This window comes from Diceros bicornis, chromosome 1 (genome assembly GCF_020826845.1).
Source record: "Diceros bicornis minor isolate mBicDic1 chromosome 1, mDicBic1.mat.cur, whole genome shotgun sequence".
NCBI classification, from domain to species: domain Eukaryota; kingdom Metazoa; phylum Chordata; class Mammalia; order Perissodactyla; family Rhinocerotidae; genus Diceros; species Diceros bicornis.
This window is the reverse complement of record NC_080740.1, coordinates 59,017,983-59,278,162: the sequence shown is the minus strand read 5'-3', so window position 1 is coordinate 59,278,162 and position 260,180 is coordinate 59,017,983. Positions and strand designations below refer to the sequence as shown.

General features: G+C 39.5%; 9 protein-coding genes across 17 annotated transcripts; all 9 read right to left on the bottom strand.

The window, feature by feature from the left end:
• Nucleotides 1-53,681: 53,681 nt before the first annotated feature.
• Nucleotides 53,682-215,837, bottom strand: LOC131406372 (protocadherin alpha-C2). 9 transcript variants are annotated; one of them, XM_058542299.1, is made up of 5 exons: nt 91,124-94,073; nt 82,748-82,806; nt 79,833-79,921; nt 55,550-55,651; nt 53,682-55,110 (listed from the first exon to the last, which is right to left on the bottom strand). In XM_058542299.1, exons 1-5 carry the CDS (start codon nt 93,680-93,682, stop codon nt 55,040-55,042), a joined length of 2,880 nt encoding a protein of 959 aa, XP_058398282.1. In that variant the 5' UTR covers nt 93,683-94,073; the 3' UTR covers nt 53,682-55,039. The 9 variants fall into 9 exon arrangements, with proteins under 9 accessions (XP_058398282.1, XP_058398328.1, XP_058398261.1 ...); XM_058542278.1 differs by lacking the exon at nt 91,124-94,073 and adding an exon at nt 212,816-215,837 and having other exon boundaries at nt 55,025-55,651; XM_058542307.1 differs by lacking the exon at nt 91,124-94,073 and adding an exon at nt 196,765-199,484 and having other exon boundaries at nt 55,025-55,651.
• LOC131406427 (protocadherin alpha-12-like) lies at nt 156,989-160,308 on the bottom strand. Its single transcript, XM_058542409.1, has one exon. The coding sequence runs from the start codon at nt 159,721-159,723 to the stop codon at nt 157,351-157,353; it is 2,373 nt and encodes a 790-aa protein (XP_058398392.1). The 5' UTR covers nt 159,724-160,308; the 3' UTR covers nt 156,989-157,350.
• On the bottom strand, nt 161,717-166,123 carry LOC131406407 (protocadherin alpha-11-like). Its single transcript, XM_058542372.1, has one exon. The coding sequence runs from the start codon at nt 165,668-165,670 to the stop codon at nt 163,190-163,192; it is 2,481 nt and encodes an 826-aa protein (XP_058398355.1). The 5' UTR covers nt 165,671-166,123; the 3' UTR covers nt 161,717-163,189.
• LOC131406402 (protocadherin alpha-10-like) lies at nt 177,256-182,426 on the bottom strand. The gene is given in 2 exon segments (XM_058542360.1): nt 177,256-177,563; nt 177,565-182,426. Coding segments are annotated over 2 exon segments (2,766 nt in total). The 5' UTR covers nt 180,088-182,426; the 3' UTR covers nt 177,256-177,320.
• LOC131406423 (protocadherin alpha-7-like) lies at nt 189,244-194,347 on the bottom strand. Its single transcript, XM_058542395.1, has one exon. It carries the CDS (start codon nt 191,786-191,788, stop codon nt 189,374-189,376), a length of 2,415 nt encoding a protein of 804 aa, XP_058398378.1. The 5' UTR covers nt 191,789-194,347; the 3' UTR covers nt 189,244-189,373.
• Nucleotides 202,678-205,447, bottom strand: LOC131406417 (protocadherin alpha-5-like). Its single transcript, XM_058542382.1, has one exon. The coding sequence runs from the start codon at nt 205,389-205,391 to the stop codon at nt 202,938-202,940; it is 2,454 nt and encodes an 817-aa protein (XP_058398365.1). The 5' UTR covers nt 205,392-205,447; the 3' UTR covers nt 202,678-202,937.
• A 2,515-nt stretch (nt 215,838-218,352) lies between the features above and the next one.
• LOC131406357 (protocadherin alpha-3-like) lies at nt 218,353-221,606 on the bottom strand. The gene is given in 2 exon segments (XM_058542262.1): nt 218,353-219,103; nt 219,105-221,606. Coding segments are annotated over 2 exon segments (2,505 nt in total). The 5' UTR covers nt 221,538-221,606; the 3' UTR covers nt 218,353-219,031.
• A 3,641-nt stretch (nt 221,607-225,247) lies between these two features.
• On the bottom strand, nt 225,248-228,166 carry LOC131406361 (protocadherin alpha-2-like). The gene is given in 2 exon segments (XM_058542263.1): nt 225,248-226,150; nt 226,152-228,166. Coding segments are annotated over 2 exon segments (2,454 nt in total). The 5' UTR covers nt 227,753-228,166; the 3' UTR covers nt 225,248-225,297.
• Nucleotides 228,167-233,787: 5,621 nt separating this feature from the next.
• Nucleotides 233,788-237,781, bottom strand: LOC131406350 (protocadherin alpha-1-like). The gene has a single exon (XM_058542254.1). It carries the CDS (start codon nt 237,525-237,527, stop codon nt 235,110-235,112), a length of 2,418 nt encoding a protein of 805 aa, XP_058398237.1. The 5' UTR covers nt 237,528-237,781; the 3' UTR covers nt 233,788-235,109.
• Between the last annotated feature and the right edge of the window lie 22,399 nt (nt 237,782-260,180).

Here is a 260,180-nt window from a genome sequence, read left to right as displayed (position 1 = left end):
AGGATAGAGAGATATTCAGTCATTTTTGTGGATTGGACAATGTTCTTTTTTGTCTGTGTTCAGACATAATTATAGCGTGCTCTTGTTTTTCTCTTGATCCATCACAGCTGCAGAGTGGCCTTGTCTAATGTTGTTGTTCTATGAAATTGTTTTTATTCAATAGGAGAACACCATAGCGTAGCTCTCGGTATCTGGCCAGCTCCTAGCTGTCAGGGACAGCTTTTGTCTTTTTCCATATGAATACAGCAAAACTCATTTACTCATTCTGTTATTCTACTGTTCGTAGCAGTATGTCACGGTATATGCCACTTTGTGCACATGTGTACACATTTTGGGGGAAGGGGCATATACCTAGAAGTGGCATTGTTGTCATAGAGTATGTTCTTTTTAGCTTTATCTGATATCACCAAACTGCTTTCTAAGAGGTTGTACCAATTTACACTCTCATCAGCAGTGTAACTTCCAGTTGTTCAAATTCTTACCAACACCTAGCATTACTAGTCTTTTTAAATTTTAACCATTCTTGCTATCTTGTTGTGGGTTTAATTTGCATTTCTCTGTTTATTAATTATTGATGAGTCAGGGCATTATTTAATATATTTTTAGTCATCTTGATATCCTTTGAGTGGGGGCAGGGTTGTTCAGTTCTCTTACCCATTTTTCACATTGGATTGTCTTTGTCCTATTGATTTGTAGTAATTCTTCATATATTCTGGATATGACTCCTGAGTATCTCTTTATAAGAAAAAGAGATATGTTTATCCTTAGTCAAATATGTCTACAGAGTTTTTATTTAAAAAAATGAGATATTTCTCCCAGCAATTCACATGTTATGCAGAAGCTTATGGCATCGTAGGACATCTTTTTTTAAATTGAAATATAATTGACATATAACATCATATTAGTTTCAGGTGTACAACATAATGACTTGATATTTGTATATATTGCGAAATTATCACCACAATAAATCTAGTTCACATATCTCACCACACATAGTTATAAAATTTTCTTCTTAAGATGAGAAGGTTTTTTTTTTTTTTTGGTGAGGAAGACTTGCCCTGAGCTAACATCTATTGCCAATCTTACTCTTTTTGCTTGAGGAAGATTGTCACTGAGCTAACATCTGTGCCCATTCTCCTCTCTTTTGTATGTGGGACTCTGCCACAGCATGGCTTGATGAGCAGTGCATCGGTCTGTGCCCGGGATCCAAACCTGCAAACCCTGGCCCACCAAAGCGGAGTGTGTGAACTTAACCACTATGCCACTGGGCCAGCCCCAATGAGAACTTTTAAGATCTACTGTCTTAGCAATTTTCAAATATACAATTCAGTATTATTAACTATAGTCACCACCTAGGAAGTCTTAATACAATTTCCAAGTAATTCATCCAAAACCCATAAATTTTTTTTAAAAATACATTCTTATGAGTTGAAATACAAGAAATGCTGCTCTTCAATTGGATTCCTTGGAATCTTAATCTGTTTGGTTAGTCCCCAGGGTATGTATTAATATCTGCTTGATGGGATTAAATTCCAAAATATTTTCTTTTTCCTTTAAAAACTTTGGGACCTTTAAATGAGGCAGTAATTTAAAAAAAGTCTTCATTCTTTTCAGTGAAGGTAAAACTAGGGGCCCACAAAATAAATCTACCTTTTAGGTTGTAATGTCAAGGTCTTTACTAAAAATCTAGATGTTGGGAAAAGGGGCAAACCACAACTAGAATATCATGAAGTTTTGGGAGAATGAGAAATCTATTTTAAAACTATATTTAAGTACTAAATTTTAAGCTCTTAAAAATCTTATTTTGAGGAGCTGGCCCTGTGGTGTAGTGGTTAAGTTTGGTGCCTTCCACTTCGGCGGCCCAAGTTTCTGGGATTGGATCCCAGGCACGGGTCTACACCACTTGTGAGCCACGCTGTGGCGATGACCCACATATAAAAAGTAGAGGAAGATTGGCACAGAAGTTAGCTCAGAGCTAATCTTCCTCAGCAAAAAAAAAATCTTATTTTGAAATGATTTAAACCTTCAGAGGAGTTACAAGAGTGCTTACAATTGCCCATTACTTACCCATTGAATTGGCTTGACCAAACTTTAGTCAGGCTTCTCTTCTGCCCATAGGCTCCTGAACTTTAATTTGCCCCAAAACTTAAACAAGCCCTAAACTGCAGGCCATCCCCACTTAATGACTTGTTCTGAAACTTGGCCAACCACAGAGAAAAAACTTTTCCTGATAACGCCATCTGCTCACCCTATCTCCTTCCTTGCTCCCACACGAAGTCCTGCTAGCCCTGCTCACCCCTCCCTATTAAAAAAAAAAGGTTTTTTTTCTGTTTGATTTTGAGACATTTGCAGAGTTTGTGGTCAGAGAGTTATGCTATTGCAACAGTCTTTTTTTTTTTTTTTGAGGTCACATTGCTTTATAAGACTGTGTAAATTTCAGTGTACAACATTATATTTTGGCCTCTGTATAGAATGCATCATGTTCCCCACCAAAAGTCTAGTTTCTGTCAGTCACTATACATATGTGCCCCTCTACCCCTTTTACCCTCCGCACTCCACTCCCCTCTGGTAGCCACCAGTCTGTTCTCCGTATCTATGTGTGTGTTTGTTTATCTTCCACATATGACTGAAATCATGCAGTATTTCTCTTTCTCTGTCTGACTTATTTTGCTTAGCATAATACCCTCAAGGTCCATCCATGTTGTCACAAATGGCGTGATTTCTTCTTCTTCTTCTCCTCCTCCTCCTCCTCCTCCCCCCCCTCGCCCTCCCTTTCCCCTCCCCCTCCCTCTCCCTCTTCTCCTTCTTCTTTTTCTTTTTTTTACCAGGAAAGATTCACCCTGAGCTAACATCTGTTGCCAATCTTCTGCTTTTTTTTCCCCTCCCCAAAGCCCCAGTACATTGTTGTATATCCTAGTTGTGAGTCATTCTGTTTCTTCTATGTGAGCCACCACCACAGCATGGCAACTGACAGATGGGTGGTGTGGTTCCGAGACAGGGAAGTGACCCCTAGCTGCTGAAGTGGTGAGCACCAAAATTTTAACCACTATGCCATCAGGACTGGTTCAACAATGTCGTCTTTTTTATGGCTGAGTAGTATTCCGTTGTATGTATGTGTGTATATATATATATATCTATATATATATATCTATATATATATAGATATATATATATATATATATCTCACATCTTCTTTATCCATTTGTCCATTGGTGGGCACTTGGATTACTTCCAAATCTTGGCTATTGTGAATAATGCTGCAATGAACATAGTGGTGCATACATCTTTTCAAATTAGTGTTTTTATGTTCTTTGGATAAATACCTGGAAGCGGAATAGCTAGATCATATGGTAGTTCTATTCTCAATTTTTTGAGGAATCTCCATTCTGTTTTCCAGAGTGGCTGCATCAATTTGCATTCCCACCAGCAGTGTATGAGGGTTCCCTTTTCTCCCATCTCCAACGCTTGTTATTTCTTGTCTTTTTAATAATAGCCATTCTGACGAGTGTGAAGTGATATCTCATTGTAGTTTTGATTTGCATTTCCCTAATAATTAGTGATGTTGAACATCTTTTCATGTGCCTGTTGGCCATCTGTATATCTTCTTTGGAAATATATCTGCTCAGATCCTCTCCCTCTACCTTTTTTTTTTTTTTTTTTTTTTGGTGAGGAACATTGGCCCTGAGCTAACATGCATTGCCAGTCTTCCTCTTTTTGCTTGAGGAAGATTTGTCCGGAGCTAACATCTGTGCCAATCTTCCTCTATTTTATATGTGGGTTCCCGCCACAGCATGGCTTGATGAGTGGTGTAGGTCTGTGCCCAGGATCTGAACCCACAAACCCGGGCCACCAAAGTGGAGCACTCTGAACTTAACCACTCCACCACCAGGCTGGGCTCCTCTGCCCATTTTTTGATCAGGTGGTTTGTTTTTTGTTGTTGTTGAGTTGTATGAGTTCTTTATATATTTTGGAAATTAACCCCTTGGTGGATGTATGATTTGCAAGTGTTTTCTCCCAGTTGGTGGACTGTCTTTTTGTTTTGTTGATGGTTTTCTTGCTGTGCAGAAGCTTTTAAGTTTGATGTAGTCCCATTTGTTTATTTTTTCTTTTGTTTTTGTCTTTCTCCTCCTCCTTGCCTGAGGAGCTGTGGTATTAAAAAACATACTGCTAAGACCAACGTCAAAAAGCATACTGTTGATGTTTTCTTCTAGGAGTTTTATGGTTTCAGGTCTTATATTCAAGTCTTTAATCCATTTTGAGTTAGTTTTTGTGTATGGTGTAAGATAATGGTCTACTTTCATTCTTTTGCATGTGGCTGTCCAGTTTTCCCAACACTATTTATTAAAGAGACTTTCCTTTCTCCATTGTATGTTCTTGGCTCCTTTGTTGAAGACTAGCTGTCCATAGATGTGTGGTTTTATTTCTGGACTTTCAATTCTGTTCCATTGATCTGTGTGTCTGTTTTTCTGCCAGTACCATGCTGTCTTGATTACTACAGCTTTGCAGTATATTTTGAAATCAGAGATTGTGATACCTCCAACTTTGTCCTTTTTTCTCAGGATTGCTTTGGCTATTCGGGGTCTTTTGTTGTTCCATGTAAATTTTAGGATTCTTTGTTCTATTTCCATGAAAAATGTCCTTGGGATTCTGATTGGAAATGCATTGAATCTGTAGATTACTTTAGGTAATATGGACATTTTAACTATGTTTATTCTTCTAATCCATGAGCACTGAATATCTTTCCATTTCATTATGTCGTCTTCAGTTTCTTCAATAATGTCTCATAGTTTTCAGTGTATAGGTCTTTCACGCCCTTGGTTAAATTTATTCCTAAGTATTTTATTCTTTTTGTTGCAATTGTAAATGGAATTGTATTCTTGATTTACCTTTCTGCTAGTTCATTGTTAGTGTGTAGAAATGCAACTGATTTTTGTATGCCGATTTTGTACCCTGCAACTTTACTGTATTCATTAATTATTGCTAATAGATTTCTGGTGGATTCTTTAGGGTTTTTTATACATAAAATCATGTCATCCACAAATAGTGACAGTTTTACTTCTTCCTTTCCAATTTGGATCCCTTTTATTTCTTTTCCTTGCCTAATTGTTCTGGCTAAGACTTCCAATACTATATTGAATAAGAGTGGTGAGAGTGGACATCCTTGTCTTGTTCCTGTTCTTAGAGGAATAGCTTTCAGTTTTTCACCATTAAGTATGATATTGGCTGTGAGCTTGTCATATATAGCCTTTATTATGTTGAGGTACTTTCCTTCTATACCCATTTTACTGAGAGTTTTTATCATAAATGGATATTGAATCTTGTCAGATGCCTTCTCTGCATCTATTGAGATGATCATGTGATTTTTATTCTACATTTTGTTAATATGGTGTATCACATTGATTGATTTGCAGATGTTGAACCATCCCTACATCCCTGGAATAAATCCCACTTGATCATGGCGTATGACCCTTTTAATGTATTGTTGTATTCAATTTGTGAATATTTTGTTGAGGATTTTTTGCATCTATGTTCATCAGTGATATTGGCCTGTAATTCTTTGCGTGTGTGTTGTCCTTCTCTGGTTTTGGTATCAGGGTAATGTTGGCCTCATAAAATGAGTAAGGAAGTATCCCATCCTCTTCAATGTTTTGGAAGAGTTTGAGAAGGATAGGTATTAAACCTTCTTTGAATGTTTGGTAGAATTTATCAGAGAAGCTGTCTGGTCCTGGACTTTTGTTTTTTGGGAGGTTTTTGATTACTGTTTCAATCTCTTTACTTGTAATTGGTCTATTCAGATTCTCTATTTCTTCTTGATTCAGTGTTGGGAGGTTTTATGATTCTAAGAATTCATCCATTTCTTCTATATAGTCTTTTGAATAGAGCTTCTCCTTATCTAAATCTAGATTTGTTTATATTTGACATAATGAACAATAATAAATGACCATATACTCGTCACCTAGATTCACCAATTTTGCTACATTGTGTACTTTCTCTTTGTCTTATATATATATAATTATTATATTACTATATAATATATAACATATTATATTATACATTATATACATATACATACACATTTACTATTCAAAAATAGTCACTCTTCCCCTCAACTTCTATGAGAGGAGTATACCTCTCTGTCCTCTTGATGTTGAGTTTGGCCATGTGATATATTTTGAGTTCACATTGGATTTAGCATACTTCCTCACTCCTTGACTTTCACCTTGGCCATGTGAGTTGCTTTGGCCAATGTGGCCAATAGCAGATTGCTTTTAATTGTGTCCCCCAGAAAGATATTTAGGAGTCCCAACCTCTAGTACCTGTGAATGTGACATTATTTGAAAAGAAGATCTCTGTAGATGTAATCAAGTTAAAATGAAGTCATACTGAATTAGGGTGAACACTAAACCCAATGACTGGTGTCCTTAGAAGGAGAGAGGGATTTGGAGACACACACAGGGAAGAAGGCCATATTACAACAGAGGTAGAGACTGAACTGATGCTGCTACAAGACAAGGAATGCCAAGGACTGCTGGCAGCCACCAGAAGCTAGAAAGAGACAAGGAAGAATCCCCTCTAGAGCCTCCAGAGGGAGAAGGGCCCTGCTGACACCTTGATTTCAGACTTCTAGCCTCTAGAACTGTGAGAGAATAAATTTCTGTTTTTTGAAGCCACCCAGTTTGTGATAATTTGTTACGGCAGCCCTAGGAAACTAATACACAGAGTAAAGCAAGTTGTGGCTTGAAATGTGCTGCAATAATTGGGCTTGCCCTGTTGCACTTCTGCTACCTTCATAAGAACATTCTCTGGATATCCCACTGATTCAGGGATGAGGATAGAGCAATACTGGACACAACCTGAATATTAAAGCCAGGAACAACTGGTCTCAGCCTAAATCTGCTGACTCCTAGATACTTGAGTGGGAATTAATGTTGTTTTGAGCTACTAAGTTTTGAGGTGTTTTGTTGCACTGCATTATGTGACAATAGCTGACAGATACAATACGGAAACATTTTATTTTGTTATGAGTTAGTTGCAGGCATTATGACATATCATCCCTAAATATTTCAATATGTACCTCTTATGAACAGGGGCATTCTCCCACATAACTTCCAATACAATCACCACACTCAGAAAATTTAACATGCATAGAATACTATTACCTAATATGCATTCCATATTTTAATTTCCCCAGTTGTTCCAATAATGTCCTTTGTGGCTGTTTTTTAAAATCCAGGATACAGGGGCCGGCCCCGTGGCTTAGCAGTTAAGTGTGTACGTTCGGCTGCTGGCAGCCGGGGTTCGGATCCCGGACATGCACCGGTGCACCGCTGTCAGGCTGTGCTGTGGCGGCGTCCCATACAAAGTGGAGGAAGATGGGCACGGATGTTAGTTCAGGGCCAGTCTTCCTCAGCAAAACAAGGAGGATTAGCGTGGATGTCAGCTCAGGGCTGATCTTCCTCCAAAAAAAAAAAAAATCCAGGATACAATCAAAGATTGTGCATTGCATTTAATTGTCGTGTTTTTCTAGTTTCCTTTAAATTAGAACAGTGTAAAGAAAACATTTTTAACGACATTTTTATCATGACACTGCCATTTTTAAAGAGTCATTTTACAGCATATCCTTCAATTTGAAATTTATATTGTATCCTCATGATTAGATTCAGATGAAATATTTTGACATCAATACCACAGAGGAGATGTTGTATCATTTTCAATGCATTACATCAGGAGGCGTACAATGTCATTTTATGCCATTATTGGTGATATTAAGTTTGATAATTTGGTTATAAAATAGTGTCCATCAGGGCCGGCCCTGTGGCTTAGCGGTTAAGTGCACGCGCTCCGCTGCTGGCGGCCCGGGTTGGGATCCTGGGCCTCACCGATGCACCACTTCTCCGGCCATGCTGAGGCCACGTCCCACATACAGCGACTAGAAGGATGTGCAGCTATGACATACAACTATCTACTGGGGCTTTGGGGGTAAAAATAAATAAACAAATAAAATCTTTAAAAAAAAATAAAATAGTCTCCATCAAATTTCTCAGTTGGAAGGGTACTTTTAATTCTTTTCATAATTAATTAGTTATCTGTGGAGAGATGCCTCAAAACTTTGTGAATATGCTGTTTCCAAAACAATTTTATTACTCGGTGTTTTCCAACATCCATGGATCGCACTTGCCTGAATTATTACATACTTGTATTTATATCTTATAAATTCATTTACACAGGTTTCTTCCTTTCCCTCCCCCAATTCCCATTATACTAGCCTTGTACCAAAGTGAGAATCTTTAGTTCCCGACACCATCAATATATTTACTCATTATATAAATCTTAAAATATATGATACTTTTACTATAAGATCTGGTAATCATGCTCCTTAGTATTTGCCCAAAGAAGCTGAGAACTTATGTCCACACAGAACCCTGCACACAGATGTTTATAGCAGCTTTATTCATAATTGCCAAAACTTGGAAGCAACCAAGAGGTCCTTCAGTAGGTGAATGGGTAAATAAATTGTGGTACATCCAGACAATGGATTATTCATTATTATTCATTATTTTATTTATTATTCAGCACTAAAAAGAAATGGGCTATCAAGCCATAAAAAGACATGGAGAAAACTTAAATGCATACTGCTAAGTGAAAGAAGCCAGTCTGAAAAGGCTATATATACTATATGATTCCAACCATACGACATTTTAGAAAAGGCAAAACTGTGGAGACAGTAAAAAGATCAGTGGTTGCCAAGGGTTGGGGGGAGTGAGGATGAATAAGTAGAGCACAGAGGATTTTTTAAAATAGATTTTATTTTTTAGAGCTGTTTTAGGTTCACAGCAAGATTGAGCAGAAATTACAAAGATTTCCCATATATCCTCTGCCCCCACACATGCATAGCCTCTCCCATTATCAATACTCCCCACTAGAGAGGTACATTTGTTACAATTGATGAACCTACATTGATGCATCATTATCACCCAAAGTCCATGGTTTACATTAGGGTTCACTCTTGGTGTACATTCAATGGGTCTGGACAAATTTGTAATAACAGATATCCACCATATAGTATCATACTGAATAGTTTCACTGCCCTAAAAATCCTCTGTGCTCCACCTAGTCATCCCTCCACCCCACTCCCGACCCCTGGCAACCACTGATCTTTCTACTGTCTCCATAGTTTTGCCTTTTCTAGAATGTCATATAGTTGGAATCATACACTATGTAGCTTTTTCAGATTGGCTTCTTTCACATAGTAATATGCATTTAAGTTTCCTCCATGTCTTTCTTTGGCTGGATAGCTCATTTTTTTTAGTACTGAATAACATTCCATTGTCTGGACATATCACAGTTTATTTTATCCATTTACCTACTAAAGGACATCTTGGTTGTTTCCAAGTTTCAGCAATAATGAATAAAGCTGCTATAAACATCCATATGCAGGTTTTTGTGTGGACATATTTTCAGCTCCTTTGGGTAAATACCAAGGAACATGATTGCTGGATCATATGGTAAGAGTATGTTTAGTTTTATAAGAAACTGCCAAACCATCTTCCGAAGTGGCTGTACCATTTTACATTCCCACCAGCAATGAATGAGAGTTCCTTTTGTTCTACATCCTCACCAGCATTTGGTGTTGTCAGTGTTCTAGATTTTGGCCATTCTAATAGGTGTGTATCTCATTGTCCTTTTAATTTGTATTTCCCTGATGACATATGATGTGGAGCATCTTTTTATATGCTTACTTGCCATCTGCATATATTCTTTGGTGAAGTGTCTATTAAGGTCTTTGGCTCATTTTTTCTATTGTTGAGTTTTAAGAGTTCTTTGTACATTTTGGATAATGATCCTTTATCGGATATGTCTTTTGCAAATATTTTCTCCCAATCTGTGGCTTGTGATTTTAGTCTCTTGACAGTGTCTTTTGCAGAGGAGAAATTTTTAATTTTAATGAAGTCCAGCTTATCAATTATTTCTTTCATAAAGTGTGCCTTTGGTGTTGTATCTAAAAAGTCATCTCCACACCCACAGTCATCTAGATTTTCCTCTATGTTATCTTCTAGGAGTTCTATAGTTTTTCATTTACATTTAGGTCTGTGATCCATTTTGAGTGAATTTTTGTGAAGGGTGTAAGGTCTATATCTAGATCAATTTTTTTTGCATGTGAATGTCCATTTGTTCCATTTGTTGAAAAGACTATGTTTTTTCCATCGTATTGCCTTTGCTCCTTTGTTAAAGGTGAGTTGACTATATTTATATGGGTCTATTTCTAGGCTCTCTATTCTATTCCGTTGATCTATCTGTCTAGTCTTTTGTCAATACCACACTGTCTTGATTACTGTAGCTTTATAGTAAGTACTGAAGTCAGGCAGTGTCAGTCCTCTGACTTTGTTCTTCTCCTTCAATACTGTGTTGATTATTCTGGGTCGTATGCCTCTCCATATAAACTTAGAAACATATCCACAAAACAATTTGCTGAATTTTGATTTGGATTGCATTGAATCCATAGATCAAGTTAGGAAGAACTGATATCTTGACAATATTGAGTCTTCCTGTCTCTGAACTTGAATATCTTTCCATTTATTTAGTTCTTTAATTTCTTTCATCAGAGTTTTGTAGTTTTCCTCATATAGATTTTGTACATATTTTTGTTTGATTTATACCTAAGTATTTCATTTTTGGGGGGTGCTAATGTAAGTGGCATCGTGTTTTAAATTTTAAATTCCACATGGGGCTGTCTCGGTGGTATAGTGGTTAAATCCACACTCTCTGCTTTGGTGGCCTGGGTCTCACAGGTTCGGATCCCAGGTGCAGACATGTACACAACACTTATCAAGCCATGCTGTGGCAGGCGTCCAACATATAGAATAGAGGATGATAGGCACAGATGTTAGCTCCAGGCTAATCTTCCCCACAAAAAAAAATTTTTAATTCCACTTATTTATTGCAGGTATATAGGAAAGTGATTGGTTTTTGTATTTCAATCTTGTGTCCTGCAACCTTGCTATAATCACTTATTCAGGAGTTTTTTGTCTATTCTTTTGGATTTTCTACATAGATGATCATGTCATCTGCAAAGACAGTTTTATTTCTTCCTTCTCAATCAGTATACCTTTTATTTCCTTTTCTCATCTTATTGCAGAGCTAGGACTTCCAGTACAATGTGTAGAAGCAGTGGTGAGGAGGAACATCTTTGCCATGTTCTCCATCTGATTGGGAAAGCCACAGAGGATTTTTAGGGTAGTGAAACTATTCTGTGTGATACTATAAAGGTGGATACATGTCATCATACATCTGTCAAAATCCATAGAATGTACAACACTAAGAGTGAATACTAATATAAGCCATGGACTTTGGGAGATAATGATGTGTCACTGTTGGTTCATATATTGTAAGAAATGCACTACTCTGGTGCAAGATGGTCATAGTAAGCAAGGCTGTGCTCGTGCAGGGGAAGGAAATATATGGGAACTCTCTGTACTTTAGGCTCAATTTTGCTGTGAACCTAAAACTGCTCTAAAAAATAAAGTCTATTTAAAAATATACACACAAAATAATTTTGGGATTATTACACTATTACTTGAGTGCCAGTTTTTTCATTTGTTTGAAAATCTACTCAGGCAAGCCAAAGAAATATAATTAGCCTCATATTGGATAATAAATTTTTTTACTCCATATTCTGCCCTATAAGACTCTGTAATTCCTGTTTAAAAATTAGTTTAGATTAAAATCTATTCTAACATTTATGTAAAATGTGTCATTTATGTTTATTTACCTTTACATCATAGTTTTAAATGCTTCTGAAATTGTTCTGCTGAGAAGTTTATCACTATTTTCAACTTCTTTCAGAAAAAATATCCTAACTAGAATATTGGAGAATCTCCCCATTTGTTATTTCTATTATTATATCCAAATTTCAAGTAGTCTTACAGTTTAATAGTGATGATATTTATTGTTATAGTAATATTTATAAGCATATTGATATCTGGGATCCTCTCTAACTTTCTTTCACACATACTCCTTAAGTCTGAAAAAAGCTGTCTATTTTTAGGAGCAGATGTATTTTAAAACATTAAGGTCACATCTGCAGTTTTAGACTTTGCTATCATCTTAGAATTCTGTTCTTCCATTGTGTCTTTTCATGCATTTGAGGTTTCTTATTTGTTTTGGCAGGAACAGGAGGCTTTGGGGTCTAGAAGTCTTTCTTAGACAGCTAAATTTATTGCAGCTGCTCTTGATCTACCATCTGTTGCTTTAAATGACAATGCCTCTTATTGTTCACCATGTGCATGTGCGTATAATGTTTCTGTCTTCCACAGTAACATAAGGAGCCGTAATATAAACCAATACCATTAATAGGCCAGATTTGTATTACACTCTTATTTTAAACAGATGGCTTTCGTGCTCTTATTCATGCTTATTTGTTTTCTACGTTGACCTTGGTAGTATAGGTTATAGGTGTCTTTCCATAAAATCTGACAAGTGTTTGGGAAACTTCCTAATTTAATCAAATTTAATCAAATTTAACCTAGGTTAGAATGGTTATTCTTCTCCTCACTAAACTCTGACCTATTTCTCCCTTTTATAATTGAAGACAATTAAACTCATAACCCCAAATTCAGTACCTAAATTTTTATTGACATTAACATTTTGAAAATAATGTTTTATACCTTAAAACAGAAATGATAACCATATTTTCTGTCTTAAGATCCATAGAAGAGTAAATGAGAAAATATCTATAAGAGTACCAAATATTAACTGGGTGGGCTGACAAAGCAAAGTGTGCTTCCTGGATAGGTCTATTTTTGTGTGTGTGTGATTGATTAGCTTGCTTGTTTGAGAAAGAAATTTATTTTACTCTCAACTTGTTAGAATTGATTTTACACTGTAACCCATACATCTGTATAGTAAGTAAGACTGGCTATATAGCAGTCACTGCTTCAAAAGATGGGAAGAGTGATATTAAACTAATTAGGAAGAAGAGGTTACATGGTCAGTTAGACATAGAAATTTGATGGTCAGTTGGAATTTTGACTTCACAGCTTCTAAAGAAAATGTGTCCACCTTTTCATAGTTTTTTTATAAAAATAACATTTGAATGAGGCATTTCATTCTCTCTTTCTCCTGTTTTTTTCCCTCATTATCTGTTAAAGAATCTCTACTTGCTCAGCAACCTAAGGGGCTCCCCATCTGAAGTTGAATGTAACTATTTCATAGTGACTGAGTCATCACTGTGTAAAAGTACACAGTGTAAAAATACACAGGTAAAAATAATAAGCATACCATAAACTTCCTATATTTTCAGCTCTCTTATATACTAGTCTTGGAAGAAAATGAAAAGAAACAAGAGTTTTCCTCCTAGAATTCCTATTACCTCTTACCACATCTAAATATAATTACACTTCTTTTTTTCCTTCCAGAAGCTGAAATTACAGCAGTACTCTCAGCTAAGCTTCCTTAATGTATTTGGCTAACAAGATATAGCTTCAACAGAGCATTTCTTTTAGTAAAATGTACTCTGTGAATATTTTAGTAAATATTTCTAAATGCCTATGTATACGAATACTTTTCAAATACCTGTCTGATAACAAGATGTGTTGGAAGATATGCTTGGGAAAATTTAAACATATTCATAAATTATTTTCTTGGGTAGAAGTGAAAGATCACTCTGGAAATTCTCCACTTTCCTATACCTCTCTACGGCTTTTAAAAATAGGCAGATCTCCCCAAAACCACCTCCTGAGGTCCAAGATCCCAAGCCCCTCCAATTTGTTTCTTTCGAGTTTAGGGTCTCAACCCAAAGTCCTTTTTGAACTTTATCAAGAGTATTTTCCTCATCTACCACCAGGTGGCAGATGGATCCATTTTTTGGAGCGCGACCCCGACCCCGCCCTACCGGAAGTTGTCATGTACTGGAAACCTCTCTGGCCACGCCTAGAGTTCAGCACTCTGGACGCGGACAGCGACACCGCCCAGTTTAGTCCCATGACTCGCTGCAGAGATTTTCACCTGACAAAGGAACTGGCCAATCTCAACCTGTTCCAAGGGCCGCGTGACGGACTAATTTACAATGCCAGATATGGAGGGGTGTAAGAACATCTTGATTTGGGACATTTAGGCTGGCAGGGGAACCAGCTGATGTTAAACAATATCCCATATTTCAAAATCCCGATTTTGTCTCTCTCACTACCAGCTGGATTCTCAGTGCATTCTTGTAAATGCTGTCTTGATGTGCGACAGACATTAGGTTATCCAATTTGGGTGTGTTGGTTTATTCCGAGGAAGTGCGTAAGACAGCAAAGGCGGTACAAAAGTCTGTGTGAGTTATGGCGGCCAATATCTCGTCTTGCATAAAGCTGCCTGTCGGCTTTCCTAAGAAACCAGCGTGGAGACGGACTGCTTTTTCTGTTTTCCAATTAATTAGTCTCAAAAAACACAAACAGCAGCTGTCTTTTTTCGCATGAAATTACTATTTTAGGCAAAGAGACATTGGACTGAAGCACAAGTGTGTTCTGGAAGTGACGGTTTAGGTGTTAGTTTTCCAGTTGCCTAGCAACAAATTAGACAAAAAGAACACATTTGCGGGTTTTAATTCGCGTCTTAGAAAGGCAAAAACCCAAGGGCAAATGAAAATGGGCTCCGGACAGCTAGGCTTTAGAATCAGAGTCTAATTAAATAATGCTGGGGCAGCAGGTAGGGCTAAAGGGGAACAAGAGGCTATTTAAGATGGACAAATAGGGTAAATTAAGCCGAATTTTAGCTGTAATTTACCCGTATTATACGGATTGCTTTCTCTTTCCCACTTTGTTGTGGCGGCGATCGTTCAGATCTTTAACCAGCAGAGGGCGAGTCAACTGTATTTTTCGCCCCTAAGACACTCCCTTCTGCCCAACCTCTCCTCCCCCCAACCCCGCCCCGCGCCCGCCGCGTGTTCCTTCCCCGGGGGAAATTAATTTACTAGGTTCTTCAAATATAGACCAGCCGAGGAAGGTGTGGCGGAAGGAAAGCAGCGCGCAGAACTTGGCAGAATGCCTGCTCTGTCAGCTTTGCATCTGTGGCTGCTCTGGTGTCGCCTTGCTTGGGGCCGCAGGGGGATTGCAGTAGTTATTCCAGGAGGGAGCAGGGATGAAAAGCAGCCCCACCCTCAGAAGCCGTGGATATTTGGGATCACTAGCTTTAGAGAATTGAGAGGGCCAGAGGTAGCCTAGTTAGACGACGAATGTAATCTCTGAAGGTTTGAAAGAGAAAAGAAACAGTTTACTTCCCAGGGCCAATAGCTCAGTATGCTGGAACAGCAACAAAAAAGGCTCTGCTCTGGTTCTGCTACTCTAGGAACAAAAATAGGGGCGAGGGGTGTAGGCAAAGGAGATGAGAGGAAAGACTCAGAGTCTAGCTGAGTCATCTTTAAAACGGAGCAAGCAACGCAGGAGACTCGGAAGGAGAGACAATGAGAGAAAGCCTGCCAGAATGCAGGGCAGGGCAATAAAGCCTGCTATACAAAGTTAATTTATTGTTGGTCGGAGCCCTCTGCATTCTCCACAGTCATACTACTTGCTCCAGAGGGGGTTTTTACCTTGTATTGTAAGATTTTGCAGAATCTCCTTGGGCAGGCAGCCAGAAATCCCATTAATGGACATGCCCTTTCTCCTCCACATTTTTACGTTTCAGAATTCATCTAACTCGGTTTCAAACTAGTGGATTTAATTTTTTCTGGAGGCCATTAAATTAAATTTTATGCAGCATTGCATTTTCTCTCCAATCATTAAATTTCTGTAAAGCTTGTGTTTAAAGGACACCATTTCATTAATAAGTTCAATTCATGAGAGAGTATGATACACAAAGATGGTTGTAGGGGGGACAAGAGCAAGGTGTCAAGATAGATCAACACTGTCAGAAAGCATGATCTGACTCACAGTTCCATAATACAGCTAAATTGCACTTTGATGGTGTTGCACGCCTGTTTCTGTAGCATTCCCTCTGTACATAAGCACTTGTAAAATATATTTTCTATGCATATACAAAACTTCATTCATGATCCAAACATGTGCTTAAAATTGGCTCATATAATCTCCCCCATGGAAGTCAAAATTATCTTTAAAATCCTGAAGTAGTTAAGTCAGTGAACAAGCAATTAATAAAACAGGATGTCCAAATAGCCAATAAGCATATGAAAAGATCTTCAACATCATTAATCATCAAAGAAATGGAATTTTAAACCAGAATGAAATGTCTTTACCCACCCAACACAATGGCTACGTTAATTAATTAATTAATAATAAAAGCTGACATTTTCAAGTGTTAGAAAGAATGGGGCAACTTCAACTACCACACACTGCTGGTGGAGTGTAAATTGGTACAATCACTCTGGAAAACTCTCTGGCAGCATCTACTTAAGTTCAATATATGCATGCCCTACGACTCAGTAATTGCACTCTTAGATATATATCCAATAGAAATGCTTATATGTGCGGACAAAAAGACACGTACAAGAATGCTCATCATAGCTCAAAATTAGAAGCAATCCAAATGTACCTCAACAGTAGAATGGATAAACATATTCTTATTGCCATGTACAGAAATATACACAGCAATGCGATTTTTTAAAAAACTACTACTATATGCCATAATATGTATACATCTCACAAACATAGTGTTCAGCAGAAAAAAGTCAGAAGCGAAAGAAAACATATGTTTTCTTGTATTCTATTTATATAAAGCTCAGTAACTGGAAAAACTACTCTAAGATGATGAGAGCATGGTGGTTACCTTTAGTGGAGATAAAGACTAGAAGGGGGCATGAGGAAGGCTTTGGGGGTATTGGTAATATTTTATCTCTTGATCTGAGTGGTGGTTACACAGGTGTGTTCACTCTGTAAAAATCTATTGAGCTATACACTATGATTTGTACATGTTAATTATGTTATACTGCAATAAAAAGTATGCGTTAAAAGACACAAGAAAGGTCATTTCATACCCATATTTAAAACCATTAAATGTCTTCCCCACTGAGAGCACACTCTAACCTCCTTAATATAGCCTGTAAAGCCCTGTATAAACTAATCCTACCTAAATTTCCAATCTCTTATTAACCACTTTCTCCCTCCATCGTCACACTTGCATTACTCTGACCTTTCATCAGTTTCTAGAACATATCAATTTCTTTTCAGTCTTGTGGCCCTTGGGCTTGCTATTTCTCTGCCTCGAATGCATTATCACCAGCTCTTCATGACATGCTCCTTCTAATCTTTCAACTCTTAGATTAATGACACCTTTCTAGAGAAGCTTTCTTGGATGCGCCTATCTAAAGTCTCTGTTATTTGTCTATTTGCTGCTGTAAATTACCACAAACTTAGTGGCTTTAAATGCCACAAATTTATTCTCTTAGACTTCTGAGGGTCAGAAGTCTGAAATGGGTCTCACTGGGCTAAAATCAAGGTATCAGCAGGAGTGCTTTCCTTCTGGAGTCTCTAGGGGCAAATTCGTTCTCTTGCGTTTTCCAGCTTTCAGAGGCCACATGCACTTCTGGGCTTGCGGCCCCTTCTTCCATCTTCAAAGTCAGCAGTGTAGCATCTTCAAATCTCTCTCTGACTCGGACATCCTCTCCCCTGCCTCTTTTCTCCACCCTTGGGATAATGTTGGTCCCACTCAGATAATCCAGGATAATCTCCTGATCTCAGGGTCAGCTGATGAGCAAAATTAATTCCCCTTGTTATGTAATATCACATATTCACAAGTTCTGAGGACTAGAATGTGGATTCTTTGAGAGGGACATCTGTCTACCACAGTCCCCCTCTTTTTTCTAGCGAAGCATCATGTTTATTTCCTTAAGAGCACTAATCACAACTTTCAATCATTTTATATATTTGTTTACTTGTTCACTGTCTAACTACCCCCACTCAAATGTAAATTCTTTGAGAGCACGGACCCTATCTGTCTTGTTCTCTGCTGTTTCCCCAGTGCTTAGCGTAATGCCTGACATACTGTAGGAGTTCAATAACTATTAGGGGAAAGAATAAATAAGTTATTACAAGTTTAGGTGTATCTTTTGACACTTAATAGCTCTGTTTGGTTTTTATCTTTCCCTCTCATATAAAAATATATATTGCGTCTTGGCAGGAGGGGAATTTCTAGAGGAATCACAGCATAGATTTTTCAAGCTCTCCATCATACTAATTCACTGTAAAAAATCATGCCTACAGATAGAGGCCCATACCTGTCACATACATATCTTCATCTTTTTATCTTATTTAAAAGGACAGTTTATAAGTTACCTCCTCCTGGAAAATAGCATAGAGCAGGGCTCATGCTGCTGAAGAAAAGGTAATCTAGGATGAGGAGTTGGAATTCTCTGTTGCAGTTACGAGAAAAAATATGGTGCATGGGGCTCTAACTATGATCCTAGGATGTAGCTACAAAGACAGGTATCACCAGATAATCATTGTGTATCTCTGTTTTACCAGATTTTAATATCAGATGTCAAAGATTTTTTTAAATACTTGGTGGTTCATTCATTTATTCAGCAAATATTTATTGATCATCTATTAAGCGTCAGGGACTCCTCTAGGCTCTGGGTACACAGTAGGAATACTACAAAGTCCCTGTCTTTAGGGAGCCTACAAATTGATACATAATATTATGTGAGGTGTGGCAATTGTTGTAAAGAAGAAAGGTGATGATGAGAAACCAATAGAGGGTTTTGAATGGAGATTTAATTTATGTTATAAAAAGATAAGTCTAGTTGTTGTATAGGTAGAAGAAGGGAGATCAGTTAGAAGGCCACTGCAGTAACATGGGCAAAAGATAATGGTCGTTTGAACTAGGATGATAGTGCTGGAGTTAATAAAAATTGGTTGGATTTGGCACATATTTTAAAGATAAAATTGACATGATTTGATGATGGATTTGATATGGAATGTTAAATAATAAAAGAAAAAAATGACCCTCAGTTTGTTTGGGGAATCTTGGTGATTGGTGGTGCCATTTGCTGATGTAGGGAAAGTTGGGGTTAGTTTTGGGATGGAAAATCAAGAATTTTGGACATGTTAAATTTGAAATGCTTGTTAAACATCTAAGTTATGTCGATTGGACAACTGGATATTTGGGTCTGAGGACTTATAGGAGACATCACATCTAGAAATTTGAATTTTACAGTAAAGATTAGTAAAACTATAATTAAAGCAATGAAACTGGAATGAGGTCATCTAGGGAATTCATGTAGATAGGGAAGACAGCCAATCCTAGGGCACATAGCATTTAGAGGTCTAGAACAATGGAGAGAAGCCAGCAAAAAGGGACTTAAAAAGGAAGTGGCCAGTGTGGTAGGAGGAAATCCAGGACAGAATGTGCCCTGAAAGTCATACGGAGAAACTCTGTCAACGGGGAGGAAGGAAATACTGCTGAGAGTTTAGTTGAGATGAAACTTAAGATGGAAAGATGGAGGTCCCTTGTGATCTTGGCAGAGCAGATTCAATGAAGTGATAAAATAAAAACCTGATCTAATGTGACAATCCATTATGAAAATATTCTACACCTTGAATTCCTTTTAAATAGCGCTGCTTGACGTAGAGATTATATGAATTGCCGAGATTGATGGTCTTATATACATGTAATAAATTAGTTAACCTTTAAATTCACAATTTGTTGATATTAGATCAAAGTACATAGATTGCTTCACTGTAATGGTGGCTGCCTGAAGGAAATACTGAGGCAGTTTCTTCGTAGCTCTGGAGATACTAGTTTATTCTCTGCCTATGATTCCCAATAATAGAAATCATAATTTTTAATTCTTCCCCTCTTCTAAAGTTGTTCCGGATACCTACTCTGTGCCTTGAAACAGAAAAATAAACTTCCTTGGTGGAGAGCTCTTTGTTGAAATTCCTGTTTTATCTAAACCAATGGCTTTCAAAGCATTTTCCAAGACTGTTATATGTTTGCAAACTAGTTCTGTGTATTACTTGTGTTTATCCTATGATGAGGCTGTTTCCAGTAATTGCCATCAGGATTACTAGGCGGCCTAATCTTGCAAATTTTCCACTCCAGAGAGCTCCTAAGTCATTCACATGGGCCCAGTAAAGGAGTTTTAGAATGTGATCACTAAATAACCTATGCCAGCTTTCCTTCACAGAAGTATTGAATCGAGGGATTTGTCTTCTAAAGATTGTTTAATTTCACCTAACGCTCAATCAGCACTATAGTCATTCAGTTACTAAATATTAGTAAGCACCTTCTGTGGTTTGGCCTATCCTAGGGTCAGAAAATATGACGTTGAGAGCCAGCCCTGGTGGCCTAGTGGTTAAAGTTGGACACTCCCACTGCTTTGGCAGCCCAGGTTCCTTCCTGGTCCCAGAACCACACCACCCCTCTGTCAGTTGTCATGCTGTGGTGGTGGCTCACATAGAAGAACTAGAAGGACTTACAAGCAGGATATACAACCATGCACTGGGGCTTTGGGGAGGAAAAAAAATAGAGGAAGATTGGCAACAGATGTTAGCTCAGAGCGAATTTCTCCTTGCAAAAAAAAAGAAAATATGATGTTGAATGAGACGGACTGCATCCCAGCCTCACAAAACTTGGATCCTAACAAGTAAGATAGGCAATTAAATGGTTACAACAAATATGTTACAGACTGCTATAAGAAGAGCATAAGATAATAGAAGAACTTAAAATTGCAGGTGAGGGATGGAACGTTAGGAAAGGCTGGCCTCTGAAAGGTAAGGAGTTATTCAGGCAAAGAGGAAGGGAAACAGTGACCTAGTAATAGGGAAAAGCACATACACATGTTTAGAGGCAATGGAAGAATGGAAAGATAGTGCATTTGAAGAATACTGTGAGAAAGGGAATAAACTTTATCATTATTTTTCTCTCTTTAGGGTGACCTGTCTTAATATTTCTTAGTGACTTTCAGACTACCTTAAAATTGATTATTCATTATTATGGATAAACATCAAATTTTATTTTTTAACTTTAAAAAGTATTTATTTTTCTATAGTAATCAACGTTCATTAGTTCATATATAATAGTTAATATGGAGAAGCAGTACAAATTCCATTAATATTTTTGAAATTCTTTTCAGATAATTTTAGGACATTTTAAAAGTATTATTTTCTAACTCTTCCAAGATTGCCTAACCAACTCAATTGTTCATTAATTCATTCTCATGAGGCTCTGGGGAATAATTGTACATATTAAGTATTTCCCCTTATCCCAATTTCACAATAAGAGTCATTATAAATACAATGGTTTATTAATAAATATATATTAAATGATGCCTCATTTCTGATATGCTCTGAGTATGACACTGAAAGAAATGTGATTTATTTCTAAAATTTAATAAACTCAAGATAATGCACAACTGTTGATTCATCCTCTTATTATTTCTGGACTTCTGGGTGTGGAAGAGGTAAATGAAAATGGGTGATTAGATGCTATGTGGAGAGTTAAAATTGTAATTTTTCTATCTGAGAAACAGAAGTGATACCTAGTATAGTTTTCATTTTATGTATAAAGAAACTGAGGCCCAGAGAAATGGGATGTCTTAACTGCAAGTCAGCAACACAATTGTCCTGGAAATCAGATTTGACTCCAAGTCTAGGGCTTTTCTCATTATGACAGACTATCTTTGCCCCTCATAAAAGTGCTTTTGATCTTCAAAAGTTTGAGGACCACTGCTTAGAAATCCATTTATATAGTCAATTAACCAGTATTTATAAAGGGCCTATGATATTTTAGGATTGTTCTACATGCTGGGGATACAGCAGTGAATAAATAGACAAAAATCTCTGCCCTCTGGGAACTGAGAGAGATAATCACTGATATCCGCTTCACCCTGGGGACGTTTTCAGAACTGGATACATTTGAACTTCGAGTGTGTATGTGTGTGTCTGTGTATGATCTGTTTAAAGTGGACTTTATTGAGATATAACCTCCATGCAGTAAAATTCACTCTTTTAAGGTGTACAGTTTTCTGAGTTTTGACAAACACACATAGTCTTTTAACTACCACCACAATCAAGATATAGAATATTTCCATTGCCCCCCAAAATTCTCTCATGCCCCTTTGTATTCAATCCTTCACCCCACCCACAGCCCCTGGTAACCACTGATGTGATTTCCGTCCCTATATAAATGGAATAACATATATGTAGCCTTCTGCATCTAGCAACTTTCATTTAGCATAATGCTTTGAAATTCACCCTTGTTATTGCATGTATCAGTAGGTAGTTCCTATCCATTTGTCTCCAGTCTTTGGTAATTGAGCTTCGGTTTTCATATCCTCAATTAGCACAAGGATTGGGGGAACAGATTTTGAATCAACCAATGTGGAAGATCTAATGGGAGATTCTCCCCCATCAAAAGCGAGACTCTGAAAAGGATACACCTCCCTATTAAGTGAACTAGATATAAATTCCACCCCAGGGGCCACAATAAAAACTGTCTGAAAACTATTCTTGAGCCTGGCAATAGGGGCGGGAGGGTGGCAGGTAGAAATCACCACTAAGACTCTGGAACCACTTCTAGCCCTCATGTAGTTTTGTAGCTTGCATGCACTGGACCTGGATAGTTGGGAAAAAAATGGAAACCTCAAGTGAAGAATATAACTTTATACTAATGTCAAACTGGTAGTGCCCCTGGAACTGGAAAGAAGTAAACACAAATTACTCCTAGAATAACCTCTCTTTATTCCAGGCTTCAAATTATTTCCAAAGATAGAATTCCAGGGGAAATGAGCAACTTACCATAAAAAATAATTAAACATACAAGAAAACAAGATACCAGAGTGAGAACCAACAGAAATAAAAACAGCTGAAGCAGACATGCAATGACTTCAGATAATGAAATTATCAGATACAAAATATAAAATGGCTAGATTTAATGTATTTAAAGAAATAAAAGATGAGTTTGAAAATAAATGGAGGGAACAGAAGACCATGAAGAATAAGCAAGTATATTTGAGTAAACAACAAATAGAACTTCTAGAAATGTAAATTTGTAATAAATGAAAGTTTAAAACTTAGTGAGGCATTTTAAGAACATATCAGACATGGAAGAAAAAGAATAATATACTAGAAGACAGAATGTAGCAAAGAGAGAAAAGACATGGAGATTATGAAAGAGTTTAAGAGACATAGAGAACAGAGTGAAAGGGTATAGATAGATCTAATTGGAGTCCCAGCAGGATAAAAGAGAAGGGGTGAAAGCAATATTTAAAGAGATAATTAATTAGAATTATCCATAACACCAAGCTACAAATTCAAAAAGCCAAGTGAATCTCATACAGGATAAATACAAATAAATAAACACATACATACATCATGGGGAAACTGTAGATTACTGAAGATGAAAAGATTATCTTAAAATAGATATAAATGATGGATTTCTCTTAAAGTAATGACAGAGAACTAACTTTCCAGCAGCAACAATGGAAGCCAGAAGAAAATGGAATGATATTGTCAATGTGTGATATAAAATTACAGTTAACTTAGAATTCTTAGCCTAGCATAAATATCTCTCAAAAGCAAATATGAAATAAAGACATTTTCAGACTCTAAAAATCTGAGTTTGCCACCAACAGACCACACACTAAAGCAATTCTAATGATTATATCTTAGGCAAAAGTAACCTCACCTTAAATGGAAGATATGAGATGAAAGAAGGAATAAAGAAACTAGAAAAGAGAAAATAATGAATAAATATAATGTAATAAGAATAACATCAATAATAATGTTTGCATGTTTTTAAAGAAGAAAAAAGATAAAATTAAGACGTTAAAACTGTAGTATATACATGGCTATGGAGGTGAATGAATTTAAAGTGTCTAAGATCTTGTTTAGTTCAGGAGGAGAAAATATTGACTGATTCTAAACATTGATAAGTTAGATATACATGTTGTAATTAAAGTAATAGAAATAGAGATTACATATCCCAAACTAGGAAAATTTAAATGAGAAAAAATAATCAGCCAATCACCAAAAAAAAAAGCAAGTAAAAAGAGAAAAACAGATGGAAAAAATAGCACTAATTATGATAGAGATTTAAATCCAAATAAGTCATTAAATCCAAATATGTTATTCTAAGAAATATAGATGAACTAAATTCTTCAGGTAAATCCAAAGATTGTAAGACAAAACAAAGACTGAGTTATTTAAAGAGAGTGTTTATATTATTGGACCACACTGATATGCTAGAGGAGACAGTTTTCTCCCCATCTGCTCAGCAGAATGGGGGCATCATGGAGGAGATCACATCAGTGAGACGAAATAAAGACTTTTCTTAACACATATAAATATAGTATGTAAATCAGAAACCCTGTTACACCATTACATAATTTTTTTATATTATATCACCATAATTTTCAAATAAATAATCAATGAAGCTATGTCTGACATTCATTCTTATAGCTCTCCATTAGCCGTATTTCATGCACAACTACATAAAACAATCATTGTTCACATACAGATGAACCTGAATTATTGGAAATGTTTTACATCACCCTCTGAATCACTTCAGAGAGATTCAGTCATGGTTGGTATAGTTTTAGTGGTATATTATTCTAATTCTTTGAATACTGGTAACTAGTAAGTGTTGCTACTAATTATTGCTACTAATAATCTTTGATAAACCAACTTTTCCTGTCTAGGCATGCTGGATTTGATTTTACAAAAGATGAAAAATCATTCACTTACTTTATTAACCACAGAACTCTTCAGTAGAAATTTATTAACAATTATTTTATCAACATAGAAGTCTTCAACTGAAGATTCGAGAGTATCTTCCCAAAGGCTTGAAAATAGAAAATTCTGTATTAGGATGCACTTAGGTGGAGTGGACTTAGCTACTATATCCCATGGCAATAGCAGAGAGCTATTGCTAATAACAGAGATAACATCTCTACCTTTCAGAAAATAGCTCTCTGGCCCCAAATATAAAAGATGAGTGGCAACAAAAATCCTGCCTTCATAGAGTTTATTTTCTTGAGAGTGGATGGGGAGGAGGGGAAAATAAACAAAGTAAGTAATATATTGGTTAGATGGTGAACAGCTCTATGAAAATAAAATAAAATAGGGAAGGAGGATAGGGAGTGCAGTAGGCAGGGAGGCCACACAGAAAAGGTAACATTTGAGTAAAAACCAGAACAAGGTGAAGGAGCAAGGCCTGTAGATATCTGAGAAGAACATACCAGATAAAGTGAACAGTAAATGCAAAGACCCTCTGACAGAAGCCTGTCACGCGTGTTTAAGGGACATCAAAAAGACCAGAGTAGTTGAACCAAAAATGGATCAACTTCTGAGAAGTTAGAAAGGAGTAGCTTGTGTAGCGCCTTGCAGGTGATTATTATATCTTTGGCTTTTCTTTGGGAGAGATGGAACGACTTTAGAGGAATGATCAAAATTGACTGATGTTTTAACCTGATCACTAGGGCAACTGTGCTGAGAACAGACAGAACAGGGCAAGAGGAAACAAGTGGAGACCACTTAGGAGACTATTGTAATAACCTGTGGGGGCCGGGGCGGTGGTGCAAGCGGTTAAGTGTGCGCGCTCTGCTGCGGCAGCCCGGGGTTCGCCGGTTCGGATCCCGGGCGCGCACCAGCGCACCACTTGGCAAGCCATGCTGTGGCGGCGTCCCATATAAAGTAGAGGAAGACCGGCATAGATGTTAGCCCAGGGCCAGTCTTCCTTAGCAAAAAGAGGAGGATTGGCAGATGTTAACTCAGGGCAGATCTTCCTCACAAAAAACAAAATAAAAACACCCGTGAAAGATTATGGAATCTTGGACGGGGTGGTAAAGTGGTAGTGATTAGAACTGGTTGGATTCTGAGTAAATTTTGAAGATAAAGACAATAGGATTTGCTGATGAATTAGATGTAATAAAAAAGAGAGAAGTCAAAGATAACTCTGGACTTTGGCCTGAGCAAAGGATGAGTTGCCATTAACTGGCATAGGGAAGAGGACATCTGGGGGAGAGGGATCAAGAATTTGCGCTTGGAAATGTTAAATTCGAGATGCCTATTAGACAGTCATATAAAGATGTTGAGTAGGCAATTGAACATACAAGCCTGGAGTTCAAGAAAGAAGTTGAAACTTAAGATAAAATTGGGAAGTAGTCAGTGAATAGACGGTTTATAAATCTATGGGACTGGATGAAAAAGCAAGGAAATGAGAGGAGATAAAGGAGATAAGAGGTATAAGAATCATTCCTGTCGCACTCCAACATTAAGAGGTTGTTGTGCTGATGAGGAACTAACCAAGAAGACTGAGGAGAACTATTGATATAGGAGAAAAAACAGTAACTTGCAAAACCCATGTAAAGAAAGTATTTCAAGGAAAGAGAGGAGATTAACTATGGTCAACGCTGCGGAAAGGTCAAGTAAAACGAGAACTGAAAATTTAAAAGAGCATTTTAGTGGAATGGTCGGGGTGAAAGCGTGATTCAAGTGGGCTCAAGAGAGAATGGAACATTTACTTAGTAGGTTTGTTGTTGCCAGTGGTATTGATGGTATAATTCTGAAACTATTTAGTGTATATTGCAAGATAGAAAAAAACGAGTAAATATGTAAGTGCTGTTTGGAACCAGGGTTTGCACTGAAGGGAGAAGAGCAATGTAAGGAAGAACCCGATGCCATTAGATTTTAATTAGAAGTGCTAGAATAAACTCATGAATACAAGTCCACTAATAAAGCCCAGAAACACAGACACCTCACAGCAGTGAACACACGTATCACCTAGATTTTGGGTTCTAAATACTATCTCCCACTAAAAGAACCAGAGATCCTTAGAGAAAGACCTGCTTTCAGGTCTGGAGTAAGAAAAGCATAAATTAAGTCTGAAGCATCATATATTTCTATCAAGCAAGGAATACTCAGAGATTGGGGAGGCCATGTCAAAAGGACACAGAGGGGCCGGCTGGGTGGTGCAGTGGTTAAGTGTGCGCGCTCCGCTTCTGCGGCTGGATGTTCCTGGGTTTGGATCCTGGGCGCGCACCATTGCATTGCTTGTCAAGCCATACCATGGTGGCATCCCATATAAAGTAGATGCTGTGGCGGCATCCCATATAAAGTAGAGGAAGATGGGCACAGATGTTAGCCCAGGGCCAATCTTCCTCGGCAAAAAGAGGAGGATTGGCATCGATGTTAGCTCAGGGTTGATCTCCCTCACAAAAAAAAATAAATAAAAAATAAAATAAAAAAAGGACACAGAGCTTACTTGAAAGGGCTTTCACTGGCCAAGCTAAAGAGATGTGGAATACCAAAAATAATAATAATGTATTATAACACCTTGAATAAAAATAAATCTGTTTTTCCACATTGATACTCAAAAGAGAGAGAGAAAGAGGAATAGGAGAAACTCTTCTATCCCTCCTCCAAGAAAAAACAGCTAATAAATGAAGAAGGAATGATAGAATTAGAAAATTAACATTTGGTAACCCTCGACATAATACATATTATCAATGAACAACATAAAAAGATGTTAAAACCATTGGGTGAAATCATTTAGGGAGAAGGGTAATCCAAGTTCTCAGAGAATCACCCCACAAATTACCTACTAATTTCAAAGGAAAATTTATCTCTACAAAAGAGAGATGTGGCATCACTCCCTCAACCAAGTAATCCAACTTAACATTACCAATTGTGGGACAACCTGATACTGCATGCCTCCTGATAAGATGCAAAATATATGTTGGGGTACTGTATACACACATATATAGTATTCTTGCCAAAAAATGTTTAACCTCAGTCTAATAATGAGAGGAAAGAATTAGACAAGTCCAGAGTGTGGGAGAGTCTGCAGGATAACTAGCCAGGGCTTCTTTTAAAAAGTCAATTATAGGGGCCGGCCTGTGGCTTAGCGGTTAAGTGCGCGCGCTCCGCTGCTGGCGGCCCGGGTTCAGATCCCGGGCGCTCACCGACGCACCGCTTCTCCGGCCATGCTGAGGCCACATCCCACATACAGCAACTAGAGGGATGTGCAACTGTGACATACAACTATCTACTGGGGCTTTGGGGGAAAAAAATAAATAAATAAAATTATAAAAAAATAAAAAAATAAAAAGTCAATTATATGAAAAAAAATAATGTAGGGGAACCATTCTAACATGAAAGAGACTGAAGGTCAATAATAACCAAATGCAATGAGTGAAATACAACTGGATCATAAATTGAAAGAAAACTATACATTTTGGGGACAATTGATGAAATTTGAATGTGGACTATGTATAAGGAAGAGTCATTGAAATAATAATAATTTCCTTATTTGTGAAAGTATCATCATGATTACGTAGGATAATATTCTTATTCTTAGGAGATGCATGCTGCATTATTTAGCAGTGATGCGTCATGATTTTTAAAACTTACTTTCAAATGGTTCACCAAAAAAGCATGCAGAGAAGGAGGGAGAGAGTGAGAAGGGAGGATGGAGAGAGAGAGAGAAGCAAATGTGGCCAAATGTTAATAAATGGTGAGTGTTGATATAAAGAATATGGATGTTCATTTTAATAATCTGTCAACTTTTCTGTAGGGTTGATTTTTAAAAAAATAAATCTGAGCCATTGCAACTATCTCTTCAGGCCAGGTACGAATTTCTAAAATGAATAACAGTGGCTTCAAATGAAGGCATTTGAATTTATGGCCAAGTAGCTATGAGTACTAATTCTTTAAATGTAATTATTTTAAAACCAAAAAAAAAGAGAGATTAGGAGAGGAACTAGAGATAGTATATATAAGGAACTCTTTCAAGAAATTTTTTTTTGCAAAGAGGAGAAAAATGAGCAATGGCTGCAAGGAAAAATTAGGTCAATAAATGGTTATTTTAAGATGTAAGAAATAATAATATGCTTGTATGCTGTTGGGAAAGATCCTGTAGAAAGGAGAAAATTGATAATACAGTGGTGGTAGAAAGCAGTGTCTTTGAATACATCACATGGGAGCGAATTTGAGCACAAGTGGAAGGGTGGCCTCAGCTAGAAGGATAGACATTTCATCTAATAGTCACAGAAAATAAGCAGGATATAAGGGAACAAAGACAGATCAGAGGTCAATGTGGTAAGAGCTTGTGGACACACTCCTCAGATTGATTCATTTATCAATGAGTAAAGAAGTAGACAGAGAAGATGGGGGTAGGTTGAGTCAAGGTTGGAGAAAGATGAAGTAGTCATGGCAAAACGACTGAGGATGGGAGGGCAAATGGGCTAGGATAATACAGTATGATTGCAGGCAGCATTAAGGGCCATTTGAAATTTGTAATCACAGATATAAAGTGAACATCTAGAAATGTTGTGATATTTTCTCCTGCCACTTTAATCTATGTGAATACAGGCCTGACGTAAGCAAAGTTTTGGATTTATAAAGGGTAAGGACATTTATAATCAAGTACGTTAAAGTGAGAGAAGATCAGGGAGTTAAGAGTGTATCAAGTGGGGTGATTATAATGATTGGCCACAGACTTTTAGCTGGATAAGGATAAGTAAGGACATGAGAGTGGTGGGCATGATGAAAAGATGGTAAAACTGATGGACTTTGTGTATTGGGGTGGTTGAAATTATTTTTGAAGTTAGGGTCCTAGAGTGAGTGAGCTGGAAAAATTGGGGAGGATAGTGAAACAGTCTGATGTGTGAAATTGATCTTAGGGAAATGTTCCAGGTGTTGATAATGTGAAGTCTGTATCTGACTTTGGATGGGAGTGAGTGGCTGAGGTGGGTAGAGTATTGGCTAATTGGAGGAGAGAAGTTCAAGGAATCTAGAGACTAGGCTATTAGAAGAAACATCTATGTAGATATTGAAATCACCAAGAATTATGACAGGAATTGCACTGGAGTAGACAATGAAGAACCAGCAGTTGAAATCTTTAAGAAATGAGGATGAGTGACATGGGGTCAGTAGATGACTGCCACAAGGAAAGGTAGTGGGCAGTAAAATTTAATGGCATAAGACTCTATGCTGAACGTTGTTAGGCAGAATAAAGGTAGAGTGATCTGGAAGTGGCAATGAGGGGCAAGGAAGAGAATGTCTTATTTCTAGGCCCAGTAGTACTGTGGCCAAGGAGAAACCACAGCTACATTTTGAGACAAATACATGGAAGTAATGTCCTCAGGGAGAGCCAGATTTTAGTTAGTAAGAAGGTGAATTTTCAGAAAAGATGCTGAGGATATAGAGGATTTTTTGACTGACCAAAGGGCACAGTGGAAGGGTTTCAAGGAGTTAAGGAGGGTGGAAATAGTGTAAGAAAAAAAAAGTCCACAGAACAACATGGGTGTTACTCTCTGGGGGAAAAGAGAATGATGGAGGAGTTCTCAACTTTTGGAAACTGATATAAACACTGAAGTTAATTCTGACAGTCCCAGTAGCAGACAGTGTTGGTAAGGCTATGACTTGGAGGTGAGGGGTGGGAGGTCTTGTCAAAAACATTCAGAATTCTGGGCTCTCGCGTACCTAAAACTGATGTCTTTCTTTAAGCACAGGGCCACATAGAGACCCGTTTTGACCCCTGCCAAGGCAAGTTTGGAGGCCAGAGACAAGGGGCAGGGCTATCTGCCATGAGAGTTTCCTTCTGCTGCCCTGCATATTATCCATAGGAGGAGGAATCAAGGTTCTGGCTTTCTACCCTTTTGAAGACAAATCCACTCCTGAAGCCCACATTTCTCAGGAGATCAGAACATTGGGATGACAGTTGTGCTGCCAATGCTGCCAATTCTTCTCACAGGACAGTGGCCTGTGAGAACCAAACGGCAACCAGAATATCTAAAAAGTAGCACTGAGCTGAAGAGTATTCATGCTTTCCCTATGGCTAGGATGGGCACTCTTGAAGTGTGGAAAGTTCATTTACAGCCTCCAGATGAATTTTTATTTTAAGTTTAAAAGTTGGCTGCTTTCTATCACCAAGATCAGAAACACAAAGGCCTAATCAGTAACTGCAGACTTTCTGAAACATCCTAATATTTAAGAGGAAATTAAAAGTAAGTCCTGCTTGCTATCGATGTTAAAAATCACAAATAGACACACATACTGAGTCACTGTAATAATTCTCTAGACTTAGTTCACTGGATCTCAGCAGATTCAATTTGGCATCAAATAACAGCCCATTCTTCTCTGCCACAGTGGTCGTTGGAGCTGATGAGGAGACAGATAGCACCTTAGCTACCGAGAAGAAGAAAGAAGTGATTTCAGGTGATATTTTGTTTTGCAAAAAGTCTGGAAATGTAAAAGTCTGATCTGTTTTTCTGAGCAACACTAAGCAGAATCGGAGACTTTCAGCAAGACATCTTTTCTTAAACCAACTTAATCAAGCAGGAGTTGGGATACTGGAGTTTGCCTCTGGTTATATCCGTGACACTTACAAGTCACCAACTTACTCTTACTTACAGTTTCTCCATGTATGCAAGTGAAAAACAAAACTGCCCCCAAATCAAAGGGGATTTCTGAGCCATTGTTGACTTGAGAGCAGGGTGCTTCAACCTCCACTTTGGAGAGAATGTTCACATCTTCAGTCCCAGGCCTTAGCTAAAAGGCAAGAAATACAAACTGCTCTACTCAGTAGGGACATCACCTATGCAAAGAGGACAGCGAGAGGCACGTGCCAAATTCAGAGTGGGACCCTGTAAGTGATGGCTACAAAATGAGTTAGGTTCTTAGAAGGGCACAATGCATCAAGAGGGATGGACGTGCTAAGGTGGTGATGGGGATTTAGTTCACCTGATACCGTTTCACCTAAAGTCAATTCTCTTGATGCCAACTTACCTAATTAATTCATCTAAAATTATCATTTCCTATAGCAGGGGTTCTTAATCCCAGCTGTGAATTAGGTGATTCTGACTTGGGGAATATTTTTAAATACTAATGCCCAGGCCACAACCTCAGAGAGTCTGATTTATTTTGCCTGCGATAGAACCCAGGCATTATCAGATAAACAAATAATACAGATAAAAGAAATAAGAATATTTTATTATAAATAAAAATATTGCATAGGACATATGCATGAGACATACTTATACTAAAAATTATTTGCCATTTATCTGAAATTCAAATTTAACTGGCTGTCCTATATTTTTATTTGCTAAATCTGGCAACTCTACTCGTAACTCTAGGTTTAGCCAAGATTAACAACCACTGCTCTAGTGTACGTATATCATACAGGACCAGGTTTATTTAACATTTTCTGAATAATTTTGCATCTTTTTAAAAGAATATTTTTCCCGTTTCTAGGGCAGTTCAAATATTTGTTTTTAGCCTGTTAGTTTCTAAGGGACTATTAAATACCTATTATTTTCATATTTCTAATAAATATTTTTAATCTATTAGGCTTCATGTAATTCATCCAATTTAACCCTTTAAGTATTTACTTTCTTTTTGCTATTTGCTGTTATTGTTTTGTATTCCAATGTGCATTGAATAAAATTTTAAAACATATTATGTCATGTCCAATTAGTGAAGCATTGAAGCTTTGAAAGTAACAGTAGGTTTTTATGGGTGAAATGATAAATATCTAGGATTTGCTTTAATACTCCAGGGGGAAAAGTAGGAAGAATTGGCAAAATGATGATAATCGTTGAAAGCTGGATGATTGGTACATGAGGGTTCATTTTCTTATTCATTCTAATTTATGCATTTGAAACTTTTGACACAAATTTTTTTAATTAAAAAAATCATAAATAGATGTGATACACATTTCAGACAGGCATTCAGACAGGGTCCAGTATTCTAAATAGCAAAGTAATACTAAGTCATGATATATTAATACCAAAGCAAAAAAATTGTTTTGCTTGACATGAAAATTGAATAAGTAATATATTCCCATGGCACAAATTTTAAAAATACAAAGTTATGTAAACTAAAAACAAGTCTCTCTCTTTCACATTTACTCGAAGCCACCAAGTTCTCTTGAGAGACAACCCACTGATGTCAAATCTCTTTCCAGGGATCATCTATAGCATATATATACATGTACACACATATATATTACAAATGGTAGCTTATTATATTTACTGCTCTACACCAACTTCTAAAGATCTTTCCATATAAATCTCTCTCATTATTTACCACCTGCATCCTATTCCATTGTAAAGATATATTGGCATTTATTTAAGCAATCCCATATTTTTAGGAATTTAGTGTTTTTAAAAAAATTCCTGGCTATTATACAATGCTGCAATGCATATTCTTTTACAACCATACTTTCACACATGCTAAAATATTAGTATATATCTTTAAAATAAATTCCTAAAGTGGAATTTCTAGGTCAATATTTTAAAAATTGCAGTAAATACTATCAAATTACTCTTACTAATTTATATCCCATTAGCAATATGTCTGAGCTCAAACTACTTTCAAAAGCAAAGGCTGAGACAAGGGTTGCATATAGGCAATTAGTTTGGGAGGTGATCTAAAGGAGCAGAAGTGAAGGACCAGGCAAAGCAAAGCAGAGAACAGTCTATGCGAGGATGCATATCAAGACCACCACTGTGCGCAACTGGGGCTCCAGCCATCAGCAACTTCAGAGGAGGGTGTAGGAGGCCTCTTGTAATTGTTCACCCAAGGATCAACGAGGAGAAACATTTGTCCATCAGTCTTCATCCCTCATTGGTTGAAGGTTGACCCAGAGGTGTCAAGTCCCCATGCTTCTAGAGCAAACCTGTATCTTCAACCACCAGTCCCATGATAAGACAGCAGAAAAATCCTAGGAAAGAAAGCAAAAGACTTAGATGAATGCTTGAGGCAAGACATTGTCAGCCAGAAATAAATCCAAGCCCTGAGAGGTGAAGTTTAGAGGATATGAGGTGAGGCACAAGAAGTATCTGATACATGGCATATGACAGTACCTGTTGACTTGCACACTGACCAACGCAGTGTGTCATTAAATTTCTTGATCATTTCTAATCAGTGGAAAAAAACAGTATCCCACTGGAGTTGTATTTTGAATTTGTTTGAACCATATGTTCAAAACATCTGTATATTCCTTTCCTGTGAAATGTCTTTGTACATTTTTTCCATTGGCTTTGAAGGCTTTTCTTATTAATCTGTAGGAGTTATTTATATGTATAGAAATTAGCAACTTTCTATGACATTAATGAAAAGACATTTTGTCTTTTGATTTTGTTTATGGTGGTTTTGCAATGCAATTTTTTAAAATTTGTCTATACAAAATATTTTCTGTTTTATGTCTTCTTGGTGTTCTGTCATACTTATAAAATCTTTCCCCACTCTGAAATTATTTTTAAAAACTCATCTATTTTGTGGCAGAGGCTATAGCCCCAACATTATTTTCTTTTTAGATAGAGAACCCTGCCTTTTAGCTGGTCAGATCCTGGCATCTAGTTTTGACTGTGTGATTTTTTTTTTTGGCAGCGAGATGTAAACAGAAATGTTGGGTGAGACTTCTGGGAAACCTTAAAAGACTTCCCTTCCTCCTTCCTATTCCTGAAATGGCTGCAGATCTATCAGCCGTATTGAATTATGGGAGACCTTGACAATGAGGAAGTCTCATGCTGAGGATACAGAGCAGAAGATATGAGCCTAGGTCCCTAATGATATAGTAAAGCTATCAGCTTTCTTACCTACTCGACTTCTTTTTAGGAGCGGGATATAACTTCCATCACTTTTATTTTGAGTCTTTTAAAAATATGTTAACCTAAACTAATCCTAACTGATGCATCACATTTGCTTTTAATAGTATTATTCCCTCTCTCTTCTAGTGTATGTGTTTTAATTCACCTTGAGTTATTTTAGTGTACATACTTTTAAAAAGTCATGAAAGTAGCACATGCTAATTTAAAAAGACTCTGAGAAACATATAATCAGAAAGAGGATATCAGCCTTTGTCTTACTACTTAAAAAAATGTTAAGATTTTTGGTATATTTCCTTCTAGCCTTTTTTCTTTGTAATTTACATGGGAAAGTTCTTGGCTTATAGTACAAGCTAAAAAATATTGGTTGAATGAATGAGTATGTGTATTCTTTTGCATCTTGATTTTTGCCTTTTGGTGACAATCTCAGTGGATATAGCATAGGTTCGTTAACCACTATTGTATCATTAATAATAAAAATGTAATGAAGGTCGTAGTGCATAAAGCTTTGTCTGAATGTAATTTCCAGAAATAGATAAAAGGCTTTGAACATCTTTAAAGCTTTGGGTACACAATGATGAAGTGTTGGATTTTGACAGGCCCCAATAAGTGGTACCCTTCATTATGGCCAATATCTAAAGCAATAGAGATATAAAACAAAAAAGAGGACAAATTCACTGATAAATCTGATATTAGAGAATATGCTTATATCTTCAGGAAAATGTGCTTCTCATACTGATCTCTAGAATTAAACTCAGGGTAGGTCTCTCCTTCACACCAGCAGGACTGGAGTAGAACATAGGCTCCAGGTGAGGAGTTTGATCCACAAGGAAGAAAAAGGAACAGGGATGGTCTGTGCATGCCCAATTTATCCTTTCAAACTTTCCTATCAGGTAAGTCTTTTCCACTAAGAAAGAGTGAGGAATCGGGTAGAGAGTGGAAAGACCAAGTCGTTAGAGCTCCCCCAGAATGAAAAAAGGAGTGGCGAAGAAGTATCATCTCACATCTTTATAAGGATTAGAAATTATGATTTTTAAAAAATATTTAATAATTTAATAGATGACAAATGGTATCTAATTGTTTCATTTTTTTCCTTTGATTATTAAAGGATTTGAACAGTTGAACATTTTTGAAAATATTTCAAAACTCTCTGGTCTGTTCCTATCTCTTGGAACCTGAGCATTTTTCTTATCAATTTGTACAATTTCTTTATTATATAAAAATCATCCTTTATCATATTTTCTGTTAATATTTGTGGCAGTCTATTTGCCTTTTAACTTATGGATATAATATAAATTTATATAATCAAATCTATTCTATTTTTTGTGCTTCAATTTACTGCCTTTAAGCTTGGAAAGTCCTTCTTCCCGACAGGTATTTAATAGACATGCACTTTTGTTTTACCTAGTTCTTTGGTGGTTTAATTTATATTTAACCCTTTAGTTCAAATGGCATTTGTGTTTTGTTGCTGGTGAGTGAAAACCCTTTTTCCTACCTCCAGCTTGCCTACATCTCTAAGTTTCCCCCTCTTAGCCCTCTGCTTTCTCACTTCACAGGCAAGCAAAGAGAGAGAGAAAGAAGTGAAAAAGAAATACAAAACTATGTGATTTTTGTTATCTTAATTAGAAGAGAATTAACTTTCTTAATTAGAGAGTTGTCTCTGCAAGTGACCAACTGTTTCTGGACAGTTTCCCCTTCTGACTAGTAGCCTAAAACGTGCATGTTTTCTTGAAATTAAAATAAAGGTAACTGAAAGTATCCAGTGAAACCCTTGAGATATAAGAGGGAAAATGTCAACTTAACTTACTTTTAAAGCATGCAAATATGAGAAAAGAGTAAACTCAGTATGTTCCATAAGAAATGCATTGAATTGAAAAAATTAAATTTTAACCCAATTAAACATTAGGTAAATTCACTTTATGTAAATTGATTTTTTGCAGCTTGTTGACTTTCTGAGTTGTTATTGAGAGTTTCAACCATAACCTGACTCTCACTGGAGGTGAGAAGATGCGAAAAGCGTTTAATGAAGTTAGCATGAGAAGAAGCAGGGAGAAGAGGAGAGGAAAGATAAGGAGGAGAGAAAAAAATAGTGAAGAGTAGAAAAGAATCCAGCAGGAAGAGATAGAACATGGAGATAGAGGATGAACTGGAGAGTTGGGAGGAGGGGGAAAAAGAAGGAAGAGAAAGAAACAGAAACTGACTCCCAGTCATTCAAATTGGGCTCAGGTGCCATATTGTCAACTTTTTAAAAATAGCTCACATTTATTAAGTACTTCCTCTGTGCTTGACCTTGTTCTACGATCTGTATAGATATTAACTCTTTTAACTCAGTTGTATGTATGTATCATTAGACATATGTGTCTAAATATACTTTGTTGGTATTGTTAACACACATTACCAACTCTCATAATAAATTTAAGACCCCCAAGGAACAGGCTCCAGGTCTGCTACTTGGGGAGTTAGTCAAACTTCCATCAATGGGCTGAGAGAACCAGGAACAACGACATGTGGGATCTTTTTCAGGAAAATGAATCTTGCATGTTCTAGATGAGGACTGAAGGATAGAGCTACAGAAGCAAGGCCATTAGCTCACTATACTCAATGGTTTCTTAGCTCCTGATCCAGCAAGCCCTCTGGGACACAGGCCTAATGCACTATGTTCCTTCTACTAAAATGTCAAGTCTGCATTTATTATAGTAATTATCCATTGCGTGAATATATGGATTGAACATTGATTCCGAGATCACACACCGTAATCTATCTAATGTATCTACTGAGCTAAATAACACCATCAATTTTTCACACTGTTTTAAAGCCAAATTTGCTGCTCAGATACTTACAGGCATCTTGCATTCTGGTAAATAGTTGACACCCGTTTTGTGCCACAGCCTATCAATAACGAACTTTGTGGCTGGACTGGCCCTTGTGGTTCTTATCATGATTGCAAGATGCCCTTAGCAATAACCACCAGAAAACTTTGAAAAAAACATAAGGTTTATTAATACACATCCTGGAAATTACATGACACACCTAGGGCCACACAGGAGGTCTGCAGCTCTCGGGTTCTACTTTTATTGGGGTCGAGGGTGGGGGTCTATAGTTTTATGGACTCACTCTTTATTGGTGAATTTAAAACATAAGAGCGGGAATTTAAAGCGCAGGAAAAGACAAAACAAGCCGTCCAAATGGTCAGTTACCGAAATCAACCAAGATCTCTAAAATAAAGGAGCCTGGGCTGGGGTGGGGGGCGGCTGGCTCTTTAGTCATGTGGCTGTCGATGTGTTTATTCAAGCTAATAATATCTTGAAGTGGATGCCTTTTTAAAGTGGATGCCTCAGCAATCAAAGCTTAAGTCAGGCACTTGCATTACAAAAGAAAAGCCAGCTGTCATGGCTTACACTATAACACCGTAAATCAGACCAGTCAAATCATAATCTTCTGACAGAAGAGATGGAAAAAAATGTACAACTTTACGGTAATCAAAGAAATACAAATTAAACCACAATGTTTTGCTTATCATATTTTCAAAGATGAGAATGACTGATAATATCCAATGTCAGGCAAGGTGTAGAAAACCTCATAAACTGTTGGTAGGAGTATATTGCGTTTCCAGGGGCCAATTTTGTAATATGTATAAAAAAGCTTAATGTGCATATTTTTTTACTTAGTAATTCCGCTTTTTGGAACTTATCCTGAAGGAATTTTGGATTAATATGCCATATGTGGTAAAAGAGTGTTCATTGTAGCACCGGTTACAGTAGTAAAAATTTGGTAGTAAAAATTAATATCTATTACCAGGGAATGGTTAAACAAATTATGGTATAACCATATCATGGAATATATGCAAATAATTTAAAAGATTTATATTTACATGGGAAAAAGCAAGTTACAGAAAGTAACAAAACATATATATACATATTTACAGAAAAATGCATCTTCTCCTTCTTGAGGCTCCCTTCTGTGCAAAGGGAACTCAGAGCCACACTCAGCTTTTTATACCCCTTTATTCACTCTGCTTTACAGGATTGGAGTGGCCTATTTAATTGCAATATGGGGAAGAATAAACAGTTAATACTTGGCTCAACTCTGCCCCTTTTCCTTTTGGAATTGAGCTGCCTGCTGAGAATACTGGTTCTTTTTTCTTTTCCATGCTGTCTTTCCTGCCTGATACTGGGATGGAAACCCTGATACTGGGATGGAAACCCTAATTCTGGGGTTCATTTAGCAGAATTTGGCTCTCACACTAATCTATGTCCTCTAACTCATCTTTATGATTAATAAAGTAACATTTTTGCCTTCTATGCCATTCATTTGTCTTGTTTATCAATTTATTCATCACTCTAGACAAGGAAGAAGGCTGTTATTTATTGGGTCCTTCCAAGTACCCAGTGATAAATGCATCAAAAAAGGCATGGAAGAATCGATTCCAAACTCTCAATGGTGCCTCTCTGTAGATATTTCACTTGCTACTTTCTAAATTCTGGGCCTCTGTATATTTTATTTTTAAATATATATATAATTTTGTATTACTTTTGGAACCAATAAAAATAAATCAATATTGATATTTCCATTTTGAATAAAAAGAGGAATAAAATGTATATAATAATGATACACTACTCTCCATATAAAATAAACAAGGCCTCCCTAAATTATACTGCTTATGGCTGTCAAGGATATAAAATGAAATGGGTATTGTCATTCACTCCTGGAGGCCTCTGGTCTTGCAGTCCATGGTATTAGGATAAGGACTTTGCTTTGTCATCAACTAGCTGAGTGACCTTGAATGAGTCTGTCCCTTCCCCAATTTTCTCATTTGTTAAATGTTTCCTTTAGGCCCTTACTTTCTAAGATTCTATACACTGATGTTTAGTGTACATTTGGGGAGTATCAGCTGTCAGCAAGCTATCAAAGTTGTCTCTAAGTGTCTGATCTCTTCTTTTCTCTTTCCTATCCACAGCCCACTGGCCCATAGCTAACGGGACCACAGGTGGCCAACTGACTCAAGGTGATCCAATCGGTTTTTCTCTCCATGAAGAATTTAGAATGGGGATTTAGAAAGAGAAGGTAGGTTTTTGTGGACCACTAGAACCAAGGGTAAATAAATTTAGAAGCTGTGGAAAAGAGGAGAGAAAAACGAGTCTGTAGAGATAAGGAAGAACGAAGCAAATTAAGAGAGATAATTATAGAAGATAAAGTAAAAAAAAAAAAAAAAAGAGGTCTTCTGGCTTTCTAGTCTCTGGTTCCTTCTGGAATGCCCAGCTGCCTATTCTTAAGAATAAGAATTCCTGTTCTTAGTTTCAATGAGACAAACTTGTGTCCTTATAATAAATTGTAGTTTTTGGCTTAAACTAGACGGAGTTGGTTTCTTTAACTTGCAATCAAAGAATCTATTCTACAACGCACCTCTCTGCCAGCAAAAGTGGACCTGTCCCTTAGCTCCTTGGCCCTATCATTCCAAATCTGTGTAAAGAAAGTAACTGAATGACTCTAAATATCTATCTGATTTAAGCTTAGCCTGTAGAAACCTACCTCACTGCCCTATAAGCATCCGCAGGCTAGATCTAGCACTGCCTATCCCACCTACTGCTCCCAAATGTGTGCATCACCCAATTAGGTTCCAGAACTGGCTTACCAGACATCTGAGTTGGGCCCTAAGCTAGCTGTGCCATTGCGAAAGGTGTGAAAGGAGAGAGGAAGCTTCCAGACTCCAACATCCCTGGAAAATCAGTCGTAGGATTGAGAAGGACAAAGAGGAAGGTGATCTGGAAAACTACTGCAGTTGAGAAGAAATGTGTGCTTCATCTGGATAATGAATGCTGTTAGCCATAGAGAATGGAATAAACCTAAGGACTTGGGAATGTGATTCTTCTTGAAAGGCTGGTTTGTCTCAATAATTTAGTGAGGAAGATCTTCCAAAGCTATGAGCCAGAGGGTTTTGTAACTGAGATTTTTTCACACATGAATGGCTGCCTTGATCCTTGGCTGTCTCAGAGTCAATATTGATAAACGATTTATTTTTCTTAAAATGAAATCAGCTCCACAGGTACTCAGTTCGTATGTCTACTTCTCAGCTAAGATGTAACAACCTAGAAGAAAATTAGACTGCTTTCTACACAATATTCAACCAGAGGATATTAATTATCACAGGTCAAAGCAAGTACTTGAATTGTCATTGAGGCTCCCTCTTTTATACACGCATCTCAATCTGTGATTGGATGAAGAAAAGTCTTTGGGTGAAACAGAGCTCCCAGGAAATTATTTTGGATAAGTAAATGAAAACAAATCTTTCTAACGTCTCTCTTTCTTTCTTATGAATGTTTTATTCTGTTTTTCATCATTCATCTATATAAATAGAGCCATAAATGACTGTTTAGGACTAAAAATGAGTATGTGTTCAGACAGAAGACTGTGGTTATTGTAGAGGGAGTCACATAAAATTCATAAAGCCCTTCCAAATTTCCTCTTTGGGATACATCTAGACCAGGTTTTATAAATTTCAGGTACTGAATATATCATTGCACACAAGTGCTATTTTTTGTTTCTAGTAACAGAAATCTGGCTATAATCCAATTGTCCATTAATAGAGGAAAAGGTGATTGCATTATGACGTTATAATCTGGCCTTTATATGGAATTTGTACAGGAATTACAAAGAATGATTTAGAGTTGACCCGGAAAAATCTCCGTGTTATTATAAGTTTGAAAAAATGCTGTAGGGTAAGGGGCATGGTATTATCTTGTTTTTATTTAAAAAAGAAAACAAAATGTCCATCAATAGATGAATGGATAAAGAAAATGTGGTATACATATATAAGTGGAATATTATTAAGCCACTAAAAAGAAGGAAATCTTGCCATTTGCGACAATATGGATGGATCTAGAGGGTACTATGTTAAGTGAAGTAAGTCAGACACAGAAAGGGAATTATCGTATGACTTCATTTACATGTGGAATCTAAAAAAACAAAACAAATGAACAAACAAAGCAAAACAGAAACAGAATCACAGACACAGGAAACAAACTAGTGGTTACCAGAGGCTGGAGGGATGGGGGAAATAGGTGGAGGGGACTAAGAGGTACAAACTTCTAGTTATAAAATAAATAAGTCATGGGAATGTCATGTAAAGCATAAGGAATGTAGTCAAACATATGGTAATGTCTTTGGTGACAGATGATAACTAGACTTATTGTGGTGATCATTTAGTAATGTGTATAAATATCAAATCACTATGTACACCTGAAACTAATGTGATATTGTATACCAATTATACTTCAAAAAAGTAAATAAATAGATAAGAAAACAAATTATGTGTATATGATATCACATAAATTTAATTCTCTATATTTTCTCTATATTTTACCTAATTGGTTATGACAATAAGGTTGCTATGTACTACTCTTAGGCACAACTTCAAAGGGAGAATAGCACCATGTTCACTGACTGAAGTCTCCTTCCTATTTAGAATCCAAGTGTCTGTGTGTGGGTGTGTGCACACATGTGCATAAAGAAAATGTGGAAAAACACCCCTGAACATGTTCACATTGGATACCTGTGTGACAGAGAATTGAAAGAAGCTGGTGAAGAGATTAACAACTTTTCTTTATATATCTTTGGATTCTTTGATTTTTAAAAAAAAGAACATGTATTACTTTTATAATAAAAATTTAATGTCATAAAATTAAATAAAGTTAGGCTAGTAAAAGCAAGCTTTAAAAATTTTTAATGTAAAAAATTAAAGCAAAGCTTAATCAACCCTCCTGTATGTTTATGCTTTGGTTGTCAATTTTTTTTTAGCTCTGCTCTAAGACCAGCTACTGGCTGAGAGGTTGTCTGAATTGTTCATGTTCTTTGTGGATTGAAGATCCCAAAGTCACGTGGTAATTGCATAACCTGACAGACTGCTAGGCTTTCTGTTTTTCACTGTCCAGTCTCCCTCATTTCTTTACGCAGACTAGCTCCATATTATGGAAGTAAATCGACCAGTGTCTAGCTCACAGGAGCATAAGCTCAGAGACAAACACCTAGACTTTTTTTGAGGCAAAAGACTTTTAAGATTTAATGCTTAGGCAGGAATTTCCCCAGGGATCAACCAAAAGAGAAACTAGGAACCAACAAACATTTTGCCTAACTGGTTCTGACAATAAGGTTGCTATATACCACTGTTACGCACAACTTGAAAGGGAGGAGAGCAGCATGCTCATTTACTAAAGCCCCCTGCCTAATTATAATAGGAGAGTGTCTATGTGTGTGTACATAAAATCAGAAGGGATTTTGCAGGTTACAACTTATGTGTCCTGCCAACTAACATATTCTGGGAGAAATTATGTGATCAGCTTCTTCTACAAGGAGAGGAAGCGTCACTAGCCGTGAACTCTAACCTGCTTCTCTTGTCTTGCCTAAACTCTAACCAGTTTTCTGCTTGACCTAATTCTCTTGTCTCGTCACAAGGTGCGGATGTTCTTTTCTCTAACAACTTTGGGGTCTTGAGCTTATATGGTTTCAGCTATGTTCCAGGAAGAAGCTCTAAGCAACAACTGCACTGGACCCATCTGCTCTGAACGGGGCCAGACTGGTCCAGACCACAACCACAAGAATGACACCTGTGCAGACAGGCAGAGAGTTGTACCAAAGTAACCTGCCCTCATTAACATCCTAAATTCTTCTCCTCTGGGAGAGGCGAAGCAACCATTTTTAGATCATGTGATGCATGTAAAAGTATGATTTCAAACCACGCATGTGCAAGCTTATGTGCTGCATGCCGCAAATAAAATTTCTGCTTTGTGTGACAGCTACATCTGATGTAGTTTGATTAATTCACCAGAAAGGGGACTCACGTTTGGTCTGCTAACAAATTGACATCCCAGAGGGACAATTCTTCCAACTATCTGGTTTCCAGTGGATGGAGCAGTGGACAGTGGCAGCTTGTCCCAGGCTAACCCGTTCATACTACTGGAGGTTGAGGGGTGAGCCTCATGGGGAGGGACTTTCTTCTTGGTGTCCGTGCTGCCAGCTTGACGTCACTTCCCCATAGGGAGACCCAGTGGCCACACTAAGCATTTTGCTCGAGGATCTCTGGATGGAGGTAAGTGGCGTCAACCCCAAGTCACAACTATAAGAGTTATTTCTTTAAGTTGTCTCACAAAGTCAGGCTGCCTGAACCTCGGGTTTAAGGCTGCCTTAGCCTTGGGTTTGAGTCCCAAGGTTTGCCTGTTGAAGCCTGGCTTTGAGGTTTGAGTCCCCATCCAGAGGTAGCCTGGCCCAGGGGAGTGAGAGCTCCCTCTCTGGTTAAAAGGATTGCACAACTCAGCCACTCGGCAAACGGGAGTGATCTCTGTTGATCTCTGTTGACTAGTCACTGGGCAGTGAGGCCTTAAGGCCCACTTGAGATTGTCACTGCTGGGGCTTGATGACCTTCTGAGGGCCCCTTTGTGTTTGTGCTGTGAAAGCCCCAAGGGTGGGTTTGAGTCCCTCCAGGGAGCCACTGAGTCTGTATGTTTGGGTAGTGTCTGTAACAGAAGGAGCTGATCCCCCATGGTTGGGGTTAATTCTCTGTGAAGTTACAGAGTGTGTCTCTGAGTCTTGTCTTGCAATTGTGGTAAAATGTGGGGTTAGGTCCCTGCAGGCTGAGTTTTGAATGTCTGCCATCTGTGCAGGTGCTGGTCAGGGACCCCCGACAGAAATTTTGCCTTAAAGTGACAGAAACTTTATCTCGGTATCTCTCCGTTTCCTTAACAAACTGGCTTCTAGGCCTGTCAAATCTCTCTCTGTTCTTCAGCTTCTTTACCAGAGGTCTTTGGGGAAATCTCAACATCCCCCGTTCTTCTTTCCCTCACACTTTCTGCTAGAGAATTTCCATCAACCTCTCTTCTCCCATGTTTCCTCCTAAGATCTTCCTGAGGTCTCTTAGTCTCCTTAATCATCCACCCTGGAGAAGTCGCTTTTGCTTTTGGTGGTGAAAGAAACTAGGCTCGGAACTTGAAAAGGCGTCTTTGGTAAGTAACAGAACTTGTGTACAGCAGTGCCAAGGTACTTGCCCTCCGAGCACTTGGTCTGATTTTTCTTTTACTGGATATTGGATCTTTCAGTTTTTTGTTTTTGTCCTTGAGCTAACCTTTTTCAACAGGAGTGGCCAGGAATGATGGACTTTATGTAAAACGATTGCGTCTCTTTTGCCTAATTATGTTTTAAATTATATTATGGCGATTATGAAAGCATATAAATCCACCCTTCAGACAATGTTAATTAAACATACTAAAAGAGATTTCACTTTAAAATGGTCAAAATGGGACAATTTCAGTTTACCCAAACTGGTTTATTTACATACGTAGTTGGAGAAAAGGCCAGCAATAAAAAAAAATTAAACCAATGGGAAGCCTATTTTAATTTTTGAGGCTTCTAAACAAGATCAGAATCTTATACTGTCTCTTTAATAAACAGCAATTGAATAAACAAACATGCTAGAGAAACGAAACCAAATCTGATGCTCCTCCCTCCTCTCTTGCTGAGCTCCCCTACTTCAACTTCCCCAAAATTCCAGATCTAAAATTAAACCAGTGAAAATAAGTAAACCTTTAAAATATTTTAAAATTATAATGGCCATTTTGCGGAACCTTTGTTTCAGATACGTCCACCTTTAAAAAAAAGAGGATTCAAAACCTCTCACAATGGAATGCATTCTTTGACTAATATACAGAAGCTTCTAAAAGATAAAATGAGCTTAAAAACAGCTATAAAAAGGATCCTTACAGCAAAAAGAAGAGAAAAAAATCTTTAATAAAAATCTTCAGCCATCTAAACAAGTCCCAATTTGGATCCAGCATTCTTTTGAGTTTTGTGCCTAAAACATGGCTAAAATTTTAAAGATGTCTGTTTGTATTTGTCTACATGTCTATGTATGTGTGTTGGATGATATAATTTTTAAAGAGAGCTTTATTTAATTGACTTAAAATAAGCACTTCTATAAATTATTTCTAAATGTAATAAAAACTAGCTCAGATGTCTTTCAAGTTAGCATGATATAAAATGATCTTTGGTAAATAAAAACTTTTTAAGTTTGTTGGTTTAATTAAAATAGACACATCCTCAGAGTTATCAACATTGGATACGATGTAAACATACAGCCTTTATAAGTCAAATAAGCTCATATTATCTGTGTTACAAAATTTGTCAACAAGAATAATTTAAAATAATAGCTGATTTTGTCGGATGTCTCATAAAGTTTTTATAGGCAATCTAAATAATTGTTGGAAATGGGTAAACTAAATAGATATAAAAAAGATTTTAAAAAGGTAAAAGTTTTTGGGAGAGCTTTTTAACAATAATTATGTGTTCTGATGTATGTACTTAAAACAACTTAAAATGATGGCTAATGGCTTTTGTGTCACATAAAGTTTTTGTAAGTTATCTAAACATGATTGTTAAAAACAAGTGGTTTAGGGGGCCAACACTGTGGCATAGTGGTTAAGTATGGCGCACTCCACTTAAGTGGCCTGAGTTCATGGGTTTGGATCCTGGGCATGGACCAACACTACTAATGAAGCCATGCTGTGGTGGCGACTCACATACAAAATAGAGGAAGATTGGCATAGATGTTAGGTCAGGGCTTATCTTCCTCATCAAAAAAAGAGGGAAATTGGCAATAGATGTTAGCTCATAGCAAATCTTCCTCACCAAAAAAAACCCAAAACACAAAAAAGATACAAATGGTTTAGATAGAAGTGAAATAAGAGTTTATGGATAAACTTTTAACAATAATTATATTTTATGACATATGTATTTAAAATAACTTTCAAAATCTCTTTGGTAACTTGAAGCTTTAAAGTTTCACTAGGTAAAATTGAATTTAAAAAATTCATTAAATATCTGGTCATTTTCAAACAAGAAAAAAATACTGAAACATTATTACTAAACATGTCTATGTTTATCTACTTTTGGCTTCTTAGTACAGAGAAGCTAAAAGATGTTTAGGTCTATTGGTAAACATACCTTACATTTTATTAAAAGATTGTACTGTGAAGTAACATGTTTCTAGAAATTATAAAAGGTATTTATAAATTTGCCAAGCCACAGAATGCTAGTGTAAAAGATAGTTTATAATTGCTTACTTCTTTGTTTTCACTAAACATTAAGGTCTGTAAAGGTTAAAAATTCTGATTAATATATGTAATTAAAACTACTAAGAGTTAATAAGAAAAAATCTTTGTATGTAAGAAAAATAAAATGTATGTTTTTAGTAAAGGAGACACAAATACTAGAGAAATTTTTATTTGTTTTATTAAAGATAAATTTGTCCTAATGTATTAGGAAAGAAAAAAATAAAGGAAGGCATGGGACAAATTCTAAATGTAAAAAAAACAAGTGACAGAAGGTTTGTGGAAGTAAAACTCTAAGGGTGAAAAAGAAAGGGGGTTGTATATCATCAAGTTGATTAAGATTAAAATAAATTCAATTAAATAAATGAGTCTCAATATCAAAAGTAAGTTAAAAAAATTAAAAATTTGACTTTCCTCTCTTAAAAGAATAATCATCTTAAAGTTATGGTCTACTCTTGACAAAGAGATTGCAAAAGGTTTTTTCTTTTCCTTTGAGTGAGTCTACCTAAAAGACAAAAAAATCTATGTTTTGTTAAAATAGTTTCCTATGCCCAAAGAGGCTGAGATCTCTCTATGAGGGTTTTTTTTTTTTTAACTGTTTCAGGGGCTGGCCTGATGGCACAAGTTTTTAAGTGTGAGTGTTTGGCTGTGGCAGCCCAGCGTTTGCCCATTTGGATCCCGAGTGTGCACTGACACACTGCTTGTCAAGCCATTCTGTGGCGGCGTCCCATATATAAAGTGGAGGAAGATGGGCATGGATGTTAGCCCAGGGCCAGTCTTCCGCAGCAAAAAGCGAGGATTGGCAGGTGTTAGCTCAGGGCCAATCTTCCTCACACAAAAAAATAAAAATAAAAAAATAAACTGTTTCACTCTCTCTGTTTGCCTTTGACATTTTCTGTTGTCACCTTGATTAAATGGATAACTAACAGTGTTTTAAAACCTTTTGGTATTTTTTGACAAATTTCCCCAAGGTTCAAATCCTAAGTAAAGTTTTTCTTTTTGGGGATTTCCAATGGGGCCCTAAGACTTCTCGATATAATTTGTTCTCTCTTTGTATAAAGAGGGAGATATTAAACTAGTTAGGCTTATTTGGTGTGTTAAATTATGCGGAAAACATTAACAAATAAACAATGATAAACCCTCTTAGGTTATATTGTGTGGTTTAATGTTATGAATACAAGTGGTTCTTGCTACCTATTTTGCATCTTATAGTGCTTCAGATATCTGTAGGAAACTCCAAAAGTTGGCAACAGGGCCTGATACCAGTTCTGTACAGTTAGTGGAGGCAGCCTTCAGGGTATTCAACAACCAGGACGAGGAAGAAGAGAAAAAGGATGATAAAAAGATACAAAGACAAGCAGCTTTGCCTGCAGTGGCCCTCTAATCTGCTCAAGGTAACCTGGGGGAGGGGAAGAAGACACCACAGGTGAGTGAACCAAGCTCCCACTGTGGGACCAGAAGGCCACTAACCGAGTTGGGGCCTACTCGATTTGCATACTGCAAACTGGAAGGGGATTGGCGGTGGGATTGTCCATCCTCTCTGGGGATGCCCAGAGAGGGAAGGGAGCAAACAAGACGAAGCCATGGCAACTTCCCTTGACTACAGATGAGATATGACAGGGCCATGGGGCTCCCCAGTTGGCTCCAGGCAATCAAATCCTTATCTCTCTTGAGGAGCCCCGGGTAACATTAGCAGTGGAAGGAGAACATGTTAAATTTTTGCTCCATGCCACATTCTCAGTGTTAAATACCCAAAAGGGAAATCTTTCTAAAAGAAAATATAATATAAAAGGGATATCAGGAAGAGGAAAGACCAAAAAGTTTTCTGGAGCCCTTAACCTATGAAATAGGATAAAAAATATTAAGACATTCTTTTCCGTATGTGCCAGAGGGCCCTGTTCCCCTCCTTGGGAGGGACATACTATCAAAATTGGGGCCTCAATAAACTGGGAACAAGACACAATAGAAATCCAAGTTCCTAGAGATCAGGGAGTTGAACTCATGGCCTTATTACAAGACATATCAGCACCTGAAAAGGAAGATATTCCCCAAAACATTTTAAACCGAGTTAATTCAGAGATATAGACACAAGGACAAGGGGACGAGCGGCCAGTGCCATACTTGTAAGAGTGGAATTAAAACAGAGAGACCACTGGCCTCAGGTAAAACAATATCTTCTAAAGCCAAAAGCAGTAAAAGGAGTCCTTCCTGTAATTGACAAATTTTTAAAACAAGGATTAATCAGGCCATGTAGATCCCCCTACAACACTCCCATTTTATCTGTTAAAAAACGGGGAACAGGAGGGGCTCGCCTAGTGGCATAGTGGTTAAGTTTGTGTGTTCCACTTCAGCGGCCCAGGGTTCTATTGTTCGGATCCGGGGCCTGGACCTACTCACCACTCATCAAGCCACGCTGAGGCAGCGTCCCACATAGAAGAACTAGAAAGACCTACAACTGGGATATACAACCATGTACCGGGGCTTTGGGGAGAAAAAAGAAGAGGAAGATTGGCAACAGATGTTAGCTCAGGGCCAATCTTCCTCAAAAAAAAACAGAGAACCGGGGAGTACAGATTTGTTCAAGGCTGTCAATGAAACAGTCCAAGACATACATCCTGTAGTACCTAATCCTTACTCCCTGCTGGCTAATCTCCCTGGGGACAGCATGTTTTATACTGTGCAGATTTAAAAGACACTTTCTTTTGCATCCCGTTGGACCCTGAGTCCCAGGAGATTTTTGCCTTTAAATGGGAGGACCCAGACTCCCACCAGAAACAACAGTACTGTTGGACTGTCTTACCCCAAGGGTTTGAAAACTCCCCTACAATTTTTGGGGAAATTCTGGGCTGAGATTCAAGGGAATTAAAAGTAAAACAAAACACTGTTACAGTATATGAATGACATCCTAACAGCCAGTCCGTCTAAAGAAATCTCTGATGAGAACACTGTAACCATGTTAAACTTCTTAACCAGTAGGAGATATACAGTATTTAAGGGAAAAGCATAGATATCTAAAATACTGTAAACTATTTAGGGTTTATTATTTCCAAAGGGCAGCACAGCCTTCCTCAAGAGAGGAAAATAGTAATATATCAACTTGCTCCACCAAGAACGTGTAAGTAGCTACGAGGATTCTTGGGGATGGCCAGATTCTGCCAAATGTGGATCCCTAATTTGGGGTTGATTGCTAAGCCTCTCTATGACAAATTACAGGGGACAGAAATGGACCCCTGTGAATGCGATAAGCTGTGCAATCAAGCTTTGAATAAGCTTAAAAACTTACTAATGGAAACACCTGCACTGGCCTTACCAGACCTGAACAAACCATTTGACCTATACGTTCATAAAAGACAAAGAATAACTCTAGGAGTATTAACCCAAATGTTGGGACCCTTAAAAAAAAAGTGGTAGCCTATTTCTCAAAGCAGCTAGACACTGTGGCAAAAAGATGGCCCCCATACTTGAGAATTGTAGCTGCCACCTGCCTATTAATCAAAAATATGGACTAGTTGGAGTCATGCCTGGTGACCCACAGACTTACCTGCTAGGCTTAGACTAGTCGGGGGAAAATTCTGCTCCTCTCCTGGCCCCTATGACAACGCCCATTTTCAGCAGGAAATAGTTACAGAAGATAGACCTTTGCCCCATGCCCCTCAAGGATGAGGAGCAGGATAAAACTAGAGGAGAGATTTTGTCACCAGCCATGGACTCTAACCCGCTTCCCTTGTCTTGCCTAAACTCTAACATTTTTTGTGCTTGACCTAATTCTCTTGTCGAAAGATGCAGATGTTCCTTTCTCTAACAACTTTGGGGTCTTGTGCTTATGTGATTTCAGTTATGCTCCAGGAAGAAGCTCTAAGCAACAGCTGCCCTGGACCCATCCGCTGTGAATTGGGCCAGACTGGCCCAGACCACAACCACAAGAATGACACCTGTGCAGACAGGCAGAGAGTTGTACCAAAGTAACCTGCCCTCATTAACATCCTAAATTCTCCTTCTCTGGGAGAGGCGAAGCAGCCATTTTTAGACCATGTGATGTATGTAAAAGCATGATTTTAAATCACGCATGTGCCAGCTTACGCCCACCTCTACATGCAATGACGAAACTTCCCCTTTGAATATTCATTCCCTACCCCAAAGTATGGTACCCACCTCCGCATGCTTGAGAAGCCATAGCTTTGTGAAATTGTTCCCTATGATCTCCATTTTCTTTGCTGCATGCTGCAAATAAAACTGCTTTGTATGACAACTACTTCTGGTGTGGTTTGATTAACTCACCAAGAAGGGGACTCTTGTTTGGTCCAGTAATAGAAGCACATGAAAAAATGATGAAATAGGGTCAAGGAGTGGCCAATTTGCCATTTCTTAGAGAAGCTCTTGGGGCTTTCAAGTCTTAAGGAAGTATATCTGTAGTTTTTTGTGTGTTTGTTTTACTGTACCTCTTGATGTTTTGGTGGTTTTAAAATCTAGCTTTAACACTAGAATTGCATTAATATTCAGTTAATTACATTTGTGCTTTAGGATTGAGTTTCAAATTTATAAAACATAAAATACACTAATATAAGATCCTGGGATCCATAATCTTACCTAGGGGCCTAAAAGCCGATAGCCAAGGCTCTGAACATTCGTTGGGGAACCTCATCCTTTAAAATGAGATGAATTGCAATTCTTGTAAAGAGTGAATCCTGCACTCTGTATATGTGAGACCCATATCAAGTAGCCTGGCCCTTAAGAGAGATGCAGCTTGGTTTGTTCCAGATTAGCTGCAGGGCAGTAGGCAAGTTTGTGGATCTTTTGTTTTTTTGCCCATCTGCCAAAAGAAGTTGGAGGTGACTCTTTCTTTCTCTCAAGCTGTTTTACTTAGGCTCACATGGAATATATTCATTTGAATATGCAGAATGACGTTAAGCCCTTTGGTCCCTGAATTTCAGATCACCGATCATTGATGTGCAACAACCGTAGACAGACTGGTCACTTGATCACTTACTTAGAGATCTAATTATTATTCATGATAGAAATAGGTAAAGAGTTACAAAACTGACTTTACTTCTTTTCCTTCAGGGATGAGAAAAAAGTGGAAGAGAAAATAAAATATTTTTATTGCAAAGTCGATGTTGATTTATTTTACCATCCCTTATTCACATTTTAATCAGTAGGAAAACTGTCCTGAGTGTAATAGCTATATCTCTGAAAAAAGGGCAAGGAAATGGAAGAAAAGGACTATTAATAGTTACTGTTTGTTGAGCATTATAGTGTGCCAGACATCATTGTGCTAAAAACTTTTTGAGATTCTCTTGCTAAATCCTCCCCATAAATCTATAAGGTCTGTACTATAATTATTCCCATTTTATAGAAGATCAAATTGAGGCTGAAAAACTGAGAGAAGTAGTGGTTTGCCCAAGGTTCCTCAGATAGTAAGTGACAGAGCTATACCAGTTTAATTCTTTCTATAAGTAGAGTTATCATACATCCCAGTTTGCCTAGGATAGTCCCAGTTTACATCTTGTATCCTGAAGTAATTATTAATGGTGTCCCCTTTCCATCTCAAAAATGGACTCGACAACAATTTGTATGGTCACTGCATCTCAAGGTTTCTCAGTCATGGTACTATTGACTTTGTAGGATGGAAAATTCTTTGTTGTGGGGGGCTGTCCTGTGCATTACAGGGTGTTTAGCAGCATCCCTGGCCTCTACCAGGGATGCCAGTAGCATCCCCACCCCAAGTAACAAAAACCAAAAATATCCCTGGATGTTGCCAAATGTCCCCTGAGGGGTAAAACTGCTCCCAGTTGAGAATCACTGCATTCAAAGCCTATGCTCATAAAAATTTAACCACAGAAGGAAAATATAGTTTATTTGTTACAGAACATGTACTACGAACTGCACCTACTTATTACAGTGGCTGGCATTCCCTGTACTCAATAAAAATTAATTTCTTAGGGGCATTACTTGACTTCCCAATTGTAGAGAGGTGCAAGGGCTAAACAAATAATGAACAAGGTGCCTGGAGAGCTCTAGTGATAAAAATTAGTTTGTTGCAATTCTTATTAGAGAAGACTGAAATAGTGTACTGGGAAGTGACCCAGAAACCTCCTGGCTACCCATTCTAGTAATACTGTTGAGTTTGATTCTCGATTCCATTGGGTGTTATGCCTTCATAATGAACATGAAAGCCAGGGAGATGGCTAGTAAGTTTCATATTGCAGCTTTCTTCAATAATAATAGCTAATGATAATCAGTGTTCTATTTTCTCCTCCTCTTATACTTAGAAATGACCACCATTTCTTTAATACCATCATTTTCCATTTATTAGCAATAACAGAAGAAATACCAATAGCACCGATTAAAAATGAATCCACATGACGTGTTTTATCCTTACAGCTGTAATAACTAGTAACTAACATGGATTGGAAAGCACTTTGCAAATGTAAAAAGTGCTGTACAGATACATTATAATTATCATCATTAATAAATTAGCCCGATTCTCCTAGTATTCAAAAGGCACGTAAGGTCAGATACATGGGTTTCAGTGGGGCAAATGATCACAACCTACAATGTAGCAATGGTTCACATGTGTTGGCAACAAGTTTTACCCCATGCAATCCTGCAGAGCTGAAGTTACACACCCTTCAAAATATGGGAGAATGAAGCTATAAGTAGACAAAACAGTTTTTTTTTTTGAGATTTAATGCTTTTGTTTTAATAACAGACTCCTACCTCTTTTATGTTAACTTTTAAAAGATAATATAATTAATCAAACTTCTAAATTGTACATTCTAACAAAATTAAAATTTCATATATAAGGTGACGGTAAATCTTATTATTCTCTATGAGCTGATATTATTAGAATTTCAAAGCATTCTGTGACTTCAAAGAGGCCAGATTGGTAAATGTTGTGCTTGCACACCCTCAGGGAATATCTTCAGTATTCATTCCAGAATTGTTACTAGAAAAAAACAGCTTTATCCATTCCCTTGCCAGCAGGAGTCTTGGCAAGAGAAAGCTCTTGGCTGACCATAAATAAAATTCTTTGAATCACCAGCATCTTGATTTAAGAAAGAAATTTTACTGTGTCTTTCATACACAAAAGCTGATTAACAATGGTTAAAAAAACACTACTCCACTTTTTCACAGGTGTACAAAAGGAAATATAATGGAATTACATTCAACAATAAAGCTTAAAGTTCACTCTAGGTAATAGTTGCATTAACATTCACATACACAAGCACAGAGTAAGTATATTTCAGGAGTCTTATAATAGCATACAGCATACATATGGGAGATTGATTTCAGGGAACATCATAGGTGTTAGCAAGGTTAGCAATTCAGAGTATTCTAGAAAAGGAAAACTAAACCAAAGAGAAGGTGTAGGCTAGCACACCAAGACAAATCACAGAATTAGAGGATTGAAAAGTCTGCTCACTGTATGTATGAGAAAACAAGATTTTTCTTCAATTTCTGGGTCTTGATATAGTTGGATAGAGAAGGCTGTGTATTCAAAGTGCACATAATTGTTTCTTAGAAAAGAGAGAGAGAAAGATCCTTTTATTTAGTAATTAATACATGCAAGAGGCAGCCCCAGAGTGACCTGAAAAGAGTAAAGCTGTGATTGGCAGGTGGCCGGTATAATACAGATGTTTCAGGCAATTCTCTTAAAGCACTTCTGTAGCAGCAGTGATCATTTAAATGGCTGTAGACTGAATAATTCTCTTTTGAGGAGAGTGTAGGGGAATTGTATTCATCATATTTCTCTTTAAAGATTTATAGTTATACATTTTCTCTTTTTTAAATAAATCTATCAAACAACAAACAGCATAAAGTGAGGTGTTGGGGTTTTCTTTTTTCTTTTGCTTTTGCATATGTGTTGTCGGAAAAGGATCTGGCCTTTTCATAAACATCGTGTGCAAAAGAATTTTTAATAAAGTGAGCACAAGGACATATACAGGAAACACGTCAGATCTGCTTCTGTTGCCCTGGTTGGCCCCCTGTTAAACACTGAACTATTCGCTTGTAGGTATAATGCCAGTTTTAGGTATAATGACACCACAGCCAATAGACTTTAGGGGTTCCAAAAGCCTTGTCAGTGGGAGTAGTTTTGTCTGCTAGAGGGTGGCCACCGCCTCTTGAGCATAGGATTTAGAAAGTCTGGTCCCTTTTAGTTTCACATTTCCCCTCCAGATTGGTAACGCCCACTGTTTATTTGCCCTTCTTTCCCAGCCCTCCTTGTGCCAACTAGTCTAATCTGACCCATCCCAGCCAATATCTGGCACTCACATACCCCCGGTGGCCACACATACCCAGTGGCCACAGACACCCAAGCTGCTCAATCTCAAAACCTTTCAGCCTGCCCTGCAAGTGTCATCAAGACAGGATCCCCGGAGCACAGGGCAGAGAGTCCAACCTCTCACTGGCGGGGCTGAGAAGCCTCTCCTTTGCGGCGGAGGAGAAAGGAAACTTGGGTCTGCTTTTTAGGTTCTGAAAACAAGCCAGAGCGGAGAGAAAGAGTTAACACCAGACTTAGTGAAGCTTTTCAGACAAAACCTGTTAAATGCAATCTAGACAGACACAGGGAACTTTCTGCAGATTTCTGAGGTCTCTAAGAGAGGGCTCAGGTGGATAGAAGAAGGGAGAAGGGAGTTGCTACATGGGAGAGATTTGCCATTATTACAAAAACTGGCTAAGTGGCTTGTTTCCATTAGATGACCTCACTGGTCACTGTTGTCAGTCGTGCTGTTCCCTTTCTCCTTTTTCTCCTGAGTCTTGTTACCCTTCTTCTTCTTCTTCTTTTTCTTGGTCTCTTCCTTTTTGCCGAAGGTTATGAAGTCACTTTTGTCAATTTGGCTGTTAGTAGGCTCCTGCCGGATGGAGATGATTGCAGGAGATCCTGGGATAATGAATTTGTCTGGCAACTCACCGGGACCAGGTTGTTTGGGGTTGCCTGGTCCATATTTAAAGGTCCAGCTGTTGCTGTTGACACCAGCACCGACTGGAGGGGACACCTCTCCTGCCTCTGGTTCTGAAAGACAAAACATCACAAGTCAGCAACATACGCCTTCTGAGCCACACTACTGCGTCGAATACAGAAGATGCTGCACGCAGGCCTGGCCCCCAAAAAATCATGGGTTATTTCTTCAAGCCTCAGGGCAAGGCCAGTGCTTGGAAACTAGCGAGAGGGCAGATTTTCTCACCAGAGGGTCCTGAAATCTAATTTTCTAGGAACATATTTTTGGCTCTTCGTGAAGAACTTCCTAAAGAATGTGGTGGTGATGATCTTGCTTGGGAATGGGGCAGGAAATGAACTAGATTAAAGCAGAATATGCAATAAAATACCTAGGAATAAATTTAACCAAGGAGGTGAAAGACGTGTACGCTGAAAACTGTAAGACATTAATGAAAGAAATTGAAGAAGACACAAATACATGGAAAGAAATTTCATGCTCAAAGATTGGAAGAATTAATATTGTTAAAAGGTCCATACTACACAAAGCAATCTATAGATTCAGCGCAATCCCTATCAAAATTCCAAGGTCATTTTTCATAGAAATAGAACAAATAATCCTGAAATTTTTATGGAACCACAAAAGACTCTGAATAACCAAAGCAATCTTGAGAAAGAAGAACAAAGTTGGAGGCATCATGCTCCCTGATTTCAAACTATATTACAAAGCTATAGTAGTCAAAACAGTATGGAGTTGGCACAAAAACAGACACATAGATCAGTGCAACAGAATAGAGATCCCAGAAATAAACCCATGTATACACGGTCAATTAATTTATGACAAAGGAGCCAAGAATATACAATGGGGAAAGGACAGTCTCTTCAATAAATAGTGTTAGGAGGGGCCGGCCCTGTGGCTTAGCAGTTAAGTGTGCGCGCTCTGCTGCTGGCGGCCGGGGTTCGGATCCCGGGCGCGCACCCACGCACCGCTTTTCTGGCCATGCTGAGGCCGCGTCCCACATACAGCAACTAGAAGGATGTGCAGCTATGACATACAACTATCTACTGGGGCTTTGGGGGAAAAAATAAATGAATAAATAAAATTAAAATAAATAAATAAATAAATAGTGTTAGGAAAACTGGAGAGCCACATGCAAAAGAATGAAAGCAGACCACTATCTTACACCACACACAAAAATTAACCCAAAACGGATTAAAGATTTGAATGTAAGACCTGAAACCATAAAACTCCTAGAAGAAAACATAGGTGGTAAGCCCCTTGACATCAATCTTAGCAATGATTTTTTGAATCTGACACCAAAAGCAAAAGCAACAAAAGCAAATATAAACAATGGCACTACATCAAACTAAAAAAGCTACTCAACAACAAAGAAAACCATCCACAAAATGAAAAGGCAACCTACTGATTGGGAGAAAATATTCGCATAAAAGGCAGGTGACCTAAGTATATTCTGCATCATCTGGATGATGTCCCCCAAATTAAGAGCTGCCAAGTGATTTCAGAACACTTGTCTGCAATTGTACTCAAAATGCTTTAATTGTCTTTGGCTAAATGGGAAAAAAAAAAAAAAAAAAACAAAATCCTAAACTAGAGGTAAGTAACACAGTTTAAGATGTAAAAAAAAAAAGCAGATTATACTACTTTTAGTGTATGAATTAGAGAAAACTTTGTCTACTAATGTATTTTGACACCTACTCTGTCCAAAAGATAAATTAGTTGAATCAATTACTTGATCCTAATTCTATTATAATAACCTTGTGGGGTAGTGGAATGAAGCAGAGAAGAGAGGGGAGGAAGTGTGGGTACAGAGGGATAATTTACAGCATAAGGGGATGGAATCCTATTGTAAATTGGGTCTATTTGTTTGGATAAAGCATTGGGAGCTAACCTTACTTTCGAAACCCAGTCTCCTCTCTCGATGTGCTCACAGTCTAGTTGGGACACACACTCAAGCAATTACAAACCAGTGTGATAAATGCAATAACCAAGGTATATATAAGGTATTATGGGACTCCAGAGGAGAAAATTATTAATCATACTTGAGAAAGTCAAAGGAGATTCCACAGGAGAGGTGAAATTTGCACTGAGACTTGGGGAAATGATTATGCAGGCACAGAGGTTTTCAATGCAAGACTTCGCCAAGATTCTAGTTGGAAGACACACCATAAAGTAAACCAATGACTTCTAGAAGAGAAGAGGTCAGAGCTAGAGAGAAAGAGTAATGGTCTGTTTGAGCAAAGTAATCCCAGTGACCATGACATTGGAGCCCTTTGACATCACAGCAGTGTTCATATACCTGACACTGCTCCTTTAGCGGAGTCGTGAAAAGTTCCACCAGATAAACCATTTATGTTTGATTGCAGATTGGGGTTCTCTACATCTGCTATTTCCATCTCCTCACCTCCTATCACTTCTCAGTCTCCTCCAATTTGGCATCCTTGAGCACTACTTTTCTAGCATTGCTCATGTCAAGCTCACTAATTATATTATTTCCAAAGCCAGTGGTCACATTTTAGTCTTCATTTTGTTGAACCTCTAAGCAGCATGTGTCATCTCCCTCTTGAAACACTTATTTTTATGAGTTCCTCGTCAAACCATGCTCTTGATCTTTCTCTCGGCTGTTCTTGGTCAGTTTCCTTGCAGGATCCTCCTCACCTGTGTGTTGGAGCTTCCTTGGGTTTGGCCCTACACCTTCCTCTCTTCTTTCTCTTCACTCTCTCCTTTTGGAATCTCAGCCACGTCCACGGGTGTACATACTATCTAAATATGCTGATGAGATACAAATTTATATTTAAATCTATTGGGGCCCAGGGCAGGCCACCCCAAAATATCCCACAATAGCATATTGACTATTTTGAATTAAGGTTACTTGAGACGCAAAAAGGGCATTCTGACCCTCCCGTCTCTGATCCCCTGAAAGCAGAAAATAAATCTCCCCTGTGAAACGTGCTCTCCCTGCATCCTTATCACCAGAGCTAGCGGATTCGGGACCGAGAATCCCGCGTAAACAAATCTTGCTAATTTACTACCTGAAGCCTAAACTCTGCTTAAATTCCTCACTGACTACATACCTCAAATCTAAGTTTCTTTGTCCTGTCATTCCCCACAAATTTACGTTTCTTTGCGTAAAAGATATATATACTGCCTACTTTGTTCACTCCGAGCCTCATTTCTCACGTATGTATTTCTCCAATACATACGTGTTAAACTGGGTTTTTCTCCTGTTAATCTGGTCTTGGGTCGATTTTATTATTAGTCCAGCCACAAGAACACAAGGAAGGAAGAAAGGGGATTTTCTCCACCCCAACAAAGCCCATATCTCTCTGTGCTCCAATCTCACGTATCCCACTGCCTATCTTGTCTCTGTTCGTGGAGGTCCCATGGGCATCTCAAACTGAAGGAATTTGAAATCAAACTCATGATTCCTTTCATCTATTCCTTTCTAAATCTCTCTAGTCTGTGACACTCCATTCACCCCAATACTCAAGCCGGAAATTTCAGAGCCATTCATTTTTCTCTACTCTTCATTCTTCATTTATAATATATCAAGACCTGTCATTTCTACCTCCTAAATATATCTTGACTTTGTCCTCTTCTCCCCATTTTCACTCCTGCTGCCTTTTTTCCAGGACACCATTATCTCGCATGTGAATTACAACAATAGCCTCATCCTTCTTCAACCTGCTTCTACTTTTGCCTCTCCCTACCTCTCCACACAGGAGCCACAGTCATCTTTATTCCTTAGTCTTTCTCCCCTTTTTAAAAACTGAAGTATAACATACATACAGTAAAATCCTTTAAAACATATAAATTAGATTATATCACTCCCTTGCTTAAAATTATTCAAAGGCTTTCTACTGCCTTGGGGAAAAAAAGAAATCAATCAAACTCATGAACATCAAACTCCCTTCAATTATCTGATATTTTTTATTCTCCAATCTCATCTACAAGTCTCCCTCTTACTACCCTCCTCCAGCCACACAGGGCTTCTTTCAGTTCCTCAAACACCCCTTGGGATTGTTTTTGCCTCAGGATCTGTATACATACGGTTTCCTTTTGCCTAGAATGATCCCCTCCATTCTTAGCATGACTCTTCAATTCTTCAAGTCTGGGCTTAAATGTAACCTCCTCAGAGAGGCATTCTGTGACCATCCTAGCCAGGCAGCACCCCCTTCACTCCTATCTCTATCACTGTAACATCCACAGAGGCAGAAAATATATCTGTTTTATTCCCCAGTGTATAACCAGTGTCTAGCACAATTCCTGGCCCATAGCAAGTGTTTAATAAATACTTGCTGGATGGATGAATGAAAGGACTGATGTGAGAAGTGGAAGTGGTGCCCACTCTTTAGCAGATCAAACAACTCTCCATGGGCGGCACTCTCGGAGTCCCTGAAGACAATGAGGTAATGCATGTAAAGTGCTAAGCCCCCAGCACAAGATAAGAGCTCGATAAATAGAATCACATATGGGCAACTATAAATGGCTCAGCTCTTGGGCTAAGAAGGCAGGGTAAGGCTGTTACAAATTTAGTCCAAGTACCAGCAGGCAGCAGGGAAAGGGAGCAAGAAACTTGCTTCACTCCCCTAAACCCCTTCTCTACACCGTGCTTCCCTTGGCAGAGCTGACACTGCAGCTCTTTGGACACAGGGCAATAATAGATACTTTTTCACTGAGACTGAGACTAATTTCTTTGATCCATCTACGATAATCAAATCTGCAATTGAGCTCAGCCAGAATCTGCCTGTTTACCTTTCAAATACAGGCCCTGTCCCTGAGAGACTGAGACAAAATCGAGAAATGTATTTAAAAGCCTCTGATTTGGCATCTAGGAGAACTAGGTTTCAACACCACTCCCCACTCCTCTAGTTGCTCTCATAGAGCCCAGGATGGAAATTTTTTCCAACCACAGCCAGGACTCTGCATGAGGCCTTTAAGACTGTCATCTGGAGCCAGAGAGCTCAGCGATATCTTTATCTTGCAGAGTTAAAGGACATTAATGGCTGTGCCTATTGGCCGAGGGAGCCCCTCACAGCAGGACCACTAAGAGTTAATGAGCTTCTGTTAACATGTCTTTGAGCTTCTCTCGCCTTTGCTGGGAGTCGGAGTTAGGTCTGACTCAGCCTAACCTCCAAGAAGCAATCAGAGATCCATTCAGGTGCAACCTCCTCATATTCAGCTTCTGCAGTGCAGAACAAGATCTGGTTTCTCCAGTCCCTCACAGACCACTGTGCCCAACCTGTTCTGGTTGCGTAAGCAAACATCTCTAAGGGCTCATTCAGGTGAAGCAATAGCTTAAGGGTCTGACAAACAACATTCACTGACCACCTAATCTGTGTCCCTTTTGGCTAACAGCACTGAAGACCCTTGGCCAGCACTGCTTACAAAATGCTGTGACTCTGGGGCAGAATCAAGGAGACAGAACCCTTTGGAGAAGATGAAAAAGGAAGATATACCATTTCTACCCCTAACTCCAGCCCAGGGCCAGTCCCAGCAAATGGTGAATCAAAGGAATGTTGCTTCTTTCAGTGCTGCCTCCCTTCCCCATTCCTGGGACCTCCCACAAGTCCCTCCCCTCTGCTCCCAGGGACCTAGCTTACTGGCAGACAAACGCATGACTGAGATGCAGTCAAGACGCAAATGAATGGACATATTAGAGCCTAGAAAGAGGATTTCAGACACACATCAAGCAGCTGGAGGTCTGGATCCTTTAGGCAGAGCCCTGACATTCAGATTACAACCCAATGGGATTTAAAAGTTTTAATAGAATATGATTATAATTATAGTAAATGGTTTTGCTTTTTTTTTGTATTGGCCAATTTCTCCATAATAGGTAGGAATTCATTTAAAAATCACAACAACATACTTTTTCTTTTAAGGTATATGGATCTGCAACTTTAAAAACTGCCCTCCAGAGGTTGCTGACCACTTCACTTAATCCTATAAGCCACTTTAGGCACTTCCCTTAGGCACTGCCCAAGTTCTTCTTGGCAACATTCCCAACTTCCTTCATTCATGCTAAACTAACGCTGGCTGCCTGAGTTCATGGAGTTTAGCCCCAGTGACCAGGAATGATTGGGCTGGAGGCTTTGCCAGTGCAGAGGCCAAGGAAGGGCCTGAACATTGTGAAACAAATGCCAGACTTGCAAACTTACCCCCAACCCCTATCCCAAACTGCTCTGGACAATCAACTACGGCCAGGAGAACTTTTTTCTGATTTACACTGATTTTTCCTAACAGAACAACACAAAGTCATTTTGAGCAAGGATATTGTTTTCAGAAAAGCTCCCAGAGTGGCACAGGCTAGAGAATGCTGGAGGCTGTTTAATTCTCTTTTCCTCTCTTCATCTTGCTTTGCTCTTCTGAACTCGAGGGCCTGCCCTGGCTCTATCACTTAACAGTACATAGTCATGGGCAATTTACATAAATATCTCTGAGTCTCAATTTCCTCATCCATAAAATGGAGATGATCACCTTCCTGTCTACAAAGTTACGGATGTAGTTAATATTTACTGTGTCCTTCTATGTGCGTGGCACTGGGCTAAGCAGATCTGCATGTAATATAATTTTTGCTCCGTGTGAAATAGATATTGCCATGTGAAGCAGATATTGCCAATATCCATGTCTGTTTTATAGATATGTCTGTTTTAAAAACGAAAAATAAAGGACCAATGGTCACGTGGTTACTAACTGATGGAGTCTGGGACTCAAATCCAGGCAGTCTCACTCCAGTTATGAGACCCACACCCTGAGCTGTCTATGAAGGCCCTTTGAAAACTCTGAAGCATTATACAAATGCAGCAATTACTATGATTATACTTGTTTTGTCACTATTTGGAAGACAAAGACGCAGGCAGGAGGCCTCTAAGCTAGAATCAGTTGTAAGAAGGGATGGAGGTGGGGGGAGGGGTGTGGAGGCAGGAGTGACAAGCTCAGGAAAATCACAGCCCAGTCTGCAGGTTTCAGCCCCTCCCCTTCACTCCCCATTCATCCCTTTGTCACCATCTCTGGGATTTTGGCGCTGAGGTTAATAAAGAGCTTCCAGAAAACCCATCATTTTGATTAAAGCCAGGGACTATCTTGCCAGACAGCACTCTGGAGCCTGCCTACCGCCCATTCTGCTAGGTCAGTGCAGCCCCAAGGGCTATTAAATGATTACAGCCATTTCCGGCCCAGCCAGACAGCTCCCCTGGACTGCTAGTTCTCTGGCGCAGCTGCCGCTGCTGCCTCTGGCTGCCGAGGGAAGAGTCAGGGCACGGAAGGCTATGCAGATTCTGGGTTTGCAAGTGAACATCCAGGCTTTCTGCACAGGGACATCCCACCTCCCCCCGTTTCCTTGACTCCTCTCCCCACCCGAGCCAGCCACTGTAGCCTTTCAAGCAGCTCCGATTTCATTTGAGCCTTCTTTGGCTTTGAGCAACCATTTCATCTTCCTCTGTCTCTGTCTCTCTCTTTCTCTTTGTGCACACGTGCGTGTGTGTGTGCGTGTGTGTGTGTGTGTGTGTCTCTCTCTCTATGTCTCTCTCTCTACCAGAACTTGGCAGATTGTAGAATTATACATGCTCAGCCTGATCAAAAGGCAAAAAGCATCCACCATGAAACCCGCTGAAAGACCAGGTTGTAAAGCATCTCTAGCTCCCAACCCACCCCCCACCCCACCATCTGTGAGGGGTGTGGACTGCTTGGACAAGCTCCACCTTCTCTCCCTCACTCAATCCTTTATGAATTGGGCAACGTTAATCTGACTAATTACAGCCCACAAACACAGGAGAACCGTGGTCTGAAACCCAAATCCTGTCTAGGATCAGAGAAACCGGGAGAAGGCTAAAATCACCTGGGTGAGCACTTCTAGCATTTCCCCACTACTTCTTAAGTCCTTCAGTTGACAGTGGAAAGAATTTTCCATGGAAACAAGAGAAGGTAAAATTATACTCCCTATTCTCTGTAAGACCTTAGGCTCTATAATCAGAATACTAGGTTTAAATCTCGCTACATCATGTAAATTATATGATGTTTAGTAAATTATTTAATATCTCTGGGCCTCAGTTTTCATCTGTAAAGGGGACAATAACATCCACCTCATAGAGTTGTTACAGGATTAAATGTAATTATCATTATAGAGCACATAACACAGTGCCTGGCACAAAGTAAAAACTCATTAATTTTACTTGTTAGATCAGAGCAGCAGAAGATTCATTCATTTGTTCAAGGAATATTGATCGATCGCTTATTATGGGTCAGGCACTTGATTAAACATTTTGCCTATATGTTTTTATTTATATATTATATATATAAATATGTATTTATATATTTAAATATATTATATACATACATATTTTTTAAAGATTTCCATTTTATAGAGAAGGAAACTGAAGGTTTAAATTACAGCACGATGATTTGCCCTGAATCACACATGGATTTGGTAATAAAGCTGAAAAATTATTCTCGCACTGACTCCCTGGCTCAATAAAAGAATTGTTAGTATTTTTTTACTTCTTGTGAAGCCTTGGGGATGGGGGAGGAGAGAGAGTTGAGCTTGATTCCAAGGCCTAGCATTCTGATCCCTAGAGTAGTGGGGAAAGGATGGTGTGTGTATGATCAGAAAGTAGGCTTGGTGATGGGGAAACTGATCTGACATCACCCTCCAGAGGGAGCCCCTCCTGGGTGTTTCACCTGCCTTGGGTGGGGTGAGTGATCTGGAAGACTTTGTGGCTATTTGGTGCCTCAGGCCACAGCTGGGCTGATTTGCAGTAATCTTGGAGCGGAAGAGATAAATATAGTGGCATATTTTTAAAGACACAGCTCTTGCTTTGTGCCCAAAATAACTCTGCCATTTCTAGGTTAGGAGTATAAAGACATCACGTGCTGTAAACCCAGATTCAAAAATTGGAATGGCTGGTCTCAAATCTTCCCAGTTCTCCATAGTCAGCTAAAAAAAAAAAAAAAAAACTCATTTCTTCTTTCCATGACCCCTAGCACGGAGCCCTAGCAGGGCTCAGGCTGCATGGTTCTCTCCACCTTATTTCCTGGTTGCTGAAGTCCCCCAGGGTCTAGGGAGGGCAATTTCCCCTTACAGCCTTCTTCTTACAATGCCCCCTGCCTCAGCTGGCTGTTATAATCTGAGGTAGCAGAATGCTTAAAATCAAAGTTTGGGGGTCACACAGATTTGAGTTGGAATCTCAGCTTTACCAGTTATTTGTTGTATAACCTTGAGCAAGTCACTTGGCCTCTTAGCCCCACTCTTTCATACGTAAAACAAAGGTAACACTATCCATCTAATGGGATTGTGAGCATCAAAAAGAGACAATGCTCATAAATCACACAGAACGATGTCTGATGTGCAGAAATTGAAATAAAGGATAGGTATTATTACTAAGTAACAGTCCTCTGAGGAACCTGACTCCCCCTCTAACAGCCTATTCCTGGGTGCAGCACTTCCAGGAACTCTCTTTTCCAGGGGCCTCCTCCCATCGGGCTCTCCCTCTCCTAGGGATCATTAAAGACGTCTAGCTGTGAAGTTTACCAGCTTAGAAACGGTTGCTAGATAGGGAGCCATCCCCCAGAGCCCTCCAAAGCAGGCAGGAAGGAGGCACCCTAGACACGGTGGACAGCACGCTGTACTAGGTATCAAAAGCCTTGGGTTCAAATTGCAGCTCCACCATTCTGCTTTCTACTATTTTCTATTACACTTGGAGTGACACTGATTTGTAGTTTCTTCATCTATGAAACGGATATTGTAGCTGCCTCCCAGAGGCATTGTTATTCATTCAACTAAACTTATTTATTCTGTACAATAAATTAGACATTGTGCTAGGAATTAGGGATACAGATATAAATAATATTAGGACAGGTACCCTGCCCTCAAAGAGTTACAGTGTAGAAAAAGACAAGTAAATGAATAAATACAATACTGTTTTAAAGAATAAACAAGGTAGAGAAACTCTGACATAAAAATGGCACTGAACTTTCTAGAAATGGTGTGTGTAGAGGTTAAGAGCACAGGCTCAGAAGTCAAAGAGCCCTGCTGCAGATCCTGGCCCCACCACTTACGAGATAGATGTGCGACCTTACTTAACCCTAGGTGTCTCAGTTTTCTAAGCATTAAAATGGGTATAATAATAGACTTATGTCTGGGGGTAGTTACACATATTAAAGGAGTTAATACATGTACACCGCTTAGAACAACACCTGGCTTAAGTGCACACAACATGGTTTAAGCACTCAATACAGGTTAGCTATTACTGTTATTATTCACAAGTAAATTCTCTCATCTCTCTGCTCCACTATTTTTAACCCTGAGGGCTAAGTCCCTTGATCATGATGTCACTGAGTTAAGGGACATACAGTCCTAGCTAGAGGTGGAGGTCAGAGGGAAGTGCATATAAATTCAGTCCAACTCCAGATTAGAGAGTGCCAATTTGATGTGTTCATACCCTATAACTCAGAAATTCCACTCCTAGAAATCTATTATCTATAAATGCTAGTAGGCGTGCATAAGATATTCATAGAAGAATGTGCATTGCATTATTTAAAAAACATAGATACCAATAGGAAACTGGATAAACAAATTATCTTATAGATATGCAACATAGTATGCCCTTATTGAAGAATGAGGCAGATCTATATGTAATGACTTCGAAAGGAGTTTGTTAAAAAAAAAGCTGTTTTTAATATGCATAACATTATTCCATTTTGCTTTGTTGAAAGCCTACATATTTTTTAATAAATATAGAAAAAACATTCATATATCAATTATGTGATTAAAAATTAATTTGAAAAATATTTGGAAGAGTGAACCCTAGTGTAAACCATGGACTTTGGGTGATAATGATGTGTCATGTAGGTTCATCAGTTGTAACAAATGTACCACTCTGGTGCTGAGTGTCAATCGTGGGGCAGGCTGTGTGGGTGTAGGGATAGGGGTATACAGGAACTTTTTGTATTTTCGGCTCAATTTTGCTATGAAGCTAAAACTGCTCTAAAAAGATAAAGTTGATTAATTAAAAAAAATACCTGGAGGATACACACAAAACTGCTAACAGTGGTTGTTTCACTAAAGGAGAGTGAGGCTGAGGGAAACTTGAATATTTTCAGGCAAATGAAGCTATATTGTTTAATATTTACATCAACAATGTAATTACATCTTATTTTATAATACAGTACTTTAAACTTTATGCTTATAAAAATCTGGAGGATACACCCTAAACTATTGGTAGTGGTTACTTCTGGGGAGTGTGCCTACAGGTAGGGAGTGAGGTACTACTTATTTATTTCAGTTCTATACAGATTTAATTTGCTGTGATTTTTGTTGTTTTATAATTAAATCAGAGAGAGAGATTAAAAAGAATACTAGCCCAGCCACTACTTGCTTCATCAGCTGCAAATTCAAAAACCAGCTCACAAACTAGCTGAGATAAAATGTCCCTGTCCCGGATAGCCTGGACCGAGGACCAGCTACATAATTGGCAGGGCCCAGTGCAAAATGAAAGTGGGGGCCCCTTGTTAAAAAATTATTAAGAATTTCGAGATGGTGACAGCATAATATTAAACCAAATAGGGCCTTTCTAAGAGCTTGAAGCAGCCTTGCGTGGACCCCAGAGCACACTGCTGGGTTCCTCCTTCAGCACCACAACGTGACAGTCACTCTTCCCAGTGGTGTCACACTGCTTGTCACACCTGAGACTGTGTGAAGCATAATCATTTCACTCAACAATAAAACCGCTTCCGGCTTTGGTTGGGTTTTCAAACTTTTCTCCTCTACCCTCCCCCTTTACTTTGTTACAATCTGCGCTTGTTAAAATTTGGCAGCAATCCCAGGCTCTGTGTTGCTGTGTCACTTCTCAGCCTTGAGCGACCATTTCTAGACAAGCAGTGATATCCCTGCATTGAGCACATAAAATGGAGGTGCCGTCAGAACACTGCAGTAGAAGGAAGGCAAGAGAATGAGTTCATGGGGAGAACCGTCTCCCCCACCACTATCCTCCCACTCTGCACTTCAATACGCTCCATTTACTCCAGCAAAAACATTTTGAAGCCTATTTACTGTGTGCCAGGTATTGTGCTAAGTGCCAGGAGCATAAAATTAAGTAAATGATAACATTTTTGAGAGCTGACCATGAGCTAAGCCCTGTGCTAAGCATTTTGCATGCACTGTCTCATTTAATCCTTACAGCAGCCTAGTCTTTCCTCTTTTACACATTAATATCTGAGGCACATGATTAAGTGCTACAACAGGGACCTGAGTGTGCAGTGTCATGCTGCCTCCCTTAAGAAGCTAACGCAAGGCAAAATTTAAACAAACCTGCCCTTTGCTCTCCACATTTTCTCAGACATGATCAGACCAAGTGCACCAGAATTACCTAAGAACATTTCCAAGGCCAGCCCTTTTTACAAAAGTGCTGCATTCACCTCCCTTTTAGTCCCACATTTCTAGACACTCGAAGTTTCCACTCCTTGGTTTAAGTAGAGAAATACACTAAGTTGATAGCTCAAGCACTTCTCTTGACATAGCATAGGTTTATTTTTGAAGATTCAGTAGAGCAAAGGGGGTTCATAGAGCCTCCTTTCTTAAAAACAAACAAATAAACAAACAAAACTTCCAGTGGCCCTCCATTGCCAACAAATGAAACTACAAGTGCTTCAGCAGGATTTTTAAGGCCCTACAAAATCTGACTCCAGTCTGTCTTTCCGATCTCATTTCCCAACAGCCCTCCATCCTTCCCCACCCATCAAATGCACTCACTCTATTCACTTAGATTACATACTTCTGAATTTTTTTTTTTTTTTTTTTTTGCCTATATTGTTCCCTTTGCCTAGAACTCACTTCCCTCCCATATCCTACTTACCATCCCTCAATACCCAGTATTAAATATCACATAATCTCTGACCTGGTCCCCTAAATTCCCAATTCCATCTTCTGGGCTCCCACAACATCCAGTATTCATGGTTGCTGAGGGAGGGTTTGGGCCCTGTGAAAACAATTTGGAGGGCCCTCTCAGGAATGGTGAACCAGCTTACCATATTTACATGGGGATTGTACTGATTACAACATAGATAGACTCTGGGTCCCATTCTGGACTGCTGTGCCCTGGTGGTTTGTCCCAGCTTTCTTCCCCCTCATTGGTCCTGCCTATGCACGGCACTGTTATGGTCCTTATCACAAGCCATTGTAATATTTCTGTCTCATTTATTTACACTTCTGTCTCCTCCACTAGATTATGAGGACAGGACTGTGTTAGGATTATATTTGCATCACCTAGAACATAGACTGTCCTTAAGTAGGTCCTCAATAAATGTTTGCTTAATAACTATATAGAAGGTTCCAATCAAATTCTATATTGAAGCCAAGCCAAGGAAAGCACTCTTGGACAGGATACTCTAATACTTCATTTCTTTATCTGTGTGTGTGTGTGTGTGTGTGTGTGTGACAGAGAGAAAGAGAGAGAGAGAGAGAGAGAGAGAGAGAATATGAATGACTGAGGATTTTTTTTAAAAATCCTGGTGGTAGTGATTAATGGTGGAGTTCTAGAGACCTGCCTGTGAAGCGATTTTGTGAGGATCTTCCTGGTGCCCTTCAAATCACAACCATTTAGCAGGATAGTATCCTGGAGGCAAGGTTGTGACCCTTAGTGAGAAAAGACCAAAGAAGCTAATTTATATCTCTAAATCCCGAGATTTAGAGAGAGCATGCTGAAGAGCTCATAATCCCTAAAGAAATTTCCTCAAGACAGATATTTAGAATCAATTTAGACTTGGTCTGATACAGGGAAGCTGACATGACACCGATCATTGACTAAACACAACTCCACTGACTGCAGACTGCAGGGACAGCAGCTGGATGGCACCTCAGTGACACAAGAGCCTACAAGGATGCTGGCCTCTAAGAGGGCTCCTTCTTGGGTCTCATGCCTCATCACCATCAGAGGCATGAGGAGTGACTGAATCTCCAGTCAGAGCTGTGGGGGTGCTGAGACACTCTGGGCTTTGGAGGTACCTAGCCTGTTAGGACCTCAAGGAGGTAGCTAGTATGAGAATCGGTTTGTTATACAAAATGCTCCTAAAAAACAAACAAACAAATCCTGAGTGTATGTGTATCCATAACCACCCTGGCCCCTGACCCTGACACAGGACACACCATTGAGGAAAAGAAAGTGAGATTTAGAAATACTGACTGAAGTACCCCCAACACCCAACACACGCATACACACCGATCATGTTCCGAACCTTCTTCTTCAGGGAAGCCCTGGATATACACTTTAATGTGCTTTCACCTGGACACAGATGCTAGATGCATACAGGACAGATGCGCTGCCCCTGTCTCCTGGCATCACCCTGGGGACAGTGACTTTCTGCTAGCCACCATGCCCTTTAATTGACTTCTTCCAGATTAGCCTGTGGATAAACCAAAGAGTACTGTCCTCTCCTGACTGCTCCCCAACTCTTAGAAAAATACTCTTAATCCTGGGACAGAACAGTATCTCTTAGCCCTTTACATGATAATGTAGTGGGAACCATTTTCCTCCTCTCTCCACATTTCCAACTCTGCCCATAAAGAAGGGAACACCCATAGCCAATACTTCCATCACTGGGGGATGTGTTAGGAAGGGAGCTCTCACCTTTAACTCCACTTCCTTACTTATTCTTCCCAGGAAGGAAAAGTTGTTTGTCTGATTGGGGAGATTATCGTAAGCCAGACTTTAAATGGAACATGCTTCTTGTTTGGGGAAAGTTAGCATCAACAGTCACTGTACTTTCATAATAAACCTCCCCTCTCATTCTCTTTCTCTGCTCTAGCTCAGCCTCTGTTTGTTAATCAAACCAGGACAGTTCCCTCTCCTCACCAAGGGAAAGGTCTGTCATTCTTGATTTTCTTCCCTTGTATTTGGGAGGCTGGAGGCCCTGGCATATTCTCCAGACCATCTTTACCAATAATAAACCTTATTCTGAACTTTGATCCTTCAGTTGTCTTCCTGCGTCTCTTCTTAATTAGCTAAGATTTGGAGGGAAAGGGGGTGATTAATTAGTCTCCAGCAAACTTCTCACAATTAATATCTTTCAAAAGGCCTTTAAAGTATGGCAAGTAAAGAAGCCACACTGACTTCATACTCTTCATGGTCCTAATATGCACTTTATTTTACCTTTACCTCTACCAAAACTTACACACACACAGCCACCTCTGCCTGAACACGAGAGACCCTGTGGTAGGCAAAATAATGGTCCCCCAAAGATGCCCACATCTTAATTCCTGGAACCTGTGAATACATTAGGTTACATGATAAAAGGGATTTTGCAAATATGATTAAATTAAGGATCTTGAGATAGAGATTACCCTGGATTATCCAGGTGGGCCCAATGTAATCACAAGGGTCCTTAAAAGGGAAAGAGGGAGGCAGGAGAGTCAGAGCCAGAGAGAGATCTGCAGATGCTATGCTTCTGGCTTTGAAGATGGATGAAGGAGCCACTGAGCCCAGAAATATAGGCAGCCTCTGAAAGCTGGAAAAGACAAGGAAACAGATTCTTTCCTAGAGCCTCCAGAAGGAATGCCAATGCCTTGATTTTAGCCCAATTAAACCCACTTTGGACTTCTGATTTCCAGAACCATAAGATAATAAATTTGTATTGTTTTACACCACCTAGTTTGTGGTTATTTGTTACAGCAGCCCTAGGAAACTAATACAGATTTTGGTAGCTGGAAGTGGGGTGCTGCTGTTACAAATAACCCAAAATGTAGAAGTGGCTTTGGAATTGCACAATCAGCAGAGACTGGAAAAATTTTGAGGAGCTTGGGAGAAAGTACCTAGATTACCTTGAACAGACTGTTAGTAGAAATATGGATATTAATAACTCTGCTAGAGAAGACTCAGATAGAAGTGAAGAGCATGGGGGAGAAAACATATATTGTCTAGGGAATACTAAATTGCCGTGAATGGATTGTTGGTGGAAATATGGACATTAAAGGTGCTGCCAGTGAGGGCTCAGATGGAAATGAGGAACATGTTATTGGAAACTGAAGGCAAGTGGATCCTTGTTATATAGTGGCAGGAACCCACCTTGATTTTAGCCCAGTAAAACCCATTTTGGATTTCTGAACTCCAGAACTCTAAGATAATAATTTTTTGGTATCTTAAGCCACAAAGTTTGTGGTAACTTATTACAGTAGTAATGGGAAAGTAATACAGACCCCTACAGTCAGCCTGCAACTCAGACAGTGAACAGTCCTCTGCAAGTTACCAAACTATTCCCTTCGCCCGGCATGTGGGACAAAGTAAGAGTAGTGTGTTAGTTAAGTCATAGGGTTCAGCAGCAGGCTGGGTTTGAATGTGGGTATTCATTAATGAATTCAACAAATATTTATTAAGCATCATGTGTGCTAGACACCTTACTCGACATTGGGAATATAGTGGTGAGCAGGTAAGATGTGTGAACGTAAGGAAGTCACTTAATTCCTCTGAGCTTCAATTTCCCTATCTAAATCATGGGAATCATAATGTATTTCTCTCTTGTTTAATTAGGCAATGCATGTAAAGTAGGTATCACAGTTCCCAATAAATAGCAGCTATTATTAAGTCTTCTTTTCTCTTGTTCTAAAAGACTATTTCTACAACCCAGCGGGGCAACAGCACAGGATTTAAAGACTTTGAAATTTCAACAACAAAGACCTCCTACTGACACACACTTCCTTGCTAAAAGCGCTAGCTGAGAGAAGGGAATTTCTGTATTCCATGGCTCATCATCAAACAAAGGCAAGCTCACAGGCTCAAAGGTGTCCACCTCAGGGCCATTACACACCTGGTGATGCTCTTCTCCCCCCACAGCTCCTTGACATGTAGTTTGGTGCACATCTAATGTAAATCATTCATACTGGCTCAGGCTTCTAGCCTAGCCACAGACCTTTAGGTGACTGCAGGTGATTATGGGAGCAGAGATGTGACACATGCGTTCTTAGGTAAGACAGTATCTATGAGGCAGAATCAAAAAAGATAAGAGAGAAGACTTGGGGAAGTCACCTCACTACTCAGCTTGGCCCATGAAGCCGCCTAGAGCAATAGCTCTGGACACAGGATTGGTCCAACGCTGGAAGTAAGCCGAAGCTGGCAGACTTTCCTGGACTATTAACAACACACTTGTTTGTTCAGACTTTCTGTACAGCACAGGCTTTACTTACTTTTTAAGGTTGTTCGGTTGTTTTTTTACATCCAATGGCAGTTGTAATTGGGAGGCCCAGGGTGCATGTTTGGGATTCAGCAGTCAAGGGGCATAACTCTAGTAACAATAAGCTCCTCATCATCCCTGTTCTCTTGTGGATCCAAATTTGGTTCCTAAAAGTTACCTTTCTATATCCTAACCTTCTAGATCTATACCTCTTGAGTCTGACTTCTACAAAGCTCTCAATTTCCTACGTTAATACTAGCACAAACATTCATTTCCCCCTTATTTCCTTTGGTACTGCCATCCTCAGGACTGCCTTCTCCCATCCTCACCTAGCCTACTCCCTTGGAGACAGAACATTCCAGGCAGGGCTGCTGCTGAGGAAGCTCTTGGTCTCACTGAGACAAGAGTGGAATGGCATCGATCTCTGCTCGCTCTCCTTTTTCTGACTGTGAGTAACGAGCTCCAAGTGCTGAGGGAGACTCCTCTCCAATCCACAGGCTCATTTCCAGGCTTCCTGGCAATGAGCTCTCTTATGACCCTTCCCTAGAGGCCCCCAGTCTCTAGCCAGTGCTTGACCTGAATATGTTTCTCCAGATTAGGCAATGACCTTCTCAACTGCAAAGTTGACTGCCTCTGTAAAAATTAACTTTTCAAATTCTTTTGGAATCTGGGCTGTTTCTCTGAAAATATTTGCCATTAAAGACACTTGCTGTTGCTGGGGACAGGCTTTCATTTCTAGTTTACTAGAATCAGTGAGACTGAGGGCAATGCTTTCTGGAGCTGCAAAGCTTAAAGGAATTACACGTTACCACTACTCCTCTGCCCTCACCCAGGTCATAAGTAGGTCCTTCTTGTCCAAGCACTTCCCAGGGAGGAGCTCCAAGCCCACCAATTCCAAACAATCTAAGCAGTCTTTCTTCTAGAATGAAGTGCAGACTCTTACCTTCTACTCCCTCTTCCCCACAAAGCTCTCAGACACACAGGTGGCCTTTGAACTGAGTCAGGTGGCAGAATGGGTCCACCCCCCTTCCTTGGTCCTTTGTGACCCTAGGATCTCCCCAGTAGAAACTTGAATTTCTGTTTTGATAAGGGGCTTAAAAATTCAACTACAAAGGATGGTGTGTAGAGAAAACTAGAAAGGAGAGTAGTTTGGAAACTCTTCTGTCCCATGCAATACTCTTAAACAAAAAGAGGATAAAGTAGGGGGCCAACCCCATGGCGTAGCGGTTAAGTGAGCGCGCTCCACTGCTGGCGGCCCCGGTTCTATCCCAGGTGCACACCGACGCACTGCCTGTCAGGCCATGCTGTGGTGGCATCCCATATAAAGTGGAGGAAGATGGGCAGAGATATTAGCCCAGGGCCAGTCTTCCTCAGCAAAAAAAAGAGCAGGATTGGCATGGATGTTAGCTCAGGGCTGATCTTCCTCACAAAAAAAAAAAAAAGAGGATAAAGTGAATTATTTTTCTAAGATATATTCAAAAGTTGTTTCTCATGACGAAGTTTTCAAGTGCCAGACTGTATTGCTCCAGTGGCACATTAAAGGGATCAATGATAACCGAAGGAACCATAATGAGTCTCCATTTCCCGACCCTGCATTAGCTGCTTCTCTGCACCTGTGAGATCTGAAGGAAACTGCAGCCTAAGGGAACAGTTCTTGCTGCTCTTCTCTCCTCACTACACCCTCTAAAAGGTATGCCCAGGAGCACATGTCTAAGGGCACACGGGATTGGATTTTCAGGAGGCACATGATCTCTGTTTGGGGTCACTGTCAGGAAGAAATTCTTTTATTATGTATCATGGCCCCAACTCTGCCTGTATTCTGCCCAGCGCTACCAACCCTGGAAGAATTGGTGTAGGAAAAATGAGAGAGGTGCAGGAAATACAAGATGTGGGGAAAGAACTGTCCCAGAATCTATCAAACAGAAATGTTTAACTTCGGAAAAACCAGGAAGTTATCATTCTAGTTTTTTTATTTACATGACAATTAAAAATAGAAGGTGCAGGGTATTCTTGCAAGAAAGAAATGGGGAAAGTCATGGTTGGACAGAGCCAGCAAAAACTCAAGCTTCATGGCTTCTCCTAGGTAGAGGATTCCCATTCCCCCTCCCACACCACCTTGCTCCCTCCCACCAGGCCAGTTCAGAACACACAACATAAGCTACATAGAGAACTCCAACAGACATGATGAGCTCCACACCCCGAGAAAGCAAAAGTGCATCTTACAAGGACTCATGTTTCTCAGCTAGAGACCACGAAGCCAAGCTGGTACTCCTGGGCAGTGAGATGCAAGATGAGAGGGGAGGACACCGACAGGAGGGAGCTGCCCCACCCACAGAGATCACCTATCATTTTTGTTCCTAGTAAGGATATGCACACACCTCCCAGGACTATCATTGCCATGACAACAGCAGAAGTTGAGGGTGAGCAGGTTAGTGGAACAGCACGCTTTCTAAATTCTTGAACAGGGCCTGAGGCTGCACTCACTCATGAAGTGGAAAAATTCATGTTGGCAGTGTTCCTAAATAGATTCCAAAAAACTTAAGGATCATGGCTTTCTTCCAGGGAAGAATCAGAGAGGGAGTCTCCATGGAGCACCTCCATGAGGAGTTGATTTTGTCAGAGAGGTGGGAATCCCAAAGACAAACAAGAGCATGAATCCTCCTACAGAACTAGAGCACATAAATGTGTCCGTTTTCCACAGAGTAAAGAGATGTGGCAAACCAGGGCAAAACAATCCCTCGAGGACACAAAAAGACAGGCACTTTAAAAAATCTTACCTATAATAGAGCCCTCCCACAGAGACTACTCAGAACAACTCAGACCTAAATTCTAAAGTTGAAAGATAGACTCATACCTTGAAAAACCATAAAAATAGCTACCATTTACTGAACATTGTTCTCCAGGCTCTGTAATCCATGTGTATTATCTCATTTAATTCTTGCAACAACCCTATAAGGCAGACACTACTATTAACTCCATTTTACAGAGAAGGGAACTGGGAATCAGAAAAGTTAAGTAAAGGCGCCAGGGACGTACACCTGCTGAGTGGCAGAGCTAGAATTCAAAGGAGGGTTACTCTGACCCAGAGCCTGAGCTCTTAGTGATTATTTCTCTGGTACAGGGAAAGGCTTCCTGCTTCCTGCAAGAATCATAAGCAGATGCCTTCCTTACATGGTTTCTGAGCCTCCAAAGATATTAGACAACCTCAGGAATACTTACTCTCAACTCAAGACCAGTTCTTAAACTGTAGGGTGCATCGGGATCCCATAGAGGGCTTGTTAAAACCCAGATTGCTGGGCCCCGCCTTGAGAATTTCTGATTTAGTGATATTGTCAGTGCTGCTGCTCCAGGAACTATACTTGAAGAACCACTGTCTAGTCTCTCTAAACCAAAGCTCTCTAAGTAAGCCTTATCGCCTTAGTCACCTCACCTACCTATTAAACTTTCACTGTTCAGTCCCAGATCCCCTGGGGTGTTGCTTGACAAGCTATAATGTTATCTTTGGCAGTGCTGTGTGTTTTGGAATTCCCTAAGCACTTTTGAAAACAGTGAATATTTCCCACTCCAAAAATAATTTACTGTTGCTTTAGGTAAGTCCTGAGATCCTATGAAATGTAGACAGAGGAGCCTGGAAGAACCCATGGGAGACAGTAAAGCAACCTGGCACCCTGAAGACAGACCAGCTCTCTGAAAGGGAGGGCAGTCTTTCTATAACCTCTCGGGATTCCCTCTAGGAACTGGTCACAGAGGGCACTTATTAAAACCTCTTCAGAGCATTCACACTGAGAAAGTTAAAGAGTTGTAAACGAGAGTAACTGGCCCTTTAATGCCCCACCCCCCAAACACATTCCTCCATCTGAAGAAGTGGCTGTAACTGTCTGCTGGGAACTCCCTAGTTTGCTCATTTTCCTCCTCTGCTCAGTCTCACGGGAAGCTGGTGAGGAAGTACGAAGCCCACGGTCCAGGTCTGCTTACACAGAGGCGAGGCTGGAAGAAGAGGCCAGTAATCAGGATTAACCAATTTAATGCCTGACTTGTTTATCCTGCAGGAAACATCACCTGGTGATGTCCCCATTGATCCCTTTAGAGCGTGGCATCTTATTCTAGGCTTTTGTGGACTGTGAAAATAAATGAACAGTTTAGTGACAAAGCAAAAGAATCCAGCAACGGAGGAAAAACAACTGCAAGGAACACATGTGAATGAGGATCAGTGCACAGGCAGCCTCTCTCCCTTTGTGCCCGTGGCTGCAGCGGTCGTGAGTGCTGGTATAAGAAGGCGCTGCTGGTTCATGAGAAGGTCTCAGCCACAAGTGTAAGGAGACTCAAGCACCAGGAGGAAGCCTTTTGGAAGCAACTGTGCCTTCATCATGAAGCACTAAGGGCACCAGAATCAATGAAAGGCAGGCTCTACTTGGAACTGGAAAATGGTTTAACCAAATTTTTTGAAGCATTTTCTATTTCTTTGGGCAGAACTAATAAATCTTCCTCATAAATCTCCAGGAGGGTGCTGGCGGGTGACTGGACTGTACAGATGTCAGGATGATCCAGACAGCCTTAGAGGGTCTGTATCTGGGTCTAGAAATGAAAACTACTGAATTCTGGCCAGCAGGTTATCAGCCAAGTCAATCACAGATTGCACAAAACAAAAGTATCCCAGGAAAAAAGGAGTAAGAAGATTAGACGTTTATTAGCATCATACGTCAAGCTCTATATTCAGCCCTTTCTTTCTTCTTTAGTTATTATGGCAACTCGATAAGATAGGTGTTATTATTATATTCAATTTACAAATGGGGTAATTAAGAAAACATGAATATAAGCAATTTGCTTATGCTCATCCAGCAAAAAAGGTTGGAAGTGGAATTCAATTCAGATCTGACTCAAAATCATAATCTTAATCTTTATGCTATATTCCCTCCAAACAGTGCAGAACATATTTTGAGTCCTAATAACCTAAAAGTATCAAAAGGACAGAGCAGACGGCAGAGGAGCATCTCTTTAACTTCATATCATGGTGCAGAGGTATGTTGAAAAGTATGGTTAGGTCAGCCATGGAATAATTGGAAGATATAGGCTCTGTCCAGCTCAGTCCACGAGGACTATGATGCATGAGTCAGCAGCCAGGCACAGTCCTGGATGGAAGGGATTATTCAAGTGGGGTTGGGATGGGAGGGAAGGGGAGCAATGGAGACTCCTTCCCTATCTTCCGTCAAGAAGATGGGTTCCTAACATTCTTTTGAATCTGAAGGAGAGACCTTCAGAGGCCCAGAAGCAGATGAAATAATCAGTAGACAGTTCCTACTTCACATTTGCCTAGGAATAAACACCACCTAGCATCATCAATGAAAGGGAGAATGTATTCAAAGTTAGTTCTTGGCTCACCAGACTGACCTACAAAACAAGAAAAACCCTGAAATGAGGGCAGGATAGCAGGGCATGATTTCTCATGGCTGCTTTGATTGAGTAGTTCTCACCTTTCCAGATGCCTCCCCATCCTGCAATACTCGGTAGTCTAAAACCGCTTCCTCGTCCATCACTTCTTCACTCCATTATTGGCATTGGGGTTGCAGATTTGTCAATGGACTATTTTATGTTCTTCCACTTGCCATCTGGTGGCAATATTAGCTCTCTAATGAATTACTTTAACTTGTGCATTTGTTTTTTGACAAATGTGACTTTCAGTTGAATTATGCAACATTCATAAATAGCAAATGCTGGCTGATTAGAATCAAAGAAAACCCTTAGAGTTGCCAGCAAAAATGGGCTCTTAGCTGCACATGTTACTTGGATAGCTTAATCATTTGAAAGGCACCTGATTATTTTTGGAAAGAACTTTTTACACACACACTTATGTCATCTGTTATATATGTATGTATGTATTTGAATTTGGATGGATTCCTCCAAGCTAGCCATGCTATGAATATAACTGCTAGATACACGTGGATTTAGAGCTAGACACACTTGGGTTTGAACTCTACTTCTGCCACTTATATACTGTGAACTTGCGTATGTTTCTTAACCTCTCTGTGTCTCCTGGTTTCTCATATGTAAAATAGATATAATAAATCCCTTGCAAGAGAGTCATGAGGAATAAACGAGATCATGCATGTAATGTGCTTGGCACAGTGTTTGGATATATTATGGCTCAATAGTTAGTAACTATTATCATCATCATGATGTTCTATTAATAGAGGATTATGGGAGACACCATTTTTAGTCTCCATTATCCTTCCTTTCTGAAAACTGCCACAGGCATGGGCCTCCAAAGCCATATTTTTATTATATGACACTGCTTTGGTGATCGGACAAGAATAAGGAAATAAAAAAATATGAGTTTAAGCAATTTTTCTATGCTTACCCAGCCACTGGGTTCTTGACCCAAACTGGCAGATACTATTTCCTGAAAGTTTATATTAGGAATTGGTCCCCATTGGTCCTCTGAACTAAGAAACTGTGAGGCGATCATACTTGGCAATGTGCATATCAAGGCAGTAAAAGTCAGTCTGCAGAATGATGTAGATGTGCAGAAAGAAGCAGATCTGACTGTAACTTGATGTCAAAAAGAGTGGTGCTTTGGTTCTGATAACTTTCCACTTCCAAGAGAAACCCCATTCCATCTATCTATCTATCTATCTATCTATCTATCTATCTATCTATCTATCTATCTATTATATATCTATCTACCTACCTACCTACCTAGTTATCTATCTCTGTTTTGCTTACAACTTTGAAGGGGTTTCCGTTGTCTTCAACTAAAAGATCTTTGCTAACAGTGTCATCTCTATGCATGAGGCCACCAGATCTTCTCCGTGTGGCTTGTCTAGCCTAAGCATTTGAAAGGTACCTGGTTATTTTAGAAAAGAACTTCACACACACACACACATACACACCCCCTTATGTTATCTGTTTTCAACTCCTGAAGGACATTAAGTAGAAAATCAAAATAATCATGTATGTAAGGAAGTTATGCATGTAAGGAAAAGAAGAAAGAATAAAAAGAGAGCCATTAACATTCCTGGTCTTAAAAAAACAGGTTATCTGATTGCTTTCCAGAACCCAAGCAAGAAGGGAGAGACCCTGGGTCTTTACCTGGTGTTGCACTGGATACTGTCGGCCACTGCTGATCAGGCCCTGCTGGACCAGCCCGCAGAATGCCAGCCTCCTCCAGGTGCACAGAGCTGAGTAAACACACAGACCCAAATAATGGTTAGACCATAAATGCCTTTCCAGATCTCCTTCTACCCTCAGAAAGTGCTTATATCTCTGGAAACTGGGCTGCAGCTAACACAATCTACTCATGCTTGAGCTGAAGCAATTACTGCTGAGCAGTCACCTTGCATAAACTGCAAAAGCACTGCTGACTTCCTGCCTCCTATACCATTCAGACAATAAACATGTTTTATCTTTACGGCAATTTTGGTTTTCATTAATGCCATGTGGCGTTCACTAAATCTAACAAGAAGCCCCTCAGAGGGCTAATGCCATTTTAGCATCTTAATGGTGAAGCAGATGAGAAGAGCTTGTTCTCAAAATCCCCAAGCCTATCTTGCTGGTTCTCTTGTTTCTGGGTTCTCTAGAGCAAAGAGGAAAACACATGAAAAGTATTTGCTGATAACTGCAGTATTATTCCAGTTTGGCTACCCAATTAATTCTTAATCTTATTTTGTTTTACTCTTTCTGTATCTTTTACTCATAGATGACCCACCCTACATTTCCTGGGACTAGAAGAAGCCTATCACCACCACTCACGGATCCCAGTTGAGAATAGATTAATTTGGCATGAAATATTGCAGGGAGTGAGACATGAACAGGGAGACCCTCAGAGGAAGGAGAGATAGAACATAAAATGTTCAAGGGTGGGGAGAACATCATATTCATTTATGTATGTCTAATGCTAGCACATTTTAGACCCTCAAATATTTGTTGGATGAAGGAAGAAACAAATGGGACCCTAAGAGTAAATATCATCCAAGAAAACCCTCACCCAAGTTAGAAGACACTTTTAAACTAGACATTGGTTCATCTCGCAAATTTAGTTACTAAAATGAAATTTATACTACCATATGAAGAGGTTAGGTGATGCAACAGAACAAGAAAACATGAACTATTGTGGGGGAAGGCCATCTATAAGTTCAATATTCTCTTACTTTTTTACTTCAAATGACATATCTAGTGGAAATTCACTCATTAAGCTCCGCCCTATTGCTATTCTTCCCTTCATCTACACCCTAGAATCTTCTCTTTTTTCCAAATATCAATATCCTTCAGGTGCTCCTGGATCCTACCAGCAAATTATACGGGTTCAATCAGATTCATTCGGAAGATGTAGCTACCCTGGAACCAGCTCAGCTCAAGGCAGAATTTTCAAAGGAACAGTTACATGACGTCTGAGGCTGAAAAGGCCAAGAAGCCAAGCACGTGTGTGAAAAAGATGAGGGTTATTTAAGTTCACAACTCTAATATACGTTCAATGTACTACATTGTGAGGAATAAATTAGATTTAGCTTCAATTTTTATTTCACTTCTTATCCTACTTAAATCTTATGATATCTTAATTGAAACCTGAATAAGAACAGATTTGGCCTTTTTTTTTCATTTGAAAATCAGATAAGGAAGTGATATGTTTTAGTATTTTATTTTAAATGTAGTTTTTAAGGCGCATCTCATAGCTTTGGTACTTTCCAAGTAAAGCACTAATTTATTGGGAAAGAAAGAGTTGGTGTTGTAAACACACTTTTTCTCTTGTGTGGCTCCACCACAATAGCTCAGATGCAGGCAAACGCATAAGGCGGTCTCTAACAAATATAAAGAAGCCTCTGATACCTAGTATTCTGGCATCTACATGAGCATTTCTGGCCTAAAATTATAACCCAGCTTCCAATGTGACATCTCATCAAGCCAGCTACCAATCTTCAGCCCTTCACTGACTGCTTCTTGTTCAGAAATAGCACCCATTTTAATGATTTCTGCTCAATTTGCAATGCAATGCTTGAGACTATGTTAATTTATTTTAACTTAATGCATTTTTTAATGGGCTAAAACTAATTTATCATTAACTCAACACATACTTTGCAAGCTTTCTCTTTAGAAATTGACCTAGGTTTGGTGAAGATCTATTTAAGAGTTGCCCAGATATTTTGAGGGGCTTAAGTTTGGAGTTTATTTCTTCTTTAAAACTAAATCCTTTTGGTGGTAGTGATCATTAGTTTCTTGGCCCTCCCCATTTGGTTTCCAAAGACACTCACAAATAATGAATCTTTTATTTGGCCCCACGGCATGGATACTAGATCAGCTCTGGGAATCATGGTAGTTAATCAATTACTGTCAAATAGACAAAGTAGAGAAAGCAAAATTATATTTAATCTGAGTCTTAGAGTAATACTATTACTCTAGGTTAATTTAAAGTAAGCTAGATTTGGTCTCCAGATATTTAATAAAGGCCCTTCACATGGCTCATCCTCTGAAGACCCCATGCCATTGATGGCAATAAGATAGCAATGAGATGGAAAAGATAAGAAGACTCTAACAGGGGGGAACATGAACAAGAATAACAACCAATTATTGTGGTTGATAGGATATAACAGTTAACGTGTGATAGAAAAGCAAGGTAGACAACATGTACATGTACATTACACAATGTACTCGTCTAAAAGCATCAGTATTAATTACATTTTTTAAGGGAGGGACAGAAAGTTTAGGTGGAGAAGGAATAAAGGAAGTTGGAATTATTTCCTTATAGAAATTCTGATGAGAGAAAGTACAGAGTAGCCCATCTCTATGATTTTACAGGGACTCTTATTTGCTAGCACTTGATAAGCATTTGGCATGGACCACTTCCAACATTTCAAGAAATAGATGCAAAGAAAAAAATAACTGCATTCCCCTGGCAAAGTACCTAAAGCTTCTTAGTTTTGACAGCTGCTTCTGGCCTATGGAGACATAGTTTATTTGAGCCATACAAAGTTCAAGTTACTTCTGTGTGAAAGAAGGAGGGAAATACATACCTGTGCATTCCTGCTCTCAGGGAGGCAGAGTAACGCCAGTCAGGATTGGGCTGTCGTGGCTGCAAAACCACAAAGGGAGTTTTTGTTAATATGGCAAAACAATGATCTCCCAGGGATGATGTTAATTCATTAGTTGTTTCCTAAATATTTCCATGCCTCTAAAAAAAGTATTGAAGGAGCCATTTCATGTGCAACTCTAAGATGATATCCATCTATATATAGCACTTCAGGAGAAAATTAAATTCGCACATGAGGGTCCTTGCACAGACTAAATATCACGGAAAACCAGATTTAATGGTGCTGTGAGGACCAGCGTTGGCTTCGCCTTGCACCATACAGGTCTGTGTTCTTAAAGCAGCACTAGGGAAAGGGCAGTCTGTTTCGAGACAGCAAAAGCTTTTGTTGTTTTTGCCCTCAAACGCCCCATTAAGGGAATATTCCCAATTTGGTATTCTAGCTATAACAGGGCACACAACCACACAAGTTCTGCTGGTCTGGCTGGACTGCAGAGGACTGCAATCTGCTGCTGGCTCTGCAGACTGCAGCATGTTTGACCCAGGACAGATATGCCCAGTCACAATGCCAGCAACTGATAACTGCCTCTTCTGCTGATTGAAGAGGAATACTAGATAGAGGAAAACAAACCACTGCAGAGTTTGACCTTGTTTTGCTACATAATCCTCTTCAAAGAATTGTACTAGTTCCCTGCTCCTCTGAGTGCTTTGCCTCCTCACTCAATTACCATTCACTAAGCTCTGATTGCTGAACAGGGAGTAGCTGAAAGCCAAGAAGAACCTGACTCACTCTGCACCACCTATGCATTGGAAAGATCTGTTGCCCTCTGTCTACAAACTGTCAATTCAAAGTGCAGGGGACAAAGATGAAAATACAGGCACCTAAAGACGGTCAGGGAATTTACGTGCTGAATAGAAGCTCCTCAAGGGACAAAATCAATCACTACTACTATCTGGTATCTATTAGCAAAAATCTTATTATAAAAAACCTGTGATAGACATTCCTCTCAATGTGTTTTCATGGGCAGAGATTAAAGTGGCCCTGTCACTGAATACCGAGGTCTATCTGAGTGGAAAGATGAGGATATGGAGGTTGTATTCTATATTTTCCTCTGGATTATAATTATCATATTTGGTAGACACAATGCTACAGTAATACCAATAAACTATTTCAAAATGTCAATAATTCTTGTTCCTCTCATTCTTATAGTTTATTCAAGGCATGCAGAGTATTTCATAAACACACTTCTTCACAACACCTAGGGAAGAAGTGATCAGCATACAGACTTTAGGATGGCTAGATGGTATTCAGAGAGTCAGCGAAAGTCAAGGCCCAGAAAGAGCCACAACTCTAGGATATTACACCTCAACCATCCCCATATACTAACTGCCATCTCTGGTCCCTTCCACTCTGCTGGCAAGATATGAATATGCAAGCTGCTTCATTCTTGGTTTTCAAGTTCACAAAATGCTATGGATGTTCCATATAAAGTAGCATAAAACTATCTACAGATGAAATAAAAGGGTTCCCATTTTCTACCATGGGTATTAGAGGGAACAAAAGAGAAAATATTTGCAAATCATTTTGTGAACCTGAAAATATGACTGAAATACTTTTTATTAATCATATCTTCACCATCTCTCCCCTTTACCATCAGCAGCACTAGTGTCAGCTTGTCAGCTGTGAGAACTTTCCTTCAAGAAAGGCTTTGACATCTGTTGAGTAAATGTTGCCAATTTCTCTATGACTGGGTAACATTCATGATGAAACTTTTTTAACCTATTTTTATGAAGAGGCAACTTCATCTTTGGAATGAAATCACCAACCTAATTTTACCGAAAGGCACAGTTCTAGCAGAACTGACCAGGAAACTCAGTTCATTATACAATCTCACTTCCTCAATGACATTTAATTTGTCGTGCTGCTATTTTCTATAACAGTCCATCAGCAACAAGATGCTTCTCGGATTCATTTGCCAGAATCATAGTTATGAGATGTCTTATGGCATTAAGATCAGGTAGCGAAAAGGTAAGGAAGAAAGTAATTAATGTTTTAAGTAACCCCACAATACTAGGCAATGGGATGAGTATTTTATATATATTATTGCATTTATCCTAGCACTTTGTCAGACCGTAAATTCTATAAAAGGGGTTATATCTGTTTTGTTCATAAAACATACAAATAGCCTCAGATATTCATTTATTTAGCTATGTCTTCAGAGCCTAGCAGGGTTCAGGTATTTGGTAGGTTTTTAAAATGTTTTTGAATAAATGAACTATCATGCAAGGGGAACATTACTGTACTTAAATTACAAAAATGAGAAATCTGAGCTTTAGAGAGATCAAATTACTTGCCTGATTGGTGGGTTTGGCTGATAGTCATGTTTAGGTCTTCCTAACGTGGGAAAATCTGTGTTTTAAATAAATTTACATGGAATGACACATATTTTTTTTTTCCTCTTTTTAAACTTCTGAGTTTCCCAGATATGGATTTATTTTAAAATGATCCAAAATTGAAAGTAATAAAATGTACATGGGTTTCACTTAAACTTGATTAAACTTGGAAAAATTCAAATTGAAAGGCTGACTACTGATATACTGACACAATGGAGACATATAGTAAGGCCCTGAACTAACTGTGATTGTTTAGTTCTCTAATACTTGGATGATACGTTCTAGGACTATGCTTAACTTCTATTGGTGAAAAGCCTCAGTGTTTTCTGCTGTTTCAAAGCTTAGTGCTTTAGTAGAATAACAGTCACAAAGCTCCAGATATGGAAAAACTGGATTGGATAGTTTATACGGGTGATGTAGTATTATTGAAGAACAAGAACCCATTTAATTTTCTATCAAAATTATAACAAAGATTTAATTTGCCCTGTAATGGTATTATTTATTACTTATATGATAAAATATTTGAGCTACAGAAAGGTGAATCACCTCTTTCAAGACAGATTTAAAATAAAATAGGTTAAAAATACCTTATGTCATAACTTATAGGACTACTCAGGAAATATATGCTATCTTCTTATCATGGAAATCCATGTTGAAGCTATCAATAAATGGCCCTCTGAGACATGAGACTATATGTAGCATCTCCTTTTCCTTCCTAACAGAACTCTATTAAGGATGTATATACTGCATATTTCTCACAGTGATATTTTGTGAACATTGATATAAACTGTGATAGGCAGAATCCTAACATGGCCCCCAAGATCCCTATACCCCGGTGTATATGCCTTGCATAATTCCAAGACTGTGAATATGATGGATCTACTCCATGATTAGGTTATGTTATATGGCACAGCTGGTTTTCAGAAGAAGGGATCATTCATGTGGGAATGACCTAATCACATGAGCCCTTTAAATCTGGGTCTAGCCATCAGAGACAGAAATTAGACAGATTTGAAACACGAAAGGGATTCCATGTGAGAGAAGATTCTCCACTGTTAGCTCTGAAGATGGAGGGGGCCACGGAGCAAGGACCTGAGAGCAACCACTAGGAGCTGAGAGTGACCTCCAGCCAACAGTAAGAAAACGGGAAGCTCAGTCCTCAAGGAACTGGATTCTGCCAACAACTTGAATGAACTTGAAAGCAGACTCTTCCCCAGAGCCTCCAGCAGAGAACCCAGCCTGGCTGACATCTTGATTTCAGCCTTGTGAAAACCTGAGCAGAGAACATAGTCACACCAGACAGGACTGTGAGATAATAAATGAGTGTTGCTTTTAACCACTAATTTGTGGTAATTTGTTACAAAGCACTAGAAAATGAATGCATAAACTGTTGGTCATCAAGACAAAAAGGAACATAACATTTAAAATAATCATTGTTACATTACATGTAATGTAATGTAAATCAAAATAAAAAGATGATAAATATGAGAATTCTAGGTGAATACTTGCCTTTGAAAACAATCATTTACAACCCTAACCCACAGAGCAGAAAAATAAAATAAAAATAACTTTAAAAACACACCTAATGGGTTCCAGTACAACAGAAAATGCTCGGTTTGCTTAATTCTGAATGCACAGCCTGGTAGCACAGCCGTTACTCTCCCTCACAGTTTCACTTCCCTAGAGCCCAGAGTTCCGACCCTGCAAGGCCAGAAAGGAACTGATGTTGCTTATGAGCCAAGGAACTAACATTTCTCTTCATCTTTGCAATGTCAGATATTTCTTTGCATGTGTCAAGTTCAAATACTTGCAAGAAAAAAAACTGTACAATTTTTAGGCTAGCAGGTTTAAAACACTGCTAAGGAATCCTCTTGACCTTTGATTTTTGAAATCATGATTGCAGATTATAATGCTCAGAATATTATTATATGAATAAGTTAAATTTATATTCATACTATAAAATGCACAGGAACACTGAGCCAGGTGAAGTCCTACAAAAGTCACATTCAAAGACACCTGTAAATTCCCATTAAATTCAGCTCAACCTTTGGACTTGGTGATGGTAATTTTTCCTCAAACATTTGCAAACTGACATCATCCTGACCTCTCATGGAGAGCAAAAATTGGTGGCCAACCAAGGCAAGTATCCAGAACCGATTCTGCTATTCTGTCAGGCAGACAGCATGCCAACAGACAATTTATAATATGCCAGGCTGTGTCCCTGCAGAGTGTTCTGAGTTAGACCAGATGCCCATGTGACGCTCACTCCCGGGTCAGCGGAAAGGGTAGACCAATGACATTCAAGCTATAATAAATAGATTTCTTGATCAGTCAGAATATGTGCAAGACAAAGAGACAGAGAAGAGCTTAGCCGTAATTGCATCTGGCTCAGCAGATCAGCAGAAGAAGGGAGGAAGGAGGTAATTTGAAAAAATTATTATATTATCAGACCAAAGAAAAAAAATCTTTGCTCAGAAGAACAGTCCCATAACCAATATGGAAATGCACAGCCCCATCCACTGAAAAGTGACCATCAAAGGATGAAATACTGGAATGGAAATTCACGGATACAATTTCCTTGCCTATTCTGATCATTGTGCAGTTTTTATAAATTCACCACCATGCCACTTTACACTAAGTGTAAATTCTCGTTCAGGACAAAGTCACCAGATAGAAAAGTCAGCCCTGGGAGAAATAAATCAGGTGCCACTGAAAGAAGGGTTTTCAGGTCACTACATCTGGATTCCGGTGAATATGTACACTCAGTGGCAGAAATAACTGAAGATTTGGTAACTACAAATTGCTTTAAAATAAGTGAAAGTGAATGTAAACTTAAGTCATTTCTGCTACTCTTTTGTGATTTCCACATCATGTGCCAACTGGTCCCTCTGAGGCACAACTGGACAGATCCACCGAGAGCACTCAAAGTGACTCACCAGCAGCCACAGGACGATAAATGCACAAAATCCACCTGAAGATTTGGTTCCTTTTCTTGTAGACTCTGAAGAAGGTACCAGCCATATCCACTATCAGGTTTTCAGAAATCCCCAAAGAAAAATTTTGCCCCATTGCCAAATAGTTACTTCAAAAACCTCACTGCACAAGTGACTTGTGAAGTAAAGCTCACTGGGGGTAAAATCCACCAAAAGATTAGAGTCTGGTGTTAAATGCTGATGTTTAATAAGCAACAAGAGAGAAATCAGAGAAAGAACAGAGATAAAAGATCTTAACAGGTTTTGCCAATGGTAAAACAAACAAAAATATATTTACTCACTGATCCTCCCATTTGTGACCTACTTCTAGGCAAGGAATGACTCTTTTTCCAAAGAGTCACTACTAGGTGAGCCAGTGGTAGCCTAAATGCCTGAGTATCCCATGTCAAAAGGAGCATAAACACTGGGATTTCTGTCTACTCGTACTATTTCAAAAAGCACAGTCTTTGGTGTCAGACAGACATGACTTCAAATACCATTAACAGAGTGACTGTGTATGTTACTTAACCTCTCTGAGCTTGTTTCCTCATATGCTAGAGGTTGATAAATGTTTGTTTAATGCATGACTTACGGGTAATGAAACCACACATATATTGCAAAGCAAAACATTTTTACATAGCAGGGTGGTCTGTGAGTGCAAATTCCCTTACTCATCCTTTTCAATCCCCATCTAACTTTAATGTGGGCACATGGCATTAATTGTACCCCAGGACCCTCCTGCATCTGCAGTAACTAGGCAGGGAAAAGAGAAAGTCTAAGATGGAATTTAACAGGTTGATCTAGCAGCGACTTTCAGAGTTGAGTGATTTTGTTCCCACTTTGCCATGCTATGACAATGTGACTCACTCTCTCCCTAAAACTGCAATAATTTCAGGAGTGGTAGATTTTAGGGCTCTTCAGAGGACTTCCGAAAGTGTCTGCAGAAATTTGCCTTTATAAAATCATGCACTCTCCTGACAAAATCCCACAAGAGTAAGCATTTTTCTGACATAATTTTCTCCCTAGATTAAAGGTTTGTGTACCAAAGTACCTATTAACACACAGGTCAGTGTAAGACAGAAATAGTTCATGTATCAAATTGCCCCAGGCTTTGAGCCAGGAGAGGAAGGGTAAGAATGTCATTCCTGGAAGATTCCGGCTCACAGCTGGGGGCAAAACTGAGTCTTGCCTGCCCGCCAGCTCTCCGTGCCTCTTCACCACCTGCAGCCCACTGAAGGCCCAAAAGGGCTTCACAGGAATTTGCTAAGCAAATGTCTATAGCATCCTTATTTAAAGCTAAGCCCTTTTATATGCTTCCCAAACCTATGATCTAAAGAATTCTGGAAACTCCTTGATTTTTCCCTGTTTTTCTTAATCTGCAATCTGCCCCCTGTGGCTGCTCAGCACTGACAAACATCAGGCTGTTCTGATAAATCTACCTACAACAGGGATGGGAAATTCTCCTCTCAGGCCATCTCTGTTTTCTCTGTACTTATGCATTACTTTAAGATCAGCATGAATTTAGAATGTGAAAATATAGACATTAATAAAAAGACGGCAATATGTCAATGAAAATATATCACAAAAAATATAGGAAGGACAAATATTATTAACACATTTTGTAGTAGCTACAAAAGTCCTAGCTACAAAGTAGTTGTTTGGGAAGATAACAATTCATCTCTATTTATGGGACAAAATTTTTGCTTCTGAAATCCAAGTTTAAAGTATCACAAAGCAAATCTCTGTTATTTAAAGCATGCATATGGAGATAAACACACTACACAAACACATCCGTACATTCATGCACTGTCAATAATTTGTATGCCTTCTTCACAATAATGAGCAAGCTGGCCTTACGGCTATTTAAAACTTAAAACCAGTGTATTTACTAACAGCTGTCTTTCATGTATAGTAAGCCACCCATTTCCCAAGGCTTTTGCAACCAAATTTTAGATCCAGAAAATGAATGCGTGCTTTGGAACATGTCAAAGTATTGTTTGGAGTATTGTCATTTAACCTAAAGACACAAAGGGCTTGAAGAGGCTACTTCACATCTCATCAAAACCTTAGGAACTGTCAACAGGAAATCAGATTACAGATTTCATTTAAGTTAAATGTAGGGAAATCCTCTTACAATGAATTCTATGCCAAGAAAGGTGACTAGTGGGAGAGTTCTTTCCCTCTTTTCTTTCTTCCCACTCCCAGCTTGTCCTGGTCTTCACCAACCCCCCACATCCCTAATCCACTCATTCTAATACCTTCCTGGCCGAACCAGACAAATTGGTTTTTGGTCTCTCTGCCTCACCATCATTCATTTCCTCTGACAGCCTCTAGAGAAGAGTTACCACATCAAATAACCAAAGCAGACTTTGGCTTCAGGGTTAGGTCCACATTCTATGGCTCTACCACTTCTGACATGAATTTCCAAAAGATCCTACTGCATTAGTTCAGTGCAATTACTGGAAATATTAACTGGATAATTTTCACTGCAGGCAGTCCAAGGTATAAAGAGGAACAGCATACAGAGGTGATCACCACGGCCCCTAGTGGTCTCAGAGCTTTTTAAAAAACAACACTCCTATAGGATTTCAAAAGAGAACTTTCCCTGCAGATAATAGAGCAGAGGCCATTTCTCCTTGAATCTCATAATGTTATTCCCTATAGCACCATCTTATTCTCCAGCCTGTTCTATTTCTCCACAGAGCTGTGCTTTAACATCAAATATTTAAGACTAATCCTCATTTCTCAAAGAATTTTATAGTCAAGCCTTTATATATCTGAAAAGAAAATGAAAAGTAAAGCAATTCTCTAACGCTATTTTTCCAGAAAGGAAACATAGCAGATTATAATCAAATTACGTACTATATATGCATACTCAGTTTATCAGATAACCCGTCACTGTTAATAACTCAATAAAGCCAACCACATGATATTGGGGGGGTGGGGTATGTGAAAAATGCATGACTTTGTCGAAGACCCCTTGACTGCTATCTCACCTCATGTTGAGAAACAGCCTCATTTTTGAGGATAATCAGGTTCCCAGCACTCTGCCCACTTTGGCCTGTGAGGTGCCTGCTGTCACCGGCTGCTGCTTGGACTCCCCCAGGCCCCGGTCCTGTCTGGGCCCCTGTGTTGTAAAACATGAAAGTGTCACTCCCTGAGCCTGCCGTCAGACAGGCCTTGTAGCAGTAGGTCTTAGTGAGGGAGCCATTCCCTCGCACTTCAATGAAGTGAGGCTGCACTTTGAGGCCGTGCGGTATCCTGGCATCAATATTGTTATTGGCCTGTTTGTACAGTTCTGCAGGGCACCGCTCCCTCACTCCACAGAAGCCTCCACAGCACGCCGTGCCATATGCAGTGTAGCGGTAACACTTGATGATGCTCAAAACAATGATTGTCAAAAGAAATATAAAAGACACTGTGCTTAACGCTATTATTAGATAAAGTGTAATTTCAGAGTATGTCCGAGGACTCTTAACATGTCTCTGAGTATCAGGGAGGATTTTGGAGACCCTATCCACCACAGCTATTGTAATGGCCACAGAGGCTGATAGTGATGGCTCTCCATTGTCTCGGACCACCACAGTCAGGTTGAAAGTGGTTCCACTCTCGTCTCCCATCTTCCTGGTAGTCCTAATTTCTCCTGTGTGTAGCTCTACTTTAAAGAGATCCAGGTCAGAAGTCTGAGCCAGATGGTAAAAGAGCCAAGCATTTTGCCCAGAGTCTGAGTCCATGGCTATGACTTTGGTGACCAGGTAGCCAGCAGGGGCAGTCCGAGGCACCATCTCAATGGCTGCTGATGAATTGGTTGAGGTAGGGTAGAGGATGTGAGGGGCATGGTCATTCATGTCCACCACATACACGTTGGCGGTCACAGTGCTGCTCAGGGGTGGGCTCCCCTTGTCCTGGGCCTCCACAGTCACCAAGAACTCTCGAAACTTCTCATAGTCAAAGGAGTTGACAGCATAAAGGCTGCCACTGGCACTGTTAATGGAGACATAAGAGGTGACTGGTAGCCCTTGAATCTCCCTTTCCAGGAGGGAGTAGGTCACCTCTGCATTCTCCTTTTCATCTGGGTCTGTGGCTTGCACAGTGCAGAGCAACACCCCTGGCAAATTGTTCTCCTGGATGTAGACAGAGTAGGAGTCCTTCAGGAAGCTTGGAGGATTGTCATTGATGTCAGAGATCTCAACCTGCAGTGTCCGCTGGGATGTGAGCTGTGGTACTCCCCCATCAGTGGCTGTCACCGTGATGTTGTAGGCAGCCACCCGCTCCCTGTCCAGTGGGCCATTCACCACCAGTGTGTAGGAGTTTCCAAAGCCATTCAGTCGGAAAGGCAGTGTGGCCTCCAGGCCCAGGCTCACTTTCTGGTTGTGTCCTGAGTCTTGGTCATTGACACTGAGAAGGGCCACGACAGTGTTGGGTGCAGCATCCTCAGGCACTGGGCTATACAGGTCCGTGAGCATCACCTCTGGTGCATTATCATTCACGTCCACGATGTCCACCAGCACCTTGCAGTGACCCACCATGGGCACTGGACCCCGGTCAGTCGCCTGCACATAGATCTGGTAGGAAGAGGCCTCCTCATAATCCAGCGCTCCACTTACCCGCACTTCCCCCGTGCTGGCGTCGATGCTGAAGAGCTGCCTCTCCCGGTCCGACGTGTAGCTGCTCAAGGAGTACCTGAGCTCGCCATTGGAGCCCTCATCCGGGTCTGACGCATTCAGCTTCACCACCAATGTGCCTGGGGGCGCATCCTCCCGAAGCTGGACGCGGTAAGTGGACTGGTCGAAGGTGGGAGAATTGTCATTAGTGTCCAGGACACGCACAGAGATCTGTGCCGTGCCCGAGCGGGCTGGGCTGCCCCCGTCCACAGCTGTGAGAACCAGGTGGTGCAAGCCTGCCTGCTCGCGGTCTAGGCCCTTACGCAGCACCAGCTCCAGCACCTTACTGTTCTCCTGCAAGGGTTTAAGGTCCAGCTCGAAGTGCTCGCTGGGGCTGAGCTCGTAGGTCTGCACCGAGTTGGCGCCCACGTCGGGGTCCTGTGCGCTCTCTATATGAAAGCGCGCTCCAGGCGCCACCGATTCGCTTACCTGAAGCTGGTAGTCCGGCCGCGGGAAGCGTGGCGAGTTGTCGTTGATGTCCAACACCTCCACCTCAACGGCGCTCACCGCCACGGGGCTGTGCGCCAGTACTTCCAAGCTGAGCAGGCAGCGAGGCCGCTGCTCACACAGCGCCTCCCGGTCAATGCGCTCGTTGACGAAGAGCGCTCCACTCGTCAGGTCCAGCTCCAGGTAGCGCGGGCTGGGCGCACCCAGATGGTTGATGCGCAGGCAGCCCGGCCCCAAGCGCCGCAGCTCCAGCCCCAGCGCGTTAGCCACGTTGCCCACAAACGCGCCGGGTGCCTGCTCCTCCGGCACTGAGTACCGCAGCTGGGAGGCCGCTGGGCCCGGCAGCAGCAGTAGCAGCAGGAGAGGCAGCAGCAGCAGCCAGGACATGGGCGGGCGGAGTCGCGGATGCTCTGTCGCCCCAGGTCTGGTGTCCGCCAGCTCCATAGCCACCGGCCGCGGCGGAGGCAGCCGGGCAGGGCCGGAGGCAGCAGCTTCCCCAGCCGCGCTCCACGCCCGGGCCCCGCCTCTGCCTCCGCTCGTGCCTCCCTGCGCCCGCTCCCCCACCGCTCGCGCGCTAGCAAACGCCGGGGGCCGCTCCCCTCGCGGGCCCTCCGTAGGGCTCCTGGCCCCGCCGTCCCCGCCGACTCCCCATATCCCAGCTCTTCCGCTCGCTTCGGAGTCGCTCAGCCTTGCTTCGCTTCCTGCCGCCGCCGCCGCCGCTGCTCCAGGGGGAGGGAAAAGGAAGCAGAGGGGGAGGGGGAGGAGTGCTCAGCAAGTCTGGCCCCGATTCCGCACCCAGGTGGCGAACGGCGACCTGGACTGATCAGTTGCTCCAGCCGCTCCAGCCCCAGCTCCTTCACCCTGCCTGTACCTGCCGGATCTCAGCAGACCGCGGAAACACGGCCACTCCCTTTCTCCCTGCCCCCACGGTCATGTTCATCCAGTCTCCGCGGTCTCTGGGCTGCTTAACGGGTCTTGGAAGATTATTCTAGGAAAAGCAGTTAAATCTGTAGGACTCGGGCTATCAGCTCCCCAGGAAAAGATTTACAAGCGCAATTCAGGAAAATAAACTGAGGGCCTTAGCTAAGTATGGGTACGTGGGCGGCGGCTCCACGTTTAAAGGAGACAAACGCAAGGGAGGCGCTCCGGGGTTATTGATGGGGATTACTTACCTGACCCTCACATTTTCCCTGGAATACTCCTAAGTACTGCAGAAAGTGTTCAACTCCTAGGGCAAAGGGAGGGGGATGGCAAGTGCTGTCCTCTTTCAGGCGGCAAGCCTAAAACAAGTATCCTGAGACCCAACACTCAATTCTGCCCCAAACCAAGTGGCCCTTACCATCATTGTGTGCCTTTACAAATAACCAATATTTTAGGTTTTAAAATTCTCTCTTTAAAAAATTGGCTCCATCAAGCTGCAGGCTAAGCTCTTACTTGACCCCTTGTGATCATAGTGGGGGAAATCTGGTAAAATTTAAGAGAGATTCTTTCCCCAAGATTTTCCTTATTTTACTTCAAATCTTTTTCATTTATCACCCAAGACATTTTCTTTGTTCTCTCAAGACTGATTTTAAAATTTTTCTTTAATGGATGACAATGTCTTCCAGAGCCTGCAAAACCGTTACATCAAGAGAGTTACTCTTGATCTCCCAAGCCTGACTGGAATTCCGACTCCATTAATGCTTTGCAGTGAAAAGTCTGCTGTTATTAAGCAAAATGTGGGAGGCTGGGATTTATCTTACAATACACAGCAATTTCAATAGCTGCAGCTCTTCTTCCCTATATATAAGGCTTCTTTACACCTATGGGCCTCAGTTCCCCTAAGATTCCCCCTTGTATTGCTGCAGAGGCAACAAAAAGACAACCAGTTCTCTTCAGTGAAGGAAGGAGAATGATCAGAGCAAGCCCTCCTGTGCTGTGTCATTGCCTCTGCTTCTCTGTTCTGAACATCCACTCTTCCCTGGCCCTCTCATCTCTTCCGTAGGAGTTTAAAATCCATTGCCCGGTCAGGCCCCGTGGCTTAGCGGTTAAGTGCGCGCACTCCGTTACTGGCGACCCGGGGTTCGGATCCCGGGCTCGCACCGACGCACCGCTGCTCCAGCCATGCTGAGGCCACGTCCCACATACAGCAACTAGAAGGATGCATAACTATGACATACAACTATCTACTGGGGCTTTGGGGGGAAAAAAGGAGGAGGACTGGCAATAGATGTTAGCTCAGAGCCAGTCTTCCTCAGCAAAAAGAGGAGGATTAGCATGGATGTTAGCTCGGAGCTGATCTTCCTCACAAAAAGAAAAAAAAAATCCATTGCCCCATGTGCAAAAACCATTCTCTAAAAGTCCTTTCTTTTCCTTGTCTCCCAGCGACCTCTCACTCCTAGATCTTCCTTTGTGGGTCATTTTCTAGCTATGGACTGGAACACAGCCAGAATGAGACCTGACATTTGGCATGCTTCCCTCCTTGAGGGGATAGTTGAAGGGGCCAAGGCAATGATCTCGACACCTGGATTTCAATGGCCTGCACTAGCACATCCCTTCCTTCCAGCCACCAAGTACACTTGCTGATAACACTCCATAACCTGACCAATATTATTCCAGAGAAGCTCCCAGCTTCCTCCTCTCACTGCTGCTTCTTATTTGTCCTCTTTGTTCCCTCAAGGGTGCAGAGTGGGAAGCAATTTCCATCCCATTCTATTCCTGTCTCCTTTCTTAGGTCTCCAGCTTCTCCCTCTCTATCTGCTTCCTCCCAAAATGTTCCTACAGTAACTCTGTCTCTGTTTGCTGTGGTAATTTGATCTCAGAAAGCCTTAAACTCTCAAGTGCACAAATTGTAGGCCTGGCCTATGTCTTTACCCATTACTTATTTCTGAAAATAAATGGCTTAAAAGTGGAGTCAAGTTATAAGTTGTCAGGAAGAGTGACCTTTTCTTCCCTTATGTCCTCCCAGGCCCTCACAGTCACTGCCACCTCTGCCCACAGCTCAGAAACCTGGCCACTGGGTATTGACCATGCATGGACTTGTGCCCCTGAAAAGATCACAGGCACTTAAGGAAGAGATTAAAGTGACAGAGGCTTGGTGATGTTTTTAATGGAAGCCCCCAAGTGTCACATCTCAGGAGGAAAACCAGGGCTCATCTTTTACCAATCTCGTCATCTTTCAGCAAGGACACCTGCCAGGTTGTCCATTTTGATGTGTCAGGATCATAAGCTTCAACTAATATTTACTCCCTCAATGACTGAGAAGGCAAACAGACAGCCAACACAAATTAGCCACCTTTTTCAAAGACATTGTACTAAAAATGGTATACTCTATATTTGGCACTACAATGTTTTTGTTTCTTACACTGTTTTACTTAGCCTCTTGCCAACCTTACTAGTGGGTGGAATGGGATTGCTTAGACTGCTGGCATGTGCTCTGTCTACAAATATTAATGCTGATACCTCAACCACGCCATTATGCATTCCTTCCTTTGGACCTTCACAAACGCCCTATTAAAAAGCAGACTAGCACAGTGATTAGGAACACAGATTTGGAGTCAGTCACACCCCTGCCAGTGACTAACTATGTGGCCTTGGACATGTTACTTAATCTAAGCTTCAGTTTACTCATTTTAATTGGGGAAGACAATATTAAGTAAAACTCATAGAGTTGTTATGATTACATGAGATGATGTATATAAAGTAATCTGCATAGTGACTGACAAGTACATTATTACTATTATTATTATTAAAATGCAACAATTTATTATCATCAGATAACACCTTAGTTGATAGTCTATATATAGCACATCCCGTTAGGTATCAAACACAGATAAGCACCTGTAACTATGCCAGACAGGAAGTCAGTGATGATGGAGAAGATGAGTGTGCACCAAAGTTAAACTTTCCCAATTATTCCTAGAGCTTATCCTATATTTTGAAAACAAAAACCAGTCCCTTTCTATATCACCAAGGAAAAGAGACTTCTGTCATGAGAATTCCTTCAAGGGATTTGTTTCCTCACAAGAGATTCACTTTTTTAGGATACATGAAAATGCTTTAGCAGCAGAGTACAGAACAGTTCCCAAAAATGCTGTAATCTCCAGCACTCAATATAGAGCTTGGCACAGACGTATTCAATATTTTTTGAACAGAACTAAATTTCCAACCGGTGCAATTCTCTCAAGGAGAAATAGCTTCTTCTTTTCTTTCCCCCTTTCCAAATCTTATATACATTTCAAGGTCCAGCTTAAAATCCACCTAATCCATGCAACATTGTCTATTCTAAACATAATGGCCTTTTTTTCCTCTTTCACAGTCTACCACGTATCTCTGAATGCAGACATGTGTGATTCTTTAATTCATCCAAATGCTTTAATATTATTTCTTTACCTTATTTATAAGCAACCTGCAAGCAGAAGCCATGTCTTACATTTCCGTATATTCTTCACAGTGTAGGAAACCTTACAGACTCTCAATAAATAAGTGATGATTGTTTCATTTTCTTCAGATCCTTTTTTAGCAAATTCAAGAAGAGCTGCTACAATTCAGGCATGTCGCTTTTGTTGTATATGGACAGGCCATGTCTAATGGAGAGAGGGAATTGAATCCCACTTAAAAAGTTGCTGGACTCTAAGAAAGGCTCTGCCCCAAAGTATTATGTTATCACTCTTTCTACTTTATATTATAATTATAAATTATAAAATAAGGTATTTCTTGCTTATAACTAACAAGAAAAGTGACATGATAAGAGAAGTGCCAAGATAAGACATGGTTTTGTTTTCCTCCATGCTAGACAAGAACTTTGAAATAGCATCCCTCAATTGTACCCCCGTAATTGTATTTGTAAAATGCATCTATCACAAGGTCATTGGGCACAAGAGCAAAACCAATCACAACACAACCAAATTAAGCCTATAAAAAAAATACTGGCACTCAGTGAACTCTCCTAATTCACAAAAATTTTCCTTTCTCTATTATTAGCGTCATTACAAATCATTTTGCCTTGGGGAACCAAACAATCTGGTGTCTTTGGGCCACAGGGCAAGGGGCATGCTCATTAGTTTTATCAGGCTTTGGGCTGACCATTATGAGAGTACCTGCCAAATAAGGAAGGATCTAATTTTAATTTTTAAGTTGTATATTTATGTTGTTCCACAAAGTGAGCACATGATATATAATTTAAAAACAAAGACAAATGAACATTTCAGTATTTAGTATGGTCCAAGGTAGTTGAAAAGTTCCATCTTAGGGAGCGTACGACAGATTAAAGATGGCCACATCTTTAATCCTCTTATTGAGAGATGGAAACTAATCCCCTCTCCTTGAATCTGGACTGGAGTTAGTCATTAAGTCTAGTTGTTCTGTTTTCTACATATGTTTTAAATTGGTTATTCTATTTTCCTCTCTTGGTGCTGACTTAGTTCAGGCTTCATCATCTCTCACCTACACTAATGAGAAAGACTCCTAACTGGTCTCCCCCCTTTCAGTCTTGTTGCTGTCAGACTGCTCATTCTAAACAGAGAATGGCTCAATACATACATAATGAATGAACGAATGGAAATTTACAAATTGAGTATGCTGCTTTGTGAGCTAGTGACTTTCCTGTCATTGGAAATGTTGAAGCATTGTACATCTTATCGCATTTTAAAAAAGCAACCATTTTTCAAGTCTCATTTGACTTGATTCTATTGTTACATCATTAGGATCCTCTTATTCCAAAATGAATTAAGAGATCACACTGGAATTGTGTTTAAATTCTCAAAGAGTCTACCTGAAATTATATGTATTGAGCAAAACATATCTCTTCTTTTCTTCACATCCTAGGTAGGAACAACCAAGAATATGTACAGAATGGGCAGGAGAAAACCTTATTAGAAGTGAAAATATTTATAGGCTTTCTTATTTTTGTTGCTTAACTTTGTTCTTATTTTTATTCAAATAAAATATTACAAATGGAGGGGAAAAATCCATCTTGTTATAAAGGAAAAAGACTTCTGATCTTTATGCATCTCCAAAAGGAAAATACTTTCCTATATGATTACAGCATTCTTTACAGGTATATAGCATCCAGTGGATGGGGAGAGAAAAAAGATTTCTCATATAACATAACAGCTGAATTTTTTTTTCACATTCCCTTCCCTCCAGAGGGAATGCATTAGCTTTTAGGGAGAGATCCTCTAAATTTTTAGTAAAACTAATATATTGTTGATTCTTGACTGAGGCATTTGAAAATTGCCTAGAATAAACAAAGGGACTCAAACTATCTTTGGACAAGTAACAATCAAAAGGGAGAATAGGTTAAAGGATTGGGGCAGACTGTGTATGTAATATTAACAGATAAAATCAAACTGTTCGATTTTGGAGCTTTGCTTCTCTACCAGTATTCTTAATTGAGATGGCCTAACAAGAATCATAGAATGTTAAAGATTGAGAGATATTTAGAAAGTATCTTACCCAAATTCTTTATCTTTCATTAAAGAAAATGTTTAAACAGAACTTGAACCTCAAGATAAGTGAGGAGGTAAGAAGCATGAGAGTACTATAAGCAAGTCAAGTGTCTGTAATGAGATGAATGATCTTCCAGGGTACTGGAGGAACTTACAGATGTGACTAGAGAACCAAATTTCCTATTTTTAAAAAAATGCCATTGAACTTGATACAAATTCTTTCAAAATTCTATTATTACTAAAGCGATTGTTTATGAGCACTTGATAATAAAAGGCATTCATACTAGGGACTACTTTGGCTTAACTAAAAACTGGTAATATCAAACCAACCACATAGACTTAAAAAAAATTTCACATGGGCATTTTAGATTTTCATTTGCTAGAATCATTGATAAGGAAAATGCTACGGGTACAATCTATCCTGAATTCATGGAGACGTTAAACAAAGACCCCCAATATACCCTTGCAGACAAAATGAAGAAAGGCTGCAAGACAGTAAAGTTAGGTGATTTCATAATTGTTTGAATAACAGTGCCAAAGAGTGTTTGTTAATGGAATGCTTCAATCTGGAAGGAGAAGTCTCGTCGGTGACTGCAGAGATCTACTGTTGGTCTTAACCCACTCAACAGTTTATCAATGACTCAAGACAAGGAAGCATCAAGGGTCCAGGCCAATCCAGCAGCAAGTTGAGCTCTCTGGAATGAGAACAACAACTGCTTAAGTTAAGCCATGTCTCTAATTCACTAATATTAGTATCCATATTCTATTTGAGATTCCATACACGCCAGAAATTCATAAGTTTGTATTTAAGCTAATTTCTGGCTTCTAGTATTGCCATTAAAACCTGTTCCCAGTTTCCATTCATCACTTGGGGCCTCTTATGGTAATAGAAAACCTTGTTTGGCCCTGTTTCTCCTCTGTAATTCTTGGGATTTTAGCCATTGAATTAAAAAGATGGGAAATTGGCACTCAAGAATATCCTTGTTCCCAAGAGGGTTTTAGCCAAAACGGTCACTGATTTGGATACTGTTTTTTTCTCTTTCAAAAAATGTAGATATTGTTGAATTTGATATTGTTGAATTGTACCTTGAATTTGAGCTGTTTTCTAAGATATGACCTGAGCTCAGTCTAAGTGAAGGCCACAGTTTGCTTGCTGCTTGGAAAAAACAAACAAATCTAAGAAGAGTCAATTCTCAAAAGTATCCATTCATATATTCAGAGTATGAAGTAATTGTTGGCTTTTGAGGTCCCTCTTGCATCCTGATGCCTTAGCACTTAACAGTTTACTTATATTTCTATACACATTATCACATTTAATCCTCACAAGAGTCCAATGAGGTTGGTATTGATGAAGAAACTGGATCAGAATCTCCAGGGAGCTTTTTTCCATGCCCCTGTTTCTTGAGATTCTAATACGTCTGACTACTATCCATGCATTCCTAATTAAGAATCATACTATTTGGTCTTAAGCTATTAATTTCCAAGTATTTTATATGGGATCCTATTCAAATGTTTTCACAACTACAAATTTCTTTTCCTTTTAGAGAATTCAATTGGATGTTCTGTATATGTTCTTTAAAGGGCTGGCCTCAGCAAAATTGTGATGTAAAATAGATTTGTATTTCATATCCTAACCTCTTCTTTCAGTACCATCTTCCACCTACAATATTCTGCCTAAGTAATGGGGTCTTACAAATGACTTGGACTTTTCTGACAAATTCCACTCACGTATTCCTTGTGATAGATTTTGTTACATAATTCCTTCACCAGGTATGTGTATAACACATTATAAGGTAGGTAAGATATAAATCCTCTAAATTAGCTAATTAAGATGTACGGTATTTTCTGTGAATATTAAAAGATCCTTTAAGGCATTTTGATGAGATAATGTTATCTAAAACATTACTTTATCAAAACTCCTTTTAAAAGTTATTTAGAAAAGACTTATAGATTCTTTAATTTTGTAGTAACCTCAGAATTGTCTACAAAGCATCTTTTAGGAAGTAAGATGTAGGATTAAATTCCACTAGCAATTACAGACCCCAAACCCATGTGAAGGTGTTTAATTACATTGTATGCTTAGATCATGCACCTAGGTAGGGCCCTCTTCTAGTAATCCTGATTGATGTCAAACCAGACTCTGTGACTCAAGATCTAGCTCTACTGTTTATTAATTATGTGTCCTTTGGAAAGTTGTTTAATTTCTCTAAGCATCAGCTTAGGAAAACATAGTCCTTACTATAAACAGTTGCTACTAGACATTTATTGAGATGAAGCTTGTAAAAAATTCATTATATAAATTCTTAATGATTATTAGCCAGAAAAAAGAGTGAGGGGGCAGAATGGGAATAGAAGTCTGATGAAATTATCCAAACAATCCTAGGAGAAAGGAAGGATGAATCAAAAGAAATGGAGAATCCAAGCTTCTGCATTCTCTCTCTCTTTTTTTTTTATCACAAGCAAAGAAAGCATATTCTACTTGACTGACAGAATGGAGAAGGAAAATTTTGTACTGGTTCTATTTATACAGCATCTCTGAACTAATGGTCTCAAAAGATCTTAAAATCATTCAGCTTGATGCATCTACAACTTGAAGTTGGTTGATGCCAACTTCAGCTTTTCATCACTGAATAGGAAAAAAATATACACAAAACTCCCCAATCAATCAACACTTTAACTTGTGACTTTTCTTTATCTAAATCTATTGGGCAATTCTCTAATAAATCCACTGAACCAAAGACAATGGAGTGGTAACTTCAATGAAAATATAAAACTGAAGCATAGAAGAGTTCAATAATTTACTGGAAACACAGTTGATCTCAAGCAGAACTGGGTAAAAATCTTACTTTCTCTCTTTCCAATTCACTGTTACATCTATTATAACAGAGTTGTCACCCTAGGATATTCAATATCCTTTATAATTAAAATTTCATCATAGCCTCCCATGATTGGTTTTCTACATTACTCTCAAGCTAGTCTAATATTCCTTTGATCCAATTATCATAAGCTCACTTAAAATCTCAACTGTATATGAAACATTTATTGGCTCATAAATTAATGTATACATAGGATATATTGGACAGCTATGCCTCCTAGGATATGTGGATTTAGTGCTCCTTAAGCTAGCAGGAATTGAGGAATAAAGGGAATTTTTAAATTATAAAAAGTCATTCTTTCCCAGGGTTGATGATGTGTTAAGAAAGTAGCAACAAAACTGATAAAGTCAGGCTGTGAATTTCCTGGGTACCAGGATGAATATTGTATCCCTGGATGAAAAAGCCAGCTATAATTCTGAGAACGTGGCAGTTATAGGCTGGGGGTAGGCACAGAAAATTACCCTTGATTATTTCCTATCCTTTTACCCACCACAATATATTTTGAAAAAAATCATGGAGGGATTCATTGGTGTTACAACAGGAAATGCCAGCTTGGAAATACAGGAAGCAGGAAATCACATTCTTCTCCATACATGTTTTAAAAACTCTTGTATCTTGGTCTAATGAAGCAAGATTTAAATTCAAATTCATCAAGCATTCATATCTAGTATGTGCCAGTCCCAGAGCTAAGAGCTTTCACATATATCACCAAATTTAATTCTCATTAAAGAAATCTTTTAATATGTATCAATAGAGTCAACATTAAAAGTGTATGGAGTAAACTCTGTAGGAAAGCAGGAGCACTTTATAATTCTCCAACAACCCTTCATTCATCATTTATTTTAAAGGCAGAAAAGTTTGAATGTCCAGATACCTAAATCAGGGAACCAAAGAAATGTCTGTAAGTTTAGTGCTTCTCAAGCTTTAGCGTACATGAGAATTTCTCTGTAAGGTGGTACCAATACAACGAGGAAAACTGTACTTGGAAAGATTTATGTGATTTTTAAGCTTAATATTACTTAAACATAGTATTCACCATACACTTATTTTGGAACCTAACCTTTGAGTAATATGTGATTGCATTGTATTTCCATTTATTTTTACCTATCTCTATTCTTTTTTTTATTTTTAAACCTCAGAATTTGTTTTTGTTTTTGTTTTTGTTTGTAAGGAAGATCAGCCCTGTGCTAACATCTGCCAATCCCCCTATTTTTTTTTTTTTTTTTTTTGCTGAGGAGGACTGGCCCTGGGCTAACATCTGTGCCCATCTTCCTCCACTTTATATGGGACGCCGCCACAGCATGGCTTGCCAAGCAGTGCGTTGGTGCATGCCGGGAATCCGAACCGGTGAACCCCGGGCCACCGCAGCAGAGCACATGCACTTAACCGCTTGCGCCACCAGGCTGGCCCCTAAACTTCAGAATTTGTAAAGAAAAATATATTGTCTTAAGTCAGGGTGTCAGAATCACCAGACAATCTCACTGCATTCCTATTAAAAGAAAGCATGTCCATTTTTCCTGGGAAACTTTTCATTTATTCAACATTTATTGAACATTAACTTCATGACAAGGATTGAACTAAACACTTAACCTCTGTAGCACTTTCCTGGTATCTCTCACATACAGTTTTAATTTACGTATTAAATTAGAGATAGGTATGTACATATCTTATCTCCCCTGTTCAACATGCTTAAGGACAGAGTTTACTCATTCATGCTACAAATATTCATTGAATGACTATTATAGATATTCTGCTGGCTACTGGAGACACCGTGGCAAAAGAAATAGACATGGTATTCATTATGGAGTAGTGCGATGAGGGAGATGGATGATAAACAAGTGAACGAATAAATAGTAGGCAAAAAGTGGTAATGTCGTAAAGGAAACAATCCAGAAATATTGATAAAGGATACCTGAAGGAAATATACTTAGATATGGATATCAGGGAAGGCCTTTCTGAGAAGGTGACATTTAAATTGTGACCTAAAGGATGAGAAGAGGCCAACCATAAAAAGAATAGTGAGGAGAGCATTTCTTGCTGGTGGAACAGCAAGTGTGAGGGCACTGAAGTAGGAAAAGCCAGGGTACACTTGAAGATCGAGAGATAGCCAATGTGGCTGAAGAATAGGAAGCAATGGGAGAGCGGTGTAACATGGGTGAGAAACAACCAGGGGCCAGATCTTATAGTCTTGTATATTACTACAAAGAGTTTGGATTTTATTCCACTTAGCCCCAAGTAAGCCATTGTCAGTTTTAAATGGGTGCGTGAGATGATCCAATGTATTTATTTAAAAATATTATCATAATTGCTGTGTAGAGAATGGTATCTGGAGAGCAGGGTTGTGGGTGGAGGTGCAGGAAAACCAGTTACAAAGCTATTGCATTCATCCAGGGGAGATAAGATGGTGATGTGCACCAAAGTAATGGTTGTCAGTTGAAGATGGACACCTGTACACTAAATTTCAGAGGAACTAATGAAGGAAAAAACATCTTGGGACCAGTAGCCAATGAAAGTATATTTGCTTAAACTGCTGTAAAAAAGCCTCTTTTGTACACATATGTGCTTTTTGAATAAGTGAGTACAATATGTTCATATATTTTAGGTTTTTAAAAGATAAATTTTGGTTTTACTTCCTGTGTCATTTATATTATCTGGTTTCATTAAAGTAGGGTTAAATTTTGGTCTTTTAAGAATATTCATTCCTCCGAGAGCTCTTGAGAGTAAATGAAAGCAGGCAGATTTGGGGGGAGGAGCCAAAATTTGGAGACAGCAATTAGCATGGAGTGAGTTTCCTGTTTTTGTTTCTTCGACCTGAGGACAGGCCATGGTTGTGGCACAGAAGGAGGAAGTTAAAGTTCTGATAGATAGCCCCTTAGTTTCTCTGGCATGAGGAACAAGGGGAAGGAGCCAGCAGCAACCACAACCATTTTAAAGTGGAGGGATCCTTGAGCAGAGAAAGCCAGAGAAAGGTATCTCTAAATTCTGTACTTGAATTCTTCCTGCATCTCTGCAGACCCCTGAACCACATATACAGAGCTAAGGCTAAAGCTAAAAGAACGAAACTGAAATTTGAACTATTGCCCATCACAAGCAAGAGAAAGTTTGTATTTTTAGTCTAACCAAGTTTATTCTCTACTAAAACAAAAACATCCACACCCTTCAGAGGAATATAACAGAATGAAGAGTCTCCAGAACATAACATTTATAACATCCAGGATACAATTCAAAATTACTTAACATATAAGGAACCAGGAAAATGTGATGCACTCTCAAGGGTAAAAACTATCAAGAAGCCAAACCTGAGATGATGCAGACATTGGAATTAGCAGACAATGGACTTTAAAATAGCTACCAAAACTATATTTAATAAAGTAAAGGAAAACATGCTGGTAATCAATGAAAAAAAAGAAAATCTTAGCAAAGAAATAGAATATATAGAAAAGAGCCAAACTGAAATTTTAGTACTAAAAAATATAGTATCTGAAATAAAATTTTGCTGGGTGGGCTTAATAAGGAGATAGAAACAAAAGTCAGTGAACCTGAGCATAGAGCAATAGAAATTATCAAATCTGAAGAAGAGAGAAAAAGAATTAAAATAAAATAGACAGAGTCTCAGAGATCTATGGGACAATATAGGAACACAAGGAATGAATATTCTTAAAAAATCAAAATTTAACCCTACTATGATGAAATCAGACAATAGCAAAAAGTCTTATATGTAGGTAATTGGAGTCCAGTAAGAAAGGAGAGAGAATAGAACCAAAAAATATTTGAGGAAATAAGGACCAAAAATTTTCCAAATTTGGTGAAAGACATAAATTTACAGATTCAGTAAACTCGGCCAACCCCAAACAAGATAAATTTGAAGAAAACCACAAATAAGCACATCATAGTCAAACTTCTGAACTAAAGATAAATAGAAAACCTTGAAATCAGTGCCCCTTGCCCCAAAAAAGAGCAACAAAAACAACCATGTTACAGAAAGGGAACAATGACTCAAATGTCTGTAGACTTCTTATCAGAAACCATGGAGGTTAGAAGACAGTGGAATAAAATTTTTAAAACACTGAAAGAAAAAAAATCTATCAATCCAGAATTCTACATCATTAAAAAATGCAAGAGGGGCCGGCCCAGTGGTGCAAGTGGTTAAGTGCGCGCACTCCGCCGCGGTGGCCCAGGATTCACCGTTTCGGATCCTGGGCATGACGCACCGCTTGGCAAGCCATGCTGTGGCAGCGTCCCATATAAAGTGGAGGAAGATGGGCACGAATGTTAGCCCAGGGCCAGTCTTCCTCAGCAAAAAAGAGGAGGATTGGCAGATGTTAGCACAGGGCTGATGTTCCTCACACAAAACAAAAAAAAATGCAAGAGAAATGAATACATTTTCATATAAAGGAAAACTAAGAGAAATCACTGCAGCAGACATGCATTACAAGAAGTGTTAAATGAAGCTTTTCAGGTTGAAGTAAAAAGATATTACAGGGAAACTCAACTCTACTCTTTAGGAACAAATTAATAGCACTGAAAATGGTAAATGTCTGAATAAATAGAAATGACTATTTTTTCTTTTAATTTCTCTAAAATACATAACAACTTTAATCGAAAATTATAACTTTGTCTTGTAGGGTTAATATTTTGTGAGATTTAATACAAATGAAAACTGTAGCATAAGCAATGGCATAGGAGGAGCTAAATAGTCTTATATGGTTGCCAGTTTTCTACATTTTATGGAAGTGGTACATTAGTAACACTAAGTAGACTGAGAAAAGTTAAGATGTATGCTATAATCCATAGAGCAACCATTAAAAAATACAAATAGATATATCTAAAAATAGGTATATCTAAGAATTAAAAGGGATTCTAAAGAATATTCAAATAATTCAAAAGACAACAGATAAGGGGGAATAGAGGAATGAAATCAGAGGGGACAAACAGCACACAAATAATATACTGGAGGACACAAATTCAAACGTATCAATAATTACACTAATGTTACTGGACTAAATACTTCAATTAAAAGACAGGGATTATCAAAATGGATAAAAGAACAAGATCCAAAAATATTCTTTCTACAAGGGCACACTTTAAATTTAAAGAAACAGAAAGTAAATGGACAAAAAGGGATATGCCATGCAAACAGTAAACATGAGACTGGAATGGCCACTTTAATATTACATAGAATATACTTCAAGAAAAAAAAAGAGTATTACCAGCAACAAAGAGATATTTCATAATGATAAAAGGATCAATAAATCAAGAAGTTTGCAATAATCATACACGTTTATGCCTAATAATAGAGCCTCAAATGTATGAGGCAAAAATGGACACAATTACAGGGAGAAATATAATAATAATAAAGATTTTAACACTGCTCTCTGAGCAACTTATAGAACTAGACAAAAAAAATCAGTAAAGACATAGACAATCTAATAATAATTATTTATATTTATAAATTACTACACCTGTCAACTGCAGAATACACATTCTTTTCAAGTGCACTTGGTACCTTCAGCAAGATAGACTGTATGCTGGGCCATAAAACAAGTCTCAGTAAACGTAAAGAGATTAAAACCATGTCGAGTATCTTCTCTGATCAAAACAGAATTATTTAGAAATCAAAAGCAACAAGATATTCAGGAAAACCACAAACATTTGTAAATTTGAACACACTCCTAAGTAATCAATGGGAGAAAGAATAAGTTATAAAGGAAATTAGAACATATTTAAAATGAATAAAAATACAACATATCAAAATTTGTTGACTGCAGATAAACAGTTCTTAGAGGGAAATTTACAGCTTTAATTTTTATGTTAGAAAAAAATGTCTCAAGTCTGTAGAAATCTACCTAAAGAATTTAAAAAAGAGCAAAGTAAACCCAAAGTCATTGAAGAAAGCAAATAATAAAGATTAAAGTAGAAATCAATGAAATAGAAAACAGAAAAACTAGCAAATATATCAACAAAGCAAAAAGCTGGCTCTTTGAGAAGATCAACAAAATGATAAATTCCTAGCTAGACTGATCAAGAAAAAAAGAGACAGAACACAAATCACCAATAATAGGAATGGAAGAGATGTGATCACTATAGAATATACACACATTAAAGATGAGAGAATATTATTAACAATTTTGTGCCAACAAATAAAACAAATTGGATAAAATGGACAAATCCTTTGAAAAATGCAACTTAAGATTAACACAAGATGAAACAAAAAATATAAATAATGTTTTCATTTTTAATTACAAATCTATTAAAGAAACTGAACTCATTATCAAAAACCTTCCCAAAGAGAAAACTCCAGCTACAGAAAGTTTCATTCAAAGAAGAAATAACATTAATATTACACAATCTTTCAGAAAACAGAGGAGGAAGGAACACCTCCTAAGTCATTTTATTGGGTCAGATAACACCAAAATCTGATAAAGACATTACAAAAAAAAAAAAAGAAAGAAAGAAAGAAAAAAGATTAGAAAACTACATACAGATATCTTGTATGAACACAGATGTAAAAATATTTGACAAATTATTAACAAATCGAATCCAACAATATACAAAAAGATAATAATCATATCTAAGTGGGGTTTATCCCAGGAATGGGAGGTTGTTACAACATTCAAAAATCAATCAGTGTAATTCACTATATTAGTTAGGAGAAAACCTTATTTTCATTTTAATGGATGGAAAAAAATTTTTTGACAAAATTCAACAACTACTCATGATAAAATTCTGAGCAAACCAGAAAGAGAAAGGAACTTCCTCAATTCGATAAAGAATTTATGAAAAATCTATGGCTACCATAATAGTTAATGGTGGAATATTGAACACTTGCCCACTAAAATTGGAAATAAGGCAAGGATACCTGCTCTCACAATTTCTATTCAATATTATACTGTAGGTCTTAGCCATTGCAATGAAGGAATAAAAAGAAATATTAAGCATAAAAATTGGAAGAAAGAAGTAAAGAGTCTCTATTTCCAGAAGAAATGATTATTTACATATAAAATCCTAAGAAATTTTACACAGCTGATTTCCAAACTTATAAAGCTACGGTATCAAGACAATCTACTATTGGTGAAAGGATAGACATATAGATAAAAGGAACAAAACAGAGTCCAGAATGAGGGTCACGTATATATGGTCCATTGATTTTTGACAAAGATGCCAAGAAAATTCAATGACAAGAGTAGGTCTTTTCAACAAATGTTATATTGGATATTCGAATGGATAAAAATAAACCTGGATACTTACCTCATACTATTCACAAAAATTAACTTGAATGAATCATAGAACTAAATCTGAAAGCTAAAACTTAAAAACTTCTAGGAGAAAACTCTTTGCCCACTTGGGGTAAGCAAAAATTTCTTAAGTAAAACACAAGAGACATAAATCTTAAAACAAAAAATGACTTACCCACATCAAAATTTAAAACACTGGTCTTCAAAGGACACTATTTAGAAAATGAATGGGCAGGTCACAGAAGAGGAGAAATTATCTGCAATACATATATCTGATTTAGGACTTGTATATAGATGTTTACAACTCAATAATGGGACATGCAAACTAATAAAAAAGGGCAAACAATTTGACTATACTTCATAAAAGATGACATATAAATAGAAGCACATTAAAAAGATGCTCAACATGATTAGTCATCAGGGAAATGCAAATTAAAACCACAATGAGATAACAGTTCACACCTATTAGAATGGATAATATTAAAAAGGCTGACAATACCAAATGTTTGTGAGGATATGAAGCAAGTGAAACTCCCATACATTGCTAGGTGAACATGTAAAATGGTGCAAATACTTTGAGAAACAATTTGCGAGTTTCTTAAAACATATATCCACCATAGAATGCAACCAGTCTACTCACAGATATTAGAAAAATAAGAGAAAAATAACATATATCTACACAAAAACTTGCACACCAATGCACATAGAAGTCTTATTCACAATAGTCAAAAATTGGAAACAACTTAAAGGTCCATCAACAGGCAACTAGATAATAAAAATGTGATGTATCAATACAATGGAATACTACTCAACAATGAAAAGGAATGAACTACTGAATATACACATGAATGAATCTCAAAATCATTATGCTGAGTGACAGAAGGCAGACACAAAAAGTTCATATTGAACAATTCTATTTACCTGTTATTCTAGAAAATGTAATTAATCTATAGTGACAGAAAGCACATCAGTGGCTCTCTGGGGCCTGGGACAAGGGGACAACAGGAAACTTTTGGGGGTGATGGCAATATTCTGCATTCACACCATTGAAGTAGAGACTTCAAGAGTGTATACAATCATAAAAACTCACAGAATCATATATTTTCAAAGGATGCAGTCTACATTAGGTTAACTATAATAAAGTTGATAAAAATAAGTAAAGCCAGATACATTAAGAATGTCACTATAAAAGTTGAAGGTTCTTAAACCAATGTGGATACTGGCCTTTTGTTTTTTATCCTGACCAAATTATCTGGACGTTTTTGATAGCAATCTTAAAAGACAAAGGAAAAAAAAAAGGAAATTATTCCCTTTCCTTAACTGCGTATAAAGTTGCTTATCTAAATTTAGATTATTTAATATCTTGGGAGATTCTGAGGATTTATAGTTTCTATGTAATATTTTTGTATTATTTTAGATGTAAAACAAACTCTATTGATGTTATAAACAGAAAATAAAATCTTGAAATATAAAAATTGATTTAAGTTTCTTCTGGTCTTGGATTTCTAAAAACCCCAAAATAAGCTGTTGAATAGAAGAATATTCAGCCATTGTATAGACAAAAAAAAAAAAAAAAACTCTTAAATAAATTCAATCAAACTGCTCTAAGGCACAACCTTCAATGGGGCATTTCAAGAGAACTATAGATAAAATATTGATTAATTCATAAATGAATTACACAATGAAAATGGACAGCATACTTTAGAGGAGAGGCAAATTTGAGTGAGGCAGACAGCAGCTGAAATGTGCCTCAACTACAAATTAAATTTTCACAATGTATCCCTCTGCTCATCTAAATAGGTTAAATAATGAATGTCGTAGCTACAAATATGAACATGAACTACTTTCAACTTCTCACTTATACAGATGGTAAATCTTCTTGTTTGCTGGTAAAATCAGTATAAACAAAATATTATGAAAGACACCATATAAGAAGCAAAGGCTGATGCTTGGGCTCTCAAAATTATAAGGCTCTTTTCTCTCCACAGAGATTCAAGGAGCACCATCACAATTCAGACCTATTTGATTTTTAGTTGAATGGAAGTTGAGAGGCATCACTGGCCACCAATTGTGATTCACAATGCACTAGAATACATACAGCATGGCTATAATCTTCCCAATACATACTTAAATTAATCCTTGGTGATAGAGGACATGAGCTTGGGAGATGCATTTAATTTTAAACACATTAATAATGAACTCTCTTGCTCAGGCTTCATTAATCTTAGGAAGATGTCCTTTAAAGGCTTTGATGGAGATGTAGAATGTGCCCTCCTTTTTAAGAAAGAAGTCAAACATAAAATCTTTTTTCTGTTATATGATGTTCTCCAAATCAAAAGAGCAGCAATGGGAAACTAGACCTGTTATTAACTTCCTGGGTGTCGATGTTACTTGTAGGCACTGAGTTGGGGACTAGAGACAATCTGGCTCAGTTGGTAACTTGCAATTAATTATTGGACCTGATTGCATAGTATTTTTAGTATTTTACAAAATAGTCCTAAATGTGGCTAGAAATAAGGACCAAAGAGAATTATGTCTGAAAGAATAATTCATGACCCGCAACTATTACAGAAGTAGATCCAGCAGAGAGATTAAGACAATACTCTTAATCACAATCATCTACAGAAGGAATAAGCCACTATTAGAAGCAGAGAGCACAAAGCGATGTTTCTGGAGTGATAGGAACTATACAGTGGAGTAGATGGTTAAGAGCAATAGAGAGAGTTCTAATGTGTCATTTCACAAGTATGAGGAAATAGGCAAACATCACTACAGAACTTCGACGGATCTGCAAAATACAAAAATATTTAGGAGGAAAAACTGGCATTTTTCCTTGTGAACGCTCAACTTGCTCAGGTGTTCTAAGGCAAGATATTCTGATAATTACTGTCAGAATGTATAAGTAAGGAGGATGGACCCAAAATCAACACTCGGTTAGAACATTGTACTTCTGCAGCATCCTGCTGTACCCAGAAAAATTCTGAAGTGATCTCTACGGAAGTCAGGAAAATTGTGATCCCCAAATATTCAAACAACTGACTAAACCATTTAAAGTTGGAAATATGTTCCTTCCCTCCACCTAAGAGACATCAGTCCTTTAATTAGCAACTCTTCTAATCTTTGACTTTTTCTTCTCTATTAGCCTTCTGTCCACTATATACAAACTCACTCAGGTCTCCTTTATCTTTAACAAGAAGCCCCCTAATATCCCAATCTGATATCCCCCCTTTTGAAGGTAATTGTTTTTAAGGATACTCAATGGTTCCATCTCTGTTGTCTTAACTGCCTTCATTCTTCAATTCACTGCTTCTCCTCTAACCATACTTCTGAAATTGCTTTTGCTAAAGTGTTCAGTGACATCATATTGACCAGCCCAATAAACACTTGAGCAATCCCTTACTTTACTTTTCTGTGACATCCTACAACTGCATCCAACCTCTTTTTTCTTGAAACTTTCCTCTTTCGATTTGAATAAAGTATCCCTTCTGGGATTGTTTCCTATATCTCCTACTGCTTCTTCTCCATTAGATTGTGGACTTTCATTCTCTTAGACCTTTAAACGTGGTCCGCAAGATTTTGACCTTGTCCCTCTTTTTTTTTTTCCCTTCATTTTGTACATTGTCTATAGATAGTTTCATCCATACTCCAGGCTTCATTGATCACCTTTATGCAGATGACTCAAAATGTATATTTAGAATTCAGACCTCTCTCAGATCAACAAATTCAACTGACTACTGTCTACCTCTACCTAGAGGACATTTCCAAACTGAACACATCATTTCCATGAACCTTGATATCATCTACTTATTATTCTACTATATCTCTCACCTTTAGTAATGAAGCCCTATGAAGTCTAACTTTTATATCTTATCAAACTCCTTCCCTCTAGCCTCAATTTAAACATTTACAATTTCCTACCTGGATATTTTAATAGTAGTTTAATTTCCTTTCCTCCACTATAGCCCTGTCCAATGGATACTATATAATATCGCTAGTAATGTCTCACCAAAATTTAACTCTGATAACGGAACTTTTACATCTTAAACTCTTTCAATTTCTTTCAATATTTTTTCTGATTCTTAGAAGTAAATTTTAGAAAAATAGTTGGCATGTTAGGGTAAAACAGTAATCCCATTGGAATTTTTATTGACACAGGGCCAAAGCTGACTAATTCGGGGAAAATACACTTTTGTAATATTCCGTCTAAGAATACATTATGCCACTCCATTTATATAAGATTTTAAAATATTTTTCAACAAAATTTCACACTTTTCCTTTGCATTTCTCATTAACATCATTCTTAGGTATTTTATGTTTATTGCTCTTCTTTACGAGATTTCTTTTTGCCATTTTATTTTTTGCTATTGGCAAATATAAAACCTATAATTATGTGGCTGTATGTCATCTACCTAGGCACATTTATATGATTTGATGCAAGATAACTTAAATAATTTTTTCAATGAACTTAGTCTGATTTCCTAAGTACACAATTCTCCATTCTTAATGCACATAGATATTAATGTAAACATAATTTATGTAGTCATATTTTCAAAATCTGGAAATAATCCAAATTAGAATACATACTGTTACTGGAATGTATATAGTCACTAAGATTATTCTGATACGGCCGGTCCCATGGTGCAGCGGTTAAGTGCACATGCTTCGCTGCTGGTGGCCCGGGTTCGGATCCCGGGCTGCACTTAAGCGCTGCTTGTCAGGCCATGCTGTGGCGGCATCCCACATAAAGTGGAGGAAGATGGGCACGGATGTTAGCTCAGGGCCAGTCTTCTTCAGCCAAAAAGAGGAGGATTGGCATGGATGTTAGCTCAGCGCTGATCTTCCTCACAAAAAAAAAAATAAAAAGAAGATTATTCTTATAAATAGTTTATAATATCTTAAGATCTATGTAAAAATATTAAGTGATAAAAGAGCATGAATTTTTTTTTAATTTTATTTATTTATTTTTCCCCCTAAGCCCCAGTAGATAGTCGTATGTCATAGCTGCACATCCTTCTAGTTGCTGTATGTGGGACACGGCCTCAGCATGGCCAGAGAAGCGGTGCGTCAGTGCGCGCCCGGGATCCGAACCTGGGCCGCCAGTAGCAGAGCACGCGCACTTAACCGCTAAGCCACGGGCCGGCACTAAAAGAGCATGAATTTAAAATGTATATACGTTCCTAAATTTCACTATATTCTATAATAAAGATAAATTAATTTTATAATAAAGCACCATATATTTATACATGATTTCAACTACTTTTAAAAATATGAATAGAACATGTTTTTTAAAAAGAGTTGTAAAAACATATAATTGTGACTATACTTAAGTGTTGGGATTATAGATGATTTCTTCTTTTTCCAAAACGCCTGTGATGATCATGTGGTACTGGCTCCCTATCTCCTCATGATATAATATAAAATCCTAAGCACTGCATTGAAGGATCTTCTTAATCTGATTCTTATTTACCTTTCTAGCCTCAACTTATACCTTGCTTACACATGTACAGTATGCTCTGGCCAAATCAAACTATTTTCATCTCCTCTTATGCTTTCTAATTCCTCTGGGCCTTTATTCATGGTTTTCACTCTGCTTTAAATACGCATTCTCCACTCTACCTCCTTGCTTCCCAAATCATCCATTAATATTCTACTAAAGAGACATTTTATATGGGAAGATTTCCCTGCCTACCCCCACCCTCCATCAAACACCATACTGAGTTAGTTGCTTCCCCTCTGTGCTTCCTAGGTAATATTTGTTTCAATTGCAGCTTGAATCTGTTCATATTATAATTGATGGTTTAACTGTTTATTGTTGAGATATTTTTTACTGTTATGGACTATATCTTATTTGTCTCCACATTTTGAGTGTCTCATGCTCAAAAAAGCACGTTAAATAAAGTGACTAGAATAGAGAAATGTAGAAATTGTTTTATGTCAAGTAAAGCCACAAATACCTTTAATAAAGTCCGATTATCTGAATGTTATAAGGGAAAGCATATGCTCTCTTGGTTCAGTGACTAAGTATTTCATGGTAGATCTGATCTCTGAATTATTCTTTTTCCAAAACTAAAAATAAGAGATAAGAGACTTAACTCTCCCATCAAGGTCTGGGGAAAAATTAAGATGCTGTTGTTTTCAAAAGAAAAGTAATCCAGGGGTAGGCCTGGTGGCGCAGCGGTTAAGTGCGCGCACTCCGCTTCGGCAGCGTGGGGTTTGCAGGTTTGGAACTCCAGGCGCACACCGACACACCGCTTGTCAAGCCATGCTATGGCGGTGTCCCATATAAAGTAGAGGAAGATGGGCATGAATGTTAGCACAGGGCCAATCTTCCTCAGCAAAAAAAAAAATAGGAGGAAGATCGGCATCGGATGTTAGCTCAGGGCTGATCTTCCTCACCAAAAAAAAAAAAAAGAAAGAAAAGTAATCCAAATATTTTAAGACATACATAAAAGCATTTCAGTATTACTTAGATGCTAGTCTGCTGGTAATAAAACTGTATGATAGGGAATTTCAAGTAATGGCAGCCTAAGTTATTCAGAGCAGCCATCCTACCGAAAGCAACTAAATATTCTGGATAAAATATTAAAACAATTATCTTAAAAGCACTGAAAATCTCACAAGATAATGGGGAACTCCTAGGACAAATTCTGGAGGAAACTTAAACCCAGAGAGATAAGCAGAATATTAAACTTGCTTTTTGTTCTGAAAGCATTCGCCAACACAAACTTGGACATAAATTCAGATAATTTGTGGGGAAGGAAGACAGAAATTAAGGACCAGGATGTACATAAGACAAGGAATCTTATAGAATCTCCAACCTACATTAATCTGGAACCCTAAGGACTATACACTCCAGGTGATGGTGTACCAAAACTAAACCTACGTATCCTCCTGCCCAGAGAACTGCTGGGGAGTTGGACTTGCCACCAAGACAGAAGGAAAATAGGAAAGGAAAAAAATCCTATAAACTTGTGGTCGGATACTGGACATCCTACAGATTTTCAGCTGTGTATACATAATAGTCTAAATAGCCAAGGATCCTCAAGTCTTGAACTTGGTTTAAAGTAGTTTATGACTAGCAGTATTCGAACAATGGCGGATATAAATAAAAATCTATCCTGAAGGCACATTCATCCAAGATTTCAAGATATCCTGACAAAGATTATTTTCAAGGTAATGACCATCACAAGTCAAAGAAAAAAACCAGCTGAAGCAGGGGTGGGCCTGGTAGCGTAGTGGTTAAGTTTGCAAGCTCCACTTCAGTGGTCCAGGGTTCATGGGCCCAGATCAAGTGCATGGACCTACACACTGCTCATCAAGCCATGCTGTGGCAGCGTCCCACATACAAAATAGAGGAAAATTGGCACAGATGTTAGCTCAGGGCCAAACTTCCTCACCAAAAAAAAAAAAAAAAAAAAAAAACCAGGTGAAGCAGCACACAGCAGAAACATACTTGCAGATTTCAGGCTCTAGAATTAACAGACAGAAATTTAGTATATTTAAAGAAATAAAAAGCAAGCTTGAAAATATTTGCAGGGAACAACAAAAAAAACAATTAAAATGTCATAGCAGATTTGAACAATAATAATTAGAATTTTTAAAAATGAAAAACATAATAACTTAAATCAAAAACTCAAGGGATACTTTTAACAGCATATTGGATACGTAAGGAGACAAAAATTAGTAACATTGAAAGAAAGGTAATAAGAAATTACTCATAAAAGAGCACAATGAGACAACAGTGGGACAAAGAAGATAGTGAGGAGATAACTTTAAATGTGCAAAAAGGAAATAAATGCCAAGCTAGAATTCTACACCTAGGGAAAAATATTTATCAAGAATGACATTTCAGGCAAACAGAAACTAAACTAGTTTACCAGCGGAACTATTACAGGCAATTTCAGAATACTGCCTTTTAATAAATATGCAGAATATTTACAAAAATTGACCATTCACACCCTGAAATACTATACCAGAATGAATCACACAACAATATAGATGAATCTCACAAATAATCATGTTTAGCAAAGACAGTAAAACAAAACAGTATATACTATATAATTCCATACATGTCAAGTATAAAAACAGCAAACTAATCAGAAGTCAGAATAATGGTTACTTTGGGGGCATTGGGACTGGAGCTTCTGGAGTGCTGACAGTGTTCTAAGTCTAGATCTGTGTGCCAGTTACATAGGTAGGTTCAATTTGCGAACATTTATCCAGCTGTACATTTATGATGTGTGCACTTTTCTATATGTATATTATACTTTTAAAAACAAAAAGTTTTTCAAAAAAATGACTATATGATGGGCTGCAAAGCAAATTTCAACAAATATCCAAGAATTAAAATCACACTGGATATGATTTGATGACAGTAAGATGTAACTAGAAATCTATAACCAAAAGATTATAGATTATCTCTATGTGCAGAATATCTCTGTGTTTGGATATTGAAAAAAATACTTCTGAATAACCTATGGGTCAAAGAAGAAATCAAAAAGGAAATTAGAAAATATATTGGATGTTTTATAATGAAAATATTACATATGAAAACTTGTGATGGATTTATTGAGACTTCCTTTATAGCCCAGATGATGTTTAATTTTGGTAAATGTACCATGAGCTTTTTAAAAGAGTTTGTATTCTGCAGTTGTTGGGTGATTTTATATACCCACACACATACATGTACAAGTTTGTTATTCCTGTTATTCAAAATTTCTATATCCCTATTGATTTTCTTTTGTTGCCTTGTTCTGTTTCTGAACAAAGTATGTTAAAATTTCCCATTCTGGTTATAGATTTCTCTATTTCTCCTTGGAGTTCAGCCATTTTTGCTAAATGTAATTTAGGATGATGTTGTTATTGCATTGAAATTTATGATTGTTTTCTTTTCCTGGTGGATTGACTGTTTTATCATTATGTAATGTCTGTATTTATATCTATAAGGTTTCTTGCCTTAAGGTCTACTATAAGTGATATTTGTAAATCTAGCTGTACAGCTTCCTTTTGATAACTGTTTGCGTGGTATCTTTTCCTGTTACTTTCCATCCTTTTACTTTCAATCTTTCTTTATCCTTTCAATAAAGGTGTGTCTCTAATAAATGACATATGGTTGTTTAATTTCTAACCAGTCTGACTATCTTTGTTAACTGGAGTGTTTAGTCTGTTCACAATTAATGTAACTGCTGATATACTTGGATTTAAATTTGTCATCTTACTATTTGTTTTTTTCTCTCATCACCTTTCTTTCCTTTCTTGCACTCTTTTAAATTAATTAAGTATATTTTTATGGGGGCCAGCCCGGTGATGTAGCAGGTAAGTTCACATGTTCGGCTTTGGCAGCCTGGGGTTCACCAGTTCAGATCCTGGGCGTGGACCTACTCATTGCTCATCAAGCCATGCTGAGGTGGCATCCCATATAGAAGAGCTACAACTCTACAATTATGCTACATCAATATGTACTGGGGTTTTGGAGAGAAAAAAGAAAAAAGAGGAAGACTGGCAACAGATGTTACCACAGAAAAAGGTTCCTTTAAAAAAAACCTCTTCAATATTTTTTTTTTTAAAAGTATATTTTTATCCTATTGTCACCCCATTATTAACTTATTGGTTACACATTCTTTTAATATTTTTAATGGATTGCCCTAGAAGATAAAACGTGCATCCTTGACTTATTCAAGTCTAATATAAATTTTTACTTTTACCACCTCCAGGACAATGCAATGGCCTTAGAATCTTTTAATTCTATTTACCTCTCTCCAAATTTTTTGTTATTGTTCTCATATATTTCAGTTCTTTTTATATTTTAAATGCTATTATGATTACTGTTGTTGTTTTATTCAGTGAATATTTACCTTTTCTGCTTTCTTCTTTTTCCTCTTCCTTCCTTCTTACCTTCCTCCCTACCTTCCTTCCTTCCTATATTTCTATGCTTCTATCTGAGAATATTTTCCATATACCTAAAGAAATCACTTACTATTTCCCTCAGTGCAGATCTTCTTTAAATGCATTTCCTCAGCTTTGGTTCATTTGAAATATTTTTATTTACCTTCCTTTTTTGAAGGATATTTGTGCTGGGTATAAAATTCTAGGTTTTCAGATGTTTTCTTTAAGCCCTTTGAAGATACCATTTCGATGTTTTCTGGTTTACATTTTTTCTTGAGAGCTTAGTTGCCAGTCTTACTATTGCTCATTTAAAGGTAATATGTTTTTTATTTTCTGGCTGTTAAAAGATAGCTCATTGAAAAAACTAATAAAATCAATAAATGTATGGTGAAAGTTATCAAAAAAGAGAAGAAAGCAAAAATATCAATTTGAGGAAAGTAAAAAGAAACATCACTATGGTTCCTACAACATTAAAATAAGAAGAAATATTATGAAAAACTTTAAGCCTACACATTACAAAATTAGGATTAAATACACAAATTTATTAGAAAACATAATTAACCAAACCGATAAAACTAGAAATAGAAGATCTATATAGTTCTATACCTATTACAGATATTAAATTTATAATTAAAAACATTTTCATGAAGACAACTCTAGTCCAATAAGGCTTCATTCTGAATTCTTCCAAATGTTTATGGGAGAAAAAACATAATTTACACAAACTTTCCAAAGAATTAAAAAAGAGGTAATACTTCTCAATTTACTATATGCTGCCAGCATAGCCTTGATACCAAACCCCAACAAAAACATTACAAGAATGGAAAATTATAAGCCAATTTCCATCATAAACACAGACTTTTAAAGTTCTAAGAAAAATGTTAAGAAACTAAGTACAGCAATATAAAGAAGGATAATACATCACAATTAACCTGGCTTTATACCAAGAATGCAAAATTGGTTTATTATTAATAAATCAACCAATATAATTCATGATTTGAATAAAAAAATAAAAATCATATGATCAACTCAATAAACATAAAAATACATGACAAATTTCACACCCATTCATGATTTAAAAAAAAAAAGCTCTTAGTAAATTAGAAAGAGAAGGAAGCTTCCTTAACCTTATAAAGGGTCTCTGAAAAAAAATCAAACAATATATTTTATATTAAATATTAAAAACTTTCTCTTTGAGATCAGGAATAACACGCGACTACCCTTATCATCACTTCTATTTAACAAAGCCATAAAATCATAAAACAAGAAAACTATATAATTAGGAAGTAAAAAAATAAATAAAACTAACTTTATTTGGCGGTGTCATGACAATATATGCAGAAAATATAAAATAATATAAAATTGTGAGATTTTAAAATAAATTTAGCAAGGAGACTGAGTACAAATTTAATATAAAAATCAGTTTTATATCCATATACCTGCAACAAAAACCAATTATAATAATAAAAATCCAAATAAAATTTTGTCAAAATGTCAATATGCCCCATATTTTCTACAGATTTAATGTAATACTAATTAAAATCAGAGTAGATTTTTTTGGTAGAAATTGACAAGCCAATTCTACAACTTATATAGAAATGCCAAGGGCCAAAAATAGCTAAATTAATCTTGAGGCAGAAGAACAAAGTGAGAGAACTTACACAATTGTATATCGATGTGTATTAAAAGTTACCGTATTTAACACAGAATGGTATTGGCATAAGACTAGATAAATAGACCAATGAAACAGAATAGAGTCAAGAAATAGACACGAACATATAGTGACTTGATTTATGACAAAGGTAGCACTGTAGAGTAATGAGAAAAAGAAGATCTCTTTATTAAATGGTGCTGTGTATTTAGAAAATCCAACTGGATTTACACATGGAAAAAATTAATCTTAGCTCCTACATTGCACCAAACTCAAAAAAATAATTTCAGGTGGATTTAAGAATCTAAATGTGCAAGCTAAAACAAGAAAGCTGCTGGAACTATGGCAACCACTAATCAGATATGGCTATTTAAACTTAAGCTTAAGTTAATTAAAATTAGTAACATTAAAAATTTAGTCCCACAGTTTCACTAGCCACATTTCAAAGTGCTCAGTAGCCATATGTCCTATATATATGCAGATATAGAAAATTTCCAACATATCAGAAAGTTCTATTGGACAGCAATGTTCTAGAAGATAATATAGAAGCATATCTTTGTGACCTGGAAGTAGGCTACATTGTCTTTAAAAGGATAGAAAGAGTACTAAGTAAAAAAGAAAATATTGATAAACTGGATATCATTAAAATTAGGAGTTTCTGTTAATCAAAAGATAGCATTAAGAAACAAGGAATATTTCTATATACTACTATGGAGTGATCACAAGTTTATATTTTTAAGTGAAAAAATTAAAGTGAAGGAGAATGTGTATTGTATGTTATAACTTATCTAAAAAAGCAGAAGATAGACACATACATATTTGCTTACATTTTATATATATATATATATATACTTACGTTTAAAAAGAAATAGTAAAAGGATAAACCGTAAAATATGATTACCTGTAAGAGGAAAGAGAGACTAGTGTGGAGGAACAGGGATAGTAGATGCTAGAATTCTGTAAGTACACTTTGTTTTATAAATTTATTTTGGAACTATGTAAATATTTCACATAACTATAAAAGAAAATTAAATTTTAAAAAGCAAGCCCTAAATTTGAAAGAAACTTAAAACAAATGAACTTAATTCTGTATGTAGTTGGTGGCTTAACTACACAGAGATAAACTATTCCAAGGTACTTTAAAATACAGTAATTTGTACATGCCTAGTGGGATATACCCTACAAATGAAAAGAATGGCCAAAATATTAAGCCGTTACTGTAATCATATTGTTGGTGTAGTGCTGGTATTGTTTTCTAAGTCTGTTGTTTGAGTAGTGTGGGGCAACAAATGAGTAATTATGTTGATGTACATGAAAACTGGGATTTTTGTTGTGGGAGAAAGGAGACACATATGTAAGGTTGATAAAATTAAGTAAAAACCTTTTAATGCTGAACTTGAATTGGAAAGATTAGTATGAACTTGGGATGTATTTTATCTTTTTAAAAATGCACATCCTTTAGCTCAGTAACTGAAAATACCTAGAAATACTGACTCAACCCTGTAGCAATAAGCACACCTATTGTCCAGATTATATCTCTACATATCATTTCCCACAAAAGAGAATTAAAAGATCCTTGAAGAACAGTTGATTCTCGGTCTGAGACAAGAAATTTACAAGATGAACCTGGATATTTATAATACCAGAAAGCAGACATTCTCTTAAAAATGAATGAAATGAGCCTGTCACTGCAAGGAAAACGACTGATAGTATTTGCTGCAAATTTAAGATTTTGAGTGAGAATTATAATTTTGGAAAACTTGTGTCTACCACTGTGAGCTTGTAGCTTCCCAATACTAAAAGACTATCTGATGAGATCAGTGATGGTATTGACAAATGCGAGTTTTTCTCATTGTATAATAAAATGTGTCCACATTTGGAAGATCTACACAGCTCAGTGAATCAATATTTCCCAAATGACCAATAAACCTGACTTTTTCAAAGTATATAATGGAAGGGAGGGATGAATGGTGTTAGCATTTTCATAGCCACTTATATAGACTATTCAGTATTCAATTATTACATTGCATTTAAAAAATAACACAAATCTAGAACTGGAAAAAAAACAATGAGATACTAGTACACACCATTATAATGATGAAAATTAAGAAGGCTGGAAGTACTACATATTCAAGAATGTGGAGTAACTGGAACTTTCAAGCGCTGCTGGTGGGAGAGTAAATTGGAACGACTAATTTGGGAAACTTTGGTAATATCTATTAAAGCTGAACATACACCTTATAACCAAGAAAGTTCCACTACTAACTACATATCCAATAGAGACACAAACATATGTGGACCAAAAGAAAAATGTTCATGGCAGAATTGTTCATAATAGCAAAAACAAACTTGAAAAAATGTCCTTCAACAGAAAAATGGATAAATAAATTGTGGCATAGTTATACAATGCAATACACAGCAATTTAATAAATGGATTATTGCTATACACAGCATGCTAGATAATCTCACATGTATAATATTGAGCGAAATTAGCCAGACACAATAGTATAATCATACCATATGATTCTTATTTTTATGATGTTGGAACTCATGATAATGGTTATAGTTCAGAAGGTAGTAATGATGCGGGGGCTGAGGGGGTTTTAGGGTGCTGGTAATGCTCTACTTTCTTACCTCTGTGGTGATTACATGATTTTGTTGGCTTTGGATTATTCAACAAGCTGTACACTTATGATATATGAACTTTCATGTATGTTATACATCAATTAAAATTTTTCAAAATAAGAGTTGTGTGAAGCAGCTGATACCATGCTTAGTGGAAATTTTTCAGCTTTAAATTCATACATTATAAACAACAAAATCTGAAAATCAATAAGCTAAGCAAGAAGCTAGAAAACAAATAGAAAATTAAATACAAAGAAAATATGAGCAAGGAAATGAAGCTAAGAGCAGAAATTAATAAAATAGAAAGCAAATATGCAAGAAAGAGAATCCCAAAAGCCAAAAGTTAACCCCTGAAAAGGCTAATATAATAAACTACTTCCAAGTCTAATCAGGAAAAGTGAGAGGTGGCAATAAGTAACATCAGGATTGAAGAGAGAGACATCACTACAGATCCTGCAGACATTAAAAAGATCACAACAGGGCATTATAAACAACTTTATGCCAAAATATTTGAAAGTTTAGATGAAATTAACATTTCTGGAAAAATAGAATTTACAGAAATGAAACAAGAAGAAAAATATAAATATTTCTATTACTAATAAAGAAATTTGATTTCATGATTTAAAACTTTCCCACAAAGAAAACTTAAGGCACAGAGAGCATCACTAGTGAATTCTACTAAATATTTAAGAAAGAAATATCACCAATTGTAACAAACATGTCCAGAGAACAGAAAAAAAGAAGAGAGAGAAAAAACTTCTAATTTGTTTAATAGGGCCAGCATAACCTTGATACCAAACACTTACAAGAAAGGAAAATGACAAGCCAATCTCAAGTGACAAGTATAGATGAATAGAACCCACTATTAAGATGTCTTAATTGGTTGTTTTTATTTTGTATGAACATCATTTTGAGTTTAAACAAAACAGCTGTAATTTTTGCTTAAAGATTCTAAAGAATAACCATAATGTGCCTGAATTCAGAGAGTACATTTTTGAGGATATGTCACTAGATCTCTGCTATGAAAATAGTATAGATGTACATGGCAACTAGCTGGCGCTAGGAACAGCCAAGAATTTGGGATGGGACAGAAAGGTTTTTTCTCTTTCTCTGCAGCAGAGGACAATATGTGATTATATATTCATTTCTAGATTCCAAGACAAGTTTCGGATAAATATATAATGACCAAGTGTTTATAGCTTGAGGAGGAAATTATTATCCTAATTCTTTCTTTTTCATAAATGCAGTATAAAAGAGACATGTAATTCATTTATATCTTGAACCATTCTCATTCCGTCAATTAAAACTGAGAACAAGGTGAGTAACCACCTTAATCATTTAGTTTTGTTTTTTAAGAATAATCCTTACTTTTTTTAATTAGTGTTTTTGTTTTCTTCAGGTAAATACCCGGAAGTGGAATTGCTGGATCATATCGTAGTTCTACTTTTGATTTTTTGGGAACCTCCATACTATTTTCCATAGTGGCTGCACCAATTTACATTCCCACCAACAGTGCACCAGGGTTTCCTTTTTTCCACATCCTCGGCAACACTTATCTGTTGTCTTTTTGGTTCATTAAGCATTATTTACAATAGCCAAGATATGGAAGCAATCTAAGAAGTGTCCATCGATAGATGAATGGATAAAGAAGACGTGATAAATATATATATATATATATATATATATATATATATATATATATATATATATATATATACACATACACACAGACACACATACACAATGGAATATTACTCAGCCATAAAAAAACAATGAAATCTTGCCATTTGTGACAACATGGATGAACCTAGAAGGTATTATGCTAAGTGAAATAAATCCGACAAAGACAAATACTGTATGATTTCACTTATATGTGGAATCTGAAAAACAAAACAATGAACAAACAAAATAAAACAGAAACAGACTCCTAGATACAGAAAACAAACTGGTGGTTACCAGAGGGGAGGGGATTGGTTGGTGGTGAGAGAATAGGTGAAGGGGATCCACCTAACTATAACTATAAACTCCTAGTTATAAAATAAATAAGTCATGCGGATGTAATATACAGCATAGGAAATATAGTCAATAATATTGTAATAACTGTGTGTGGAGACAGATGGTTACTAAACTTATTGTGGTGATCATTTCATAACGTATATAAATGTCAAATCACTATATTGTACATCTGAAACTACCATAATATTGCATGTCAACTATACTTCAATAAAAAAATAAAACTATAAAAAAAGACTAATTCTTACCAACAAATTTCTTACTTTCCATAGTACTCTAGTCAGAATCCTAGACTGTAATCCATATTCATCTGACATTCTGCCAAATGTTAATTATTTCCGATACTCATATTACATGCATCTGAGCAATTTAAAAATCTTTTAGCAATTTAGTCCACCTATATTCCAATCCAGCCAACTGTATTCAGTCTCTGGAATAATATTGTTTCCCTTTAACTGCAAATATTGAAGGCAACAAAAATCAATAAATCATTAACATTGTCAGATATGTTGTTAAAACTGTCCCACTCATACATTTGCCAGACATTGCTTTTCCCTTCTGTCCACTCAAATTATGATGCTCTTTTTCTTTCCTTTTTACTAATTTGAGGTTTCCCAATTAAACAACAAATACTATTGTACCGTCTGCATGTTTTTTTAATCTGAATACGTTTCATATGCCATGCAAGCTTCCTTAGTTACAGCACTCTAATGTTTTTCAAAGTGTGGTTATCAGCTTCAAAGCCAAAATAAATATAAGGAAACATGTAATTAACCTCCAAGAAAGTCTACTTATGGAATATATATTAACAAATAAAAACACCTAGAATGCCAAAAAACATTCTACCACTCTATCAACAAATGACACTGCAAAGGAAAAATAACCTATACACTATATATCCTGGCAAAAAAGAAACTGCTTTAATTCCAGAAGAACAATATAATAATGTAACATTGGTATGTTCAAACTATAATTTTCATGTGGAATATTTAATAAAGTCAGTTGTATGCTGTCGTGCATTTTTGCTACATGCAATCAATTTTAAATGGTAAGTAGAAATTTACATCTCAGAGGTATCATCTTAGATACTAATCTAAAAAAATTAAATTGCCCATCAGGAATCTTAACAGAAAAAACTGACATGAGACACAGGTTGTCTACTTGTTGCGCAGTGGATCAATTTTGTTTATATTTGTTAAATGTTATCAATAAGAGAGATATAGAAAAAAATGTCCCCCTGAATTTCTTGAACTAATAGATTTCAGTATTGTAAACTATGTTAATATACACTGTAAACTAAAATAAGACAGAAGAGCTTAGAATCTGAACAAAATATAAACACATATGCATCAACATGATTTGCTATGACAGGCACACAGTTAAAATCATTATGAAATTGCAGGCTTTTCAAAGGATATTTGTTTTATAAAACCAAGCAAAAAATATTTTATTTCTAGAATTCTGTAGTGGTTATTAATGCATTCAATGAACACTATGACAAGCATTCTTTTCTAAAGAATCAAGATTGGATCAATATACAATTGCATAGGAAAAAGTAAATAATAAATGCCTGTGTGAATTACAAATACTCCAGCTTTATAGAAGGTATTTTATCCATGTTTTTAGACATCATACTTTCTTTATATATAAGGAAATATCTACCCCCCCCCAAAATTATTAGCAGACAATGGACTACCTAAAAAGTGAAATATCAACAATGATGGAAACATTGCTCAACTGGATGAACGGGATGGTACAATATTTGTGCATGTATGAACAGTATATCTGTCACTTTATCACTCATATAAGTTAAAAAATTTGGTGGCAGAGGACATTTTTCTCTGTTATTAGCTGTATTTTTCCTTTTAAATAGCTACTGTTCCTTCTAACTTCCAGATCCACTGATCTTCCTATCACTTACTTATATTTCCTCTCTAGTCTAGTCAAAATGTGTTTCTCAAACAAGTCCTGATTCCCATACTTCATAGATATTACTGTTATTCTCATCTCTCTCTGTTACAGAAAGCAATGAAACAAAAGAAATAAATGGTGAATTTTCTTGATAGGAAGAGAGTTTATAATTAAGTGTTTTGATACCTGAAATCTTAAAATTTTGTGCACCGATTTTCTCCCCTAAAATTAACTGCATTTTAATTTGCATTTACTGAAAATTTTACAATGCAGTAATGTACATCTCTACTAATCACTTTGTCATCTACAGGAACTGCACTCATATTTAGCCCCAGAATACAGCATTGAGGTTTTTCATGCTAGATCTAATGCCAAAAAATCCTTCTATGTTGTTTCATTACTATACATCATGAGGAAGAAAATAGCCATTGAAATAATTAAAATGTTAACAATATATACACAATGTAATGTAGAAAAGTAAGTTAAAGTTTTTCCCTCTATGTTGACCAGTGTTACCATCCAATTCATAAGTTCATAAATTTATTTATTCATTCATTCAGCAAGCATTTACTAATCATATCTTATATATTGGATTCTATTATACCATGTGAGAATATTAAGCATGCAAAATTATAATGGATGTAAATCCATTTTATATGCAAGGAGAATAACTTATAATCTCCTTCTCCCCTTACTACTTGGAATAATAAAACAAGAAATCTTCCATTCCCTTCCCTAATTTCTGTATAACTCCTTCCCTTATATCCATGATCTCTATGAGAAGTCAAAAAGTAATATTGTAAAATTGCTGGAAAATGTTGTCCTCACTCCGTTCAAAAAGTTTTGAAATGCCAAGGGCCACTATGGATAATTGAAGTATTTGAATAATTTAACTTTTATAAGATACATTACTCTAAATATGGTATTTACTTATTTCTAAGTATATTGGCTTCTAAAATCATAAGAAAATTAAATCCAAGATGAATGGACTTGGAATGGTAAGTGTACCTTCGAACACACAAATGTTTCTGACATAATAATTGCTCATCTTTCTTTGTGAAATATATCAACAAAAACACAAAATAAAATGTTGTCAAGTCCTATACCCAATAGCATTATCTTGTTTCTATCAGTTCAAATAGGTGTTCTGAGACATGCTTATAATTCTATGTACTTATAAATACCACGTGGAGCTATTAGCTATGTTTTGGAGTGTCATTCTCAAAAAAGACTACTTTACCAAAACGGTATTCATGTAAAGTATAGCCTACAGAACATGCTGCATTTTATTAAACAGTATATCATTCAAGACGCAATTCAAATGCCATCTCTACCACAAAGCCTTCTCTGATTCCCTCCTCCTCCCTGCCCAGATGTTCTCTCATATTCTCTCTCTCCCTTCTTTGAACATCCATGGCAATTTATTTTTTAGGTTATCATCATTTTTAATCATGTATTGCAATGATTTGAGTAAATGTCTCATCTTCCATCACCTTAAACTTGTATTATACAAAGATTCTTACATATTTTTCATTCCCACTTTAGATATCAGAATGCCTTAAACACATCTGTAGCTCAAAATATTTTTTTGAATGAAGGGATATTTGCTTTAAGTAATTCCTTAAAGAAAATCCTAAAAGGAATTATTTAAAGACATCCCAGGTCATTTATTACCTGTACCAGAAACTTCAGCACTTTATTATTTTTAATTTTAGACCTTTATGCTATATTACTTTTATCGTTCTTTAATAGGTTTGAATTTCTTACTCTTATTTCTCAAAAATAAACAAGCTCTCTGAGGCCAAGGACACTCTTCTAATACTCCCAGAATTCTTAGCACGGGGTGCTAAGCAAGTGTGTTCAATTCAATGGATTAAATGTTGCCAAAGGCTCTCTAAGAAACATTTCAGAGCATAGCTAGCAGCCATTTCCTGATCAAGATAATCAAATCCCATAAAATTTGCTTACCATGGCATTGACATTTGGGTGATCTCCTTTCCTATTTCGAATCTGAATACAGGATATTGGCAAATTCAGTCCTACCCCAGCCGCCACATTTCTCAGGTCAGCAGTACTGTATTCACCACGCAACAGTAAACTGTTATTATCAGAACCAAGTCCCAGAGAGGCCCGACAGAGATAGGTCTGAGAAAGTCTCTCAACTGTAGTGACATCTATTGTGGCTGATGTCATGCAAGGATTTGAAGCCATCTTCCTTCCACACCTCAGCTCCTCTGGAGAGCTACAGCAGCTCTGAGAGCAACAACCTGGGCTCTGGCTCAACTTAATAAACACAAAGAAAAGTAAGCACCCCAGAAACAAAAAGGAAATACAGGCCAGGGCAATTACTAAATATAAGTTCTGGGCTGAAAGATGCCCTCCTGTTTCCCAGGCATCTTCAAAGTCTGGGAAGACCTGAGGGACAGAGTTGCTCAACAGCACACCCAGTGTGACAGAGGAGGAAAGTGGTGGGTCTCCATGGTCCCGAACCACCACCACCACCCTCTGTTTAATTCCATCAGTGGGAAGAACTAAGCGAGCAGTACGGAGCTCTCCCATATTGGCTGAAATTCTGAAAAGGCTCGAGTCAGAAGCCTGAGAGATGTGGTAGGAAAGCCAGGCACTGGAGCCACTGTCTGCATCCTCTGCTACCACTTTTGTGACCCAGTGTCCAGTTCTGGCAGAGCGGGGCACAATTTCCACTGGAACAGAGCCATTTCTGGGCAAAGGAAACAAGATGACTGGAGCATTGTCATTCCTATCTACCACAAACAAGCTCACGGTCACTGCTGCACTTCTGGGAGGAATGCCACCATCCCTGGCTTCCACTTGGAAGCGAAACCCCCTGAGCCGCTCAAAGTCAAAGGAAATTTTGGCGGTGATAGTCCCACTGGATGATTCTACCGCCACCAAGCTAGAGGCTGTCTGCTCTTCAGAGATAATATCCAACAGCTCATAGACGACAAGGCCATTCTTCCCCAGGTCCGGGTCCTGGGCAAACACATGGCCTAGAGAGGCTCCAGGGCCATTGTTTTCAGCCACAAAAAATTCCTGTTGTGTCTGAGGAAAGCTTGGTGTATTGTCGTTCACATCAGCAACTGACACAGTCAGTGTCTTGCGGGTGCTAAGTGGTGGTGAGCCACCATCTGAGGCAGTGATCAGGACCTGGTATTCGCTGACCTGCTCGCGGTCCAGTGGTCCATCCGTCAGCAGGCTGTAGTAATTGTCAAAGGAAGCCTTCAGCTTAAAAGGGCCTCCACTGGACACGCTACAAACGACCGTCCCATTGGGACCGAGGTCCTCATCCCTTACACTAAGGAGGGCAATCACTGTGCCAGGGGCAGCATCCTCGGACAATGGACTGGAAAGAGTCATGAGGTTCACCTCGGGGGCATGATCGTTCACATCAGTCACTTCCACCAGCAATTTGGCGATGCTAGCTAGACCAAAGGCGCCTTCATCCCTCGCCTCGATGTATGCCTCCAACACCGTTTCAGGCGGACCTAGTGAAGCAGCTATTCGCACCTCCCCACTTCTCGGGTGCACGTGAAAGTAGTGTTGGAGCTTTGCTCCTGTGCTATTGCTTAAGGAGTACCGGATTTCCCCATTGGAGCCTTCATCCGGGTCCGAGGCCCGAACTCGGAATAACACAGTCCCATTGGGTGCAGTCTCTGGCACCTTGGTGCAGTATACTGTGCGTTCAAACACAGGCGCATTGTCGTTTGTGTCCACCACGACGATGGTGACTTGTGCTTCTCCGGAGCGCGCGGGCTGCCCGCCGTCCCGAGCGGTGAGCACCAGCCGGTGGGTGGCGCGCTGCTCGCGATCCAGCGCTTTCTCCAAAACCAACACCGGGTATTCGCTGCCGTCGACCCGCGACCCCATGTCCAGGCGAAAGTGCTGGCTGGAGCTCAGGCTGTAGCTTAGCACCCCGTTGCTTCCCTCGTCGGCATCTTGGGCATTAGGGAGAGCAAAGCGGGCTCTGGGCATCAGGAACTCGGGGACGTGCAGCTGCACGTCGCCGGCAGGGAAGAGAGGTGAGTTGTCGTTGGTGTCCAGGACGTGAACGCGCAACTTGTGCAGCTCCAGCGGGTCCTCGAGCACCAGCTCATAGGTCAAGACGCAGGTAGCTTTGGTCTCGCACAGCCGTTCGCGGTCCGCCGGCTCTCGGACCACCAAACTACCGCTGGCTAGATCCACCCCGAAGTAGGGCTCGCCGTGGCTGGAAAGAAAGCGAAAGTTCCGCAAGGATAGGGCGGCCGCTGACAGCTTCAAGTCCGCGGCAACATTGCCTACGGCTACGCCCCGCTGGGTCTCCTCCAACACTGAGTATTCGAGCTGTCCGGCAGCAGAGCCGCAGGAGACCCACAAACATAGAACTGCCACCCTCCAGCCCACCATCCTCCCTCTCGGCGTCCTCGCTCCACCCGCGGTGACCCGGGACCATGCTCCGGACTCCCGGAGAGCACGAGCCGTGGTAAAGAGCAAGGGCCGGCCAGCCGCCGCTGCAGGCGAGAGGTGCCGAGACCGCCGACGTTTCTCCTCCTGAATACCAGAATTGCCCGGGGCTGGCGGGCTGGGAGCTAGGCTTGCTAGCCTGGAAGCTCGGCAGCCGTCTGGGAAAGCAGAGCCGGCCCGGTGCGGAGGAGCGCAGCGCCGCCTAGGGGTGCGGAGACGAGGTAAACGGCCGGGCTTGGCGTAGCGCCGTCTCCACTCCCTGCCGGCTGGGCTCTCGCCGGGAGCCCTGGCAGCGGGTGCCGGGCGGGGCAAGGAAGACACCCCGAGAAACTAACACATCTTGCCTTAAACGGCGTTTCCTAGCACAACGCCCTGAGACCTCCCCGGTCTTAACCTCCACAACTTCTGCCTGAAGACTGCTTGTAACGGGGGCTGAGCGCGGCTGGGCTTCTCTCGCCAATTACACGAGAGCGGAGCGTCGAGCTCCGGACGCTCGAACCCACCGACCCCTACGGTGCCAGCGGAAGAGCGCCAGAACCCCCCGAGGAACCGCGGGGCGGAGGCGGCGAGAGGCAGAACCGTGACAGTGAACCACCACGCCTTCGAGGCTTAAGGAAACAGGAGCCCCCAAAGCAAGTGCTGTGGTGCATTCCGTGCTGGATTCTCTGCCTCTCCCCTGCGGGTTAAAGTCTCTCCTGCACCTTCTTATGTCCCAGGAGCCATCAAGATTTCAATAGAGGCGACCAGCGAGGGGCAAACTGGGGAACAGCATCCTCCTCAAGCTTCCTCAGGACTCTCGCTTTTCGAGGCACCAAAGTGGGCGGGCGCAAGGCTTAAGGTTCTACGTTCCGCTTTCTGCGGGTCCGCAGTTTCTCTTTCCCCAGGAGGCCCTACCGGGAGTGCTTTGTAGGCGGCCCTTGACGCTCCGGGTGAGAGGGGAGGTCAGGAACCATTCAACATCAAGCACCACAAACTCAGAAAGATTTGACAAGTCATTCTCAAACAGGACGTGCGAAGAAGTGGAGGGGAGAGAAAGTACTGAGATGCTCTTCAGACTATGACCAGCAAACTAGTCTGTAAATTTACTCTGTAAATATTTAGAAAACAGCAATGAAGCAGGGTAAGAACAGGCTAGATCCCCATACTTTCTCCAACTTCGTTTTTAGGCAAATTTTCTGCACAGAAATCAGGACAGTGGTCAGTTCTATGAAAAACATCTCTGAGCTGCAAGAAATATCTCCAAATTCCCGCCTAGCACCCTACAATCGGTTCCTTTCCCTGAGAGGAAGGCGAGCTGAAAAAGAGACTAACTTAAATGATTGTTAAACACTGAAGTCCCCACTCAAATCTTTCTTATAATACAGTTGCAGTGTCCAAAGCCCAAAGAACCAAACTTTGAAAGGCAAAGGCTGAATACAGATCAAGAATTGAAGCTCCCATGGCACTAATTTTCTGGTCAGAAAACTGCCTACAAGTAGTGATAATTATTGAAGCTGAGCACTGGCTACATGGGGGTTAATTACACAATTCTCTCACCTGTAGTGTGTGTTTGACTATTTCTATAAAAACTTTTTAAAGGCTGATTAAAATGGAGGGGGATGAGGCAGCTCCAGCATTCTGTTTTTGTTTTTGTTTTGTCTTTATTATGAAATTTTTCTTGTACATTATTGTTTGTCAGTCACCGTATTAAACAGCATTCTGGTTTTAAAACAAAAAGGGAGATTGGTAACTTCAGTGTGCCCCAAAGAACCAATCACCTCCTCAGAACATCACAAACCCATCCCATATATTTTCCAGAGAAATAGAAAGGGTAGGCTGCAACATGAGGCAATGTAAGTAGTAAATGCCCTGACTAATTTGTCTTTCTGAATAAAGAAACCAAATGATCATTGACACCAAGTCTTAGATAAAATCAAAGCAGGAAACATGTCAGCCCATTGAAGCGTTAGGTAGAGTCATAAGTATAGCTATCATTTGGTATCCTCATTAGAATATGAAATAACCTATAAAAATTAAACTTATTCTTCACCAAATTTCAGAACCAAAACTATCTACTTCAGTGCCAGAGATTAGGATTTGCATTTCCTCCTTTTAATTTAATGCTGCTAACCAAACTAACTGCTTTTGGGCTGAAAGGTTATACTTTTCATTTTTCCATTAGCTGCAGATGAAATACACCTGGATAGACGTACTCAACTTTTGGAAAGCTCCTGACTTTTAGACCTGCAATCAAGCTTCCAATTATACTGGGTTTAGGAATCCTGAGCTGCATCTAGGAGGACAGTATATGTGGATGTGAATTAGGAAGTGGGAAGAAGGAAAAACTCATACTGAGAATCAGCTTGGAAAATCTTGAAAAAAAGCTCTTCCCCCTTCACACACTTCTCAGACTTGAGCTTCCCTTTATTTCTCATTTCTCTATTTAAACTGCCACCATTGTCTATTTTCAAAGGATTTAATTTGCACCAAGAAGTGGATAGCACTCACTCGTGGGATTTGTCCCACCATCTGCCTCCCTAGCTTTAGACATAACTGGGATTTGTGGGAAAGCAATATTTAGTCAAATAAACTGGGATTTGTGGGAAAGCAATATTTAGTCAAATAAACTGGGATTTGTGGGAAAGCAATATTTAGTCAAATAAACTGGGATTTGTGGGAAAGCAATATTTAGGAGATATTTGGAAATCCCAAAGGGGAAGAAGTCTCAAGAGTTCTTTCTTTTGTATAGATGACTAGGGGAACATTAAAATTGTGAATTAACAAAACTTCTCTTTCTCAGAACCTTTCCTTTCTAAGATTTCATTTTGCCATTTTATGGCATTTTCCATAGTTTCTCCTAATGCAGACATTTTCAAGCTTTCAATTAGGTGCAAGTACAACTTTAAGTGGACTCGCTGCAAAAGCACAATCCTGATTTCTGCTTGGGTCCTACAACCAAGACTATTATTATAAAGCTCTCCCACCAAACTTGGCTTTAAGCTGTAAAATCAAAAGATTTCTAGCCATAATGCATAAGCTCCTAATAGAAATCTTGAAGCCAAACAAGAGAATGGTAAATCTGATACCCACCAAAGAGTTTGTCAGCAAAAGGATATTGTACTTTAAACAAGACGTTCTTAGTGCTTAAGATTATTCCCTGGGAGTATATTATGTACTTATGGAAACTAAATCAAAAGACAGGACATCACAATCACATTAAGAAAATTTTCATCCTGTAAGATAGCTTAATGAAGTGTCCAAATCAAGTCTAATAGAGTGGGAGTTCTTTGAGGGTAGAGATCTGCACCATTCAATTTTGTTTCTTGAGTATTTAGCTAAGCTCTGGGCATGTAAATTAAGTGGCTAAAGCACTCTCAATACACAACATCCTCTTATGTCATACCTTTTTTGTTTAACTCCAAACCTTTACTAGTAACACATTACTACAGCATTTCTTTCTCAAGTTTCTGTTACCAAGGAACTTATTTTTCTCTGTGACATAATACCATATAAAGTGTCTTGGATCTTTGTTCATGAATCTTCACTCTAACTCTATGTTGTGTTTACTTACTACTTTTTATAATTGTGTACTAATTTTCCAAAAATTAATTTTTTATAAAAATATTTTTCTATTTCACCTTCAAAGTGTAGCCCTCAGAACTTAAATTCATACTCCAGGTTGGTCAAATCAACTCCTTTCATTCTAAATACTACATATCAAGTAACGCCTAAAATTGCATCTGGTTCTGTAACAGCCAATCAATTACTTTTTTCATGATGGATTGAAAACTAAAATTCACGACTATTTTTTTCTAGATGCTATTAAGCCACAGATCAAAAAGTCCTAGACTTTTATACTTACTTTTTTTTTTACTCAAATTTGCTGAATGTCATTATGCTAAGAGCTAGCCTATGTGGTTCAATCACATAATATATTTTATCTACATTCAAATTTCACATTCCTACATATTTGGTAAGCAGTCACACTAGATCTTCCCCAAGCTGCAGATGAAAATTTTCATCATGTGACTGAAAATGAAGGTTTGCAACCATTACCAACCACTCTCCTTGACATCACTTTATTAGATAGTGCCTAACCTGAGACAAAAATCTGATGAAGATACTATCAACATTCTGCAAAAAAGACTATACACAAATCTCACATTATATTATAGTTTCAAAAAATGCTAAACAAAATATTACCAGACCATTATTATGACAGATGTTTAAAAGAAATTTGATAAAAATTTGACAGAAACTTATCACAAAACAATGACCACCTTCGTTTTAAACAGTAAAACACCAGAACTATTTCCATAAAAAATCATGAGCATAACAGGACACTTCATGTCATAGTTATTATTCAGTACTGACTTGGAAAATCTAGACAACACAAGATAAGGAAATGTGTGTGTGTGTGTATGTGTGTGTTAGGAAGGAGGATCAATATATTGTTAGATAATGAATTTATAGGTAATTTAATTTTCCACTTATAAAATCCCAGAGAATTAAAGAAACAAAATAATTGGAACTAAAAAGAGTTCAATGAGGGGCCGGCTGGTGGCGTAGTGGTTAAGTTCGGCACACTTGGCTTCGGTGGCCTGGCATGGACCTATACCACTCATCAAGCCATGCTGTGGCAGCCACCCACATACAAAATAGAGGAAGATTGGCACAGATGTTAGCTCAGGGCCAATCTTCCTCAAGCAAAAAGAGTAAGATTGGCAATGGATATTACCTCACGGCCAATCTTCCTCACCAAAAATAATGATAATAGTAAAAATAAATAAAAAGAGTTAAATGAGATGATTAGCTTAAAAATAAATATAAAAAGCATAGCTATCTTACATACCTACAATAACTAGGCAAAAAGAGGCATTTCTACCAATTATTAGTAAATGAAAATGGACATTTTAATGTCTCTTCTCCAGGAAATCTACCAAAAACAACTAAAGAGGGGATGACAAAAGATAAAATTAATCTTTGATGAAACTCTATAAAACATTTGACTTCAACCATAATATATAAGAAGAGAAGTTATCAAGGGCCATGAAAATGGAACCAAGATGTGAGAGAATGCTCAAAGAGGTTCCTGCCACTGGAGACCTTGAGAAGAGCTGGTAGTTTGGAGTTTTCCAGAGTAGTGGCTTGCACAGATGCAAAACCAATGACCCCTTGTTTGGAACAAAAAGATCTAAGCACATAGCCTGAATCAGGCAGGACTCTCCTGTAACCTATTTGTCAGCACAAGATAGGAGAGAAGTTAGGATTAAATGTGATAGTGAGTAGATGCACTATTATTCCAAGAGTGAACCTAAGGATGTGGTAAAGAGAAAACTCTGGATGACAAATTGCTCTGCATCTGTCAGTTATCTTCAGTTGGAGATATGTAAAAGCTAAGGTACACACAAACCACTGTACCAAACAGAAAATAAGGAAATGTCCCTGTTCGTCCCGAGCACTGCTGGCCCCTCCATTTACATTCTTTGCCTGCAGATAGCTGGTCCTAAAGTAACTCCTCTCAAAGACAAGAACTCCTCTCAAAAAAAGAGCCAACATAGGATCTACATAAATATTACAAGAAAGAATAAGAAAATAAATATTAAAAATTACAGATGGGGCTGGCCCGGTGGCGCAAGTGGTTAAGTGCGAGTGCAGCCGCTGTGGCTGCCCAGGGTTCGCTGGTTCGATCCCGGGCGCCCACTGACACACTGCTTGTCGAGCCATGCTGTGGCGGCGTCCCATATAAAGTAGAGGAAGATGAGCACGGATGTTAGCTCAGGGCCAATCTTCCTCAGCAAAAAAAAAAAAAGGAGGATTGGCATCAGATGTTAGCTCAGGGCTGATCTTCCTCACACAAAAAAAATTACAGATAAAAATGCACACCTGAAAATTTTTACTACCAAGCAGATAAAATTTTTGGCTAGAAGTCTCTGGTCAAATATTCACAATTTTAAAGCGCCTCAGAGAATTAAGAACTCAAAACACAGGTACAGAATTTCAAGGAGAAAATAAAAAGGCCACAGAAGACCATGAAAACTGAGTTGGCACAATTCAGGAAATAAATGGAAGAGAAATATAAGATCATCACAGAAATCAACACCACATTAGAACCAGTAAAAAGGTGAACAGGCTCTGGTTGGCTCACAGTCAAGAACAAGAAGAAACGCTCGAGAAGTTTGAGAAAAATAAATGGAAAGAACAATGAATTTAAAAGAATTAAAGGGAAAAGCATAGCTCTGGAACAGAGAAAAAGGAGATCTAACACACTCCCTAATAGACGTCTTAAAGAAACCAAATACATGGAAAAGAAAAAACAAACCCAAAGACATCATTCAAGAAAAAATTTTGAGATACGAATAAACTTCAGATTTCAACTTTCAGCAATGTAAGTCTAGTTTGTCTTCAGCCAGGGGAAGTCAAGGGCAGCAGGAGTGGTTTTCCCTGTCTGTCAGAAATAAGGGGATGCATTATCTATCAAGAAGTTTTTTTCAATTAAGAGTTTACACTCTGACTTCCAGTTTCAGCTCCCACAAGTAAAGAGCTTGAAATTTGTCACTCCTGTCCTTACAACAACAAAAAAGCTGGGCAAATGACTTTTCTTGAACCCGTCGGAGAACTGAGTTTGCAGGAAAAACCTTCACCCTGAAATCTGGAGAGACAGGCAAATCCAGAGTCACAATCAAAATCTGCTTACATGGAGTAGAAGCCACTAGAGCCAGAGACTGGCAGGGAACACCTAAGTGGAAATTTTGATGAATTGCTGGAGGCTGAATTGTGGACTACCTTGAGAGGGAGAAACTCCTGGAGGCCAGAGTCTTGGGAGGCCCCCACACTTTTGTGGGCTTTACCTTCAGGAAATCCCACCAGGTTCTCACAGTGAACATCCAAGAAAGATCCCCCTGTGCCTCTGGTAGAGAGAGAGAAAGAGTAATCTTTATGAAATATGTCCAGAGCCTTCTCCTTTCTTCTCCTTAAAAAGCAATTATATGAAACAATACGCATAAATGTATCACTGGGCCCATGAGTATAGAAATGTAACAACTTTGCCAATTACTGTGCAAAGGAGGTGGATGGGAGAACAGCTGTATTGGATAAGGAAATGACACCAGATGGTAAATTGAATCCACAGGAACAAATGAACAGAACCAGAAATGGTAAATAAGAAATACTATAAATATATAATTGCTCTCCCTTTTTCTCTCAGCAACTTTATCAAACATAAAATTATATAAAGTAATAATTATAACAATGTATTGTTGGGTTTACAATATATATAGATATGTATCGGTTTTCTGAAGCTGCTGTAAACAATTACCACACACTGGGTGGCTTATGATAGTTTTTCTCACAGTTCTAGAGGGGAGAAGTCCAAACTCAAGGTGTTGGCAGGGCCGTGCTCCCTCTGGAGGCTCTAGTGGGTGGGAATTCCATTCTTGGCCTCTTCCAGCTTTTGGTGGCTATTTGCATTACTCCAATCTCTGCCTCTACGTTCACATGCCCTTCTCCTCTGTGTCTGTGTCTTTTCTTCTCTTATAAAAACACCTGTCATTGAAATTAGTGCCCACCTGGAAAATCCAGGATGAACTCATCTCAAGATCCTAAACTTAATTACATCTTCAAAGACCTTTTTTCCAAATAGGTCACATTCACAAGTCGCAGGGGTTAGGATGTAGATATATCTTTTTGGGGTCTACAGTTCAACCCACCACAAGATGTAATATGTATATTAATGATAGGACAAAAAGAGTAAAATAAAAAGAGCTATATAGGAGTAACATTTTAATGTCTCAATAGAATTGTTACTATAAATCTGAAGTAGATGCTGATAAGTTAAAACATATGTGGTAAACTCTAGAGAAGCCACTGAGAAAATAACTCAAAAATACAGATTAAAACTCATTAAAGGAATTAAGATATTATATCTGAAAATATTCACTTAATAAAAAGAAATTAGTAAAGGACTATAAAAACAAAAGAGAATTAAGACATACAGAAAACAAAAAGTAAAATGGCAGACATGATTCTAACTATATCAATAATAACATTAAATTCAAATGGATTAAATAATCCAATCAAAAGGCAGAATTATAAGACTAGATTTAAAAATAACAAGATCCAACTATATGTTGTTTACAGGAGACACCTTTAGATTCAAAGATACAAAAAGGTTGAAAGTAAAAAGATGGAAAAAGATATATTGTGCAAATAGCAACCACAAGAGAGCTGGAGTGGCTATGCAAGTATCAGATGAAAACATTACTAGGAATAAAGAGGGACATTTTAGGGTCATATACATAAAAAGGGTCAATTAGGTAGGTATAACAATTATAAGCATATATGCAGCTAACAGTAGAGCCCCAAAATACACAAAGCAAAAATTGGCAGAAGTGAAGGGAGAAATAGACAACTCAACACTAATACTTGGAGAATTTAATATCTTACTTCCAGTAATGGATAATAACTAGGCAGAAGATCAACAAGGAAATGGAAGACTGTAAAAACACTATAAACCAACTAGACCTAAAAGACATCTATAGAACACTTACCCAACAACAGCAGAATATACATTCTTCTCAAATACACATGGAATATTCTCCATGATACAGCACATGTTAAGTATCAAGGAGATTATTGTACACTGGTTATCAACCCCAAAGGACACTAAACACTTCTGTCCATGGCATCTTGGCATCACAGTGGCCAAGAAAAACACAACACAGTCAAGCTCTGGATGGAACAACACTTTACTCACATAGAGAAGAGGCAGAGCAAGAAGAGTTTCAATAGTGGGCATGAGCCCCTATAGCCAGCAGGTCTCTCCTAGAAGCTATTGCAGGGCAATTTGCCTATGTGCCTCTCTCTTGTGCCACAGTAGAAAGGCCTTGTCCCTTCCGATGGGGGACAAATGAAACAGTGGGGTTGGCCAGGTGCCACATGATGCACCTCTAAGCAGAGACAAAAGTGCATTCGTTGAGCCTGAAACAGGGAAAGATATTCCCACACAAGGTGATAAGCTTTGGCTGTGTGGGCTCTTTATCTCTTGCTAAGAAAGTATTCCAAGCCCAAGGCCCATTATTATTATTATTATCATTAATTTATTTATTTTATTGAGGTCATATTAGCTTATAACATTGTGTAATTTCAGGTGTACATTATTATATATCAGTTTCTGTATAGACTGCATCATGTTCACCACCAAAAGTCTAGTTTTAATCTGTCACTGTACATATGTGCCCCTTTACCCTTTTCACGCTCGCCCCCACTCCCTTCCCCTCTGGGAACAACTAATTTGTTGTTTTTATCCATGTGTTTGTTTATCTTCCACATATGAGTGAAATCATACGGTGTTTGCCTTCATCTGGCTTATTTTGCTTAGCGTAATACCCTCAAGGTCCATCCATGTTGTCGCAAATAGTACGATTTTGTCTTTTTTATGGCTGAGTAGTATTCCATTGTGTGTGTGTATGTGTATATATCACATCTTCTGTATCCACTCATCCATTGATGGGCACCCGGTTTGCTTCCAAGTCTTGGCTATTGTGAATAATGCTGCAATGAACATAGAGATGCATACATCTCTTTAAATTGTTGATTTCATGTTCTTTGGATAAATACCCAGTAGTAGGATAGCTGGATCATTGGATATTTCTATTTTTAATTTTTTGAGAAATCTCCATATTGTTTTCCATAGTGGCTGCACCAGTTTGCATTCCCACCAGCAGTATATGAGGGTTCCCTGTTCTTTGCATCTTCTCCAACATTTGTTATTTTTTTTCTTGTTAATTATACCCATTCTGATGGGTGTAAGGTGATATCTCATTGTAGTTTTGATTTGAATTTCCCTAATAATTAGTGATGATGAACATCTTTTCATATGCCTGTTGGCCATCTGTATACCTTCTTTGGAAAAATGTCTACTCATATCCTCTGCCCATTTTTTGATGGGGTTGTTTGTTTTGTTATTGTTGAGTTGTATGAGTTCTTTATATATTTCGGAAATTAACCCCTTGTTGGATATATGATTTGCAAATATTTCCTCCAGTTGGTGGGTTGTCTTTTCATTTTGTTCATGATTTCCTTTGCCTTGCAGAAAATTTTTAGTTTGATGCAGTCCCATTTGTTTATTTTCCTTTTGTTTCTCATGTCTGAGTAGACATGGTATTTGAAAAGATACTGCTAAGACCAATGTCAAAGAGTATACTGCCTATATTTTCTTCTAGGAGTTTTATGAATTCAGGTCTTATATTCAAGTCTTTAATCCATTTTGAGTTAATTATTGTGCATGGTGTAAGATAATGGTCTACTTTTCTTCTTTTGCACTTGGCTGTCCAGTTTTCCCAGCACTATTTATTGATGAGAGTTTCCTTTCTCCATTGTATGTTCTTGGCTCCTTTGTCAAATATTAGCTGTCCATAGATGTGTGATTTTGTTTCTGGGCTTTCAATTCTGTTCCATTGATCTGTGTGTCTGTTGTTCTGCCATTACCATGCTGTTTTTATTACAATAGCTTTGTATATATATTTTGAAGTCAGGGATTGTGATACCTCCAGCTTTGTTCTTTTTTCTCAGTATTGCTTTGGCTCTTTGGGGTCTTTTGTTGTTCCATACAAATTTTAGGATTCTTTGTTCTGTTTCTGTGAAGAATTTCATTGGGATTCTGATTGGGATTGCATTGAATCTATAGACTGCATTATGTAATATGGACATTTTAACTATGTTTATTCTTCCAGTCCATGAGCATGGAATATCTTTCCATTTCTTTATGTCTCCAATTTCTTCCAATAATGTTTTATAGCTTTCAGTGTACAGGTCTTTCACCTCCTTGGTCAAATTTATTCCTAGGTATTTTATTCTTTTTGCTGTGATTGTAAATGGGATTGTATTATTGACTTCTCTTTCTGCTAGTTCATTATTAGTGTATAGAAATGCAACTAATTTTTGTATATTGAGTTTGTACCCTGAAAATTGCTGTAGTTGTTGATTATTTCTAGTAGTTTTCTGCCAGATTCTTTAGGGTTTTCTATATATAGAATCATGTCATCCACAATCAGTGAGAGTTTTACTTCCTTTTCAATCTGGACACCTTTTATTTCTTTTTCTTGCCTGATTGCTCTGGCCAAAACTTCCAGTACTATGTTGAATAAGAGTGGCGAGAGGGGACACCCTTGTCTTGTTCCTAATCTCAGAGGAATGGCATTCAGTTTTTCATTATTAAGTATGATGTTGGCTGTGAATTTGTCATATATGGCCAAGGCCCATTTTTATGTGACTGACTGGTGTTGAAAGAGTGTGCACATGAGACTTCCCTTCCCAACACAAAGCCATAAAATAAGCTTCAATAAATTTAGAAGGATTGATACCATACAAAGTATGTTCTCTGACCACAATGGAATGAAATTAAAAATCAATAACAAAAAGAAATTTGGAGAATTCACATATATGTGGAAATTAAACAACATATGCTAAAATAACCAATGGGTCAAAGAAGAGAGAACGAGGAAAATTAGAAAATACTCTGAGATGAATGAAAATGAAGACACAACATAAGAAAACTTATGGGATGCAACTAAAGCAGTGCTTGGAGGGAAATGTATAGCTATAAATGTTGACATTAAAAGAGAAGAAATATCTGGGGGCCAGCCCAGTGGCGTAGCAGTTAAGTGCGTCCATGCCGCTGCAGCGGCTGGAGGTTCAGATCCCAGGAGCGTACCAACGCCCTTTTGTCAAACCATGCTGTGGCAGGTCCCCTATAAAGTGGAGGACGATGGGCCTGGATGTTAGCCCAGGGCTAGTCTTCCTCATAAAAAAAGAAGAGGATTGGTGACAGATGTTAGCTCAGGGCTCATCTTCCTCACAAAAAAAAAGAAGAAATATCTCAAATCAATAACCTAATCTCCACCTCCACTGGAAAAATAAAAGCAAAAAAAACCTAAAGCAAGCAGAAGGAAGGCAATAATTAGGATCTGAGCAGAAATAAGTGAAATAAAGAATGAAAAAACAGTAGAGAAAGACAAAGAAGCCAAAAGTTGGTTCTTTGAAAAGATCAACAAAACTGACAAATCTTTAGCTAGATTAACCAAGAGACAAAGCCAGAATACTAAAATTACTAAAACCAGAAATGAAAGAGAGGACATTACTACTGATCTACTGGCAGATAACATCATAGTTACAGGTGAAAAACCATATGCTTTTGCCCTAAGATAAGGAACAAGTCAGGGATGTTTTCTCTGACCACTTCTATTCAACACTGTACTGGAGTTTCTAGCCAGAGCAATTAGGCAAGAATATGAAATCAAAGACATTCAGATTGGAAAGGAAGATTAAAACTATCTCTATTTACAGATGACATGACCTTGTATATTGAAAATCCTAAAGAATCCACTAAAAACTACAAAACTAATAAGTGATGTCAGCAAAGTTATAGGATAAAAGGTTAATATACAAAAATCAATCAATTATATTTTATACATGAACCAATGAAAAATGAAATAAGAAAATAATTTACAATAGCATCAAAAAGATGAAAATATTAAGGAGCAAATTTAACAAAAGAAATACAAGATGTATACTCTGAAGACTATAAAACATTGTTGAAAGCAATTTAAAAAGACCTAAATAAATGGGGGAAAAATCCCATGTTCATAAATCACAAGACTCTAGACTGTTAAGATGGCAATACTCCTCAAATTGATCTACAGATTCAACAAACTCCCTAACAAAAGTACGCTGTCTCCTTGTAGAAATTGACAAACTGATCCTAAAATTCACATGAAAATGCAAGGCACCTAGAACAGTCAAAACAATCTTGGAAAAAAGAACAGAGTTGGAGCACTAATACTTCCTGATTTAAAAACTTGCCACAAAACTACAATAATCAAGAGAATGTGGTACTGGGATAAGGACAGACATACAGATCAATAGAACAGAATTGAGAATCCAGAAATAAACTCCCAAATTTATTGGTCAATTGATTTTCAACAATTGCTCCCAAACAATTCAATGGGAGAAAGAATAGTTATTTTCAATAAATGATGCCAGGACAACTGAACATCCACTTGAAAAAGAACGAAGTTGGACCACCTCACACTAGATACAAAAATTTACTCAAAATGGATCAAAATGATGCCAGCAAGACGTCAGAATAGGATGTCCTAGCCCTCATTCCCACACTAAAATACCAATTAACAATGATATATGGACAAAAATACCTTTATGAGAACTCCAGAATCCAGTTAAGAAGTTGGAGTACCTCAGGTGAGCACAAAGCTGAAACAGCTGCATTGAAACAAATAAAGAAAGTAATTTTGCTTTCCTCAAATCAGCCCTTCCCTCAAGCTGGCACAGCTCAGTGCCAGGAAAGAACACCTTGGATTTCTACTTCACCTTTAAGGAGAAAGAGAAGAGCAGAGCACGTGTCCAATGTTTCAGCTTCTCAGAGGAATGCCTCATGGACTAGTTTCTGTATTTCCTCACTCAAGGAACTGATGGAATTGGCATAGTTTGCATGCTGGGGGGGGTGGGCCACTGAGAACAAAGAATGGCAAGGGGGCAGCTTGCCTTCTCAGGAAGGAAGAAGAGGAGTGAGGTGCATCCAGCCTTCTGGGTTTTTGGAGGGCTGTCCAAGGGACTGGTACCTGTCTCACCTGACTTGGGGTTCTGACAGGAAGCCAGTATATCTTGGATGTCTAGTGGCCGCTGAGAACAAGGGAGAGCAGCTTGCTGCTGTAGAACCAGAAACTTGAAATGCTGAAGACAGACACTAGAGGGAGCAAGACAGATCATTCTACATTATCCAGTCAAGAGGAGTAAAAAGAAAAAATAGTGAAAAGGAATGAAGAAAGCCTATGGGACTTGTGAGGCGCCTTTAAAAGAAACAATTATTGGAGTCTTGGAGAAGAGAGAGAAGGGGTAGAAAGCTTATTTAAAGAAATAATGACTAAGAACTTCCCAAACCTGGGGAGAGATTTGAATACCCAAATTCACGAAGCTAATAGGTCACCCCAAAATTTCAATGCAAAATAATCCTCTCCAAGACAAATTATAATAAAACTGTATAAAATCAAAGACAAAGAGAGAATTTTAAAAGCAACAAGAGAAAAAAATTCTTTCATACAAGAGAACCCCATAAAGCTATCAGCAGATTTCTCAGCAGAAACATTGCAGATCAGGAGAGAGTGGGATGATATATTTAAAGAGTTGGGGAAAAAAAAACTGGCAACCAAAAATACTTTACCCTGCAAAGTTGTCCTTCAGAAATGAAGATGAGATAAAGACTTTCCCAAACAAACAAAAGCTAAAGGAGTTCATCGCCATTGGCTCTGCCTTACAAGAAATGTTAAAAGGAGTTCTTCAAGCTGAAGTGAAAGGATGCCAACTCGTAACATGTAATACAGTGGTATGATAACCACTTAACTCTAGTATAAGGATTAAAGGATGAAAGCATTAAAAATAGCTATAGCTACAATAATTTGTTAATGGACACACAATACAAAAAGATGTAAATTGTGACAACAAAAACATAAAATGATGGGGGGAAGTAAAAGAGTAGCGTTTTTGCATGTGATCAAACTTAAGTTGTTATCAACGTAAAATAGACTCTTATACCTATAAAATGTTACAAGTAAGCCACAGGGTAACCACAAAACAAAAAAAAAAACTATCATAGATACACACAGGATAAAGAAAAAGGAATCAAAGTATACCACTATGGAAAATCATCAATTTAGAAAGGAAGATAATAAGAGAGGAGGAAAGGAACAAAAGAACTACAAAACAGCCAGAAAACAATTAACAAGATGGCAATAGTAAGTCCTTACCTAACAATAATTACTTTAAATGTAAATGGATTAAATTTTCCAATCAAAAGGCATAGAGTGGCTGAAGGCATTAAAAAAAAAACAAGACCCAACTATATGCTGCCTACAAGACGTTCATTTCAGCTTCAAGGACACACATAGGCTCAAAGTGAAAAGATGGAAAAAGATATTCCACACAAATGGAAGCCAAAAGAGCGAGCAGGGGTAGCTATACTTATACAAGACAAAATCAACTTTAAGCAAAAAAACTGTAGTAAGAAACAAAGAAGGTCATTATAAATTTATAAATATTGAGATATATATATATAATGATAAAGGGATCAATTCATCAAAAGGCTATAACTATTGTAAACATATATGCACCTACCATCAGAATATATAAATATATTGAGCAAATATTAACTGATCTGAAGGGAGTAATAGACAACATTACAATAACAGTAGGGGACTTCAGTACTCCACTTTCATCAATGGATAGATCATCCAGACAGAAAATCAATAAGAAAACATTGAACTTGAACTATACTTTAGACCAAATGGACTTAACTGACATACAGAATATTCCATCCAATGGCAACAGAATACACATTCTTCTCAAGCACACACGGGACATTCTCCAGGATAGATCATATGTTAGATCACAAAACAAGCCTCAACAAATTTTAAAAGACTGAAATCATATGAAGCATCTTTTCTGACCACAAGGGTATGAAACTAGAAGTCAATAACAGGAGGAAAACCAGAAAATTCACAAATATGTAGAAATTAAACAATACAGCCCTGAAAACCAATGTGTCAAAGATTAAATCAAAGGGAAATAAAAAAATATCTTGAAACAAATGAAAATGGAAATACAACATACCAAAACTTATGGGATGCAACAAAAGCAGTGCTAAAAGGGAAGTTTATAGCAATAAATGCCTACATGAAGAAAAATGATCTCACTTAAGTGGAATCTAAAAAAAAAAAACTCATAGATACAGAGAACAGATTTGTGGTTACCAGATGCAGGGGGTAAGAAGTGGGCAAAACAGGTGAAAGAAGTCAAAAGAAACAAACTTCTAGTTATAAAATAAATAAGTCCTGGGGATGCAATGTACAGCATGATGACTATATGTTAATAATACTGTATTATATATTTGAAAGTTGCTAATCAGTAGATCTTAAAAGTTCTCATCACAAGAAAAAAAATTTGTAACTATGTATGGTGATGGATGTTAACTAGATTTATTGTAGTGATCATTTTGCAATATACACAAATATCAAATCATTATGTTGTACACATGAAACTAATATAATGTTATATGTCAATTATATCGCAATTTAAAATTAATTTAATTTAAAAGAAATATTTATTAAATGAATTTAATTAAACAATGTTTAATATAAGAGTTGGGAAGATCTTCCTAACTAAACCTGGAGACCTTAAATCCCATAAGAGGAAAATAGACATTTTAATTTAGAAATTTTAAAAACACTTCTATATGGCAAAATATACTATAAACAATCCAATATAAATTATATAGGAGGAAAAAATATTTTGTGATATAGATGGGAGATAAAAGTTAATATCTATATTTTACAGAGATCTTTCTCAAATTGAAAAACAAAAATTTTTTTCAATAAAAAATGGGCAAAGAATCTAATTGATAACTCAAAGAAAACCAAATATAAACAACAATATGCTCAAATTCAGTGGTAGTGTATAGGAATTAAAATTAAAATAACAATGAGATATCATTTTATATGGATCACATTGGCAGAATATAAGACCTCTACTGCTTTTGGAAATAAAAGAGAGAGTGCTCATAACTTGGTGATGGAAATAAAAGGAGTACAAAATTCTTGGAAAGCAATCTAGCAACACATTTTAAAATTAAAATTATTAATACTCTTTGATGCATCAATTCCACATCTGAGAATGAATTTTGTAGAAATAAAAGCACCCTTCTCTCCACATCCTCTCCAACACATGTTGTTTCCTGTCTTGTTAATTATAGCCATTCTGACGGGCGAAAGGAATAATTCGGCACGTGTGTGGTGGTGGGTTGTAATTAGTATTTGGGTGGTGAACATGATGTAATCTACGCAGAAATAGAAGTATAATGATGTACACCTGAAATTTATACAATGTTATAAACCAATGTTACTGCAATAAACAAAAAAAAAAGAAAAAAGAAAAAAAGAAATAAAAGCACCAATATTTTAGGAATATGTAAAATGATAGTACAGCATGGTTTATGAGGGCAAAAGAACACTTGAAACAAAGCGCTTATCAACAGGTGAATAACTGAATATATAATAATACACCCACACTATGGAGTACTACACAGCTATTAAAGTATCAGATTTGCAGGGATTTCCACAAGGTACTGGTGACTGAGAAATGTAAAATGCATTATATATGCTAATAAACTTTCAAAAAGAAAGAATAACAAAATCCCACCAGTGTATTCGTGTAAACGAGTAATTATGTGACTGCAAATAAAAATGTGAAAGGAAAATCGCAAGTTTTTTCGTATTGGATACCTGACAGAGGAATGCTGGTGTGCCTAGAGGAAAGTGAGGAGGGACCAACCCTAAAATTTTTTTAAAAGAAAGACAAATGGTGCCTGTAAAAAGATATTTATGTAAAAAAGTTATGGCTCTCTTTAAAATAAAACACGTATGTGAGTATATGTATAAATGTTAAAAATAAAGAGATTTAAAATTTTAAATTATGGTTAGCCTCATTAAAACAAACATTTTCTAAATGCTTATGTACTCATAAAGTGGGGTTTCTTGTAAATGATGACGTACACATTAAATACTTAAAAACTATTATGAATACAACAAAAACAAATGATTAGCGTTGTGGACAATTTATTATGGTTTTTGACCTAATATTTCAATCTGAAGAATAATTAAACCCATAATGTCAACAATACTCATTAAATACTATAACAATGAGGAAAATTAAAGAATAATCTTAAAATTGCGATTGAAGACATCTTAAACGGAAAACTGTGAAGAAGGCTAATACTGTTAAGACAATTGTAAATACGAACTCACCTCTTTCAAATGTCCTAAATCTGCTTCTCTTTCACCTGTTCCCTCTGCAGAACTCAGACAAGGAGGAAGGCTGGGACTGAAGGCCATGAGGTCGGTCTTGGGCGGCCCCTCCCCAGAACACACCCTCTGCCTCCTCTGCTGCGAGTAAGACCAGCTCTCCACCGCGCTGGAGCACACCAGCGTGGGCTTCCCCGGCCCGCACGCGCCCTCGGTGGGCGGCGCCGAGCACCTCAGCGCCGTGTACAGCAGCAGCGTGAGCACCAACAGGCTGGACACAGCGCAGATGGCGATGATCAAGTACACATTGACGTCCACCAGAGCCGTCTCCGCGGCGCCCGCCGACGTACGTGACGAGGCCTTTGGCGCCTGGCCGCTCTCCACCAGCGACAGGAGCACGGTGGCCGTGGCCGTCAGCGCCGGTTCGCCGTGGTCCTTCACCAACACCAGCAGGCTCTGGCGCTGCATATCCGCCTCGTCCAGGGCGCGAGTTGTGCTGATCTCGCCCGTGTACAGCCCCACGCGGAACGGGCTGCGCGCGCCACCCGCCGCCGGCTGCAGCTCGTAAGACAGCCACGCGTTGTAGCCAGAGTCCCTGTCCACAGCGCGCACCTTCGTCACCACGTGGCCCGCGCCCACCGACCTCGCCACTACCTGGCTCACTGCGCCGCCCCCGCCGCCCGCCCCAGGCGGCAGCAGCGCCGGCGCGTTGTCGTTCTCGTCCAGCACGAACACCTGCAGCGTCACGTTGCTGCCCAGAGGCGGCACGCCCGCGTCGCGCGCGCTCACCTGGAACTGCAGCAGCTCCAGCTCCTCGTGGTCCAGCGGCTGCAGCGCGTACACCTTGCCGCTCTCCGCGTGCACCGACACGTAGCTCGACAGCGCGCGCTCGCCCACCCGCCGCTCCACCAGCGAATAGGACACCCGCGCGTTCTCCTGCGCGTCCGCGTCCCGCGCAGACACCGTGAAAATGTGACAGCCGGGCGGGTTGTTCTCCTTCACGAACACCGTGTACTCGGGCTGCGGGAACGCCGGCGCGTTGTCGTTCACGTCGGCCACCTCCACGGACACGCTGGCGGTGGCCGACAAAGAAGACGAGCCCCCGTCCCGCGCGGTCACTACTAGAGCATAGGCTGACACACTCTCGCGGTCCAGGGCGCTGTCCAGCACTAGCGTATAGTAATTCTTGAAGGTGGACACCAGCTTGAAGGGGACATTGGGTGTTACTGAGCAGGTCACCTGCCCGTTGGCGCCAGAGTCACGGTCGGACACGCTAATCAAAGCGATGACGGTACCCACCTGAGCATCCTCTCGCACGGGGAGTGACAGAGAAGTGATGGTGACTTCTGGGGCGTTATCATTTATATCTAATATTTCCACCAAAATGGTACAATGACCGGCCATTGGAATATTCCCTTTGTCAATTGCCTCCACGGATATTTCATATAATTTCTTTTCTTCGAAATCCAGTTTACCTTTTGTCCTAATTTCTCCACTGTTGGGATTTATGATAAATGCATATAACACTGCAGGTGACACAGGCCTTCTAAATGAGTAAATTATATCTCCATTTGTACCATCATCAGGATCTGTGGCATTTAGCTTGATCACTAATGTTCCATTGAATACGTTCTCTAACACTCTCACTTTATAAACGAATTGGTCAAATTCTGGGGCGTTGTCATTCACATCCAGAACCGTGATCAGCAGCTGAACTGTGCCAGTCAGCTCGGGTTTACCTCCGTCATTGGCTGTCAATAATAAACTATGTTCCTGAATTTCCTCTCTGTCCAATGATTTCCTCAACACAAGTGATAACGAAGACGTTTGTTCACGATTGTTTTGTGTGTCCAAAGCGAAATAATTGTTGGGATTTATACGGTAGGTCAAGGCCGAGTTTACACCAATATCTGCATCGGATGCGCCATCTAGTGGAAACCGAGTTTCCGGAGGTCTAGATTCTGCGATGATTATTCTTTTCTTACTTTCAGGAAACACAGGCGGGTTGTCGTTAATATCTTTAACTTCCACCTCCACGTGGAAAACCTGCAGCGGCCGGTCCACGATCACTTCCAGGTGGATGCTGCACTCCAGGCTCCGCCCGCACAGCTCCTCGCGGTCGATCCGAGAATTCACAAACAAAATGCCATTCTGCAGGTTTACCTCCAGAAGGTCCCCGCGGCCTTTGGACGCCACCCGGAACAGGCGCGGCACCAGCTCCGCCAGCTCCAGCCCCAGGTCCTGCGCGATGCGGCCCACGAAGGTGCCGTGTTTGGCCTCCTCGGAGACGGAGTAGTGGACCTGCCCGCTCCCCGCCTTCCAGGCTGTGAGGAGCTGAAGCAAGAGCAGCAGACGCCGCGCTCCTGGGCCTCCTCGCCAGGAAAACAGCATGGTACACTCTAAAGGCTTCGGAGAGAACTGAAGTATATAGAATATCTTACCTCAAACTGCCTCTCAATGTCCAATTTTATGGCCTTTTATTGCGGGAGGATTCGCTAGAGGTTTTCCACTATCTGCCAAATTTTCTGCAGGAAGGAAGAAGCGGATGTGCTTTCTTCGGGTAGCGTTCTCAGTGAAGAGCGACACCATGCGCATGAATGTGTAAGTGTAAAAATGACTGTCTTCGCCTTTTCCGTTGATGTAGGGGTTTTTTTCTTGCACTTCGTGACGTTTTTCACTGCATATACATAATTCCAGATTAAATATTTTTCTTTCCAGAAACAATAAATCACTGTATTCTGATCAGTACTGGATGCTAACTGACAGTTGGTTGATGAGTTCCTTTTTTCCACAAATATATTTTTGCACTTGTAAAACTTCCATGCAGAATTTGACAAGAGGGAGAATATTGTAAATTCACTTTTGGAAATCAGTCTCTAGTTCTGCATAGATTTGTAGGTTTTGTTGGGAATGTCCTTTTCCTGTAATATTTTTTGAGACCTGCTCGCACAACTGCTATTGATTCCAAAAGGAAACGGAACCACAAAGAATAAAATGAATAAACGTGGAAAATATTGGTAAGTGAAATACCAGATTTAAATAAATACACCATATTTATAAATTACCCCAAGTGTAACTGTGAAATGTGGATAAAGTATTTGTATTTGAAGGAGGTATCCGATGTGTGTATGAGTTTGTATGTGAGTGTGAATGTGCATAAACACAACAATTTAGACCATTTAGATATAACAATGTTTTAAAATTCTGGATTCTCTTTGTATAAAACATGCCAAGAACTAACATCCTATGTATTTGATAGAATTTAGGTTAGTACCAATAGGTTAAACTTCCCTCTCTCTCTCCCCATTTTACACTATCACTGGGGAAAACCTTACTACTGTTTAAGTTGACTCTGATTTTCCAAGCAACAACAGGTAGACACAGATGTTAACACATCTTTAGCAAGGAAGAGAGGAAGGGAATCCTACTTTTACCTATCGCTATAACTATCCTTACCAAGCCACAAAGTTCCAGGCCAAATAGTGCTATGAAAGATATAGCATAGCTCCAATAATTCTCTTGCCTGTTCTGTGCACAACTTGCAGGAAATAACAGTTGAGTTCATTTCTGTATCTTTGCTCCCCTCTGAAAATTTGAGTAGAGTATTTGGTACTCTCTTACCCTCATCCTCCTCCACTGCTCCATTACTTTTATTAAAATAGCTTTACTCCTATAATGGGAATAGCTCCTTGATTCTTTCTAATTGTTCTTGTCAATCAGGCCCTACCTTGTCTCACTTACCTCTCCACCTAACGTAGACTACATAGTCAACCATTTAAAACATGCCCTTCCAGACACCCTAGAAGCACTCACCTACTTATATTACTTCTCTAACATTTTCTTTAGCTTCCAACACACAGCCTAACTATCCATTTTCTCCATTCCTCCTATTGAGTTTCTCAGTATAAGGTAGTCACTTAACCATGATGACTATATTCTCTACAAATTTACTCCCACCTTTACCTCGATTGGGCCCTTAAATGAATTCATAATTAACTCTTCTCTCTTGCCTACAGAGATTCTTCCATATTCTCTTCCCTCTCTTCTCAAATTCCCAATCTCATTTCTACCACCTGATTCTCAGATGATTTACCCAGAGAGATAAGTCATCAAATATGAACTCAATGGTTCTCTTCTTATATCAGTGTTTTTCTTTATATTCTCTATTTTTCATTTCCTACTAAGGAAAAATGGTCCCAACTTTTAAGGCCAACCCTATGCTCTTAAAAAATTATTCTCTATTCTATTCTCCTTCATATTTTTCATTTCATCTTCATTCTTTCTCTGTCTGTCTCATCTTCAGTATCTCCTTTACTTGCTTCTTTCCCACACACTACAAAAACACTCAAGCACCTTTAACAAAAAAATAAACATAAATATACAATATTAAACCTGCTACTTCTGGAAAATAAAAAAAGCCTGTTCTGTTTATCTCCTTCTCTTCACCTCTAATATTTACTTGATATTTTGTACTTTGAATTTTATTTCAGCTGTCTGTTGTCTAACTTCCCTATGATTTTAAACCTAGTATAGTAGGTCGAATGGTGACCCCCCCAAAAAAGATACGCCCACATCTTAATCCTTGGAACCTGTGAATATTACTTTATATGGCAAAAGATATGATTAAGTTAAAGATTTTGAGACGAGGAGCTTATCCTGGATTATACAGGTGAGCCCTAAAGTGCAATCACATGTATCTTTATAAAACAAACATATGAAGGAAAAGATAAGAAGAAAAGGAGGCAAGGTGACCATGGAGGCAGAGACCAGAGTGGTGTGGCCACAAGCCAAGGAATGCCAAAAGCCATCAGAAGCTGGAAGAGACAACAAATTCTCCCCTGGAGCTCCAGAGGAAGCACAGCCCTGCCAGCACTTTGATTGTGAGCTTCTGGTCTCCAAAACTGTGAGAGAATAAATTTTTTTTCCTTTCTTTTTGCTTTGTGAGGAAGATCAGCCCTGAGCTAACATCTGATGCCAATCCTCCTCTTTTTGCTGAGGAAGATTGGCCCTGGGCTAACATCCGTGCCCGTCTCCCTCTACTTTATATGGGACGCCGCCACAGCATGGCTTGACAAGCAGTGCGTCTGTGCGCGCCCAGGATCCAAACCTGTGAACCCTTCAGTCTGCCGAAGGGAAGCGCACGCACTTAACCGCTGCCCCACCAGGCTGGCCCTGAGAATAAATTTTTGTTGTGTTAAGCCACCCAGTTTTTGGTAAGTTGTTACTGCAGCCCCAGGAACTAACACACCTACCTACCTAAATTCTTTACTTGGACACATTGGTTTTCACTTTACAGTCTCTCTCTGGTGATTTTATAGTTTCATGGATTTATTTTTTTTCCCTAAAAGAATTACTTCCAAATCTACATTAATAATCTCCCTGAGTTCCATATCCACATTTCCAATCACAATGGTATTCTCCAAGAACCTCAAGAGTAACACTTTCTTAAATGTTCCTCTCCATTCCCTAGCTGCACAAACACACAAAAACTGTTTCTCCAACTCTATTCTGCAACTTTGTTAATGACATTCTCATCCCCCCAGGCGACCAAACTCAAAAAGTTAGTGTCATCTTCTATTTTTGTCTTTCTCTTATAATTTGTATTGAGTCATTCATTATCTGGCTGCTTCTACTTTGCCAACACCTCTTGTACATGTTTCTTTCAATCCATCTCAACTGTCATAATATGCCTCCATTACTTGATACCTGAAGTATTATAAAAGATTCTTTACTGCTTTCCTACCTTCAGAATCTCTCCTACTCCAATCCTTCAAGTACACATTCACTAGAGCAAACTCTGCTCATTTATTTATACTTATCTCTCCTCCTGTAATACCTTCCTGTAGAAATGTTATCTATCCTTCAAGGCACTCTTTAATAAACATTGTCTCATCTCTGGAGCCCACCACCACTTCTAACATGGAGGGAATTGCTCAGACAGTTTATTTAAATACCATATATTTGTTCAAAAATTATTGTTTGAACATATGCTATATTCCCTGTTCTAAACTAGAGATATGTGAGAGAGTAGTAAGCAAAAGGCAGGAAAGTTTAATGCCCTCACTACCACACTGAGGGATTTAAGGCTTTATTCTCTGGTCAAAGAGAAGCCTCTGCATATTTTTGTGGAAGAAAGTTACAAGATGTAAAATGCACTTGAGACGATTCACCTGATAACAGTCTCAGAGCAGTAGTATGCTGTAATGGGTTTGGGATCCTCCAAAACTGAGTCTGAGCCACTTCTCACTATGTGACTTAAGCTTCAGGTTTCTCGTCAGTAAAATGACAATAATAAATATTGTGCCTGCACCATGAGCTGATTTGATAATTAAATGAGATAATGCAATTAAAGATCTTAGCACAGGTCCTGGAAAATAATAGGAAATTGATAAGTATTCTTATATTTTATTGAATCAAAAAATACCATTAATTGTAAGATGCACCATTACTTATGTGCTACTAAGAAAGAAAAACAGCCAATTAAATTATTATAAACCATTAATTATATGATGCATCTTGACTTTATGTGGATATTATATTTTAAATATGAAAAGCTTTTGTTATATTATATGCAAATAAGGATAGTATAATAGCCAATCCCACTTGAAGAAGGCACTACACGTGAACAGTAACAGAAAATTATTCATTTTAGAATTAATAATATAATCTTTATTATTGTTATAATAGCTGGAAGAAGATTGTATGGAAATTAGAATGGTAATCAAGGAGGCTATTTTACAAGCCTATGCACATAAGGAACAGTAAAGGAATCCAGTTGTTAGTACTGGGAACTCTTTGTACTAATCTTGCAAATTTTCCGTAATCATGAAATTAACTTCAAAATAAAAATAAATTTAAGAGTTATCAAACATCCAGACAGTTTTTACTCTCACGTACTGATATTTTTCAAGGCTAATTCTTCATAGATAATAGGAAAACTAAAAGAACAAGATGATTTTAAAGTGTGGTGATCCACAGCCTCCATTTCATCTATATATCTCCTTCATTAATACTTGAAAAGTTGGGCAAATACATGAAAAGTTCAAAATGACTAAGAATGATCATGCTACAGAAGACATATTCGATGGTTTAAAGGATAACATTATGAAGAAAAAAATAAAAAAGACGATGCATTTATACCCTAACACAAAGTTTTTAAAGGAAACAAATATACTTAAATGATATCAATGACTTACTTCACTGGAAGGATTTAAACAATCTTCTCGTGACTGTGAAAGACAAGGACTGAAGGCCATGAGGTCGGTCTTGGGCGGCCCCTCCCCAGAGCACACCCTCTGCCTCCTCTGCTGTGAATACGACCAGCTCTCCACCGCGCTGGAGCACACCAGCGTGGGCTTCCCCGGCCCGCAAGCGCCCTGGGTGGGCGGCGCCGAGCACCGCAGCGCCGTGTACAGCAGCAGCGTGAGCACCAACAGGCTGGACACAGCGCAGATGGCGATGATCAGGTACACGTTGATGTCCACCAGAGCCGTCTCCGCGGCGCCCACCGACGCCCGCGACGAGGCCTTCGGCGCCTGGCCGCTCTCCACCAGCGACAGGAGCACGGTGGCCGTGGCCGTCAGCGCCGGCTCGCCGTGGTCCTTCACCAGCACCAGCAGGCGCTGGCGCGGCAAGTCCGCCTCGTCCAGGGCGCGAGTCGTGCAGATCTCGCCCGTGTACAGCCCCACGCGGAACGGGCTGCGCACGCCACCCGCCGCCGGCTGCAGCTCATAAGACAGCCACGCGTTGTAGCCGGAGTCCGTGTCCACCGCGCGCACCTTCGCCACCACGTGGCCCGCGCCCACAGACCGCGCCACCAGCTCGCTCACCGCGCCGCCCCCGCCGCCCGCCCCAGGCGGCAGCAGCGCCGGCGCGTTGTCGTTCTCGTCCAGCACGAACACCTGCAGCGTCACGTTGCTGCCCAGAGGCGGCACGCCCGCGTCGCGCGCGCTCACCTGGAACTGCAGCAGCTCCAGCTCCTCGTGGTCCAGTGGCTGCAGAGCGTACACCTTGCCGCTCTCCGCGTGCACCGACACGTAGCTCGACAGCGCGCGCTCGCCCACCCGCCGCTCCACCAGCGAGTAGGACACTCGCGCGTTCTCCTGCGCGTCCGCGTCCCGCGCAGACACCGTGAAGATGTGGCAGCCGGGCGGGTTGTTCTCCTTCACGAACACCGTGTACTCGGGCTGCGCGAACGCCGGCGCGTTGTCGTTCACGTCGGCCACCTCCACGGACACGCTGGCGGTGGCCGACAGCGAAGGCGAGCCCCCGTCCCGCGCTGTCACCACCAGCTCATAATTCGCCGCTTTCTCGCAGTCCAAAGCGCTGTCCAATACCAGTGAATAGTAATTCTTGAAAGTGGACACCAGCTTGAAGGGGACATGGGGTGTTAGCGAGCAGGTCACCTGCCCGTTGGCGCCAGAGTCAAGGTCGGACACGCTGATCAAGGCGATGACGGTGCCCACCTGAGCATCCTCTCGCACAGGGAGCGACAGCGAAGTGACCATTACCTCAGGGGCATTGTCGTTCAGGTCCAGAACTTCCACCAGGACTGTGCAGTGACCTGCCATGGAAGGGATCCCTTTATCAATGGCATTAACCTGAATTTCATACTCACTATTCTCTTCAAAATCCAGTTTCCCATAAACTCTTATTTCACCTGTTTCTGGATTTATTGAAAACATACACTTCTCACTCACTGGCAAAATCATTCTGATTCCATAGGAAATTTCTCTATTCAGTCCTTCGTCTAGATCAGAAGCTTTTAGTTGAATCACTCTCGTGTCGTTTGGGACATTTTCAAACAGCGCTACTTTATAGCCAGGCTTATCAAACTCCGGAGCGTTGTCATTCACATCCAGGATGGTTATTTGAATCTGAACAGATCCTGTTAGCTCGGGTTTACCGCCATCCAGGGCGGTCAGCAATAAGTTAAGTTCTGGCGTTTCCTCTCTATCTAATGACTTCCGAAGAACCAGTTCAGGCAATACACTTTTATCGTTTTTCGTTGTTATCTTAAGAGTAAAATATTCATTTAGGCTTAAACTATAGGCCAGAAGAGAATTTACGCCGATATCCGCATCGGAAGCGCCCTCTAGAGGAAAATGAGATTCCAAAGGTGCAGATTCAGAAATAAATACCGTTTGTTCTCCTTCTCTGAACACCGGCGGATTGTCGTTAATGTCCCTCACCTCCACCTCCACATGGAAAACCTGCAGCGGCCTGTCCACGATCACCTCCAGGTGGATGCTGCACTCCAGGCTCCGCCCGCACAGCTCCTCGCGGTCGATCCGAGAATTCACAAACAAAATGCCATTCTGCAGATTTACTTCCAGAAGGTCCCCGCTGCCTTTGGACGCCACCCGGAACAGGCGCGGCACCAGCTCCGCCAGCTCCAGCCCCAGGTCCTGGGCGATGCGGCCCACGAAGGTGCCGTGTTTGGCTTCCTCAGGGACGGAGTAGTGGACCTGGCCGCTCCCCGCCTCCCCTGCTGCGAGGAGCAGAAGCGACAACAGCAGTCGCCGGGCTCCAGGACCTCCTGACCAGGGAAACACCATCGCAGATAACGAGATCTCTGAGGTAGGACTGTCAATTTCAAGTGATAGCTGGCCTGATAACCTTTATGAGGAGTCTCCCTTTGCCTGTATGTATATATTTAGTAAATTTTACCCAGCATTCCGGTAAATATGAAGTCCATCCTACTCTGTGAATGGTTGGAATCTGGGCGCGGAGAGAAAATTTTCCTTTTTCGCCTTTTAAGTGTACAGCGACATCATGTGACTGATTATGTAAGTACAAGAAAGATCCTGAGGTTCTTGGTTTAATCACTTCCCGGGTCACTGTAAATTGTTTCAATTTTTGGACATTTTCATGGATCATTCGTAAACGCGTATTTGTTTAATACACATGGTATTAGTACTAGTGCACAAATACTTCTATTACACCGCAGTTTTTAAAAATATTCTGCCTCAAAGTCTATCATAAAACAATCATTGAAATACAGTATGTCAGAAGCTACTCTTTAGCTATTATGGAACATAAAGAATAATGTACACCACTTCTGCCCTTATATTGCCTACAATTCACACTTTTAATGACTTTTATCCCTCATAAGCACTCCATTGTAGGACTTTAAGAGAAAGTCAAGAATTCCCTCATTTAGTAAAGGAAAATAAACTAAAACACTTCTCTTAACTAAATATTTCATTCATATAAATTATTTTATCCATAAATTTGATGAATATTAAAATTCATCATAAATATAGAAGAGGTCATTGTTTTTGGTTCCTTGATGCTCAAATGTGATGACTTTTCATACAACTGCTCTCATTCCCATAACATGTTAAAATGAGGCTTGAGTATAGATTCTGGAAAGTTTTACTCTACCAGGGGTAAAGTGTTTTCATGTAAAATGTTGAGTCAAAGCCTCCAAATTTCACAATATGCTAAAGTGGCAGTGGAGCACTAATATGAAAAAGATCTTGTGAAATGTTTTGGAGCCCCATCTCATTGACTAAAGTCAAAAGAATATGAAGTTCATAATGATCTTTTGGTTTCCCTCTAAATCTTTCCCTTCAGGCCAGTTAGTAGTTCCTCAGAATATGTTTCTCTTCAGAAAATCAGAATGGTGACCATGATGCAAGGGAGAATCAAAAGATTTTTCATAATTTTATTCATTAATTCAAGACCAGCTTTAAGGGAAAACAAAACACAGATAAGATCCCACAGCTAGTTGTGAACAAGTAAATATAGATTTTATAAGCTTATCAAAATTCAAGTCAAAGGAGCCAGCCTGGTGGCAAAGCGGTTAAAGTTCTCGAGTTCAGCCTCGGCAGCCCAGGGTTCGATGGTTCGAATCCGGGCCACAGACCTACTCACTGCTCATCAAGCTATGCTGTGGCGGCATCCCACATAGAAGAACTAGAAGGACCTACAACCAGGATATACAACTATGTACTGGGGCTTTGGGGAGAAAAAAAAAAGAGGAATATTGGCAACAGATGTTAGCTCAGGGCCAATCTTCCTCAAAAATAAAAGAAAACAAAAGAAAATTCAAGTCAAAATCTTTAAACCAATAATTTGTTACCATTTCTTTTACATATAATAATAAAGGGAACTGAGATACGAAATCTTTACAGAACAAGAAAATAATAGCCAAGAATTGTTCTACAAGTATAAGATAACTTAAATCAACTATAAAACTGGCTTTTAATTAATCAAAAACACATTTGAGTTTTTGTGTTATCAGACTATTTAAATTGTCTAATATCACCACCAAGCTTCTTCATTTTCCATCTTCCATTTTCAAAAATAGTCAATGTACCATAATTGCTACGGAACTTTATAGGAAAAGTAATGTGTTATGTAGTCCTCACACACTATTAGACATAATTAAATTATTATAAAGATAGGAACATCTAAATTTAACTTAATATTTAAATAATCCAACTAGAAAATATGTTGAAATTATTATTTTACACCATAGAATGAAATCCTTAATTAAGAATAAGTTAAAAAGACACTAAATTTGTAGAAATTAGTCCATGTAATTTGAAATTATCTAAAATGTGCATTGATTACTTAAGAACTGTAAAAGTAATGATTTGCAAAATTTTAACCTGTACTTAAAAAATTCCAATATCTTTGTTTATTAAATTTAAATAACCTTGAATCATTCCAAGAAGTTCATTTGGAGATAAGTAATAATGTGTGCCCTACCTAACATTCACTTTTATTATATTTACAAAGTTTCATAAATGATGTCATGGTTTAATCACTTTCGAGTCTGAAATATTTTCTCTTTTAATCTCATTGCCTACTTTGGAATAAAGAATGTTTTTAGCCAATTAATGTTGAGGTACAAAGGTTCATGACCAAAGGTCCGAGAATGGGTTTCAGCATGGAGTCCTTGAATATTATGCCAAATGGTAAGCTGTGCAATTTTAAGAGGAAAATGGCCACATATGACATGCATCAGATTCTCAAAAGGGTTAACGATTCTGCCACTGTACATGTAGCTAAGAATCAGTGAATTAGAAGAACGACCTAGAGGTAAATGATCTTTGCTAGAATCTTCAGATATGATTACACAACATGGAAAGAAAATTTCACAAACACTAGAGATAAAGCATTTAAAGATAGAAAATTTAAAATGAGAGATGAACGAAACTGATAATTGTCAATAGGCTTCATTTTAGTACAGTAAACTTTTTCCTTTCTAGATGAATCCACAAAACTTAGGAAAGAATGCCAACTAGCATATATTGCAGATATAAACCTATATGCAAGTCTTTGGCAAGTTTAAATGACTTGATTGAGTAATATGAATAACTTTATTTGCCTACTTTACTTTGGAAGCATAAATCTGGGAGTTCTGTTTGAGTATGTAGTAGATAAATCTCTAGCCAGTTCATGGAACAAAATAAAAAGTGGACAGAATTTTAGTTGTATTATTTCAATGAAAGCAGTATACTTGAAGGCCAGACTGCATTTTTTACGGCAAATAACGTGAAAACAGGTTTAATCTTATCAGTAGAGGCAAAACTAAAGATTATTTAATGGATAATAAATGTATGATGGATGTTTAGCACCATAGAAAAAGAAAGGTAAATCCTTTTCAGACCTAATGAAGAGAGTGTTCAATATTTGATACAAGCCTGAAGCGAGAAAAGTCAAGTGATCTAATAATGTGAAAATATCAAGGCAAAAGGCCGTTAAAAGACACAAAGTGTGAGTAAATTTAAATAACCCATAGTGATTATCTGCATTACTGAGGATTAGAGATGAAATGAAGTGACATGGGTAGATCAGTGAAAATTAGAAATTATTTCTAATAAAGTGATGACAAGAGAATCATTCTTCCATCTTTTAACAGTTTCTAACGCAACATTAGGAGAAATGCGACACTTATTGGCTAGAAAACCTGATTCCCCATATGATTAAAATTGGATGTGTGTATCATTTGGCATTTCACTAACAGACGTTGGTCTTTAATACTCAAAATATAGAGTTCAATTTTAAACATTAAAATTTTCTTGAAATTAACTGGATTTTAAAACATTTAACGTAGACTTCAAAAGAGGGAGAATCTATAGAACTCACCTGCCCAGGGTGATTTGATCCCACCTCCTGCCCTTCCTCTCGGACTTCACTATCCAGACCAGGAGGAAGGCTGGGACTGAAGGCCATGAGGTCTGTCTTGGGCGGCCCCTCCCCAGAACACACCCTACGCCGCCTCTGCTGTGAGTAAGACCAGCTCCCCACTGCGCTGGAGCACACCAACCTAGGCTTCCCCTGCTCACATGTGCCCTCGGTGGGCGGCGCCGAGCACCGCAGCGCCGTGTACAGCAGTAGCGTCAGCACCAACAGGCTGGACACAGCGCAGATGGCGATGATCAGATACACGTTGACATCCACCAGCGCCGTCTCCGTGCCGGCGGAGCCCTTCGACGCCCGCGACGAGGCCTTCGGCGCCTGGCCGCTCTCCACCAGCGACAGCAGCACGGTGGCCGTGGCCGTCAGCGCGGGCTCGCCGTGGTCCTTCACCAGCACCAGCAGGCGCTGGCGGGGCAAGTCCGCCTCGTCCAGGGCGCGAGTCGTGCTGATCTCGCCCGTGTACAGCCCCACGCGGAACGGGCTGCGCGCGCCACCCGCCACCGGCTGCAGCTCGTAAGACAGCCACGCGTTGTAGCCCGAGTCCGCGTCCACCGCGCGCACCTTCGCCACCACGTGGCCGGTGCCCACAGACCGCGCCACCAGCTCGCTCACCGCGCCGCCCCCGCCGCCCGCCCCAGGCGGCAGCAGCGCGGGCGCGTTGTCGTTCTCGTCCAGCACGAACACCTGCAGCGTCACGTTGCTGCCCAGAGGCGGCACGCCCGCGTCGCGCGCGCTCACCTGGAACTGCAGCAGCTCCAGCTCCTCGTGGTCCAGCGGCTGCAGCGCGTACACCTTGCCGCTCTCCGCGTGCACCGACACGTAGCTCGACAGCGCGCGCTCGCCCACCCGCCGCTCCACCAGCGAGTAGGACACGCGCGCGTTCTCCTGCGCGTCCGCGTCCCGCGCAGACACCGTGAAGATGTGGCAGCCGGGCGGGTTGTTCTCCTTCACGAACACCGTGTACTCGGGCTGCGCGAACGCCGGCGCGTTGTCGTTCACGTCGGCCACCTCCACGGACACGCTGGCGGTGGCCGAAAGCGAAGGTGAGCCCCCGTCTTGTGCTGTCACCACCAATTTATAGACCGACACGCTCTCGTGGTCTAGAGCGCTGTCCAGCACCAGTGAATAATAGTTCTTGAATGTGGACATGATCTTGAAGGGGACGTTGGGCGTTAAAGAACAGATCACCTGTCCGTTGGCACCGGAGTCACGGTCGGATACACTGATCAGCGCAATGATCGTGCTAGGCTGAGTGTCCTCTCGTACTGGGAGGGACAGGGAAGTCACAGTGACTTCAGGGGCATTATCATTGACATCTAAGATTTCTACCCAGACTATACAGTGTCCTGCCATAGGGGGATTGCCCTTATCTGTGGCCTGTACTTCAATTTCATAAAACTTGTTTTCTTCATAATCCAGAGTTCCATTGACCCTCACTTCCCCATTATTTTCATCTAGTGTAAATAAGGGTTTTCTATTGGGCTTAATCGACGTCAAGGAGTATGTTACTTCCCCATTGACTCCTTCATCTGGATCTGTGGCGTTTAACTTTATCACAAAAGTTTCTTTAGCTGCGTCTTCCATCAATCTCACCTTATATTCTGGTTGCTCAAATTCCGGCTCATTGTCGTTAACATCCGAGACGCGGACCAGGAGCTGAACAGCGCCGGTGAGCTCGGGTTTCCCCCCATCCGCAGCCGTCAGTAGCAAATTAAGTTCCGGAGTTTTCTCTCTATCCAGGGACTTCTTTAATGTAAGTGATAGTCTTTTAGTCTGCTTACTATTTGTTGGTAATTCTAAAGAAAAATACTCATTTGGAGTTAGTCTGTAGGTCAACAGAGCATTCTCTCCTATATCCGCATCAGAAGCTCCCTCTAGAGGAAAATGCGAGTCGGGTTGCTTAGATTCAGAAATGAACAGCTTTTGTTCTCTGAGAGAGAACACTGGGGGATTGTCGTTAATATCTTTTACTTCCACCTCCACATGAAAAACCTGCAGCGGCCTGTCCACGATCACCTCCAGGTGGATGCTGCACAACGCGCTCCGCCCGCACAGCTCCTCGCGGTCGATCCGAGAATTCACAAACAAAATGCCATTCTGCAGATTTACCTCCAGAAGGTCCCCGCGGCCTTTGGACGCCACCCGGAACAGGCGCGGCACCAGCTCCGCCAGCTCCAGCCCCAGGTCCTGGGCGATGCGGCCCACGAAGGTGCCGTGTTTGGCCTCCTCCAGGACCGAGTAGTGGACTTGGCCGCTGCCCGCCTCCCAGAACGCAAGGAGCAGAAGGGACAGCAGCAGTCGCCGAGTGCCCAATCCCCTTCTTTGAGACCCGAACATCGCATACGACATTGACTGCCAAAATAAGATTCTTCACACTTACAGTACCAGAGACTCCAGTTTCGGGTTAAAAATCTTGCTGAATTTTTGAGAAGTTTCGAAAGATCCTTTCACAGTAGCGTTCGGCATGATGGAGTCGTTTTGTGTGGGGAGTTCTGGCTTTTCAGACCAACCTTTGAATGAACTATTTCCATCAAGTAAAGAGCGACACCTTGTGCCTGAAATTGTGAGTACTGTACACTACATCTAACACCACAGAATTTTACTTAAAGAGAAAAAATAATGTCACGTTATTTTATCCCCAAAATGGTAAGTGCTTATTTATGGAACAGTCAGATTTTAAGTCACACTGAAACTGATGGTATGTGGAAAATAGCATTGTATTCTTGATTAACATCAAATTTAAATCTTTGTTCCTATGTTTATTTTAGAGTTATATGATTATTCTTTTACTTATCTACATATATATACACAGAGAGAGAGTTCAATTCTATAGGTAGCCTTATGAAAAGCTATGGTTAAATATTTCCTAAAGATATTGTTCCTCATATAAAAATATTATCAAATTTGAATTGTTTTACTTCTAGTCTCTCCTGTTACTAAGTGCTAGGAAACTCCAGACAAATTTGAAGTTTTAATAACAACTCTTTAGTCTTTAAGCTCTGCATATTTTGTTGTTATCTATATGCACTTGCCTTTTATTCATATCTATTTTCTTTAGTTCTGATTCGTTATTGTTATTTATATTTAATTGTGTTCTTGTTACAAGCAATTTTATATATATTGAAGAATAATAAGAAAAACAAAAATATTTTTTCAAATTTGGTAGTTTAAAACATAGAATTCATGGGGCGGACATGTGGTATAGTGGTTAAGTTCACGTGCTCTGCTTTGGCAGCCCGGGGTTCATGGGTTTGGATCCCTGGCATGGACCTACACACCATTCAAGCCATGCTGAGGCAGCATCCCACATACAAAATAGAGGAAGATTGGCACAGACGTTAGCTCAGGGCCAATCTTCCTCACCAAAAACAAAACAACAAAACAAAACATAGAATTCACAAGGAAAAATCTATTGATATAGATGAAATTTATGTTTGACATACATGATTTCTCACATAAGTTGCATCGCTAACAGTATAATGTGAGGCATCAAGATGACACTTTAGGGGGCCGGCCCTGTGGCATAGCGGTTAAATGCGCTCGCTCTACTGCTGGGGGCCCTGGTTCAGATCCCAGGCACGCAAGGATGCACTGCTTGTCAGACCATGCTGTTGCGGCATCCCATATAAAGTGGAGGAAGACAGGCACAGATGTTAGCCCAGGGCCAGTCTTCCTCAGCAAAAAAGAGGGGGGTTGGTATGGATGTTAGCTCAGGGCTGATCTTCCTCACACACACAAAAAAGATGACACTTTATGTAATGGTGTCGATGATATGAAAGAAGTAGTCTTTCAACTATAGAATGAATTTTACTATCATTCAATAAAATAAATAAAAATCACCATGAAGATATCTGTGCCATATTGGTATTTCCAAGTCATCAACATTGACTTTTGTATATCTAGTCAAGATATATTCATGAAAATAGCTGACCTGTTTCTTGTTGAAAGAATTTTGCATTTGAGATCACAAGTTCATCCAAAATAAGGGAAATTATTTCTAGTTATATCTCCTCTAAGTGCCTAATATTTTGCTAAATACCAGAAAATAATCAAACAATACATCCAAATGGTAAAATACCTTAGTGTTGTGGAAATTCAATTTTATAAAGTACCAAGTAGTAAATGGGAATTGTTGATGTGAGTTTCCATTGCTTGTTGTAATTTGGTTATGTGTCCTTTGTCTTTTCATATAGCCTTGGGATTTAAGGGGGGAAAAAGAGGATACAATGGAAGTTTAAAGTAGAAAGTGATTCAGAATAAATATCACTCTAGCTTGAGTATTTTGCTATATGGTTTTGATGGTTCACCTCCAATCTAAAAATATTGCAATGACACGTGAAAAAATTACTAGTATATTTATTTGTATGTTAATATTTTCCTTTATCTTGAATACACACACACACACACATATACTATTGCTAATTTCAGATCTTGTTCCACGTTTTTCAAATTTACTCCTTTCCTGATATTATCATTCTCCTAGAATTCTTATTAAAGTAAATGCAAAATTCTTTCTTAAAAAACTTATAAAGCAGACTCATCACTTTTTATGACACTGAATTCTGTTATGCATCTGTAAAACAATTAGTCTTTTGGGCCTTTAATCAAAATATAACATTAGACTAGATGACAGTAGGTTTAAAATGATATTTGAAGCCTGTCAGATTTATTTTGGAGAAAAAGGGAGCAACGGACCTCCAATCACTTCATTATGGAAATTCGGGACTGAGATATACATGCAATGTGGAGTCTTCAAGGGTAGATAGAGAGATGAATGTGAGAAAGTTTACTCAAGGGAAATGATGATATTATATATGTGAATTAAAACCAGATGTTAATGTAGGAATTACTTTCAAATACATAATGTGGTATTATGCGAGTATATGAAATGACATTGGAAAAACACCAAGTCATAAAAGAGTTTGATATATTGTACGAACCAATTACCCATCTTTTCCTTTTGGCTAAGATATTACAGATATCACCATCTCAGCTAGCCCCTATAAAAGAGATTATGCTATCTTTGAACTCATCTTTCGGGATGGGCCTGAGATCTGGTAATAGGCTAATGCCAAGAAGTCACATCAATATCGTTGTTAACCTTGATTTTATAAAATCAGTTGAAAAGACTGAAGAACTCTGCACCTGACCTTTACTAAACCAATCTGGTTAATCTTAAGTTCCAACTGTGTATCCTTCTAGTCATGTATTAGAGTGCGTGGTTTAATGTTCTACTAGTCCTCATCATCCACTAATATTCCATAATAGATCTAGTACTATTATTTATTGAAAACATAAAACAGAGAAATAAATCTTGAAGCCATTCATGGAAACGGAGGAGGCTCTTCGAAATCAACAGATTCGAAGTACTATCCAACATTATATTAACAAAATTATAGGATATGCTGAGTGGTGTTCCCTCTGCACTATTATGGCTTATTCAAGTACACAGTTATTTAATCACAGATCATTTGTTCAGTTAGCACAAATCTCTCAGGCAATAAGACTGAAGAAGACTGAATCCTGAAAGACCTGCACACATTCAAATATTTTCATAGGAAATATATAACTTTAAAGCTGTTATTGAAGTATGCCATTTTGGAAACACTGATTGAATCCTTTGTTGATGTTCAGGATCCCAGAAATAATCAAATTACCTCTTATATTTGTCCAAAACATTATCCTTATTCACAGCATAAAAAGGACAAGGTCGTTTTCGTTATGTGTCCTTTGGCTTTGGTGTTATGCAAGAACACTGCAAGAACGTCTTCTGATTTTTCTCATGTATTAAATGATTCTTCTTATTTATATCACTTCCAAACAACTGATCCACAGTCCTTATAAGACAACTCTTAATTATTTACTGATAGAATAATGTAAATACCTATCTCAATGTGGTGTTAAGACAAATGATAATGATGATCATGAACTCTTCTGAGAAAAAACATCACTTAACAACATAAAAAAACCTTAATTTCTATCTCAATTATGGCATTGTACAAAATTAATCATGAAGGTTTTTTCCTAAGCCAAACAGAAAGGACTCACCTGAATACAGCTTGTGCTTGATTTTCCTAGCCAGACCTATGCCTGAGCAGAGAAAAGATTTACTGTAGAAAGCACTACAGTGAACAAAAGAATGGCTCTGGAATATAAAAGATATGCCTTTGAATATCATCTCTATCATATACTAGCTGGATTGGAGTGGGCAAGATAGATAAATATCTCACCACCTCTTATCTTACCTTTAAAATCTGGATAGTCACATGTACTTTACAAGCTGTTATAATGATTAAATAAAACTATTTGTTTTAAGCCCTTCACACCATGTCAGACAAACAGAAATAGCTCAAATAGTGGTGGTTAATTATAGTTAGTGACCAAGGTTAGCTCTTGTTCTATTCTATAGCTACAGATGAAGAGAATTCCAGTACCATAAACTAGGGGATGGCTTTTCCTTTTCTGAAGATTTCCTAGTGTTCATCTGCATGGAAATCATCCTACTTTCTAGGTAGAAAATAGCCACTAATGCCTTTTCAGCATTTCTATTAACTTTATCTATAACACGGTTCTCCTTCCACATATAAATATATCATATATAATTTATTTCTCCACACAATACAATTAAAGGGTCTTAAATTTATACATTGCAGCCAAAAAACAAAAAAACAGAAGAAACTTCCACATTATTTGATTCACACTCTTACAGCTCTAAATACAAGTCCTCTGTGATCTCTTTAAAGAAAACAATTCACATGAATATAGCGTTGGGGCAAAAAAGAGTTTGCATCAAATGTATCTAAAGCATACGATGTTAAATTCTGAAATGTGATTGACACCATTGTCAAGTGGAAGTATCTTTATAGATACGCCATGGTCGTTAATGCTTAGTTAGTTAAAGCAATGTTATTTTGAAAGCCAAGTGGTTTGGTGAACACAGGCAGCAGTAGCACACTCCCCCATGTATGGGAAGACTCTCTTAAACTCAAGGCACAAAGAAGTGTGAATTTCCCTACCCTAAAATATTTCCATACAGCCTCATGAGAGGTACCATGAATAGAATAAATATAAGCATGATCAATGCTCAAATAAATCTTCCAGATAAATTAGAGTTCAATAAATTAATCTGGAGGAAAGCAGTCATGGGTTCAACGGGCAATTAGCAAAACCGACATATTAGGAAGTAAAGAAAAAAGTGATGGCTATATGAAGCAGCTGAAGACTATGAAGAAAATAAGCTGGAAATTATGAGGGGATTAAAGACAAAAACAGTAAAATTATCCTCAAAAGTAAGGCTGAAACTCCACCCACTAGCTCAAAGAAGCATGCCATCAATTATAAAGAAAGAAAAATTGTTATATAACGAGCCCACCTCAAAAGCCCGTTACCATTAGTAATAGATAAATTCTAGACTATAAGAAGGTCAGAATTTAAATATGTTTTAAACTCAAATTAACCAAATTTTGAAGATATGCATTATCATGGTAATTTTGAATGCATAAACATAATGAGTGGAGGACACCAATTAGAACAAGAAAATGGATAGGAAGAATGAATTTGCTGCAAGTAGAGAAGTAGAAGATTTGAGCCTTGTCCATACCTTCCATTTCCCATCAGTGATCCCTGCCTCCTTCCTGCTAACTTAACCTTCCTCATTCACAGGAAGCTTTAGCCGTCTATTTCATTATTACTATTACTACTACTATTATTATTTCTACCAACTAAATAATATTCCTGGTGTGTTCATGAAGACTGTGGCAAAAAGAAATAAAAATGGCTGGACTTCCAGTGTGCTAAAATAAGCCATTGGAAGAAAAATACAAAAACGAAGAAATGAAGAAATTAACTTACAGTATCTGTTGGTGAACTACTATGTGATTGACATTAACAGACAAGAAATATATCCCAGAATTACTGTACTTACATTACCGGAAACCTCCTGTTTGTCTCCACTATCTCCAGAACTCGAGACAGGAGGAACACTAGGACTGAAGGCCATGAGGTCGGTCTTGGGCGGCCCCTCCCCAGAGCATACCCTCTGCCTCTTCTGCTGTGAATACGACCAACTCTCCACTGCGCTGGAGCACATGAGCGTGGGCTTCCCGGATCCGCACGCGCCCTCAGTGGGCGGCGCCGAGCACCGCAGCGCCGTGTACAGTAGCAGCGTGAGCACCAACAGGCTGGACACAGCGCAGATGGCGACGATCAGATACACGTTGACATCCACAAGAATCGCCTCAGGGCCTGCGGCGTCTGCAGATGCTCGAGAAGAGGCCTTCGGCGCCTGGCCGCTCTCCACCAGCGACAGGAGCACAGTGGCCGTGGCCGTCAGCGCGGGCTCGCCATGGTCCTTCACCAGCACCAGCAGGGGCTGGCGAGGCGCGTCCGCCTCGTCCAGGGCACGCGTCGTGCTGATCTCGCCCGTGTACAGCCCCACGCGGAACGGGCTGCGCACGCCACCCGCCGCCGGCTGCAGCTCATAAGACAGCCACGCGTTGTAGCCAGAGTCCGCGTCCACCGCGCGCACCTTCGCCACCACGTGGCCCGCGCCCACAGACCGCGCCACCAGCTCGCTCACCGCGCCGCCCCCGCCGCCCGCCCCAGGCGGCAGCAGCGCGGGCGCGTTGTCGTTCTCGTCCAGCACGAACACCTGCAGCGTCACGTTGCTGCCCAGAGGCGGCACGCCCGCGTCGCGCGCGCTCACCTGGAACTGCAGCAGCTCCAGCTCCTCGTGGTCCAGCGGCTGCAGCGCGTACACCTTGCCGCTCTCCGCGTGCACCGACACGTAGCTCGACAGCGCGCGCTCGCCCACCCGCCGCTCCACCAGCGAGTAGGACACGCGCGCGTTCTCCTGCGCGTCCGCGTCCCGCGCAGACACCGTGAAGATGTGGCAGCCGGGCGGGTTGTTCTCCTTCACGAACACCGTGTACTCGGGCTGCGCGAATGCCGGCGCGTTGTCGTTCACGTCGGCCACCTCCACGGACACGCTGGCGGTGGCCGACAGAGAAGGCGAGCCCCCGTCCCGCGCGGTCACTACTAGAACATAGGCTGACACGCTCTCGCGGTCCAGGGTGCTGTCCAGCACCAGCGAATAGTAATTCTTGAAAGTGGACACCAGCTTGAAGGGGACATGGAGTGTTAGTGAGCAGGTCACTTGCCCGTTGCCACCGGCGTCACGATCGGTTACACTGATTAGGGCGATGACGGTCCCCAGTGGAGCATCCTCTGGAACAGAGAGTGATAGCGAAGTCACTAGCAACTCCGGAGCATTATCATTGATGTCCAAGACTTCTATCAAGATTGTGCAGTGACCAAACATTGGGGGATTTCCTGTGTCAACTGCTTCTATTTGAAGCTTCCATAATTTAGTTTCTTCAAAATCTATTTTTCCATTTACTCTTATTTCTCCACTGGCTGAATCTATGCGAAAAGAGGCTTCTGTATCAGAGGAGACTTCAGTTGCAAAAGAATAAAGAATGTGGCTGTTTGACCCCTCGTCCAAATCCGAGGCGTTAAGTCTAATAACCAGTGTACCGTTTCTTGCATTTTCCTGTAATTTCACACGATGGACTGCTTTGTCAAACACTGGGGCGTTGTCGTTTACATCCAGCACTGTGATGCGTAACTCTACGGTACCTGTCAGCTCAGGTTTGCCCCCATCAGTTGCTTTGAGCACCAAGAGAAGCTCCGGATCGACTTCCCTGTCTAAAGGTTTTTTTAGTACTAGTTCGAGCGGTTTTACCTGCTCGTCATTGGTCGGTACTTCCAGAGAGAAATACTCATTAGGGCTCAGTCGGTAAGTCAGCAGAGCGTTGGCTCCGACATCTGCATCGGAGGCGCCCTCTAGTGAAAAATGAGAGTCAAGAGCCCTAGTTTCGGAAATAAAGAGATTTTTTTGTGTCGCTGGGAACACAGGCGGGTTGTCGTTAACGTCCTTCACCTCCACCTCCACGTGGAAAACTTGCAGCGGCCTGTCCACGATCACCTCCAGGTGGATGCTGCACTCCGCGCTCCGCCCACATAGCAATTCGCGGTCGATCCGAGAATTCACAAACAAAATGCCATTCTGCAGATTTACCTCCAGAAGGTCCCCGCCGCCTTTGGACGCCACCCGGAACAGGCGCGGCACCAGCTCCGCCAGCTCCAGCCCCAGGTCCTGCGCGATGCGGCCCACGAAGGTGCCGTGTTTGGCCTCCTCGGGGACCGAGTAGTGGACCTGGCCGCTCCCAGCATCCCAGGCTGCGAGGAGCAGAAGCGAGAGCAGCAGACGCCGGGCTCCCTGGCCACCTGGTCCTAAAGCTAACATCACTGCTCGCTTCTGCTTAGTAAATCAACATCTCATGAGTAGAAAGGTGTAGTCCTTTGAGACCTTTCTTTGAGTCTTTGTTCCTGAGATCCCAGCTGATCTTAACAATATGGGTGTGTTTATAGTCTTTAAAGCACCGGATCACTGAAGAGTCTTTCTGGTCCGGAAATCATCGTAATTTTCTTCTGTTATCCTCTCCTTGGAGGACAACGACATCCTGTGGCTCAAAATGGAAGCGCGTTTGCGTTTATACTGTTTCTTTCACTTACATTGTTTCTTTCCTGATTCCTTCATATTTGTCCATTTTTCTTCGTGGACTCTTAATTCTTTCATTATATATTCCTTGTGTGTGACCACTAGCTCTTTAAAGGTGGTTTTGTCTTACAAATTAGAACTCCAAGAAGAGTTTTTCTTGGATATAGACATCTGAGAGAATGTACTACTGCACTACTATCATGTGTATGAACACAAAAAGTCCATATTTGGAGGTTACTAGTGATACTGTTTTTTAGACTTTTAAAAACTGATCATTTTGGAATGGCCTCCTATCAAGTTTACCCCATTGGTAACACTCTGTAATTTTCTATTGCTTAATAATTATACTATGTTGAATTATTCTAAACATTACTCCAGTTGTGTAGAGGATAACTCAAGATGCAAGTTCTCTAAGTTAACACCTCAACAAAATGGTGTTTCGAATCAATGTTGATATATAAGCCACTTATCAGTTTATTCAAAGATTTATTTGCTTTGATGTTAACAATTTACCAAGAACTGACTTCTAGAAATACAAAATATGTTTATTTTTGTCTCATTTTAAAGCTTTTTTTCAATTACTATATCTGTTCAGAGTGAACCTTGCAGTTTCCAGCCTGAAGGACATTACATTACATTACATCCATTGCTATTTGTAAAGATAATCTCTTTCTAATAAAAAAAAAACCACTGAATCAAGAATTCAAGTTATATTCTTCTGTTTATTTATATTCATTCTATTCTAGAATTAGTTTAAAGTGACTAAGGTATAAAGAGTATTCTAAATCTCATTCCTTCATTCTATTTTATTTTTCTGATATCTCAGATACAAAAAAAATTGAAATTTGCATAAAAACTGCTATCAATTGCAATAGAGTTTATCAGTGTTGTCTTAAAAAAGAAAAAATGTATTAATCATTCCCAAGACTGTTAAGGAACCAACTATCTAATATCTGAAATCCTTCTAGTAAGATGGCAGCCATTGGGAAAATCCCAAATTTCTCTTCTAAAAAAAAAATACTGTAAAAGGTTATCCAAGGGAATCTTCAGTTTTATGTAAAAGGGAGCTGCAGTCTTCATTTTGAACACTTTTAAAAATAGTGATTCAATGATTACAAATCTATGCCAAAGATTTATAGTTTTAACTACTTCTAATTCTTTTTTTAATTGTGGAAGCCATAAATTCAAGATCAACATATTTGCCTAAAGAAAAGCAACAAATTTTAGCACATGGGGTTGACTAAATTCACAAAAAGACATTAACTAAGAAATAAACCTCTTCATGTTTGCTGACTGAAATAATCCAGTTCCTTTTGGAATGATGCCACGCTGAAGGTCCATTCCATTTTTGGTTTAAAGGATTGCTTCATTAATTAAGTACATATGCAAGATAGTTTTTAAAGTACCCAAATACCCTGGTTATCATATAGCCAAATAACTATATTATATCACCAATAAAACTGTGGGTTGGTTACTCATCTTGAAATAGGCTATCACAAATGCTATGCCACCAAGAGCTAAAGAGTACTCATAATTAGCCTCACTTTAATGTCATCTAATAAAGCGCATGTTAAACATGATTATAAAAATAAGACGTTAGAGCTTTTTAAAAAAGGGACAAATTCCTTTTTTGGCAAGAATACTAAAAGCAATCCTTGATTTGGGAAATTTTTCTAGTTGGTCATTCTGAAATTTTGGTCATTCTGAATTGAATTGAAGAAACTACCTACAAAGTTTTTAAAAATATTTATCTTAATGACAGAGCCAGAGGAAGAAACTGTTAGACTAAGATTAGTAAAATTTGTCTTTGCTCTCTCTCAACTTCTCATTCTGAACTCTCATTTCCTCTCTTTCTGTACTTCCTCCTCCATAGACTTTAGGATTATTATGCTGCTGGATAAAACGCTAACTTGTTATGTTAATATTTTTGTGAATATTTATATTTTTAAAGGAAACATATCCAAAGGAGGCAAAGTTAAACAAATAGGCCTAAATTGGTAAACATATAATTCTATGTTTCATTAGTATCTCAGATGAAGAGATATCTTGGGACAAGACTTTTCTGCAGAGGGGCACACTGACATTATTATAAAGGGCTGAAAGAGAGTGGATATAAGAAGACAGAATTTTATACACAAGTTGAAATACTCTGCATTAACTTATCATCTATAATCTCTAAAAGTTGGAGACTGGCCATGGAAAATATTACCATTGAAGGCAATGCCATGCTTAAATTCCTACCACAATTGTCTTTTTTGGTGTTCCTAAACTTGAATGGAAATTTCAAGTTTTATTGCAAGCTATTTATGAAGCACATACAGAGTAAAAATTCAGTCTGCACACAGAAAGGAAAAAAGTAATTGCTAAGAACCAGAGTCTAGATGATAAACTAGTTGCATTGCTATCTGGTAACAACAGAATTAATATAAAAAAATGAAATCATAGGTATCAGGTAACAACCAGTTTCGGAAAGGCATAATTAATAGGGTAGCGTTGGCACCATGCAATTTAACGACTTGCATTTCTGAGTCTAGATCATCCAACACAAATCTGTGTAAGATGACTACAGAAGTTATTAAACTAAATTGCACTAAATGATATCAGATCAATAGAAAACATTCTAAGAGGATAATTCAATTTTCTCTTCAAACTTCTAATATTAATTTGGACTAGAGTAATCATTTTCAATCTCCTTGAAGGCGATGTTCAAATGCTTTCCATTATTAAACATAATCATGACTCCTTCCTCACAGCGGAAGAGCTAATACTTGAATATCATAAGCAATGCCTCATGCTGATAAAGGAGTAAATAGTGAAGAGCTGCTGGATAAAATATGTAAATAACTATGGAACTTTTTCTGTGGCTAAAAAAAGTGATTAATACACACAGGCACAGGTACCACAATGACTGAAATAAAATAAAAAACATTTTAAAAGCTCAGAACACTTAATTTAATTCCATAAATTAGGACATTTTTATGAATGAACTTCCAGTGTACACAATGTACTATTAAGAATAAAAGTGTAAACCCTGAATATTGAATATGTATCATGCATTATAAGTTACATTACACTACACAGATTCTTTCCTTACAGAGCAAAAAGTACATTTTCACCATGAAGAGAATTGACCAGGGCAGTCTTTTTGTTAATTTAATAGGGTCAGCTCAAAATTTAGATTTGAAAATTAAATAAACTTATAAATTAAACTACTAGTATTACAAATATTTGTGACATAAGATAGTGGTTTATGAAAAAAATCAAAACCTACATCATATATTCATAATGGAAAATTAAAATGAATTCAGAATAAATGGCATATTTTAAAAATTGAAGTATCAAGCAAAAGTCGATGCACAGGGTAATATAGACAAAATATAAAATGAGCTTTTAGAATAAACCATATTACCATAGGTATTACTAGAAATATTTGAGGTACTATAGACATACGCTGTATAGATAATAGGATGAAGATATTTCGAGACATGTATTTGAGGGGAAAAAATGGTGAAATAAAATATTCACAAAGCATAAATGAAAATAAAAAATAACCCACCTTCCTAGATTGGTCCCCTCCAATTGACTGTTCTTCCACTTTCGCATCGAGTACTGAACACGGTGGAAGGCTGGGACTGAAGGCCATGAGGTCGGTCTTGGGCGGCCCCTCCCCAGAACACACCTTCTGCCGCCTCTGCTGTGAGTAAGACCAACTCTCCATCGCGCTGGAGCACACAAGCCTGGACTTCCCTGGCCCGCACGCGCCCTCAGTCGGCGGCGCCGAGCACCGCAGCGCCGTGTACAGCAGCAGCGTGAGCACCAACAGGCTGGACACCGCACAGATGGCGACGATCAGATACACGTTGACATCCACCAGAGTCACCTCTGGGTCGGTGGTGCCCTTCGACGCCCGCGACGAGGCCTTAGGCGCCTGGCCGCTCTCTACCAGGGACAGTAGCACGGTGGCCGTGGCCGTCAGCGCCGGCTCGCCGTGGTCCTTCACCAGCACCAGCAGGCGCTGGCGCGGCAAGTCCGCCTCGTCCAGGGCGCGAGTCATGCTGATCTCGCCCGTGTACAGCCCCACGCGGAATGGGCTGCGCGCGCCACCCGCCGCCGGCTGCAGCTCGTAAGACAGCCACGCGTTGTAGCCCGAGTCCGCGTCCACCGCGCGCACCTTCGCCACCACGTGGCCCGCGCCCACCGACCGCGCCACCAGCTCGCTCACCGCGCCGCCCCCGCCGCCCGCCCCAGGCGGCAGCAGCGCGGGCGCGTTGTCGTTCTCGTCCAGCACGAACACCTGCAGCGTCACGTTGCTGCCCAGAGGCGGCACGCCCGCGTCGCGCGCGCTCACCTGGAACTGCAGCAGCTCCAGCTCCTCGTGGTCCAGCGGCTGCAGCGCGTACACCTTGCCGCTCTCCGCGTGCACCGACACGTAGCTCGACAGCGCGCGCTCGCCCACCCGCCGCTCCACCAGCGAGTAGGACACGCGCGCGTTCTCCTGCGCGTCCGCGTCCCGCGCAGACACCGTGAAGATGTGGCAGCCGGGCGGGTTGTTCTCCTTCACGAACACCGTGTACTCGGGCTGCGCGAATGCCGGCGCGTTGTCGTTCACGTCGGCCACCTCCACGGACACGCTGGCGGTGGCCGACAGAGAAGGCGAGCCCCCGTCCCGCGCTGTCACCTCCACCTCGTAGTTCGCCACGCTCTCGCGGTCCAAGGCGCTGTCCAGCAACAGCGAATAGTAATTCTTGAAGGTGGACACGAGCTTGAAGGGGACATGGGGTGTTAGTGAGCAGGTCACCTGGCCGTTGGCGCCAGAGTCACGGTCGGACACGCTGATTAAGGCGATGACGGTGCCCACCTGAGCATCCTCTTGCACCGGGAGAGTCAAAGAAGTGACAGCCACCTCAGGCGAATTATCATTTTCATCCAGGATTTCCACTAGGACGGTGCAGTGACCAACCATCGGTGGGATTCCTTTATCTGTAACATCTACATGAATTTCGTAAGTGTTACTATCCTCAAAGTCAATAGCATCATTTACTCTTATTTCTCCTGTCCTTTCATTCATTAGAAATTTCCTTCTTATGCTAGGTGAGACCAAAGAGCTAAATGAATACATCATTTCTTTGTTTAACCCTTCATCCGCATCAGAAGCATTTAGCCATATTACTAACGTTTGGTTCGCTGAATTTTCATACATCTTGACTTCATAAAGGGATCGGTCAAATATAGGGGCATTATCATTGGCATCCAATACCAGGATCAGCAGAGAAACAGATCCCATAAGTTCAGGTTTGCCTCCATCCGTTGCCGTTAATAACAACTGAAGCTGACGATTTTCTTCACGATCCAGCAGTTTTCGTAGAACAAGCACTGGGAATTTGCCTTTGTCTTTTTTGTTTATAACATCAAGAACGAAAAACTCATTTGGACTGAGTCTGTAAGTAAGCATTGCGTTCTCTCCAATATCCGCGTCAGATGCGCCTTCTAGCGGAAACCGAGAGTCAAGCAGTCGAGATTCAGGTATTGAGAGCTTTTGTTCTGAGACGGAGAAGACCGGTGGGTTGTCGTTAACGTCTTTCACCTCCACCTCCACATGGAAAACCTGCAGCGGCCTGTCCACGATCACCTCCAGGTGGAAACTACACTCTGGGCTCCGCCCGCACAGCTCTTCCCGGTCGATCCGAGAATTCACAAACAGAATGCCATTCTGCAGATTTACCTCCAGAAGGTCCCCGCCGCCTTTGGACGCCACCCGGAACAGGCGCGGCACCAGCTCCGCCAGCTCCAGCCCCAGGTCCTGCGCGATGCGGCCCACGAAGGTGCCGTGTTTGGCCTCCTCGGAGACGGAGTAGTGGACCTGGCCGCTCCCGACCTTCCAGACTGCGAGGAGCAGAGGCGAGAGAAGCAAGCGCCAGGCTCTCAGGCCGCTGGGTCTGTAGACCAACATCACACCTTTCTCTTGTTTTACAAATCGATGAATCAGCGGCCTAAAACACACACACGCTCCGAATTTTCCTATTCGATTTCTTACATCCGATTTGATCGAAATGGCTGAGATCTCAGAATGTAGCTCCTTCCCAGTCCTTGAGAAACACAGGATTATGCCTTTGTTCTGCAAAGCCATTTTGTGGAAGACAGCGACATCCGGTGGCTTAATGTGTAAGTACAACTCCATGAATTTGAAAACTTTTCCTTCATTCATATCTTTTAATTCTATTTTTACGTATTTGTATCCCTCTGGACTTTATGTCTCTTTTGTATGTAATAATAATCATCGTCCATCTCTAGTGCAGCGTTTGTGAATGTAGAATCTCAGACAAGTAATTCCTTCCCTAATCATGATTATCATTAGCTAAATTTGAAAATACCCTTAATATTTGTATAATTGAGTGTACTAGAATTTTGCTGGTAACAAATTTAGGTCTTTTCAAGTTATGACACTTAATTCACTTCTCTTCATCATTATTTTGAAGTTAAATAAATCTTTTTTAGACACTAATCTCAAGCATCAATTCTCCGTGAGGTATTTGCAACTCCTAAATTCCAGTCATCATTAAAATGTAGAGAGAAGATCACTGGCTTCAGCATCAGAAATGTCTCCATTCCGATTCCTATCCTCCAACTTACTAGTTGTGTGACTTGGGGAAAAATAGTTTAACCTCTCTCTGCCTCAGTTTCCACTTCCATAATAATAATAATATGGTGGTTGTGTGAATTATGACATATTAAGTGCCTAGGATAGTACCTTAAGGAGAGTGAGTGCTTCATAAGTGGCAATTATTCTCCGGCCTCGATTTAGCCACATTTATTTTCACAATGCTCAAGGCCAAAATTGGCTTCTTGGGAAAAATTATTACCTATAGAATATTGTTCACTCCATAATGCCTTTACTATTGCTACTGCACAGGCTAAGTGGTGGTTCCTGTCTTTAAGAGAAGAGAAAAATGGTTTTATTGAGAAATAAGTTATACAGGGAGAAGTTTCACTTTTTGATACACATCTTATATGGGCAAAAAGAACTTTAATTATGATTCTAAATAAAATAACTCAAAAATTTGTGATTTCCACTTTCAGAGACAACTGCTTTCATCTTTGTTACATTTAACCTTTTCAAATACCCCACGTATACAGCTTGGGGATTATCTAATAGTTTTATTAGTGTCAATAAAGTTTTTAATCACCACCTGCAGTAAAAATACTTTTTCTCTCTCTCAAAGTTCTTGGTACCATATATTCAGTAACTGAAATTCCCCATTAATAGATCTATGCTACTGAAAAAACTTGAAGTTTTTCTTTTTCCAAAAAAAGGAAAACTTAATAATAGGACCTTTGGTCTTATCCAAAGGTTAACTTCCTAACTTTAACGATGCTGTGATTTATAAAAGAGATATTTTTAAAAGAGATCAAGAATTTTGAACTCTTTTAGTTGTTATTAAGAGCCGAAAAATAGAGCAACACTCACGAATAAGAAAACTGACAAGAATTGGAGTCACTCGATTCATGGGCTTACGTGTGCTACTAAATTCTGTTTGTATAATTCTCCACTCCTTTAGAATAACTCTAGTGTCAAAGTCCATTCAAATTCTGATTTTAAGCTTTACTTTTCTTATAAAGCATGAATGAAAATGCAATGAGTTATCTCTCCATCCACATACCAATGTTCAGTTTGAGCTACTATCCGGAGTCTACAAATAAGTTTATTATTGATTAATCATCTCAACACAAGGTAATGATATAAACTAAACTCCATTCCTGATAATTTTGCATTTTATACCAAGTAATAACATAAACGTCCCAGTATAAATCTCCAATAATGAATAAAAAGTAGGGGGTAGTTAAATTACATCCTGTCAAATAATAGTAACTTGCTTTGACAAGCATCTCATGGGGCTATTGGATCTAAAACTTTAGTTGGATAAGAACCATCTGGAGTCCTTGTTAAAATGCAAACTTGCCAGTACTACTTATTTCAGAAATTCTGAGGTGGCATCTGGGAACCAGAATGCTCAATAAGGACTCCAGGTGTTGCTAACGCAGTTAGCATTGTCAGTCTAAGGATAGGCTGCCCATAGACACCAATTTGCCTGGGATATGCTCCATCTACATCTGTGGTCTTGTGTGCTTATTTATAGTGCCTCTTTCACTCTCAAAAGTGTCTGAGATTGGGTCATAACCTAGAGAGTTAGTCCTATCTAGTAACTACAACTTAGGGACTGGCATAGGGGAGCTTCATTATTGGTTTCATGATTCTGGCTTGAATTGAGGAATGTTACCTACAGAAGCACAGAGGGAGAGCTATTAGGCAAAATACTAAAGCATCTTCCATGCTCTCATCTCTCTATTTGAGCTTCCCAGCTCTTTTGAATCCTAACCTCCCTGGATCCCAGTGTGCTCACGCTTCCTGATGACCCAAAAAATAAACTCATTACTAAGATGGTCACTGATATTCCGAAAATTGGCATATGATGACAGCCCATATTCTGGAACAGAATAAAGATTAATATAAAGGACTATATTACCAATACAGCCATCTATAATAAAAAATAAAATTTATAATTATAGAAGACATGCTAAGTAATAAAGAATACTAGCTCTGAGACACTAGAGGAGTGGTGGGGTTTTTTTTTTTTTTTTTGGAGGGGGAGGCAAATGACACATCTAGCACATCTCTATCATATGATGTAATCAAATACCTGGGCCCAAGTTCAAGTGGCATATGAAACCTGAAAAACAGTGCAAGGACAGAGACATCTGAAGATTTAAATCTGGATTTAAGGTGAGTTGTGCCGACAGACATAGGTTTTACCACAGGAGCTCAGAGAATACTCAAATTTTGAAAGAAGTAAAGTGACAAAAAAATAGATTGCTCTCTAGCATAACCAAACATGTGTTGTATGTGGGGAAAGAGAGAAATTACTGAAACGTTTTATTTTAAGTGAATTTTACTTGCATTTTCATGATTATATTGTGACTCTATTCTCAAGACCACTTGAATTTTGCTCCACTGAGTTTTTAATTAAGGAATACCTTGTAAAATACCTACACAATAAAAAATAAAATACCTGAATAGAAATATAAACCACATAACAAAACAACATAAGTACAGAGAAAGTTTTTAAAATTAAAATTAGAAAATAAAATGAAAGCTTGGACTAAAGATAGAGTGTGGAGAACCACCAATTTGAAAGTCTCGGGCCGGCCAGTGGCTTAGCGGTTAAGTGCGTGCACTCCACTGCTGGCGGCTCAGAGTTCGGATCCCGGGCGCGCACCGACGCACCGATTCTCCGGCCATGCTGAGGCCGCGTCCCACATACAGCAACTAGAAGGATGTGCAACTATGACATACAACTACCTACTGGGGCTTTGGGGGAAAAAAATAAATAAATAAAATTATTTTTTAAAAAAAGAAAGAAAGTCTCAAACCACAATCCAGGAAATATAAGTTTAATATGTAGTGACTTTAAAGATACACAACCTCATCTCCAGATTACTGTCTTTTGGAATATTGAGAGAAACAGTAAATCCTCATCTAAACTGGTAGGGGTAATTTTTTAAGTTCCAGACTATGAATTTCAAGAGAAATAAAAATGTAAAATATACGTATATCTTTAATGCCCAAGCATTATATCTCTAACAGAAAATTTCAATAAACAGGAGAAAGTCTTCTTGAAGAAACAAAGTACCCGACGGGAAGTATTTTCTCAAATATCAGATAAAATGTGAATTTCAATAAATTTTCTAAGTGTAGAAAAGATTCTCAATCAACATTTTCTTATGATCTACATTGTCAGACATTTAGAAACAGATTTTACACAAGTTGGACAGAGAGTTATACTTCTAACATTTATTGTCAGAATTAGATTCCTAAAGTAAAGCAACTGTACTCTAGGAAGTTACTCGTTGAAGTTATAGACACTGAGTAGAGCTGACCAACTATGTCTCTAGACAGTCTCCATCCAGAGAAAGACAGAAAACTACAAAGTTAGCAAGGTAACAGTTTCTACATATTTCTGCTATGGGGATCTAAGAGATAACAGAATTACACTAAAATACCATGCATACTTCAGAAATGAATAAATGATAGAGTGATGTTGAACTTTTCTTAATGTGTAACAACTAGAGGGGTTTTCACCAAATAGTTTTCAGGTACAGTGGAAGCACTGCTTTAGGAATTCACTAAGACTCGCATAACAGGTTTAAAATAAAATTGACTCAGCACCCAGCTAATATCTGTTCAACGTACGGTTTATAACTATTCTCAACTGGAAGTCGAAACACAAACCTCAGTTATAAAGTTAAGGTATTCACCTTCCAGAAATAAATAAGAAAATTCTGGCAGATCTCTAGAATACGTGGATAAAAACTATTTAAATGTACCAACTGAGGAAATAAGAATATTTTGCAAGATTAAATAAATAAATACATGAATAAATAAAACGTTAGAGCAACCTACCTTCCCAGAGGAGTCCAAAGAAGCTTGCTGATCTCCCGTCGCATCTACAGACCCAAGACAGGGAGAAAGGCTGGGACTGAAGGCCATGAGGTCGGTCTTGGGCGGTCCCTCCCCAGAACACACCCTAGGCCGCTTTTGCTGTGAATACGACCAGCTCCCCACCGCGCTAGAGCACACCAGCGTGGGCTTCCCTGGCCCGCACGCGCCCTCGGTGGGCAGCGCCGAGCACCGCAGCGCCGTGTACAGCAGCAGCGTGAGCACCAACAGGCTGGACACAGCGCAGATGGCGATAATCAGATACACGTTGACATCCAGCAGCACCGTCTCCGCGCCCGCCGCGCCCTCCGACGCCCGCGACCAGGCCTTTGGCTCCTGGCGGCTCTCCACCAGCGACAGCAGCACAGTGGCCGTGGCCGTCAGCGCGGGCTCGCCGTGGTCCTTCACCAGCACCAGCAGGCGCTGGCGCGGCAAGTCCGCCTCGTCCAGGGCGCGAGTCGCGCTGATCTCGCCCGTGTACAGCGCCACGCGGAACGGGCTGCGCACGCCACCCGCCGCCGGCTGCAGCTCATAAGACAGCCACGCGTTGTAGCCCGAGTCCGCGTCCACCGCGCGCACCTTCGCCACCACGTGGCCCGCGCCCACAGACCGCGCCACCACCTCGCTCACGGCTCCGTCCCCGCCGCCCGCCGCAGGCGGCAGCAGCGCGGGCGCGTTGTCGTTCTCGTCCAGCACGAACACCTGCAGCGTCACGTTGCTGCCCAGAGGCGGCACGCCCGCGTCGCGCGCGCTCACCTGGAACTGCAGCAGCTCCAGCTCCTCGTGGTCCAGCGGCTGCAGCGCGTACACCTTGCCGCTCTCCGCGTGCACCGACACGTAGCTCGACAGCGCGCGCTCGCCCACCCGCCGCTCCACCAGCGAGTAGGACACCCGCGCGTTCTCCTGCGCGTCCGCGTCCCGCGCAGACACCGTGAAGATGTGGCAGCCGGGCGGGTTGTTCTCCTTCACGAACACCGTGTACTCGGGCTGCGCGAACGCCGGCGCGTTGTCGTTCACGTCGGCCACCTCCACGGACACGCTGGCGGTGGCCGACAGAGAAGGCGAGCCCCCGTCCCGCGCGGTCACCACCACCTCATAGTTAGCCACACTCTCGCGATCCAGGGCACTGTCCAGCACCAGTGAATAGTAATTCTTGAAGGTGGACACCAGCTTGAAGGGAATATGGGGCGTCAGAAAGCAGGTTACTTGCCCGTTGGCACCTGCGTCGAGATCGGACACGCTAATTAGGGCAATGACAGTACCGAATTTAGCGTCCTCTCGGACAGGCAACGATAAGGAAGTCAATACAATCTGAGGGACATTATCATTAATATCCAAAACTTTCACTAAAACGGTGCAATGACCAGCCATGGGAGGGTGGCCTCTGTCCGTGGCGTCAATGCGGATTTTATAGGAATTCACTTTTTCAAAATCTAGATTCTTTCGAATTGTCATTTCTCCAGTATTTGAATCTATGCTAAACTGGTCAATAACCATGGGTGGAACAGGGCTATTAAAAGAGTATGAAATCTCTGCATTCGCTCCTTCATCCCGATCAGAAGCATTCAGTCTGATAACTATTGTTCCGTTGTCGGAGTTTTCGAATATTCTTACTTCATATTCAGACTGTTCGAAACTGGGAGCATTGTCATTCACGTCCAGCACGGTGACCAGCAGCTGAACGGTGCCCGTGAGCTCAGGTTTGCCTTCGTCAGTGGCCGTCAGGAGTAAGCTGTGTTCGGGAGCTTCCTCTCTGTCCAAGGATTTTCTTAAGACGAGTTCAACCTTATTCTCCTCGCTCTTGGAATTCACATCGAGCAGGAAATAATCACTATAGCTTAGCCTATAGGTTAAAATGGAGTTAGCTCCAATATCTGCATCCGAAGCACCCTCTAGCGGAAACCGAGAATCTGGCATTCTGGATTCTGAAACAAATAGCTTTTGTTCCTTTACCAGAAACACAGGCGGGTTGTCGTTAATGTCCTTCACCTCCACCTCCACGTGGAAAACTTGCAGCGGCCGGTCCACGATCACCTCCAGGTGGATGCTGCACTCCAGGCTCCGCCCGCACAGCTCCTCGCGGTCGATCCGAGAATTCACAAACAGAATGCCATTCTGCAGATTTACCTCCAGAAGGTCCCCGCCGCCTTTGGACGCCACCCGGAACAGGCGCGGCACCAGCTCCGCCAGCTCCAGCCCCAGGTCCTGCGCGATGCGGCCCACGAAGGTGCCGTGTTTGGCCTCCTCGGAGACGGAGTAGTGGACCTGGCCGCTCCCGACCTTCCAGACTGCGAGGAGCAGAAGCGAGAGCAGCAGACGCCGGGATCCCGGGCCTCCTCGCCAAGAAAACACCATGTCAAGTACTCGTTTTATTGCTGTCAGAAGAGCTTGTTTGATATAAAGACGAACTACGGCATTGCCTGGAGTCTTTTAATCCAATGCCGCTGCATCCGCCATTGTTCGGCATTTAGAGACAGATACTGTTAGAGCAAAGTCTGGATCTTGGCTAGACAGAACTTCTTTGTAGACAGCGACATCAAGCGGCTCCGACAGGTAATAATACATGAGTTCACTTACCTCCTCTATAATCGGGTTCTTTTAATCCAATATTTTCTTTTCCCTTATCCTACTTAATAGTGGATCTTCACCTTTATCGACTGTAGAGGCATTCATACTGTCTGGCTCCTTACACTAATTTCATTCCAGCTAGGGATCTCTTTCTTCACAAGGAAAGACATTTCTTCCGAGCATTTTAAATATCTGTATCGATTAGCAAAAAATTTAATATGATCTAGACATGTCATGGATATCAGAGACAGAAAGCATGGTCCATACTTTTGTGTGGAAGAAATATGTTCATATTTATCTGATCACCCAAAATGTTTGTATATATTACTCTGGAATGAGAATTCTACCTTTCTATACTTTATCTTTCTTTTTAAGGATTGATTATTAAGTTTCTGCTTTTCTATGATTAATGAATGCCAAATTTCCTAAACTTTTTTATACCAGTACAAGAAACTTTTTTATGTGTCTTCCTTATAATACTCTTTATTATCTCCACAGCCTGTTAAAATAGGCCTGTCACATAAGACATTTTCCATCATAGATTTCTCTGCCAAAGCAAACTCTAGCAGTATTTTAGTGTTGGTCTTCTCTATTGGTTCTTCATCTTTCTGTTGCTCCAAAATGTGAACGTTTTCCAAACTTATGCCTTTAGCCTCTTATTTTTTAAATCTTTTTCCTTTAAATGTTTCTACTTCCATGCCAGCCTATTATTTGAAATATTCCTAAATCCAAATCTCCAACTCATTTCATTTATCTACTTTCATTTATCTACTTGACACCTTTACTGGTATACCCTAACAAGCATGCCTAGAAAACAAGATGAGTAACATTTTTAAAAGTCTGATCAATAATTACCCCAAAATCCAAATCTTTGAAAAATCACATTTTGTTTTTATAGTGTGTCCATTCTCCAAATTTACTTGTATGTATTTTTATGATTCATTTTCCATTGCCTGATATATTTAAAGTTTGCTTCTATCCCATCTCTCCTTCTGAGTGTCATAAATTCTGTCTTTATGAGGACAGTTTTTATGGTATTGCGCTAAAACCTCTAGTGAGCTTACCATTCTAGTGAACTAAGTGCCAAGACATTAGACTCACAATCTGAGAGCTCCAATATGTGCCTATACACCAGTTTTTCCAGTATTTTCTCCAAGTATTTTTCAATATGAATTATATTTTACAGAAAAGACCATGTCTCTTTCTCAACACACACTTTGTTCAAGAGGTTTCTTCTATTCTCTCATCTTTGTCTGTCAAAATCCTAGTCACCCTTCAAAGTCCACCTCAAAAGTTAGCTATCCATTCATTCGTCTTAAATGCCTCAATAGAAGGTGTGATTAAGCTCTCTTTGGAATTCATATAGTAGCAATTCTCAAGGGAGAAGAGTTTTCAAATAACTCGTGATCTCCCCCCCTCACTTACTCAAGATTCTGGCTTATTTGAAATAGTCTCACAGGCGATTACGATTTTAAAAACAATTTTATTCAATGAGATCTGTCTTAATATATTTCATTGAAATCTCTCTAGAGGTGCTTATCACTGACCTTTTATTCTAGTTATTTTGGGACAACAAATGATTCCTTTTGTTACAATCAGAAAAGACTTCATAATGATAGATTAGCCAACATCCTTTACTTTTTCTTGGGAGGTTAGAGTTTTTCATAAATTTGGCAGTAACTAAAGATTTTTAATTTTTAAAACTTAAGTCAGCACCACATATAGCTTTTACTCAAGTTCCTAGCAATCCAGATGTGTGAGAATTTGATTAACATGTAATCACAGTAATATTTCCACTAGCTACAGCTAATAAACAATAAATGTATTGAAAATCATTACATAAACACAAGTAATATGGAAAAGGGGAATAAGAGCATTTTCTGTGAAACTACTTACATTTGTCCTCTCTTGATTTACTCAAAGACCATCTCTACAGTTCATTCTAAGTAATGAGCAAGATTATGTAAAGAAAATAGCATTACTCAATATAACTGTGAGAACTTTTTACCAACAAAAATTCCATAACCTTAATATGTCAGAGTTTGAATTTCTAAAAAATAAATTACCTTAAAAAATTAATAATAGTTGGTGAATAAAGATTGGAGTGTGGAGGAGGATTCTTTGTCAAATTTCTAGTACTTCCTCACCAAAAGCAGAATTTTTTAAATTTCTTAAAATATGCTAGAAAAGTAGTTTTTAAAATTTATGTATTTAAGAATAAATGCAATAAAAACAGAATTACAATTACCATCATCAAAAGTCTAGAATACTTATGTTTTTCTACAAAAACGAGAATGCATATTTAACATAAATATAATCTAAGATAATGAAATAGTGCAAATAAAGCAATAACATTAAAAATATAATAGTTATATATAAAGCTATCAACTAAAAATAGAATAAATTATGTAAGAATATTTAAGTAGAAAACCTAAATAATGGTGTTTTTAAATTGTTGAAAATAAGATTTTTTTAGACTCACATTGTCTGTAGAGTTGGGACCCTGAGGAAGGCTGGGGCTAAAAGCTATGAGGTCGGTCTTGGGCGGCCCCTCCCCAGAGCACGCCCTCTGCTGCCTCTGCCTCCTCTGCTGTGAATACGACCAGCTCTCCACCGCGCTGGAGCACACCAGCGTGGGCTTCCCCGGCCCGCACTCGCCCTCGGTGGGCGGCGCCGAGCACCTCAGCGCCGTGTACAGCAGCAGCGTGAGCACCAACAGGCTGGACACAGCGCAGATGGCGACGATCAGATACACGTTGACATCCACCAGAGTCACCTCTGGGTCGGTGGTGCCCTTCGACGCCCGCGACGAGGCCTTAGGCGCCTGCCCGCTCTCTACCAGGGACAGTAGCACGGTGGCCGTGGCCGTCAGCGCGGGCTCGCCGTGGTCCTTCACCAGCACCAGCAGGCGCTGGCGCGGCAAGTCCGCCTCGTCCAGGGCGCGAGTCGTGCTGATCTCGCCCGTGTACAGCCCCACGCGGAATGGGCTGCGCGCGCCACCCGCCGCCGGCTGCAGCTCGTAAGACAGCCACGCGTTGTAGCCAGAGTCCGCGTCCACCGCGCGCACCTTCGCCACCACGTGGCCCGCGCCCACCGACCGCGCCACCAGCTCGCTCACCGCGCCGCCCCCGCCGCCCGCCCCAGGCGGCAGCAGCGCGGGCGCGTTGTCGTTCTCGTCCAGCACGAACACCTGCAGCGTCACGTTGCTGCCCAGAGGCGGCACGCCCGCGTCGCGCGCGCTCACCTGGAACTGCAGCAGCTCCAGCTCCTCGTGGTCCAGCGGCTGCAGCGCGTACACCTTCCCGCTCTCCGCGTGCACCGACACGTAGCTCGACAGCGCGCGCTCGCCCACCCGCCGCTCCACCAGCGAGTAGGACACGCGCGCGTTCTCCTGCGCGTCTGCGTCCCGCGCAGACACCGTGAAGATGTGGCAGCCGGGCGGGTTGTTCTCCTTCACGAACACCGTGTACTCGGGCTGCGCGAACGCCGGCGCGTTGTCGTTCACGTCGGCCACCTCCACGGACACGCTGGCGGTGGCCGACAGAGAAGGCGAGCCCCCGTCCCGCGCGGTCACCACCAGCTGATAATTCGCCACGCTTTCGCGGTCCAAGGCGCTGTCCAGCACCAGTGAATAGTAATTCTTGAAGGTGGACACCAGCTTGAAGGGGACATGAGGTGTTAGTGAGCAGGTCACTTGCCCGTCAGCTCCAGAATCTCGGTCAGACACGTTAATCAAGGTGATGACTGTTCCCGGCTGAGCATCCTCTGAGATAGGGAGAGACAGGGAAGTAACAGTCAACTCCGGAGCATTGTCGTTAGCGTCCAAAACTTCCACAAGAACTGTACAGTGACCAGCCAGGGATGGGAAGCCTTTATCGATTGCCTCTACTCGAATTTTGTAGGCCTTACTTTCTTCAAAATCGATATGTCCTATTGATATAATTTCCCCACTTATGGGGTCTATGTAGAACTTAGATTTTATATCTGGAGAAACGTCACTAGAGAATGAGTGAACAATATCCCCATTCAAGCCTTCGTCTAAGTCTGAGGCTTTAAGTTTAATTACCAACGTTCCATTAGGAACATTTTCTGGTAATTTCACCGCATAGAGTGTTCTATCGAAAGCTGGGACGTTGTCATTGGCGTCCAGCACTTTGACGAGTAACTGAACTGTGCCAGTTAGCTCCGGTTTGCCTCTGTCAGTGGCCGTGAGCACTAAATGAAGTTCTGGAGATTCTTCTCTGTCTAAAGGTTTCCGTAATGCAAGTCCGAGAGGTTTTACTTGCTCGTCGTTGGTTGGTACGTCCAGAGAGAAATACTCATTGGGGCTCAGTCTGTAAGTCAGCAGAGCATTCTCCCCGATATCTGCATCGGAGGCGCCCTCTAGTGGAAACCGAGAGTCAAGCGGCCTGGATTCCGCCATAAACAGATTCTTTTGTGTTCCGGGGAACAGAGGCGGATTGTCGTTAATGTCCCTCACCTCCACCTCCACATGGAAGACCTGCAGCGGCCGGTCCACGATCACCTCCAGGTGGATGCTGCACTCCGCGCTCCGCCCACACAGCTCCTCGCGGTCGATCCGGGAATTCACAAACAGAATGCCATTCTGCAGATTTACCTCCAGAAGGTCCCCGCTGCCTTTGGACGCCACCCGGAACAGGCGCGGCACCAGCTCCGCCAGCTCCAGCCCCAGGTCCTGCGCGATGCGGCCCACGAAGGTGCCGTGTTTGGCCTCCTCGGAGATCGAGTAGTGGACCTGGCCGCTCCCCGTCTCCCAAGCCGCGAGAATTATAAAAAATAGCAGTAGATGCCTGTCCCTCTGGTCACCTCTATTCGAGTACACCATTTCCAATTATTCGGGTTTTTTTATTCCAATTAGCGTAACTTATCTCAAAATTTAGAGGAATCTTCTTTTTCCTTCTTTACTATCCTGATACGCTCGCCATTGTTCAACATCCTGATAGTGAAACAGAGTGGAGAGTCTTTCCAATATGAAAACGGAGGACTGACTTCGTTTTGTCTTGAATATGAGAGAATTTCGCGGTAAAGAGCGACATCATGTGGCCCAAATAGTAAGTACGAATTACAAAAAAACTTTATATTAATAAATGCAAAGTTTTATTTCAACCACTGAATTTTTTTCTTTATTTTTGTTAAAGCGTAGGACATTTCTCACACTTGCTGAAGGCATTCTTGGGAGACTTAACTTCTGAACATTTAGTTTGACCATAATTGTGGTTTCTTTATGCCTTGAAAATACATATTTCCACAGTTTTAAAATAAAGATAAAAATGTAAGTGACAATAAAGCAAATCATGGTAGCAACAGTAAATTTTAAAATCCTCTGTTCAGAGTTCAGGAAACTCCGTTTTCTTGCTTTCTGTTAAGAAAACTCCTGGTCTCACTAGGGACCTCAAGGATCTCAAGAATCTACTAATGGCAGAAAAACTTAGAAAGGTTGTTTGCTCGTTTTTAGGAAGCAAGGAATATAAACAACTAATTCATATATTTTTCTTAATAAAACACAATAATAGAAGGTTTGGGGGATCTTTGAAGAGGAATACTTTGTATTAAGTGAATTTTGTGAGAAGGAAGTATTCTGAATTTCTCTTTTCATCAGAATTTATACATTGTGTTTCAGGAGTTTATGGTTCTTATATCTCTTTATTCTTTCCATCCTTTCGAAGCTTCATGTTTTATAAATATCCACCTGTTTTTACAATCTCCAATATGATTTAGATTATTTTACAAGTTTATTTCATTAGATAAATGTTGGCACTCATCTGTCATTCTTAGAACAGTCCTTTAATCAACCTTTGGGTGTTTTCTCCTTTTTAGTTCTACTTAACAGAGCAAATTCTCTTGAATGTTTCACTCCCATGCTCCCAACTGCAAGTAAAACAATTAGGTCCGTATTCTAATGCTTCCCAAGTTTTATATCTGCCTAAATGAGTTTTAAATATTGTTGCTATCCTGGATTATTGTAATTGCTTCTTATTGTGTCATCCTGTGACGACCTCATTTATCCTTCATTTAATCCTGACAGTCATCTTCCTGAAAAACGTGTTTTATTCCTATTGCTTCACACTTTTTGATAGCTTTCAAATGACTTTAAAGGTGAATCAAAATTTCTTAGTCTAGTACTCAAAGTTACCCAAGAGGTTTTTCTCATGTTACTTTTCCTGCCTTATCTCATACTCTTTCCTACTTTTCTCATACTCTTTCCTCATACTCTTTCATATTTCTCCACCAAAGCAGACTATTCTATTTCCAGGCACCTTTGGGATTTTCTGTGCACTCATTTCCTTAAGTTCCTCTGTTCCCAAGAAAACCTATTATAGTCAATATTCTCCCAGAGGAAACCTCTCCATTTTAAAACCACTAAAAACATCATAAGCCAGCCCTAGTGGTCTAGTAGTTAAGATTCGGCGCTCTCACTGCAGCGGCCCTGGGTTTGTTTCTCGGTCAAGGAACCATACCACCTGTCTGTTGGTTGTCATACTGTGGCGGCTGCGTGTTGCTGTGATGCTGAAAGCTATGCCACCAGTGTTTCAAATACCAGCAGGGTCACCCATGGTGGACAGGTTTCACTGGTGAATAGCCGCAGAGCATTGTCTGATATAACACCGGAAAATGAGAGGATGGTGGGAAAAAAAGACCTTGCAGGGTTCAGCTCTGCTGTACACAGGGTCTGATAGGAGTCAGAATTGACTGGAGGACACTAACAACAAAAAAAAATCATAACTCTTGAAGGGCTCCTTCAACAAGGGAAATAGATATTTCTTTTCAATTCCAATCATAATAATTTACATTTCTTGCACCTCTTACAATATTCTGCCTTCTAAGATGGTCATATTTATGTATGACACATATCTTTATTTTTCTATGAACTTCGTGAATCCAGGGACTGGGTCTTGTTAATTCAATGATTCTTAGCACAGAGTTGTGCTCTTAGACACCCTCCTAGAACCTCTTTTAAATGTTTACTCGAGAGTGATGGCTATGGTTCTCTATTTCCTAAGAAAGCATGATGTTTTTAAGGTTGTCATATATAACTATTTATACAAATGATACTCTTTATTGATCAGTATAATCATAGCCTATTTTGTAACTTTTAAGTATGTGTTTAAAAATCATTGTGTGCTTACTTATTTTTAAAAACCAGAAAACACTATTAATGATTTCTGCAATTTCAAGAATAGAAAATGAACACATTGGGGAGCACAAACTCCAACTCAGTCATCTGATGGACCTTGGACAACTTTTTTTTTTTTTTTTGCTGAGGAAGACTGGCCCTGGGCTAACATCTGTGCCCATCTTCCTCCACTTTATATGGGACGCCGCCACAGCATGGCTTGCCAAGAGGTGCGTTGATGCGCACTCGGGATCTGAACCCGCGAACCTCGGGCCATGTCTTGACATGAGTGCAGCCATGTTTGGCCGCTCCATTGACCTACAGCCACCAGCACAAAAAGAAATACAAAGCTGCTTTCTTCGTGGTGGGAACTGGCCCTTCTCTCACGGAGGGAGTTGCAAGTTGTAACATTTCAAGGCTCTTGGAGCGTCGTAGCACGGGATGGACTGGCCATCTGTGCCGGGCTGGGACGATAACCAAAGAGAACAATGCACGTACACAACTACTGGGCTGGGACGTTAGCCAGGGGGCTCAGTGCACGTATGCCACTGATAACCATTTTGTGCATGGGAACACTAAATGCTTGCTCTGCAAACTCTGTAATTGCTTACTCTGAAAATTACTGATGGTATAAAAACTGCTGGAAACTGAGACCCGGTGAGAGTTCCACCTGTGGAAGGGACGCCTTGCCCAGGACGTGTGATCCTTGCCCAGCCGCGTCGATTGACAGGGCTCTCCCGGCAGTGGGGAGTGGATGTTGTGACTAACTGATTTGATGTGAAGTAATTGATTTGATATGAAGTAATTGATTTGATGTGTTCTCTTTTCGGTCAACCTGGTGTTTCTCTTTCTGGTTGATTTGTGTCATTTCTCTTCAGCCGATGTGGGTGTTTTCCCTTTCCAGTCGGGCTGATGTTTTTTCCCTCTTAATATTTGACCTATTTGGATCTGTTTGCAGACTGTCACCTTTACTATCCTCTATATAATAAAATACACCTTCAGTCCATTTGTTTGGAGTGGAAAGTGTCTTTTAGGTCTCCGATCGAATCCCCGAACCTCTCATAACAGGCCACGGCAGCAGAGCACATGCACTTAACCGCTTGCGCCACCAGCAGGCCTTGGACAACTTTTAAATGTGGGAAAATACACCATTCCAGTTTAAGGTAGTCTAATATTTCCTGGGAAAATATGGGCAACACAAAAAGTTAAAATCACCTTCAGCAAAGCACCGAGGGCACAGCAGTTTAAATGTCTTTTTTGAATCTAAAAAACTTTTCCACAGCCAAAGTCGTTATTCAATTTTCAACTTTGAAAAATTGATTTTAAATTATTTTTTTCAATGTAGTACATGACATTCAAATTTAGAGATATCTTGGATTAATTTGGTAAGTATGGCCTCCCTATGAATAACAAAACAAATAATCTTTACAGAAAATAAAAATAATATGGAAGCCATAATGACAACTTTCTGACATTTTAGATTTTCCTACTACTCTTCAGAATAATAATAGCTAAATTTTATTAAGTGCTTACTATTTAGCTAAATACTATTATAAGTACCTTGTAAGTATCAACTTACTAAATATAACAGTTCTCTGTGATAGGTACTACTGTTTATCATCGCAACTCTACAGGTGGAAAACTGGAAACTGAGAGGTTAAATAATTGTCCATGCTACACAGAACAAAATTGGTGGGGATGGAATTTAGGTAAGGAAGGATGGCTTGAAAACTCACAATTCTTAACCTACTCTCTACTGACTTAATGTAAAGAAATAGTGAGTAGTTAAAATCATAATACAGAGAGAATAGTGAAAGCGTTAAATTATAAGAAATAGCTTTCCATGAAAAGAAACCTAGCAAATTAAATTCAAACATAAATAAGAGATTTGCAGTGTCTGAGGAATGCAGATTTTACATTAATTTACTTAATCAAAGTCCAAATTCCTTTCAATTACTATTTCTCCAATATTTTGATCCCTGATAAACTGAGCAATAACATGGGTGTCACATCGTAATTAAAAAGAGTATGAAATCTCCCCTTTCACTCCTCGATCCCAACCACAAGTATTCAGTCGGAAACCTAACGTTCTGTCCTTTACCCCTAAATGGTTTAAAGACTAACAATAAATGAACACTATAGACTCTTGGAATCACCAGGGCCAAAGGGGAATCTAGAAAATAACATATGATGGGCAGAGTCCTTACGCAAAATAAATAACTTGAAAATCTGGCTAAATTAAAATCATCAGCAAAAGAAGAAACTGAAAGGGTAAAAGCATAAGTAATAAAGTGGTGTTGAAATTTCAATATATTATAAAAAATGATTAAATGTGAAATAACTCTCCCAGAGTTCAAATACAAAGAAATGAAAATTCTACAGAAAATAACAAAACTACTACCGACACCAATAAAAAAAATACACCAGAAATGGACATATCCAAAGAAATTTTGAGTTTGAAGGCAAAAATCCTAAGGTGTAGAATGATAATAACATTTGATCCCACTTTAAATCAAGATTAATAACAAATCAAAGAGATTATGATAATTAACAAAAAATGAAAAGATGTATATAATGTAGAATTATTCAAACTTTTTAAAACAGCAAAATGTAATCAGAAACATTAGGAAAACAATTATAATATTTCAAAACAATATTAACTGCTAATTATGAAAATTTAGACTTACTTTGGCATAATGATCATCATTTAAATCCTGATGCTCCACCACATCTGTCGCTACTGGACAGGGTGGAAGGCTGGGACTGAAGGCCATGAGGTCGGTCTTGGGCGGCCCCTCCCCAGAGCACACCTTCTGCCTCCTCTGCTGTGAATACGACCAGCTCTCCACCGCGCTGGAGCACACCAGCGTGGGCTTCCCCGGCCCGCACGCGCCCTCCAACGGCGCCGAGCACCGCAGCGCCGTGTACAGCAGCAGCGTGAGCACCAACAGGCTGGACACAGCGCAGATGGCGACTATCAGGTACACATTGACATCCATCAGCGACACCCGTGGGCCCGCGGCGCCCTCCAACGTCCGTGAGGAGGCTTTCGGTGTCTGGCCGCTCTCCACCAGCGACAGCAACACAGTGGCCGTGGCCGTCAGCGCGGGCTCGCCGTGGTCCTTCACCAGCACCAGCAGGCGCTGGCGCGGCAAGTCCGCCTCGTCCAGGGCGCGAGTCGTGCTGATCTCGCCCGTGTACAGCCCCACGCGGAACGGGCTGCGCCCACCACCCGCCGCGGGCAGGAGCTCGTAAGACAGCCACGCGTTGTAGCCAGAGTCCGCGTCCACCGCGCGCACCTTCGCCACCATGTGGCCCGCGCCCACCGACCGCGCCACCAGCTCGCTCACCGCGCCGCCCCCGCCGCCCGCCCCAGGCGGCAGCAGCGCGGGCGCGTTGTCGTTCTCGTCCAGCACGAACACCTGCAGCGTCACGTTGCTGCCCAGAGGCGGCACGCCCGCGTCGCGCGCGCTCACCTGGAACTGCAGCAGCTCCAGCTCCTCGTGGTCCAGCGGCTGCAGCGCGTACACCTTCCCGCTCTCCGCGTGCACCGACACGTAGCTCGACAGCGCGCGCTCGCCCACCCGCCGCTCCACCAGCGAGTAGGACACGCGCGCGTTCTCCTGCGCGTCCGCGTCCCGCGCAGACACCGTGAAGATGTGGCAGCCGGGCGGGTTGTTCTCCTTCACGAACACCGTGTACTCGGGCTGCGCGAACGCCGGCGCGTTGTCGTTCACGTCGGCCACCTCCACGGACACGCTGGCGGTGGCCGACAGAGAAGGCGAGCCCCCGTCCCGCGCGGTCACCACCACCTCATAGTTAGCCACACTCTCGCGATCCAGGGCACTGTCCAGCACCAGTGAATAGTAATTCTTGAAGGTGGACACAAGCTTGAAGGGAATATGGGGCGTCAGAAAGCAGGTTACTTGCCCGTTGGCACCTGCGTCGAAATCGGACACGCTAATTAGGGCAATGACAGTACCGAATTTAGCGTCCTCTCGGACAGGCAACGATAAGGAAGTCAATGCAATCTGAGGGACATTATCATTAATATCCAAAACTTTCACTAAAACGGTGCAATGACCAGCCATGGGAGGGTGGCCTTTGTCCGTGGCGTCAATATGGATTTTGTATAAATTAACTTTTTCAAAATCTAAATTCCCTTGAATTACTATTTCTCCGGTATTTGAATCTATTATAAACTGATCACTAACTATGGGTGGAACGAGGCTATTAAAAGAGTATGAAATCTCTGCATTCGCTCCTTCATCCCGATCAGAAGCATTCAGTCTGATAACTATTGTTCCGTTGTCGGAGTTTTCGAATATTCTTACTTCATATTCAGACTGTTCGAAACTGGGAGCATTGTCATTCACGTCCAGCACGGTGACCAGCAGCTGAACGGTGCCCGTGAGCTCAGGTTTGCCTTCGTCAGTGGCCGTCAGGAGTAAGCTATGTTCGGGAGCTTCCTCTCTGTCCAAGGATTTTCTTAACACGAGCCCAATTTGTGTATTGTCATCACTGTTTGTTTTCACATTTAACGCAAAGTATTCACTGGAAGTGAGTTTATAGGTTAAAATGGAGTTTGAGCCAACATCCGCATCCGACGCGCCCTCTAGTGGAAACAGAGAATCTGGCAGCCTAGATTCGTAAATCAGCATTCTTTGTTCCTTTAAACGGAACACAGGCGGGTTGTCGTTAATGTCCTTCACCTCCACCTCCACATGGAAGACCTGCAGCGGCCGGTCCACGATCACCTCCAGGTGGATGCTGCACTCCAGGCTCCGCCCGCACAGCTCCTCGCGGTCGATCCGAGAATTCACAAACAAAATGCCATTCTGCAGATTTACCTCCAGAAGGTCCCCGCTGCCTTTGGACGCCACCCGGAACAGGCGCGGCACCAGCTCCGCCAGCTCCAGCCCCAGGTCCTGCGCGATGCGGCCCACGAAGGTGCCGTGTTTGGCCTCCTCGGAGACGGAGTAGTGGACCTGGCCGCTCCCGACCTTCCAGACTGCGAGGAGCAGAAAGGAAAGCAGCAGACACCGGGATCCCAGTCGGCCTTCCGGGGTAATAACCATGTCAAATAGTTGTAGTTTTATTTCCATCAGAAGATCTTGTCTCCGTATTAAGATGAAATACTGTATGATCCCGAGTCTGTTAATCCAATTCTTCTGCGCCCGCCATCATTCAGCACGGAACGATGCAGTAATAAGAGGAACGGACTTGGAACAATACCTAGATGTATCTTCATGGTAGACAGCGACATCATGCGGCTCCAAAGGGTAAGTAACAAATGAATTCACATAACCCTGCTACGCTACAGCTTCAATTTTTTAAAAAATTTTCTTCTTTTGCCTTACTTTAATAGTGAACCTCCTCATGTTTGTAATTTGCATAGTCTGTTTAATATTGGCTGACTTCATTTATTAATTTAGATTAGGGTAAGGGATCAAATTATTCATAGCAAAACAACTTTCCTCTCAATAATTTAAATAATATTATCAACCAGTTCAGAAAATTTAAGTGAGATCTGAACTAGACTTGGGAATTAGAAGTGCAAACTATCTTTCACACTTTGTGTAGAGAAAAAACATACACATCTATTTCTGTCACAGGCCATGCTATTATATTTTGCTGTGGGAAAACAACGTAATGTTAAATTAACAAATTTTATCTGAATTTTTAAAAGCTTATAGATTATTGAAGTACATTCTTTCTTTGTTCAATGACTATCAAATACTCCTAAGGATTTTGACTATCAAATACTCCTAAGGATTTTTCTAATTTAATAATGGAAGATGAAAATTTCAGTGCACATTCTTTACAACATTTTTTAATTTCCCTGCAGCTTATATTAGGCCTCCCCCTCAAAACATTTTCCTTCATGTACTTCTCCATCACTGCAAATTCTAGTAGAATTTCTACTCATTGTTCTTTGCTGCTCTGATCCTTCAGCTTCTCCTAAACCATCTCATCCTTTTCTCTCAACCTCAACCTCTTATATACTTTCCTTTAAGTGTACTCATCCACTTCCAGCATTTCAAATAAGACTTTTGTTGAAGATATTCCCAAACCCATATCTTCCTCTCCCTTTCTATGATTATAATTGTCATTTTCACCCATACATGCTGATGACTCCTAGAAAATAATTTGATTACAATTCAAAGATTATGAAGAGAAATCATTAATAACCCCCAAATTCAAACCCTTGAATTCTCATTTTATTTTAATGGCATGAACATTCTACATATCACCTAAATGAATTTTTTATTACTCCTTCTCCCTTACCTGCCCTATTCAAAGTCTGCCTACAGTCCATCTGTCTTTTCACATACCACCATATTTATCTTCATGACTACAGCTTTTACTGAATTGCACTAAATGTAGAAATTCCAAGATGTTAGAATCACTTCTACGTAACCTGAGATGCTATCATAAGCCAACATTTCCAGTGTTATTTTCAACTACTCTCCCATGCGAATTCTATTTTGCAGACAATATAGATCACTTACTTGTCTTCTTCCTCAATAAAACCTTTATTCAAGCTGTTTTCTTAAATTTCCTCCATCTTTAGCTGTAAAAATGTTACCCTCATATCAATGTCAAATCCAAATGTCAATTTCACCACGAATTCATCCTTAATGTCATCAACTAGAGGTGACTAAACTCTTCCTCAAAGAGAGAAAATGAGAGTCACAAAAAAAGACATTTTAAATGGACACATGCCAACACCCACTCTCTTCCGGAATTCTGATATACTTGTAAAATCCTCATTACAGACAACTGTAATGTAAGGATCTCACCCCACCACCCTCCACCATGAGAAGCTCCACCTTAAAATAATTAACCTAGATCTATGCAGTAGTCCTTATCACAGACTTTCTATTGAAGTTATTTTAAGTAAACAAAGAGTTCATTTGCTAACAATAATAGCCCTCAAAACAAAAGGTTCCATTGCTTACAGGAAGATAAGCCTTGACAAAACATATATTGGCCTGCAGTCTTGTTGTTGAAGGTTTTCTGTAGCGGTTAAGGTTTTTCATAACTTTTGACCTAAATGAAGAGTCTCTTTGAATTTCAACTTTTAAATTAGTTAAAGTTAAATATTAAAGCTGTCTTTCCATTGCAGTTCCTAGCAATTTCCAGAAGGCTGATAATATAATCTAATTAATTGGAACAGTTGTAATAATTCTGTTTATTGGCTCCAGTTAAAAAACTATACAATGTTACTGAAATCCTTCATGTACAATAAATTAACATGGAAAAGGAAAATATTGGTGTTCTCATGAGAAACAGCTTGTATTTTTATTCAATTATTTACTCAAATAGTTCATTCTGGCCAAGGGAGAAGATTATGTAGAGAAAAAAGTTTAGTCAATCTATGAACATCATCCTCCGCCAGCAAAGAGATTTCAGTTATAATATAAATCAAAGAGTTTATATTTCAAAACTAAATTAACTTGATTTTTAAAAAACTGACAACTAACTACAAATATACACAGTGGTGAGAACTCCCTCTCAGTTTCTAGGATTTCCCCCAAAGGAATGGGTATTAGAAATATTTGAATAGTATAATACCAGTGTATTTATAAAATTAAATATGTGAATGCAAGAAATAGGCAAAGCAATAAAAAGGAGAATTGATATTTTATCATATGAAGTGTGGAATATTTATTACCTGCTAAACCCACATTGTTTTCTCAAGTATAGAAAACAGTTCTCTGTATCTGAGATGGAGAGCACTCTTGCCTATGGTACATTCAAAAGTACAGCTTTGTTGCAAACAATTGTATTGGTAAACAACAAACAAGAGTGCAGCTTGTATCATGGTACACTTATATTTTTTAATCTAAAAATAAAAGCAACAATTAATATGAGAATTTTTTATCTCAAAAATGTTAGGATTTTCCCAACTATGAGACTTCACAATTACTTCTCACCAATATAATAATTTGTAAATTAGAAAAAAATGCAAGTTAGAGAAAAACTAATCATTGTTCCATTAAATGTTGATGTTAAGGTAAGCGGAAAAATTATGTTACATCTGCAAAATGGGACACCTTAGATCTGGAAAAAAGAATGAGAAATCTCCTTAAGTAATGATATTTCACAATCAACAAATTAAATGAAGAAAACCACAAAAAAAAGAAATATAAATGTTATATTTTAAAATGGGAGAGGGGAGTTTGTATATAAAGAAAATATCTTTAGAAGAATAACTAGGGAATTGGAACGTTAGATATTGGAGGTGCAAAAGAAACATTTCAAACCATTTCAAACGAGGTAAATGTATTTCGTATTCAAAAAATCAATAAAATGAAGACCCTAAAGCAAATTTTTTTAAATTATGAATAAATTCATCATGAGTATGCCGAGACCAACTGTTCAGACAGACTTGAGAAGAATCATTCACTGCACAAGTATTACTGAAAAAGGAAATTAAACTGGTGTAATAAAAACACTAAAATAATTTATGTTCAATGGAGAACAAAAAAAGGTGAATTGACACGACAATGTCAGCACATTTCTATGCAGTCATAATATGAGACTTTGAGAATAAATAATAACTCCAAATATGTCTTACAAGTATCTTCCTACAACATTTCATAAAGATTGAAAATTAAAAAGTTTATTAAAAATTTAGTTTGGAAACTCTTTCTACAAAGAACTCTAGTCCATTAACCACAACTTGTAAAACCTTATAAAAAGGTCAAATGTTACTGAAATAAACACTATAGTGCAAAGCGATCACCTCCATCAAACTAAAGTGAATTTTAGGCATTGCTGTAATTTTAAGTAATGAATTAGTACCAATAGAGAATTTACATCTAAAGGGATACAATAATTAGGTATAAAGCCATTACTTAAAATAAAAAGAGAAGATGGAGGAACGTATTAAATATTTAATATTAGAGACCGATAACGACAAATTACTGTGAAAAAGATTTTTGAGACTCACATTGTCTGCAGAGATGGGACCTTGAGGAAGACTGGGACTGAAGGCTATGAGGTCGGTCTTGGGCGGCCCCTCCCCAGAACACACTCTCCGCCGCCTCTGCTGCGAGTAAGACCAGCTCTCCACCGCGCTGGAGCACACCAGCGTGGGCTTCCCCGGCCCGCACGCGCCCTCGGTGGGCGGAGCCGAGCACCGCAGCGCGGTGTACAGCAGCAGCGTGAGCACCAACAGGCTGGACACAGCGCAGATGGCGATGATCAGGTACACATTGACGTCCACCAGAGCCGTCTCCGCGCTCAAGGCGCCCACCGACGCCCGAGACGAAGCCTTCGGCGCCTGGCCGCTCTCCACCAGCGACAGCAGCACGGTGGCCGTGGCCGTCAGCGCGGGCTCGCCGTGGTCCTTCACCAGCACCAGCAGGCGCTGGCGCGGCAAGTCCGCCTCGTCCAGGGCGCGCGTTGTGCTGATCTCGCCCGTGTACAGCCCCACGCGGAACGGGCTGCGCTCGCCGTTAGCTTCTGGCTGCAGCTCGTAAGACAGCCACGCGTTGTAGCCAGAGTCCGCGTCCACCGCGCGCACCTTCGCCACCACGTGGCCCGCGCCCACAGACCGCGCCACCACCTCGCTCACGGCTCCGTCCCCGCCGCCCGCCCCAGGCGGCAGCAGCGCGGGCGCGTTGTCGTTCTCGTCCAGCACGAACACCTGCAGCGTCACGTTGCTGCCCAGAGGCGGCACGCCCGCGTCGCGCGCGCTCACCTGGAACTGCAGCAGCTCCAGCTCTTCGTGGTCCAGCGGCTGCAGCGCGTACACCTTGCCGCTCTCCGCGTGCACCGACACGTAGCTCGACAGCGCGCGCTCGCCCACCCGCCGCTCCACCAGCGAGTAGGACACCCGCGCGTTCTCCTGCGCGTCCGCGTCCCGCGCAGACACCGCGAAGATGTGACTGCCGGGCGGGTTGTTCTCCTTCACGAACACCGTGTACTCAGGCTGCGCGAATGCCGGTGCGTTGTCGTTCACGTCGGCCACTTCCACGGACACGCTGGCGGTGGCCCACAGGGAAGGCGAGCCCCTATCCCGCGCTGTCACCACCAATATATAGTTCGACTTGTTCTCGCGATCCAAGGCGCTGTCCAGCACCAAAGAATAGTAATTCTTGAAGGTGGACACTAGCTTGAACGGAATGTGGGGCGACAGGGTGCAGGTCACCTGCCCATTCACACCAGAGTCGCGGTCGGACAGACTGATTAAGGCGATGACGGTGCCCAGTGGAGCGTCCTCTTGGACAGGCAGAGATAGAGAGGTTATGACCATCTCTGGTGTATTATCATTCTCATCCAGGAGTTTCACTATTACTTTGCAGTGTCCAGTTAGTGGGAATGGACTTTTATCTACAGCATCAATATTAATTTCATATAAATTACAGTCTTCGTAATCCAGTTCTCCCTGAACTGTTATTTCCCCATTATTAGAATTGATTGCAAATTTAGATTTTACGTTGTCAAGAACAAGATCACTAAAGAGGTACACTATTTCCTTATTAATGCCCTCATCTGCATCTGAGGCGTTCAGTTTAATAACTAATGTCCCGTTTGGTGCATTTTCCAATAATCTAACATTATAAACTGATTTGTCAAATTCCGGGGCATTATCATTCGCGTCCAATACATTGATCAATAACTGAACTGTACCTGTTAGTTCAGGTTTTCCTCCATCAATTGCGATCAATAATAAACGATGTTCTTGCTTTTCTTCTCTATCTACTGGTTTCTTCAAAACCAGCTCTAATAAGTTTGTCTCTTCTTCATTTGTTTTAACATCCAAGTCAAAATATTCATTAGCATTTAACTTGTATCTCAATTCTGCGTTTGTTCCTATATCCATATCTGATGCGCCCTCTAGCGGAAACCTGGAATCCGCTATTCTTGACTCTAAAATAAATAATCTCTGCTCTTGTCGGAAGAACCTTGGCGGATTGTCGTTAATGTCTTTCACCTCCACCTCCACATGGAAAACCTGCAGCGGCCTGTCCACGATCACTTCCAGGTGGATGCTGCACTCCGCGCTCCTCCCGCACAGCTCCTCGCGGTCGATCCGAGAATTCACAAACAGAATGCCATTCTGCAGATTTACCTCCAGAAGGTCCCTACGGCCTTTGGACGCCACCCGGAACAGGCGCGGCACCAGCTCCGCCAGCTCCAGCCCCAGGTCCTGCGCGATGCGGCCCACGAAGGTGCCGTGTTTGGTCTCCTCCCGGACCAAGTAGTGGACCTGGCCGCTCCCGGCCTCCCAGGCTGTGAGGAGCAGAAGTGACAGCATCAGGCGCCGGAATTTCAGACTTCTTCTCTGGGAATATACCATCGCAAATTCGTTGCAATATTCAAGTATCTATTGCATTACCACACAATGGCTTTTGGAAACTTAATTCCCAATTTGCTGTAATTTTTTATTTGCTCATCTTTTCAGCTTCAGCGGCAGAGTAAAAATGGAGTGGCCTTTTTCCTTTCTAAGGAAAATAAACTCACTGTATTCCTTTGTTGCAAAAAAAAATACAAACGCGGTTTCCAGCGCCATCATGTGGATGAAAGGGTATTTTAATTTTGTTATGCTTTATTTACCTTACCTTCGTTAAATATTTCCCAATTTCATTGACTCATGTATTCTTTACTTTCCTTATCTCTAATCAAATATATCATTAAAATTTTAATTAAAAATATAAATTTTCATTAAAATATTGCAAAATCAATATTACTGAAGTCGTGCCACACCAATCTTACTAGAGTTATTTGTACTGGTCTATTTTATTTATATAAAATATATATATATATTATATATTCCCTGACTTAAAAAGTTTTGATTTTTTATTTCTTTCCATATTTAAATACATCTTTAAAATTCTTGAGTTTTTCTCCTTTATTTTGATGGGATATTTGTATACTACCTCTATATTACTCATAAAACAAATTTATATTCCTATCTGCAGTATTTAATATTGGCTTTTTGTTGACGTTATTTTCAAAGTAACTAAAACTATTTGAATAACATTCTTGTCTGAGTTCCATTTTGGAATTCTGATTTTCAAGTTGCTGAAATTTCCTTTCTTTAATTTCTCTCTGTATCACCTACCTATTTTTAGTGTTGACTCAAAAATGCTAATGTGGAGATTTAAACTTTCTAGAAGCCAAAATTATAGTAAAACAATCTGGTAGGCATCTTGACACTATTTTCAAATTAGATGCATCTAGACAGCGTTTCTTCAGGTTACTATTATTGATAAATCACAGTTGATATAAATTGTGAAAGCATGTATCTTTGCTTTTATGCAGCAAATCAAAATCCTAATGTTGTCTGCAAAGAGAGTGCTTCATAAGATATTTGGGTTCCAGTAAAAATTAAAACATTGAAAAGAAATCATATTATTAACCAGGCGAAGTCTATGTTAATTTCACCTCTTTTTAATCTTCCAGTTGATTTGTAGCATGATACCACTTGAACTTCACTTAATAAATATGGCCTGAAGAAAATGTCCCCAATTTTTCCTCGAAAAAATATTTAACATTATGCTTGTGTATACTCCCTAGAATTCCTTAAATATTACAAAATCTTTCTGAACCTGTGAAGACAAGAGGGTCCAGGAGATCAATAATTCTTTTACCTGACATGTTAACATGTAAAGCATAAACCCCAAATATATTTCCTTAACTTTAGTATAAGTCATACATGGGACTTGAAGAATTGTTTTTATGTCAATGTATAAAACAAATGTGGAAAAGCAATAATATAAAGAGTAGCTTGAAAAGAAATAAGAAATTACCAGAAAATACAAAGTCAATTGAAATTAATTTGCTTCCCAGTATTCAAAGTAGTAATGTAAAGTAATCCAGTAGTCAAAGTAGTAATGTAAAGTAATAAGATTATGTTACCGGATTTGCTTCTGATACAATCTTTAACAGTGTATTCATCATTCCCTCTAGTTTACAGAACATTCTTACTATCTCTGCTATCTTGACTTTCCCCTCAGCATTCAGATCATCCAAACACTAAAGAATGTAAACACTAATCACTTTTCAAGACTACTTACCTAATAGTTACTGATAATGATAATTTTTAAATATTTTAATACACAATGGTAAAAAACAAGAAAATGATAATAAATGTGTTGAAAATGTCATCAGTTAATGTTTATTCACTGTCTGTTACAGAACCATAATTGACGTGAAACTACAAAACTATACTATAAATAAATTCACTTTTGAAAAAAGTAAATATTAAATATTTAATAGCCGAACCGACAGTGAAGTATTAACAATGTATGCATAGTAATTTACAGAATATTTTCAGTACATATTTAAATATTTAAAAATATGCTCAATGGACAAAATACTATCAACAGTGTCACATGCTCCTTTCAGTTTGTAATTTTTTTCATGTAAATATATAGATATTTCAGGAGCAAACAAGACTCTTGACATTTGACCTATCTTTACATCTGTTAGATTACATTGAATTTTTGAATTATCACCTGCATTTGTCTTTCAGTGTTCAACTCTTTCTTTTTTCCTGGAGGTCACCTTCTCAACAATTATAGACTCTCTAGTCTTAATTCCATAGATGACTCCATAGGTAGAGAAAATTCTTTAAATCTTTTTCCAAACCATTTTTTCAATCAAATATTATAGCTTACTTTATTGACTGATCTTTTCACTTGCTAGTTTCTTTAGAAATTTCAGTTATATTTAAGCCCCCTGCAGAAATAAAACTCCTTCCTTGACAATGAATTTAGGTTAAGGAAACCAGATAGTGTTTTGGGGGTGTCTCTACATAATTTACTCGGAAGTATTCAGGAACATATTACACTAGAAAATTTAATTTTGCATTGGAGTCTAGATGTCCTTAATTTCCTATAAACTCCAGAATAAAATTTTAATGGCCTACATTTCTCTCCTATCTGTAGAAAATTATATAGGTCTACCACACTGCTGAGAAATAACAAGGGAAGTTGGAGCAATCTTTTAAAGATATATAAAACATTTTTGCATCAAATTTGACCAAGAAATTTAATTGTGTCTGGGAAATAATTTATCCTATGAAAGCACATTGTGTGCATATGGTACATTACTTTACATTACTTTTATGATGATCTAACTTCCCTATAAAATATTGCGCTAAAGGGAGCCGGCCTTGTGGCATAGTGGTTAAATGCTTGCGCTCCGATACTGGTGGCCCGGGGTTCGGATCCCGGGTGAGCACCGATTCACCGCTTTTCCGGCCATGCTGAGGCAGCGTCCCACATACAGCAACTAGAAGGATGTGCAACTGTGACATAAAACTACCTACTGGGGCTTTGGGGAGAAAAAGGGGGAAAAAAAAGGAGGAGGACTGGCAATAGATGTTAGCTCAGGGCAGGTCTTCCTCAGCTAAAATATTGTGCTAAAATATTTATACTGTATAGACATTCTGGGGAGAAAATTTGAGAGTAATTTTACAGTACCTTGGAGAGAATAAGTAAATTAAATTAAGTATAGTTTTTACTCACAATCACATTGCCTTCATTAGTGCCAAATGAGCTCATTTAATAGTGGAAAGGGACAATGGAGCTAAATTCAAGAACTCTTGGTTTCATTCTATGTATTCACATTAATATCCATGTTGCCTCAGGCAAGCTGTTTATGTCTCTGAGCCACAGTTTATTTATTATTAAATTGAGAGAATGACGATTGCTTAGGTCATATCCAGTTTTGGGGGGTTTTTTTGTTCATTTTTTTGGTGAGGAAGATTAGCCCTGAGTTAACATCTGTTGCCAAACCTCCTCTTTTCTGCTGAGCAAGATTGGCCCTGGGCTAACATATGTGCCAAAATTTCTCTACTGTTTATATGGGACGCCTGCCACAGCATGGCTTGATAAGCCGTGTGTAGGTCTCAGCCCCTGAGCGGAACCTGCGAACCGGGCTGCCGAAGCGGTGCACGAGAACTTAACCACTACACCACTGGGCCGGCCTCCCATATCCACTTTTAAAAGCCTAAGTCAAGTGAGTGGAAACTTGCTGAGGTGCAAGGTTCTTACAGCATTAGCCAGGGTCCAGGATAAAAAAGCAGAAAGCAGAGTAAACAGTAATAAACTTCAATAAGCTTTCTCTTATGATTCACTGAAGGGGAGAAAGAAAGTTTTTAAAATCAAGTACAAAATCCTTATTCTACTAATTTTACTTTATATGAGACTACAAAATAGAATTGGTGAGTGAGTAGGAGAGAGAAAAATAAAATGTTCAGAAGATTTGTAATGACAGATATCATTGTAGTAGATAAAAAAGGAAAAAAGATAAAATATTTATTTCAATTCAAGGTTTTCCATAAATGCCCTAAATCCATATCTGTCAGATATTTATAAGTCCCTTATCCATCTCTGGAGGAATATAACTACAGCTAGAACAACTAAAACTTCTCATGTGCAATATCCAGAACTCAATACAAAATTATCAGGCTTACCAAGCAAGAGGCTCATGGGAAAAAATGAACAATAAAAAAAACACACGCAGATGATCCAGTTATTACAGTGATCCAACAGATCACAAATAAACTGTGATTAATGTATTGAAATAAATAAATAATAAAGAATTTCACCAGACAACTGTAATCTATTTTTAAAAGGAAAATTACAATGCTAAAGCTAAAAAATGTCATAATTGAAATTTAGATTCAATTGATGATTTTAATAGTAGATTGAACTAAGCAGAAGAGAAAACTGCTGAAGTAGAAGGTTAGTCAGAATAAAATATCCAGCATATAATAAAGAGACCAAAAATGATGTTTTAAAAAAACAGAGAGGGGCATAGAAGATATAAGAGATATGGTGAAAAGATTTCACACACATATCCCTTGAATTACAGAACAGAAGGTGAGAAAAACATGAGGCAGAAGCAATATTTGAAGACGGACTGCTGAAATTTTTCCTATATTGATGAAAGACATCAAGCCACATAGTCAAGAAGCGTTAAAAGCTGCAAGCAAGATAAAATCAAAGAAAACTAAAACTGAGCATATAATAAAGCTATTGAAAATGAAAAACAAAGAAAACTTATAAAAAGCAGCTGGAGGAAAGGAAAAAAGTCACACTACCTGAACAATAAACCTGACAGCCATTTTCTCAAAAGAAGACTATGGAATGTCATCCAGAATGTGCTGGCAGAAAAAGTAACTACCAACCCAGAATCTGATACTCAGCAAACCCATTTTTCAAAAGTGATCATGAATTAAGCATATTTCTGATATATAAAAAGTTAGAGAATTCTTTACTACCACTAAAAGAAATACTAAAGAATTCTTCAGAAGAAAAATCATCCCAGAAAGAAACAAAAACAAAAGTAACATGCAAAACAATGATGATAATGTAATCTGTACCTAGAATATAAGTATAACTGAAGGGCATAACATTAAAAAAAGTGAGAGCAAGCAAATGGAGTTATTATTCAAGGTCCTACTATTCAAGGTTTTTAACAAGTAAATGATGCTTGTTATAATATCCAGGAAATCAATAAAGAAATTAGTAAAAGAATGTACAACTAAAAGATACTAGAGAGAGAAAATGAAATAATTTAAATATACTAATACAGATGAAGATAAGAAAGAAGGAGGAATAGAAGGGAATTTTTAAGAATTAAAAAAACTACTGCAAATATAATTGACAATAAATTATTTAAAACTTTCCTTTTGACTTCATAAATGAGACAAGGATGCCCACTATTCCCATATCTACTTAACATAGTACTAGTGGTCCTGCCCAATGCCATAAGGCACGCAAAAGATATAAAAGCTATAGCAACTGGAAAGGAAAAAACACAACTGTCATTGTTTGCTGACAGCGTGATTGCCTATATCGAAAAATACAAAGCACCTATAGATAAATAATTAGAATTAAGTAAGTGATTTTAGCAAGTTAGTTGGATAATACATAAATACAAAAATACAACATACATATGTACCATTATTAAACAGAAAAAAAATTTTAACTTAAAGCTGATCTATATAATGATCACAAACGGCAAATACCTAAGAATAAATCTAACAAAAGATGGATAGCACCTCTACACAGAAAATTATAAAATATTAAGAAACATTACAGATTATTTAGATAATAGACTATGCTTATGAATTGAATGACTCATTATTGTAAAGATGTCAACTTGCTTCACATTTCTCAACAGAGTCAACGCAATCCAAATCAAAATCTCACCAAGTTGTTTTCATGGAATTTATATACAAATTTAGGTGGAAATGAAAAAGGGACCATGGCATCCAGCAAAAACTTTTAAAAAGTCATATAGATTAGAACAAAAAAAGACCATGCCTATACAATGGACAATTGTTTTGTAAAAATATGTGGAACTCATTTTTAAGAAATGGTCTTGGTTCAGTTGAATGTCCTTGGGGAAAAATTAAACTTGATTCCTATGTCACAACAAAGACAAAAAAATTCCAAATGGATTGTATATCTAATGTGAACAACAAAACAAAAGATACCACAAGAAATTATCTCCATGACATAAAATCAAAAAGAAAAGATTAATAAATTGAACTTAACTAAAATTAAAAATTCCATTCACTAAAAGACAAAAGAATGAAAGACAAGCCCAGAGCAAAAGAGTGCAAAATCAAGAAAGGGGTTATGCTCAGAATATAAGAAATTTTCAAAAAGCAATAGAAAAATACAACAGAATAGAAGAATAGGCGGGAAACTTGAGTAGCTATTGCACAAAATAGGATATAAAAATGGCCAATAATAATACAGAAAGGAGCTCAACCTCGTTTATAAATCAGGCAACATGAAATGGGAATACTACACCCAGCAAAATGGCAACCAAGTAAATAATCTGACAATGTCAAGTTTGGGAGATGATATAGAGCGATAGGAACTCTTGTGCACTGCTAGTATGAGTGTAAACGGTAACAGCATTTGGAGAAATTGTTTGGCATTATCTATTAAAGATGAAGATATGTACATATTCTATGTTCCACTAATGTCAATCCTAGTTAAATAAAAGAAAAAGTGTATACTTGGTCACTGAAAAATTTACAAATATATTTATAGCAGCCTTATTTGAAACAAAGAGAAGCAATGCAAATCCACAACAGTGGAATAAATAACTCATACTATATTCATAAAATAAAGTATTAGAGAAAAAATAAATTAAATGAACTCCAACAACATATGGCAGTACGGATGATTCCATACAATGAGGAATAAGTAGAGGAACACACAAACACATGCACACACACAACACACTTTGTGCAATTCCATTTAGATAAAGGTCAGGAAACAGGTCAAAATTAACCACAGTTATAAAGTTAAAACTGGGGCTACATTTGGGAGAGGAAAAAAAGGGAAAGTGATTTGGGAGGTGAATTTGAGTGGTATCTGGAATGGAGGTAACAGAAGAATTCACATTTAAATGATTGATTGAGCTATGTTATTCCATCTGTGCACTTTTCAATGTATTATGGGCAAAAAAGAAAATTCTCTCTAAAAAGTTGATTACAACTGAAATAAATAGGTGGAGAGAGCACAACATTTATAATACTAGTTAGACGAATACGCATTGAAAAATGAATATTAAAAACAAAACAACATGTTGCCTTGGTGTCCAATAATTCTAAAATATTTTAGTTAAAATGGGTATGTAAGAAAAAGTAAAGAAATTTAAGTCAAAAAATTTGATTCTGAGAAATTTTTTAAAAAGAAATTGATAGAATAAAACTTCGCATTAAATAAAGAATATTTATAAACTAACCTTTGAAAGGGAATCCCCAGTTGCTGGCTGCTGATCCTCTGTGTCCCTAGGGTCAGGTACACTGGGACTAAAGGCCATGAGGTCGGTCTTGGGCGGCCCCTCCCCAGAACACATTCTCTGGCTCCTCTTCCGTGAATACGACCAGCTCTCCACCGCGCTGGAGCACACCAGCGTGGGCTTCCCCGGCCCGCACGCGCCCTCGGTGGGCGGCGCCGAGCACCGCAGCGCCGTGTACAGCAGCAGCGTGAGCACCAACAGGCTGGACACAGCGCAGATGGCGATGATCAGATACACATTGACGTCCACCAGAGCCGTCTCCGCGCTCAAGGCGCCCGCCGACTCCCGTGACGAAGCCTTTGGCGCCTGGCCGCTCTCCACCAGCGACAGGAGCACAGTGGCCGTGGCCGTCAGCGCGGGCTCGCCATGGTCCTTCACCAGCACCAGCAGGCGCTGGCGCGGCAAGTCCGCCTCGTCCAGGGCGCGAGTCGTGCTGATCTCGCCCGTGTACAGCCCCACGCGGAACGGGCTGCGCGTGCCACCCGCCGCCGGCCGCAGCTCGTAAGACAGCCACGCGTTGTAGCCAGAGTCCGCGTCCACCGCGCGCACCTTCGCCACCATGTGGCCCGCGCCCACCGACCGCGCCACCAGCTCGCTCACCGCGCCGCCCCCGCCGCCCGCCCCAGGCGGCAGCAGCGCGGGCGCGTTGTCGTTCTCGTCCAGCACGAACACCTGCAGCGTCACGTTGCTGCCCAGAGGCGGCACGCCCGCGTCGCGCGCGCTCACCTGGAACTGCAGCAGCTCCAGCTCCTCGTGGTCCAGCGGCTGCAGCGCGTACACCTTGCCGCTCTCCGCGTGCACCGACACGTAGCTCGACAGCGCGCGCTCGCCCACCCGCCGCTCCACCAGCGAGTAGGACACGCGCGCGTTCTCCTGCGCGTCCGCGTCCCGCGCAGACACCGTGAAGATGTGGCAGCCGGGCGGGTTGTTCTCCTCCACGAACACCGTGTACTCGGGCTGCGCGAACGCCGGCGCGTTGTCGTTCACGTCGGCCACCTCCACGGACACGCTGGCGGTGGCCGACAGAGAAGGCGAGCCCCCGTCCCGCGCGGTCACCACCACCTCGTAGTTCGCCACGCTCTCGCGATCCAGGGCCCTGTCCAGCACCAGTGAATAGTAATTCTTGAAGGTGGACACAAGCTTGAAGGGAATGTGGGGCGTCAGGGTGCAGGTCACCTGCCCGTTGACACCGGAGTCGAGGTCGGACACACTGATCAGGGCAATGACAGTGCCCAGTGGAGCGTCTTCTCTGATTGGAAGTGACAGGTACTTGAATTCCATTACTGGGACATTATCGTTGGTGTCTTCAACTTCCACCATAACTGTACAATGGCCAGAGAGTGGGAGCTGTCCCTTATCAATGCCCTCTACAAGAATTTCATAGGATTTGCTTTCTTCAAAGTCGATATATCCCTTTACCACAATTTCTCCAGTAACTGGATCTACGTGGAACCTGGATTTCACATTTGGTGAAATATCAGTTGAGAATGAATAAACAATGTCCCCATTCAAACCTTCGTCTAAGTCTGAGGCGTTAAGTTTAATTACCAACGTTCCATTAGGAACATTTTCTGGTAATTTCACCGCATAGAGTGTTCTGTCGAAAGCTGGGGCGTTGTCATTGGCGTCCAGCACTTTGACGAGTAACTGAACGGTGCCAGTCAGCTCCGGTTTGCCTCTATCAGTGGCCGTGAGCACTAAAAAAATCTCCGGAGCTTCTTCCCTGTCTAAAGATTTCCTTAATACTAACCCAAGACGTTTTACCCGCTCGTCGTCGGACGGTTTTTCCAAGGAGAAATACTCACTGGGGCTCAGTCTGTAAGTCAACAGAGCGTTCTCCCCGATATCTGCATCGGAGGCGCCCTCTAGTGGAAACCGAGAGTCAAGCCGCCTGGATTCCGCGATAAACAGAGTCTTTTGTGTTCCGGGGAACAGAGGCGGATTGTCGTTAATGTCCTTCACCTCCACCTCCACATGGAAGACGTGCAGCGGCCGGTCCACGATCAACTCCAGGTGGATGCTGCACTCCGCGCTCCGCCCACACAGCTCCTCGCGGTCGATCCGAGAATTCACAAACAGAATGCCATTCTGCAGATTTACCTCCAGAAGGTCCCCGCTGCCTTTGGACGCCACCCGGAACAGGCGCGGCACCAGCTCCGCCAGCTCCAGCCCCAGGTCCTGCGCGATGCGGCCCACGAAGGTGCCGTGTTTGGCTTCCTCAGGGACGGAGTAGTGGACCTGGCCGCTCCCGACCTTCCAGGCTGCGAGAAGCAGAAGCGAGAGCAGCAGACGCCGGGATTCCTTCCCGCTTCCCCAGGAAAACTCCATCTCAAGTGCGCAGTGTTTTGTTCTCATTAAGGGATCTTGTGTCAAAATCAAGAGAAATCTGACCATTCAGTCCAATGCCGCTGCAGCCTCCATTTTTCAGCGTCGGATGGTGGATGCCGCTTCTTTACAATAATAATAGAAGGGAGTTTTTCTTTTCCTCTGTCGGGTCAATTTTATGGTAAGAGCGACATCATGTGGCTCCAAACCGTAAGTATTGACTCTGGAAATCCATACTATGCTATAAACTGCTAAGTCTTAATTATTCTTTCAGCCATTCTGCACACTTTCACCGCCTTTGGAGAATAGAATCACATTTTGTACCGCTGATTTATTGAGTGCGATCCTTAGTTTCACTACAGGGGCAGCTTTCATTTCAGTGGAAATCCTTTTTTCATACAGGTTTTAAGTATTTACAGAGATGCAACTGTAGGTAACATACACTTTGTAGAGACACACTTGTAAAGTGTTGGTTAGAAAAATTCATGACAGATTTTTTTGTGTTCCTGAGAATGCGGGAAGGTTGTTATTAATGATGACAGGCTCTTCATCTTTGGATTTCATATTCCTGGTGTTGAAGACTTCAGAGAACCCATCTCTAGAGAACCCCTGATTCTAAGAATAATCCATTGAAAGGGTACTTTGCAAATGTTCAAAAAAGGAAGCAAAGACCATCAGCATTTAATTGAAAGTCTTCCTTAAATCATCTAAGGGCTGAAGGTGCAAGGAAGCTTTAACAGGAAGCGGGATGTTGTGAGATATAACTTGTGTGGAAAGGTATTCCAAATAATTTTATTCACTGAAACACATTCACCTCCCACGAGCAAGACTGGTATTCTCATTTTGTCTCTTATGGTTTAGAAATATTTGCCTGTTCTCCAGTGTCTAATATACCTAAACTTCTATTTTCTCCAATGGTGCTCACATATTTTTTAGTCAAAGTGGACAATTTCCTGCTTCCAATAACATTTTTCACTTAACAAACATACTCATTTCATCACCTGCCTAAGTAATAGCCATCATTCCCAAACTCTTTGTGACGCAATTTCCCCCATTTTATAACCATTTAAAACTTCCTTGACCAAAGAAGACTTTCATGATTAATCCAGTTTGGCAGGCAAAAAACTTTCCTTTTTTTTTATAATTTTATTTATTTATTTTTCCCCCAAAGCCCCAGTAGATAGTTGTATGTTATAGCTGCACATCCTTCTAGTTGCTGTATGTGAGACACGGCCTCAGCATGGCTGGAGAAGCGGTGCGTCGGTGCGCGCCCGGGATCCGAACCCTGCTGCCAGTAGCAGAGCGCGTGCACCTAACCGCTAAGCCACGGGGCCGGCCCTTTACTTTCTTTTATATATGATGGCACCCAGATTTAATCACTTAGGCCATTTATTACATTGATTTCACTTTTGTAAGCGTTTGGGTATGACTTCTTTTTTGAAATATAAACTTTTAAAGAGAATAGCTGTGTCTTAGTAGTTTAATAGCTCAGAATACTTACCTAATATTTGCTGAATATTTATCTAATAGAACAGTTTGGTTCTCTTCAATTGTCTAATAAAATGCATTAAATTAAGGTGGTTGCATAGCTAGTCAGGAAAATGTGATGTCTCAGCAGCCTCTATAATTTTCCAAAGATACAAAAATATTTTTCCTTAGACTTTGCCCTAATTGAGATCTATTTCAATTTCCATATTGAAAACCTGTGCTTGGCTTAGTTTTCATTCCAGTTTTTGGCAGTCGTGATCTTTGAGATATCCTTAGTTTTAATGGTCAATGAAGAATTCCCAATAAATAGAGCACAATATATTTTCGTGACATAAAGAAATTTAATACAGAAAGACATGATGGTAGCTGTTTTCAAACTTTCTTTGCCTCTTATGTTCATAAACCTTTCTCCCCCATGGTTGTCTAGGACAAAAAAAAATCAATCCAGTGAAAATAGCTTTAGGCTGCCATTCTATGAAGAGCCACAGTCACCAAAATAATTTTTTTTCTGAATTAAAATACAAATCAGAGTAGTTTCACTGTTTGAGGACCTGAACTATAGATTTCTACAAAATGATCATAGGTGTCAAACACACTGGAAGAAACTGAGAAGGACTCCCTGTCTATTTATTTTTCAAAATAATTAAATGCATAGATGAGGAATGCAACAGAACAGAAAAGATGTTTATTTGGGAACTATTCAGTATTCATCTGGTATAGCAGCAAGACATCTCTAAAGAAAAAAACTCAAAATCTTTAAAATGTCTTATTAGCTGAGAATCTTGCTAGTCGAGAATTTGAAGAGGAGAACTGGATTTAAAGACTGAAGTCTCATATCCTGGAAGACAAAAACTTTGTATGACCCTATTATTTACAATAGGATGAAAATGAGGCCTAATAAAATAGTGAACTGAGTTTGGACATGCTGTGGCTCATACTTGATGGACAGTGGGCAGCAAAGGAAAGTGCCAGAAAACGGAAATGAAAGTGGAAAAATAGAGGATTCTCTCTCTATTTTTTATGTTAGATGCCCCCACAATGTCACTGAGTATTAACCAGGTTTCAGCAAGGAAGCTTGAACAAGGAAGTAGGAGGTTGTAGTATACGACTTGTGTGGAAAAGTATTCCATATAATTTATACACTGGAACCCATTTACCTCCCAGGAGCAAGGTTGGTATTCTCATTTTGCCTCATATGCTTTAGAAATAGCTGCCTGTTCCCCAGTTTCTAATATGCCTAATCTTTGGTTTCCAGTGGCAAGGAAATTTGAAGGAGAGTCCAACTATTTGCTAGGGGAAATGACCAAATACCAAATAGGGGAATGACTGAAAAATAATTTCACTTGAATTTTATTTGGTGCCAGTTATTTAAAGCTTTGTACTTTCTACACGACAAATTAATAAAGAGGTTGGTATTCAGAGGAAGGTCACCAGTAATGACGTTGACTTACTGAACTTCTCGACATTAGCATCCTTAATACTGTATGCAAAAGAGATTAATGATTAAGTTTTGCTAGTAGAATAATTTTTAAATTAGATATACAGTATAATTCTCAACAAATTGTTCAGAAGGAAAATAATAATTCTTAACAAGATTCATAATATTCTTTCAAAAATATATTTTCTAAATGATGATATAAAGGAAGTATTAAAATTTTACTTTCTATTGATTTTTTAATGCTTACTAATAAAAGTAGTGAGAAACTGAAGAGGAACAAAGGTACAATTCTAAAAGCAATAAAATTGTTATTCTGTTTTTGTTGTTGTTGTTGATTTTTACCCAACTGGGAAACTAGTAACAATACACAGTATCACCAAATATGAGCACAAGGACTAGAACAAATCATGTTCAAGCAGAAAGGAGGAACTGAGACTCCAGATAAATGAATAAGGGAGTAAAAGAGGCTCCATAAGAGATAACAGGTTTACGAAGTGAACATTTGAAACTGAAGATATAAAAGCATAATAAAAAGGGAAGGGAGAGCATTTAAGGCGAACTCATAAAATTTACCAGTGACATCTGGACCAACATCTGGTAGGAATTCCAAATGAAAAGTGGCAAAAGCTATTGAAGTATGTGCAGGGATTAGTACACTTAGTAGTTGTTAGGAGTCAAATATTGTAAAAAATGCAATTCACCCAGAAAAATATATTTAGTTTCTATTCAGACTTTTAGCAATGAAATAATCCTGCTACTGCATCTACTAACACAAAAACGAAACCACAGTGTGGTTCTCGCTACTTATTGCTGATCCGGTTCAAAAACATTAGTCACAAGAAATTCAAACATTTTAACCACAAAACCAGTACCTGGAAAACTCTAATTACCAAAAACATAATTAACTGTTAAAATGTTTCCAAAGGAGTAGAAACATTGATGAACAAAAAATAAAGACATTTTCGAAAGGATGAAAAAAATATTACTCACTTTGGCAGAAAAATCAACACCCACATCCAGCTGCTCTTCCATACCTCCGCTAACGGGACCCGGAGGAAGGCTGGGGCTGAAGGCCATGAGGTCGGTCTTGAGCGGCCCCTCCCCAGAGCACACCCTCTGCCTCCTCCGCTGTGAATACGACCAGCTCTCCACCGCGCTGGAGCACACCAGCGTGGGCTTCCCCGGCCCGCACGCGCCCTCGATGGGCGGCGCCGAGCACCGCAGCGCCGTGTACAGCAGCAGCGTGAGCACCAACAGGCTGGACACAGCGCAGATGGCGATGATCAGGTACACGTTGACATCCACCAAGGCCGTCCCCGCGGCGCCTGCCAACGCCCGGGACGAAGCCTTCGGCGCCTGGCCGCTCTCCACCAGCGACAGCAGCACGGTGGCCGTGGCCGTCAGCGCCGGCTCGCCGTGGTCCTTCACCAACACCAGCAGGCGCTGGCGCGGCAAGTCCCCCTCATCGAGGGCGCGAGTCGTGCTGATCTCGCCCGTGTACAGCCCCACGCGGAACGGGCTGCGCACGCCACTCGCCGCCGGCCGCAGCTCGTAAGACAGCCACGCGTTGTAGCCAGAGTCCGCGTCCACCGCGCGCACCTTCGCCACCACGTGGCCCGCGCCCACAGACCGCGCCACCAGCTCGCTCACCGCGCCGCCCCCGCCGCCCGCCCCAGGCGGCAGCAGCGCGGGCGCGTTGTCGTTCTCGTCCAGCACGAACACCTGCAGCGTCACGTTGCTGCCCAGAGGCGGCACGCCCGCGTCGCGCGCGCTCACCTGGAACTGCAGCAGCTCCAGCTCCTCGTGGTCCAGCGGCTGCAGCGCGTACACCTTGCCGCTCTCCGCGTGCACCGACACGTAGCTCGACAGCGCGCGCTCGCCCACCCGCCGCTCCACCAGCGAGTAGGACACCCGCGCGTTCTCCTGCGCGTCCGCGTCCCGCGCAGACACCGTGAAGATGTGGCAGCCAGGCGGGTTGTTCTCCTTCACGAACACCGTGTACTCGGGCTGCGGGAACGCCGGCGCGTTGTCGTTCACGTCGGCCACCTCCACGGACACGCTGGCGGTGGCCGACAGAGAAGGCGAGCCCCCGTCCCGCGCGGTCACCACCACCTCGTAGTTTGCCACACTCTCGCGGTCCAAGGCACTATCCAGCACCAGCGAATAGTAATTCTTGAAGGTGGACACCAGCTTGAAGGGAACATGGAGAGTCAGGGTGCAAGTCACATGCCCATTAGCACCAGAGTCGCGGTCGGACACGCTGATCAAAGCGATGACGGTGCCGAGTGGAGCGTCTTCTAATACAGGTAACGATAGTGATTTGATAACCAACTCAGGTACGTTATCATTGGTGTCCAAAATTTCCACTAGAACCGTGCAGTGATCTGCCATTGGGGGATTTCCTTTATCTGTCGCTTCTACCTGGATTTCATATAACTTAGTTTCCTCGAAATCTATGTTACCCTTTACACTGATGTATCCATTAACCGGGTCTAAGTGGAATTTCGACAGAGTATCTGCTGACATGTCTGTATTGAAAGAATATACAATGCCCTTATTTATTCCTTCATCCAAATCAGAGGCGTTAACAATCACTACTAGGGTACCGTTTGGTGCATTTTCGAATAATTTGACTTTGTAGACCGTCCTCTCAAACTCGGGGGCATTGTCGTTTACATCTAGAATGGTGATCTTTAGTTGAGTAGTGCCAGCGAGCTGTGGTTTCCCACCATCGACTGCCGTTATTATTAAGTGATGCTCAGGAGTGTCCTCTCGATCTAAAAGTTTTTTCAACACGAGTCCAAGGGATTTAATTTCCTCATCATTACTTTTAACATCCAAGGTAAAATATTCATTGGAGTTAAGACTGTAGGTCAACAGTGAATTTACTCCGATATCTGCATCTGCTGCGCCCTCTAGCGGAATCCGAGAGCCAGGCGGCCGGGATTCGTAAAGAAACAGATTTTTTACGGCCATTGGAAAAACCGGCTGGTTGTCGTTAATGTCCCTCACCTCCACCTCCACATGGAAAACCTGCAGCGGCCGGTCCACGATCACCTCCAGGTGGATGCTGCACTCCAGGCTCCGCCCGCACAGCTCCTCGCGGTCGATCCGAGAATTCACAAACAAAATGCCATTCTGCAGATTTACTTCCAGAAGGTCCCCGTGGCCTTTGGACGCCACCCGGAACAGGCGCGGCACCAGCTCCGCCAGCTCCAGCCCCAGGTCCTGCGCGATGCGGCCCACGAAGGTGCCGTGTTTGGCCTCCTCGGAAACCGAGTAATGGACCTGGCCCCTCCCCGCCTCCCATAACGCGAGGAGCAGAAGCAAAAACAGAAGACGCCGAAATCCTGGCCCTTCTCTCCAGGAAAACACCATTGCAAGCCTTTTCCAAATATTGGGTCCCTCTTGCATCGATCCAAAATTAAAAAAAATAATTTGAGTTCCTTATTCTTCATTTCTTAAATAACCTTACCATGGCCGTATTTCATAGATGGTGAGGAAATGCAGGATCTGAGTACGTAATGCTTACTGTATTTCTTTTATCGTCCAAGACCTTGTGGTGGACAGCGACATCATGTGGCTAAGTATTAAACACCATGTGTAAGTATTAAATAAATGTGTTTTTCTTTTCCTTTTCCTTCGTTTGAACTTTCCCAAAATTTCTACTTTCAATGTAATTTCCTTCAAAGACTCCTCAAAGTCTTTATACTTTATCAAAATATATCCTTAAAACTTTTATACTAATTCATCACTTTTAATTATGCCAATCCATGACATACAGTAAAATATAGTAAAATAGTGATTACTGTTATAACAGTAGTGGACACCTATTGGAAATATTTTCCATGTGACAAGCACTGTTCTATTGTTTTAATGGGATTATCCCATTAAATTTTCACAACCCTCTGAGGTAGGTATTAATATGATTCACTTTTTACAACGAAGTGGAAACACAGAGAGGTTAAGTAACTTAAAAATGATATTAATTGGTGGTGTTTGGGTGGGATTTCAATCTGATTCAAGACTGATAATTTTAACCACTGGCCTCAGAGTCTATATTTTACACAAAAATCAGGCCCTTGATATTTGTGACCATCAAAACATCAAGACATTGAAAATATGTGTATATACATATCCATATATATACAATTTACTTCTATATTATTATGGCAATTGTTAATTTACAAAATATGTTCATTTATGTTTATTAATTCATAGAATGTATATAAACCACTCTCATATCCTTTATCCAAGGACTATGTCCTTGCTAGCTATCTTAACTGTTATCTATATAAAGATGCCAGAAGTCAGTGTTTTACAATGCAGTTACTTTGTAAATTTGTTTTTTGCTGCATGACGACACTGTGTGATTTGGATATTTATTACATTCATATCACACCAAATAAGAGTATATTAGTTTTTAAAATTTCCACATCATTTATATGTTTCAACTTACCTGTATGTCCTAAAATGTTCACAATATGAAATAATTGTGTTTTTAATGATCTGCACTCTGGATGAATTTCGGGATTCCAGTTTCTTAAAAAGTTGCTACTTGAAATAACTGGTGATTTCAGCAATGACCAAAGAGAGAAAAGTAACTATGGAACATGATTCACTACTTGACATATATAAGACGAGGCAATGAAATATTCTAAAGATCTCTGTGAATTCAATGAGAGGCATGAGTTCTCTGAGCATTTGGAAGTTGAGCAGAGAAAATTCATGGAAAGAAGTTGAATTTAGAGAAGTAAGAGACTGTCCAAATTTTTGCTTTTGGTCAGACCCTTTTTCTGAAATCAAGCACATGATTTAAGTATTAGGAGAAAAGTTTTCCTATCAATTTTTTTCCATGTACTTATTGAATGCAAGCCAGGACTGTAACTTACTCATATTTTATCATTCACATTTAGAATAGAATAAATTGTCAATTAATGTTTTAAGGAATAAATAAGTGAATATTTTAAATTAACTTTCTCAAGTAATATAAGAGGTAAGTTACATTAATGATATTTGTTAATATCAAACTTACATAATTTCTAATTGATTCTATTGTACTAGTTCATGAAGAAGTAAGGAGACATTTAAGAACTGTTTTGGAAAAGCATGGATCTAGGAAACAATTGAAGATATCAATATGCCAGTTAGTGCTTTGATGAATCTTGAGAGGTAGTAGCTAGTTTTAAAATGAGAGACAAAATTAAAATTTTAAAACATCATAGACTTCATATTAATGAGATGCCTTTGACAACTTATGTAATACTATGCACTTCTTGACATTTAAGAGTATAATGACTGAAAAGGGAATGCCACAGGGAATTTATAACAGCGTAGACTCCATAATGATTATTAGGAGATAAAGGTAACACTAAAGGAACTATGAGTTTAGAAGATTGAGACAATGTGTGGATAAGGTATCAGTGAATAATATCTACTCTGTCTTAGACATCTTCTTAGGCAACTTAATCAAGAAAAATGTAAATAAGGAATAAGAAACCAATAAGAGCTTATTCAGCAATAGATTGTGACTCCTGGAGATCGGGGCACGCCTGGATATAGTTTAAGAAGCTTATCATTTACCTGTAGTAGAAACATAGTGGCCAGACTTCCAGTAGGACAGATTCCACCTGACCAATCACACTTTCTGCACACAAGTCTCAAGAAAGTGATGATAGCTATGATACTCTAGGTGGAATAACTCCTCCCAAGAAAGACCTTCTTCCTCATTTGTTCAAGCCATTTGTTTTTCTCTGTAAAGCCTCAGATGAACTTTTCTGATTCCCAAGAAATATATACTCTCTGCATTTTGAGGCTTATCAACCTCGAGGAGCTAATAAGCTTCCTGTACGAAAGATTATCCTTAAATGGAATTCGAGATTTCCCCACCAAATTCCTCAATTCCTTTAAAAGCAGATCCCAGATGGAAATTGATACTCCTGCCTATCTGTGAATGGCTAAGGCTAAGACGACTTAGTGGAAGTTATTTCTAGGATTCATCAATATCCACATATATTTGGGAAAGAAAACAGCAAATAACTAAGAACCAAATAGTAGAAGACAGTTTTAGACAGTTAATTCATCCAGAGACATCTTCCTTTGGCTGAAAAAAATTCTTTAATTTCCTTTCCAAGTATAACATTTACTTGTCAAGTTTAATGTTTTAAGCATCCAACACAGGAGTTTCCATGAAAATGTAGTCATCTAAAACTAGGCCTTACCTTTTGGAAAAACTCCAACTTCATTAGGAATACGGAGGCTGGCAGGTGAAATTGAGTGAGCCCGCAGTCATGGAAAATGTTATCCCAGGCAGAGAGTGTGGTGCCAGAGGAGGGTGGTCAATCTCTGCACAATGGGAGGCCTGCATACATTAGCCCACAGATAGGGATACTGGAAGGATGACTGAGCAACCCACTAACATAGAGACTGGGTTAGAGTACACTCCACTTGTATGAAGAAAAAGTCCTACCACCTGGCCGCCCACAATGTGATCTTTTAAATGTTAAGATTTTTTCATTAAACAAAATTGAGACTGGGCTCTTTTCTCAATGAACTCTCTATTGTGCCTTAAAACCAATGATTTTGCAAGAGTGAAATCTTTATCCCGAATAACAGGTTATTTTACTACTGAAAGACATACCTAAGATTAGCAATTATTCCTAACTGGTGTCATGTGTTGTAATGACCTATGATAGACACTTTTGGAAGTTCTGGCATTAAAAGATGCATTCAGGCCACTTTCAAATACAAGGCAAAGAAAAACTAACTTAGTTTATTGCATAAACAGATAAAGATAAATGAATTCTTGATCAAATAAACAATTTAGGAAATGTCCAGATATATAACACAGTATTATTCCAAACTATTCTGACAGAATGGAGGATGGTTAAATTGGAAATATGTATTATATAGTCATACTCTTTAAATTTTTTCCAATCGTGATTTTTAAAAATTTGATAAAAAATATTTGAGGGTAATGTTAAGTTTTCAGATTTTGCTTAAGTGTTTTCCAATCCTTCAAGGTCCTATTATTCATGGAGAGATTTAATTATGGAAAAGCTAAAATATAAACATAAGAAAACCTTTTAAGTAAATTGTTCTCAATGCAAGAAACTGATCTATAATTCATACCATATATTGCACAATAGGACAATGATATAAAATAAAGGCAGAACTATGAATCAAAATAATTAATAGAATCTTAAAGAATAAAGGAAACAGAATAATTCCAGAATTGACAGGAAAAAATTAAAATACTCACCTTTCCTAAGTGTTCTGATTCTGAGGATTGTGGTCTTTCTTCTACGGAGCCTGGACCTTGAGGAAGGCTGGGACTGAAGGCCATGAGATCCGTCTTGGGCGGTCCCTCCCCAGAACACACCTTCTGCCGCCTCTGCTGCGAGTAAGACCAGCTCCCCACCGCGCTGGAACACGCCAGCATGGGCTTCCCTGGCCCGCACGCGCCCGTAGCGGGCGGCGCCGAGCACCGCAGCGCCGTGTACAGCAGCAGCGTGAGCACCAACAGGCTGGACACAGCGCAGATGGCGATGATCAGGTACACGTTGACATCCACCAGCACCGCCTCCGCTCCAGCAGAGCCTACAGACGCCCGCGAAGAGGCCTTCGGCGCCTGGCCGCTCTCCACCAGCGACAGCAGCACAGTGGCCGTGGCCGTCAGCGCGGGCTCGCCGTGGTCCTTCACCAGCACCAGCAGGCGCTGGCGTGGCGCGTCCGCCTCGTCCAGGGCGCGAGTCGTGCTGATCTCGCCCGTGTACAGCCCCACGCGGAACGGGCTGCGCACGCCACCCGCCGCTGGCAGCAGCTCGTAAGACAGCCACGCGTTGTAGCCCGAGTCTGCGTCCACCGCGCGCACCTTTGCCACCACGTGGCCCGCGCCCACCGACCGCGCCACCAGCTCGCTCACCGCGCCGCCCCCGCCGCCCGCCCCAGGCGGCAGCAGCGCGGGCGCGTTGTCGTTCTCGTCCAGCACGAACACCTGCAGCGTCACGTTGCTGCCCAGAGGCGGCCTGGAACTGCAGCAGCTCCAGCTCCTCGTGGTCCAGCGGCTGCAGCGCGTACACCTTGCCGCTCTCCGCGTGCACCGACACGTAGCTCGACAGCGCGCGCTCGCCCACCCGCCGCTCCACCAGCGAGTAGGACACCCGCGCGTTCTCCTGCGCGCCCGCGTCCCGCGCAGACACCGTGAAGATGTGGCAGCCGGGCGGGTTGTTCTCCTTCACGAACACCGTGTACTCGGGCTGTGGGAACGCCGGCGCGTTGTCGTTCACGTCGGCCACCTCCACGGACACGCTGGCGGTGGCCGACAGAGAAGGCGAGCCCCCGTCCCGCGCTGTCACCACCACCTCATAGTTAGCCACACTCTCGCGGTCCAAGGCGCTGTCCAGCACCAAAGAATAGTAATTCTTGAAGGTGGACACCAGCTTGAAAGGGACATAGGGAGTCAGGGTGCAGGTCACCTGTCCATTGGCACCAGAGTCGCGGTCGGACACTGTGATGAGGGCCATGACGGCGCCCAGTGGAGCGTCCTCTTGGATGGGAAGTGAAAGAGAAGTAATTGAGACTTCTGGTGTGTTATCATTGATGTCCACAAGTTTTACCGAAATTTTACAGTGCCCAGACATTGATGGAGTTCCATTGTCATAAGCAATGACTTGAATCTCATAAGATTTCGTTTCTTCAAAATCTAATTGTCCCTTAGTTCTGATTTCCCCTGAGCTGGGGTCTATTTTGAACTTGGTCTTTATAGTGGAGGGCACATCACTACTAAATGAATACGCAATCTCGCTGTTTGATCCTTCATCTGCATCAGAAGGATTTAGTTTAACCACTAATGCTCCGTTTGCGGTGTTCTCTAACAATTGTACTTTGTAAACTGATTGGTCAAAAGTAGGTTCGTTGTCATTAACATCTAATACCTTAATAAGCAATTGAACAGTGCCCGTGAGCTCAGGTTTGCCCCCATCAGTAGCCACCAGCAACAAATTAACCTCGGCAGTTTCCTCTCTGTCCAGAGATTTCCTCAGGACAAGAGACAAAGACTGGCTTGGTTCATCAGTTGTCTGTATGTCTAGAAAGAAAAACTCACTGGAGCTGAGCTTGTAGGAGAGAAGAGCGTTTACTCCGATATCTGCATCAGATGCTCGCTCTAGAGGAAACCGCGAGTCAAGCAGCCTCGATTCGGGAAACCGGATAGTCTTCACTGCCATTGGAAATATCGGCGGGTTGTCATTAATGTCCTTCACCTCCACATCCACGTGGAAAACTTGCAGTGGCCGGTCCACGATCACCTCCAGATGGATGCTGCACTCCAGGCTCCCCCCGCACAGCTCCTCGCGGTCGATCCGAGAATTCACAAACAAAATGCCATTCTGCAGATTTACCTCCAGAAGGTCCCCGAGGCCTTTGGACGCCACCCGGAACAGGCGCGGCACCAGCTCCGCCAGCTCCAGCCCCAGGTCCTGGGCGATGCGGCCCACGAAGGTGCCGTGTTTGGCCTCCTCGGAGACGGAGTAGTGGACCTGGCCGCTCCCCACCTCCCAAGCTGCAAGGAACAGAAGCGAGAGCAGTAGACGCCCGACCTTCCAGCCCCTTCTCATAGAAGACACCATTACCAATTCTCAGTGAGTTGATCAAATTAGAAAATCATGTTTTGCAAAATTTTAAATATTGTCCTCTAGTCTCTGCTGGAATCCTGCTGCTTCTCTTATTGTTCCCCTTCTCTGGAGCGACAATGGGGATCTGGGTATTTTTCTTCCTAGAGAATACTCCGTGGTGGACAGCGAAATCATGTGGACAAAATGTAGGCTCTACTGTTTATCCTCTACATTTCAAACTGGACAATTGTCTGGTCTAGGTTTACTGATAACTTTCATTTTGGAAAAACACCTATTTTAAACTCTGAAATATATCCTTTTCCCCTTTTTGGGGGGTTAAAAATCACATAAAATTTACCATCTCAATTATTTTTAAGTATATAGTTTAGTAGTGTTAAGTATATTCACATTGTTGTGAAACAGATCTTCAGAACTTTTCATCTTGCAAATCTGAAACTCTGTACCCATTGGACAACAATTCCCCTTTCCCACCACCACAGCACACCCCCCAACCACCATTCTACTTTCTGTGAATTTGACTACTTTAGATGCCTCATATAAGTGGAATCATACAGTATTTGTCTGTGATTGGCTTATTTCACTTAGCATAATGTCCTCCAAGTTCAACCATGTTGTAGCATGTGACTGGATCTACCCCCTTTTTAAAGCTGAATAATATTCCAATGTATGTATAGACCACATTTTGTTTATCCATTCACCCATCTGCCCACGGACATTTGGGTTCCTTCCACCTCTTGGCTACTGTGAATAGTGCTGCTGTGAACACAGGTAAGAAAATATTTCTCTGAGACCTTGCTTTCAATTCTTTTGGATATATTACCTCTTTTTCTTTTTCTTTTTTTACCATTTCTTCAAATGAAGCACATAGGAATCAAAGGGTATTTTAGTCAATTGAAAATACATTTATATATTCCATTGTTGGTTTGCAGTGATTTAATTTTGTTTTCTGAACTGTTTGCAGATGTTTGGAAATTAGTAATTTGTTTGTTCCTCATTTGGATAATGTATTCTTAATTTAGGAATATTTCCTTTTCTACTACATTTGGATTTTTATGCAAGAACAGTATAATTGATGTCTTTTTTCATGTTAATTATTTGAGAATATCTTGTTTTATTAATTCTTAGCTGGCCCCTTCACACACAAACAATATGAAAATAGAATAAAGATACCATAAGAATGAAATAAAATGAACTGAAGAGTGGCTCAGTGTTCAAAATGCATAATAGTCATTTCCAGTTACTCTAATGAGGTCACAAATTTTGTTTCCGGCAAAGAGGAAAACAAAATTAATTGCAAGATTTACAGTGTCCATAAAAGAAAAGCAAAATCTTTGCTAAAGAAAAACTAGCTTTTCCTGGTACTGAAAACTAATTACTAATTTCTCCCTTGAGTTCAACATCTTAAGATACTTGTTCACACCATCTATGGAAGTGTGTATTTATATTAATCATACTCTAACACTGAACCCCAAGTAAACTGACTTAAGCAAAAAAGCAGAGCATTATTTATTGTCTCATACATGGAAATGGATGATTACTTACTGGTTTCAGGCAGAGCTGGATATACACGCTTCAATAATGTCATAAGGAAAATAGCTCCACATTTGTGATTTTGTTTTTCCTTTGCTGACCTTCCTCTCAGATAGGTTTTTCCCATGTGATGGCAAAATGGCCAAGTAGCTTTTAGGCTACATTTAGTGACTCTGAACAGAAAAAAAGTGCCCTTTTCCTAATAGCCCCAGCAAAAATCTCAGAATATCTCTTCCTTTGACCCAGTTTAGATAACGTGTCTTTCCTTCAGTCAGTAGTTGTGATGGTTCTCACATTGGCCAGACATGGGTCGCTTGTTCATTCCTGAAGCCAGGAGATAAAATCAGCCATGCCTAAATTATATGAACTGAAAATGAGGAGGTTGGTTCTTATGAAGACTAGTGCAAGGCCTCATGTACCCAAATTATCCTGAAGCTTAAACCAATTGCACATAGCTACAGACTGGTCATTACATCAATACGTAGTTGCAATGCAACTGCATGTTTGTAATACCCAGTAATTTTTACATAATCAGTGGCCAACACATCGGCTACTGTTGACATATTAAAAAATTATGCCTAGAATCCAGATATTAGCTCTAGGAAACATGGCTTGCTTGAGGCAATTTTTGCAATCTTATAAGAGAATTTTGCTGGATTTTCAGAATGACGTGTCCGGGGATGTGAGGCGTATTCTGCTGTTATTCAGGGTTTCTGAGGACCTAGAATATCTCTCTCCTTCCCTCAGAGAGATAGAGTGCCATTGCCAGAAATCCAGGCACATTTCCCTCAATGGAGAAAGGAGACTGAGAAGCCATGCTCAACAAATACCTCTCAGCTTGACATCTCTTGGTGTCTATAGTGGGTTGAATAGTAGCCCCCAAAAGATATATCCACTCAGATCCTCAGAATGTGACTTTCGTTGGAATAAAGGTCCTTACAGATATAATTAAAGTAACCCTCACCCTAACATCATCCTAGTTTAGGGTGGGCCATAAATCCAATGACAAGTGTCCTTATAAGGGACAGAAAAAGAGAAGATACACAGAGACACAAGAAAGAAGGAAATGTGAAGACAAAGGCAGAAATTGGAGTTCTGCTGCCACAAGCCATGGAAAGCCAGGAGCCACCAGAAACTGGAAGAGCCAAGAAAGAATTCTCCCCTAGAGTCTTCAGAGGGAACGTGGCCCTCCCAACACCCTGATATTGGACTTCTGGCCTCTAGAACTGGGAGAGAATAAATTTCTACTGTTTTAAGCCACCAAGTTTTGGTTGTTTGTTGCAGGAGCCCTACAAAACTAGTATGGTATCCATTGCTATAATTACACCCTTTGCACTTATCAGAGCAAACTTCAATTCCCTAAGTTTTATCTGTCTAAGCATTCATTCTTGCAAAATCTTCATCCCAGTCTTTTACAAAACTAAGAAGCCCCAGAAGGAAAAAAAAAAACAGGAAGGGAGAATGGAGGCTAGGCAGGAAAAAAAAGAAGAGATGCCTAAACATTTCAAATTCAGTTTATTATCTTTCTCCTCCTACCTTTTATATATAAGAAAAAGAAATCACAGCACAATAATTTTTTCCATGGAATCCAACTTATCTAATCTGCTTAATGGTCAGATGCCTTAGTAAAAGATCAATAATAATGTTCTCCTATCAGTTGTATTACTACCTGTTGTAGTGCTCTCCTCTTAAAATTTATTCTGTTCACTTTAGCTTAACGGTAGCAGAACTCCAATGAATATGTTGCTATATATTGACTATTTCAGCTTTCCCTCTAAAATAAACACAATTTTATTGCTGTCTCCTCCAAAATCCTCTGTGGTTATAGGAGACTGCCTTGGACAGCTTTCCTCCACATGTTGGCTCAGCATCCCAGACCGCTTTGATCTTATGGCATCTTAGCATCAACCTGTGCTTCCATAATTGCTGCAACAGGAAGAGACAGCAGAAGAGTCTTGCACTGGCAATTACATAGTTCTGCTTGGAAGTAACACACATCATTCATATTTCATTTGTCAAAGAAAAAAATCACACCTCAAGGTAACAGGGCTGTGAAGTCCTCCAGTGTTCCCAGAAGGAGGAGAACAGAAATATTGACAGTGGCTACTAAAATAAACAACTGTTTCTCATTCTGATCTATTTATATTCTCGACTGACCACAAGTCTCAAAAGTGTCAAGTGATATCTTACTTTTCTAATCACTTATTGTTATACAGAAAATAGAATTACAATTCTAATCTTAGGAAGTTTTCTGAAAGAGAAAGAACATAACAAGAAATAGTCTTCGCAAGTGTTCTCCTTTGTATTTTAGGTGATGTAAAAATAATATTTCCCTACAAATGAAATTACATTGGTGTCATCACACCAAGGTAACTTGAAAATAAAACTACAGTTCTTAAAATCATAGTCATGAAACCAAAACCAATTATTGAATAATCGAAAGGTAATAATATATGTTTTACCAAGATTTTACTGAAAGCAATGATAGTTTTTGTTTCCATTGGAGTGTTTGAAAATTGGAGCCTCCATAGAAAAATGAGAATAACACTATTATTCTCAGTATGTACAGCATGATGATCTTGGCCTAGTTTTTTCAGATAGACAACAAAGGTGTGAAGCTGCTAACTTTAATGGATAATTAATATTAACCAAAATTAATCCAATTGCATAACAATGATTACAATCTGGTAATAAGATTTCAGCATATATAACTTCACCTTTTGAGGATATGACCACTTTTAAGTCAACAAATTTTCTAAATGAATGACTAATTTGAATTGTAACTATACCATGCGATAAGTACTAAAGAATAAATTTTGCCATACATCTATATTATTCTATGCTTTTCTTAGTACAAAAATATTCAATGAATAACACATTAACTATAGGAAAGAGCAGGTGGAAAAGGAGGAAAATAAAGCAACTGGTTCAACTTTATAAAAAAGAAGAGAAGAAGTAATCTAATACATTACCTGGAAGAAATCTTATGAAGAAAGCAACAAAACTATTGAAAGTTGTCTTAACTACACAAAGATTCTGAATGGGACAAGAATATTAACTACTAATGGGAAATCCATTCATATTTATATTAAAATAAATACTAAGTAACAATACCACTCCATGATCATCTTTTCCTCCATTCCAGGAGTACCTTCCATTTAAAAAAAAATCATTTTTAAAACTATGTAGTCTTAAATCCACTTCTTTTGGTTTAGTGGTCATTAACTATTTTTGAGATTCGCCTCCAAGTTAATACCTTCAAATAACCCAGAAAACTTTTAACCTTGACAACAATAATCATAATACAGAAAGAATTGTTTGATTGTTCTTAGATCCATAAAGCATCAATCTAAAATTTTGTTTTTGACAGTGATGTAGTTGTGTGAAGGCATGCCTGAATGTCTTCAGGTCAAATTTAAAAGGCTATTGGGTATTCATCAAATGATGCTCAGTTCCATTAATAATCCTACTGTTAACCTCTCAGTGAAGTACTGTTAGATAATTGCTTTTCCAACTTGTATAAATTCTTGAAGAAATGAGTTGTGCCATTCTAGCTTCAAATGCTAGCCTCTAACTCAAGTTTTTCTGGCTTGATAGAAGAAAATATATTTTTACCCCTCCATACCATTTATGATTTTCAGTTTGCCCTCAAAACATAGTTTCCCCTCTCCCTCTCAATTGTTTGATCATTTTAATTCCTCTATCTAGGGCTTTTCCATCTACTTGATTATATTTTTCTTTAGCTGAGGCAGTGAGAATCATACACAGTTTTATGAATACTATTCACATAAAGAGGGAAAGCTTTCATCCGCTTTGTTTCCAGAAAACTTGCTAAAAACAGTCAGCATTTTATTGCTTCTTTTTAAAAAGTCACGAATAGAATGAGATCCTCGTTGTAGACACCTTGGTTAGACACAGAAAACTGAAAGAGCAATATTACACAAAATCCAAGTCTTTTCATAACTCAACTGTTATTTTCAATAGGCTAGAATGTGCTCCCCTTGAAGCCAAGGACCTTGGCTATCTTGTTTCACTGTTGCTGTACCCCTAGGTTCTACAGCAGAGCTTAGTATATAGTTGGCTTTCCATATGTGTTCATGGAATAGATCCATAAGTAAATATTGAGTGTCTCTAGAGGAAATTTTAAGCCTGGACATTAATATCATTAGCAAATGTAGCTATGGGGACACAGTAATGTGAAATGGGGAAGAGAAATAATTTTGTGACTCTCTAGTCTATCTTTCCCTATATCATAATCCTGCAAAGTTTATCTCATATTTAAAGGAACTGAGAAATTTTCTTGGCAACCTGACTCTAAAATTATTTTTTTGCTGATTTTTGCCTAGAGACTGGATATGATAATTAATATTTGAAAAGTTACAGAGACATGCTTACAGCCTATTTCTTACAATGTTCTAAGCAACAGCTCTGTATCAACTCAAATCTCTGGAAACTTAACTAACAAATTATATTAATTTCTTATAGAATGTTTTCACAAGAGGATTTTCATGAGACTTCTGTATGTTTATTTGAATGTTTGCAAACAAAAATATATCTATTTAATACTCGTGTAATTTCTGAATTAAACACAGGAAATAAAATTTAACATTATTATCTTGACTGAATGACTAGCAAATACAATAATATCCATACCAAATATGTTTCAGCTGGTTTCATGAAACTGCTGTCAAACACATCGTTTAGTAAATTGCTAAACCCTTACATAATGATCAGTAACCAACTCTTCCTTGAATTTACAACAAGAAGAAAGTCTTTTTTCTCTCTTGAAGAATTGGTATAGAAAATTTCCTTTTATTGTTATTTTTCATATTTCTGTATTCACTTCCAGGAAGGTGAGTATTAGGATTTGCACTCAGCCGATGCTTGAGTTTTGGATAAATTACTTCCATCCCTCTCTTGATCTTTTACTTTGGCTTTTAAACAGATTTTTAAAACTTTCCTCTTGCAAATTTCTTCCATTGTAAGCTACCTTAAATATTTTATCAAAGGCAATAAAGTGGATTAGGACAAGCAAGTTTAGGATATCCTTGAGAAATTTGGAGAAAACTTAGTAAAATACTGAACCTAGTTTTTCTGAGCCTCAGCACCTCCATCCATAAAGTGAGACTAAAGTATCCACTTCACAAAGTTATTGGAAAAGTTGAGAAAAATAAAGGTTTTAGAACACGGGTGAGTAAATGGAAGGTGCTCAGTAAGTATTCCTAAGTTGATCCTCTAAATAACAAATTCGTCCCACATTAAGCCTTCTAGACCCAGAAGAACTCAGATCGTTGGCATCAGGAAATTGTCCATAATGACAATGAAGCAATGGTTGTATGTTTTAACATGGAAAATAAAATATCATCCAATAAATATATTTTAAATTACATTTGCTTAAGATGATTTGTATTGCCCATTTGGAAACTTAAAACCTCAAGGGAAGGCTGATGGTTTCTGTAACTTTGCCTGTAATTATTTGCCCAGGGCTTGACATTTCACTATGAAAGATAAGGTCATAAATAAACCTGCAATGTCACGGTATTTGACTATGTTGAGATCCTGTGTTACATATAATCAAGACTACTTAGTATTTCAGTATTTTTTTAAGTATCCTACTATTTCAATCAAGGAATATAACAATTTGTCCCTACATTTGATTTTGTTTGTTTCCAAGTTCCATTCAAGACGCAGGTGCAAGTAATAAATAAATATCTACATTAAATGGTAAGATTTGTTTCAATTTTAGCAAGCATTTTGAATACCTGTTTAAAACTGACATTTGAAAGGATGGTTAGATAAGTTAAATTTAAAAAAATTAAAGCTAAAGCTTGAAATTTGGACTTACATTACCGGAAAGGTCCGAATTTGTTTCTGGATGTTCATTTTCTTCCGACGTGTTCAGACCGGGAGGAAGGCTGGGACTGAAGGCCATGAGGTCGGTCTTGGGCGGCCCCTCCCCGGAACACACTCTATGCCGCCTCTGCTGTGAATACGACCAGCTCTCCACCGCGCTGGAGCACACCAGCGTGGGCTTCCCCGGCCCGCACGCGCCCTCGGTGGGCGGCGCCGAGCACCGCAGCGCCGTGTACAGCAGCAGCGTGAGCACCAACAGGCTGGACACAGCGCAGATGGCGACGATCAGGTACACGTTGACATCCACCAGCGCTGTCTCTGCGCTCGCGGCGCCTCCGGGCGACCGCGACGAGGTCTTCAGCGCCTGGCGGCTCTCCACCAGCGACAGCAGCACAGTGGCCGTGGCCGTCAGCGCGGGCTCGCCGTGGTCCTTCACCAGCACCAGCAGGCGCTGGCGCGGCAAGTCCGCCTCATCCAAGGCGCGAGTCGTGCTGATCTCGCCCGTGTACAGCCCCACGCGGAACGGGCTGCGCGCCCTACTCGCCGCCGGCTGCAGTTCGTAAGACAGCCACGCGTTGTAGCCCGAGTCCGCGTCCACCGCGCGCACCTTCGCCACCACGTGGCCGGTGCCCACAGACCGCGCCACCAGCTCGCTCACCGCGCCGCCCCCGCCGCCCGCCCCAGGCGGCAGCAGCGCGGGCGCGTTGTCGTTCTCGTCCAGCACGAACACCTGCAGCGTCACGTTGCTGCCCAGAGGCGGCACGCCCGCGTCGCGCGCGCTCACCTGGAACTGCAGCAGCTCCAGCTCCTCGTGGTCCAGCGGCTGCAGCGCGTACACCTTGCCGCTCTCCGCGTGCACCGACACGTAGCTCGACAGCGCGCGCTCGCCCACCCGCCGCTCCACCAGCGAGTAGGACACGCGCGCGTTCTCCTGCGCGTCCGCGTCCCGCGCAGACACCGTGAAGATGTGGCAGCCGGGCGGGTTGTTCTCCTTCACGAACACCGTGTACTCGGGCTGCGCGAACGCCGGCGCGTTGTCGTTCACGTCGGCCACCTCCACGGACACGCTGGCGGTGGCCGACAGAGAAGGCGAGCCCCCGTCCCGCGCGGTCACCACCACCTCGTAGTTCGCCGTGCTCTCACGGTCCAAAGCGCTGTCCAGCACCAGAGAATAGTAATTCTTGAAGGTGGACATCAGCTTGAAGGGGACATGGGGCGTCAGGGTGCAGGTCACCTGCCCGTTGGCACCGGAATCACGGTCGGACACGGACATGAAGGCTACGACGGTGCTGAGAGGAGCGTCCTCTCTGACCGGCAAAGACAGGGAGGTGACCGCCAGTTCTGGAGCATTATCATTTACATCCAGCACTTTCACTAAAACCTTGCAGTGATTTGACATTGGAGGACTTCCTTTATCAACTGCTTTTACCTGAATTTCGTAGGATTTTGTCTCTTCATAATCCAATCTACCAATTAGCCTAATTTCTCCTGAGCTGGAATCAATTTTGAAGTTTTTTTGAACGTTAAGAGGAACATCACTGCCAAAGGAAAAGACAATTTCCCCATTTACACCTTCGTCAGCGTCAGAGGCGTTTAATATGGTCACTAATGTTCCCTTTGCCGTAGTCTCTGATAAGTGGACTCTGTACAAGGCCTGAGAAAACAATGGGGCGTTATCATTAACATCGAGCACAGTGATCAGCAGTTGAACTGTACCTTCCAGCTCTGGTTTGCCCCCATCAGTGGCTGTCAATAATAAATGAAGTTCTGCTGTTTCTTCTCTGTCCAAAGATTTCCTCAATTCAAGCGAAAGTGACTTACTCAATTCATCACTTGCCTGTACATCCAAAGAGAAATAATCACTGGGGCTGAGGGTGTATGTTAGAAGAGCATTGGTACCAATGTCCGCATCAGCAGCGCCCTCTATCGGGAAACGTGAATCCAGCAGTCTAGATTCAGGAATAAAGAACCTTTGTTCTCTCTCTCGGAAGACTGGTTGATTATCATTAACGTCCTTCACTTCCACCTCCACATGGAAAACCTGCAGCGGCCTCTCCACGATCACCTCCAGGTGGATGCTGCACTCCAGGCTCCGCCCGCACAGCTCTTCCCGGTCGATCCGAGAATTCACAAACAAAATGCCATTCTGCAGATTTACCTCCAGAAGGTCCCCGCGGCCTTTGGACGCCACCCGGAACAGGCGCGGCACCAGCTCCGCCAGCTCCAGCCCCAGGTCCTGCGCGATGCGGCCCACGAAGGTGCCGTGTTTGGCCTCCTCGGAAACCGAGTAATGGACCTGGCCGCTCCCCGCCTTCCAGGCTGCGAGAAGCAGAAGTGAGAGCAGCAGGCGCCGGGCTCCCTTGCCTCCTCGCCTGGAAAACAGCATCGCAAAAGCACTACACCTTTCGTACTGCTCTCACCTTACTTCAAAATCACGCTTTTCTTACTTCATATTTTCAATAATTTATCTCCTTACCGTTTTTGTCTTCTCTCGGGTTGTGACAAAATGGAGCTTCCTCCTTTAGTTTTTGGTGATCAGTACATTTCCACTGCCAAGACTTGTGGTATACAGCGACATCATGTGGCTAATGGTGTGGCTTTTAGATTCATTCACTGATTTCCAAAATAGCCTCTATATTCATTTGCAATTTACTCAATGCAATCATTTTCAATTTTATGTCCTTTAAGGACTATGACATTTCAAATATCACTTGAGAGTATGTAATTCAGTATTTTCCTTTAGCTGTTATCACAAAGATATTACAATTGGATTTTGGGAAAATCAAGATATGCGTAAATAACTTTACATCTTTATATTTAAAACAATTTATCAGCTCATATATTTTTATTATTAAATATTTGAAACAATCTGGAGTTTTAAGATAAGGCATTTTGACAACTGAAATTCACCTTATTCTAGGATAATTTGGGTATTTATTTTTTAAGTGACACATCACTAGCAGGTACTTACATATGAAAAATTTAGAAATCTTTCTGAAATACATTTAAAATTCCTTAAATGCTGTATGAACAATGACATCGTTTTCTGATACTTTAAATATTAGAATAATGATATTTGGGACATTTCCCTTTGTCACTTGTTGTGTATCATCTAAGTGCTGAACTATAACTTTGACCTCCAAAAGTCATTATTCCAAATTGAATTAGTGTCCTTTGGATCTTTATTCCTACATCAAACTTTCAGCCATACTTTTTTTCATATTAAGACAAAACATTGTCATATTTCAATAAAAATAATATCAATATTGAATCAATATCAAGTACACATATCTGAGAATTTTATAATAATGCATACTTAAAAATTTAAATGTAAATCTAACATGATTAGGTTTTCAGAAGAAAATATTTGAGAATAACTTATTAACAAACTTTTCTTTCAACTTTAGTCCAATTCATAATCATAACCCCATTAGCAACATCAAAATTTGACTAAGAAATGTGGTCTGAACAAACTATCGCTAGTTAATCTTTTAAAGAATGGCATTAACAGTTCTAGTTTAAGTACTATGGATATTTAAGGATATTAATATAAATAAGGATTAATATATTATGTCTTCATAATTAGAAAGCCCAAATCATTGTTTATTTGATAATTAAACTATAGATAAAACATGATGCTATTTTATTTTTTTAAAACCAGCTATAATTTTAATAGTTCATATAGTAATAACTTTATTACAAAAGATACAGCAATATAAGATACATCAATATCCTCAAAATTAAGAAAATTCAGAACTTGGAACTTTTCTAAATATCAGTGGATTTAGACAATACTGTCAATATTTGAATGTGTAGGTACTTTAATGTGTTCTAAGTTTCTTGGTGATACATTTTATTACTATGAAGAATACATAGAATAAATGCTAACCACAATCCACTGATATTCAAATATTTCACATGTAAAACTGTTTAATTAAATATATTTTGTTTTTTATAGATAAAAGTTTATTTTACCTTTTAAAAATACTATATTTAACTGAAAATTATATAATTATCATACTTTAATATTGAGAACCAAAATAATCTTTAAGTATAATTTCAACCACAAACCATTGTAATGTTTCATCCTCTGTCTTTCTTCTGATGAAAGCTGTTTAGTTTGAAAATATTCTCAATATTAGAAAAATGTCATTTACAATGATCAGATGACACTTAATTGAAACATAAAACAATCGTTAACCATGGATTTCATTATCATGGTAGTGATCATGAAAATAAAAGGCTACTCAATACTATCCTCAAGGAAAAAAAAAGGGAGTATAATGCCTTGAAAAAAAGTGTTATCAGAGCTGTTAAAAGAGCAGAGTGTTTGTATGTTATTGAAGTTAAGCTGGTATAAACTCAAATTAGAGTGTTATAACTTTAAGATATTAAATGTACTCTCCACAGTAACTACAAAGAAAATACCTATAGAATCTGAATAGACCCGTAACTAGTAAGAAGATTGAATCAGTAATAAAAAAAAATCTTCTGACAAATAAAAGTCCTTTATCCAATGTCTTCACTGGTGAATTCTACCAAACATTTAAAGAAGAAATAATACCAATCTTTCTCAAAATTTTCCAAAAAATCGAATAGGAAGGAATACTTTCAAATTCATGCTTTGAGGCCAGCATTACCCTGATACCAAAGGCAGACAAAGACACTACAAGAAAAGAAAACTACAGATCAATATTCTTATGAACATTGTTGCTAAAATCCTCAAAAAAATATTAGAAAACTGAGTTCAGCAGCATGTTAAAAGGATTATACACAATAAGCAAGTAGGATTTGTTCCTGGAATGCAAGGATGGTTCAACATACATAAATTGATCAATGTAATATACCACATTAACAAAACAAAGAGGAAAAAACCACATGATCATCTCAATAGGTTCAGAAAAAGCATTTGACAAAATTCAATACCCTTTCATGATAAAAACACTCAAAATCTTAGGAATAGAAGGAAACTACCTCAACATAATAAAACGCCAAAAACCCACAGTGAACATTATATTCAATGATGAAAGTTTTTCCTCTAAGATCAGGAACAAGGCAAGGATTACCTCTTCTACTCAACATAGTACTGGATGTTCTAGCTATAGCAATTGGGCAAGAACAATAAAATAAAAGGCTTCCAAATTGGGAAGGAAAAAGTAAACTTATCTCTGTTCACAGATGATGTGATCTTATATGTAGCAAACTCTGAAGATTACACAAAAAACTTAAGATTAATAAATGATTCAATAAAGTGGCAGGATACAAAGTCAACACACAAAAAGCAGTTGCATTACTCTACACTAAGAATGAACAATTTAAACAGGAAATTAAGAAAACAAGTCCAATTACAGTATCATAAAAAAATTGGGAATTAACTTAACTGAGGTGAAAGACTTTGATGATGAAAACAACAAAAAACATTTCTGAAAGAAACTAAAGAACACATAAGTAAATGGAAAGACAGCTTCTGTTTATGGATTGGAAGACTTATAATTGTTAAGATGTCAATACTACCCAAAGTGACCTACAGATTTAATGTAATCCCTTTCAAAATTCCAACGATGATTTTTGCAAAAATAGAAAAACCCATCCTAAAATTCTTATGGAATCTCAGGGGACCCCAGATAGCCAAAACAATCCTAAAAAAGAACAAAGCTGGAGAACTCATACTTACTGATTTCAGAACTTACTACAAAGCTACAGTAATCAAAACTGTATCGTAATGGCATAAAGACAGACCAATGGAATAGAATGGAGAGTCCAAAAATAAATCCTCACATATGTGGTGAAATGATTTTCAGTAAGGGTGCCAAGACTATTTAATAGAGAGGAAAACTCTATTTCCTCAACAAATGGTGTTTTCAACAAATGGTGCTAGGAAAACAGCATATCCATGTGCAAAAGAATGAAGTTATACCCTTACCTAACACCACATACAAAAATTAACTCAAAATGGATCCATGACCTAAAAGTAAAACCTAAAACTATAACATTCTTAGAAGAAAACATAGGTCAAAATCTTCATGAAATTGGGTTTGGCATTGATTTCTTGGACATGATACCAAAGGCACAGGCAACAAAAGAAAATATAGACAAATTAGAATTCATAAAAATTGAAATTTTTTTCCAGTAAAAGGCACTATCAAGGACTTCCATTTCTAGTTTTGAATGTAAGGAGCTTGTAAATCATCATTCCATCCTAACAAAAAGTGAAAAGACTGAAAAATAAACAACTCTTTCTGGATGTGTAAGATAGGAAAGGACACAGGGCAAACCACTGCCCCCAAGATTAGAGAAACAGGGAAATACAGGGAGTCACAGGTTACTAGTGCAGAGACTCAACAGTGGGAACCACTGTGGGAACCAGTGCCGGACTAGGAAAATCTGAACTGTAATTGACAAATTGCTGTAAGCTTAGTGTGAACAAGTCTGAGAGTTGAAAACTCCAGGGGAAAACAGTCATGTTTTCCCACAGTAAATTTTGAGATTTACCTCCAGGAGCTTGAACAGATTCCCACAGTAAATATCAGAGAAAAATCCCCTCATGCTTCTGGCAGTGGGAGGGGAAAAAGAACCATTTTGAAATACTTAACAGCTCTCCGTTCTTCTTAACAAGGCCCTCCATCAGGGAAAACTAATTAGTGAGAGACTAACCTGTTGGGTTATTATCAGAGCCTAACTGACCTGGAGGAAGGGAAATACCCAATTCCAGCAGGCTCTAGCCCCAAGGTAGAAGGAAATACCCAACTCCAGAGCATTCTAGCCATCCTGTGACACCTAGAGGGCGAGAAAAAACTGAGAAACACTTGTGAAGTTCACAGTCTAGATGCATAGGCTCACTAAAAAACTGAGAATCACAGGACTATGGAATATTCCCCTTCCCCCTTACACCTCACCACCACATTATTACAGACCTATTTACAGCAGTTCCTTGTACCTGATACATCACATCCAGCTATCAAGAAAAAATTATGAGGCATACCAAAAGGCAAAAAAAAAAGAAAAACACAATTTGAAGAGATAGAGTAAACATCAGAACCAGACATGACAGGGATGTTGGAATTACCAGACCAGGAATTTAAAACAACTATGATTAATAGGCTAAGGGCTCTAATGGATAAAGTAGACAGCATGCAAGAGCAGATGAGTGATGTAAACAGAGAAATGGAAATACAAAGAACCAAAAAGAGTTGCTAGAGATAAAAAACACTGTAACAGAAATGAAGGATGCCTTTGATGGGCTCATTAGTAGACTGAACATGGCTGAGAAAAGAATCTCTGAGCTAGAGGATATATCAATAGGATCCTCAAAAACCAAAAAGCAAAAAGAAGAAAGACTGAAAACATAGAACAGAATATCCAAGAGCTTTGGGAGAACTACAAAAGATATAACATATATGTAAGGGGAATACCTGGAGATGAAAGAAAGAAAAAAAAATGGATGAAATATTTGAAATAATAATGACTGAGAATTTCCCCCAAATTAATGTCAGACACCAAATCACAGATCCACAAAGCTCAGGATAACACCAAGCAGGATAAATGCCAAAAAACTACACCTAGGATTATCAATTTCAAACTACAGAAAATCAAAGATTAAAAAAAAAAACTGAAAGAAGCCAGAGGGAAAAAACATCTTACCTATAGATGAACAAAGATAAAAATTACATCCAACTTCACCTCAAAAACCATGAGAACTTCCTCAACTTGATAAAGAGCATCCATGGCAACCTACAGCTAACATTATATTTAATTGTGCAGAATTGAACGTACTCACCCTAAGACTGGGAACAAGGCAAAGATGTCTGATCTCACTACTTTTATTTAGCATAGTGCTGGAAGTTCCACCCTGTGTAATAAAGCAAGAAAAGGAAATAAGAGGCATACAAGAATGGCTATAATTAACAAGACAGGAAACAACATGTGTTGGAGAGGATGTGGAGAGAAGGGAACTCTCATACACTGCTGGTGGGAGTGCAAACTTGTGCAGCCACTATGGAAAACAGTATGGAGATTCCTCAAAAAATCAAGGATAGAACTACCATATGATACAGCTATTCCACTGCTGGGTATTTATCCAAAGAACTTGAAAACACCATTGCATAAAGATACATGCACCCCTGTGTTCATTGCAGCGTTATTCACAATAGCCAAGACATGGAAGCAACCTAAGTGCCCATCAAGGGACGAATGGATAAAGAAGATGTGGTATATATACACAATGGAATACTACTCAGCCATAAGAAACGATGAAATCCAGCCATTTGTGACAACATGGATGGACATTTCAGGTATTATGCAACGCGAAATAAGTCAGAGGGAGAAGGTCAAATACCGTATGATTTCCCTCATTAAGTAGTAGATAATAACAACAATAAACAAACACATAGAGACAGAGATTGGATTGGTGGTTACCAGAGGGGAAGGGGGGAAGGGGGAGGGCGAAAGGGATAATTCAGCACATGTGTGTGGTGATGGGTTGTAATTAGTATTTGGATGGTAAACATGATGTAATCTATGCAGAAATAGAAGTACAATGATGTACACCTGAAATTTATACAATGTTATAAACCAATGTTACTGCAATAAATAAAAAATTTAAAAAAAGAGGCATACAGATGAGAAAGACAGAAAGAAAACTGTCCCTATTTACAAATGACACGATTATGTACATTAAAATCCCAACAAATTAAAAAAAAAAAAACTCCTAGAATAAGTGAGTTCTGCAACATCAAAGAAAACAAGGTAAACATACAAAAATGAATTGTATCTCCATATACTAACAACGAAAATATACATTTTACAAAATTAAATTTAAAATACAATATCACTTATATTAGCTCAAAAAAAGATACATGTAAATGTAACAAAAGATGTACAGGATTTGTATTCTGAAAACTACACAACACTGATGAAAGAAATCGAAGAATACCTAAATAAATGGAGAGAAATGCTGTGTTTATGAATTGGGTGATTCAACATGTCATAGGGAGATGTCAATTTTCCCTGAATTAATATATAGAATTAACACAATTCCTACCAAAATCCCAGCAAGATTTTCTGTAGATACAGATGAGATTATATGAAATGGCAAAGGAACTAGAATACCTAAAGCAATTTTAAAAAAGAAGAAATAGGTGCAAGGAATTCTGTACCCTACTTTAAGATTTATCTTATAGCTCCAGAAATCAAGACTATGTTGTTGGCAGTTAAATAGACATGTAGATCAATGGAACAAAATAACCCAAAATAGACCCATGCAAATATGTTGAACTAAATGAATTTTGGCAAAGGAGCAAAAGTGATTAAAGGCAGGAAAGATAGCTTTTTCGACAAATGATTTTGGAACGATTGGACTTTGTTAGGCAAAATAATAAGTATTGACCTAAGTCTCACATCTTATACTAAAATTAATTTAAAATGGATCACAAACTTAAAAGTGAAACATCAAACTGTGAAACTTTTAGAAAAAAATATAGGAGAAAATTTTCAGGATCTAAGGTTAAGTAAAGAGTTCTTAGACGACGTGAAAAGCACAGTCTATAAAAGGAAAAATTGATAAATTGGACATCATAAAAATTAAGAACTTAAACTCTGTGAAATACCATATTTAGAGTATGACAAGAAAAACTACACATTTTGGAGAAATTGTCTGCAAGCACATATCTGACAAAGAACATGTATCTAGAATATACAATGGACAATCAAAACTCAACAGTAAAAAATCAAACAGCCAAATTAGACCCTGGGCAAAACACATGAAGAGACATTTCACCAAAGAAGATATACAGATGGCAAAGAAACACATGAAAATATTTTCAACACCAGTAGCTATTGGGGAAATGCAAATTAAAACTACAATGAGATATCATTACACATCTATCAGAACAGCTCAAATGTTAGTGAGAATGTTAGTGATATCAAATGTTAGTGAGAATTCAGAGAAACTAGATCACTTGTACATGGCTGATGAGAATGTAAAATACCACAGCCACTCTGGAAAACAGTTTGGCAAATTCTTTTTAAAAAAATAAACATAGGGCCGGCCCTGTGGCTTAGCGGTTAAGTGCGCAGGCTCCGCTACTGGTGGCCCCGGTTCGGATCCCCGGCATGTACCAACGCACCGCTTCTCCGGCCATGCTGAGGCTGCGTCCCACATACAGCAACTAGAAGGATGTGCAACTATGACATACAACTATCTACTGGGGCTTTGGGGAAAAAAACGAGGAGGATTGGCAATAGATGTTAGCTCAGAGCTGGTCTTCCTCAGCAAAAAGAGGAGGATTAGCATGGATGTTAGCTCAGGGCTGATCTTCGTCACAAAAAGATAAATAAATAAATAAACATAAACTTATAATTGCACTCCTCGGCATTTATCCCAGAGAAATGAAAACTTATGTTCACACAAAAACTTTTACACAAATGTTGATAGCAGCATTATTTATAATGTCCAAAAAACTAAAAAACAACCCAGATGTCCTGCAATGGGAGAATGGTAAAAAACTATGGTACATTCATATCATGGAATTGTATTCAGTAATAAATAGGAACAAATGATTGATACATGCAACAACCTGGATTACTTTCCAGACAATTATGCCAAGTGAAGAAAAAAAACTAATCCTAAAAAGTTACATACTGTATTTTTCCTTTTATATATCATTCTTGAAATGGCAATATTTTAGAAATAAGTAACAGGGGCCAGCCCTGGTGGCTTAGTGGTTAAGTCCGGCAAGCTCCACTTCGGCAGACTGGGTTCAGTTCAGGGCGCAGACCTACACCACTCATCAGTAGCCATACTGTGGTGGCGGCTCACATACAAAAAAATGGGGGGGGGGGGGAAGATTGGTAACAGATGTTAGCTCAGGGTGAATCTTCATTGGCAAAAAAAAAAAAGAAATAGATAACAGATTAGTGATTGCAGGGGCTAAGGAAGAAGTGGGTGTGGGTATAAAAGGGCAACATGAGGGATCCTTATGATGATGGAAATGTTCTGTATCTTTACTGCATCAATGTCAATATCCTGAATGTGATATTGTACTATAGTTTTGCAAGATGTTACCATTGGGGGAAATTCGGTAAAGGGTAGAGAGGATTATTATTTCTTACAACTGCATGTAAATCTACAGTTACCTCAAATAAAAAGTTTAATTATAAAATCAGGAGTGATGTCAGCAAACTGGTAGCCTAGGAAGCTCCAAGTTCTCATTCCCCCACAGAAACATCAGAAAAACAACCAGAAGCTGTCTGAACCAACCTTGTAGGAGCTCTGGAAAACAGTCAAAGGTTTACAACAACCAAGCAAATGCCCAATCACAAAAAAGCCATCTTCAAAATGGTAGGAAAGTTTTATGGTGTTTTTACTCAGCCTTGCCCACCCCCTCCCTGGCATAGCATCAAACTTAGTCAGGAACAGATGGCAGCCCAATTCCTAGTTGCCTTCCTTGAACTGAAGGGAACACAGTAGACCTTGACTGTAAGTTATTGGGTTTGTCTGTTCTAACCTGTCTGAGGGATACCTAAAGGACTGAAGCAAGGCACTTGCTGTTTTGTGTAACTCAGAGTGCAAATGGGAAAAGTGATATGCACCATTCATAAAAGTGACAAAGTGAACTACAAACCCACTGACACTTGGGGCAAGAGGCTATGCATGGAGTCATACAATAGACTATCTAAGACCTGAAAGAGAAGCTGGGGTGAGATTTTTTTTTTAATTAAGACATTGAAAAGAAGCTGTATATATGGGAGAATTTAGAAAGCCATGTGCATATCCAGGCAAGATGCACGCTCAGGAAAGTCCTGAGAAGACCTTAAGCTATCATCTTGGGCTGATCTCTAGGAACAGAACAAGCCCAGCTAAGTGATGAAGTGCCTTAACACAGAGCCAATCTGCTAATATTGAGTGAGGTGGCTGTTCTCTCTTTCTCTTTTATTTTTGGTTTTTTAAATTATCTTATTGAGGTCATATTGGCTTACAACATTGTGTAAATTTCAGGCGTACATCACTATATTTTGGTTTCGGTATAGACTGCATCGTGTTCACAACAAACAGTCCAGTTTTTATCCATTACCAGACATATGTGCCCCTTTACCCCTTTCACCCTCCCCCCACCAACTTCTCTTCTGGTAACTGCTAATCTGTTCTCGTTATCTATGTGTTTGTGATCTTCAACACATGAGTGAAATCATATGGTATTTGTCTTTATCTGACTTATTTCACTCAGAATAATACCTTCAAGGTCCAACCATGTTGTCACAAATGGCAATATTTCACCTATTTTATGGCTGACTATTCCATTATATATGTATACCAAATCTTCTCTATCCATTCATCCATTGACAGGCACCTGGGTTGCTTCCACACTTTGGCTACTATGAATAATGCTGTGATGAACATAGGGAAGCATAAATCTCTTTGATTGTTGATTTCATGTTCTTTGGATAAATACCCAGTAGTGGAATATGTGGATCATATGGTATTTCTATTTTTAATTTTTTGAGGGATCTCCATAATGTTTTTCATAGTGGCTGCACCAGTTTGCATTCCCACCAGCAGTGAATGTGGGTTCCCTTTCCCCATATCTTCTCCAACACCTGTTATTTCTTCTCCTGTTAATTACAGCCATTCTGATGGTGGGAGGTATTATCTCACTGTATTTTTGATTTCTGTTTCTCTAATAATTAGTGATGTTGAATATATTTTCATGTGCCTGTTATTCATCTGTATATCTTCTTTGGAAAAACGTCTGCTCATATCCTCTGTCCATTTTTTGATCGGGTTGTTCATTTTTTGATTGTGGAGTTGTATGTGTTCTTTATATATTTTGGAAATTAACCTCTTGTTGGAGATATGATTTACAAATATTTTTTCCCAGTTCGTGGGTTGTCTTTTCGTTTTGTTGATGGTTTCTTTTGCCATGCAGAAGATTTTTAATCTGATGTAGTCCCATTTGTTTATTTTTTCTTTAGTTTCCCCTGCCTGAGTAGACATGGTATTCAAAAAGATACTGTTGAGATTAATGTCAAAGAGCACACTGCCTATGTTTTCTTCCCAGAGTTTCATGGTCTCAGGTCTTACACTCAAGTCTTTAATCCACTGTGAGTAAATTTTTGTGTATGGTGTAAGATAGTGATCTACTTTCATTCTTTTGCATGTGGCCATCCAGTTTTCCCAACCATTTATTGAAGAGACTTTCCTTTCTCCATTGTATGTTCTTAGCTCCTTTGTTGAAGATTAGCTGTCCATAGATGTGTGGTTTTATTTCTGGGCTTTCAATTCTGTTCTATTGATCTGTGTGTCTGTTTTTGTGCCAGTACCATGCTTTTTTGATTACTATAGCTTTGGAGTATATTTTGAAGTCAGGGAGTGTGATACCGCCAGTGTTATTCTTTTTTCTGAGGATTGTTTTGGCTATTTGGGGTCTTTTGTTGTTCCATAGAAATTTTAGGATTCTTTGTTCTATTCCTATGAAGAATGTCGTTGGGATTCTGTTTGGGATTGCATTGAATCTGTAGATTGCTTTAGGTAATATGGATATTTTAACTATGTTTATTCTTGCAATCCATGAGCATGGAATATATTGCCATTTCTTTATGTCTTCTTCAGTTTCTTTCACTAATGTCTTAAATAGTTTTCAGTGTATAGGTCTTTCATCTCATTGGTTAAATTTGTTCCTAAGTATTTATTCTTTTTTTTTTTTTTTGGCAACTGTAAATGGGATTGTATTCTTGATTTCTCTTTTGGTAGTTTGTTGTAACTCTAGTCCAGGCCAGCTCCAGAGCCATATGTACAAATGTCCATTTGGCATAATTTTTTGAAATCTCTCATATGTGGATTAGTAATCTTTTCCTCCAAGTATGCAGAGCTAAGTAATTTCAATGTTAACACTTTAGAATGAAGTTTTAAATAATATAATTTGTTTGGTTAAATATAAAACACAATCACTATATTAATCAGTGATTAACTTTTTCAAAGTAAGATATTAGACTTTTATTTATTTTTTTGTATTGCAAAGCTCGTGTGGATTTTTATTTATTTGTTTTATTGTGGTAACATTGGTTTATAACATTGTATAAATTTCAGGTGCACATCATTATACTTCTATTTCTGCATAGATTACACCATGTTCTCATGTTCACCAGCCAAATACTAATTACAATCTATCACCACACACATGTGCCTAATTCTTCCTTTTGCCCTCCTCCCTCGCCTCTTCCCCTCTATTTTTATTTTTATTTGTTTGTTTGTTTCAGCTCCTGGCATTCAATGAAATCTCTGTCAAAACATTAGCTGAACATGAGCTAAAGGAACAGAGACTTCAGTGATCATACTCAACAAGGAATAGTCTTTGAAAAAAAAGTTTGGAAAATTCGCAAAACAAAAAGTCTACCACAGTCTTCAACAAGTGAAAAAAAAAACCCAAAACAGCAAACTCCAAGGAAGGGGGGATAATCTGATTTCCAGAGTTACCACAAAATAGCTAAATGCCCAATTTAGAAAAAAATTACAAGGCATACAAAAAAAAAACATGTCTTATTCAAGAAAACAATATAAATTGGCAGAAATCTTCCTTGAGGGAGCCCAGACATTGGACTTAATGGACAAATATTTTAAAATAACTGTCTTAAGTATGTTAAAAGAGCTAAGCAAAAACATGGACAAAGAAGTAAAAGAATGTTATATGAACAAAATGAGAGTATCAGTACAGGGATAGAAATTATGAAAATGAGCCAAACAAATTCTGAAGCTGAAAAATATAACTGAAGTGAAAAACTTACCAGAGGGGTTCAACAGCAGATGTGAGTAGGCAGAAAAAAAATCAACAAACTCACATAGAGGACAATGGTATTTATTGTCTGAGAAACAGAAAGAAAAAAGATTGAAGTCCCCTCTAAGGGACTTGTGGGACACCATCAAGAATACAAATATATGTATTATTAGAGTCCCAGAAGAAGAAGAGAAAGAGAAATGGGTATAAAGATTATTGGAAAAATTAATGGCCAAAAACTTCCTAAATTTGATGAAAGACACGTATCTACAAATCCAAGAATCTTAACGAATTCCAAGTAGGATAAATTTAAAGAAACCCACACTAAGACATATTATAATCAAAGTGTCATAAGACAAACAATCTTGAAAGCAGCAAAAAAGAAGCTACTCAGCATGTATAAGGAATGCTCAATAAAATTATCAACTGACTTCTTATCAAAAACCTTGGCAGCCAGAAGGCAGTGGGATGATATATTTACAATTCTGAAAGAAAAATCTGTCAACCAAAAATTCTATGTTCACCAAAATTGTCCTTCAAAAATGAGCAAGAAATTAAGACATTCCAGGATAAACAAATGCAGGGGTGTTCATTACCACTAGACCTATCCTACAAGAAATGTTAAAGAGAGTCCTTCAGGTTGAAATAAAAGGATGCTAGAGAGTAACTTGAATTTGAATGAAGACATAAATATTTCCAGCAAATGTAAATACATAGGCATGTATAGAAGCTAATATTGTAATTTTGTTTAGTAACTCCCTTTTTGTTTTCTACATAATTTAAAACACAAATGCATAGAAAAGAATTTGAATCTACGTTATTGGGCACACAATGTGTAAAGATGTAATGTGAGACATCAAAACATAAGAGGGGAGATGGCGCTGCATAGGAGGAGAGTTCTTATATGTGATTCAAGTTAAATGGTATCAACTCATATAAGATTATTATAACTTTAGGATGTTATATGTAATCCCAATGGTAATCACAAAGATAATATCTACAGAAAAACGCAGAGGAATTGAGAAGGGAATGAATACATGTGACTACAAACAATCAACTAAACACAAAAGAAGACATTATTGGAGTGAAGGGGGGACCAAAAATAAGCCATAAGACATACATAAAACAAATAGCAAAATGGCAGTAAATACGTACTTATCAGTATACCACTATTCTAAATGTAAATGGATTAAATTCTCCATTCAAAAGGCAAAGGTTGCCAGAATGGATTAAAAAAAAATGATCCAATTCTATGCTATCTGCATAGACAGCATAGAAAATATTTTGTTTTTATTTTACTGAAGTCACATTGGTTTATACCATCATGTAAATTTCAGATGTACATAATTATATTTTGGCTTCTGTATAGACTGCATCATATACACTGCCAAAAGTCTAGTTTCCATCCATCATCATTCATATGTGCCCCTTTACCTCTTGCACTCTCCCCCCACCCCCTTCACCTCTGGTAACTACCAATCTATTTCCATATCTATGGGGGTTTTTTTTCCACATATGAGAGAAATCATATGGCATCTGTCTTTCTCTATCTGACTTATTTCGCTTAGCTTAATGCATTCAAGATCCATCCACGTTGTTGCTAATGGCATGATTTTGTCTTTTTTAATGGCTGAATAGTATTCCATTATATATATATATACCACATTTTCTTTATCCATTCATCCATTCATGGGCACTTAGGTTGCTTCCAAGTCTTGGCTATTGTGAATAATGCTGCAATGAACATAGGGGTGCATATATCTTTTCAAATTAGTGTTTTTATGTTCTTTGGATAAATACCCAGAACTGGAATAGCTGGATCATATGGCAGTTTTATTCTTTTTTATTTTATTTTATTGAGGTCATAATAGTTTATAACAGTGTGAAATTTCAGTTGTCAGGTATTATTATTTGTCAGTCACAATATTAATGTGCCCCTTTACCCCTTATGCCCATCCCCCAACCCCCTTCCCCTCTGGTAACCACTAATCAGTTCTCTTTGTCCACATGTTAGTTTATCTTCCACATATGAGTGAACTCATATGGTGTTTGTCTTTCTCTGTCTGGCTTATTTTGCTTAACATAATTCCCTCAAGGTCCATCCACGTTGTTGAGAATGGGACAATTTTGTCTTTTTTATGACTGAGTAGTATTCCATTGTATATATATACCACATCTTCTTTATCCTTTCATCAGTTGCTGGGCACTTGGGTTGCTTCTACTTCTTGGCTATTATGAATAATGCTGTAATGAACATAGGGGTGCATAAATCTCTTTGAATTGTTGATTTCAAGTTCTTTGGATAAATACCCAGTAGTGGGATAGCTGGGTCGTATGGTATTTCTATTTTTAAATTTTTGAGAAATCACCATACTGTTTCCCATAATGGCTGCACAAGTTTGCATTCCCACCAGCAGTGTATGGGGGTTCTCTTTTCACCACATCCTCTCCAACACTTGTTATTTCTTGTCTGTTTAATAATAGCCATTCTGACAGGTGGGAGGTGATATCTCATTGTAGTTTTCATTTTCATTTCCCTAATAATTAGAGATGTTCAGCATCTTTTCATGTGCCTGTTGGCCATCTGTAAATTTTCTTTGAAAAAATGTCTGTTGATATCCTCTGCCCATTTTTTGATTGGGTAGTGCTTTTTTTGTTGCTGAGTTGTATCAGTTGTTTATATATTTTGGAAATTAACCCCTTATCAGATATGTGATTTGCAAATATTTTCTACCAGTTGGTTGGTTGTCTTTTCATTTTGTTGATGGTTTTCTTTGTTGTGCAGAAGCTTTTCAGTTTGATGTAGTCCCATTTGTTTATTTTTTCTTTTGTTTCTCTTGCCTGAGGAGACATGGTATTCAAAAAGATACTTCTAAGACTGATGCCAAAGAGTGTACTGCCTATATTTCCTTCTAGGAATTTTATGGATTCAGGGCTTAGATTCAAGTCTTTAATCCATTTTGAGTTAATTTTTGTGTATGGTGTAAGATAATGGTCTACTTTCATTCTTTTGCATGTGGCTCTCCAGTTTTCCCAACACCGTTTATTGAAGAGACTTTCCTTTCTCCATCATATGTTCTTGGCTCCTTTCTTGAAGATTAGCTGTCCATAGATGTGTGGTTTTATTTCTGGGATCTCAATTCTGTTGCTTTGATCTGTGTGTCTGTTTTTCTGCCAGTATGATGTTGTTTTGATTACTATAGCTTTGTAGTATATTTTGAATTCAGGGAATGGGATGCCTCCAGCTTTGTTCTTTTTTCTCAGTATTTCTTTGGCTATTTGGGGTCTTTTGTTGTTCCATATAAATTTTAGGATTCCTTGTCCTATATCCATGTAAAATGTCACTGGGATTCTAATCAGGATTGCACTGAATCTGTAGAATGCTTTCGGTAATATGGACATTTTAATTATTTTTATTCTTCCAATCCATGAGTACTGAATATCATTTCATTTCTTTATGTCTTCTTCAACTTATTTCAATAATGTCTTATAGTTTTCAGTGTATAAGTCTTTCACCTCCTTGGTTAAATTTATTCCTAGGTATTTTATTCTTTCTGTTGCTATTGTAAATGGGATTGTATTCTTGATTTCTTTCTGTTAATTCATTGTTAGTGTATAGAAATGCAACTGATTTTTGTATGTTGATTTTGTACCCTGAAACTTTACAGCATTCCTTAATTATTTCTTATAGTGTTTTGGTGGATTCTTTAGGGTTTTCTACATATAGAATCAAGTAATCCACAAATAGTGACAGTTTTACTTCTTCCTTTCCAATTTCAATTCCTTTTATTTCATTTTCTTGCCTGGCTAGGCAATTGCTCTGGCTAGGAGTTCCAATACCTTGTTGAATAAGAGTGGCAAGAGTGGGCACTCTTGTCTTGTTCCTTTTCTTGGAGGAATAGCTTTCAGTTTTTCACTATTGAGTATAATGTTGGGTGTGGGTTTGTGGCCTTTATTATGTTGACGTACTTTCCTTCTATACCCATTTTATTGAGAATTTTGATCATAAATGGATGGTGAATCTTGTCAAACACTTTCTCTACATCTATTTAGATGATCATATGATTTTTATTCTTCATTTTGTTAATGTGGTGTATCACATTGATTGATTTGCAGATGTTGAACCATTCCTGTGTCCCTGGAATAAATCCCACTTGATCATGGTGTATTATCCTTTTAATGTATTGTCATATTCAATTTGCTAATATTTTGTTGGGGATTTTTGCATCTATGTTCATCAGTGATATTAGCCTGTAATTTTCTTCCTTTTTTGTGCTGTCCTTGTCTGGTTTTGGTATCAGGGTAACGTTAGCCTCATAAAATGAGTTAGGAAGCATCCTGTATCTTCTATTTTTTGGAAAACTTTGAAAGGATAGGTATTAAGTCTTCTTTGAATGTTTGGCAAAATTCACCAAAGAAGCCTTCTGATCCTGGACCTTTTTCGGGGGGAGGGAAAGTTTTTGATTACTGTTTCAATCTCTTTAATTATGATTGGTCTATTCAGATTCTCTATTTCTTCTTAATTCACTGTTGAGAGGTTGTATGATTCTAAGAATTTATCCACTTCTTCTAGATTATCCAATTTGTTGGTGTGTAGCTTTTCATAGTATTCTCTTATAATCCTTTTTATTTCTGGGATATCCATTGTAATCTCTCCTCTTTCCTCTCCGATTTTATTTATTCAAGCCTTCTCTATTTTTTCTTAGTGAGTCTAGCTAAAGGTTTGTCAATTTTGTTTATCTTTTCAAAGAACCAGTTCTTAGTTTCATTGATCCCTTCTATTGTCCTTTTAGTCTCTACTTCATTTATTTCTCCCCTGATTTTTATTATTTCCTTCCTTCCACTGACTTTGACTTTGTTTATTCTTCTTTTTCTAGTTCTTTTAGGTATAGCATTAGATTGTTTGGTTTTTTTTTTTTTTGAGGTTTTTATTGTTTCTTGAGGCAGGACTGTATTGCTGTATACGTCCCTCTTAGTACCACTTTTGCAGCATCCCATAAGTTTTGGTATGCTGTGTTTTCATTTTCTTTTGTCTCTAGGTATTTTTTCATTTCTCCTTTGATTTCTTCATTGATCCAATAGTTGTTCAGTAGCATGTTGTTTAGTCTCCACATATTTGTAACGTTTCCAGGTTTCTTCTTTTAGTTGATTTCTACTTTCATATCATTGTGGTCAGAAAAGATGTTTCATATCATTTCAACGCTCTTAAATTTATTGAAGGTTGTTTTGTTTCCCAACATATGGTCTATCTTTGAGAATGTTCCATGTGCACTTGAGAAGAATGTGTATTCTGCTGCTTTTGGATGGAATGTTCTATATATATCTATTAAGTCCATTTGGTCTCATTTCAGGCCAATATTTCCTTGTTGACTTTCTATCTGGATGATCTATCCACTGATGTAAGTGGGGTGTTAAAGTACCCTACTATTATTGTGCTGCTGTAAATTTCTTTCTTTGTTTTCTTTTTTTTTTGGTGAGGAAGACTAGCCCTGAGATAACACCTGATGCCAGTCCTCCTCTTTTTGCTGAGGAAGATTGGCCCCGGGCTAACAGCCATGCCCATCTTCCTCTACTTTATATGGGACGCTGCCACTGCATGGCTTGACAAGCAGTGCATCAGTGCGGGCCTAGGATCCGAACCTGCAATCCCCAGGCCACCAAAGCAGAGCATGTGCACTTAACTGCTGCACCACTTGGCCGGCCCCTGTAAATTTCTCCCTTCGGATCTGTTAATAGTTGTTTTATATACTTTGGTGCTCCTATGTTAGGTGTGTATATATTAATAAGTGTTATGTCTGCTTGGTGGAATATCCCTTTTATCATTATATAATGCCCATCTTCCTCTCTTGTTATCTTTTTTTGCTTGAAGTCTATTTTGTCTGATATAAGTATAGCTACACCCATTTTCTTTGGGTTACCATTTTCTTGGAGTATCATCTTCCATCTCTTCACTCTGAGCCTAAGTTTGTCTTTAGAGCTGAGATGGGTCTCCTGGAGGCAGCATATTGTTGGGTCTGGTTTTTTAATCCATCCATCATCTCTGTGTGTTGGTGAATTCAATCCATTTACATTTAGATTGATTATTGATATATGAGGGCTTAATACTGCCATTTTATCTTTTGTTTTCTGGTTGTTCTATATTTCCATTGTTTCTTTTTCCTTGTATTTCTGTCTGCCTTTTCAGTTGGTGGTTTTCTGTGATGTTCTTCTCAGTTTCCTCTTTACTTATGATTTGTGACTCTGCTCTGAATTTTTGTTTTGTGTTTACCATGAGGTTTGTATAAAAGATCTCACAGATGAGATCATCCTTTTTCTGCTGATAGCCTCTTATCTCCATTAGCTTATGTAGGTTTTATCCTTTTCCTTTTCTCTTTATATGTTTTTGTTGGCACAAATTATCCTTTTTTGCGTTGTGAGTTTGTTACCACATTGAAGTGGTTATAGTTATTTTTGATGCTTTCTTTCTTTTTAGCCTTTACATTATAATTAAGTGTTTACTAACCTATTCTGATATAGAGTTGCAATTTTCTGAGTCTATCTATTTATCACCTCTCTCATAGCTTGGTAAACCTTTGCCTTTTTGTTTCAGGTAAGAGGGCTCCTTCCAAAATTTCTTGTAAGGCACGTCTAGTGGCAATGAACTCCCTCAGCATTTGTTTGTCAGGGAAAGCCTTTATTTCTCCTTCATATCTGAAGGGTAACTTTTCTAGATAGAGTATTCTTGGCTGATAGTTTTTGTCCTTCAATATTTTGAATATATCATTCCACTCTCTCCTAGCCTGTAGAGTTTCTGCGAGAAATCCACTGATAACCTGATGGAGGTTCCTTCATAAGTTATTTTCTTCTCTCTGGTCACCCCTAATATTCTTTCTTTGTCATTGGCTTTTGATAGTTTTAATACAATATACCTTAGAGAAGGTCTTTTTGCATTGAGATAATTTGGAGCTCTATTAGCTTCATGTACTTTATCCATTTCTGTCCCAGGTTTAGGAAGTTCTCAGCTATTATTTCTTTGAATTAGCTCTCTGCTCATTTCTCTCTTTCTTCTCCTTCTGGGATACCCATTATCTTTATGTTGCTTTTCCTAATTGAGTCAGATAGTTCTTGCAGAATTTTTTCATTTTTCAAAAATCTTAGCCCTCTCTCCTCTTCCATCTGAATCCTTCCTAGATTTCTGTCTTTGAACTTGCTAATTCTCTCTTCCAAATGGTCTGCTCTAGTTCCAATGCTTTCTACTTTATTTTTCATCTCACTAATTATGTCCTTCATCTCCAGAATCTCTGTTAGGTTTTTTGTTTTTTGTTTTTAGAGTTTCAATCTCTTTGGTAGAGAACTCCTTCTGTTCATTAATTTTATTCCTGAGCTCATTGAACTATCTTTCTGAGTTTTCTTGTAACTCACTGAGTTTCTTCATGACAGTTATTTTGAATTCTCTGTCAGTTAGATTGTAATCTTCTGTGTCTTCAAGTTTGGTTTCTGGAGAGTTGTCATTTCTTTCTGTTCTACAGTGTCACTCTAGTTCTTCATGGTGCTTGGTGAGTTGATCCTCTGCCAGTGCATTTGTGGTAGTAAACACCTTTCTTATTTGGGTAAGGCTTTGGTTACTTTGATTCCGAGCTGCTTCTGGTTGAATTTGAGAGCCTGCACTTTTCACACTCCACTGCATTTGCCAGAGGAATTTTCTGTGCCCTCCTTGTGCTATTGTGCCTCCAAGGTTGCTGGTGCCCTGCTGCTTATGATGTCACTGCAGTCTTGGGTGTCACCACCAGGGTCACCAGGCTGAAAGCACTTCTGCTGCTTCCAGGTTGCCTGGGTCTCATGTTCCCCAACTGGCTCTCTGTGGGCACTCCATGGGCTTGGCTACTGCTTCCCCATGCACCAGCTGTGCTGCTGCTCCCAGGTTATCTGGGGGTGCTGGCAGCACTGCTGCCAGGGCTGCTGGGTTCACAGACATTTCTATCATTGCCAGGGGCCCAGAGTCTTGTATGCAGCCCCCCACTGCTGGTAGAGCTGGTGTTGGGGGTGCTGTCCCTGGAGGCTGGGTCATGGGTTCTGCTGTAGCTCCTGAAGCCTCAGGTCACAGGTGCCATCTGCCCTATAGGTGCCATCTGGGATGGGGAGGGGCTAAGCTGCAAGGCTGTTTCTGCTCCTGCAGCCTCTGGGTGCAAGAACATGCTGGTATGCTCTTTGAAACCTCTGATCAGGGCACCACTGCTACTGCCAGGAGCATCTGAGTTTTTGATCGCCACCGCTGGAGGAGGGGATGGGAGTTGCTCCCCTAGTTCCACTGCCTCCCAGTGGGTTAGTCCACCTACCTTCAGATGTATAGATGCATGGATCTCTCAGGTGCTCTGGTGTGCTATAGGGGGAGTCCTTTGTTGGTCGTTGGATGTCCCACTGGTTGTAACTTAGAGGAGAGAGACAAAGGGAACAACTCACTCCACAATGATGCTGACATTGCCCCCAGGAGACACACTTTAGATTCAAAAATACAAATGACTGAAAGCAAAGGGTTGTAAAAAAGATATATCGTACAAACAGTAACCATATAAAAGCTAGAGTGGCTATACTCAGACAAAGTGGACTTTAAATTGAAAATGCTAGTACAGCTATAGTGACATTTTATATTGATAAAAGGGTCACTCCATCTTGAAATTATAAAAATTATAAACATATTTCCTAACAACACAGAGCCCTAACATCTAACAACAGAGTCCCAAAATACATGAAGCAAAGGCTGACAGAATTCAGGGGAGAAATAAACAATTCAACAATAGACAGAGACTTCAATACTCCACTATCAATACTGTATAAAACAACTATGCAGAAGATCAACAAGGAAATAGAAGACTTGAGCAGCAGTTTATACAAACTAGATCTAACAGATCTTCTACAGAGAACTCCAACCAACAACAGCAGAAAACACACTCTTCTCAAGTGCATCTGTAACGTTCTCAGGTTAGAGCATACGCTAGGTCATAAAGCAAGCCTCAGTAAATTTAAAAGGATTGAACTCACAAAAGTATGATCTCCTTTAATGGAGATTGGAAATTAATAACAGAAAGAAATTTGGGAAATGCAAAAAAATGAGTAAATTAAATTTACTCATTAAACAAAATAATACAGGACTATATAACCAATGAGTAAAAGAAGAAATCTCAAGAGAAACAAGAAAATGGTTTGAGGTAAATAAAAATACAGCATAACATACCAAAACTTATGGGAGACACGTGCTTAGAGGGAAATTTATAGCTTTAAATGCCTATATTCAAAAAGAAAAATGAGGAGCCAGCCCGGTGGTGTAGCGGTTAAGTTCACGTGCTCCACTTCAACAGCCTGGAGCTTGTAGGTTCGGATCCCAGGCATGGACTGGCGCACTGCTTGTCAGGCCATGCTGTGGCAGCATCACATATAAAGTAGAGGAAGATGACCACGGATGTTAGCCCAGGGCCAATCTTCCTCAGCAAAAAGAGGAGGATTGGCATCACATGTTAGCTCAGGGCTAATCTTCCTCACACACCCCAAAAAAGTATTTTTAAAAAAAGAAGAATGATCTCAAATCAATAAACTAAGCTTCCACCTTATGACATTGAAGGAAAGAAAAAGGAGAAAACTAAACCCAAAGCAATCAGGAGGAAGGAAATCAGGAGGAAGGATTAGAGTGGATATTGATGAACTAGAGTACAGAAAAAGCATAAAGTAAATATCCATGAAACCAAAAGTTAGTTCTTTGAAAAGATCAATAAAATTGACAAACCTTTAGCTAGACTGACCAAGAAAAAAAGAGAGAAGCATCAAATTACTAAAATCAGAAATGAAAGAAGGGCCATTGCTACTGACTTTACAGAATTACAGGCATACTTCATCTTACTGTGCTTTGCCAATATTGTGTTTTTTACAAATTGAAGGTTTGTGGCAATCCTAAATCAAGAAAGTCTATTGGCGCCATTTTTCCAACAGCATTTGCTCACTGTGTCATATTTTGGTGATTTTCACAAGCTTTTTCATCATTATTATTATATTTGTCATGGTGATCTGTGATCAGTGATCTTTGATGTTACTGTTGTAATTGTTTTGGGGCACCACAAACCATACCCATAAAAGATGGCGAACTTAACCAATAAATGTTGTGTATGTTCTGACTACTCCAATGACTGGCCTTTCCCAGATCTCTCTCCCTCACCTCAGGCCTCCCTATTCCTGGAGACACAACAATACTGAAAGCAGGCCAATTAACAACCCTACAATAGCCTCTACGTGTTCAAGTGAAG

Bases quoted from the DNA above. Each gene is read 5' to 3' on its own strand.
- LOC131406372 (XM_058542270.1), bottom strand. From the start codon at position 93,682: ATGGAGCTGGCGGACACCAGACCTGGGGCGACAGAGCATCCGCGACTC. The intron at 82,807-91,123 runs GTGAGATAGCAG...GTGGTTTTGCAG, and splicing joins AGGCTGTTTCTCAACATGAG to CCACGACAGCCCAATCCTGA. The intron at 55,652-79,832 runs GTAAAGACCCAG...TTTGTCTTTCAG, and splicing joins AGTATCCAGTGCAACACCAG to AACCAGAGGCAGGAGAGGTG.
- LOC131406427 (XM_058542409.1), bottom strand. From the start codon at position 159,723: ATGGTGTTTCCCTGGTCAGGAGGTCCTGGAGCCCGGCGACTGCTGTTG.
- LOC131406407 (XM_058542372.1), bottom strand. From the start codon at position 165,670: ATGTCGTATGCGATGTTCGGGTCTCAAAGAAGGGGATTGGGCACTCGG.
- LOC131406423 (XM_058542395.1), bottom strand. From the start codon at position 191,788: ATGGTGTACTCGAATAGAGGTGACCAGAGGGACAGGCATCTACTGCTA.
- LOC131406417 (XM_058542382.1), bottom strand. From the start codon at position 205,391: ATGGTATATTCCCAGAGAAGAAGTCTGAAATTCCGGCGCCTGATGCTG.
- LOC131406350 (XM_058542254.1), bottom strand. From the start codon at position 237,527: ATGCTGTTTTCCAGGCGAGGAGGCAAGGGAGCCCGGCGCCTGCTGCTC.